The sequence below is a fragment of the Furipterus horrens genome, unplaced genomic scaffold (assembly GCF_987537825.1).
Source record: "Furipterus horrens unplaced genomic scaffold, mFurHor1.1.pri manual_scaffold_8, whole genome shotgun sequence".
NCBI lineage: Eukaryota > Metazoa > Chordata > Mammalia > Chiroptera > Furipteridae > Furipterus > Furipterus horrens.
Window position 1 is genome coordinate 103,469,383 of NW_028327178.1, and position 203,179 is coordinate 103,672,561.

At 49.3% G+C, this 203,179-nt stretch overlaps 3 protein-coding genes across 5 annotated transcripts; 2 read left to right on the forward strand and 1 right to left on the reverse strand.

The window, feature by feature from the left end:
- The first annotated feature begins 24,418 nt into the window (after nt 1-24,418).
- PTPN1 (protein tyrosine phosphatase non-receptor type 1) lies at nt 24,419-85,255 on the forward strand. The gene is made up of 9 exons (XM_090286561.1): nt 24,419-24,656; nt 65,824-65,914; nt 69,070-69,170; nt 72,000-72,098; nt 77,382-77,519; nt 80,136-80,345; nt 80,692-80,853; nt 81,219-81,439; nt 83,761-85,255. The coding sequence occupies exons 1-9, from the start codon at nt 24,594-24,596 to the stop codon at nt 83,945-83,947; spliced, it is 1,272 nt and encodes a 423-aa protein (XP_090142687.1). The 5' UTR covers nt 24,419-24,593; the 3' UTR covers nt 83,948-85,255.
- A 3,397-nt stretch (nt 85,256-88,652) lies between these two features.
- On the reverse strand, nt 88,653-147,248 carry RIPOR3 (RIPOR family member 3). 3 transcript variants are annotated; one of them, XM_090286563.1, is made up of 22 exons: nt 146,993-147,248; nt 113,202-113,320; nt 107,160-107,306; nt 106,006-106,084; nt 104,234-104,257; nt 103,876-103,929; nt 103,053-103,202; nt 102,840-102,903; nt 102,491-102,534; nt 102,212-102,337; nt 101,990-102,135; nt 101,171-101,300; nt 99,569-100,141; nt 97,000-97,130; nt 96,432-96,555; nt 95,667-95,802; nt 94,947-95,108; nt 94,179-94,340; nt 93,509-93,711; nt 92,368-92,451; nt 89,632-89,722; nt 88,653-89,220 (listed from the first exon to the last, which is right to left on the reverse strand). In XM_090286563.1, exons 2-22 carry the CDS (start codon nt 113,309-113,311, stop codon nt 89,117-89,119), a joined length of 2,844 nt encoding a protein of 947 aa, XP_090142689.1. In that variant the 5' UTR covers nt 113,312-113,320; nt 146,993-147,248; the 3' UTR covers nt 88,653-89,116. The 3 variants fall into 3 exon arrangements, with proteins under 3 accessions (XP_090142689.1, XP_090142688.1, XP_090142690.1); XM_090286562.1 differs by having other exon boundaries at nt 103,876-103,932; XM_090286564.1 differs by lacking the exons at nt 113,202-113,320; nt 146,993-147,248 and adding an exon at nt 109,606-109,788 and having other exon boundaries at nt 103,876-103,932.
- Nucleotides 147,249-174,330: 27,082 nt separating this feature from the next.
- Nucleotides 174,331-189,740, forward strand: PARD6B (par-6 family cell polarity regulator beta). The gene is made up of 3 exons (XM_090286566.1): nt 174,331-174,459; nt 179,164-179,386; nt 186,687-189,740. The coding sequence occupies exons 1-3, from the start codon at nt 174,394-174,396 to the stop codon at nt 187,514-187,516; spliced, it is 1,119 nt and encodes a 372-aa protein (XP_090142692.1). The 5' UTR covers nt 174,331-174,393; the 3' UTR covers nt 187,517-189,740.
- The last annotated feature ends 13,439 nt before the right edge of the window (nt 189,741-203,179 follow it).

The following is a 203,179-nucleotide window of genomic DNA, read 5'->3' on the forward strand; positions in this document are numbered from 1 at the left end:
GGGCTTTCTTCTTGAAGAGGTGGTTGAGGAGTGCACGTGTGTCTGCATGCGTGCATGTTTGTGGTTGTGTGTGTGTGTGTAGTGTTTTGTGCGTTGGTCTGTGTTTGCATGTATTTCTGCAGTTGTTTGTCTATGTGCTTCTGTGTGTGTGTCTGTATATCTGCCTGTGTGTCCGTCTATCTGGGTAAAAGGAGGGACAGAGATGAGGGAGGGAAGATGATCAGGAGACAAGGGGAAGGATCAGTTAATAAAGCTTAGAAGGGCAGAGTGGGAAGCCTCCTGCTCACAGAGGGGTAGGGGGTGGAGGGGGGGTGAAATGGGCAAAGGGGATCGATCGTGTGATGACACATGGGAGCTAAACTTTTCATGGTGAGCATGATGTAGTGTATACAGATGTCAGATCATAATGCTGCCCACCTGCAACTTGCATAATGTTAGAAACCAACGTTACCTTCATAAAAAATAAAGTAACATAAAAACTAATCATTGTGACAAATATCATCTCGTCCATATCAGAAGCTCGTCCCCTTTGGTAGGTGTGATAACACCGTGGTGATTTCAGTTTTTTTAAGTGATTATTGAGTATTTAGCAGTGAAATGACAAGAAGCCTGTCATTTACCTTAAAGTACTCTAGCAAAGAAAGAGCGAGTTGTGGGGACAGAATAAAAATGAGATTGCCGAAATGTGGATAATTACTAAAGGTGGATAAACAGGTGTTAACGACATGATCCTATTTTTGTGTATGTTTGAGATTTTTCACAATAACTTAAAAAAAAATCATATTATATATACCAGTTGCTGCAAACTAGCATCCCGTGGGTCAAATGTCACTCATAAAAAAATCTTTATAAAAATTGAACTGGTGGCCAGTATTTTTAAATGGGAGATTACATATGAAAATCTTGATTTCTAGATTATCTTGAAAAACTCAGAAGTTCCAGGAACTCCAGTTCCCCACTCCCTTTTGGTAGCGGAGCTGGAAAGCACCCCCTTTAGTTGGGGCCTTTGCTCTCAGTTCGCCACAGTCCCCACCACTTCCTATTGTTCCTGATACTAACACTGTTCACCATCCCTCTTGGGCCACTGTTTCTTCTGAGTAGGAGTAAGAGGAAAATGAATGACTGCTCTCGGGACAGAGACTGTTACTTGCCACCCAAATGTCCCATCTCCATGTCTTCCTTAGTAATAGAAACTCCTACACTCTTGGGGGTGGGAATATGTTCCAAAATCCCATTTCTCCACTTCTCTTGTATCTGCGAGGGCTCCAGTGTTTCTCAATCAGGGGCAGTTTTGTCTCCCAGAGGATTGTGTCCATGTCCGGAGACCTTCTGGGTTCTCACAGCTGGGGAAATCCTGCTAACATCCAGTGGGCAGACAGGGACGCGGCTGAGCATGCGACAGTCCACAGGACGCCCTCCCACAACAAAGAATTTATTCAGTCCAGAATGTCAGCAGTGCCGAGACTGAGTGGCCAATGCATCATAAGTGGACATTGATGGCGGGCCTTCCAAGAACGCGCTTAGGTGGTTTGTCATTCTCCTTCGCTTTCCCTGTCATGCAAACTGATGGCTGGAGCTGCGGTAGCCACTTCGTGATCTTCAGGAGGGAAGTTCCGTGCTGAAGATGTAAGAAAATGGGATCCCTGCCAACCTCAAGGAGCTACGGTCCCTTCCCCTTGGAATGTGGACCTCCAGACTGATTTCACAGGAAAGAAAGAAATCTCTAATTTGTCTAAGCCACTGAAGTCCAGTCTCTGTTCCTGTCAGCCAAGTGCAATTTCTAAATTTATCTCTGCCTACTTTTCTATGCTAGTGGGGAAAGGACAGGCTAAAAGGGCCGCATATTTAAAGTGAAAATGGAGAAAGCGAAATTGTACTTCTTTGTGGCAATGACCCAATGGCTTCATCCAACCCCTTCACCAAAAGGCCCTCAACAGGTTAATGATGCCCCGGGGGCCGATCCACAATCTGGTCCTTCTCTCTCCACATTTCCAAGAAGCTAAGGCCGTGCAGTGGTGAAGAGAGTGGTTTCTGAATCCAGACAGCCTCGGTCCAAACGCCAGGGCCGCCATTGTCTAGCTCCGTGACTTCAGGCAGCTCACTTAACCTCTCTGTCCCCTAGTCTCTCAACTATAAAATAGGGATGATGATAAAAGCAGCTACTACCTCAGACTGTTGGGAGGATTCACATCAATCAGGGTCTCTGCAGAAGGAGAGTTTTATGAATGGATTATTGATAAAGGTGTGGGCAGGGCGTAGGGACCCCACAGATGCTACGACATCCCAGGGCTAGTAACAGAGGGGGTGTTATTACCACTAGATAGTAACAGAGGGACAGTCCCACCCCTACATAGTTATGGTGCAGGCGTTACCGCCCTAAGCCTGAAGGGACAAAGAAGAAAGTAGTTTCCAGGTCTGGAGAGAGGGTGCCCTGTGGAGAGGCTGCCTGGAGGAGCTGTGACCTTCAGTGGAGAGACACAGTGGCCCATGGTGACCCAACAGGAGAGCAGGGGGAATAAATACCCAGTCCTACTCGGCTCCCTTCCTCCCATCTCCTGCCACTGTCTCTCAATGGTCAAACCCGATCAGAAGGCAGAGGGCAAGAGAGCCTGTTTACACTGTCACAGAGCAGAGCGGAGAAGGCTGGAGACCAGGCCCTGCATCCTCAGCTCTATTATTGAGAGTTTCTCAGTTGTGCCATTGGAAGGAACAAAAGTGCCATCTTCCTCCCCGTTTCCTGTTCCCACTCACAGGAAGGAATAGGGTCATGATGGCAGGAGCTAAGGCAGCCCTGTTAGACTGCAAAGCGGAAGTCACATGTGGAGGGTGCCAAGCAACAAGGGAGCCAGAGTCTGAATCCCGAACAATGTGGGGCCACCATGGCCAGCCGGACACTAATTTAGGGGCTGTTCCATGAAAGAAGATTAAAATTTTATTTTATTCAAGCCAGTTATTTTGGTTTTTATTACAGAAATGGAATTGCTATCCTGACCAATTCAAGGTTTAAATCAGGTATCTGCCTTTGGAACTATTTTAGGCTGAGCTTTTTAAAAGAAGCCAAAGTGACTGGAAAGTACAGGCTGCTCAAAAATCCTGTTAAGTAATCTACTTTCCAGGGAGATTCAACATGATACAGTAGGGAGCTGTGTTTGATGGGGGAAAAAACATTTTTTTTAAACCTAAAACTCCTCTGGAATTGAGATGGTCACTAAGCCAAGTTCATTCATCAGCAGCCCAACCACTCTAAGCTCACAAGGGACACAAGAGAGAGCAGCCTCCTAGTAGCAACCAAACAAGTCCTGAGATGAACTCTGATTGGGCCAATTTGTACCACTGTCCATCCCTGAACCAGTCAGTGTGGCCATGGTACTTCAGCTGCTCTGATTGGCTGGTGCTCAGTCACGCGCTCTTTGTCAGGGTGGGGTGTCACTGGACCCTCCTGGAGAGAGAGAACTTTGGGAAGGGGTGCTTCCCAGTGGGAGTGCAGGGTGCATGGCACAGAAGAGAATGCCATAGCTGCAGGAGGGCCCCAAATCAGCAAACGTCCTTCACACTCACCAGTATGAAAAGAAAGAAAATCAGAAATTAACCAAATGTCATGATCCCCGGGGTAGCTGCTGTGGGATTTCCCATCAGCCGCTCTGCAGAATTTCTTTTTGGCAGATGAAAATATTGAGCAGACTACTTCTTCCCACCCAGCATTCAACGTGTGTGACTGACTATCCACAGGAAGTAAATAAATAGGAACAAGAGAGGACCCTGGCTGCAGACCCAAGGGATGTTTCCAAAGCTACCAACAGAGCATCCTCTGTGTTTCAGCAACTTTCTGTGAAATACAACAAAGGAGTTCATGTGAAATAAAGGGGGTGATTACGTATCAAAGGGTGGGGTGAGAGGCTTGTTAATTTCACGGGAAAGACGATGGCCTTCCACCCAGTGAATAGGAGTCATCTGCTTCCGCTCCAAATGGCATTATTACAGGGATGCTATTTAATCAAAGAGAGGCATGTTCCACCCTGTTCTTTGGGGGAGATTTAAAGCAAGACTGTTTGCAATGGGATCTAATTGATATCTTAGTTTGGAAACCCCCATTTGCAAAGCTTGCATCTTAGTTTGGGTTTCCCCAGAATCAGACTCTGAAACAAAGAGTCAAGGACAAATAATTTATTCGGAAGGAGAAAGAGAGAAGAGGAAAGTGAGCCAGGGAAGGGAAGACAACCCAAATTAAGCAAGTTATCCAGATATTTGCTGTGGGCAAATGGAGTTTAATCCCACGGAGGGACCGGAAGCTGGGGTGTTTATACACCACTCCTGTGCATCCTGGACCGCTGCTGGGGGAAGGGACGGAAACATAAATTCTCCTAGTGAGCTTGATTCCAACGGCCAGGGAAGAAAACCAAAGTCACACCAAAAGATGCAGACACTAGCAGCTAGGAGCTGGGCTGCCAGTCAAACCTCCGGGCCACAGAGAGCAAGTGCTGCTCCTTAGGTGTGAGTTTATTTGGGAGGCAATCCCAGGAAGAACGATGAAGTGAGGATCGCCAGTTAAAGGTCACCATGAGCTGGTCGCCTTTATGGGCAGCTGGGGCTCAGTCCCAGTGGGGGCCTTGGGGAGATAGCACATTTCAGAATTGTCCTGGGAAGGGGCGAGGAAGCTGGGACATTTACCCACAATCCCTACCCATCTTGCAATGGCTGAAGGTGTGCCTGTCATCCACTCCCGGGCATTTCCCTGCGGCCTGCTGTGTACACGGGCCCTCTGCAGAGGTGCAGGTGCTGGAGGCTGGATGCCGCAGAGCGTTTTTTTTTTGTTTTTTTTTAAGAGAGAAACATCGATTTGTTGACGCATTCATTGGTTGATTAGAGAAGGAAAACTCTGATTCCAAAAAACCTCCGCTGCCTTGCGGCATACCTCTTCAGGGGAAAGACTAAGGGAGTAAACCCCTACAGAAAATCCGGAGCCGGAGTCCCTAAGGCGGTTTGACGTTGTAGTCAACACCGGCAACTCCTGCGGCGCACCTGAAGCCAAGCTGTATTGACTCCGTCTTTCCCTTGGACCCTTCAGCTGCGAAGAGAGGGGGGGTCTGCTGCATGGGCAACAGCAGACCCTCCATATCACCCTGCCCAGGCTCTGTAGCTTCAGCTTCACTGGAGAGGACACTCCAGCGTCATCGCAAGATGTCGATTCAACACGGGAGGAGACAGATACCGTGTCACTCCCGAGTCGGACTGCACAGCCATTCTCAGCGGTGCAGATAGACTCTTAAGAAGCTACACCATCGTCTCTCAAGGCGGACGGCTGCCGACGACATTGGTTGATTCATCTATGTGCCCTGACCAGGGATCAAACCTGCAACCTTGGTGTTTCAGATGACGCTCTAACCAACTGAGCTACCTGGTCAGGGCTGGTAGATTATGTCTTAATAAAAATAGTAAAAATAAATTATTTCAGAAGACTCTACAGTAGAATGGCACATGGCGGGTGTGAGTGTGTGTGTGTGTGTGTGTGTGTGTGTGTGTGTGTGTGTGTGTGTGAGGCTTGGTGAGAACTCTGAAGGAAATCTTGACTTCATTGGGGGGCCCGTGAGAGTCCAGAACCATTCCGACCATGCTTACATGTAAGCACGTGGAAGAACTTTATGGAAATGCAGATGTTTGGTATTGGATGTGAGGAATGACTGTTTCCTAACACCTACAAGGATTATTCCAAGTAGATCAATGCAAAAGCAGTCTGGTCGGGGGGTGAATACAACCACATTTCACAGCTGTCTGTGTTCTTAGCTATGGAAAGACCAACATCGTGGGAAGATGGGGAAACTGAGCTGAGTAGAAAGAATCCTGTTTGCTCAAACTCTTGGCCATCTTCAGATTATAGACATGTTTAGTCTTGACTCCATCTCAGAAGCTTTGTAGATTTTCTCTAAATGTGTCATTAAAACCTAGTCCTGAAAGCAGGAGACTGACGTAACAGTTAAGATACACGCAGACCTTCAAAATCACACCTGGCCCCAAAGCAAATTGGGATTTCTTTTTTTTTTTTTTTTTTTTTTTTTTAAGTGAGGCACTTTGGTGCCAATAACAGTAAAGTCTAAAGAGTCAATGACTCCTGCAATTTCAAAACTGTCGTTTTTATTTTATGGCTGGTTGGGATCTTCCACAGAAGTCACAATGTAAACATCGGAACAAACAATTTTTAAAAGAAGGCAACGTGCCAGAGGCATAGAACCATGTTCATATGTTTACATGAGTCACAATAAACCCTATACGAGTGGTATGTGTGTGTATAACCATAAGTGGCAGGGTCAGCATAGGACTCTGGCCCTGCCATTTACTAGCCATGTGGCCTGAGGAGGTCCCCTCAACCCTCTGAGCACGAGCGTTCTCCTTTCTGGAACAGAAATGGTAAGAGGACCTGCCTCATAGCATTGTTGTGAAAACTAAAGAGATACCGTGTATAAAATGCTCAATAAAGTGATGTATTAGTGTCCTGTGGCTGCTATAACACATTGTCCCAAACTTAGCAGCTTAAAGCAACACGAAGTTATTATCTCAGAGTTTTGGAGGTCAGCATTCCAAACGTGGCTCGTATGGAGCTAAAATCCAGGTGTTGGCAGAGTGGCACTCCTTCTAGAGGTTTGAGAGAATTTGTGTCCTCACCTTTCCAGCTGCTAGAAGCCAGCTGAATTCCTTGGCTCATGGCTCATCCTCCTTCTTCAAAGTCAATAGTTTGGCATCTTCTGATCTCTCTCTCTCTCTGGCCCGGCTTCCTTATTCACATCACCTTCTCTGACATTGACCCTCCTACCCTTTATAAGGGCAGGTATGGTTTTACTTTCGGCTGACTCGCGTAATCCAGGAAATCTCCCCATCTCAAGAGCCTTAACGCAATCATATCTGCAGGGTCCCTTTTGCCACATAAAGTAGTAGTACATGTACAGAGACGAGGGATAGGGATGTAAGCACCTTTGGGGGAACCACTATTCTGTCTACTGTAAGTGGCTGGTAATAGCATTATTAGCATATTTCACTGATTACAGAAACTATGGCGATGTGGAATAATGGTGATGGTAAAGAAAAAAAAAAATGCTCTCCAACCGCTGTGTGAAAAGCTTCATAGGAAATGCTAATAGTGATTGTGATCGGGGTTAAATCCACATAATGAAGGGGTGCTTCTTTTCTCCGTTTACATAACATTTTAATTAAAATATTAGTAAATATGAATATAGAAATACCTTAATTATCTATGTACATTATGTGTATATATTGTTCTGATTATCAATTGATGCATGACAAACTATTCCAGAACTTAGTGGCTTATATACAACAGTGTATTCTTATCACTCACAGTTCTGTGGGTTGACTGGGCTCAGCCGAGCGGTTCGCACCTGGGGTCTCTCATGCAGGTGCAGGCAGATGGATACTGGGGTTGACGCCATCTTGACTTGGGCTCTCCCACTGGAGTGGCCTGGACTTCTTCCATGATGGCTCAGGCCTACACAAAGCAGGAAGCCCAGAACTGGCCCAGCATCACTTCCACCATCTTCTATTGGTCACAAGAGACACAAGGTCAAGGCCAGTTCAGGTTCAGGGGGGTGAGGAGTAGATCCCACATCTCAAGGGGGAGTGGCACACACACACACAGAGGGAAAGTATTGATGACAGGCACCTTTTAAGTCAAGCTAATGTGTATCTTCCTCTTCCTCTACCGATCCCTCCCCCATATCATCCCAGGATGTTCCATGCTGCCCCCTCCCCCATATCATTCTGGATGCCTCCTCCTCCTTCTCTGAGGGGAGTATCCCTGTGCGGGGGGTCAGGTGGGGGTGTCACAGTTTTCTGAACCAATGCCACCCGTCCCCCACAGATGCCTCCCTCTTCTTCTCTGAGGGGAGTATCACTGAGAAAGTGCACCCCAGTTTTGTGGGTTTAGTTAGGACATGAAATGAGCCCTCTCCAACGGCATCAAGAATTTAAGCTTCTTAGAGAAGTTGAGGTGGGCTTTTTTGTTTCATTTTGCTAGTTTAACATCCTTCCCCACTTCCTGCGCCGGGATCCCAAGCCTCCTGTTGGGGGGAAACTGGTGAACCGCGGGGCCTTGCCTTGGATTAGCCAGGCCAAGCCAAATAAACCCTTTCTGCAATTGGAATCTTGGGCAGAGTGACCACAACAAATTCTGCAAAAAAGCCTTCAGGGGACACTGTAGACTCCTCTTCACCATCTGTTGCCTCCCAGGTGTGAGGAAGGCCTGATGAGCCTCAGGCAGGGTTCGCTCACCTCTGCACCGTTGACATGGCGGGGCAGGTGCACTTCTGTAGTGTGAGAAATGGGGAAGAGCTGTTCCGTCCCTGACTTTTAGTCATGCGATGCCGCTAACACTCTCCCAGTTATGATATCCGAAAGTGTCTCCTGATCTTGGCAGTGTCCTCTGGGACCCCATTCAGCCCCTGCGCCTCTTGCTGATGATTGGTCCAGGGGTGAAAAGACCCGAGCCAGTTTGGCCAATGAGACCTCAGGATAGATTTTGGGGGTGGGGAGAGGCTTCTAGAATCAAAGCTTCCTTTCTCTTAATAGAGAGCCAGGGGGAGCCACTTAACAATTTCATAGCCTGGCAGACACGTTGCAGCCACAGAGGGAGCGAGCTTTCAGATGGAGCCAACAGTGGATGGCAGAGGGAAGAGAAGAGAGAGGACCTGGATTCTCAGTTACATTCTTGAACCTCTGAGTCAACCAGCCCTGGAGCTGCCCTCCCTACCGGCTCCCTACTGTGTAAGCCAGTTTCAGGTGAGTTTTCTGATACTTACAGCCAAAGCATCCCAAGTGACACATCCTCTGAGCTGGAGAGGACATCAGCAAGTTTATGTAACCAAGATCCCCCAGGGTGTTCCGCTTCTAACCCTCTCCAAACTTGCTTCTGTAAGTGCCTCGTATCCTTCTCACAGATTCCTCCTCTTCTGTTCCTGTTGGCCAGAACCAAGTCTGTGACTTGCTGTGGGACAGTTCTGTTACCTCAGTTGACTGATTTCAGCCCCCAAGCCCCATACCACATGGGGCTACCTTAGAACCTGTTTGTTGAGTACAATTGGCTCACCTGGTATTTCACAAAGTGCTGCTTATGAGACCAGCAGGAGAGATTGAGCCTCATGTGAAGGGGTTGATGGGAAAATCAATCTGGAAAACATTCTGGTAAGTTCTAAAGGAAGAACCACGTGGGGGAGTCATGCCAAGGACAGACCATGGCATCCTTTGATCCCACTGGGGTCACCCAGTGCATCCTGAGGGCTGCTAGATCCAACAGGACTGGGTAAAAGGGCAAAGAGAAGAGCAGGAGTCCACAGTGTGGCTCTGTCACCAGCTTGTTCTGTGACCTGAAGGGCGTTGCTTCTCCCTTGAGCCTCAGTTACCTCATCTGTCAAATGAGCATCATCTTAACTCCTCAGGGGTGATGCTCAGGTTAACAGATGACGCATCTGACCGGCTTAGCGACCTGCCCCAACCTGTGGAGGTGTAACTGTGAGATTTTACGTCTGTAATAGCTGCTATCAAATATTCTCTTCTGGAACCTCCTTTTCCCTCTGGGTAAACAGGAATAATAGAGTCGTAGAGGCAGAAGCAGAGGGAGCGGCATGCAGTCACGTAGCGCTCCCTGCGTGCGGGCTCTGCGCTACACACCCGCACATACGAACCCACCGCGTCCTCACAGTGACCCAATGGGGGAGGGACCAGTGTCGTCCCCATTTTATAGAAACAGAGAAACAAGGAGTTAAGTCATTGGCCCACAGTCACGCAGCTCCCACGGGGTGGGCTTCCCCAACCTGCCTCTCTCCGGTTTCCTAACGTGTCAGATTCCTGGTCACCAAACGTGTCTCATTTCCAGCTCTCGCAACTCAAAACTCCTCAAATTAAAATGTCACTTTCAACGAGTGAACACCCAACAGGGATGAATCTCGGGCACATTGTGGTCCGAACGAAGGTAAACACGAAAGAGTGCACCCTGCCTGGTTCCGCTGACATGAAGGTCAAAGACAAGCAATACTAATCCACGGTGTGAGATGGCAGGACAGTGGTTCTTGAGGAGGGAAAGTAGAGATGGGGCCCAAGGCAGCTTTCTAGGTGCCTGGTAGCGTTCTGCGTCTTGACCTGGGTGCTGCTTATGTATGTTCAGTTTGTGGAAATTGTTTTTTAAGTATATTTTATTGATTATGCTGTTACAGTTGTCCCAGTTTTTCCCCCTTTGCTCCCCTCTGCCTGGTATCCCCCCTTCCCTCCAGCAATGCTCCCCTTCGTTCATGTCCATGGGTCATGCATACAAGTTCTTTGGCTTCTCCATTTCCTATACTATTAACTTCCCCCTGTCTATTTTGTACGAACCGATTATGCTTCTTAATCCTTGTACCTTTTCCCCCATTCCCCACCTTCCCCCTCCCAGCTGATAACCCTCCAAATGATGTCCATACCTATGATTCTGTTCCTGTTCTGCTGTTTTCTTTTTTGTTTTTGTTTTTTAGATTCAATTGTTGATAGTTGTGAGTTTGTTGTCATTTTAATGTTCATGGTTTTTATCTTCTTCTTTCCCTTAAATGAGTCCCTTTAACATTTCCTGTAATAATGGCTCAGTGATGATGAACTCCTTTAGCTTTACCTTGTCTGGGAAGCACTTTATCTGCCCTTCCATTCTAATGAGAGCTTTGCTGTTTAGAGTAATCTCAGTTGTAGGTCCTTGCTTTTTCATCACTTTGAATACTTCTTGCCAGTCCCTTCTTGCCTGCAGTTTCTTTTGAGAAATCAGCTGATAGTTTTCCGGGAACCCCTTTGTGGGTAACTCTCTACTTTTCTCTTGCTGTTCTTAAAGTTCTCTCTTTATCTTTAACCTTTTGCATTTTAATTATGATGTGTGTTTGGTGTGATTCTCTATGGGTTCAACTTGTTTGGGACTCTCTGTGCTTCCTGGACTTGTATGTCTAGTTCCTTTGCCTAATTTGAGAAGTTTTTCTTCATTATTTTTTCACATAAGTTTTCTATTTCTTGCTCTTCCTTTTCTCCTTCTGGCACCCCTCTGATTCACATGCTGGTAAGTTTAAAATTGCCCCAGAGGTTCCTAAGCCTCTCCTCATTTATTTTGTTTTTGTTTTTGTTGTTTTGCATTCTTGTTACTTCTTTCTGTTCTGGTTGAATGTTTAATTCTTCTTTTTGTTCCAAATCATTGATTTGCATCTCTGCTTCCTTCCCTTCACTGTTGGTTCCCTGTATATATATTTTTATTTCACTTTCTATAAACTTCATTTATTCCTTTATTTTTTTTGCCATACTCTGAGTTCTCTGAGCATCCTGATCACCAGTGTTTTGAACTCTGCATATGATAGGTTGGCTACCTCTGTTTTGTTTAGTTCTTTTTCTGGGATTTTGTTCAGTTCTTTCATTTGGGCCATACTTCTTTACCTCCTCAATTTGGCAGCCTCCCTGTGTTTGCTTCTGTGTATGAGGTAGAGCTGCTTTTAGGAGTAAAAGCAGCTCTAGTAGCTTGGCCTGTGTAGCAAAGGGACCTGTAAATGGTGTGGGGCTGAGCCTTAGCTAGTTGCCAGGGCGGGGCCACCTACTTCCCCCCTTTGTGGCTCTATTTGTGGTGGGGGGCTCGGAGAGGGGACAGTGCCACTGCCTGGCTCATGGAGATTTGCCCAGCACTTGCCCTATTTCGTCACTTCACCCACTTCCTGGTATGCGATTGGCGCCCTTCCAGTTGCTGCCCTGGTGTTTGCGTCCATTCTAAGACCACAAGGGCCCTTATAAGTGGCAAGAATCTGGCATTTTCTTCTACTGCCCCACCCCCTACTTGTTTTTACAACCAGAGGTAAGGGGGGTTTATCTTCCTGGTGCTGGAACCCTGGACTGTAAGGTCTGGCCTCGGGCTGGGATCACTTGCCCCCAGGGTGTCCCTCCCACTTTTTACTCACCACACATGAATGTGGGACTGTCTGTTCTACCTCCAACACCACTTCTCCGAGCTACACCACCTCTCCATCCCGTATCCGCAATTCCGCCCCTCCTACCCATCTGGATGAATGTGACTTCTTTAAATCCTTGGTTGTCGGACTTCCACGTAGCTTGGTTTTCTGACAGTTCTGGTTGTTTTTGTTTTAAGATATGGTTGTAATTATTTCTGTGTTTGTGTGAGGAGGCAAAGCGTGTCTACCTATGCCTCCATCTTGACCAGAAGTCAGTTGTAGAAATTATGTTTTCCTGTATCTTGTTATACATTTCAAAAAAATTAACTTGTAAAAAACTTCAATCTCAGATTTGATTCAAAATTTTTCTACACACTCACCCTCAAGCTCAACTCATGGCTCAGGGGCTTGGGGTACCACTCTGCTCAATTGGCTTCACAGAGAATCCTAAAGAGAGGTGGCTGGCCCCAACTGCCGGATGACCTCTGAACTTAGGCTGAGCAGCTCAGAGGGCCAGAAGGCTCATAACATCACTTTATTGGACATATGTGTAAAGTGCCTGGCATTAAGCAGGTATAATAGGGGTCCCTACATAGAAACACAATATTTTTGATATCTTGAAAACTAAATGTTGGGATGCCCAGCTCTTTTAAAGATTCCAGAAGTTTTTAGAGTCATAGTTGGTCAAGAAAGTCACTTCTGTATGAAGCTTTTAAGTTAGACACAAGGAAAAGCCAAAGGCAGCTGTCTTGGACTGAGTTCATCCAGAAGCCAACTCTGAGACTAGGGTTTGAATGCAAGTATGTTTCTAATTTGAGAGGAGATCTTGGAAGTGCCACCTGAGGAATGGGGAAGGGAAGAAGCATTCATGAGCAGGTGGCCACTGTGGGCGAGGGTGGCTCTCCCATTGGGGACCCCTGGGACACTGTGAAGACCACACCTCTGAGGTGCCCTACTTGAGGAGCAAGGAGCTCAGGTTTTCATCTACCACCTTCCATTTGTTATTGGTTGAGGGCTGCTTCTGAAGGCATGAAGTCCCAGGAACTCCCAACCAGAGGTGAGCTGAGCCTGCTTCTGTGGCCAGAGGAAGCTTTCAGCCAGAGCTGCAGGCATGAACACCACAGGGTGAGGGGCCATGGGCAGGTGACCAGCATGAGGAGTGAATGCCTATCTGCAGACTTCTGTTTATGTGGGGGAAAATGAACACTGACCTGAGTAAGCTACTACTAGTCAGAATGGGTGTTACTTAGAGCCAAAAGCACCCCTATGTAATGCATGGAGAGCAAGAAGGAGCTGGAGGGCAGGCAGAAGCAACAGCTTAGAATGAGGAGAGCACAGGCCAATGTGGCTCGGAGGTTGGAGCATTGTCCTGTGGCCCGGAAGGTCGTGGGTTGGATTCCTGGTCGGGGCACATGCCTGGGCTGCAGGTTCAGTTCCTGGTCCCTGGTCGGGGCACGTGTGGGAGGCGGCTGATTGATGTGTCTCTCCCCCACCTTCCACCTTCTCTCTAGGGTCAATGAGCATGTCTGCGGGTGAGGGGAAGGAAAAAAACAGGCACGTGTGATGCCTGATGGAGAAGAGATAGAAAATCCATTGAAAAAGAAAAACAAAGCCAGAAGAAGAAGAAGTAGAAGTAGAAGAAGAAGAAGAAGAAGAAGAAGAAGAAGAAGAAGAAGAAGAAGAAAGAAGAAGAAGAAGAAGAAGAAGAAGAAGAAGAAGAAGAAGAAGAAGAAGAAGAAGAAGAAGAAGAAGAAGGAAGAAGGAAGAAGGAAGAAGAAGAAGAAGGAAGAGAAGGAGAGGAAGGAGAAGAAGTGAAGAAAGAGAAGGAGAAGAGACAAATGATGATCAGAGTTCAAGGAAAATGGATTTGGATCCCACGGAAAGTAGCACAGAGGAGGGGACTGTTTTCCAGCTGCTCCATCAGGTGGGAATCGGGCCTCACAGGTTGGTTGCTAAAGGGAGGCATGAAGGGCAAAGCACTTAGAAACATTTCAGTTTGATAAAGAGACAAGGAGGAGACCTGGAGACAGACGGACAGAGTGAAAGGTAGGAGAGGAGCCGAGGCAAGGGTGGAGCTGGAGGCAGGGGTGAAGGGACGGCGAGAGCTAAAGAAATGGGAAACTACACGGACCAAAATATGAACAGCGGCCATCCTAAGGGGTGAGAGGAGAACGCGCCTTTTCTCTCTTTCACATGCAGTTTTCAAGATTTCTTCATTAAATGTATGTTACTTTTGCGATTAGGAAAAGAATTAAGGATTATAAAAATGCCCCGCCTCCCATGCTAAAACTTACAATGCTGGACGAGAGAGTGCCCACTTTAAATTGCTTCTCACTGTAGTTCTTCCACGTTTCTTGCAACGACTTAAATCCAAACACAGTTCCCTTCCTCCTCCCCCACCTCCCTTTTTCCTTTCCTTTGAGAAGACCTGGGTGAGGCAGAGGCGGCTCAGGTCCGAACCAGAGCTGAGGCTGACAGTGGGAGGTAATTGAAGGTAATTGAAGGCGAGGAGGGCTAGAAGCTACTTTGGAACTGAGAATTGGATTAACTTTTGTTTTCCTGGTTCTATCTCTGCAAGAACGGTCTTGTCCTAGAGCCATGTAGGAGGGCAGTGGGAGGGAAATTGGCTCTGTTTACAGCGGTAATAAAATTTGGTATAGATGATTCATTCTTTCATAGATTCACTTGACAAGCATTCAGGGAGCATCTCCGGTGGCCCAGGTCCCGAGCTGCCCTGCGGACATGCCAAGGTGAATACCACACAGTCCGTGCCCACGAGAGGATTCTAGTTGGCTGAGAGAGACATGCATGCATACTAATCAGACTAACATGGCAGGCTCGATCCACGCCAGAAGCAAGGTTTGCTCAAGGGCTGAAGCTCTGCTTTTCACCCACCCAAATCCAGATCTCACTCATGAAATGAAGAAGTAAAGAGTGACCAGGGAGATTCTTGTTTAGAAAGACAGTGAAGACAAATTGATGCAGGTGGTTTCCAAAAGATCTGGATTTCCAAAATGACCAGTGCTCTGAGAAAGGAACGTGGCGAAACTTGAGACCCACAGGGCTGGTGGACGGCAGAGAAGATAGTATCATTCAGCATGCATTTGGCTGCGAGTAATAAAAAGCCAATCCCAGGTGGCTTCCCAAGTGTATGCGATCTTTGCAAAGAAGCCCAGAGCACGGTGGTCGGTCGCAGGGACAGGTCAACAGCTGAATGTTGTTGTCAAAAACCCAGGGGCTTTCTACCTCTAAGCCCCTCCCTCCTTAGTCTGTTAAAGAAGAAGCATAGTTCCTCCCATGTGACTCTTTTACCAGAGGGAGAACCCTTTTCCAGAAGCTCCTGGGCAGACTTGCCTCACATCCTGCTGCCCAGGATTGAGTCATGTGCCCACACTTGAACTGCAAAGGTGGCTTGGTAAAGGAGCATCCCACATTTTCAGCCTCTGTTATGATGGGCGGGCTCTGGCAGCCAAGAAGAGGGAAGTGAATGATGGGTAGATAGGAAACCAATAGTATCTGCCATAGAAGGGAGTTAACCTTTGCTATTTATAACCCCAGCTGTCCCCAAAATTTCCAGCTTCCCCTTTAATGTCTAAATAACAATAGGACCCCATGACTTTAAGAAGACCAAACTTTTATCGGGTTCTTTCTGTAGGATGTCATTACTCAGAATTTCTGGGGACTGGTCACATGTCCCATGGACCATCCTTGTGGTTGCTTGGCAATGACAATGAGCCATCTCTCCCAGGACTTCTCCTGCTCTTGTCTACCATCTCTTAACTGCCTGCACCAGGATGCTTCCCCAACCTCAGGGCCATCTTGACCTGGAGGTGGTGTGCAATCCCCTTCCGTCACAACACCGCAAAACATGCCCAGGTTCATTAGAATGTAGGTTCAGCTACTGTTTCTGAGACCCCACTACCAGTGGCTTAAACAAAGCAGAATTTTATTTCTAACAGTCAGAATGATGCCCAAAAGCAACAAGGAAGACTGGACTTGTGTATATCAGATGAATATCAGCCCTTTTTATGTATCTCATGTATCATTGTGTGTGTGATTAGTCTGCGGATGATGACCACAGGGTCAGGGTGCCAGGCTCCTTCTATCTTATTCTTTGTCTACACAGTTTATGGTGAAGCCCACAATGTCCACATTCCAGGCAGCAGGATGGAGGGAAGGGTGAAAGAAAGAACTTCCCCTGCTCCATCACCCCCACACGGCCCCCCTGGCCTTAAGGGCTGATTCAGAAGTGAACCACACCACTTCCACCCACAAGCTATTGGCCACAATATAGTCACATGGCATATAGAGCTTCAAGGGGTGCTGGGGAATCTAGTCTTTAGCTGGGTAGCCATCTGCCCAGCTACAGTCCTATTTCTCTGAAAGAAGAGGAGAATTGATATTGGTGATAATTAGTATCTGGCCCAACAACTAAGATGAGCCCATAACAGGGGACAAAATTCTACTAAAGCCTTGGGGATGACAGGCAGAAAAGGAAAACCCAAAATGAAATGGTAAGCAGATGGCTCCTAGAGCTCATGTAACTGCACCATACTCACCCTCAAGCCCGTCTCACCCTCCTTTCTCTCTAGCCTGCCCCCAAGTTGTGGGGGCCAGCCTACCTCCCATGGATGGAGGCTTCCTGACCCTCTCCGTCAGAATTTAGAGCCACTTCCGCTGCCCTCCCTCCCCCACTCCTTGCTTACCCCAGATGTGGGCAATGGAGCGATCCAGGTCCTTCAGAGGAAAGCACTTTCCCTCATGTGCTCCCCCGTGGCCCAGGTGAAGCCAGCGTGAGAGTTGTAAGCATATTCCCCCAAACCTGGGTCCCTCTGCTTTTAGTCACACGAAGTGAGGCCCTCTCCATGGGCCTCCCTCCGGCAGAAGGGTAAGAAAAGTCTAGGCCAGCCCCTCCCTCTCTGCAGAGTCGGGTGTCAAATGGAGGACCATTTCCATCTTCAAATACAAAATGACTGGAGCAACCCCTTGATCAAAAAGATACACATCTCTCCCAAGGACTCCAGGAACACTTCGGTCTCAATGTGAACTTAGAGGTTAATTCTTTTACTCTAAAAGTCCTGCTAGAGTCTTGCTACAGACCCACTCAATTTGCTGACATTATTCAGACGTTGCTGTGCAGTGGTGAAGAAGTTACATAACCACTCTGTTTCCTTATTGTGAAATGAGGTTAGTGGCAGGCCCTCTCTCGGGGTCATTGGAGAGGTCTAGGGAGAAGGTAGAAGTAAAACGCTAGAATAGCACAGGACCTGGCCCATGGTTGATGCCCAATCCATGTAGCTATTATAATTACTTTTACTAAATAATAATAAACAATCCACTTCTGGCCAAGATGGAGGCGTAGACAGACACGCTGCGTCTCCCTCCACAACTAAGAAGGAACACAACTACCTCAAAACCAGAAACAACCAGAAGTTCCAGAAAATCAAATTGCATGGAAGTCCAGCAAACAAAGATATAAAGAAGAAATACTCATCCAGACAGGCAGGAGGGGTGGAGCCGGGGTGGAGAGGACGCGGTATGGTGGCAGCAGCAGGCCGGCAGAAAGCGCAGTCATTCGTTTTAAAGTCAGGAGGGACACCTGGGGAGCGTTCCCAGCTCCTCACCAGATCTTGCAGCTCACGGTCCCAGCACAAGGGAGAATCAAGCTTCATTGCTTCTGACTGTGCAGACTAGTGGGGGTTGGGGTGGAGGCAGAAACTGCTGGTCTCAGCAGAGTCTGCTTGTTTAAAGGGCCCCCACGGAACTAGAATATCCGCAGACCCACCCACTCTGGGAATGACTGCCAGGGCAGCAGCTAGAGGGGCGCCAGTCCGGTGCGGAAGTGGCAGAGGTGCCTGGAAAAGGGACAAGTGCTGGAGAGGCAGCATTGTTTCCTCTCAGACCCCTCCACCACATACAGTGCCACAACGTGGTGAAACAGGTCACCCTGTACTGATGAATCCCTAAGGCTCTGCCCCTTACAACATAACAGCAGCGACAGCTCTACCTGGGACGCAGAGGCAAACACACACAGGAGCCTGTCAGAATGAGGAGACAGAGAAGTATGGCCCAAAAGGGGGAACGGATCAAGATTCCAGTGGGAGAACTAAGCAACGAGGAGATAGCCAACCTCACAGATGAGGAGATAGACAACCTAACAGACGCAGAATTCAAAACACTGGTGATAAAGATGCTCACAGGTTTGACAGATATGCTTGAGTATGGCAGATGCATAAGAGAAGAAGTGAAGGCTATGCTAAGTGAAACGAAGGAAAATCCACACAAAACCAATGGTGAAGGGAAGGACACTGGGGTTCAAATCAATGATTTGGAACCTAAAGAAGAAAAAAACAGTCAACCAGTGCAGAATGAGGAAGCAAGAATTGAAAAAAAAGAGGAAAACTTCCCAAATTTTGTGAAGGAGATGGACATACAGGTCCAGGAAGCACGGAGGATCCCGGGCGAGCTGGACCCAGAGGGGACCACACCAGGACGCATCATGACTGAGATGCCAAAGGTGAAAAGATAAAGACAGAGTCCTGGGGGCAGCAAGAGAGAGGTGGAGAGTTGCCTACAGGGGGGTGCCTATAAGACTATCAGCTGATTTCTCAGAGGACACTTTGCAGGCAGGAAGGGACTGGCAAGCAGTATTCAATGTGTTGAAAAACAACCTGCAACCAGGACTACTCTATCCAGCAAGGCTATCATTCAGAATGGAAGGGCAGATTAAGTGCTTCCCAGACAAGGCGAAGCTAAAGGAATTCATTATTCTATGAAATGTCAAAGGGACTTACTTAAGAAAAATAAGATCAACACTATGAACACTAAAATGACAACAAACTCACAACTATCAACAACTGAATCTAAAAAATTAAGACAAAATCCAACTAAGCAAACCAGAATAGGAACAGAATCATAGGAATGGGGATCATTTGGAGGGTTATCAGCTGGGAGGGGGGAAGGGGAGAAATGGGGAAATGGTGCAGGGATTAAGAAGCATAATCAGTTGGTACAAAATAGACAGGGGGATGGTAAGAATAATATAGGAAAGGGTGAAGCCAAAGAACTTATATGCACGACCCATGGACATGAACTAAGGGGGTGGGATTGCTGGAGGGAAGGCGGGTACTGGGCAGAGGGGAGCAAAGGGGGAAAAATTGGAACTACTGTAACAATAAAATAAACTTAAAAAAATAAAATAAAATAAATGCAAAATAATAATAATAATAGTAATAATAATAATAAACAACCCAATATGGGGAATCTGTATCTGGATAATGTCACTGTGTTAGGACTTCCCCCAAGAGCAGTGGTTCCTCCCAGAATGAAGGGGGAAGACCGTTCACACCTTCAGAGACAGAAATTGCTTCTAGCCCATTTCAAGACACTGAAACTCTAGAATCTCACCTCCAGGACTGTCTACATAATGGGCAAGGCCTGGCACAAAATGCTTCTACAGGCCCCGTGTTCAAAAATGATTAAGAACTTCAAGACAGGAACAGCAGAGCCTTCAGCCAAGAGCGGGCTCTCTGAGCACAGGGCGCTGCACAATCACACAGGTGGCAGCCCCGTCACAAAGCCCGCTGGCCCTGCTCACCTCCACACGCACAACAAAGAGACGTAAACAGCAGGTTGCAACATACACTGTGGAAGCATCTGGAGACCGATGGTGGCCTGCTTTTTCCACTCGGTGGCCACAACTACATTTATTGAGTCCTTGCTGTGAACCCTAGACCAGGCTGAGGCACCATCTCATTCAACCGTACATCCTTATTTTAAGTAACAGATGAAAAAATGAGGACCAGAGAGGGTAAGGAACTTGTCCCAGGGCACATAGCCCAAGTCAGGCAGATCCCAGAACCTGCGCCCAGAACCAAAGTGTCCTCCCCATCCGACCCTCTAAACTGGAGGGTGGAGGGGGAGTTTCGGTGACCTCTGGAAACCCTCCCAGACTCCTCCTTTGCTGAAAGCATGAGGCCAGCATCTAACTTCCTTCCCATACCTCCCCCCAGGCCTCTGACCCATGTGATGCCCTAGTTCTCCCTGAGTGCCTTCCCCGGCCCCCACCCCACCCCCACCCCGGACAGTCACCCTTACAGGACAGGCAGCTGAAGACTCGATTTATGTATTTATCTTTGTTTTATTTTTAATGGCTTGGAGTAAAGTCTGAAATACTTTGTGGGGGTGGAGGGAAGTCTTTATAAGGATGGGGAAGAGAAGCCAGGGAAGATGTGAACAAGGAGCTTCTGGGCTGTTCGTCTTCCTGCGAGTTCTGAAACAGGGCAGATCTCACCTACATGAATAGAATTTCAGAACTGGAAGCAGTATCTAGAGCTAAGCTATATTCAAATCCTGGGTTCACTGTTTCTTAGTTGTGTGACCATGGGCAAGTTGCTTAACCTTTCTGGGCCTTGCTTCAAATGGGGGTTAATAATAGTACAGGCTTCACCATGTTGTTGTAGCGATATTATTACTATTATTAGCTCTTCATTGTTATTGTCTGTTTAGAGCTCGTGGGAGTTCTTGCAGAGCCTGAACGTCATGGCTGAGAGCACAGAGGCTGAGCTCAGACTGCCTGCATCTAAATCCCACTTCACCGATTATAGCTGTGTGACCTTGGTTAAGAAACTGACTTCTCTGGGCCTCAGTTTCGTCACTTACCCATATTTCCTTTGGCTGAGAGATGGCATATGAGACTCAATGGGACCGATGACATTAAAGGCCGGGTCTCATGCTGGGACCACTGGGGAAAAGAAGTGCTCTTTCCATGAGAGTTGCTGAGTGGGTAGGATGTGAGCCTGGAGCTTCCAGGGCCATCCAGGTCACGTCAGGAGGAGAGCCTGCCTGAGAATGAAGCTACTACCCCAGGGGACAGCAGATAAAGGAGCTGTTGAGAGACAGTCACAATGACATTGTTGGAGCCCCCGCATGCAACTGTGCCTGACGCAAGTGATCTTTGGACTTCCCAGTTGCGCGAGCCAGTAAATCCCCCGGTTTGTGAAATCCACTTTCAGTTGGATTTTTCTCAATGGAAAGCGTCCGGGCTGACACCCTGATGTTAAGCAACTTGCCCAAGGCCGGAAAGCTAGTAAGGAGCCCACCAGGATTTAGAAGCTTCTAGCCCTCTGTGCTCATTGCTCCAACACTGGGGGCCAGTGTTTGGTACTTGGGTGTTTCCCCTCTCTGAGCAGCCATTTTCTCTTGTGACAAACGGGATAACACCTGACTTGCAGGAAACAGAAAGTGCTAGACAACACTGTTACCCAGCGCTGTCTGTGGCTGTAGGTGGGAAGCTCTGTGCATCAAGTGCCCGGTGCTTTGGACTTTGGCTTTGGTCCTGGTTAGTTTTTCCATCTCAGGGGTGTCTTTGGCTGATGTCAAATCAGCCAACCTATTGAGCTGCCCAAACTGTGTTAGGAGAGCATGTGTGAATCTCAGAGGGAAAAGCCCCTTCCTTCCCTGGCTGTGTGTCCTCAGTGGTGGACAGAGGGAGCTAGGCGACCCTGAGGACCCTTCAGATCTGGGTCTCTTAGGTGGAAAGAAGCCCTGTCTTCTCAGTTTCTCGAACTTTCCAAGGACTCATGTAGCTTAAGAAAGTCAGCATTGAACCAAATTGATTTAGTTTCTTTCCTTCATGGAGTCTACATTTAGTGGTGGAGACAGACGATAAACACCTGAAACAGATACATAACAGAACACCATGCGATAACACCAGGGAGAAAACATGACACCAAATGCCTGGTAAGTGCTAAGAAGGAAAAGGGATAGAGTGACGGGCACTGTTTATTAGGAAGCATCAGAAGGGGCCTCTCTGAGGACATGGCATTTCATCAGAGACCAATTTGGTCTCACTCTGGATCCCAAGCTCTTAACACTGAGCCATCTGCCAGGAAAAAGACCAGGACCGATTTTACCAGGCAGCTTGCTGACACTGCTAAGTTAGGAGTCAATGATCCTTGGGAAACAGCCATCCTTCTCCATTGACAACTCTTTAGGACATTTTAAAAAGTTTAATGGGTCATTGATTCCCTCCATTAGCTAAACCTGTGAAGGAAAGGCCAGAGAAACCGGGTGACATCATGCCTGCCAGGAAAAGGTTTCAGTTCTCATGACGCATGGTCATTTGTTTATCTTCTAACCAGTCATCACTAAAAAGATTCCCATCACCACCATCATATCTCTGGGGGATACCAGGGCTGGGTTGGTTCAAGGCCAGGCCTTGGCAGGGAACTGGAGAGCTTTACAGATGAAATGAAGCCTCAGAAAGGCATGCAGACTCCAGCACCATGGGTTCCTCCTCCTCCCCACCAAATTATCAGACAAGAAGTTGAAGGAGATTAAACAGATGGTAGAGGAGGAGACACAGAGAAGAAAACTGTGTAAAAATGGAGACAGAGATTGTAGTGATGCTCCCACAAGCCAAGGAGCAATGAGCCACCAGCAGTGGGAGGAGTGGAGGAAGGGTTCTCCCCTGGAGCCTTCAGAATGAGTGTGGCCCTGTCAGCCCCATTGATCTCAGACTTCCGGCCTCCAGAACTGTTCAGAAGTAAATTTCTGTTGTTTTAAACCACATAGTTGTGGTCATTTGTTACAGCACCTTTAGGAAACTAACACAGCCACTCAACACCCCAAACTTGGACCCTGCTTTGGACTGCCGCAGTCCCCCTCTTCTCTTTCAAGATCTTGTGCATAGCTTTGGCCCCACTCAAAGGCCACTCCCATCGTTGGGTGACACTCCCTGCAGGCATGAGGGCCATTGGACTCCAGATGGGCATTTGATTTATTTACTTACTTAACTCAGCCCACAGGAATAGGAATGTATCAGCCCTATTCCCTCTTCCCCCAAGTTCTGTGAGTACCAGACAAACCAACACTCAAACCAATAAGGGCAGGAAGAGCACACTGGAGCCTGGAGGGTCACTTAAATTGGTTAAGACTTAAATTATGTAGCCTCCAAGTGGGGGGCTCCCACACTTTTCACTGAAATGAGCATCTTTTGTTAATTTCTTCCATGGAACACTCAGTTCCTAAAGCCGCTGCCTATGAAACCAACAGCATTTATTCAATAAGAATTCATTTACCTCCCCATTTGCTATTATTTGGCAGTATGTAATAATTAGGGCTAATATTTATTGACCCACTCACTATTCTAATAGCACTAAACTCACTCAATGTTCACATCACCCCTGTGAGGTAGGTACCTTTATTATCCTAATTTTACAAAGGAAGGAACAGAGGCAGCAAAAGGTTAGGTATTTTGCTAAAGGTTGCACAGCTAGTATTTAGCAGAACTGGAATTTGGACCCAAGTGGCCTGGCTCCAAAGCAAGCATTCCCTTGGAGACTGGGTTCGAATCCTGGCTTTCACATCAATGTACAATGCTGCTCTGGACCAGTGCTTTTGTTTCTCTGCACCTCAGTTTCCTCATCCCTAAAATGGTTATAATAGTAGTGCCTGTGTTGTAGGACTGTTGCGGAGGTTGAGAGTGTGTACTTGGAATGCCAGGCACAGCGGCTGCCACAAGCACTCAAGGAATTAATTCAACTGGCAAGACCAGCAGCTGCTCTGGGCAGGCTTGGGATGCAAGCAGGGAACAGAGATAATTCGGTCCTCTAGGTTCTTGGATCCCATGCAGCTCACCGCTCCATATAACGTGCCAGACCAGAGCTGGATGGCTTAAAGTAGGACCTGCAGGAGGGCAACCTGACCAGCCCTTCTCATGTGTGCTTCCAGGATCATAGGTGTACAATTAGCTGGGTCGCTGGTAAAAAGCACAAATTCTTGGTATCTGAATCCTTTGGAGTTAAACCCAGAAATCTGCATTATTTGACACACTAATACACCATGGAATTTGTGCTCCACTGAGTCCAGTCTGAGCAAGATTTCCTTGATCCTTTGGAGGGACCTCTCCATCCAGGACCCCGATCCATTCATTTTTGCAGCGCCCGAAATTGGAGCCCTCAAACGGAAATCTGGCATTTCAGTACAAGGGCAGTACAGACAGCAGGGGACCTTCCTCAGCAGCCTAGTGGAGCATAAAGCTCTAAATTTCATGGAAAAAAAAAAGGGCGGACATCTGGCCAGAGGCGGGAGGCAGGAGGAAATGGGGCGTGCTTCCTAGGCCCATACTCCAGCTTGGAGCACTGAGGCCAGGGCCCTGGCGCTGCAGGAAAGATACACGGCTAATTCAAGGCCACCCTGTGACTCAATGGGCCTTCTCGAAGTTAGATCTCAAGGATCCCCGGAGGCCTTGCAAACCCACGCGCCATGGGCGGGGCCCCCGGGGTCGCCTAGGCAACGGGGGCGCGCCACGCCCAAGCTCCGAGTCCCCTGCCGGAGGAGGGAGCGAGCACCGCAAGAGGTCTCGCGGGGCTGCTGCCGCTTCCCCAGCTCCTCCCCCTGGCCCCGCCCTGAGGAAGTACTGGCCGACGTGCTCCACCACTGATTGGTCCTCCCGCGTGAGGGGCGGAGCCTGAGGCTGAGCGGTGCGTACTTCCGTCTGCCGGGTTGACATGAAGAAGCAGCGGCTAGGGCGGCGGTAGCGGCGGGAGTCGAGGCTTGCAGCAGGACTCCCGGCTGAGTGCGCGACGCGGCCTAGATTGGCAGACGGCGCAGTGGGCAGAAGAGGAGGCGCAGCAGCCGCCCTGGCCCGTCATGGAGATGGAAAAGGAGTTCGAGCAGATCGACAGGGCCGGGAGTTGGGCGGCCATTTACCAGGTGCGGGAGCGCAACGGAGCGCGGCAGGCCGTTTGCTTAGGCCGCGTGAACCTTTCCCTCAGATCCCCGGGCCCCATTCACCCTCTGGGTCTCGACCTCCTGCTCGGCCCTGCTGCTTGAGGATTCGATCCGACGGCCGCCGAGGCCGCCCCCCCACCCCACCCCGGTCTCTTTGTCCGTCGGGTGGGCCTTCGTCACTCCCGAACCTTCGCCATCTCCTTTGATCCCTCCCTTGCCTCACATCCTCCAGCCCGGTGACCTCTTCAGTCTGGAGGCCGCCAGTCTAGGCTCTCGGCGCGAGTCCCTCGCACCCCGACCCCGCCCCCCTTCCTCTCCACTCTTTGTCCCCCGGGATTGATAGAACACCCCCGCCACTTCCTCTGCTAGGCTGGACCACCCCGGACTCGCTTCCTTTGTCTCCCAGGGGGACAGGGTCGCTCCCCCTCCCTCTTTCACATTTCCGCCCCCCCCCAGTCTCAGCGCGTCGGGAGGCCGAGGATGACAGCCCCCTTCCCCCTTCCTGTTCATTCATTTCGTGGGTACGGATCGGCGTGGCCGTCCGTGCTAGGCGCTGCTCAGGCGCTGGAGGTGGTGTTTCCCGAACCAGACGGACAGGACCGTACCCCTCGTGGAGCTTAGAGTCGAATGGGGCCGGTCAAGCACATAAGCAAATAACTGCAGATAGTGACAGGTGCTGGGAAGAAAACAAAACATGCCAACGGAAGGTGGGCCGCCTCAGAGAGGCGGGTCAGGGCGGTCTGTCGGAGGAAGAGACGTTTGCTCTGCGAGCTGAGCCGCGAGCACCGGCGGTGTCCGCCGGAAGGCCCGGGGTACCCACGTCGCTGGGGCCGAAGTGCCGCCCTTCCTGCAGGGACCGGGGAGCGTGAACGTCTTTACCTTCCCCGAAGCAGCATCTTTCCCCGAGGAGCATCTTCTCCTTGGGCCGTGGCTGACGTGCTCGGGGCCTTCCCGGTCCCCGTCTGCTTGTGGGCGCTCACGGGGGTTCATAAGGAGAAGTTAGTTAGGACGGCAGCGTTCCTGCCTATCTCGGAAACATCAGATTAAAAGCGCTAAGCGGTCTGCCTTCCCCGGCAGCTAGGTCCTCGCAAAAAAACTGTGCCGCTGACTAAATGTCATCGCGGGGGTTGTGAGGATTAACCAAAACCACACTCGGCATTTTAAATCAACGATGCACAGAAGAGAGAGATTTCCTTACTTGTGTCAAGGGAGAAGGTAGCTCGTTCTGTTACCAGCTTATAGGCTCAAGAGGCAAATCGTGAGCTCCATCAGCTGGTAGTATTAAAGTCTATTTTGAGCTCCCCTTAAAAAAGAAAAAAGCTTTAAGCAATTCTTTGGTATGCTTGACTGACAAAAGGCTTTTTTTGGGGGGGGGCGGTGAGCAGCAGGCTTGGTTTCATGTGGATTTGCATCAAGCTTATTTGACAGGATTCTTTTTACGTGTTCTAGAACATATATTAGTTATTGATAGGCTAATATTTATAACCACTGTAATCTGTATGAGAATGATTGATAAATATATACAATTTGTATCCTGTGTCTAGCAATTGAGTGAATTCTACTAGCGACTTTGAGAATGTGTAGACATGTCGTCTACGTTAAATTTAATGCAGTGGGGTCTCACGTGGCGCTAAATGGAAAAACTTGCCCTGAAATCTTGGATATTGTCGTATACTCTGTCACAAGCAGAGGAGGCCTCCCGAGGCACTGGGGAGAATTGTTAACACCGAGACTGAGTTAGCAACAGCAGGTTCATATTCTAAGAAGTTCTTGGTTGAATTTGATTTCTTACTGTTTTAGGCCAGAGGCTCAGAGCATGTGGGCCTTTCATCTCTCTCGTTGTTCATAAGTTTCTCTACTGCATTTGAACTCCAAGACTTAGTCAAGATTGCTGTATGTTGGGATTCCCTCAGCTAAAGGACTGCCACAGTCCTGGAGGTGATCTCTCTTGACCTTAGAGATTGTCCTTAGGGGCTTTATCACCTCTACGCTACAGGTATTTTTCTTGTAAAATTGAAATCGGAAGCTCTTCTCCTTTTTGAGTTGAAAAGTGGCTCTTTATTGGGCAGTATGGCATTTTTAAAAACATAAGAGTTCCGATGACCTTGAGTTGAAAGTGGCAGATTTTCCAAAATGTCTGTCCATTTACTGAAACCATTATTTTTTCAGGAATTCAAAGAAATGTGTTTCAGGTTGGGAGAAAGTGGAAGTTAAAAAAAAACACCAAAACAGTTCATAGCTTGTCACAACGAGGGCAGCCTTGTGCAGTCATTTTGAGCTTGCTTAGTCTATTGTGATTAGAAAATATAATTTCTACTTAAAATTTTGAAAACAAGGCAGTGCAGTTACTTTTCAGACGCTAACTTATCTAACTAGAACGAAAAGATGGAAAAACTTGGCAACAATTGGGAAATGAACAAAGGGTAGAGTAGACTCAGATGCTGAGGAATGTGGCAGCTTAGAAAACGGGAGTGTCAGGCAAAGATTCTCTGCAAGCCTTATCTGTGAGCATAACTGTTTTTAGCTGTTAATGCTAATAAATAGCATAGATACTAATATGCAGTTAGGTCTACAAAAAGCCATCTTTGATAACACATGTAGATGGCTTTAAAAATTGTTTTTCCGTCATTTAAACGATTGTATGCCTGGACTGAAAAGTGGAAGTAATACTTAGTGAGCTGAGAGTTTGAGTTGGTCTGGCTGTCCAAGAGGAGACAGAACCCAGAAAGCGAAAAAGGAGTGATTTTTGGAGCTAGAATGAGAGAAGACAGGGCTCGAATGGATGAAAATAGCTCATAAGCTGCCTCCCATCTATAGTTTCAGGTCTGGGTCAGGTGGTTTGCTCTTTCTCTCATCTCTAAATTCTTTGATTCTCTGACACTGTTCACTGCTTTTCAATGTGAATGATTTGATTGTTTCATATAAAGGAGGTTGCAACTGTAGCTTGTGACTTGAGGGCAAGATTTATTCCATGTCAGAGGCAGGCTTTGTAAAATGGGCCACTCTTCCAGCTGACATTTGCTTTTATACCTGCTTTCATTATGCAACACGTCTAGTGCCTGGCTAGGTTAAAACCACGTTATAACAGTAGTTCACTAAAATTTTTTACTTTTGTATACACCTTATGTTTTAGTCCAAAAAGATGAATATTAAAAATTACCAGTAATGCTTATTTAAATACCATTCTCTTCAGAGGAAAACTATATTTTCTGAGGGGAGACAGATGTGTATACACTGTGACTCACTTCACTTAAAAAAAAAAAACAAAGACAAACGGAAATGACATGGAGAGATTGGGAAGTTCTAGTCATCTTGAGTGACCCGTTAGTTCTAAATGTTCTTGTTTAGCCCTGGTTTGAGTGAACTAAATTTAGGTGTCTCATCACCACTTTGGAAATGGCGTTAAGACCTTTGTAATTGTCTGGGTTCATGTTAAATTAACTGGGAGCACAAGGAGAAATAGTGGAGGGAACTTTCTGCTGTCATTATTTGTTTGCCATCACTGGCATATTTATAGGAATCCTCGGGTACTTTTGAAAGTACATAAACACAGCTCAGCGGGGGGATAATGGTAATGCATATGATTTTCAGTTGCCAATGATCTGCTGTTGGGCTGTATGGCCTTCCCATGGCATTTTGCGTTTTAGCATGAATAGCTCCCCCAAACCTATGAAAATACCTGGTATTGAATAATGTAATTGAATACATACTGAATTTCATGATAGAAATGAATACAAAATTTCCTGGAGGGGGTTTTCAGAGCATAAACTATTGGAATAATGATTGTGCCTTTTCTTTTCCTTTTTTAAAAAATATTGTCTGTTCTCCGATATTTTAGAGTGTAGAAAGTTTGTTCTTTGATGTATTTTTAATTGCAGGTACTTTTCTTAAGCCTACCTGAACCCATATGTATTTTGCACGCTCTGGCATTCCTCCCTACGGTGTTTGTATTCATTTGTTCATGGTAACCAGCTAATACTGACAGATAGGCTGGGCATGTTTCTTGTTACTGCCCATGTTCCGGAAAATGGGAAGTCTAACTGGGTCATTGTTTCCAAGGCAGCGGAGTTTGGGACCAGGCGCTTGGTGTGTGTTTTGAGTGTCCAGGCGTGCTGGGGACTTCGGACAAGCTCTTGACTCCCCCTACCGCATTTGTTGGTTGGTCACCATAGCATCCTTGCTGCCACCCCAGCGGTGTAGTTCTCAAATTTTGCCTATACTGCGCTACTACAGCCATTTCTAGTTTCAGTGAGGGACACCAGTTACATATTAACATGGTCCCTCGAAGTCTCTCCATATCTTCCCCCTACCCGTGGCTGTGTATATTCTTCATATTATTGCGAGTAGTTGTGTTAAAAACAGACCTGAGCCTGTCATTCCTCTGTTTAATTATTTCTGGAACTTTTTTAATACCGGTAAGGTGCAAACGCCTTAGTACGGCAGCCAGGTCCCAGCTGTCCCCGCCCATGTACCTTCTGTGGCAGCCACACCGGCAGGTGCAGCGACTTTCTGACCCATCCTCCCCTTGCCCCCTCCGTACCTTGGCCCAGCGCTCTGGCTAGCGTGCCTGTGCCCCGCGGCCGTGTGCCTGTGCCCCGCGGCCCTGCGCCTGTGCCCCGCGGCCCTGCGCCTGCGCTCACTGAGGCTTGGCCCCCTCACCTGTGCGCTGCCACGCACCTTCATGCTTACCTCTTCTGAAGCCCCGCTCTCAGGGGGGCGGTTTCTTTAGATCCGGGTCTGTGTCCTCCGGAGGCCAAGCTTCCCGGGGCCAGGGAGTCCAGCTTTCCCATTCGCCCTGGTGTCCCCTGCGCCTGGCGCAGAGTAAGTGCCTGGCAGACGCGGGGGTTGCGTTTGTTGTCAGTGCTTCGCCGGGCCTGGCGATACCGGACACAGGACGGACGAGACATGGTTCCCAGCTCCCGTCCTAGGGAGCGGGGCTGATGGTACTCATAGCAGGGGTCTCCCTCAGAGAGGACACCGCGCTGGGCGCCAGGGCCGGATGAGGCAGCTTAGGATTGTCCCCTGGGTGGCTCGGAAGAGAGGCTCAGGCCTGTCTTACCCGGGAGAAGTTGCTATCACCAGCTTGTTTCACAAGAACTTGAAATTGAACAACAAATTTTACTTGGCCTGAGGCGAACTTACTAGGAAGTCTGCAGGTGATACATCTGTCTCTAAGAATTATTGAATTACTCTCTCTCTTCCCTCTTGACTTGTCCTCACATGCCTTCTAGAAGGCCTTTGCATGTAGTTGGTTTGTAAAATGTTTTTTTGATTGTGGGTTATAAAATATGGTTCTCAGTAGAGGAATGACCCTACAAAGTGTGATTTGTTTCAAAGTATACATGACGAAGGCTAACATTTTTGGCCTTGGGTCAGACCACCCTTCGGGCCAACAGAGTCGTCTAATCTTTTGCTTTTTCTCTAGTCTTACCTTCAACAGCAACAGTGCTGGGTAGGCACCGTCCTTTCTTTGGGCTTCAGTCCCTTCCTTTGTAAAAGTTATCCTGGACTAACTGATCACCACGTTGACTTCAAGTAATAAAAGTCTTTAATGTGCTCACAAAGGAGATTTAGTGTTCTTGAAGCGATCCTTGTGAAACACTGCAGTGGGTACTCAGTTCTGTAAGGTGTGTGGGCATTGGCGGGTATACTCAGGCTCAGAAATGTATAGGAGTTTCGTGAGGACAGTTAAGAATGCAAAAGAATTGTCTGTTTTTTCCCAAGAGGTACTAAATAAAGCATTCTTAATAAGTAGTCTTCATTTGATTTAGCAATGTGGGAAAATGAGTAGCCCTAACACATGAGTTATTTTTTCTCTTAAGTGGCAATTGGGTGGTTTTTCCTGTAAAAGATAGAGGAACTGATTCTTAAGAATTTACGAAAGATTCAGCCCTAGCTAGGTACTTAAAGAGTAGCTGCCCTTTATGTTGTAATTTTTTAAAGAAACCAACATCTGGTCTAAACTTCATTTGAATAGAGTGATAGTTTACATATTTGCCATACTTGAGAAGAAAGTACCTAAGTCTCCAGCATTTTAGAAATGATGCTTTACTTTGGGACTTCCTTGTTTACTAGCTGCTGCCTTCTTATTCAAGGCAGCTTGACAGAATCATGAGTCTGTGACTGACAGTTTATAAATTTTGCATGTCTGAAAACTGGAAAAAAGACCATTTCACGTGGAAGATTTTTTTACCCCCCAAAATAAATAGCCAAAGAAAAGTTTAGTCCCCCTCCCCCAAAGCAGTTGATCTTTGGGTTGTGGTACAAGTCACACCGCAGACAAAGTAATAACTACTTTTTATTCTGACTTGGGCTGTATTTTAAGAGCATCTTAGAAGTAAATGATTTTCAGTCTTTTTTTTTTTAAGTGACATTCAATTAGTTCTGAATATTTTTGTTTCTACCAAGACGGTAACATTTTATGGTACACCATGGTACTTCGAATTGGTGCTTCCAAAAGTTAGTTCTTTAGTATGGACTCAAAAAGTAAACATGGCTTATTAGCAAAGTAGCACTTGAGGCCTGTATTTTCTTTGGAGCGTATATGTATTCCCCACTACTATTCATCAGGTGCTGTGCCGGGAAATTCTAAATCCTTATTGAGGCTTAACCACTGTTGACAGAAACCTTTGGGCCCAAGTGGCCTGTGGCCTGGGGGGCTTCTTCTCTTTTACTGCAGAGCTTTCTTCCCAAAGACTGAGCGAGGCATGTTTTCTTTTACAGATGAAGAAGGAAAAGCCTCCGCTGTGTTTGTGGCTTTTGTGGGTGAGCGACATCACTTGCAAAGATAAGATGAGCATAGCAAAGCTAGGTCTCCAAAATTGTATTTAAAAAATTTATTGGTTAGCGATAAGAGAAGGAAAGCGATTCCTTGTCTCCATTACTGTTATGAAACACCTCCTCCTGTTTTTCTTTCTTCATGGATCTCGTATTGGTGCTTCTCTTCCTTTTGAAGAATCTCATTTAAACATTGCCATGCTGAATTCCAGCAAACAGCTTAGCTAGTTTTTATTCTGATGAGCACTGATTAACTTGGAGGATTGAACATTATTGTGAATTGCTTACAGGAAAGTGGTCATCAAGTAATTATTCCAGATAGTTGGAGCTCTCTTAAGAACACGGGCTTATTTAAAAATGTCTGAGGATGAAATCCATTCTGAATATAAGTTCACTCAAGAGAACAAAGAGGCAAGTTGCATTTAGCATAATGCGGTAAATTAGCTTTACATTCCCTGACAGTTAAACGTGGGTCACTGTTATGTTTAGCCCTTCCAGATTTTGTGCGGCCTCACTATTCAAATAGTCAGGGTTCAGTTTGCGGCCGCGAGGATAAAGGCAAAATGGGCCTTCACGGGGTCACAGATATCTGGGGGGAGGCTGTTTTGTTTTGTGGTTTTTGTTGTCATTGTTCTGTTATTTTTACCTTGATTTAGGCTATATTTTAAGAGCATCTTAGAGACAAGAGCATTATTGTTCTCCACTACCTGGACACCGCCTCCCTGTTACCAGGGTCTTTAGGATTGACCTCGGCGGTGGGGCGGAACAGAATGGTGCAAGGTCAGGAAGCTGCATTGCGCCACGTGGGGTGTACAGGCACCACGCCGTATCTAGAGCAACCCCCAGAACACCGGGTGGCTCAGCCACATGTAAGAATCAGCTGGGCCACACATGCCTTGACTATTTCTTGGGAATCCACATCGGTGATCCTGGGATTCCAGGTAACGGGTCCAGTCGTGCTACTGATTCTAAGTACATGTAAACAGCCCTCATGTCCTCGTGGCTGTCTTCTTGACATGCCCTGGGGATGTTAGTGTCATCAGCAGCGTTTCATTCCATCTGTTCTCACCACAAATAGCTGCCCAGGGCTGCTACTTCCCCTTATTTTTCTACCTGCTAATAAGAATGCTCTCAAGAGTTTGAGTAACACCACCATTGGGGAGTCTCCAGTGGCAGCTGGTAGCTTCTGTATCATCTTTATTTCAGCACTTGTTTCCTTTCTTCGTGAGCTTGAATTTGCCCCAGAGACCTTAGGAAGCATAGTGACCGTGCAGAGAAACACTGTAAAACCAGCTGAAGATGAACAAACCCTTTACCTTTTTTTCACAAATACATATTTGTCAACTAAACTTCCTTTTGAACTTGTTCCCCTGCTTGGTGACAACAAGCTTTTGTGTTTCCCAACCAGCTTTGTGTGCGGGAAGGTGTTGCTTTTGGAAGCAGGGAATAAATGGCTGTAGGGGATGGAGCCAGGCTTTGGTCTGAAGTGGGAGCCCGGGGCGTCCTGCATGCTCAGTGTGAAACCCAGCTGGAGATGGGTGTGGTCCGTCGTCTGAAATTTCCTATCCTCGGTCTAAGGAGGTGGTTACCATTCTAACCACTTAAGAACTGCACTGTGCATGCCGCCTTATTCACAGGGCAGAGCTTCGCTCCAAAGGTCTCCCTCGCACTTGCCTTCACATTAATAAAATGTCATTTTTTGGTCATGCTTACACTCCAGGTCCATTTGAGAAGGAAGAAAGGATACAGCTGAAGTTAAGGGGTTAATTTGGCACCACACCTTTAGTTTTGTAAATGCCTTTAGTGTTTGCTTTTTGTAGGTTGATCATAAGGAAGTGATAAGTATGCTAGGTTATTTGTGGTCTAGCTAATTTTAGTCTCCGATCCACAGCTTGCTTTATGTCCTTTGACATTAAAACATGCTTTCTAGAAAGACAAATTTTGAATGTAGGACACAATCTATATTCTCTACTTAGGCTAGTTTCAAAGAATACTTCTCAGTACTTTGGAAGTTGGACAGTTTGAAGCATAGTAATGTTATTTGAAAATCATAGACTCCTTTGCTTAGTGGCTCTTCTTTCCCAGTAAGTAAAGTAGGTTTTTTCAAAGAGGTTTGGAACTCTTGTTCCAAGCAAGTGGCTAAAAGGGTATAGTTGATATTAGAGGATTTTTAAGAGATTCCAACCAGCCTGAGATGTATTGAAGCATAGGAAACCTTCCCTGGCCTGTCCCTTTAGGTGACAGTCTTTTGCTCCTAAGGGCTGGGGTTGTGTCTGTTTGCAAAGCTGATTACGGGTTTCACACAGAACAGTTTTGTTTCAGAGCTGTAGTCCCCAGCTGCCCCGCTGCCCTTAACCAGCCACCCCAAACACGCATGCCTCCAGGGACTTGTGAGGTAATGGAAGGAGAGGGCTGGGGCTTCTGAGCTTGCCTTGGACTGCTGTGGGACCTGGAAGGGGTTACATACAGGGTCTTAAAATGTGGCGATGGGACTGGACTGCCTGATAGCATGATTCAGATCTAACATCCTGCAACGGCCTAGCCACACGAGGAACCAGGGAAGTAGGGCAGCCTTTTGGGGGAAAAATGGGGCTTCGTGTCCTACTCAAGCTGGATTTGGGTGCCTTGTGATCCCCCTTTTCTAAAAGTGGGACAGAACTTTACAATTTCATATTAACTCAGCTTAAAACTTTAAAAAATCCATTATTATGTTCTTTAAAAATAATAAAAGCTCTGTGAAGGGATAAATCATTATTTTATAAAATTGCCAAGTGCCACATTGATGAATGCAGTTCCCTTTGAAATTTTTCTCATGTTTAAAGGGGATTATTGGGTTTTGTAATTGGTTCAGAAACTCCCATTCAGTGGAGAAATGCACAGTCTGATCTGTGTTCCACCCGCATTCATAATAAAACTCAATGATGGCTCACGTTGACTGAATTCTTTTGTGTGTCCCAGGCACTGTGCAAAGTGCTTTGCCTGCGGTACCATTTATTATACACTGTAAATTGATCTTTGATTGGAAATGTTTCAGGAGGACAATTAGGTGTCGGAGCCTGGATGTTCTCTGCCTGAGTGAGGTCTCCCATGTCCTGAAGCCAGCTTTGTGTGCTCACCCTTACACACAACTGCAAAGAGAGATGAGGAATTGTGCTGAGCCTCCCTGACTTCCTAGGACAAAGGAAGGGATCGTTTGTAGATTTTGACCTTTGCCCAGTTTTCTGACCTCCTACCTGGATAATCACAAATTGGCCACCCACAATCATATTTTGCTTGGTCCACACAATGTTTTAATAAAAAGAGGGGTTGAATTTTTGGCCATTGTTTATAAATCAGGAGAAATCGCATACAAATCCAGACTTCTGGCTTCTCTTGAAAAACCTGAAATACACTGTCTGGGCCCCCCTTGGCAGTCATCTGCTGAGCTGAGGCACCCTGCTGCGCCTGCTGGACAGACACGTGTGTTCTTTAGTTTTATAGTCCCCTGGCGAGTCACATTGTCCTCACTTATGTGTGCAGCCCAGCCTTTGGATGCCCTTGAGTTTGCCACCCCTATACTCCAGGCTGGGCTTTTTTCTTGGAGTTTGATATTAATGCTAGATTTAAGATAATTTCAAAAAGATGTCTCAGCCTCGTAAGCAAGGAAAGATTACCCAGAGGCAAAGGTGTGGTGGCTAGTGTGAAAATGCCTGAGAGAGTGCCCTTGTCATTGAACTCCAGGATCAAATCATAGCCCAGACGCTTCTTTTCTCCTTTCTCCTTTCATCCTAACACCCTTTCCGCTGCTTTGAGGAAGTTGGAAGTGACCGTCTTTTTTTTCCACCTTGAGCAGTGTGACTGGACTTTTGTCCCGTGCTCAGTTATTTCCACAAACTGTTTTTGATGACCAACTTGGAAACTGAGTTGAGTGGTCCGTATGGGAATTGATAAAAAGGAATGACCCAAATATGCTTGCTTTGGGATTAGAAATGATACTATTTGTCATCTGTCTGAGTTTATGATTAGATGGTTTCTACCTTACCTTTTCTATCAAGGGGTGAAGTAAATGATAGCCATAATAAAAGTCAAATAAATATATAGGCTGCAAAGAATGTGTGTTGTGAAAAGTCTATTTCCATTTAGCAACAGAAGTACATACTGTATTGTAGGACATGCTTTTTCTTTGGTCCTTCTTGAACATCTGTTATTTCACAGAGATATGTTGTATATGACAAACTAGAACAAGCAATAAATAGTTAAGGAATAGTCTTTGCCATTATAAAACAATCGAGGTCATTGTTCTAAGTTTTGTACCTTCCTCCCCAAAGCTGCATCTCTAAAGGACAAACCTAGCTTGGCGTTCTAGAGTTCCTGAATCCCGTGGCTTGATGGCATAGCCGCTTTATACTTTTTTTGTATGTATGAAATGAAAATCCGCAACTGAAGACCCACTTCTCCATGAAGCTTTTCATCTATCCTCCCTTTCCTTTTCTATTCTAGATTGTAAGCTCCTTGCAGGCAGAGTGCATTCATTCAGCTCTTCAGCAGATACATGAGCAGGTCCTAGGTGCCAGGCTCTGTGCTAGATAGCCGGCATAAGTGGTGAGCAAGATTTGGTCCTTGTCCTTAAGAAGCTTAATACTTAACAGTCCATCAGTAAAAGGGCTGAACAGAGACAGTCCCAGTTCCGAGAGAGAGAGAGAGCTCTCATAGCCCTAGGTTCCAGGTATTGTGGGGGCACCCAGGGAGAGGCAGCTTATTGGGACTGGGAGCAGGGAAAACAGATGGAGGACCTATTAGGTAGGGAGAGTCTTTAAAAGTGATATCTAAGTGAAGACTCCAAGGGCAAGTAGGTGAAAGCCCCATATGTTCTCCAGACCCCTAATCTGGGGCTTGCTTCTCCTTACCCTTCTCTGTTCATATTACGTGTTACATTACTTTAACTTGCAAGTGTAGGAGCGTATTTGATTTTCCTCCCCTTAAGTTGTAACCTTTCTTGTCTCATTCCACCTGCCAAATTTCATATTCTGTCTCTAGATAGATAGATATGCAAAAGTAGGCTTACAGTTGTGAGTACACAAGTTTATTCTTGTATGAGTTATTAATTATTGTATTATTTTTCATACAAACAACTGTAAACCTACTTTTGCCCACCCCTATATATATATATATATATTAAAATTCTGTATATATAATTTTTTCCCCTCTGTCCCTTCTTTTCTATTTCCTTCCTCTACCATTACTTCTCACCTTGATTGTGATAATGGCCTCTGAACCCTTCTAATAGGGTGACGTAGTGGAGGTTGCAGTGTGGCGTTGACCTCACACCCACACCACCATGCAGTGAAGTCTGTGTGGCGTCTTCTCCAGGAGGGTGTCTGTGTCCTGGTGAGTCCCATAGCCCCAAACCACCAACCCAGACGCACTGCACTTCGTAGGCAGGTCAAGCAGTGTTCATTGCAATGAACTGGTAACCATGTAAAGAGTTTTATTCTTCTCACCCCAAGTATGTTTGCAGATACTCTCTTTAGCCTGTGTAAAAAACAGAATTATAATGCATTTAATGCGCAGAATATTTTTTAAAAGAATCTTTAAGTATAAGCCTGATTCAGTAAGAATAAATTGAAAATATGTGGCTAACCCCCTGATTTGCAGCTGACACTTTGAAAATAAAGGTCTCATTTATTCATTGTGAATTTTAAAGGATATTTTTAATGATCCTGGCTGGCTTATCCCACTATGTGGTCTTCTTATTAGCAGTTCTTCATACACACATGGCTTTATTTTAGTGATTCTTTCAAGTCAAGTGCCTTGTAAAATAACTTAAGTTTACTTATAATTATCTGATTTTTAATGACTAAAGGATAGGCTTTAAGTTTTAGGCATTCTTATATTTTGGATGTGATTACAAATTCTGTAATTTTTTTATGATTGATTTAAACCAAAATTATCATCTTGAGAATCCTAAATGATTTAATGATTATTGCTTGTTTTCCATTTACATATTTACTAGATTTTTCTTGCCTTATAGAAGCAGTCAGGATTAGATAGCTGCAATCCATCGAAGTTGTGAAAACATCTTTTTTTTTCCCTTCTAATTCTAGCTACGAAGGTTATGTATGGAAGAAGTACTGAGTTTGACAGTTAAAAAAATAATTGTCAGTTACAAGTCATTAAAGACTTGAAAGGGGGAGAGTTTTCCTTAACAATGGATGACAAAGTAGAATAAAAAGCTTTGACTGTTTTTCTTTTAATGATAGGGAGAGGATTAAAGTGTGGGTTTTTTCCTCCTAGTTTTAGTTTGGAGTCATTTACATAGCAGAAGTAGACGTGTGGAGTAGAAAAACAGTAGTTCACAAACCTCTCAACAGATTCACTAAAACATAGCCATTAAATGGCCAAAACATTGCAGGGGAAAGCAGTTGTTTTTAAGACAGGGGTGAATAAGAATTATAAAAAGGGCCCTGGCTGCTGTGGCTCGGTGGATTGAGTGCATTGAGTGCCGGCCTGCGGACCAAAGTGTCGCAGGTTTGATTCCCAGTCAGGGCACATGCCTGCCCATGTTGCGGGCCGGGTCCCCAGCTGGGGGCGCGCAAGAGGCAACCACACATTCATGTTTCTCTCCCTCTCTTTCTCCCTCCCTTCCCCCCTCTCTAAAAATAAATAAATAAAATCTTTAAAAAAACACAAGAATTCTAAAAAGGCATTCTTTATAGAAGTCCATACTCTAGATAGGACCCCCAGGTCGTTGATTATGCCTGAGGACGGTGAGACACTTGGGGTCGGAGGGGAGGTGCAGATGTGGGTTTGTGTGCCTCACAGGGAGGGTTCCATCGGGCTTTCCTAGTCGGTAAATTGCCATATTGGGGAATTGTTCAATCACTTGCCTGTAAATGGGCCCCTCTGCATCCCTCCCCACTCCCCATAATTTACTTGGCTCACAAGTAAGTGTCTTCTATTTCAAGGCTGCTGTCATCCCTGGACCATGTCGGGCAGCCCACTAACCCTACAGCCTCACCTTGTCCCTCTTGTTCTGCCACCTCCTTCCCATAGGCATGCCCCGGCCTTGGGGTCTTCTGTGCCTTTGACAGATCACCGTGGTCCAGTCACAGCCCCGTGTGCTTCCACATGCCCTCATGCAGTCACTTCCCCTCCTCTGGGTTTCCAGTGGCTCCGTTTCGGACCCCGAGTCCACGTCTCACCTTGTGCATCTACGACCTTGGTCAGTCACTTGAAATGCTGCCTCTGCAGCAGCCCCAGCCCTTTTGCCCATCTTCTAGCCATCGGCACCCTTGACCAATGCTAGCTCTGCACCAGGCTGGCCACCTGCCTGCTCCCGCTGGACCCCGACTCCTAAGTGCCGCTGGGGAAAATCGCCCACTTCCGTGGGTAGACTGAGCCGCCAGAAGTCCAGCCTTTCACCTTAGGTCTTTGGCCATCAGCTCTGGCCGTCATATCTAACGCTTACCTGCCATCCTTTCTGCCTCGTTTCTCTCACGAGGGAAAAGGAGCCTTTGTTCCTGTCTCAGGCAACCCTTGTGTCTGTGCTCTTGACAGCATCCCAGCTCACCTGCTCCAGGCAAAAGTCACAGTTCAGAGACTTCCAGGTATGTGTCCTTAGCCCTCCCTCTCTGTTGCCAGTTTACACGGACCATTTAAGCGCTGACAGGCTTCCTCCAGCTGCAGTTCTCCCTGAAGCCGCCGTGGTATCCTTCCCTTCTGCAGGCGGAATGTTCTCAGTGGACAGGTCGCTGAGTCTGTTATTCACCTCCCGGTCACTGCTCACCCAGGGAAGCTAGGCTTCACCCTACCAGGCCACTAAAATAATTCTTGACAGCTCCCTGTTCGCTTCTTGTTGCTCCCCCAGTGGGTACTGCATCCTCACCGTGACACCATTTAACACAGTTGACTTCGGTTTGCTTCTTGAATGCCCTCGCATCCCAGCTTCCACACCGCTTTCCCCTTTCTTCCTGTGGCAGCTCCTCTTTGGCTAGTCCTGACACTCACCATGCCGGGGGAGTTGCTCCTTTCCTCCGACTCTGCTCTTCCCCGGCTGTCTCGTTTGTTCCCCCGGGAAGTCACTGTGGCCCCTGAATTCAGAGCGCGCACATACCCACCCCTGCACTCGGGTGCGGCTTTCCAGAGCGCTTTTGGTTCCAGAGATGTCAGTGCTGTCTGCGTCCCACAGGCCTTTGCAGGTGCCGTTTGCTCCGCCTGGAATGTTCTGCTTTGCTGCTTCTCTCAGCCTTCCTTTCAGTCACCTTAGGAATCCTTTTGAGGATGATTTCTCTGATTTCCCCTTTCCCCATGTCCAAGTTTGGTGCCTCTTCTAGGTCCTCCCATGGCTCCTGTGCTTCCCCCTTTCATTCACTCTGTGTGATTATACCGCAGTTATAGCCATTGGTCCCTCATAGCCTGAGTACTTCCCTATCGCCAGGTAACCAACCACCCAGGGTTAGAAGGGGCAGGACTGCTTTCATGTCCGTCACTTGCATCTCTTAGTACCCAGCCCAGTGCCTGGCGTGCAGAGAGGGCCTAATAGTTCCTGCGTGAAGACATGGGCTGTGCTATTTGGAAGGTTCATGAATTGGAAACAAGGCCTCGATTTCGCGGTATTGTGTGAACCGTTGATACTCACCATCAATTTAGCACACACTTTGTTTTCTTTATCGCCCTTTACATTAACTTTACATACCTCCCCAGGGAGAGTAGAGGACCCTTCTGAGCTAGAACGATGTGCGATTCTTGGTGTCTCCCTCAGGGTGCCTTGTATATAGTCAGACTTCATGTCAGTGGACCAAGTCCCAGATACATGTGCCGGAACTAAGTCTCATCCATAATCCGTCCTTGCCTTCCCCAGCTGGTCCTGTCTCTGCCGTGCACAGGCCATGCCGCTCTGGAGGGGCAGTTGTCCTGTGGTTTCTTAGCCCTTGTGCTCCAGTGTGCTGGCCAAGTATGAGAGAGTCAGTGGTATGAGCCTCTTGTTCAGACTTCATAAGTTTGGTAGCTCGGACTGACCAATGCTGACAGGAAATAGAAGCATTTATTCAAAGCCAGAGAGCTGTCAGCTTGCAGGAAGCAAAGCTCTTGTTAGCATATGATTTTGTGGTTCGTTTGGTGGTCCTCTCTAAAAGCGAGGAACCGGACGAGAATGGGAGGAGCGTGTTTGGGCTCTTAAGTTAGATCCTTTTTCCTAATTTGCCCTCAGAGTTTCATTTGTTTGGAATTTCCTGAGATTTTGATCTTGCCAAAAAGTTCACAGCAAAAAAATCTGGGCAGGTGAAGCATTTGCATCTGAAACAAAATCATTGTTTTTGTTTTTAACTTTTTTCCTTAATATTATTTTTGGTTCACCTCTGAAGATTATTATTTGTGGAGTTCAACTTTTCCCTCATCTTCTGGATCTGACAAAATGAGTGGTTTTTGAGTGCAGAAGAGGAGGAGGAGAAGAAAAATGTAGAAGCCTTGTTCTTTGCCTTGGCAAGCTTGCCTTTATATCTTGGAGTGGAATGACAAGTCTAGTCTGGTGAAGAAGGGATATTTAGGGTTAGTTTGGCTTCTTACTCTGTTTGAATGTTTTTTTAGGTTTGTTTTTAAACTGGAATTTTTATGTGAATGCAATTGAATTTAGAATAAAAGCGCTTAGTTTCACAATTTGCAGATTACTTTTCTGTTAACCTATTTTAAAGACCAGTCATTATGGTAAATGACTTGGGGCAAGGATTGTCTTTCAAAAGAGCTGAGACCTACCATGGTGAAGTGGCCCCGGGACAGACCTGTGACTGGGAGGGAGCCCCTTCCTGATCCCGTGTACTTTCCTCCACAGGTACTACTTTCCTGAAGGCCCAGAACTGCCTTTCATCAGGGTGACAGAGCAGTGCTTCTGAATCTTCAGTGTTACTTACTGAGGTCGTGTGAACGCAAAAGTGCCGTTTAACAAGATTGAAGGCCAGAGGTAGAGCAGTTGAAAACAAAGTAGAAATAAAGCTTTAAAGACAGGGTTGTTGGCCAGAATCTTAGAAAAGACTGTGTGAGAATCAGTGAGCATTTGTACCCAGCATGCAGGGTTCAGACGGACATACATATTCGGTCCCCACGTTGTAGTCTGTGTCCCCGCCCACAATTATACTCTTCCCGTTTCCCCCTTCCTTGCTTCCCCTCCTCACCACTGCTCCCCCTCCTCACCACCGCTCCCCCGATGGCCACCACAGCCACCACTAGCAATTACCCACATGTTGGACCTTCAGGCTACATCCCTATAAGGATATGGGTCCTGTTGACTATAGACATGGTAACCAGACTCCATGGGTCCCCTCCCTATGTACCTCATGACATTTGACGGACTGCCAGCTAACAGTAAACCGCTGCTTCTGCCGTCTAATCTGCCTGTAGTTCCTGTCTACCTCTATTTAATGGTACACCTATGCGCTCCCAGTGCCAGTTAAAGAGGATGGATGATAAAGCATATGCTTGCAAGTGGGGAGAGATGTTAATAGCAGCTGGAAAACTAACTACAATAGCCTGTGAAATTCACAGGGTCTGTTTGTGGCAGAATTTTGTTCTCATGAGTTTTGCTTTTTAATATCTCCACACAGTTCTTTTTAAATTCATAGGCTTTGGGTAGAAGCCATGGCTGGCCTTGCTTGTCATGGAGAACCTGGCTTCTGAAGCTCAAAGATTATTACCATCCAGAGTATTCCCTTAAATCTTATTTGGGTCACTTCACAGGAACAATGTTGAGATGGACTTTTCTGGCTGGCATGGAATCAAAATAGTAACCAAGCATGAAAGTACAGACAGTCCTGAGTCCACAAATGTGTCTCCTTCAGAAGTTTGAGAGTTGGTTTGTCTGACATTCTGAACATATTTTTCTGTAGAGTCAGTGTTATGAATGGTGTTTAAGTTCCAAGCTCCCCGTGGACATAATTAATATGCAGAACACCTGAAGTAGTCCTATTAAGATAATATGAAATTCCCCCATATTGTTACTATATAGGATAATGATTACTCCATGTAATATTTATTACAGAGGGAAATGATTTTATGAATAGAAACCATCCAGGGTTCTGTCCTGAGGGTATTGTGCCCGTGGATTGTGGAGGGAGGATGGATGCCAGGATGCTGGGGGCAGGTCAGAGCCCCGAGGAGCAGGATGAGGCTGGCGTTTCTGGGGCTGGCGGGCAGTGACAGTGGGTCCCAGGGACACTTCTTGGGCCTTGCTATCTCTCACTACTGCCTTTTGTTTTCTGCCAGGGACCCCAGGCATTGGCCTGTTTTTTCTACCACTTTTTTGCTTCTGACCAGGGTTTTTACTTCTTGTGTACAACTGAATATCCTGTGAGAATCTCTAGTTTTTATATGCCCTTCTAGAGGTTCCCTAAATTAAGTGCTATGGCAGAGTAATCATGTTAATTTTGCTGTGAGAAATTATAGAATCCCAGATGACCAATCTTTATAAACTGTGCATGTATTTGAATCTTATTCTCCTCTATTGTGTATCACTTTGTAGAAAATAACAGCTTTTCTAATTAACATCGCCTCCCTTGATTATGGTCTTATTTAAGATTAGTTTTCAGATGAGGCCTTTTCACGGCAGTACGTGAAACCGTACAGGGCGCTTCCTTCCTAAAACCCTTTAAGGCTCTCCACTGTGGTATTTCTTCTGCCAGAAGACTGGATAAACCCGTGGGTTGGTCATCTTTGTGGTTTCTTATGACTCAGTTCATATTTCACATGGTAAAAAGGCTTGGCAACATACGGCAGTCGTAACACACGGGACCCAGGGCAGGCTCTGAATGGCCCCCCAGCACCGGGCCTGGCCGTGGTGGCCCTGGCCGTGTTGTGAAAACATAAATTTGTCTCTGGGGTTCTGCTCCCCCATAAATAGTCCATTGCCCTCCTTGAACCTAGAGGCCCTCAACCTGTACCCCATTTTTGTCCTCAACTGAACACTGCCGAGATGCTGGGCATTGCATTGTTCTCCGATGAGGGTGTCCCACGTGCCTGGGGTGTTCCCTTTGCAGCTCGTGCTTTTAAGTCAGCCTGTGGAGAGCTGCAGAGCTGGGGGGTCCCTGCTTGTTCCCATACGACTTACGTCCACAGCTGCCTTCTCACTGCTCGGCAGAAAGGGGCACCCGTGTACACCCACATGCACCTGTGCCCACCCAGAAAGGAAGGTTTGATGTACCACTTCTGAAAGGTCCACCCTGGCATATTGTCACCAAGAAGATGGGTCAGGTGGGGCTGGTGGTGAAACATGGCTCTGTCCCAGAGCTCTAGATGCCCCACAAGTGCGTTCTGGCGTAGTGTGATGGAAGTGTCTGCCATTGTCTTCCCCTTAATAATTGTGAGCACAGAAGACGGGGGGGAGGGGGTGTCTCGCCGTGGGAGCTGTTATATGGAACAGCACTTTCTGCTTTTAGCAAATTTGACTCAAATGACACTGGAGATTTTTCTCTCGCATTTACTGGCAATCCTTCTGAAAGATAATTATTTTTGCAAGAAAAATCACTCAAACACTTAAGCCATTTTTTACCTTCTGAGAATATATTGCATTCTTAAAAATATATCAGAAATGGGTTACCCATGACATTTAATATATTTTCCTAATGCCTTCTTTTTATATAAATTAGGTTTTTATAGACTTTCTCACTTTTGTTTAGAGGATATATTTTGTAAGGTAGAGCACCGCTTCATCTTGTCTTGTTAGCTTGATATTTTTAACCACTAAGCATTTTTATTGTATTTAGAAATACATTAATTATAGAGTCTGTGGACCCTTAGGTTTACAAGATAAGATATGTATCTAGTCTTGGTTGCACTAGCTCAGAAACTAAAGTAACCTTCGGCTCTTTAATTCACCCTTACATATGGTTGCTTGTCGAGTCCCCCAACTTTATTCTTGAAATGGGCATCTGAACCTTCTCCTTTTCTTCTCGCCTTCTTCCTTTGCGTTGGGTCAGGTCCCCCTCCTCTCCGGCCTTTTCCAGTCACCTTCAGCCCAGCCGCTTCATTTCCGTCCTGTCTCTCATGAGTCAAGAAGTGAAGTCACTGTTCTACTTGAGAATTTCAGTGTGTCTGCATTGCTAAGAGTACAGCGCCCAGATTCCTTGGCCTCACCTAGAAAAGTGCTTCAGGCTGGTAGGGTGAAAGTGTCCCCCAGCTCTCCAGGCCTGGCTGTCCCAGCCAGGCTTCCGCCAAGCCCGGTACCTTCGCCATGCCTGCCGGTCTCCATCCTTCCTGGTGCTGTATCTTCCTCCGGGGCCACCACCCTTCACCTGCCTCTCAGCTCCCATCGCCGCCTCAGGGAGCGTTTGCCTTTCACACTGAGCCAACTTTTCTATTACATTCTCTCTGTTTCTTTTTCTTTTCTTTTTTTAATGGTGGATGATAATATGCTTTCACTATGGCCTCTGTGAACACATTAACGTTCCCTAATCCACCTGCGGAATCCATCTGGGGTTAGAAAATTAGGATTTGGTTACAGAAAGCCACTAAAAGAATATATTCATCTCAAGACATGCCAAACAGCACATTTTTACAGCATGCTGTTCCTTTTTTAACATTCAATAACAGTTTATATGAATTAATATTTTTATTTTATTGCTTACATATTACTTTCTTCTTAGCTAGAATATGAACTCTTTAGAAATTTGGGATCTTGTCTTTCACACCTTTGTATCCTCAGTACTTAAGGTGTGGTGCTCTGTGTTGCCTTGTGGAATCATATCACACACACATGTAACCTTCCTGAAACTATATATACTGCCCATCCCCACAAAGGAAAAAGAGAGAGAAGTTTCTTAAAATACTGCATTGCCCTATCAGACCACACCTTGATATCCTCTGTAGGGAAAGGAAGGCTAACGTTGAAAGAGAAACAAAACAGGTTTTGGTTTAAAATATCTAGGACTTCAATCTTGGGAAAATAAGGTATGTATTCATTCCAAGGTTAAATTTAATTATCTGCAATTTTGTCTTCTCACTAACTACAGAATTGCCAAGTGAGGTGGGGTACCTCTGTACACCCTTCAGAAATGTTTGTGGAATTAAGTGAACCACATGAAGGACTCAGCACTTGAGAATACTCTACCTAACAATTATTCTTGAACAACAGACTCCTGATTTTCTCTGTGCTCCATTATGATGCTCATTATCAATTCATATAACTTATGTTGGCACTTAATTCATTAAAACTTGATTGGGTGACTGCAGGGGCCAAGCAGTGCGCTAGGCACTGACAAATTCGGGGGTGATCAGGAGCACGGTCCCGTGGTCTCCTTTGTAGTCAGAGGAGGAAGACAGCATGACCCAGTCACACAGATGATTCACTGTCATGGTGGGGGAAGTGTGTAAAGGCAAAGGAAAAGGTGCGATGAAAGTGTTGAAGGCGCTTTGAGCTGGTTTGAAGCGGTCCCGGGCTGCTCAGCCGAGGCCTAGAGGTAGGGGTGGGCGAAACTTGTGGTTAGGGGTGACTTGCCATTTTCAGGAACTCGGGAGGCGTGTGTGGCCAGGGCGTCGGTCTCCGGGGCGCACCGCCTCCTCAGGTAATGGCTGCCGGAAGGTCCTGATTCACTCGTGGGGAGTATCCTTCCCCTTGGCTTCTGCAGTATTTATCTTAAATCAGAATCCCATGATTTATTAAACTGTCCTATAATTACTTTATTCATGTTCTTTGAGATTTTGCAAAATATTTTTTACATATTTTAAGTCTTGATTATATCCTTTCTCCTCTTGTTAGGAATTCTTATTTTTCTAATCATGTAATGTATCTTCTTATAAAGTGGAATGTTTACTGTGGGAAACAGAATTTTTCTTTATCTTATCGCTATACAATATCAGTACTATAAATGTTTTGTCTGTATTCTGCCAATTATATTTTAATTTAATTTTTCACTGAGATAATTATAGGTTCATGTACAGCTGTGAGAAATAATGCAAAGAGATCCCTTGTACAGTTTGTCCCCCCGTGCAAAGCTGTATGTAGTGCTATGTCACAACCAAGGGATTGACATGGATCCAATTTGCCCATGTTATTCAGAGTTCCTCAGCTTTACTGGTACTCATTTGTGGGTATATTATTTGTTCTCTATAGACTGTTGTATTAGTAATGCTATTTTTGATGTGATTTTATTTTAGGGTTTTTTTTTCCTCAAAAAGCATTCCCTCCCCTAATCATATAACCCTCTCATGCTCTTATCTGTTTTTTTTGTTTGTTTTCTCTCTCTCCCTCTCTTCCTCTCTCTCTCCCTCCCTTCCTGCCTCTCTCCCTCTCCCTCTCCAAATCAATAAACATATCCTTGGGTGAGGATTTTCAAAAAAAGAAGAAAGAAGTCATAATAGGTTAAACTAGGGTATAATATTTTGCAATCCAGCTTAGTCATTAAAATATTCTATTTAAGCAGAATTCTGGTTTATAATTATTTTTGCAAGATAGAAAATATGTCCAGTTTCTTTTCTCATACACTCAAATCTTGCTCATTTGCTCTTTTCTTCTCTGTTATTGCTCATTTCTGTTAGAATTTATGATTTATAAATACACATATAACATTTCCTGAACCATAAAATATCCTCTCAATTTCCTATTTGCACATTTTTAAAAAACTACATTTTATTGATTATGTTGTTACAGTAGTCCCAATTTCTTTTCCCTTTGCTCCCCTCTTCCCAATACCCCACTTCCCTCCAGCAATCCCACCGCCCTAGGTTCATGTCCATGGGTCATGCATATAAATTCTTTGGCTTCACCCTTTCCTGTATTATTCTTAACTTCCCCGTCTATTTTGTATGAACCGATTATGCTTCTTAATCCCTGCACCATTTCCCCATTTCTCCCCTTTTTCCCCCCAGCTGATAATGCTGCAAATGATCCCCATACCTATGATTCTGTTCCTGTTCTGGTTGTTTGCTGAGTTTGTTTTTATTTTTTAGATTCAGTTGATAGTTGTGAGTTTGTTGTCATTTTAATGTTCATAGTGTTGATCTTTTTCTTAAATAAGTCCCTTTAACATTTCATATAATAATGGCTTGGTGATGATGAGCTCCTCTTTAGCTTTACCTTGTCTGGGAAGCACTTTATCTGCCCTTCCATTCTAAATGATAGCTTTGCTGGATAGAGTAGTTTTGGTTGTAGGCCCTTGCATTTCATCACTTTGAATATTTCTTGCCTGTCTCTTCTTGCCTGCAAAGTTTCTTTTGAAAAATCAACTGATTGTCTTATAGGCACCCCTTTGTAGGTAACTCTGCTTTTCTCTTGCTGCTTTTAAGATTCTCTCTTTATCTTTAACCTTCGGCTTTTTAATGATGATGTGTCTTGGTGTGGTCCTCTTTGGGTCTAGCTTGTTTGGGACTCTCTGTGCTTCCTGGACTTGTATGTCTATTTCCTTTGCCAAATTTGGGAAATATTCCCATTATTTTTTTCACATAAACTTTCGATTTCTTGTTCTTCCTCTTCTCCCTCTGGCACCCCTATGATTCGGATGTTGGCACGTTTAAAGTTGTCCCAGAGGTCCCTAAGCCTCTCCTCATTTTTTCCCATTCTTCTTTCCTCCTTCTGTACTGGTTGACTGTTTTTTTCTTCCTTATGTGCCAAATCATTGATTTGAACCCAGGTTTCCTTCTCTTCACCATTGGTTTTGTGTGGATTTTCCTTTGTTTCATTTAGCATAACCTTCACTTCTTCCCTTATGCGTTTGCCGTACTTAAGCATATCTGTCAAGCCTGTGAACATCTTTATCATCAATGTTTTGAACTCTTCATCTGTTAGGTTGTCTATCTCCTCATCTCTGAGGTTGGCTATCTCCTTGTCGCTTAGTTCTCCCACTGGAACCTTGATCCGTTTCCTCTTTTGGGCCACACTTCTCTGTCTCCTCATCTTAACAGGCTCCTGTTTTTGTTTTCATTAAGCCTGTTTAAGAAAGCAGCTACTTGTAAGAGAAATAAATAGATTGAAAACAGAATTGTGAGTCTGAATGCATTTTACCAGTCTGCTGATTATTATAGCCAGTTTAGACAGCTTATAGTTTCTGAGCTGGCTACTGAAAGATACTCTGGATGGTTTCTAACCAAGAGAGAACCATTTAGTGCCATTCAAAATGGCCTGAAGTGTCAACTCTCTCTCTCTCTCTGAAAAGGGCCTAACAGTGATAGAAATGTGAAGTTGCCTGTAATCCAAGCAGAGCAGAGTAGAAGAATAACCATACAAGGAAAGTAACTAGTAACAAAGGAGGCTTTGAGATCTTTGCTCTTAATCTTGAGTGAATATTCTTCTTAAATGGTAATAATTGTCTGAGTTTTCCACTGAGCCCCCCTCCATGGGATAAATAAGCAAAAAGATATTTACCACCCTGGCTGGTACATAATGTGGTCAGTTGATTTTCAGTGGTCATATGATTTTCACATGTGGTCTGGTTTTCATTGTTGCTTGAATTTTCTAGATGAGAAATATTACCTTTATTACCAGAAAATGCCCCCAATCATCAATTTTGGCATGTTAAAAGGAAAGAAACACTTGATAAATGCAAAGTAAAAGGAAAGTTGTTTTAGAGTAACTTGAGTTCAGAAAGCATGAAAAGAGCAGGAGAGAAGCCAGGATGGTTGATGCTGGTCGTCAAGTTGCGAGGGGTAGCTAAAAGGACATTAACCAGGTGGTCAGCTGGAAAAAATATAAAAGCAGGAGATAAGTGCCAAGGGACTCTGTCGAAGCAAATCGGAAGGGCCTGAGAAGAAAATCTAGTTGGGTGTGATTGTGAGGTTGGATTTCGGGTATTGAGAAAAGGGAGCTCTCATAGGTTCTCTTGTCTCCCTAGCGAACAGTAACTGCTGAGTTCTAGTTGGACTTACACAACAGTTCTTAGTAACTCAACTTAATAGCATCAGACTAGGAGGAAGCGACTTAAACAACAGAGCCTGTTTAACAAACCTACTGAAATGCTGAGCTTATTTTAAACTTAGGCCAGCTCTTTTTGAATGTTGTTTTGGAGGTTTTAGATAGAGTAACAAGGTAAGAAAATTAAATTATTGCTAAGATATTGGGAGGGACAGATTTATTCTATTTGCCAGTGTGATTAATACATACAGAAAACAACATGAGTAAATGAAGGTAGTTAGATGGCTGAATAACAAGACGCTATTATAGAAAAATGTATATAGTGTGAGCTGATCTATGTACAAACAAGCAGTACGAATTCATCATTTATGTTTGCGTGTGCTTGGAGAAAACTTTGGAAGAGTAGAGGCTACTAGACTGTTAAAAATCGATGAAGTCTTCTTCATTTTGTCATTGTATTATTTACACTATACATGTTATTTTATCATTTCTGAGGAGAAATTTTATAAATGATTAAGACTTGGTATTTAGGGCTGTTTGCATTTTCTAATGGTTACTTTACTAGTGTGCTTATTATACACCCTTAGTGCCCTCAGTTCTGGGGTATTACTGGGATTCCTTCCTTCCCATGAGAAGCAGTGACGTTGGCTGTGCCCGTCAGGTACCATCATTGTGGTCAATGCTGGCTGGCGGTGTGTGCCACCTCGCCGCGGGGTGTGCCAGGCTGCGCCGGCTGGGTGCTAGGGGGTAGCTCCAGGGTGCTCGCCCAGTAGCCAGAGCGTCCGATGAGGCATTTCTCCGAATATACCCCCGCCGTTAAGTGGTGCGTGACTGGAATCGTTTTTCCTCCTCCCCTTCCTTCTCCTTCAGCATCTGGTTTCAAGTCTTCACAGTTGATGCTGAGGATTCTCCGTTGGTATCTGTGAAACCGATCAGCAAGATTATTCTACTTTTCAAAAACTCTTCCTGTTCTGCTTCCCACACTCCCTTTCTGATAGTGTACTCTGCATCATAGAGTCCGCCGTCTCCCTTACAGCCCTTCCTCTGTTTTAGACCTGCTGATAAACACCGATGCTCCCTCTGAGTGCTCTCCTACATCTCCCTAGTCATTGTTTGCCTGATGCTCATTCTCTCCTGTGTACCTTAGGAAGGTCCATGGAAACAGCGTTCCGTAAATTACAGCGCGTGTTCATGACAGTTGGTCTGCAGCTTTTATATTTGGAGGCCATTTTGTCTATACGTGAAAACCTTTGGGTCATATTTTCTTTCCTAAAGTAATTTAAATGTCATTTCATTGTCTTCTAGTATGAAACTCTAATTATCTTTTCCTTATCAGTGACTTGGTCTTTTTGCTTAGATCCCCAATGGATTTTATTTTCACCTTTTATTTCACAGTCTAATCACTTACTGTATTTTTTCTGTTACATTGCTTTGGTTTCCTTCTTCAAGGACCCCGCTTATTATGTGTATGTTTGATCTTCTTTGCCTGTCACCTGGTTCTTTCACTTTCTCTCAGAATTAAATCATATAACTTCACAGAAAAATTATAGTAATAATACAAAGAACCTATTTCTTTCTTTTTGAAATTTTTAAAACTCTTACCTATTATGTTTCTTTTAAAGCATTAAATGTTTACTTGCTTTCATGTTCCTCCTTCTTTTGTCTTCATTTCTGAAAATGTTTGTTCTTTTCTGATTTTTTTCACCTCTTTTTAAATACTTCTTTTTTTCTAGTTACCTTGTTGCTGATTTCTCATTCACATTTATGTTGTTCTTCCATGGCTTCTAAACATTTGTCTTAATTTCTTTCAGCTTGTTGGATTGGTGTCCGTTTGTTATGCGCATCCTTCCTGCGGTCTTTTATTTTCTGTGGAGAAAGTGTTTTGTCCTTATTCTCTTTGATATGATAATGCTGCATGGAACTCACCCACCAGTGTCTGCTCTGTGCGTTTTAGTCCTCACTGGAGGGTGTTTATCGATTTTAGAGAGAGGAGAGGGGACGGAGAGAAGCATGGATGTGGGCGGACATAGATGTTGATTGGTTGCCTCCTGTATGTGTCTGACCAGGGATCAAACCTGCAACCTTCTGGTGTTTGTGGAGGGAAGGAGTTGGGGGGTGGAGGGGAGGGGTGGCGCACCAACCAATTGAGCCATCCGGCCAGGGCTTGTCTGTCATTTTTAAGAGGATGGTGTTTCCCTGTAGTTTTACGAAGGAGGGGTGGATCTGTTCTAGTTCAGGGCTCTCAGGCTCTCTCTTCATCTGTCCTTGTGATTTTACAACGACCTTGTGCTTCCTCAGACCTGCCTCGCCTGTGCCTCTCATCCTGCCTCTTATCTCGGCCTCCTCTTTCCTCAGAGCTTTGCCCTAGAAGGGCCTTTCGGTAGCTTAGTTCTGAAAGTCCGCTGGGTCTAGGCTTCGCTGGCACCTTGTGGGGAGGGGGTGCCAGGCCCTGGCTGGGAATCGGAGGCTACAGAATCTGCTCGCAGGTTGGCGGCTACCACAGACCGTCCTTTCACGCTTCCGGCGCCATCAGAGTCACCTGTCTTGATTCTGCTTCCTCTCGCACAAATGCTGATACTGAATGGCTCTTAGTAAGTGCCTCCTCCCCAGAATCAAAAGGTGCCTCGACCCTGGATTTATCTTAGTTGTCATCGGAGTGAGGGGCTGTCTGTGTTCATTCTGCTATCCTTGTTGTTGTTTCTTTTTATGGAGGAATTCAGGGTGAGTTAAAAACTGCCACTGCTGCCACCGTGTTCCCAGAGTCATAAAGCCAGAGTAGTCTCGGAAGCATATCATTCCCCCCACTTTAAAAAAATTGAGTCTTACGACTCCTTTATGAAAACTTCCAAACATATAGAAGTAGAGAAATTAATATCATGAGCCCTTACATACTGATCACCCAGTTACAATAATTATTAAACTCATGACACATTTTCTTTCATTTGTACCCCTCCCCATTAACCTCTCCTGCTCTGATTTGTTTTGAAGTAAATCCCAGCATCATAACAAGTACTTTTTTAAAGAAGAAAAAATGTTTGAGCAGTCAGAGCAGAGGAACCCGAACCGCCTCTGCTTTGGACTCAGGAAAGTGAACTGTCAAGGAGAGGGAGTGATACCAGCCAGGGTCTGGGCTGAGGTGCCTGTCGGCCTGGAAGGACGTTCTGAGCACAGCTTCTCGGAAGCTGATCATCACGCCCATCTCTGTGGCGCAAGGAGCTAGTAAGAGAGCTCCCTGTTCTGCCTGTGCATTCCCGGCAGAGCCCCGGGGTGCCTTGACTTGAGAATGCTTTGTACCACGCTGGGTCTCTCCTCCACCCGGCATGGGGGCTCCATGTACAGACCGTCTAGATATCCCAGCCTTTGACCTGCTCCTTCCCAAGTCCGTAGGGATGGGATGGGGAGCCAAGATTCCATCGCAGGTGGAATGCATTTTTCCCCAGGAAAGTGCCACATCAGAAAACGGTGGTGCGTGCAGCAGGCAGAAGGAAGAGGCACTTTCTTCCCAGAAGTGTTTCTATCATCCTCAGCCATTTCCTGGGTATCATAGCTGGGAATGACTCACTTCTGGAAAATCATCCATGAGCTATTGAAGAGGTCAAAGAGAGCAGACATAGAGTTCTCTGAGCTGGTTGGGTCACTGGTATTTTCTTATGCAGTCAATCATTATTTTGTTTTCCGCTGTCATCCTCATGCTGGGTCTGTTTTCTTAATTCCAGGTTCCCAGCCCTCACTTCAGTTTTTTCTGACCTGGTTGGCACCCTCATTCAGTAAGTCTTTACGGAGGGCCTCTGTCTGCAGGGATTGTGCTGCGCTGGGGAACAAGCTAGGCCTGAGAAGTGTCTGCTCCTCTGAGCTGGGGAGGCTCACATAGCATCTCCTGGAAAAACCCTGCTAAGTAGAGACAAGAAGTTTAGAAAGTGTCATGTGTTATCCTGCGTTTCCGTAAGAGTCTAGGTGCACAGACATGGGCTCCGGGCCCCTGTAGTGTGGAGTGGGTCCAGTCTCTCTCTCTTGGTCTTTGGCGTGATGGCGGGGCTTGGGACAGCGCAAGCAGCAGACTTCTGAGGTTGCTGCCGTGGAGAATGGCCATCCCTTCTTCACCCCAGCCCTCGTTGCCGAGCTTTCCTTTCAGGTGACAGAGCCGGAGCAGGTTGGGCAGAACAGCTTGAGCATAGCTGTATAATGCATTTCACCCCATCGGTGCCGACCAGAGTCTATAAAGAGGGGCGACTGGTCAGCAGTGCCAGGAAGACCTCTCTCCTCTGTACCAGATGCAGTTACTCCCGAGTTGACTCTTCTCCTTTTTGCTGGCCAACCGTGATGCTGTCCCCTCTTGCTGTAGGACAGGTTTCCCCCGTGATCCATACTTCCTACGCAACAGGGTTCGTTGGGGCCACAGGTGGTCTTCCCCCAGTTAAGTGGGAACTCACTGAGGACAGGGACCGCGAGGACCTGCCCCGTTAACACTTGGTACCGCTTGAAATGCAAGGACAAAAATTGGCAGCATGTACAATGGCATATTGTGGTCTTGAGTCTGAAGGTGATTCTCGAAACCTGACTTGGACATCTTACGTAAGAATTTGTTTTAACGAGTATACTTGGGTGGTAAAACCAGTTACCTTTAAAAGGACCTTACAGTTTTGGCTTTGTAACTCTTCTGTCCTGTAATGAACATATTTCACTGAAATATGTTCAGTGAAATGCTACACTGTTTACTATGAGTAATTTTGTGAAAATTGCTTTTTATCACAGTAGGAAAATAAAATTTCAATAGTGATTTTTTAAAAAGTTTATATAATGCTGTTACATGAAAATGTCATTAGGTTTAGCATTTTAAAAATTCTTTATTTATCCTAATTACTACTCCATTTAGTCCTAGGGATTTATTTTCCTCTAGCCCAACTTAGATGTCATCATTTTGGGAGGAAGAGCGTCTAGCTAATTGTAAGATCTCTAAAGGACATTATCTCTGCACCAGCTTCAGTTATTAGGTAATAACAGTGATCCAGGTCTGTATCTAGCAATAGTAGTGTATGGATTTTGGTTCCTATATAGTTTTGATGTGGCGTTGCGATATTGAGCAAACCCTCTTGAGGAAGGATTTGGCATCTGTCAGCCTTCAAAAACGTCTAAAAATTGATGATATGTTACTAGCAAAGGTTTACTGCCTCCTTCTACTATATTGTATTTCTGTGCATTCAGCTCTAAGAAGGCAGATGACTAACCCATCATGCAGCTGCCCAAGTCTATGACTGGAGGGGAGGAAAAGATAGAACCTTTAAGAAAGATCCCATCTCACTAAATATGTCGAGGAGGTGAGAAGATGTGCTGATCTAACATATTGAACTACTGCTACATTGTGCCGGATATAATTTGCAGTAGTTACTGTCAGTGGTTTTTTTAATTAAATATACTTAATTTTAAAAATTGCTTCCATTGAAATTAGAAAGTTAGAAATCAGGTAACTGACATGGAGAAAACTGCTTTTTGTTTGTTTGTTTTAACAGACCTGCTTATGAACATAGTGAACAGAAATAATTTAACGTTTTAAATTTTTTCCAAATTTGACATGTCACACAATACACACAATAATATATACCAGATAAATATGGAGGGAAATTTTGTACCAGAGCCACCCTGCCCTTGTTTTCCTTACAGAAGAACAAAGTGACTGTATTCATTTTAATTACAGAAATACTATTATAGGTTTTAAAAATTCTTTATGCATGATGGTCTCTTGTGTTGTTGATCTTTAATTTGCTAAATAGTTGCAAAGAACGAATCTAGCCTGCATTATCTTCTAAAAAAAAAAAAAAAAAAGACTCTCCCTAATTGTAATGGTTCAGCTATTTCTGAAAAATAGTAATTTATTCATTCTGAAACTCAAATTATCAGATACAGCTGCATTTTGTTACTATTTGAATTGAGGAGAGGAGGAGGAGCCCTCTAATACACAAGCTGAGCTAATACAACATGCAAACACGAAGATTACACTGAGCGCAGGGGAGCTGTTAAGCTGACTGAACCAGCATAGTATGAGACTTACAGGCAATAAATGGGCATAGTTGAAAACTGTAGAAAAAAATTACCCCCAGATGGATTAAGATGAAATATTTTTAAAAAGCAAGGAAAGAGTAAGACTTTCTGTTAGAGGCAATAAAGGAAATTGCAGAGGAAAAGGTCAATAGGTTTGAATACATAAATACTTAAAACTACTTTTAAACTTTTTATTACATAGGTAATGCATATGTGCTATAGAAAAAATTGGAAAACAGTGGAAAATAAAAATCACTCATAATCCTGCCAACTAGCAGTAGCAGCTCTATGGTTACTCTATTGACAGTTTTATGATCGTCCTCCCCCGCTTTAATTTCCCATGCATAGAATTTTTCTAATGTACAACCAGGTAAAGGGGAAATGTGGTTTCCAGCAGAGACAAAGAATTGGTGGCTTTAAAATATGTGAGCAGCTTACATGAGTGAGAAAAACACATTCTCACAGATTGGTGGGGCACGGGAAGAGAGCAGCCACGGTGCGTGTGCAGCCATCCAGCAGACATTGAGCGCCTGCTCGCCCAGGGGGACAGACATTCTTATTAAATGAAAGTTGGGCTTACTGTGCACATAAACAGCTGATGGAGGTACAGACACATATGTCATCTGTATGTTTTATTACAACATTTTGAGGCATAATTAAGATACAAATTAAAATGTGCAGAAAATATTTTTCTTCTTCAGTTGAACTTGCAAGAATAATATAGGAGAATGTATTTTGGAACTTGGGATGGACAGATGTTTCTTAAACAAGATACTCCAAAAAAAGCTAGCAATAAAGGCAAAGATTGATAAATTGAACTACATTGAAATTAAAAATATAAAAAGACACCATTAATATGTAGTAGTCCCAAATCCCTCCCACCCCTGTCTACATGCCCCTCTGAGTGTGACTGTCATCCCGAGGTAGAGAATCCCTTTTGAATTTTTCCTTGACCACAAGACTTGCTGTGGCCAGCTGAGTATTGGCGATTGTGACAGAGCAGAGGCATAAAAAAGGATTTGCATATTGGGCCTTAACCTTCTTGCCACTTCTGAGAATTCTGCAGTTGCTACCGTGTGAACAAGCTCAGCCTAGCCCATTTGATGATGCCGCTTTTCTAGTGTGATCAGATCGTGGTGTGGGGAGGGGCTATAGGCAGAGCATCCACTTGTTCAGGGCTTTACTTCGTCTGTTACACTGTTACTCCCCTGTAACCTTGATGTCTGGTCATGAATGTGTTTGTGAGAGTTACAGGGAAGTGCCTAGTTCAGAACCTGGCGTCTGCCTATCTGCCTGTCTTCTGCGCTGGAACACAAGGTCTATGGTGGCAGGGCTCTTGGCCTGTCCTTCATCTTCCTGTTCTTAGTGCCTGCATACACAGTGCGGGCCAAAAGTAGGCTGAGTTGTTTGAATGGAAAATAAGACAATCACTAATAAATAATAATACAAGAATAAAGTGTGTTTCACATACCCACAGCTGTAAACCTGCATTTGCCCCACTCTATCTGGATGAACTGAAAGGATTCATACAGTGAATTTAAACTGTACTTCCTTAATCCACATGCACAGCATTGCTGGGAAAGCCATGCGGAAGGACTTGGTCACCTGCTGCTCCTCTTCCCCAAGTTGTCATTTTATTTTTGTGGTCTCACTGAAGAACTGTCGCTTCATACTTTGGGGCATTGGTCATGTTTTCCTTCTTCATTCCTAATCCCCGAAATGGTGTTATAGAAAAGTACATTAACATCCGAACGTATTTAGAAAACTCAGGCCGTTGGTAATAATAATGTAAAAGTCCATTCTTTGGTTATGGTAATAGAATCTTGTTCTGCTTTTAGAATATTAAAGAAATTCTTAACCAAATCTGGTTTCATTTTGACAATTGTGCTTTCCACCCATTAACGCTCTAAATGATGCCCAGAAGGGTCACACCAGTTTTATGGTTACGGTTCTTGGTCATTTCAGAGTAGGAGGACCCTGTGACCACTGAGCTCTGGGAAACTAACCGTGGAGGGAGGAAACTGGTGGGTGGCAGTCAGATTCCCTGTAAGGGAAGGTGTAAGCCTTTCACTTCCAGGTGTCTGCCAGCTACTTGGGTCCTTAGTCAACCGCACCCCTGTCCTGGCAAAGTGCTGCAGCCCCGGGGCCTGAAACACTTAAACTGTCCTTATAGAAAGCAGAAGGTAAACAAAACAGAAGTGAAAATAGGTTCAATTTTTTAGACAGTTCTCTTACAGGAATAGTTCTGTGGGTCTCAGCATTTAAAAAGGTATTGGTTCCAATATATTTTATTGACATCAATTACTGTAAGTCTGCCTATTGATTTTTGCCCAAGGTGAAATTCATGACATTAAACAGAAAACGTAAGTGATTAAAAAAAGATACTATTAAGAACTGTAAAAATAAGATTTAAAGTCAGTGACACTTGAAAAAGCAATTTTTATACCTCTTTGTTAACAATTTGGTGGCGTAACCATAGAGTTGTTAAAAATTAAGTAAATGACAATATTAAAGCTCTGTTAAGCTGCCAAAAGATATTGTAATTTATTTTGAAGATTTTTTATCCTTATTATTGTGCAGCTTTACCATTTCCCTACTGTGTCTGGGCTGAGAGTTTTTAGTCGTGTGCGGGGCCTCTCCATCCTGTGTTCCTTCGTGTTTCCGGGTTCCCCATGGGACGTGCCTCTGTACCAGCTTTCAGTTACTCCTCCTTTGACTGTCTTCAGTGGAGAGTTTACCCTGTCTGGTGAGGGTTGTTTGTTTTGTTTTGTTTTTAATTTCAGTGACTCTCTATTTCATTTCCAAAATCTCATTTGTTTCCAATCTACTTATTCTGATTTCATGTCTCCCTGTTTTTATTCATAACATTTTTTTATACATGGTTCCTTTATTTCTCCGTAAATTTAAATATTCTTATGTATCTTTCAAGTGCCTGATGGGCTGTACGATAAATTTCATGTGGAGTGGGTTTATTTTTCCAGCTGTTGTGTTGGGTGTCTTTTTCAGAACTGGTTATCTTGTGGTTTCTTGGTTCTGTGCGTGCAGATCACTTTGAGTAGGAGGCCTTTTGCTTTCTTTTCATTTGTTCTTGTTCTATTTTTGAGCCTAGCTGTGTCTTTGTGCTTTTCTCTGTATTTGATGGACCATTGCTGTGTTCAGAGCAGAGGGTGTACATCAAAGCATGACGTCGGTCCCACCGTCTCCACCAGATGTTCCCCTTGCCAGCTTCGTGAAGGGTGTTGCGTACTTCCCATTCCTGCCCTCATCCTCTCATTTGTGGGGAATTTGTACAGCAATTTGATTATGCCTTTTCCATGTTGTTTTCCAAATGTACGTAATTGTTCTGTTAGCGATTTGTAACTCCATTATCTGTTACCCTCGCCCCAGACCATGTAAAAGATGACCCAACACTTCCTCAAGCTCGGGCAGGGATGATTACTGTATATCCTGCTGCCTTTTAAGTGCTGACTGCTTCTGTTCCTCCCTCCCCCCTCTCTGTCGCCCTTTCAGCTACCACATAAGAGGCTTAGGTGCTTGGTTTACTTTCCAGCATTTTTAAAAATTCAGTACAAAATCATTTAAAAATTTAAGCCAAACCAACGTTGGTATTGGTTAGCTAAATTATACATTTTTTCTTTATTATCTAATGCATTTAACTTAAAATTTAACTTAAAATTTTATATAACTATTGAGTATAGGACTTCTTGCATACTACAATATAATAAAAATATTTTCCTAAGGTTTGTGTACTGAATTATCCCCGTCGGCAGCCGTCCGTCTCGAGAGACGATGGTGTAGCTTCTTCAGAGTCTGTCTGCACCGCCAAGAATGGCTGTGCAGTCCGACTCGGGAGTGACATGGTATCTGTCTCCTCCCGTGTTGAATCGACATCTTGTGATGACGCTGAAGCTACAGAGCCTGGGCAGGGTAATATGGAGGGTCTGCTGTTGCCCATGCAGCAGACCCCCCCTCTCTTCGCAGCTGAAGGGTCCAAGGGAAAGACGGAGTCGATACAGCTTGGGTTCAGGTGCGCCGCAGGAGTTGCCGGTGTTGACTACAACGTCAAACCGCCTTAGGGACTCCGGCTCCGGATTTTCTGTCGGGGTTTACTCCCTTAGCCTTTCCCCTGAAGAGGTATGCCGCAAGGCAGCGGAGGTTTTTTGGAGTCAGAGTTTTCCTTCTCTGATGTACCCTGACTGGAAGATCGAACCAGCGACACTTAGCTCGCAGGCCGACGCTCAATCCACTGAGCTAAACCAGCCAGGGCAATGTACTGAATTATATTGTTCTGTTAACTTTCATATATAAAGGATACAGAATTGCTTTCAACTTTGAAAGACCTTTAACCCCTGACTTTGATTATTTGTGTATTTCTCATCTATTATACAGAAATTTTATGTTCTCATTTATGAGACTGATAATTAACAAAATTTGTTCAGCACACATTATTTTGAAGATTTGGTTTCTACAGTTTTAGACCAGCACTGCCTCTTCCCACCGCTATATATACCTCCCGGTTCAGCGGTGACTACTGCTCGAGTTCCAGGAAACGCTCGCCTTGTGTGTTCACTTACTGCATTTTAAATTACGGCCTTTACTGTACTTCTCCATTTCCCTTCAGTCCAGCTCCTCTGTCCATTTCTGAGAGCCGGTAGCTTCCATAAAGTAGGAGGTAACAGCTCAGACAATCACATTTGGCAGCCGTTTGTAAGATGGGGGTGAGGGGCGCCCAGAAGATGTTAAAAGTGTTAAGGGACTTTGTAGTTCTCCACACGGCTAATGAATAAAAGGTGTCACTGAAGTTCTTTCTGCCTGGAGACTTAAAACTATTTAAAAATAACTCTTCTTTGCATCTGTGTTGTAGTATTTTGGTGCTGTCTTAACCAGGAGGCTAAGAGCAAAGCAAAATAATAACATTTGTTATCATTGTTCCAGTAATTTCCATCTTGTAGCAAGTAATCATAACAAGAAAATAGGATTGGGTCAGACGTTTGCTTAAACGTATTCTGTTTGAGGAACATTTCTGTTTCATAAAAATGAAGCATCTTGGTGTAATAGCATTAAGGACTCGGAGCTTTGTGGCCTTTAGAACCTTTCATTAATTCAATCAGCAGAATTCTGTTGAGTGCTTTCCCGGGCACAGGGATGAGTAGGGGGGTGGAGGGGTGAGAATCCAGACCCTTCTTATCAGACTCCGACTGCAAGGGGACAAGGTTATGTGCTCCACATCATCCCCTGTCATGGTTCTAAAATGAATAATGCGTTTTACCACGGAACCATATGGCACATTCACCCAGTTGTGAGGCTAAAAAAATGGGTGTTAAAACCAGAATTGCTATATTTAACTTAATGAGGTACTTACTATAAACATGAAAATATTTCTGCAAGGCTGGACTGGCTTTTATGCCCCTGATTTTCAAGAAAAAGAGAAATTTCAAACCAGAAATTGACAGCTTTTCACCTGTTTGACCTTTTGCCTCATTGGATTTGGGCAATATCTGAATAATGGATAATGAGCTTTCTGGAACAAATACAGAAATTAATTCACTCTGGGCATAAATTCATTCTGTTACGAGAGCTTTACAATAAGTATTCTATCCCCTTATGTTAAATGGGTGCCATCCCATCCCTGAAGTGCTGAGGTACATTTGAATGGTTCTTGAGTTGTTCTTTGTTTTTATTTAGAGGATTCTTCTGGGAACCTGTTCCGTGGCAAGTTTATTATTTCCTTTTTGGCTTGGCTCCTAAATTTACCCAGCGTTCAACTTCTCATCATCAGCTTAAGGGCTTTGTTTTATTTTATTTTGTGGAAAATTTACATACTTGGTAGGCTAGTTATTCTTAGATCAGTGAAATAGAAGATCTGATAGGGATATTTTATGCTTCTGAAGGAAGTGAGCAATCTCCTTTTCTATAGCTGTTGGAAAGTTAGCCTTCCTTTCATAGTTTTAGGATATAGAAATTTGTTTTGCTGTAATTCTGTATAAAATATTATGGCACAGTAGTTTACTTACTTTCTTCTAAACCACTATTGGTAATTACCTTTAATTTTAAAGATACTTATCAGTCCTCAATTTTAAGACTATTATCTTGGCTTTTTTTTTTTTTTAACTAAATGAAATAATAAATACTTGTATTCAGAACCAGCATCTATTTCCCATAAGCTATTGTAAAGTAGATAAACACTTAAATGGGTATATTTTATTATTTGTAAATAACAACTCAGAGTTGATTAGAAAAACTTACTGAACTACATACTTAATATGTATGCATTTTATTCTATGAGTATATCTTAATTTTAAAATCTATTTTAAAAAAGCTATTATGTAAACACCTCTTATTTTTCCCTTTATTAAATGACATATCCAAGTTTTACTCCCCCCGCATATTAATAATTCTTTGGCTGAACTGAATCAGTTGTACACTACTATGGGTATTTTGGCCCTTACTTACTCAGTGTTCAGTGGTTTATCCATATTATTAATGATTTTTTTCCATCATTATCCAGTCATACCAGCTGGACTGAGAAATTCACAAGGCAGAATTTGTACCTATTGCTAAATGCTTCCAAGTAATATATAGAACAACAGATTTAAGACTTTGACTGTCATTCCTTAAAGTTATTTTCTACGTTCTCAGCATTTTCTCTGAAAGCTTAATCTCATCTATAAAAGATGTGATATATATGTTACTACTAGATTAATTTGTTTAATCTCAGGTAGGTTTATAATCTATCATCATGCTTTTAAATCACTGGCTTATATCTAGTTTGAGTAAAAAACTCCTCCCAGCTGTTTTGTAGGTTTTTAAATAAGCAGAATAGCAGGATGTGGACTTTCAAAACAATTTTTTAATCCAAGTTAAATATACACATGACTTAAGAAGTTAAACAGTACCATAACAGGTTTGTAGTAAAATCCAGTTGCTGAGTCACCTGGGTGATTTGATGTTTTACAAAAAACTCTGCACGAGACCTGATGCATGAGTGGGCGTGTTGTCGTGATGAAGCTGCCAATCACCAGCTGCCCATAGCTGCGGCCTTCTGAATCATCCAAATAGTTTCTGTGGAGGAATGTTCAAGCTTAACACAAAATCTGATGCAGATGCATTGCTCTACTCATTCAGGCATTTTGAATGCGACGACCACACAGTACACATGCTCACCCAACAGCATCTACTGCCCCCACTGACTAGTACAGTGAAGTCGTCATTGTTCACATACGCACATTCCAGTCCACTCTCCTTGGCTGCCAGGTTACATCGATGTCATGCAAACTGTTCTCATTATATTAACAATGGTTGGACTTTTTTTCGGACAGACCTCGTATACAATTTTACCTTTTCTAGTAGCAACAGTGAAAAAGGTTAAAAGAAGCAGATGAAATTAATATATTTGACTTAACCCAGTATGCTCAACATGTTATGTCAACAAATAATATTTAAAATATTTGAGACACATTATTTTCTTTTTTTTAGTACTAAGTCGTCGACATCCAGTGTGTATTTTATTCTTTATGTAGCCTCTCTTTTCAGACGGTCTCAGGTGTTCTCAGTAGCCATTGTGTGACTAGTGGCTGCTGTATTGCACAGAGCAGTTTCAGGTGATTTCTGTTTCCGTTTTTTTCACAGACCACCATCTCCTTCTCTGGTTCGGTTGGGCTATAGTCGTGTCCCACGGAGTTACAGCATTCCCTCCCTTATCGCGGGTATTACGTTCTAGATCCCCCGCGATAGGTGAGAATCCGCGAAGTAGGAACCTTATATTTACTTTAGTATTTATATATATTTTAAGGCTTTATAAACCCTTCCCACACACTTATAAACTGTTCCCAGTCACTCATTAACCTTTCTCACTCCCTTATTAACCTTTTCCACTTATAAACACAACTTATGTTCTTAAACATATTCTACACTCTTAAACCTACGTCACTTTAACAACATACATATACAGTACCGCAAAATCCTTTGACAGAGCGAAAAACCCGCGACAAATAATTAAATATAATATTTTTAAAAATCCCGCGATACAGTGAGGCCGTGATAAGAGAACCGCAATATAAAGAGGGACTCCTGTATATCATCGTGAGACTTCCTTTGCTTTTCTTCTCAATTGGATTCCCTATTCGTAGATTTCAGGTCTTTCCCTCGCTTCTCTTTGGTCCTTTTGGTCACAGTTGGTACATAGACAAAGGCATGTTGTTGACACATGTACCTCTGAGTCCTTCTGCTTTGATCTGGCCTGCGTGCCGCCTAGGTCTTGTGTACCATCCTGGGAGCGCCTCCTTTCACAATTTTTGAGTAAATTGCCTTTGCCTTTGTTCTTGTGTCAGATTTGTTTCCTTGTATATCTTATATCTTTCTTTTTTGATTTATTTTCCCCTGAGGTAGAAAGCATGCTCCAGTGAATTGCTGAGAAAAGGAAGCATGGGTGGGTAACGTTTTTGAGATCTTACGTATCTGGAAATGTTTTATCGTCCCTTCTCACTTGGTTATTGGGCTAAATATAGAATTCTATGTTGGAAATCATTTTTCTTCAGAATTTTGAAGGCATTGCTCCATTGCTGTCTGGTTTTCAGTGTTGTTCTGGCAAAGTCAGAAGCCATTCTGATCACCTTAACCTTTGGAGGTCATCTTTATCTTTTTCTTCCTGGAAACTTACAGAATATTCTCTTCGCAGGAGTCTGGAATTATAGAGTAATAGTGTGTGTCTGTTTTTATCATTATGATGAGCACTTGATGGGTCTGGAAGGTTTTTTTGAACTATTTTTTAATTTTTTGTTGTTGTTGTTGATATTTTGTTTTGCCTAATTTACTATTATTGTGGTTGTTTCTTTGTTTATTTGTTTGTTTGACTTTCTGAGAAAACTTTTCCTGTCTGTATCTTCTGACTCTTTAATTAAGCTTATCATTTTTGCTATCTTTTTAAGTTCCAGGTGACATTTTGGTTTATTTTATGTAACATCCTGTTCTTAATTCATGGATACAATATCTTATCTTTCTGAGTATGTTATCTTTTCTTATCTTTCTTAGTATATTAATATACACTTTTAAAGCTTTCTTTTCTCTGTGGTTTATTAAAACAGGGCTTTTTTTTTTTTCCTGTTCTGTTTTTTTCCTTGTAAATCTCCTTAATACTAGAGGCTTTCCTCTTACGTCTTATAACCAGCAGTCGTCTGCGCATGAGGAAGAGTTGGGAGTTCACAGGGCGGATCAGGAGCTCTGAGTAGGTGTAAGGGGCTTGTTGGTGCGGGGCTGGCCAGGGACCTTCAGGGGCTTGTCAGTCGCACACCCTGCTTTAGTGTCTTTTGGTTGTCACTCTTGTCTGCTTATATGATCTAGAGAGCACTCCACCTCCTGATTCCTGTTTTCCTGAGAGTCCAGGTTTCTGCAGACCCCTGAGCAGCGGTCTCCCAGCAGCGCGGGGGAAACACTGGGGTGCGGAGGTCCAGCCCCTTTCGGACAACTGCACCCTTGACAGACTCGCCCTGCGGTGAGCCCCACCCCTCTCTCGGGAGAGGCCGCGCCGCCTGAGCTGTGGAGGATTGCGTGGTGGAAATCAGGGTGGTTCTCTGCTCTCCCCGCTGCTGCTTTCTACGTCTTGCTGGCTCCTAATCAGTCCGATTTCTGGCTTCCAGAATTCTCTTGCTGTTGTCTTCACTCCTGTTTTCCCCTTGTGGGTTTGCCTTTTTTATTTTTTTAATTGTAAAATGTACATAACAAAAATGTACCATTATAACCATTTTTAGGTGTGCAGTTTAGTGGCATCAAGTGCATTCACATTGTTGTCTTTTAATAATAAAATACAAATTAAAAAGGAGAGTGTTTTAAATGTGATTATGGTAGTGTTTTAGGGGGGCACAATTAGGTGTGTGTAATCAGTCAGCAGGAGGCATAATGCCGGTTTTCTGTAATCCGGGCACTTCTTTCTGACAGTTGAGTATTAATGGGATTTGCTTACCATCTCCTAGGAAAGCAGTTGGATAATTGATTGGCCATAGGAGTGTCTGTTATCTGTTCTTCATAACTCAACTTTATAAAAGCTTACAGGTGGAACTCGCGGGCCTGATGTTCAAGGCTCTCCGAGGTCTGGCCTACCCACCTGTGTGCTCCAGCCGTCTGTGTTTCTTCCCTGCCGCCCACTCGGTGTTCCTTGCATTAGATGTGAACTTCAGCCCCCGCGCCTTGGCTTGCTGGGTGCTCTGAGTGGAAGCCCCCACCCCCCACCCCCGTCCCCACCCCACGCACGTCTCCCGTCTCCCTGCCATCTTCCCATACGTCCAGCGCGGGAGTCCACACCACTTCCTCGCACCCCAGGCATGGGCTGGCTCCTCTTCTCTTCTTCTCTCGTGACCTTGTACACGCCTCTGAATCGTCACCTCGAGTTTCCCACACAGCCTGGCTCTCTTTGATGTCTGTTTCTGCGCTGGGCCTTCCTCAGTGCCTGGCACACAGCCTATGCTCGGTTAAATGTCTGGATGAATTTCTGGCGCCAGAAATTTCACAAGAAACCTCTTTATCCTTTTTTTGTAGGATATCCGACACAAAGCCAGTGACTTCCCATGTAGAGTGGCCAAGCTTCCCAAGAACAAAAACCGAAACAGGTACAGAGATGTCAGTCCCTGTAAGTATTCACATCACCGTTACGGGTCTCACTGCTTCCCTTGCTCCGGGCTCCTCCTCCGCCCCGGGGCTCAGTCAAGGCTCCTTTGGCCCCAGGGTTTGGTAATAAATCAGCAGCAGTAGAGGTTTATGACTTGATTGTTTCCTATAGCAAAAACATTAGAGTAATGGTTCATTTTTCCACCATTGTAGAAGGGGTAAGGTTTCAGTTTCTGGAAAATTCAGCTAAGGTCAAAGCACTTTTTTTTTTTAGCTTCGACTGTTTTTCTGATGAATCATTTTCCTACCAGCTGAAGCAGAGTAGAGCAGGCATAATGTAACCTTTTCTGGATGACTCAGCAGCGGTGTTCATAGACCCCGACCATGGTGTTGAACTGTGACACGGCCCTCAGCGGGAATTCAGGGTGGGAGCTGCCCACCCCTCTGTGAAAGGCGCAGGTCAGCGCTGCTTGTCAGGTCCCACCCCAGCCCCCACCCTGACGCCGTCGGATTTCTAGCTCTTTCCTGCCGTTAGCTGTCTGGGTGTCTGCTGGCCTCTGGCAGCCTCCTCTGCCCTCTGAGCGCTTGCCTCTCAATCCACTGATAGCTTGGAAGTGAATAAGTAAACGTATTCGAATTTGTGTGAAGTCAGACATGCTGGAGCTGAGTGAGGAACGTGACCTTTGCCATTTCCTTTAGGCCAGGGAAGCCTTTTTGACTCCCCTCCAGGGTTTTAGACCTTGCCGGTCAGTGATGGTCGGACCTGCCGACTTCTCCCATGGCAGTACTCTCTGCCAGGGTAGAGGACTCTGGGTCAGTCCTCAGACAGGCAATTCCTGCACGCCTCCTAAAGCACACTGTGCCCGTGGCCGTGGGTGGTGCTGGGGCGCGCTCTGCAGGAGAGTCAGCAGTGCCCCCTGCCCCGGTTCCCGGGAGCGGGGCAGGAATGGACCTCGGTTGGCACGGAGCAGTCCGCCTCTGAGTGCTGCCTCAGTTGCCGGCCTAGGCTTGGGTCTCAGCCTGCCACTTAAAGCTGTGTGGCTCTGGGCACATTGTTTTCCTCTCTGACCTCCAGTGAAACAGTAGTCACACTGATCTTACTGGATTGTGTGAAGATGAAGAGAAATAATGTCGGCCTTTGAGCCCGGTGTCTCACTCAGAAACGCTGGCAGTGCTTGAGATCGTCGTTAACGGAATGAGGGCACGTGCCAGTAACATCTGAAGTGCAATTTTAGGTCATCGGGTGACACGTGACTGTGCCCCAACACCTGGTACTCTCGAGTTAGCGTGTCTAGGCTGTGGCAGGTCAAAGGTTTTATTTTTTTTAAAGGACTGCCCTGAGTGATTCTGCTGTGAGGTCCTGGCCAGCTGCCCCGAGCTCGGAAGAGCAACCACTGTTTGCACGTGTCTCTGTTGCTGTCTAGTATTGTTCCAGACACTTCAGAACCCTTTCTGAAACTACTAGCTGTCCCCACATTGACGACTGGTCTCAGTTTAAAGAGCACGGCCTCCGCCAGTGGGGACGTGCTTAACGCCCCCTGCTCTGCCTTCCCTGGGGGGCGGGGGGAGTGGGGCCAGGGGAAGCCCTTGGTCTCTCGCTCTTGCTCTGCTTGCTTGAATCAGTCAGTAGTGTGCTCAGTATCCCTTTTCTGCATCTTTGATCAGTGCTCATCCAAATGATTTTATGAACCAGTTTTACAGAGAAAAAAAAGCATTTAAAACATTCTTCCAGGGACACATTCCAAAACTTTTTACCCCCAGTCTCACTTCTCATATTTTTCTTTTCTCCCCTACCCCCACTCTCCAGGAGAAAAGGTCATATGCCTTTTTCAGGTCATGGGAGAAATCGGGGAATGGTTCAAGGTAGAAAGGGCTCCGCCATCTCCCTTTCGGCAAGTGAAAAGCCCAGCGCTCAGACGAGGGGTCCTTTGCCCGAGGCCGCCCCGTGCTGTGAGCCTGCTCACGTAACCCAGCAGTGCCAGTCACGTGCCGCTTTTGAGGTCTTTTATCTTCATGACCCACTTACATGTTACCAAAGTATTTCGGTTTGTACTAACCCTCCACAATGAGAAACGGCATTCTCAATACTGTAGGGGTTAATTTCCAAAAGCATCTCGGGAGTTCTTAGAACAAAAAGCCCCAGAGCACTTATCCCAATTATCTTCTCCTTTCCCAGTGGCTCAGGGAGAAGATACTATTTATGGGTGGTCACCTCGGTTCTCCATCCCTTGGGTTGTACCAGAAATAATCATACTCACCTGCTCTTGTTAGCTGCACTAGCAGGGTAAGGCAAGTGGCCCTGGGGGAACCGTTGTTTCGGTGACAAAGTCATGGTCAAAGGACAGAAAAGTGGCTGTGCTTTTCCACTAACCTGGGCAGAACTTCCAAATGAGAGTGTATTTTTAAAAACTCCTACAAGTGACATTTAATATACTTTCAGTGTTTTGTATTCAAAGTTACTTTTTTTCAAGTGAATTCTCTTTTAAATGTTTTTGATCATGACATATTCTGACTTTGAAAGATTTCGATCATTTAAGTATGTTATACTTGAACATAAAAAAGAACAACCTTATGTAAAGAAATTCAAGCTGTGAGTTTTCACACTGTTATATACTTAGGTCATTTAATCTTTAAACCTAAGTTAAGTTGAGTGTGTGTTTATAAATCCTACCTATAAAAATATATACGGGGAGGGGTGCTAAAGTAGGTTTACAGTTTTGAGGACATGAAACAGAGTTTATTCCTGTATTATTATTTATTAATCATTATATAATTTTCTATATGAACAACTGTACACCTGCCTTTGCCCCACGCCATGTTAGGCATCAGAAAAAACCTCTGACACCCTTCCCCAGCCTCCCAAGTTGTGAGGACAGGGATGTGTCATAGGAAGGTAGGATGCAAGAACAGATCTCCCAGATAGGACCCGATCTGTGTCTTAGTGTAGTTTGTCTCTGTTGTTATCTAGCGTTAAGTTTCAAACATTTCAGAAACCTTTCTGAAACTACTAGCTGTCCCCACATTAATGACTGATCTCAGTTTAAAGAGCACGGCCTCTGCCAGTGGGGATGCCCTTAATGCCACCGGCTCGCCTGCGCTGCCTTCCCTGGGGGGCACCCTGCCTGTGTAGACCCTTTGCTCATCCAGGATTAACCTGAGTTCTGGCTTGCCTTTCAGTTGACCATAGTCGGATTAAACTACATCAAGAAGATAACGACTATATCAATGCTAGTTTGATAAAAATGGAAGAAGCGCAAAGAAGTTATATTCTTACTCAGGTAAACCCAGGATTGTCTGAATTTTTCTTTTTTAATGTTTTTTTTGCCTTACTTGATGTTAGTTGAAACTGTTAGGGTGCTGTTTTCTACACCTCAAATAGAATCTGCCACATCCTTTAGAAGGTCAGGTTTTAAACAACCCATAAAAGCAATGAAGTAGGAAAAAATCCTCCTTCGGAGAACTCAGTTTGGTTGGGACACTAATCCTCCTGAGGAGCAGACGTTGCTGGGCTTGTGAAAAGCAGCACAAACGTGGCGGGTTGCCACTGGCCTGTTCACGGAGGCGGCAGAGCCTGTCCCTGTACTGACTCCATAAGTACTTGCCTCAGAGCACTGAGCTCTCTCCGGGAAATCTCAGCGGGTGGGCAGTTCCCAGGTGTACATTCAGAACTCCGTGGCCTGGGCCTCACGTTTGGGTCCAGGAGGAAGAAAAAGTAGGTTACGTGAACAAGGTTGCAAAATCACTTAAAGTTCCCATTGGCTCTGGGCATCTTTATGGAAAGAATCATAAAAGTGTTTTAATAATAGATCTTCTGAAACATTTACTGGTATATGACCCAAAAATAATGGGTATCTGGGAATGGGGATAAAGGGATTTCTTTTTGATTAATTTTCTCAAGTCTTAATCTGTCACCTCTAAGTTAGTCTAAACAGTCTAAGTCTCTCTCTCTTTGTTTTCTCATTCCATACCAGCTTATCAGTCTTACATATGGCTCTGGGGTATAGGGTGATTTTGAACATGAGACTTCTGCCTAATATTTAGAAATTAAAACTATGGTGAAGCCAGAAAGCACTGTGAACAAAGGGCTGCTTTGGGGTGTGGAACTAGAGGAGGGGTATGAACTGTGGCTCTTCTTCTCTGCCCTTCTGACCTGTCGCTCTTCCCCCAGGCAGTGTGTGAAGTGTTGGCCAGGCAGTGCTCTGTTCTCTGGGGCTAGGGAGTAAGTTCTTGGTGTGTGTATAGGGGACAGGCCTTTCCCTGGCACCTCTGGGGTGGTCGGGGTGGGCTGAGTCGGCGTAGGGAGGGAAGTCCCTGGTGGTGGCAAGCAGATGAGAAGAGGTGTGGCCAAAAGTGGCTTCTTGGGAATGTCTCTTTTTAGAAGAAGTCAAGTCTTACATCCTGATTTCAGCCATTCAGCTTTGGTGTGGGGTTAAGAAGCCCAAAGCAAAGACAGATATGGTGTATAAAGTCAAATGGAGCAAGGGAACCACCATGGAAACACATTTGCGCCCTGTCCTTCTCACCCCCGTGCCCTGGCAGTCACTTGGCACATCTGGAGTTCTTTTGCTGGGTGGCACCACGGATGTATCTAGCTGCTGACGTGGTCTCTCTCCCTTTGCCCTGGGATTTACAAAAGGAATAGAAGCAGCCTGAACCCCGAAGTTCCGCCTCTAGATAGTATGACTGAAACGTTTTCCCAGCCACAAAGCCCTGCCCTTTTTAAATTTTCCTTGTTGTTCATGATACAACTAATACAAGTCTTTTTAAAAACGACTGGTGTAGAAATGTAAAGAATAATGTCAGCGGGGCCTGCCTTCACCTCCCCATGGCCTGCTGGCTAAGTTTGGTGTGCATCCTTTCAGATCCTGTGTGGTATTAACCCCTCAGACCCATTCTAAACTGGGGTGGGGAAGGCCCAGTGAGGGGGCCTCGTGCCCAGGCCAGAGGATGGAAGGCCCAGGTGGCCAGCCTGGAGGCCACGTGATTCCTGTGTTCCAGGAGCCGCTTTTCTGTTAGTTGGGGGGAAGGTTACACACGTAAATCCCTGCCGTCTGAGTCTGGCAGCACGTACATGGAGCGCGAGGTGGGTTCAGGGAAGAGAGAGCGCACTGAGGGTTTGTGTGGGCAGGGAAGGTGTGGGACTGAGGGCGAGGCATGTCAATGGACAGGGGAATTGGGTGGAAATAGGTAAGAACGGAAACCATTGCAGTGCTGGCTGAAGGAGGTGACACATTCCGACGTGGCGGTCATAGGTGATTTCCCTTCCAGGCCTTACCAAAAATTTGAGACAGACTTGGAACATTTGTACCTTTGTATCCAGTAAACATCTCTGCGCATTGCCAGGTGGACAAGAGTGAGACAGGCCAGCTGCTTGGCAGTCACCCTGCGGTGCCCCGGTGACACCATGCCCCTTGGGCCACCTGACTGACCATTTGTATGTCCACATCTCTCATGTTCCTTGGTCCAAGGATGAAGGCTGTCTGTGGTCAGGTTCATCATTATTAACAGTAATGATACTAGCTAACGTTTTATTGGTTGTTTACTGTGTTCCAGGTACTGTGGGAAAACCTTTATGTATATGAACAGAGTTAATTTTCAGAGCCCTGCGAGTAGGTGCTGTGGTTGGTCAGGTGAGATAGGTGGGGAAACTGAGGCCTGGGAGGTGAAGTGACTTGTCCACGGTCACACAGATAAATGATTGGAACTGGACCCACCAGAGCATAACCATTGATCACGTCCACATACTGCCTGTTGCCTGCACTGGTATTTTTGCCTAATACTGCTTATTCCGCCCACCCTTAGGGGTGGATCCTAGTAGAGCCAGCCCCTTGGCCAACCAGCCCAAACCAGAAAGCAGAATCAGTACTTTTCTCTTCTCTGTTGGTCAGCCCTAAACCAGCCCTGAGATGTGAAACTGACCTTTCACCATGTGTTAGAAAACAGAATTGTGGTTACTGACCACTAGGCAGGGAGAGGTGGGTCCCTGTCCCGGCCCCTGCCACCACTCTGCCCCCGGGCACTGTGGTCCTCTGATCATCAGTGATGAGCTCACCCTGCAGTATGTTTCTGTGTAAATGGCATGTGCTCTGTGGATTGTGTGTTTGCAGGGCCCTTTGCCTAATACGTGCGGTCACTTCTGGGAGATGGTCTGGGAGCAGAAGAGCAGGGGCGTGGTCATGCTCAACAGAGTGATGGAGAAGGGATCGGTAAGTGGCGCGTTCTCTTGCTCCTCTCACTGTCGCCTGGTCTGTCCGCGGCGGTGACAGTTTGTCTCAGTTTATTTCTTTGAATTGCTTTTAGATTTCTTTGAATTGTCTTTATAATTAAAAAAAAAAATTGAAGAGGCATTATATAAATACATGTTTATTGTAAGCAGGTCAGATAAGTAAGTGAACTAAAGAGGAACAAAAACAAGAGTGCCCTGTCCCCCCACTCCCCTCATCAGCGAGCCTCGCTCCGGAGTGGGATGTGTGTGCTCTGCGTCACCCTCCGGTGCCCCTGCGCGGCCGCCGGTGCCCTGTGGAGCTGTGGGAGGCTCGGATCTTGAAAGGCCAGTGTCGGCTGCATCTCCCTGTTGGCTCTCCTGGCTGCAGAAGCAGCTGACTCTGGATTTGCCTCCATAAAATCCCAGCCGCTTGGCTGCTGGCCGCTCTCTTCAGTGTGGATGTGGTCTGCTCCTGCGTTTACTTTGGGATCCGTGTCAGCCCTGCTTCCGGGTTCTTTGCAACTCTTAAAACATCCCTTGGGATAGTGCAGGGACTGGAGGTGTCTGTCTGTCCGGGCCGTCTCCCCCCATGCTTCGGTCTCTTTGGCCACCCTCCACCCCTGCCTTCCACCTTGCTCCCCTCTGTCTGTTCTGACCTCGCGTCCAGAATGATCTTCTAAACCCAGTCTCACCACACCTCCTCCCATCTGAAAACCCTTCTGGGGCTCCCCCTGCCTCCCAGTAATGTTAGGTGGTTGTAGGGTCAAGCATGGCCCCGAGTGTGGTCGGGCCACAGCTAATGTGGACTCCGCTCTCCTACCTCCAAGTCCAAACTCCAGTCTGAACAACCGTTTTTGTTTTTGTTTTTTTAAGTTCCCTGCCATCTCGCTTCTGTGCTCTGCAATGAGGGTCTGGATCAGTGCCCACCCGCACATCACTTCCAGGTGTCCTCAGGCCCCTTTCCCTCCCCGTCAGCCGTGGCTTGTGCTGCCCCTTCCCACACGGCTCACTGCAGCTTGCCTGTTAAGGGCCTGCCGCCGTGTAAGACTGCACGCGTGCCCGGCGCAAGCATGGTTTCCACATGGGAAACAGACCCCGCATCCCTACTGCCCCTCCTCCCGCAACACCACCAAAGCAAGCACAGAAGTAACACATCGAAGGAGGGGGCCGCAGCAGGGCAAACGGGGGGCGCGCCCCGCAAAGCCTCTTTGCCCTCCTTCCCCAGAGAGACGGTCTCAGTTACTCAGAGCAAACAGTCCTCTTACCATAGCACATGTTTCAAATCATGTATTTTGCCTTTGTCTCCCATTCTTAAAGGAAAGTATTTATTTGCTCAATAATAATGAAGTGCTTACCTGAGTGTTGAAATTGGTGAAATAAAGCTTCTTGTCTTAGAAAAAAATTTTTTTCAGTGAAAGTGGTTTTTAATTTTTTCCTGCTTCAGTGGCTTGATTAGTAAAATGTGAAGCTGCAAAGGTGAAGCCACACGCCCCCGTCACCGCTGCTGTCAGCCTTTCTGAGCAAAGAAAGAAAACATGAGATTTCCACAGTACGCGCGCTCTGCAAGGGTACATGAAACATGATGGCCTCTGCGCGTGTCCACACGCATCCGCACCGGGGTCTTGCAGCCTGGACAGGACCGGCACTTCGGCCGCAGCGCCCCCGGTATCCGCCCACTGGGTGCGTCCCCCCGCTCCCAGTGTGGCAACCAAAACTGTCTCTAGACATTGCCATGTGTCCCCAGGGAGGCAGAATCGTCCCTAGTCCACTGTTCCAGATGAAGTTAAGGGTTGGGAGCTTAAGCCGAGACTTATTTATTCAAAATCATCAGATAGGGTAGTGTTTGCTATTTATTTGTTGCTAAAAGCTCCAGTAAAACCTTTGTGTTTGCACATGGTTTGCTCTGGCTGCTCTTGTCCCAGTGCAACAAGGAGCAGTGTCCCAGCGCTGCAGTCACATGCTCATCCCCAGGCCTTGCTCTCGGCCGTATCCCCCCCAAAGGCTGACCGTGAATGGACCGTAGACCCAGTGTGACAGCCACCCCCTTGGGCTGCTGTGTTGGCTGTCACGGAAACATGGCTGCTTGGCTTTGTTGTAGTTACTGTGCTGATGGGACGGTCGCCCCTGTCCCTTTTTAAGTGTTCTTTTCACTCAGGGTCATGTGGGCATGAAAACCGGCATAAAAAGCAGCATATGATTTGACATTTTCAATTTGGCATCAACATTATCACCCCCATGGGGCTGACTGGGAGAAATTATAAGAAGAAACAATGTCTTATTTGCTCAGCTAATCTAATTATAAACTCTTCTCCCAGCCCGCAGTGAAACCAGCTCGCAGAGTGTTTCCACTGAATGTATATTTGTTTTCTGGTTTCCTTCCTTCACCAAATACTGTAGGATGTTCTCTTATTTTTGGCAAACCTGCCTGTCCCCCTTTCAGGACCCGGTGCTTCCTGGAAAACAGCGTGCAGATGGTTGTGTGTGTCGGACTGTGGTCATCCCCAGGGCCACGTTCTATGGTTGGGTTTCCATGCTGACTTCAGGGGTGTCGTTTTGGAACGCGTTATCCACGCAAGGACTGAGATTGTCGTTCAGCCAGGGGGAATAAACAAGGGAAGGTTAGCTCGCTGTTCCAGAAAGATGATCCATCTCTGCTGAAAGCCCTCTTAGAGGTGCTGTTTGGTTTCAGGTGCTTCTGTGCCTCCTCCGTCTCGTACTCTGCTTAGTTCTCGGTGTTCGCCATTCTCTGGGAAAGCCAGGTCGCCTGTCCCACGGCCACCCAGATGCCTTCCGTAGATCTTCCTGAAGATTGCCTTGATGCTTGTCATAGAAGGCCCCAAGGACTCTCTCTCTCTCTCTCTCCCTCTCACTTCGCCTTCACGGCAATAACAGCAACGAGGACACACTGCCGCGTTGCTGTTTGGTGCCGACCCAAGACGTGCCTCAGTTTGAATCCTGGGGAAGGACCGCTTTCTAATTAAATCTCCTTTTCAGGTCAGTATCTATCCATTTAACAGGAAAACAGGAAGTAGTGAGCTTGTGCTTTTTTTCCTTTTCTTTTTTTTTTTTTGGTTTATTTTGTGTGTTTAAAACAAAAATTTCTACAGGAAATGACAGAGCAGAGTGTGGCATGTTACTGTAGATGCCTGAGAGTTCTCAAAAATAAACATCAGTTGATTGACACTTAGTGTGACCAGAATCCCTCAGTTGTAGAGTTCCAAAGTCTTGGTCTTTAACCAGACTACAGAGATTTATTAGGCTTTATATTTGATTTTGAAAGTGAGTGCTTGCTCTGTGGAGATGGGATTTAAAATATTCATCTGCCCTGCCCATGAGGCATGAAAACATTGGCCTCTTTGGTGGCCACTCTCTGTCCTGTCTGTGCTTTATTGCCCTATTCTCGCTCCACTTGCCATGTTGGGTGCCGTGCCAGCACATGTGGTTTTGAAACTACCCAGGTGGTCTCCTTGTTTCTGGGGTCTTAAGGAATGAGACAGGTCTAATAAGTCTGTGAGGTTTGGGAACAAGTGTTCCTTTAAAGGTCTTCTGAAGCCTGGCTTTCAGTTGCCCCATCTGCTTGGGCCAAGCAGGAGGCCTGCCATGTCGCTCATGCTCCGTGTCCGGAGTGGCAGAATTGCCTTGGTGCTCACGGATTGGCCCCATTCCAGGGGTCCATTTGTCTTCGGCAGCTCATCACCAGTGTGGGGAGGAGGTGACGTGGGTGAAACTGGCCCAGACTTTCAGACAGGCCTGTGTCCAGGCTCTTTAGAAAGCCTTGTCAGCCTTCTGTTTGGTGTTGCGTTGGCATCACATGCTAGTGTTTCTTGATTTGTTTCTGTTTTTGTTTTGTTTGGGGTAGAGTGCACATTCCGCAGAGCAGGATCGATGGACATTTGTGGTTCTGTGTTCACCCCTCTCAAGAGCCTCCTGGCTCCTCATTGCCCAGGTGATGCCACAGGTTCCTGGGCCGCTGCCAGAGTTGTCGTGGTCTGGGCCTCCATTGGCCCCATCCCCCGCAGCTCCTCAGAGACGGGCTTCTTTGTAGTCAGTGCCTGGGAAATCGTAGACATCCTTCCAGACATGCTTCTGCCCGAGCCTGCTTCTTCCACTGAGCCTTCTCTGATCTCTTTCCCATAACCTCAGCCAGCCAGGAACATTTACCTCTTCTGAGTTCCCATGGCACATACAGAGCGTTTCCTCCTCAGTGCTTCCCTCAGGCCACCTTGTCACTGCCGGAGGGACTCCCTCCACTTACTGCGGCATTTCCGACACAATCATCCTTTGCGTCGGAGGTGTTGAGTGGGCGAATGCATGTTGAATCACAAGTTCCTTGAATTTGTACCATTTCCCAAAGAGCTATTTACACACACTGATACTCCCTTTGCTGGAAGGCGTAGCATCTCTGAGGTTCCCTCTGCCCAGGCATACTGTCAGTCCTTCTGGCTCGTGGACCTTGCAGCTTAGCCTCGACGCACCGGCTGTTGTGGTCCAGGACAGTCACTAGCAAGCAGAAACGGTAGGTAACTGGCGCAGAAATTTAGCTCAAGCAACGTATGCCATAAAATTTGAGTCATTTTTATTTTTAAACTCTAAATGAAACCAAATCTTTGGGAGTTCGCTTGCTTTAGAGAAAAAGTTAATGCTACATTTAAATCAAGACCATCAAGTAGTTTCTGAAATTAGTAAACTAGAGCATCCAAAGTGTTTTTCTGAACTGAACCAGACCAGAACGAAAGGGCAGGACAAGGCCGTGGGTAATGCCAAGCCCTGGAGGAGTCCCTCTCCAAGCCTTCGCTGCATAGTTTTCGCGTGATAACAGCCCTTCAGCCTTTGCAAAGTGTTTCACGTGGAGTCTCTTCTGGTCATGTTTTTAATCAGCCTGTTATTTTTCCCCAGGATAAAGCATCTATACTATGCCAACAACACTAATCAGATTCTTGGCAATCTTTGAAATGACTACATAAAGTACTTTGTGAGAGACTAAACCTTTTGTGCAGTGTGGCTGCCCCTCCTAGGTGTTAGGGAGCGAAAGGATCTGCCCTCTGAAGCACCTCAGTGTGTGGGTTACCGGGGAGCTGCTCCCTCCTGCACAACCAGCCCTGGCTAGATCCTCACAGACTCCCCGTCTCCCCAAAGGGAAGGTGGATTATGCGGACTGTGACTCCCCAGGTCAGAATCCCTCAGGCCTTTGGGAGAACCGGAAGCTCCCTGGAGGGACTCCAAGCCTCTGTCGTAGGAAAGGACTCCATTGCTCACAATAATTCAGTGTTATTTTCTCCCCTAGTTGAAATGTGCGCAGTACTGGCCACAAAAAGAAGAAAAAGAAATGATTTTTGAAGACACAAATTTGAAATTAACGTTGATCTCTGAAGATATTAAGTCATATTATACAGTACGACAGCTAGAATTGGAAAACCTTACGGTAAGGATGGCGTGCACTTCGGTACTGCAGACGGCTGCTGGTGAGGTGTCCTTTCCTTTGGGTGGCGTTACCCTGCGCCGCTGTTTGTGGATGTTGTATAACCTGAGCAAAACGGTTTGGGCACTGTGGTGAGCAGAGGTTGCCTGTTCACTCACCAGGTCACCAAGGCTGCCTCGGTGGCAGGGGCGGGGGTCTTAGGTACCTCCTTTCCCACGGGGCGCTCTCTCTCTCTCTCTCTCTCTCTCTCTCTCTCTCTCTCTCTCTCTCTCTCTCTCTCTTTCTCTCTCTCTAACCTTTAACACTAGGTAGCACTAGTTCTTAGGAGAAGGGAGTTTCTTACTAAAACGTAACTAGTCCTGCCTTGGCAACTGCAGAGGGATCGAAGGGGCAGCCTACAAGTCAGACACCAGGAGAGCACGCTGCCTTCCTCCATGGTCTGCAGTCTCCTTCTCCTGAAGCGAGGTCAGGGGGCCCCCCCGGGGCCGGGCCCAGTTACATAGCCAGTGTACGGTTACTAGGTGAGGTCCTGGGTTTATGTGTTGTGGGGAGAGTTGGCCACACCAGCTGCCGGCTGTTACTAAAAGGCGGAGCTGGAGCGCGGCAGGGCCCATGCTGAGGAGGGAAAGCTCGGGCGTCTCCGTGGCTCTTGCCGTGGGACTGGCAGTGGCAGTCAGGTCGAGAGCTGGCACGGGCCGCTGCGAGGCAGAGGACAGGTTAGCCTCCCGTGGCACTGAGGAATGCAGCAGGGCGAGCCCTGCCGTAGGCCTGCGCCGAGGCCCGACGGGGCTGGGGTGTGGAGGGGTTCGATGGAGGACTTTCGGGAATAATGTTGGCAGCGGGCTGGAATGTGCTGGAGGATTATGCTGTAGACTTTTTTTTAACACTTCCTAGCATTTGCAAGCCTGACATAGTAAGAGATGCTCCTGAGACTATTTCTCCTGCTTGTTGAGGGAAATGGAATTGGGACCGAGCAGAGAGGTTTGTGCTGCCGGAGTGGCAGAGCAAACAAGGCCTCTTGTTTGGAGGCCTTGACATTAGTGAGGAGGATCTGTCTGTCTGGGTCAGAATGAATTTCTTGGGAAGGAGGGGCATGGTGTGAGAGCGGGTATAAACAAGCGAATCCACACCACCTTCAGGAATAAAGGAAAGAACTCACTTTGCCATGTTTTTTTCTTACTAAGTTTTTTAAATACATTTTTAAGTGTTTTTCTTTCCCTAAAATATAGAAGAGGCATTTCTCTTTTAAGCCATTAAATTATTGGAGATCATTTTCCAGGAGGAAAGAATGGAATTGCTTAGTATGAGGCTATCGAGGACCCTAACATCACAGGCAGATTTCTCCCAGTTCTGCAGAAGGACACCAGTGTGTGGACTAGCTGGTGCAGGGTTGCATGTGGGCAGTCTTCTGATTTTAGGCCATTGGTGTTTCTTGTGGTCCTTTCACACATTTTTATCCACAAGGGTCAGGGAAAGTTGTCATAACTAAGCTGTAAGCTCTGGGAGGGCAAGGGTGGTGTCTTTACCTGGCTTTGCCTGGCATGGTGGCTGGCACATAGCAGGCACATTGTGGACATTGGCCAAATGAAGGAAGGCGATGTTGGTAAGTGGGTCTCTGGCCTGAAGTCTTCCTCCACCAGCTGCTCTCCTGGTGACCTGGGCACTTCCATGGCCCTTGGCACCGCTTAGCAGGAGACACTCAAGGCTGGTGAGGTTCCTTTAAACCTCCCCGTGCCCAGTTCCCGCTTACTGTGTGCTCTTAGCGTAGTGAACCTCTTGAGTGCTCTCTTCCAACTGCATTTTGATCGTTGCTCCTGGGGACCAGGTGTCCGCTCTGTGAGTGGACTCTCTTAGGCTCAGAGGAAGGAGCAGAGCTGGGAGCAGCACCAGAGGCCATTCTTCTTCCTGGGAGCAGACTGGGCTGGGAGAGAAACACTTGGGGACATGGGCCAGGGTCCCCCTTTCAAAAGTTACTGCAGCAGGCTCTGAACACAGGGTCTGGAGTCAAGCAAACCTAGATTGAAACTCCTGCTCCCCCACTCAATGGAGGGCTGGCCTCCGAGCCTCCGTTTCGTCATCTGGGAAATGGGAATGGTGGGAGTACATGCCTAGGAGGGATGGTGGGAGAACTCGGTGAGCAGATGTACTTGCTTACTTGTTTCTCTAAAATGGCAACCCTCTGAGACATCCCGACAGTCCCGTAAAGCCCTGAGTTACCCGGAACTGATACCACATAATGTGCAGTTTACGATGTCCCTCTGCCATGCGAAACCTGGTGCTGCTTTATGACATGGTTATCGTGGGTGTGGGTGACAGTGCAGTGTCACCGGGGTGGAGGGAAATCCGTTGTGACCATGAAGACAGCAGAGGTGAGAGGGACACTGGAAAAGAGAGGTGGGCAACCGTTCCGCCCTAACGGAAGCGCAGCCAGTGCAGGAGCGGCCCGCGGCCCGGTGTTGGGCACAGCACCTCCGCACTCGTTACTCACAGAGAGCGGCGCGCATGGGCCGTGCAAGGGCATCTGAGAACCAACGTTGTTCTTAGAGTGAATGGGTGGAGAGGCGCTTCGTGCTTGCTTGGAATTCTCTTGGAATCGTCGTGAATGTTTTTCTCTTTCAGACGAAAGAGACTCGAGAGATCCTGCATTTCCACTATACCACATGGCCTGACTTCGGAGTCCCTGAATCGCCAGCCTCGTTCCTGAACTTTCTCTTCAAAGTCCGCGAGTCAGGGTCACTGAGCACGGAGCACGGCCCCGTCGTGGTACACTGCAGCGCCGGCATCGGCAGGTCGGGGACCTTCTGTCTCGCTGACACCTGTCTCTTGCTGGTAAGGGGGGCCTGTGAGGCCAGGGGAAGTGACGGGACCGTGTGTAGACCTCTCCTCTGGCCTGGCCACGGCTTGCCTGGGACTGTGCCCTAAACGACCTTCGATCTTCCCTTTCTAACAGCTTCCCTTCTGTGAAAATAGCTTTACTCTAAATCACTTTGTTAGGAGGGAGGTTCTTAATTTTAAAGTGAAATCCAGAGATCCAAAAAGTGCTTCATTCTTTCCCGGGTGTTCTTGTGGCCCCGATTTTGCTGCAGTGGCTCCCGTGTTCTAGAATTCTGCCTCCCCTTCTGCGACTGCTGAGCGGGCACGGCTGGTCGAACTCTGTCTCCTCTCTGGCTTTCAGATGGACAAAAGGAAAGACCCTTCTTCTGTTGACATCAAGAAAGTTCTGCTAGAAATGAGGAAATTTCGGATGGGACTGATCCAGACCGCAGACCAGCTCCGTTTCTCCTACCTAGCTGTGATCGAAGGTGCCAAATACATCATGGGAGACGCCTCAGTGCAGGTCAGCAGTGCTTGTGCTTCTGTCCAGGGGTGTGGAGCTCCAATTTGTGTCTCTGAAGAAGGGGGCTGTCAGTTGTGAAAATTCAAACTGTCATGTGCCAGAGCCAATAGCTGTCCTTTGTATTTAAGGAGTTAGCAACTTTCGCTGGGTTCTGGTTTCTGCCTTTGAAGAGCTCACGTAGAGAACATTCATAGGGAGAACAGAGTTTATTTTCAAGATTTCATCTTCAAGTCTATGTCTGGAGACCTGAGAAGCAGAGAGCCCCTCACTGAGCTGTTACCCCTGTCCACTGAAAAGGGACCAGACTACCTGACAGAGCAGTCAGGCACGAGCACCGACGGGATGCCTCTTGCTGCTTTTTCCAGGAGCAATGGAAGGAGCTCTCCCACGAGGACCTGGAGCCCCCACCTGAGCATGTCCCCCCACCTCCTCGGCCACCCAAACGGGAGCCGCACAATGGGAAGTGCAAGGAGTTCTTCCCAAACCACCAGTGGGTCAAGGGTGAGTCCGAGGAGGAGAAAGAAGACGACGGCCCCATCAAGGAAGGAATCAGAACCCCCTTAAGGGCCCCCTGCGGCGTGGAAAGGTAATGCGGGAGGGTCCTGGCCTCTTGGGGGCGAGGAGAAATGCCGTCTGTTCCAGAAACACATGTTGACATGGAAGCCCTGTGGATGCAGTCTTCTGTTAAGCACACAGCGCCGTTATGTCGTGGGGAATGGGGTCCCTAGACGTCCGGCTCCTCCCCTGGCTGGCGGAGCCCAGGCCTGAGCCACAGGTTTGCCCTGGGAAGTGACCGACCTCAGTGGGGTCCTGGCACCACCTTGTGGCGCTTGTTGGAATGAGCGCTCAGCGCGCTGGGAGGCTTCCTGCCGGATGATGCGGACCTCCCCCAGGCTCCCGCCTGTCCGGAACTGGAACGGCCCGGCCTGACCGAGTACCTTCAGTCCCCAGAGCGGTCCTTTGGGAACTTAACCTTTTCATGTAGTCTTGAACAAGCAGATTGCTATTTCGCTTCCTTAGTTTTACAAAGGTTATCGAGAACCTGTTGATGCACGTGAAATACTGAGATAACTACTGGCTCCTGGTCCGTGTTCCAGATGCTGTTGTTGGGAAGAGGAGAGCAAGTTGTAGTGGGATCCTGTGGTCAGAACGGGATGGAGGCCTGCGCTGCAGTGGTCAGCCTTCCCTGGGGTCATGGGCGGTGGCGCGCGTGGAAGCTGGCAGAGTGAAGGAAGTAGCCCCAGCCTGAGACTGCAGGCAGCGCCTGTGGCATCTGCTCTGGGGGGCGGGGGGGCAGTTTAAAACGCGCGCACACTTGGACCCAGTGTGTGCGTGTATCTAGAAAACCAGCCTACGGCCCTTCTCAGACGAGGGTGCACAGAGAGGTGTAGGGAGAGGTGTCGGGTGTAGCGTCACTGGCAACGGTGAGAAATGGGAGATGTGTCGGTTGTGCGCCCAGGGAGTGGGTGAGGGCTGCTTTCTCCTCGCGCTGGGACACTCTGCGGCTGCTCGGGATGGGCCTAGCCGCCCTGGTGGCCAGGCGTCGGGGGAGCAGCGTGCGAGAAAGCGAGTTACAGTGTTTCCCCCACGGGGACCCCTGGTTAAATTGGGCACAAGCATCGCACCTAAGCCCCTTGGTAAATGCTGATTGCCAGGCCCCGGCTCTGATTCATGAACCTGAGTCCTCAGGGTCCTTCCTGCATCTGGTCCTTATCACAGAAACACCGGGTCTGGTTCCAGAGAGAACTGTGTCCAGTGGGGCCTCCCACGGCAGGTGCCATGTGATGTGCTCGCAGCAGCTCATTGGCTGTCCCTCAGTGACGCTGCACCCAGCTCCCCAGTGCCTCTGGTGACGTTCTCGGGGTGGGCCAGCATGCTCCGTCCGCGGGCTCACAGAGGGCCGGGGCTGAGACACGGACTGCAGACGACTTGTCTCACTTGCGTCGCGTATTCTGTTTTCTTTACTGATTGAGACTTGGGACGAGAGCAGTGCCTTTTGCACTGTGCGAGAAGGTGGGGTGTAAGGAAGTGTGTATTGGGGAAGCTAAAAGCAGAGCGCGCCAGAAAAAAATGGAGTTGTAGCAAGAACGTAAGTGCTGCCGGCGCAGTGGGAGCCACGCGCCCATAGTCTCAGCAGAGCAGCCAGGGCCTGGCAGGGCAGGCGCTGGACCCCAGGTGCCCCCTGTGACCATGTCCTCCCTCCTGGGCTGGTGGTGCCTCCGGCAGCTGTGCCGGCGCTGGGGTAGGAGGGCCGTGGGTGCTCGTGTGAGGCTGGACTCCTGGGCCACACCTCTGTGATGCGGGGCATGGGAAGGGAAAGGCCTGGGGCAGGAGGCGGGTGGAGAAGAAGGACCTGGGCCTCTCCTGAGGCAGCCCGAAAGCGGGAACACTGCACATTGTCCCTCCGGGTCACTAGCTCGCCACCAGGAAGGCGGCCAGGCATCTGGGAAAGGGTCCTCCTGGCAGGATTGGATTGAAGCTGGGGATCCGGGGGAGGCGGTGGTGCGGGCAGAGGGTCAGTGGGAGTGTGTGGTGTCTTCATGTCAGCAGTGACAAAGGCCCCGTGGGTCAGCATCTGCCGGGGTCCCCGGGGATGGTGTGGAAGCATGCGGCCACACTGTCGCCCTCCCTGGTCTGAAGGGGAACATTGTGCCCCAGGGCAAAGGCAGCACCTGTCTTGACAGCAGGAGCTGTGCTTCTCCTAAGAGCCTTATCCGCCCTCCGTCACTGAGGCCTCCACAGGCCTCCAGTGCCCTCCCCTGGCTGCAAGGGCCCCCGGGCACCTGCGGGGAGGCGATGACAAGTGGGCCTCTGACCAGCGTCAGTGTCACTAAACTATTTACAGGTGGCTCGTCTTGTCCCAGCATCCCCTTGTACTAATAGCATCTTTGCCGCTGTTTTCCTCAGCACGAGTCAGGACACTGAAGTCAGAAGGCGGGTCGCTGGGGCAGGTCCTACCCAGGAGGAGCCGTCGCCACCTCAGGAGGAGCAGGACCAGGCGCTGACGCACTGGAAGCCCTTTCTGGTCAACATGTGCATGGCCACGGTGCTCACGGCCGGCGCGTACCTCTGCTACAGGGTATGTTTCCACTGACGGACGTGCTGGCAAGACCGCGTGTGCAGAGGCGCCGGCCCGCAGCCTGGCCTTAGCGGTCAGTGCTGTGCAAGGATCTGAGCCAGTCTCAGAAGAAACAGCAGAGGTTTGAAAGTCTGGAACTGTGAAGGGCTAACGAGAGAACTGAGGATTGATGCACTGGGGTTTTCAGGAGCCCTGTGGTCCCAAGAATACAAGCGTCTAATCTCAGGGCCTTAACCTATTCAGGAGTAAGTAGAGAAAATGCCAAATACATCTCTCTCTCTCTTTCTCTCTCTCTCTTTTTTTTTTCTTTTTTGTGTTGTTCATTTGTTTTTGGAAAAAATACAATTACAACACATTGTTGTTTTTAACCTTTATAAAAAGCAGCTTTTTGTTATTTCTGGAAGACAAAAAAGACTAGGCACTTATGAAACTTCCTTGTACCCTGAGGCGGTGTGATTTCTATTTGATTTCCTGGGGAAAGAGCCCCCCACATTAAAGAACGTGGAGGCTCTGGAGGAGAGATGTGAGGGTTCGGGCGCCGACCACTCAGCCACTTCCTCTGCTGTGCGTGCGCTGAGCTGGGACGTTCCTGCCAGCGTTCCCATTTTAAGAAGCAAAAACAACAAAAGACCATCTCTAGAGAAGAAAGCCCGGCTTGTGCTTCGCTCAGGGTGTCCCCACTGGTTTTCCATCATTCATTTCTCCTTCAGTCCCTTCTTGTAGCCACCTGGCCATGTCCTGCCCTCAGCAGCCCCTGCCTCGGGGTCAGAGGTCACCCTTTCCACCCTGCCGTTGAGGTCCAGAAGGAGCAGTTCCCATTTGATTTGGACTCTACCTGCCATTTCAGTAGAAATCCACACGTGAGAAGTGTGCTGCTGTTAGAGGAGGCGGGAGGGACCTGATCGGCTTCAAAACTGTGCTCATGGAAACCACCTCATGAGACTCGTTTTATTTTACCTCCTTTCAGGCAGCCATCTTTGAGGACATCAGACTGTTTAGCAGCACACAGTTTTTTCCTTAGGGGTGATTTTTGGAAGGGGTGGCAGCTGTTGTAAAAAAAAAATCAAAGCCCCTCTCACTGGAGCGTCCGGGGGAGAGGGTTGGGAGGAGCCGGTTAGTGCCAAGTCTGCAGCGCGGCGGGGTGGGTCTGGGCGCAGCTGGAAATGTTCAGTTTCATTCTAGTTCCTGTTCAGCAGCAGCACGTAATCTGACCCCCGCCCCCCCAACGGCGGGCCTGCGCTCTGCCCTCGGACTGCCCTCCCCGGCTGCTGGTCTTACTCCTTCTTCTTTGACTTTGTCCGTCCCCTCCTTTCAGTACCAGACCCACAGTTTTCTGAGGAGAGCAAAGGAGAGTGCCGTGCTGGTGGCGCAGAGGGAAGGTGGCCTGTGCGGCCCCGGGCAGGCGGCACGTGGCACCTCCCGGTGGCAGGAGCCCCTCCACTCCATATTTATTTATTGTTTTTTATTTCCCCCCGGAGGTGTCCTTAGTGCACTAGCATTTTCTTAAACCAATAATGTATTACAATTTTTTGACGTCAGCCTTGCCTCAAAGGCTTTCTCAAAAAATAGAATAATAAACCCTCAGGTAGCGCTGGGAACGTAGGTCTTTGCAGTGAACCTGCTGTGTCCGCCCGGTACGGGGAGGACAGGTGGCTGTGGGCAGTGGTTATTTCGTGAAACTGTGGGTAACGTGAGAGGAGGTTTGGCATATGTTTATAGAGCGGTGGGATAATATATAACGAACACTTGGGTATTTAACACACATGACGGGAGATGACTTGGTCCGGTTAGTCCCCTCCCTGGTTTTATCTGCTAGAACCTTGTTCTCAGTCACCGCTTTCCCCGTGTGTATTAGAGTGCATGTTTGGTCTTTTTGTGTCCTGACCCAATGCCACGTGCTTGAAATACTTAGATCTCTGCTTACTGAAGTGCCCTTGTGTGTACGTCCCGTCTACCCTTGCATGATCAGATCATTACATGGCTGTGGTTCCTAAGGCTGGTGCTGAACTACTTGCTGTTCAGCACTGGAGGGGCGTTTCCCAGTAACAGATACTTGCCTAATTCCTGGCATGACACTCTGGGGACTTCCCGGTGAGGCCCAGCCTGTCCTGGTCCAGCTGGGTCCCACTGTTACTCAGACATTCCAAGGGGATGGGAAGCCATAGTCACACCTCACGCTCTGGACATTTAGACAAGCAGGGTCCCCTGCTCACACAACTTGGGAATCAGCCTCCACTATCCCAACTTCATACTCTTCTTGAGAAGATGGTAATTTGGAACCAAGGCCACTATTGGAAACGACACTTCTTGAAGCAACCTGGATGATGATGGTCCCTTGGAGTCAGCCAGCTGCTGTCTCAGTTTGGGGGCCCTGCTGAGGGGCATGTCTGCCCCTGCCCTTGAACCCTGGGGACCCATGGTGCTCACGACTCTTCCTGCGAGGGGAATTTACGACCTCCACATTAAGTGGCTTTTTTAACAAGAAAAAAAGCAGCTGTAGCTCACGAGCTGCCCTTCTGCCAGCATTTTCACATTTTGCCTTTCACGTGGGAGAAGCCCGTGTAGAGAAATCCTGGGTGGGAACGTTGGAGGCAGAGCCCCCGGAGCCCCGGCGAGGTGTGGGTAAGGCTGGGTGCCAGGCTGTACGCGTTTCTGAGTTGGGCTTGTTCGTTTGTGTTTGAAGTCCTGTACATGTTTGTAGTAGTTCGGGTGTGTATATATAGTAGCATTTCAAAATGGATATACTGGTCTAACCTCCTATCCTTGGGAAACGGATGGCTCTCCATCTTGTTACACGTATGTTAGAGAAGTAGCGAGCTGCTCTGCTATATGCCTTAAGCCAATATTTACTCAGCAGGTCTTTGTGTTTTACAATGGCCATGGAATAAACCATTTTTACAAAAATAAAGACAAAAAAAGCGAGGTGTTTTGGTATAATACCTTTTCAGGTGTGTGTATACGTGGCTGCATGACGGGGTGGGAGGGGGGCGCATCTCAGGGTCTTCTGTGACCTCACAGAACTGTCCGACTGTACAGTTTTCCAACTTGCCATATAAACGATGGGTTTGCATTTTAGTTGCAACAATAAAAAAATTTTTTTTCTAAAGAATGTGGATCAGAGTGCTTCCCGTTTCTCTGCTTAGTGGGCCTAAACTGGGGTCGGCAACTCATGCTTCTTTCTGTCCCTGCTGACGTGAGGCAGGCGTTGTCCAGCGAGGTGGTGAATTTCCACATCTAAGAGTCACGAGGGCCTCTTGGAGTCGTGGTGCCTTTGGGCTGGGGCGCTTCTCTTACTGGGGGATTCAATGGGCACGTTGGGCCGCAGCCCATTTCCTTCAACAACAGAAGCCACCTTTGGAACACACAGGCCCTTGGATAACTTCACAGACGTGCACAAGTTGTTTGAAGAGCTGTTCAGACCTCATGAATGTGCCCCTTAAGCCACTGCACACGGTGGTTGTAACTGCATCTCCGTACTCTGTACTGCCACATTCGATGTAGAACTGACATAGAAATAAGATATACAGAATTCCTGTCATCTTCCTTTCTGGTACAAAACTGTGTAATTCTCCCCTAAAGTGATGTTTTTGTTTTGTTTTGAAATAATTTCAGACTTGCAAAATGTTGCAAAAAGAGTACAAAGAATTCCCTTAACATCCTTCAAGGTTTTCTGACTGTTTCAAAGCTGGCTGCTGAGTAAACTGTGCTTTGGCCTCAGGGTGGCATCTGTGAACCTGGGAAACAAACACAGCCATGCCCACGGGACCACACAGCACCCACAGAGGCCTGGGGCCCGGTGTCATGCTCACCGCCACACCGGTCTCCGCCTCGCATACAAAACAAATAGCATCTCAGCTTTTAGGAAGAGATGGGATGCCAGTGTGGGGAAAAGTCAATACATTTGTGACTTTGAAACAGAAATCAAATGGGGCCAAAGGCCTGCATGGCATCTGGATAGGAGAGGGCGTCCGGGGAGCCTTCCGAGAGCCTGTGGAGAATCCCAGGGTCACGGCGCCCCTCTCACGCCGGCTTCTACGGGAGAACCACTGCGCCGTGTCCCGCGGGCGGGCAGGACGTGCTGAGGGACAGTGGGGGCGGCTTCTGTCCCAGTAGGCTGTTTGGGAAAACAACCGCTACTTACTTTTCTCAGGTGAAGTGACGCAGCCCTAAAAGTTGTTTGTTTTTTATTGAAATTTCAGACAGTTGAACACATAAACAAGGCAAATAAATACTAAGTTAAATCGAAAATCACAAACTAGACAGGCAGGTAAAGGAGGATGTTTAGGTTACAAAGTTCTCCGATGCCGCTGCGCGCAGCCACATTCAGACCTCGGGTTATGTCGCCTCGTTAACACAGAAACAGCTCAGGACACACTCACGTCTCTTTACTAGACTTAAATAGGAAACTAATTTTCTTTCTTTAAAGCAGCGCGGTGTTTGGCGAAATCTCCATACCAGCTTCGGAAGCAATTTATTTAACAGGCCCTAAGTTGACTTCCTTCAGAAGTTGGATTTCATGTTGTTCCGTGAGGCCAGAGTAAATGCTTTTACCGACGTGACACTTGAGGCCCCCGCTCTCGTTGGTGCTGTTGAACACAGTGAAAATAAGGTCTGTGGGCAGCAGGCTGCTGCCGGGCATGGGGGCCGCAGCTCGGGTTGAGACTTGAATCACAGAGAGCCTGGCCATTGGCCCCCACACCAGGCCATCTCGGCAACAGCGCCTGCCGTGGAAATGACTCGACCTGCTGCACTCTGCTGAGCAAGCTCACAGGCCTGCCGGCCACCTCAGTCCCAGTCTTTGTTGAGCCCCAAGTGCTGAGCCAGTTGACCTCCAAGGAGACAAGTTCACAGTCACTGTGGAGCCTTTTATTCCAGGCTTTGACCTGCCTGGCCTCAACTTCATAGTGTGGCTGGCTCTGCGTCTTGGGGAAGACAAGATTCTCAAGGTCAAAAGCGGATGGTCTGGTTGACGTGGGTCAACGTACAACACACTGTTGCGCTCCTAACCCGAAGTCCCACTTGTGCCCTGCGGCCTTGGAACTGGCCCGGAGACTCAGGGCGGCTCTGGCCAGCCTAGGCTTCAGGGGAGCGCACAGTGTACCCCCATCCACAGCTCGGTCCCTGTGTCGAGATGGCAGCAGCAAAAACAAAGATGCCAGGTTTGAGTTCATCGGCCGAGGCTCCTTAAAATATTGTGATTTCAACGTCTGCCTCCTGGCAAAAGGCTGCTTCTCTCTGTGCTGAGTAAAGTTCGTCCATCTTCTCAAAAGCGAAGCGTCCTTTTTCACCTGCAATATTAAGGGGATTTGTCACTGGTCGTCCCCCACCTCAGGGTTTCCTACTATGGCAGGCCAAGATGGCCTTAGAATTACTGATGCCTGGGTGTCAGGTGCTGCCATAAGGGTGGGGCCGGAAGCATCTGGGGAGCTCCGAATTGGCATCCAAGACATAGTCACGTCTTTTGCCTCTGCTTTCATTGTCAAGAAACAAACAAGGTTCAGAAGGAAATAAGGCATGTTTACCCCCTCAACCATGAAGAGCACCTGCCTTGGCCAAATGCAGTCAATCGGGTTCTGACAGTGCCCATCCCATGTGCTAACTTGTGTCTTTCGAGAGCTGGCCATCGCTGCTCCAGCACAGCCTTGCTGAGGACCCAGAACCCCACTGCCTGGCACGTGACGTTTGATGCTGTACTTTACCGAACGACAGTGTGGCTTCCCGGGCAGCTGCTCGCACGGCCTCCAGGTCAGATTGGCACATGCCGGCAATCTGATCAATGCTCTCGATGCCCTGCTTGGGGAGAGAGGATCCATTATGGGGCATTTTAAGTAGCAGGTAGAATCTGCTTGTATAAGCCCTGTAAGACCAGCCATAGCACAGTCTCTGGGGCCTGAGCCCCTCTTCCAAAGACTCCTGGGTTGCTTATGTCACTGAAAATGTCTAATCTTTTCAGTCCTGACACCCGCCAGCAAGCAGGCCGCTAGCAATGATGTGTGGACAACCGAAAGGCACGTCCTCCAGTGAAAAGCCCTGCTTCCCTCTGGACCTTGCTGCCTCCTCTGCTCTCCCAGCCTCAGTCCCCTCCAGGTCAGATTAGGAGAGGAGCAGTCGGGGCCCCAGTTCAGGCACCCAAGACCCAGGGTGCACTTCAGCTCCCTCCACTGGATACCTTGACCTCTTCCTGCTTATTTGATTGGAACCAGTGGGCCTAGAACTTGCTGTCACTTCATTCCAGAATGAATGGGGTGAGTTTGATCTGCACTGGACTACTTGTCACCTAGTAAATGGGCAATTATTTTTTAAAATGAGTTCTAAATGCAGTGAGGTTGAAGCTTTATGCACAAAAATGCTCAATGACATTCTTTATAATAAAAATGATAAACCTAAGTTTTCTACAGCAAGAGGAGGGGAGCAGGTTAAAGGTAAACCTGTGATAGGCCCTCCATAAAGAGTTCCAAAGTACTGCCAGTCTAACAGAAAAAGTTCCTATTTGGAGACTTCCAGCCAAGATGGAGGCCTAGACAGATACACTGCGTCTCCCTCCACAACTAAGAAGGAATACAACTACCTCAAAACTAGAGACAACCAGAAGTTCCAGAAGATTGAGCTGCATGGAAGTACAACAAACAAAGATACAAAAAAGAAATATTCAGACAGGTAGGAGGGGCGGAGTCAGGGCGGAAAGGACACTGTATGGTGGTGGTGGCAACGGAGGCAGCAGCGGGCTGGTGGAAAGCGCAGTCAAATATTTAAAAAGTGGGGAGGGACACCTGGGGAACGTTCCCAGCTCCTGACCAGACCGTAAAGCTCACAGTCCCAGCACCAGGGAAAATCAAGCCTCATTGCTTCTGACTGTGCAAACCAGTGGGGGTTGGGGTGGAGGAAGAAACTTCAGGTGTCTCAGCAGAATCTGCTTGTTTAAAGGGCCCCCACGGTCCTAGAATGTCCTCAGACCCACCCACTCTGGAAACGATGGCCAGGGCAGCAGCTAGAAGGGCGCCAGTCCCGTATGAAAGTGGGAGAAGCGCCTGGAAAAGGGGCGAGTGCTGGGTAGGCAACATTGTTTCCTCTCAGACCCCTCCCCCACATACAGCACCACAACCATGGTGAGACCTGATGACTACCTAAGGCTCCGCCCCTTACAACGTAACAGGAGCGACAGCTCTACCTAAGACAAAGAGGCAAACAAACACAGGAGCCTGTCATGATGAGGAGACAGAGAAGTATGGCCCAAAAGAGGGAAAGGATCAAAGTTCCAGTGGGAGAACTAAGCGACGAGGAGATAGCCAACCTAACAGACGCAGAGTTCAAAACACTGGTGATAAAGATGCTCACAGGCTTGATAGATATGCTTGAGTACGGCAAACGCATAAGGGAAGAAGGCTATGCTAAGTGAAATGAAGGAAAATCCACACAAAACCAATGGTGAAGAGAAGGACACCGGGGTTCAAATCAATGATTTGGAACATAAAGAAGAAAAAAACAGTCAACCAGTCGTCGTCGGCAGCCGTCCGTCTCGAGAGATGATGGTGTAGCTTCTTAAGAGTCTATCTGCACCGCCGAGAATGGCTGTGCAGTCCAACTCGGGAGTGACACGGTATCTGTCTCCTCCCGTGTTGAATCGACATCTTGCGATGACGCTGGAGTGTCCTCTCCAGTGAAGCTACAAAGCCTGGGCAGGGTGATATGGAGGGCCAGCTGTTGCCCATGCAGCAGACCCCCCCTCTCTTCGCAGCTGAAGGATCCAAGGGAAAGATGGAGTCAATACAGCTTGGCTTCAGGTGCGCCGCAGGAGTTGCCAGTGTTGACTACAACGTCAAACCGCCTTAGTCAACCAGTACAGAATGAGGAAACAAGAATCGGAATAAATGAGGAGAGGCTTAGGAACCTCTGGGACAACTTTAAACGTGCCAACATCCAAGCCTTCGGGGTGCCAGAAGAAGAGGAAGAGCAAGAAATTGAAAACTTATGTGAAAAAATAATGAAGGAAAATGTCCCAAATTTGGCAAAGGAAATAGACATACAAGCCCAGGAAGCACAGAGTCCCAAACAAGCTAGACCCAAAGAGGACCACACTAAGACACATCATTATTAAAATGCCAAAGGTTCGAGATAAAGAGAGAATCCTAAAAGCAACAAGAGAAAAGCAGAGAGTTACCTGTAAAGGGGTGCCTATAAGACTACCAGCTGATTTCTCAAAAGAAACTTTGCAGACAAGAAGGGACTGGCAAGAAGTATTCAATGTAATGAAAAGCAAGGACCTACAATTAAGATCACTGCTAACAGCCTCTGCCCGCGGGGCTGACAGCTGCTCCTCTACAGCCAGCTCTTTAGGCTCCTTTTTTGGTGTCGGTGGAAAACTTTGGAAATGAACTAACTTTAACGTGGACCACAAGCAGGCTTCCCTATCACCAGTGAGGACCGGCTGGACTCACCCTGAGGTGCTTCAGCGCCATGCACGCAGCTTGCTGGAGTTTTCCATCATTCTCGGTCAGGGCGTTGGTGTAGAAAAGCAAAGCCTGGGAAATAAGGCTGCTGTGAATCAACGGGACGGAGACGGGGGTGGGAGGTGGCGAAAGCAAAGTCCCTGGTGCCCACGACCAATCCTGCTACTGCTGACGGTATGTCAAGCCCTTGTTACCTGTTTCTAAGCAAAAGTCAGGCCGTGATCCATTCATCTTTGGGCCAGGTGCACGGTCTTGAGATGTATACTACAGTATTGAGCTCATCTCAAACGCTGGTCCCTGGGCTGGTGGTAATTGATTGGAAAGCTCTATTTGTCTAATGCTGTTTATGAAATGAATTCTGAAACTGCGGTCTAGAGAAAATGCTGTCAGATGTCCAGTCCGATGTCCAGCTGGGACAACAGGAACAACACACAGACAGAGCTGTACTTGTGTGCTGCCCCTCAGGCCAAAAGGAAAAGCATCTTTTTCCCCTTTGTCACCCTCCTCCAGTCTACAGCTCTGTCCTGCCCCCCTCGGTCCCATCACCAGGGCCAAGTCACCTCCTCTGGAAAATAAAGCTGGCACTTGCTTCATAACGTAAGCACGTGGGGATGTGCCTGGCCCAAGAGACTATTAGGCCCTAGTGGTGCCCTTAAATCTAGAACAGTCACGGGTCTAGGAACCTAAAAGGCAGAGGGGTCCAATTTCTTGGCTTCCAAACGGACCAAACCCAATGACATGAGCAGCCACACACTTAACTGCAGGCAAATGAGAACGACCACTGGGATTCTAAGACGTCTACATGCAAGTGACCTCTCGGAGACCAAATAGGCAACGTTGCTTTAGGATCACTGAAGTGAGCAAGGTAGGTGTGTCACATGGATCTGTGGGGTCCTCAGGTGACAGCCTGGCAGCCCCAGCCCAGACCCCTCCCTGGGGCCCGTGCTGCCGACAGCCATGGTGCGAGGAGGAATGTCTTCATGTTTGCAGCACCCCTAAGGCCAAGTGCCTCCCAGCGAACGCAACCCTGCCACTCACACCTTCGTATTTTTCCAAGAGAGAGGCTGCCTCCCTCCACCTCCCCACGACTGCGGCCAGGAGGCTGCCAGCTGCCCTCCTCATGCCGTACCTTTTCCCGAAAGCTCTTGTTCTTGGCTGCGCTGGCCAGGGCAGCGCTGGCCGCCCTGCACACCCGCGGAGTCCCGTCCAGCTGGAGGAGGGCCCAGGCCTTCAGTGTCTGGGGCAGGGGCTGGAGCTGGCCCAGCCGCTTGCCCTGCAGCTTCCTGACCGTCCTGGCCTGCCCCGTGCACTGCAGCTCCTCGGCCAGTGTGACTAGGAGAGACGGGAGAAGTGGGCCCGGCGTCCCCTCTGGACGGTGGTTGGGCTGTACAGCTTCAGGTTAGTTTGGCCACTGCCACCAGCCACGAGAAGCAAATCCCAGAGCAAGCACATGTCACCAAGGCCAGTCTGGGCTGGCTTCAGAGGGGCCTTCTGGAATCTCTAGGGAGGCTTTCTAGCAAGAGATCAAATTCACCCTGGAAATTAATCCAACCCCAGCCCACACTTCCAGGACACTGGCCAGTGGAGCGCCCCATCCCATGCAACTCGGACTCGCTCCGTGCGGAGTAAAGCCGCCTCTTGCTGGAGCTAACCTCATCTGCACTCAATGTGGAGTCTAACTAAACCGGGGCGCTCGAACTGCTGGACGGGAAAGACGCTGCGGACAGAGGGCTCCGTGGATGGAGGTTCCTTTGTTCCATGTGACTTTGAGGCCACCTGCCATCCTTTCCAGCCCCTACCTTCCTTGGTGAGCTGGGCAAAGTGCTTCTCCAGGTCCGAGACGTTCTGCCTCTGCAGGTAGCTGTGAAACTGGAACCAGGTGACAGTCTGTTCTTCGGGGAGGCTGGCTCCGGGAAGCAGCCCGCTGCAGCTGAGCACCTGCTCCAGGAGCCTGCGGCACACTGGCGAGGACACAGAAGAGGGCCATGAGGAGGGACAGAGCCTCGCCCGCTGGGAGCTCCTGAGCCCGCGTGGCCAGCTTAAAGGCTTTCTAAGGGCATGGGAGTGGGTGTCTCCTGTCCCCGCGAGAAGGAGCGTGCCCCAGCAGGACCACAGGCTCCGGCTCGGGCAGTCTTAGGGGAGCGAGCATCCACATGGTCAGAGCCAGGGCCTGGGAATGTGCCAGCCACCGAGCAGCCGGGTGGTGGTTAGAGCTGCTGACATCCCAGAGCCATGGAGCAAGATTGTCACCCTTCAGTTGTTAACAGGTAATGCTCTGCATTCTGAAGAAGTGTCAAGACACCTTTATGGGGCAGACATGAGGGTCCTCCTGAACCCCTGGAGGGTTCTGGTGGAAGCTGTGGAATCTGTCCCCAGAGAAATGCACCAACCCCCTACTGTTTGCAGTGTCACAGACTCCTTAGTCTCCCCGGTAAAAGGAGGTGACTTGTAGTCTTGCTGAGAACGAAGCACTCAGAGGTGAAGCCAGGACTAAGATGAGGCCCCCGGGGACACGACTGAGGGCCCAGAGACAGGACAGCGTCCCACGTGGGGGAGGAGGGAGCTACCTATTTCCAGCTGTCCCGGGTACTTCCCCCTGACTCTGTGCAGGAAGGTTTTCTTGAGCTGGCTCAGCAGCGTCGCAGCGGGACAGGCCAGCACGCTGCCAGGCCCGGTGCACCCCCTCCACAGCTTCAGGCAGCCCCTCCTCCGCGCGGCCTGCGGAAGGACTGAAAGGCCAGGCTCAGACACCTGCCTGCGGTGGGGACAATGAGCATGGGGCCCGCAGATGCCCTCCACTGGGATGCGAGGCTGGGGGACTGAGAGGCATCATGCAGCGTCCTTGTCCCACTCTGGAGTGTGACAAGAAACGCAGCTTCCGCTCTAAGCACCTCACCAGGGTCACTAACCACAGTCATAACAACCAGGGGTGGCTTCTGTCACCAACCTCCCCCATGGACAAGGGGAGGTCCCAGGGGACAGAGGCAGGACTGGGGTCACAGCTACTGTTTATTTGAGCATGTGCTCGGTGCCTAGACTGTCTTGAGGCTTCCGAAGCTGAGGCTCGGGGGTTGGGGGGGGACTCACCCAGAGTCACACAGCTGGCCACAGAGCACGTGTGGCTCACTCAAGGCTGTGAGGCCTCCCTTCCCGCCCCCAGTCTAGCCAGAGACAACCCTGGGCTCCAGTTAACTTGGGGCATCATGGAGGTGAAGCTCCCCTGTGCTCAAAGCCTGTCACTTCACGCCATTCACATGAGCAGCCCGTGGTGGCGGGCGGTTACTTACGCTCTTCAACGGACGTCGCCTTGCTGACCTTCTCAAAATCAAGCATAGAAAGAGTTTCCAGAACCTGCTTTTGCTGTGCAGCTTCTTCCAGAAGGCATTCCTGGACCATCCTCGACAAATTAGGAGAGGCGAGTTTCTGGGAAGCAGCCCACGGTGCTCCAGGTTAGCACAGACACACCGTCTGACGTCAGCCATCATGACCGTGACCCCCTCCCGCCCCGCGCCCATCCTTTCTAGCCCAGTGATCGCGCCTGTCATCTGGGGACTCCCCCTTCACCAAAGTGGCTGGAGCTGCCACCAGAAGACAGCAGCCTGCTGGAAAGTGAAGCCAACCCATATAGGAAAGCAGAGGTGAGAGAGGGAGAGGCCCAGTCATGATGGCATCTGAAACCCTGGATCCAGCTGGGCCTGAAGCCCACCTCTGGGCTTGTCAATTCCACGTACCAATACTTTTTCTCTTTGGGTTGAGCCAGTTTGGATTGGAGTTCTGGCTTTGAAACTGAAGGAGTCACAGCCGCTGCCTTTGATTCAGGGCTTGGGCAGCATAAGAGCCACGTGGCTCTTTACTTGGCCTGGCCTGGACCTTCCACCGGCAACTTCCTCAACCTCACCAGCTCTCAAGGTGCAGGTCGCTTGCCCCCGCACCTTGCTCCCCGCCGCCTTCATGATCAGCCCTTTGCAGGGAGAGCTCCCCGCCCGCCTGGGTGCCCCGGCCAGCCCCTCCCTCCCCGCCCTCACCCCCTCTTCCCCAGGTCCCTCGGCCACCTGCAGCAGGGCCTTGCAGACTTGGAGGTGGACCGTGAGCAGCATGTCCAGCTCGGGGGCGCCAGCTGTGAGGTCCCTGGATGACTGTCTCAGTGATGGCGGTGGGGGCAGCGTCCTGTCCTTTCTGCATTGAATGGAGAAGAGCTAGGGGAGCATTTTTCTTAAGGTAGAGGGTACCCTCCCTCCCTGGAGAGCTCTGGTCAGGGAGGCCAAGGTGACGTCGTCAGTGAGGGTGGACAGCTTTGCAAAGGGGTCGGGGGCACGGTTGCTGCTGCACGTCAGTTAGGTCAAGGTCAGAGGCTCTACTGTGTCTTCCATCATTATTTTTTCAGATTAAAAAAAAAATTCCATTGTTCTGAGTAGAAAGCTCAGGGCCAGGCTGAGCTCTCCTCATCCACGCTGGGCAGTGGGGACCTGCTCTGTGCCATGCAGTGTGCATGTGGCGATGGGAAGGGGGGAGGGGGAGGCACAATAAGTAATGAAAATAAATGCCGATCGGGCAATAGGAAACATGAGCCAGGAGGCTGATAAGGTTGGTCACCCGGTCAGTGCTGGCGGGTGCACTCACCGGGGAGCCTGGGGGCCCCCAAAGAGGGACAGCTCGTGGGGGGTGAAGTCAGCGTTGAGGAAGGCGAAGCTCTCCAGGATGCATTCCATCAGGCTCTCTGCTGAGCTGTGCTCCCGGCGGCCTCCGCGGGGCTGTGGACGGAGCAAGACCTGAGGGCTGCCGGCCCCACTCACCCTGTCTAGCACCCCCACCTTCACAGCGTCCTGCAAGTGGATGACTGGCACGGGGCAGCGGCCCTCCTCAAGGCCCCTCCCGAATGGCATGTGACGAGGTGTGGTGCAAATGCCCGAGGGAGACACATCTGCAAAGACTCCCCTAGTCACAGACCCCCACGAGGACGGTCAAGTGACCAGAGTGAGTGAATGGTTGTGGGGACCGTGGAAAGCAGGGGCGTGGGGGCCCTCCCCCGAGGCAGGCAAGTGCTGCTGCAGCTGCCACCTGCCACCGGAAGCGTGGGGCCAGTGTCGCCAGATCGTTCAGTTTTCTAAGAAAAACTGGGAACCTAGGTTTTTGTGGGAAGCCGCCTCATTTTTAAATATTGACAACTAATTTCAAGTTATTTGAGAAATACGGTGTGAGGCAAGCCAGACACCTCTTCAGGGGGCTCAAAGGCGCCAGGTTAGCCTGCAGATTCCAGGTGTCTGTTTTCCAGGGAGAGGGGAGGCCGCCCCAAACTGGGAGGGGACGGAGCATTGGAGCAGTGGTGCTCTTGCTCAAGTCCTCAGAGCCTCCCGACGGCAGTCCCTCCCTCAGCATCCAGAAACCCACTACTGGGGATTTCGGTCTTGTCCCCATGGGGTGGGCTCCAGGGCTGGTTCCCGTCCCCAGGTCCAGCTGGCCCGGCCTCGTCCCACACAAGACACAGCCTAAGCAGCTGCTGCCCTGCCAGAGAAACTGTGCTCTGGGAAGTGGAGCCCAAAGACGAAGCCTCGAGCAGCAAGACAATGCTAAGGCTGGCAGCAGGTCTCCTTTCCTGTTAGGAGGGAGAAAGGTATGCCTGTATATATATGCATGTGCGTGCACAGGCGATTCCCGTTATTCGCACTGAGACCAGTCACCGTGACCATGCTGCAAGCCTCTGGTCACTGCATTTCCATCAGTAGGTCACCCAGTTTTATGTGTGTTTCTGTTTGAAGACACCTTATTTCCTATGTATTGTTTATTCCCTAACAATGAATCCAAGCCAACAGCAGGTAACTCATGCCTAACCGACATAGTTTCCCCATGCGGTTCAGGCACTAGCTAGCACTCCAGCCCTGCGCTGGGGGCCATGCCATTTACAGCAGCACAGCCACCGACAAGAGAGGAAAAAAGCACAAAAATGTGAGAACCTGGCACTAAATAGACAGCAAAAAGGACCCCCGTACAGTCAAGGGCTGAAACAAGACAGCAGAGTGTCACCGTGTTCCATGAGCATGTCAGGTGACGCAGATTTTTGGTCACCCGGCACCTGACAGCATCATGAGTATTGACTTTGGGATTAGAGGTAAATTTTAGCGAGTGAATGAATTCGCAGGAAAAACAATCTCTGAATAGTGAGTACAGATGTAAATACACATGTGCGTACACATCGTGTGTGCGCAATTTCCCTTTTAAAAGTCCAACTAAAAACCATAGCCTGCAATCATTTTATTCTAACTTGGTTTTCCGGAAAAAGAGGAGTTCCTCGGAGGCATTTAAAATTATTGCCTGGTTGCAGCATTATCTTAAGATTTCTGTGTAAAGTGGGTATAATTTTTCAAATTGCTGGTGACAGGCTGTGAGCAGGTGGACAAACGGCTCTACCTAAAAACTGCCAAGAAATACAAAAGAAGGCACCTTCTTGTATTTTTTCTTGAAATCTTCAGGCAGATCCTTTTTAAAGACCATAGCACTGGTAAATAGTGAACTTCTTTTTTTTTTTTTTAATTACTGCATAGAAAATGAAAATCCACCTTTTTTCACCTGCGCGGATTGTAACGTTGGGAGTGGGGAGCGGATAAAGCAAAACACGTTTCTGTAGGGAGCTGTTATTTCAGTGCCACTGTGTAGCCTACATAAAAGACAGTGGTTTTATAAATTAATTGATGTGTAAGTAAGTGCTGGTGTGGTCATTTTATTTTACATACATTGAAGTGTGTGTAAACCAAAGCACCAGGAAAACCTGCCCAGGCCAGCACCTCTGAAAGCCACCTGAGGACGGCCCCTGGCGTGGGCCGTCGAGAAGTGTCAGTGTCGGGGCCGTCCATGGGGCCAGCTCTGGCTGTGAGGATGCCCCACGTTTGGGATTTTAATGCCAAGCAGCAGCCTCCCCAGCTCAGGTCAGAAGCTGCGAGATGGGTCTGGACTCTGGCTGGATGTGGAGCGCATTATCCACTCTGAGCCCAGACCTCCTCCCAGCCCGATGAGGGCTCCTCTTATCCCCACTTGACAGATGAGCACCCTGAGGCCCAGGGAGGAGATGCTGCCCACCCAGGTGAGGCCAAGGGGAGCGCGGGCTGCCGGCCCAGGCTGGCTGCGCCCGGAGCCCACTCCAAATCCTCGCACCATTGGCAGAGCAGGACTGCCGCCCAGCAAAGTGTGGACATACCTTCAGCCGGTCTCTGAAGCTGAGGACCTGGTACTCAAGCTCCCGGAGCCGGGGCTGGGAGGGATCTGTGCACCTCAGCAAATCCAGGACCTCCTGCAGGGGCCTCTCGAGGGTCACCCCAGGCCCATCCACTCTGTCCCCAGTTTCTCCTTCATCATGGTCTTTCTGGCTGCCTGGCATCAGATGGTTGTGGAGTGGGGAGCCCCGTGGCAGGCTGGGGCTCTCTACTCCCAAATTCCTCCAGCCAGGCTGCTCCACGAACGAGCCTCCTGCCAAGCCGGCCATGTCTGGCAGGAGGCCCAGTGGTGGGGGGTCCTCCTGGGCCTCCTCTTCAATGGAGGCGTTGGGGCCAATGACCAAGGGCAGGAACCCCACGTCTGAGGTGGATGCTGATGTGCTGGTCTCAGTGTCTCGGGGGTCCTCGGAGCTGAAGGAGTCCATCTCAGGCAGCTCCTGACTCTGGCTGCACAGGCTAGGGCCCCGAAGGTCGCTGTCAGACAGGTAGCTGAGGATGGAAGTGGCCCTTGGACTGCCCAGCAGGAAGGCCTGCGGTGCTGGCTGCTGCAGGACAGACTGGAGAGGGGGACAAGGACCAGCCTCACTGGCCGTCCCCTGGAGTACAGTGAGGCCACAGGGGGACTCCCCCACCACAGACACTCCCTCTGCATACCCACGTTCTCCGGATGACAGGTCCACCAAGCTGACTCGGAGGTGCTAATAGGACCCTGTCACCTCTCTGCTCGTACGCCCACCGCCCCTCTAACTCACACCTCCTTAGCCCCAGCGGCCTCCTTGCTGTTTCCTACACCCTCCGGGTTCATCCCCACATTCCTGTCTCAGGGCCTTTGCACTGACTGTGCTCTCTGCCAGAGATGTTATGCTTTATTCCCCTGGTCCTTCCGCCTCTAGCCTGGCACAGTTGGAATGAGTGAAGTGAATGAATGAATGAATGGATGAATGACTTGCCCTACAACACGTGCTCACTGCGTACAAACAACAGCAGCTCATCATCAAACTAAGCATTTGGAGTTTACATGCCGTGTTCTGAGAAACTTTGTCCTACCCCTTTATCCCCTACACCTAGTCCCCCGATGCTTCACTAGGTTAAAAAGGCTGCTATGGATTAAAAGATGGAGGAAAAGATGCACCTGCTCCCAGATAGCTTCAACTATCTCTGGAAGGATAAGGAAGTTGATAACAGTGCTAGGGAGGGGACTCAGATCTCTGGAGGTCACGGGAAAAAGATGTTTTACTGTATACTTTGTCAAGGTATTACTTACTGGAAACATACTCGGTTTAATTACAAATTAGTTGGAGGCCAAGTCCATGGCTGGGGGGATAGAACCATCCCGAAGACCTTATTCCAGGCATCCAGGAGACCCAACCAAGTCCAGCAGCCCCCCAGAACAGAGGGGCCAGCATCAAGGAAGAAAAAGTACAGAAAAACACCCAGGATAACCCGAAACAAAGGCGGCTGAGCCCAAAGCTTGCTACACGGAGAGGTGCCAGGCTGCTCAGCCCAGTCCCACATGCTGGCCTCTGGCCCCTCCCCCAACGGTCCCAGCAGGACCACAGTGCCTCTGCCGGGAGAGGCCAGCTCACCAGGTAGTACCGCTCCCGGAAACTGGGGGTGCTCGGGGGTGTCCAGTTGTACAAGGAGCCCTTCCTGCTGCCCACAGAGAGCTTGGCCGTGGGGCTGGGTGACACCAAGAAGCTCTCAGTATCAAGCGGGCTGGAGAAGAGAACAAGAGGCCAGAGTGTCACTGATGCCTGGGTGGACATTCAAGCACATCCAGGATCCCGGGGACTGAGGAGGAAGTGAGGGCCTAGAAGGGCAGGGATCACAGGCGAAGACCCAGGACGCTCGGTCCACATTCTCAGCCTTCCTGGAACCATCTCTCAGATGCCCACCACCCCCGAGGGCCCTTAGCTAGAGGGCAAGGGGCAGTGACTGGCCCCCACCCATGTGAGTGACCCCCCCTTCAGAGGTCCCCCCCGAGCAGCTCAGCAGACCAGCAGTAGACACTCAGAGTCCTCTCAGAGTCTTCATCTGTAAAGGGCACCATTCTTGAAGGACCTCTGTGTCAGTCCCAGTCACAGGTAAGGCTGGGGAGCCAAGGCCTTGCCGACCCTACCCTGGGAGCTGGTAGGTCTGGGTACCCCCCACCCCCACCCTACCTGGCAGAAACCTGCCGGCTCTCATTTGCACACAGGCCTGGCTAGAGGGGTCTGGAGCCCAGCCCAACCTCCGCAGCCTATGACGGTCACTGCAGGCATCTCCTGGGAGGTGAGCGCGGAAATGCCCACGAGTGGATGCTAGGGTGCGGTCAGGCCACCAGGGGGAGCCAGCGAGGGCCATCAGGATTTGGGCTGGCCCTGGGAGGGGCGGCACAGCCGTGGGGGAGGCGGGCCCCTACTCACTTCCACAGCACCTCCAGCTGCAGCTTGATGGTGCCCAGCTCCGTGATGTCCACCACGATGGCCTGCGGCCGGGTCGTGAAGAAGTCGGTGATGTCGCACGCCACTGCGCCCACGGCCAGCGAGCTCAGGCCACGCAGCTCTGTCACCTGGAGGGCAAGGAGTTGCGGGGGGTCTCTGAGCCAGCCTCTGGGGGCCCTGGTCCTGCCCCTAGGCCCCACCCACCTTGATCTCAAAGTTCTCGTGCAGGGCGGGGGTGAAGGCCTTCTCCTCCTCGTCCCAGGTCTGGCTGTCATCAGACTCGATCCGGCCCTTCAGCCTCCAGCGTTGGCGGCCCAGGCGCATGAGCACCTGCGGGCAAGGCCCAGGAATGGATGGGTCAGCTGCCCCAGGTGGATGTCCCCCTTGCCACCTGCCTGGGGGCCCTCCCTGCCAGCTGGGACCCCGGGACCCCCAAAGGCTTGGCGGGGAGCCCTGAGGACCAATCCCAGAGGCTGGCCATACCTCATACTGGTCTCCTGGACAGAGGCGTGCATAGCCCACCAAGCCTGGAACAAGGAGACGGGCTGATCTCTTTCTGTCCTCCTCTGCCCCATGTGGGGCCCACACAGGGGGACCCCCTCCCCCACCTGAATCTGAGAATCATGGTGGACAGTGGACAGGGCTGGGCCCTCACATCCAACTTGGAGAGGGGGTGCAACCTGCCCAATGTCACATGTCAGAGGAGTGCAAACCCAAGGCTGAGCCAGGACCCTTGAATTCTGACCCACCCTCAGCAGAAGTCCCAGGGTCCTCAAGAAGGCCTGACAGCCCACCCGGTTGGGCTGCTGTCCACCCCCTTCAGCCCTGTTACCTTTCATCCTGACGTGGAACTCGCCCAGGTGGACCTCCAGTGCCCCCTCTATGAGCCACATGTCCTGCAAAGCCCCACATAGGACGGCTCAGCGCTCGCCCCAGGCTGCGCCTCGGACCCTGCCAGACAGAGGCCCGTGGGCAGAGCTTCCTCAGGGTCCCCACGGCTGGGCCTGGCCCCCCGCGGTTCCCCTGCGCCCCCGTGCCGGCCCACCTCGGTGCACTCCTGCAGGCTGCGGCCCAGCTCCTGCAGGCTCTCCCGGGAGGCGCGGCTGGGGGGGCACCGGGAGAAGGCCCGCTGCATGTTGGAGGCCCCGTCGCGCAGGCGGCACTGGATGCAGTAGCCCTCGTAGAGCTCGTCCACCTGCCGGGGGCGCAGGTTGGGGGTGCTGCCACGCCGAGGACAGGGCCCCGACCTGCCCATTGTCACTCCCACCCTCTGGGAGAGGCGCCCCTGAGCTAATGTCCCCACCCCAGCCCCTGCCAGTGGTCACACCCTGCACTCACCCCCCAACCCCCCTAGGACATGAGCCCACGGGGGCAGGAACCACGTGTGTCTCGACCCCTTCATGTCCCCAGCGGCTGGCACACAGTCAGTGCACAAGGGAAACTAGTGGACGGGCAGCCCTTCCCTCTCCCTGCCCGATTGGTCAGCAGTGAGCAGGGGGGTGGCTTTGTGATGTCCTGCCCACCCACTGGGCTGCTAGCAGAATAAAGCAAGATCATGGGAGGATTTGCAGACTTGGGACCTTAAAGGACTTGCTGTGTGACCTTGTCCCTCTCTGGGCTTCTACTCCCCCATCTGTACAATGGGGTGCTTTGTCCCAACGTTCCCAGCACTCTGAGACTGAGCGTGAGGCCTTTCTGAGCTCAGCCCCTGAAGTTCCTGCTCCTCCTTGGCTTTCTCCAGCCCCTCAGCACCCAGAGAGCCCTTCCCTTGCTCAAGGGGGCCTCCTGGCTCCTGCTACCCAGCGAGGTCCAGCAAGGACAGAGACTGCCCCTCTCCCACCCTGAGACACCCCAGGAGCCAGGCTGACCTTGCTGATGTGAAATTCCATCTTCCGAATGTGCCTTTCCACAGAGCGCGTTTGCTTCTCCCAGAATAAGAGAAGATGCTTTAAAAGTAGCCTGGACCACCCACCAGCTCTTCCCACCCTCCTTCAGGCCCTAACATGGAGGGCTGGGCTCGAAGCCAGGCCAGCCCCTCACCGCCCTTGAGGAAGGCGCATTGCTGAGCCTCAGTTTCCCCATTTATAAAATGGGGAGGACCCCAGGCATCCTCCTATAGGACGGCCAGAGGATGGAGTGCAGGGAGCAGAGATGTTACTCTCACCCAGCCGTGCCCAGCCATTCCCACCTTGCTCAGCACCTGCAGGAAGAGGGAGGTTCACTCACCTTGTCCAGGTCGTAATAGAAAGCCTGTGGGAGAAGTGGGGAGGGAGAAGGTGTCAGGGCTCCGGATGTCCCCCCAACGTCCACAACGCTACATCCCGGGAGCACCTGAGCTCAGAGGACAGAAAGCCAGCAGCCACCATCCTCAGAGGCCCGCGGTCCAGGTAGAGGAAGACGAGGGCTTAAACACGGGCACTTTGGATGGGGCGGTTCTAAGCCCAGCTCTGTGTGTCCCAGGCAAGTTACTCAACCTCTCTGAGCCTCTATTTCCTCATGTGGAATGGGTCAGCTGTAGCACCTGCCCCATAGGGTTGCTACGAAGAGTATAGAGACACAGTAAGCTCTCAGCGAAAGGGGGACCACTGTGATGTGACTGTTTAAGGGGTGACTTCAGCCATGACCAGAAGAAGTGAGAGTGGGGAGAGGCAGTGGCAGCATCTAGGCATTCAGGCCCTAGGACGTGGCAAAGCCAGACCGGTCCATCCACGCCAGGGGACGGGTGTCACCAGTGAAAAGCATATATTGTCAGGGTGGGTAAATCTCTGTACACAGGGCTAGATAGCAAATATTTTAGGTTTTGCACCATATGGTCTCTCTCTGCTGTGGTAGCATGAAATCAGCCAGGGGCAACACATAAGTGATGGATGTGGCCGTGGGCGAATAAACTGGAATATTTCTGAAAAAGGGGCCCTAGCTTGCCCACGTGGACTAGAGTGACCGTCTCTGAGCCTGCAGGAGTTTCTGCAAGGCTGGAGATCCACTGGGGGGAAAAGCAGGATGTGGAAGGGTATGTAAACACTGAGTTCCTTTCCACAGACAGTTACTGACCAGAGCCCTCTCTGCGCACTGGGCTGTGTGTTATAATGATTATTTGGCCAGAGAGAGAAACATGGAAAGATAACTGTTGGGGTTAAACAGAGTGGGGAAGACGCGATGCAGAAGGGTGTCAAGCAAGAAGGAGCAACGGATTAACTTCCCCCACCCCCAATTCTGTGTTTTCCCATGTGTGCATCTAGGCAAAATTGCACGTGTGGGATTATGAAATTCAAGGCGCACATAAGAAGTGAAGAACTAGGAAAATTCCCAAGTCTTTGGAAAGAAAAGTAATTGCACACAGCTTCTTGGTAACCAAGAACCAGCAGCACCCAGGGAGGCGGGCCCATGCGCCCGGTGTAGTGTCTGCCCTGTCCTGGCCTCAGTGTGCCCACCTGCGGAATAGGAACAGCTAAAACGTAGGAACCTTTATGCACTCGTCTACCTTAGAATGTCTTCTAGGACTGCGACAGAGAGACCGGGGAGGGCTGGGAACCAGGATGGGATCTTGGTAAAGCCACCTCCTCCCTCCACCCGTGTGGGCCACCTGCCCACCAAAGGGTGAGACCTGACTAAGCTGCCCGCCTTCCCCTCCCTAAAGCGGCTGGCCCGCGTGCGAGCCTGGGGCCCCTGTGCCTCCCGCCCTGCCGACCCCCAGGGTCTTCTCAGCTGCAATCAGAATACAGAGGTGGCTGGCGGCTGTTTGAGAGAAAGATTCACTTCCCTGCCTGTTTTTCCAGCCCTGCTCTATGCTTTGGGGGAGAGGTGCTGGAAATCAGCTGGCAGGTCCTTTCTAATCCTGTGAAGGATAGAAGGGTGGGGTAGAGAAGGGGGTGAGGACTCCCCAAGACTGGAAAGAAAGAACCTCGCCCCCTTGGTGCAGGCAGGGGGGTGAGGGAGGGTCCATCTTTGGACCCTTAGCTAAGGCTGCTCCCGTGGGAAGGGGTGGGGAGGGGTCTCACCAGCCTGGAACTCCTGTGGGTGTCTTGGTGGCGTCCTGACAGGTAGTCCAGCTCAGCCTGCTGGACATGCAGGTACTCCCTGTGAGGAGAAAGAGGAAGAGGAGTTGCAAAAGGAACATGAAGAGGAAAAGAAACAGGCCGATGACCAGTGTTCCGAGGACAGAGGGCAGAGGGCAGAGCCCACAGCCACCCCGCCCACCTCGAAGCCTGGTCCCATCCCCTTGGCCTCCAGATCCCACACGCTGTGGGCCATGTGCCCAGCACTGTGAAAAATGGGGACTATCTCTGTAATTCCCCTAAACAACCCCACAAACAGGGTCTACTCTTGTTAAACCCATTTAAGAGATGGGCAAACTGACTCTCAAAGATCACAAGTAACCCAGCGCAGAACAGGAAAGACTGGACCAGGCAGCGGCCTCTGGAGGTCAATATCTTCACCCAGCCCCGGGGAGGCCAGTGAGAACACCCCTCCCTCAGGGACAAGGGCCGGTGGTCCTGTGGTCTGGGTGCCTGGGGCCAAGCACCAGCCGGGGGCCTGGAAAACCCATTCTGGAAAACACAGTCAAAGCCATGGGCCAGGAGGGGACATCGCACGTATTTTCTGGCCAAAGAGACTCAGACAAGGAACCTGACATTGGGACTTGGGAGCTGGGGTGGGGTTCCATCAGATTTGCCGGGTCACCCCAGAAAAATGACTCGCCCCCTTGGGCCCATTTACACCACTATCTACCAGGCACTGCCCACTCAGAGTGTTGGCTCCCCAGGAAAAAGGGGATGCTGTTGACTCCAGACAAGTCTCAAACAGGCGGTCCTACGGGAATCACCAGAAGTTGACCTGGCAGGTGAGCACCTTGGAGATAGGTGTCCGCCCCCTGGGTACACCCCCAGCTTCATTTCTGCACCAGCGCCAGGTGCATCATGGGAAGAGGGCAAAGGATGTCTCCTGGGGGGTGTTGGCCCTGGAGCCCCACTTCCTGCTTCCTGAGGTGAAATCCTAGACAAGCTGCTTCCCATCTAAATGAATAACCAGAATTCGCCCCGTGGCCCCTTCCAGACAAGACCTAACCATGTTCCCCAGGGAGAGGCAGAGAGGAGCAAGCAGGCAAAAGGCCAAAGAGTTCACTTTTTAAAGGCCACAAAAAGCCTGTCCTTACTTGAGGCCCCGCTTCAGAGCTTCGAAGACCTTCTTCACTTGCTGCGTCTTGGAGTCCAGGCAAACAGATCCTTTCCGCAGCGTGCCATACATCTTGGAAGGTTTGGCAGGGATTCGAGACCTCACTGAGTTCCTTTGGATGGACTTCCTGTGAGAAGAGATGGGGAGGGTCAGAGCAGGACTGTGGACAAAGTCTTTCCCAAGGGCAGGCACTTTGGGAACAGCAGCCAGAGCTGGGTCTCACCCTATCGCCACCAAACTGCATAGTCTCAAGGAAGTTGCTAAGACTCCCTGGGCCCAAGTTTCCTCATCTGTAAAATGAAGACTTGGAATTTAGTTTTAAAAGAATACTACTAATAATAATAACCTGATATGAGGTTATTCTTCACTTACAATGAAGAATACAATCAAGCAGCCCAGATGCCAGTGCTCTCTGTTCAGCATGCTTTGTCAAAGCAGGCAAAGCAACATGGGAGGCCAAATCATAGCCCTGTGGTGCACCCATGGGGTGGGCACCTATTGGCTTTGCCTGCCCAGGATCCATCCATCTGCCTCTGTGAATAGTGCCTCGATCCTCCTCTGGGGAAGCTCCCCAGCCCTGATCTTTATACATGTGGTCTGGAGGGAGGTCTCCTGACAAATCTCCACACACACACAGGCACACACACATGCATACACAGGCGTTCTGAGGCAAACCCATGCTCCAGACCTGGGTTAGTCAATATATTACATGCCTCTGGCCCAGGGAGAGGCATGGGAACCAAGTCTGGCCAGTGACTCTGTAGCAAAGCTGGGACCCAAACCCAAATGTATGCAGAGCCTCAGCCTGGGATCTCAACCACACAGCTGGGAGCTGGGTGTGGGATTCTCAGGGTCCTCAGAATTACCTGGAGGACTTAGACTCAGGCTGCTGACTGCTCCCCACACCCCACCCCACCAGAGTTTCAGATTTATCAGTCTAAGGTGGGGCCTGAGAATTTGCATTTTAACATGTTTCCAGGTGCTGGCAGCGCTGCTGGATTAGGGACCACACTTTGAGGGGTACTGTCTTAGGGGAGTCATCATTTCCGCTTCAATCAGGAGATGTCCTATTGCTGGAAACCTAGCTCTGCATCTCCCTGGGAGCTTTCACAGTCTACTTGCTGCATTTTTAAGGTCTATAATCCCGGGCACAGGACCGGTTCATTCATTCATTCAAACACTCACAGAGTGCAGCTCTCCCTGGGTCAGGCACCGTGATGAAAGCCCAGCAGCCAGCGTTCCCCCTCGGGGGCTCACAGTCCGCCAGGAGAGGGGGACTGTGGTCTGGAGAGCCGGGTGGGGGCGGAGGGGGCAAGTGGCACACAGCTCCTGCTCCTTCACCAGGCCTAAGAGACAGGCCCCCCGGCCACCGCCATGCCCTCCCTGGTCCCCCAGCGACCCAGCAAGTGGCCCGGCTGCATTTCCAGCCCAGTCAGTTGCTGCACGTTCCACGCACAGACACCTGCTAATGACTCCACAGAGTCCCTGCTGGCAGGGACCAAGCCCCAAGCCCCGAGGCTCCTGTCCACAGCTGCACAGCCACATGACAAACCAACGTGCTGGAAGCACAGCCCCCAGGCCCCGCCCAGGCACGCTGAGAACTGGTCTCAGAGGCTGCTGCAGTGAGGAAAGATCTGGAATCCTGCCAGGGGCCCTCGGGGACCTGGCCAGGCTGAAAGGACACAAGCTCTTGGTCAGCTGCCCATGTTCAGGTCTGGGTCCCAGAGGTCACAGGTAGTTAACTGAAGCCTCAGTTTCCCTGTCTGTCAAAGGGGGATGATAGGAGTGTTTGCTCCACAGAGTTATGAGATAGCCATTCATTCAACAAATATTTGAATAAGCACCTACTGTGCACCAGACACCATTTTAGGGGACAGGGTACAACTGTGACCAAAGTAGAGCTGCCAAGCCAGCTGGGAGAGACTGTGGGAAGTGGCAGCAAGCACAGGCTCCTGACCCAGGCACCAGGGTGTCTCTCCGGCTCCCCCACTTACAAGCTGTGTGACCCTGGGCAAGTTATGGAACCTCTCTGTGCCTCTGTTTTCTCCTCTATAAAATGGGAACCACAGAAAGGGTTGCCATGAGTCAGTAAATGTAAAGGGCTTTGCGCAGTGCTATATATGTCAAAGGTAAGATAATTTTTAAAAATCATATACCAGAGAGTGCTTAGTACTAAGAAACAAAATAAAGGCAGGATGATGAATTTAAGCAGGGTGAAAGGGAAGGCTCCTCCAATCAGGTGACGTTTGAGGAAAGGGACCTGCACAGAGCACTGGGCACAAGGCCTGTTCCATCATCAGCGCTCATCCCTGTACCTACTGTGGCTGTCATTCATTCATGTGTCATACGACAGGCGACACTTTCTGAAGGCCAAGAAGGAGCTCTTCGCCCTCCTCCCTCACCCTGCCTGAGGCCTCATCACCCACCTCTTGGAATAGACCCTCCACAAAGCTGCCATTGCTGGGCCGGCAGAGATGGGCAGGACAGACTAGGGTCCCCGGCAGGTGGGCAGGCAGGCCGGTGGGGTGGGTGAGCAGCTTTCAGGTGGGAGCGGCACTCCCCTGCCGGCTCCCAGAGGCCCACGGTCCCCAGCAGGTATGCGCCCTCTGCCAGGCCCCCCTTCCATCTACCTGGAGACCTCGCTGTTGTGGTCCTGTGGAAGCGCCTGCTCCCGGGGAAGCTCTGAGCCCAGGGCTGTGTCTGAGCCTTAACAGAGCAGGTGTGGCGGCCACTCTGGGGGCTGGGCCCAGCCGGGGAAGGCGCCGCGGAAGCGGCCTCCGGATGGCGAAATCAGGCTGCAGTCTGGCCCCGCGTCACAACTGCCGAGGCAGGTAGCGCCCTCTGGGGCGGATGTTTCCCCAGCGCTGGGAGGACTCAGTAAATATTAAACAGCTCCTGGCACGTCAGACAAGATTCCAGACGGGCACATGCCACCCACTGGTCCAGCCCTCACATGAGGCTGCGGGGGCAGTTTCTACTGCCCGGGGTGATGTCGTGGGGAAATACTTTGTCGGAGGTCCTGGTCAGGGCCGCTGCAGGGCGCTCAGTGTGACAACGGTGTAAGCTGGCCCCTGCGGTGCTAGTCAGTCAGGGGAGATGGCAAACGTGCACTGGGCACCCAGCAAGGTCAAACTCTGCTCTGCAGGACTAGACCGTCCTCCGACACCTTCTCTGAGGTCCCCAAAGCCCACGGCCCCACAAGAACAGGTCGGTGTGGGCGCCGCCCTGTGAACTCTCTCCAGCATCCTCACCTTGAAAACCAAGGGCCGCTACTGAGTTTTCTCGCCCCCCCACTTCCCGGCTTCCCCAGCGGAGGAATTCCCAGGTTGGCCAGGACTGCAGGGGCTCCTGTCTCAGGAGGGGAGACCTGGCTGAGGAGTGGCAGGAAGGGGGTAAGGGCAGCCATGCTTGTCAGTAAGGGCAGAATGGGGCAATGTCAGGGCCTGGCCTCCTCTTGTCCCGCCTTATTAAATATGGCTTTCTTTTAGCAACCATTCACACCTTAGTGTAAAAGTCCCCCACCAGATGACTTCCCCAAGTAAATTCTTTGATTGTGGAATAAAAAGCCCTGTCCAGAGTCAAAGGGGTTTCAGATGCCAGAGCTGGGGTAGGATGGGGGACAAAGGGGCCATATACCCACCCCATCTAAGTGGAGCGTTGTTCTCCTGCCCTACGCCTAAGGTTATTTTGCCTGCCCTGCGCTGGCTGCTCAGGGCCTTGGCAATGAGACTGTGTCTCGGTCTGGTTGAGTTACCTGGGGAATAAGGCCAGAGGTGAGGCCTGAAACCAAAGCCAGGCCATCTGGTCCTGGGGCCAAGGGGCCAGCCCCTGGGAGTTAGACAGAGACAGTATGTTAAGAACAGACCCACTTCTTCCCTGTCATGGTGGGCAGCTCCCTCCGCACCCAGGGACAAGGGGACTGTGGAGACTGAGGCCAGGTCGCGGCCATGAGGTACTGCAGAACCAGCTGAGGCCAGGCATCCTCCAGGATTCCGCCACGGGGGGACCCCCAGGAGGAGAAGCCCCCAGAAGAGTTACAGTCTCTGGGGCCTCCTTCTTGGACTAGGATACAGATGTTGCATCCTCGCTGCTGACCCATGAGCCCTAGTGTCTGGCGTTGGGCCCCCTCTGTTCTTTCCCTCCCAGAGAGCTGACCCCCAGAATCCAGGAGGGGTCAGCAAGAGGCTGGGGGACCACCTGGGGACCCTCCCTGGCCAGAGTTTCCCACGGGCCTGAGGGGACATTTCCCATGTGTGCAGGAAGCCCAGAGGCACCCAGAGGCCTGGCAGGAGGGGAGGTGCCGGCAGGACAGGCTACAGCACTCAGGAGGCCCAGGGAGAAAGAAAGTGCAGAGTCCTTTGCTCGACATTTAAGAAGTTCTAGCTGGTGACAGCAGAGGGTTAAATCTACTCGAGGGTCCCTATGCCAGTCTGCGGCCCCTCCCTGCTGCTGGATCCCAGGGACAGAGTCCCCACGGTGCCTCTGTGTGATGAGAGAAAAGCACCTGGGGGAGGAGGGTGAGGACCAGCTCCATGCCAGGGCACACAGCTTGGGAGGGTCACAGGGGCTGCTGGCCCCCTTGGATGGGCAACCTGCACAGCTGTCCTTAGCAGACCTGACTACAGATCATGGGGTGCGGGCGCGGGGACGGGGCAGGGGGAGGGGACTGATGAAGCCCAGGAAGGGGCAGCTAAGCCACGGTTCATTCAGTCAAGAAACAGCGTCATTCCCTGGTCAGTTTACACGAAGACAGCAGCATTTATGGAGCGCCTACTGTGTGCCTTGCCTCCATCACAGTGGCATCTACACTTGCTGCCCTTGGAGGCTGGGGTCAAGGGCCTCCTGGGAGACACAGCCCCCCTCAGCCCTGCCACAACCCCCGCACAGCGCTCACTGCTCTGCTCATGCAGTTGGGTCCCGCTGGGTGACGGTGGTTTGCTGCCTCGGAGGAGGAGGGCGGGGCCTGGGCCTTCTCCTGGAGGACCTTGGGACTAGGGTTGGCCAGAGTGGGTGCTCTGCACATATTTGTGGAATGAATTAGGGATTCCTAAGGGGGCCTCCCGCTGGGACCCTCCAGGGTGTCAGCCCTGAGTGGGGCTTCCAGGCCCACCTCGGAGCTGCGCAGCCCAGAGGCAAGGTGAGTGAGCTGGGAGGTCCTGACCGGTGGGGCTGGGTATCACAGGAGCCTGCTGTGAGATGGGAGGGTGAGGGCCTGGTCTGGGGCCCAGGGGTCCCCCGGGACATGGCCTTGAAGCAGATGAAGCAGGAACTGGCCAGGAGAACAGTGGGAAGGAAAGGCCAGGAGGGGAGAGACGTCCGTGTGGCTGAACACAGAGCCCTGGAGCCGAGGCCTGGCAGTCTTGGGCTGACAGGCTGTGGCCCCCGAAGCAGAAACGCGTCTTCCTCCGGGGGATTACCTTCAGCTGGAGGAGGCACTTGGCTGAGCGGCCATGAACTCGTGTCTGGGGTCAGCAGGACCCCAGGCCTGTCTCCACAGAGGCTGCCCCTCCCCCTTTGAGACTTCCTGCAAGCACCTGCTGTGTGCCAGCCAGTGCCCGCATGACAACCCCGGGAGGGAGGGACTGAGGGAGGGACGTTTGTGAACCCCGTTTCACACATGAGGAAACCGAAACAGGCGAAGTCACTTGCCCCAGGCCACAGAGCTGGGAAAGGTGGCCCCATTTTCCATTTCCTCAAACAGGAAGAGCATTCCACCCTAACCCCGCCCCCAGAGCCTAAGTTCCAACTCTGAATCAGTCAGGCTGTGTGACCTTTGGGGAGCAGCTCCACCTCTCTGAGCCTCAGGCTTCTGCTCTGCCCAGTGGGCCTGATAGGTCTCTCCCAGTGCCAGAGCCTCTGTCACTCACACACACACACACCATGCACCATGCACCATGCACCACATGCTCTGTCCTGGGAGCCTCAGGATCCCTGGCATCAGGAAGATGTTGTCCCTGCTGTCCCTGTTGCCCCCACCCAGCCCTGGAACAAGCCCTACGGCCACCACACCGGCAGAACTTACGCGATCCTGCGGCTCTGTGTGCTGCTGAAGCCCGCAAAGGAGGCGCTGCGGCCCACGACCCCCACGGCCCCTGCGTCCCCGGAGGACAGGAACCGCACCCTCACCGACATGGCTGTTACCTACAGGAAGAGGACAGGAGAGTCATCCTTGCATTGCCACCTGGTGAGCGCTAACCAAGGGCTGCCCACATCCACCATGGCCTCTGAGGTTCTTACAATAGAGAGAGGGCGGCTGGGACTGTCCCCAGCTCACAGATGAGAAAACTGAGGCTCGGTGAGGTTAGGGAACCTGGTTGGGAGGAGCTGCAGGAGCGAGATTCGAACCCAGGTCTCTGTACTCTGTGCTCAGGTTCCCAATGTCTGAGCAACGCTTGTTCTTGTGCGGGGGTTGGGCAGCTCTTCTCGCCTCCCCTCTGCTGCTGCTCTCTGCCAGTAACCCTCACCCCTTCTACGAATCCTCACTGAGCACCTACTGAGTGCCAGACACGGTGCTGGACGCACGCACTGAGCAAGACAGGCAGACTTCTTGCCCTCCAGGGCTTCCAGTTCTGCAAGGAGGCCATCAGGATGGTTACAGTAGGAAGCCGATAGGGAAGCGGTAGAGGAACCCAGGGGTCCTGACCCAGCCAGGGAAGGAAAGGAGAGCCGAGAAGGAAAGGCTGAGAAGGAGAGAAGGGGCGGGGAGGGGCGGGAAGGGTATCTGAGGCAGAGGGAGCAGCGTGGCGAAGGCCTGCAGGTACAGGTGACAGGGTGGAATCCACAGGCGGGAAGAAGTGCAGGAGGCTGGGGCCCGGCTCCAGCTGAGGTGGGACAGGCCAGCACAGGGCGGGTCCCGGAGGGCCTTGGGAGCCCCAGGGAGGATGTCGGCCTCGCACTTGGGCCAGGGCATCTGGGAGCCATGGGAGGGTTTGGAGCAGGGAGTGACAAAGCCCGATTTACGTGAGGCCAGGCTGCTGGCCCCAAAGGCTTCCAGCAGCTCCCCATCCATCGCCCCAACTCTGCCCCAGGCTGCCGTGAGGCCAGCCTAGGACTCTGGCTGTCTTCTCTTTTTTCCAAACCATCCTAGATTGGAAACAGGCCATCACATCCCTTGGGACTGTCGCCCAGTGTCTTCCAGCATGACCATCGGAAAGCTCTCCTCCATATCTAACCTAAATCTCCGCTGCTACAGTTTCATACACTACTCCTCAGCCAGGGTGGGGTCAGGCCACACCCCACCAACTCCCTCGTATTCCTGCTGGGGAGGCCCCTGCATTTTGCATCCCCTTCACCCCCACCTGAGTCCCGTCCCTACCCCTCTGCTCAGGTGGGGCCGTGGCCTGGAAGAATGTTCTCTCTGCAGCCACGTCTGTCCAGTGTCCCGTCCTGCCTTTTGTGTGTCAGCCCTCACTCAGAACCTCAGCAGCTCAGTGCAGCCCCCACCAGTCTGCCCCTCCTCCTATTCATCGCCCACCCCACTGCTCCACGGGGAGCCCTGGAAGGAGAAAAGCCAGCCCTGGGCTCAAACCCCAGCTGTGAGCGTGCCGCTCACAGGCTCGGGGCCTCAGTGACGCATCTGTAAAACGGAAATTCAGAAGAGGACCAAGGGGCCCATGAGCTGAGCGCACAGGGCAGGAGACCCTCAGAAAGAGCTGGTTGTCTCTGTGCCGTTGTTCTGACCGAGACTCCTGCCCTGGAGGCGAGGGGCTGAGACAGAAGCCAGTGGGCGACTTCTAGGCCTGATGGGGGAAGCTGGTGAGCGTATGGTGAGCGCCCACTGTGTGGCAAGCCCCCGTGCCAGACACTCTCACCTGCTATTCATCCATGAACAACAGAACAGCACTGGGTACAGACGGGGAGGTTGAGGCAATCTGGCCATGGAAGCATCATTTACTCGGAGCTCGTTGTTCAGTCAGCCCTGGCTAAATGTCTTATGTCAATCACCTTATTCAATCCGCCCCACCCCCTCAGGCCTGGGAGCTGTGGCAACCCTAATTCGACAGATGAGGAAACTGAGGCTCTGCGAGGTGATAAGGTCGGCCCAGGGGCCCAGTTTGGAAGTGGCAGAGCCCGATTTAGAGCCCGAGTGTGCAACGCCAGCACTTCTCTGTGTCCGTGGTCAGCTGTCCCGGCCCCCAGGATGGGCCCCGGCCCTGCAGGGAGGCCCCCACAGGCCCCGCCTGCGCTGTAGAGCCTATTGTTACCTTTGCAGGAATTTTGGGAGCTTGGAAGCAGCCAGGGTAGGAATACTTACATCATGAAATCAGCAAGCGCTACAAATCAGGGTTTTCCTCCTGCTGATTATTAAACACGTACCAGGACTGCCTGTCCTCATGGCTCTCAGCACCCGCTCTGGGTGAACTTTCTCAAACTGCTTGACACTGCCCCCCACCCCGACTCTGCCCCAGCCAATCTGGCCAAGGGAATAAGGAGGGAGCAGGGAGGGAGACCACCAAGGTCAGCCGTGGGGACCTGGGCTCTGGAACAAGCCTGGGGCCCGGGGGTGGGTGGGGGGATTCCAAACACGCCTTTATGAGAACAGAGGACAGTGACGAAAGGCCGAGGCTGCTTTCCCCCATGTCCCCTGGCTGCGCAGCTCCAAGTGCAGACAGTGGAAGAAAAAACGATGAGGATTTAAAAAGGGAGAATTTCCACTACACGGGTGCTGGCCAGGTAGCTTGGTTTGTCAGGGCATCATTCCGATGCCCCAGGGTTGTGGGTTCGATCCCCGGTCGGGGCACATAAAAGAAGCAACCAATGAATGCATAACTAAGTGGCACAACAAATCAATACTTCCCTCACTCTGTCTCTCTCTCTCCCTTTCTCTCTCTGAAAAGAAAAATCAATTAAAAATAAATATTAAAATAAACAACGGATTTCCACTATGTGCTAGACTCCAAGGGTAGACAGGCGTTTTCTGCAAGAACCAGAGGGTAAATCTTTTTGGCTCTGCAGGCCATAGCCATAGTCTTTGTCACAACAACTCAGCGGCTCCCTTTTTAGAGCAGAAGCAGCCACAGTGAACGTGTAAATGACCGAGTGTGGCTGTGCTCCAATGACACCCTGTTTATGGAAGCAGCAGCTTCGGATGGGCGACCCCGAGTAGCCAGCACTCTGCCTACTACCTGTTCCAAGGGCTTAAAATCTCATTTAATTCTCCCCACACTCTAGGAACCAAGGACTATTATTATCCCCATTTTGCAGATAAAAAAAGCGAGGCTCAGAGAGGAGAGGAAATGACTCATCCAAGATCACACAGGTAAGACACCCCAGAGCTGGGATTTGAACTCGGGCATGATGGACTCCACAGCCTGGCCCCTTCATGCTAGGACATGCACCCTGTTTCCCATGAGCCGGACCCAGGCTGGGGGGGGAGGTGCATGAGGGCCCCAGGACGGAAAGAGGTTCATGAAGAGGAACCTGCCAAGCTGGAAACATAGCACTGAGAGGTGGCCTGGGAAAATCAAGTCTCATGCCATGGAGGCTGCAGGGTGTAGGCGCCCAGGCCCTTTGGGCCCCGTGGGACCTGAGTCAGCCTCCTGCTGCTGTCTAGCTCAGCTGGAAGGCTGGAGACGGGATGGCCCGGCTGAGACCCCTGGAATCTCAGACACCCTCAGTGGGCAGCCCCTGACCAGCCCCAATCAAGGCTGGTCACCTCTGACCAAGGGTTACATTCCTGTTTAATCATTGACACAGGACAGGGGCATGGACCACAGAGCACCTGGGAGACTCACTCTACCTGCAGGCCTCCTCCTCCCACCTCCCCTGCTGGGGCTGGCATTAACCCTTTAGCTGCTGGACAGTCTGGGAAGAGACAAGCCAGAGGCCTCGCTGGGCTGTGGGAGAGGAAGAGAGGCACAGAAGTCATGCAGGTCCCAAACCTTGGGTGGCAGGCCAGACTGCCTCTCCTCGAGTGTCCCTCGCTGTCTCTCTCTGGCCTGGCAACCTGGGCAGTGCTCACTGGCAATGCCACTGGGCTGCAGCTGGTGGGCGCAGGGGCGACAGGCAGCTGAAGGGGCTTCTCACACCGCCAGCTGCTCCCCAGACACTGGGGACTGTCCAGGGCCTCTTCCCCCAAGGTGTGGCTGGAGGGAGCCAGAGCCGGCTCCTCTAAATCTGTCCTGCTCACTGCTGGCCAAAGCCACCCACCCACCAGAGGCAACCTGCAATTTCACCTCATTTGGAGGTGAGGCTTCTAAATTTAACGGCTGGGCTCCCAGGGCTGGGCAGCACTTATGCCTGAGCCCCTCACTTAGGGCCCTTGCAGATCCGCTTTCATGCCAGCCAGGGCTTCGTTTGCTTACAGGAGGTTCCAAAATAGCCCCTTTGGTTTGGCATGAAAGGAAATGGCAAAATAGCCCAGGAGGAGGAATGTGAGTTCAGACATGAGGCCTGGACAGCCCGAGGAGGCTGCTCTGGAGACTAGACAGTTTTCTCCTGTCGGAGTCCACCGTCCCCAGCCCCCTGTAGCCCCCTTGCCCAGCTCCGGCCTGGGAGGGTCTCCAGTCCTGCTCCAGCTCAGACCTGCAGGTGCATTAAGGGCCCGTCACCTGTGTGACCACAGGAGGGCACAGGTGAGCCATCGCTGAACTTCGGAGCACATCTGTGTCATTTCCCAGGTGAGAACAACCAGCCAAATGCAAGGGAGGGTTGAATAGCCCATGGCTCAGCCACACGGAGGGACATGTGTGCGGCCCTCGGGAATAGGATTTTGAAGAGTAATGGCGTGCAAAAATGTTCCAAATCAGATGCTGAGTAAAAACGAGCCAGAGGCAGACGAGAGTCAACAGTCTCGCTTTTAATTTTGAGACAATGCCTTACAATGTTCTACTGTAGACACGCACCCCTCAGAGTCAGACAAAAACGCTGATCTGGAGAAAACAGAGAGCTTGATGCTTTTCATGATGAACCTGGGATCAGAGGAGAAACTTCCCTCTTCCAAAAGATTTAAACATTATTAAGGTTCCCAGATATTGTCTCCAGTCCGAGCTAAGTCCACTGTAGTTTTTATGAGGTGGAGACGACTCATGATTTCTGGGACATATTCAGAGGCAATTTTAAGTTAAATGGCTCCACCACTGTCCTGATCACCAACCATCCCCCTGCCGCCGCCACCAGTGGCCGCAGTCATCTGGAAGCGAGAGCTAATCTCTGAGGAAGGAGCGTCCTGACAGCTGCCATGGGGGTGGGCGAGTGTGCAGCTGCCCAGGATGGGTCGGGGGCAGGATGGGCAAGACAGAGCCTGGATGGAAAACAGCAGGGGTGGGGACCAAAGCTGAGCCTCTGGACACACGGGGGCAGCTGAATCTTCCCCAAATGTCGCCCCCACCCTGGACTGTAGGAACCGGGATAAAAATGGGGCAAGACAGGAGGGGCTGAGGAAATGAGGCTGACCGAGGAGGGGTGGTATGGAGGGACCCCATAGGAGGACAGGGTGAGGCCACCCTGGTCACTGTCCCAGGTCCAGCGCCCTGGTTGGATGTCAAACACTGAAACCAGCAGTAGCACTGACGACAATCCACACTCAGACGGTGCTCGCCCCGTGCCGGCAGCTGTGTGGCGGGGCCTCTCCACGGACATTTACCAGATCATTCTTTGCTGCTGGGTTGTCTTGCGTGTTTAGCAGTGTCCCCACTGGATGTCAGGAGCTCTCCCAGCTCAAGCTGTGACAACCAAGAATGTCTGCAGGTGCTGCCACGTGTCCCCTGGGAGGCAGAATCAGCTCCGGTGGGAACCACCGGGCCAAAGGCCGCTCTTCAAGTCTGCACAAAGGGTCCGTGGAGTATAGTGGTGCGTGTCATGGAGCACTCTTCATGGGTGAAAGGAGAAACTCTGAAGCTGCCTTATTCAGGTGACCCCAAATATTGTCCAGCTATCTCCCCCTCACAGGAACGGGGTGTGGGAAGCTGGGGGACCTGGCTGGCTGACGTTGCAGAAGGGGCCTTGGGCCTGCAGCTCCCACTGGGCCTCTGCCACCCACCCTGCACACACACACACATATACATGCATGAACACACATGCACAAGACATGGACAAGAGCCTGGAGCCTGGGACCGGGTACTTGAACTTGGAGAAGAGGCTGGACTCCTCCTGGGAGTCTGTTTGCTGTAACGTGAGTTCTGCATGAGACCTGCCTGCAAGGTAACCCCCTACCTGGCAGTGAGGAGAGACCCAAAGACCACCTACCCTTTTCCTCCAAAAGAGCCTGGCCATGCCTGACCGCACACACCCAGGCTGAGGATTCAGGACCTGGCGGGCTGAACCCCGAAGGCCACCAGGGCTGACCACGCTGTGCTGGACAAACCACCCACATCTCCAGGGTGTCAGGGACACAGAGCCTCCCCCACTCCACACACAGCCGGGCAGCTGAGCAGGGTCCCCCCGACAGCAGCCGGAAGGACTGAGAAAGAATCCCACTCCCACCTGCCCTCTTTGAAAGAGCTGACCAGCTCCCCTCTGCCAGGCCCAGGGGCCCCAGGGCGTAGGGCCCGTGAAAATGCTTGGATTGCTTTTCCACTCAGAAGACAAAAACATGAGCCTTGAGGTCAAAGAGAATGTCTTAGTATGTACTATTGGCTATGTTGATATTTGTATATTAATAGAATGTATTTCGTTACATATGTCCATCTCTATACCAATGCAGTCATAACAGGCACTATTTAATACTTTTATGAAGAGTCCCATGGAGGCCAAGGTGCTCGGGGCCCGTGGAAGTCATTGCCCTTGGCCCCCTCCTCTCTCGCCCTCCCATCTGTCTGCCCCCAAAGCCTTCCTCCTCTCCTGTCCCTCCCCACCCAGGTCTTCTTCTGCAGACCCAGGCAGCCGTTTGGGACTTTCTCCGCCTCCTCTCAGTTCCTCTCCCCCTCGCCATACGCCCAGCTCCACCTGGCCTAGCAGAGACGAGCCGCTGGGAGTCAGAGTGGGTCCCACTCTGTCCCACGCAGGCCCTGGGGACTGAGAAGTCCGAGTCCAGGCAGCCAGGCTGTTGGCCCAACCCCTCAACCACAGGCCTACAAGTCTCAACTGATGATGGATCAGGGAAATGGGCCAGAGCCCTAAGACAGGGTCATCTCTGTACCATTACGATAGTGCAACCCCCAACCCTGATCGGGTGCCTTGGGTGGGGGCCTCCCCTCCTTAAAGAGTCCTGTTTAAGCTCTCACATCTGCCTGCTCCCCTGGTCCACTTTCCACCTTGACTCGGACCCCTATTCAATGAAGGGGAGGGTCTGTCCACTTGCATTTCCTGATTCCTAATGAGAGGCGCATGTCCACTGCCTTCAGCATCTCGTGCGGGATTTACCAATTCACACAGTCCTTTGTCCAGTCATCTAGATTTTTCTTATTGATGTTCAGGAGCCAACTCTAAGTCCTGGGTGGCAATCTGTTCCCAGTTTCCTCCCCGCCCCTCAACCTTTTAACTCATTCTTAATGAGGGTGTGTGTGTATATGTGTGTGTGTATGTGTAACAGACGCTTCTCATATTTGTGTGTCCCGGTCTGTGGACACTTTCCTTCCGTGGCTGAGAGTTTGGAGTCTGCGCTCTCTGCCTGTACGATGACATTTCTAATCTGCTGACCCCTGAAGCCCCCCTCCCTCGGCGAGAACTTTGCCTTCCTGGCCTGGCTGTAAGGTCCTTAAGGGCGTCTCTCTCCTCCCTGCTTCTTGGAAACGCCCTGAATCGGACCCCTCGCGCTCTGCCCCTCCCCCAGGTCCAAGCCCCCATCACCTCTGGGTCTTCACTGACTCCCGCTTCCACCCCGCCCTCTGTGCCCCCCTGGAAAACAGTGTGAGCTTTTCAAAATGCCCCTCAGCTTTCTCACACCCCACCCCGGGCTCGGGGCTTCTGGGCGTGCTTCGAATTAAATTCTCGCCCCCACACCACACCCAGACCGCCCGGAAGGAGAGGCTTCCTTCAGCGGCGCCTAAGGCTGGGACCCAGAGATGCCCAAGAGCTCCCCACCTCCTGCCCAGGAAGGCAAGAGTGCCCCATTGTGCCCATTCCCACCCCTCAAAAATTAGTCACAGCCGGGTCTTGTCATAGTGCTAGCAGGTGTGTGGAGTTTCCATGATCACCCCACTTCCACCCACCCCCACCCAGCCTGTGAAGCAGGCAGGAAGAGACGTCAGCACCCACCCCTCCCCCACCCCTTTTATAGCTGACACACTGTGGCCCAGAGAGGGGAAGCGGTTTTCCCAGCCTCACACAGCCAGGTGGAGGTGGGGACAGGAGGGCCATGTTGGCATTCAGACATGTGCTGAGCACTTCCGTGGTGACAGGTGAGGGGTGGGGTGAACAGGGACCACACTGGAGGAGCCCACAAGTGGGTGAGGGGTGAGGGCCCAACCTGGGGAACCCAGTGGGTGTTAGGAACTGCTCTCCATCTGACAGCCACACCCAAACGGCTGGTGGCCCAGCCAGCACCCTGTCTCACGAGGACCCAGGGCCCACTGAGTCAACCTCCTGGAATGCCGAGTCTCCCCCAAAAGCAGGCCCCCGGACGCCTGCACAGACACGTGGTCTGGAGGAGAGGGGGCTGTTTGCTCAGAGAGGCTGTTAGCACGGAACTGGTCAAGGGTTCAACGCGAGATGAGCCATCTGGTCGTCCCGAGGTAAACAATTTACAAGAGATAAATCAAGCCAGCCTGCTGTTCTGGTTTTGTTTTCAACAGTGGGATGTGTGCTTTCCCTTCCCTCCGGGCACTGGGTGGAGAGAGGGAGCCTGCCCCACATCCCCAGGCCCCAGCTCCAGCACCTCCCTGGGGCAGGGAGGCCGGATAAGTCTGACCTTTTTCACACTTCGTTTTGCCAGATGGTTAACCCACATTATAAGGAGAGTGGATTTTCTCCTAAAGGAACAGACTTGTTTTCTAGAATCCAAAACCTTGAATTTCTAGAATCTTCAGCCTTAAATCCATTTCCTGTGGGAAGAAGACCCCCTGCTGGTCTCCCCAGGTAGCACAGCCCTGCACTACCAGCCTCTGCAAATGCCCACAAAAGCGAGGGGAGGCGGGTGGTCCCTGAGCCCTGGGATTCCCAAGCACGAGGGATATCTTTGTGGCTTAACAGCCTGAAACAAACAGCTTGTGCTGGAATTGTCATCCTGGAGTTTCCAAAAGTGTTGCAAAACACTCCAGGCCGCCTCTGGGGTTTGCGTACCACCAGCTGTTTATCAATGAACTCCCTCTTTGCCAAACATCCTTTCTTGGGTCTATTGGGAGATGATTTCGGTGGGAACGCGTCTCCAGTTTTGCAATGAAAGCCTCCAATTTTGCAATGAACATTTTGCAACGAGAGAGGGCTTGCTCATATTACAGAAAACATGGCCAGAACAGGTAGTTTTGCAGGGACAAGGACGAGGGTAGTGCTAAGTTCGGAACTCATGTAATTTTTTAAAAGGAGGGGAGCACATCTGGGGACTAGGACCTGGGGACTCTGCAGTAACCTGAGATACAATGTCCACAGAGTCACAAAAAGGTGATGAGCCTAAGGCTTGGGGGTTAAAAAACCCAGTTTCAAGTCCTGCCTTTACCTCTTTCTAACTACTTGACTTGGAGAAATCACTTGTCTTCTCAGCCTCAATTTCTTTATTTATAAAAGGGAAGCCATTGAAATTACCTTACTTGGCAGCTGTGAGGATATGCATTTTTCTCCCCATTAAAAGGAAATCCCAAACTATAAGTGACAGCTTTGTCTACTGCTTTGCACAGCTAAGGTTGAAGATGTGAGGAAGTGTATTAATTTTCTGTGGTTGCCATGACTAAGACCATACACTGGGTGGCTTAAAACAACAGAAATGTATAGAGTCTCACAGTTGTGGAGGCTGGCAGGCCAAGCTCCCTCTAGAGGCTTGAGGAAGGAGTCCTTCCTCGCCCCTTCTAGCTTCTGGTGGTGGCCATCACTCCTTGGCATTCCTTGGCTTGTGGGTGCATCACTCCAGTCTCTGCCTCTGCTGTTACGTGGCGTTCTCCCTGCGTGTCTCTGTCTTCACAGGGTGTTTCCCTCTTGTTCTAAGGGCGCCTGTCACATTGGAGAAAGGCTCACCCTAATGACCTCATCTTAACCTGGTTATACCTGCAAAGACCCTATTTTCAAATAGGGTCCCATTCACAGGTACAAGGGGATAGGACTTCAACATAAGTTTTGGGGGATACAATTCAACTCATAACAGGTAGAAAACACTTTGTTAGCCCAGCAGTTTAATGAGGTTTTGGGTGTGCCAAGGTGGGCCCCAAGCATCAGTGAGCGGAACAAGAGCCGCCTGACTTTCCGAATAAGAAAACACAGAAATGTATGTGTGATGATTGACAGCTGGAGAAGGGGAGGGCTTTGGGGAGGGCAACAGGACAACACATGAAATTCTCCAGGCAATGAAATTTCAAGATGGAGATGCTAGAGTTTATGTCCAAGTGTGCTCCCCTTGGGTCCCCATGACCCCAAATTCTGTGGATTTCCTGACGGCACCCCATTTGCTTTGGAGGGTTTAGTTCTTGCCTGCTGCTGTCTCTCTGCCAGGACTGGCCCAGCCCCCTATGGTCCCCTCCCCAAGGAGAGGCATGTGACCCACGCCAGGCTAAGCAGACACAGCCTCCCTGGGAAAGGGCCCTGGAACAGAAGGCCAGGGTGCGGACCGTGCTGGATGTCATTTATCCTGGCCACGTGGGACCCTGAGCAGAATGACTGCTATGAATCCATCTTGGACTCCTGAGTCTTGGATGAAGGCTCACCCTAATGACCTCATCTTTCCCTGGATCCGTCATGAGCCCCCTCCCCAGCTCACATGGGCCAGATTCTTTTACCCTGGCTCACAGCAGATACTGCCAAAGTCTGCTGTCCCAGAAGCTCCATGTCAGCAATGCTTAAGGAAGAACGCAAGAACCGGAGCCACGAACAGCGTGGGGTAAAGGGGAAAAGGTAAGAATTAACATATCGGTACGAAGGTGGCGAGAACAGATGTCAAGCCCCTCAGCATCCTTGGGATAGTGGAGCAAGCAGGCAGGGGCAGGGGCCTGGGTTTCTCACCACGGTCTTGGCCTGGTTTAAATGTTAAAAGGAGGAGGACCCCACAAGAAGTCCAGAATACTGGGGCACGCAGGGGCTGACGCTTGGACATCATGTCAACTCCCAGACAGAATGCCTCGCTCACAGAGACACGGAACAGTGGTGACTGCTACCTGACATGCTGCCCCTCACGTTGGACCAGTGCCTCACAGATAGGGCCAGATACCTCCCCATCCCCCGCCCCCCGCCCCCCGGGACTGGACCTTCCTGCTGGAGTACTGTTTGGGTTCTGTGCCCCTCATGTTTATTGGTTTTCCTGCTTAATGAGGTGAGGTTCACCCAGCCCAGTGGCTATTTCTGGAAAAGCCTAGAGTTTCAATGACCCAGTGTGGTGAGTTTACAAGGAAGCACTCCCTGAGGGCTGCGCTGGCTGGAAACAGATGCTCTGCCCCTTCCGAAGACAGTAATGAGGTCTGAGAGGTCTAATGGGAGGCGGGGGCGCTGTGGGCGCCAAGAGCCCTGGGCTTGGGTCGGAAGATCTGGGTTCCAGCCACAGATGGCTAGACGTTTGCCTCTCCCTCCCTCGTGCGGAAACGGGGGATAAAACCTGTACTACTCAGCATCGCTGTTGGGCTTCAGTAGATGTAGAATTAGCCTGAAAACCATGATGCTCTAGGCAAAGGAAAGAAAGTACCAACCTAACTGCAGCTGTCATTATCGCTAGCATTAAAGCCTAAGACCTTCTTTTTTCAAAAGCCCCTCCCAGTGACTTTGACCTTGAATTATTCTCTCCTGTTTGAGTGCGTGTGGAAGCTGCGAACATAATGAGCCGATTATGCTCCTTCAGGCAAAAGAGGTTTAAAGCAGGAGAGGGATTCAGTGCGAGGGAGATTCTTTATTTCTGGCTTTGAAGATCAGAGGCCACGTGCTAAGGGAAACCAGAGGCTGCTGGAAGCTGAAAGGGGTCCGGCTGAGAGCTAGCAAGTCCCACAGCCACACACACACAACTGAACGACACCCACGGGAAGGATCTTGGGTGTGGATTTGTTCTGGACCTTCCAGACAGAACCTTAACCTGACCAATATCTTCAATCTCAGCCCTGTACCACCCTGATCAGAGACCCCAGCCTCCTCAGGCCAGCACTCTGCCAAACTGGGAGCTCTTCCAGGGGAACGACAAGGTTCACGGCAACTTGTCACACGGCAACAGAAAACCAATGCCCGCTCCGTAAAGGAACCCTTAGATGGGAGGCTCCTGTGTTGTCTGCCCTCCCAAGACAGCTGGTGGTTAGAGACGAGGTTCAAGTCCTGACTCTCCCGTCCCCCGGCTGTGTGATGTGGCCACACCACCTCCCTCCCCTCTCAGGGCCTCAGTTTCCTCATCCCTAAAATGGGGATGGAAATGGAATGTGTGCTAATGGAAAGATACAATGAAAAATAAATGAGAAAAAAAAAAGAGAGAAATGAAATGTGTGTAAAGCATTGGAGCTGAGGACATCGTAAGGGCGCACAGGAAATGCTCGAGAGGCGTAAACATTGTACACGTTCATGATTAGAGCCGGCTGGCAACTAACAACGGTGCACCTGCCGCACACACCAAGAGCACGGGAACGTGCCCTGGCCTGGGAGTTACAGGCCGCCTGGGGAGCCAGGACCCTTGGAATAAAGCCCCAACCTCGGAGAGAGCTGGTGGGGGTTACATGGCGGTGCCGGTTGCTGAACTTCGTGAATATGCCAAACATCACTGAGTTGTACACTCGAAAAGGGTGAATTTTATGGCATGTGAGTTATAGCTCAATTTTTGAAAATTGATCTTTTAAAAAGTCCTGACTGTGACTAGCTGCATGACCTTGCGCGGGTGACTTGGCCCCCGGGCCCCTGACTCCCCGGCTGTGGCTCAGGACAGTGAGCACAGTGCCACCACGTGGGTCTTCTGAGATTCCATAAGAAAACGCAGTGCTCAACCAGCGCAAGTTTTAGAATCCGTGTTAGGATTAGTCGCTGGGAGGGGACAAAGTTGGGGTGGTCTCTCAACGGCCCACCTCCTCCGGCAGCTCAGCTCCCTAATTCACATGCTGCTAGGTTGGCTGTCCTCCTCTGTCACCCCCTCCACCCTGGCTTACCTTGTTCCCTCTACCTGGAATGCCCTGCATGACCTTCCCTGGCAGGTCCCAACTCGCCCTTGCCTTCAAGCACCCCCAACAGCTTCTCCCCTGAGGCGCTGTCCTGTCCCCACCAGACACTGGGCCTCCCGCCCTTGCCAGAGGCCCTGTCAGGGAGGCGCTGATGGCAGCCCAGCCATCGTACCCAGGACCAGGCTGTCTCTGAGCAACCTGATGAGAAGGGTCACGTCTTCTGTTAGTGTGTCCTAGACTTCATTCACTTACCAGCGCCACCATTTTCCCCATCATTTGAGGACCAGCTGTACCCTATGTGACTTAATACTTCTCTTTCAATCAACTCACTTTTCAAAAAACAACTGTATTTTAAAAGGACAACTTCATCATGATTGTAAACGGAGAGCCGGGGTCCTCTGCCACCCATAACACAAACAGGAACTATAAAATAGCCACACAGAACACGAGACCACATTCCAGTGCAGGTGGGCACAGTGGCCTGCAAGGCCTCTGGGCTTTCAAGGGGGAAAGGGGAGTGGGTCTCAGTGAGGCATTAAAGACGTTAACAGCAACCAGACGTTCTCACTGGCATGATCAGGACTGAAGGGTCATTGAAAAGGGACGATGTGATGTGTGAGTCACTGTCATTGAATGTCCCCGCCCCCCAAATCCTCTCTCCTCATCTCCTGCAGCTTGTGACTTAAATATCACCTCCTCGTGAGTGTTTTCTGGCCCCTCATCTCTGTGGGTCTACCTCTGCCCCCTCCTGCTTTACTTTTTCCGTACCGTTGAATACCATCTGTTATCCTATAGGCTACATTTTCCTGTCGTCTGTCACTCCAGCTAGAACGCAAGCTCTAAGAAGCCGTTTAGGTCCCAGTGGGTCGAGAAAGCGCCTGGCACCTAGAAGGCTTTCTCCACTATCTCCTGAATGAATGAAGGGATGAATGGATGGACGAATGAATGAATCGCGTCTCTCCAGGGGCTTTGTACTATCTTACACTAGCTTTTTACCAAATCTTACACTTAGGAGGTGACCCAGTAAACAATGGCTGAGTGAGAAAACGAATGAACAAATCCATCAATGGATTTTGGCCTGGACGGTGAAGCTCCCAGTGTTTGAGATAACCCAGGCCTCGTGCGTGTATGTCTTCAAAGTCCCCAGTTCTAAATTCTTCCTACAGATTGTCTCCAGGGCTCAGAGAACGGAGCCTTTGCCAAGAAAAAATGTTGGGTTCCCAGGCCTCCAGTTTCGATTAAATAGTGATGGTTTATCAGGAAAAGAAAGTTGGGGACCTCCAGAAGTTGTGGGGAGCTGGAGGAGTGGGGAGAGTGTTCCCCAGGGACCAACTCCTCCTGGTCCTGCTGCTCAGTGCCCCTGGCATGCTGCCCAGGGGGAGAAGCCAGCCAGGCACACAGGCCTGCTGCTCTTACGAAGGGATCCTAAGTACATCAAGATGGGTGCATCGACGCCAGCCCCTCGGAGTGGATCTGGAATGAATCGGGGGGTTGTTAAGATCGCCGCCTTAAGCCTCTTCTCACAGGAAAAATATTTATTTCACTGAGCTCTGCTTTTTGGAAAGCCGTGCCTGTAACAGTCTGCATCGATCTAGCAGAGTTTTGGCTACTGCTGGTTTTCGTCTCCTGTCCTGTCTCCGGTGGCGTGGGCCGTGTGCGTGCGTGCGCGCGTGCATGTGTCTGCGACTGTTAAGCAATCGGCCAGAAGACACAGCCAGGACCCTCTGCTCTACTTTAACCAGAAAAAAAACGTACATAAACTGAGTTTATGACATGCGTCCCAAGGCCTGGGTGTTTCATCTGTGAAGATGCCCGCTTGCAAGAGGCAATTACTTCTTTCCTTCCTTTTTGATCTTATACGCTTTTTTTTTTTTTCTTTCCCCCTGGCTCAGAGAAAAAAATTATAGGCAAGTATAAGGAACAAAGTAAAACTCACTGTTCTTCCAAAGAGCCACGGGGAGCCTTTGCGTACAGTCCTTTTCATTCCTTTTCTATGCTTTGGAGCCTAAGGGTTTGAATTCCAGCCATGCCACTTGCTGGCTGTGTGACCTTGACAGGCATGTTACCACATGGAACCTCTGTTTCCTCATCTATGAAATGGAGTAAGATGAGTACCTACCTCTGGGGGCTGTTGGAAGGAGTAAACAAGAGAAAGTACATACAGAGCTTAGCAGCTCCCAGCACATAGTAAATGCTCAAAAAATGCTACCTATTTTTATAGGCTACATATATATCATTTGTACGCCTCCTCTTTCCCATTTCACTATTCTCATGAGCAATTTTTTAACTACAAAACATTCTCTTGCAGGGCTACACCAGCATGATTTTTTAACGGTTCCCTGTGGATGGAAACAGAGGTTGTTTCTGCAGTTTTACAAAAACTGCTGTGACGAACTTCTCTGGACTCAAATCGTGGTCTGCCTTTGAAGCTCTGTCTTCAGGATGAATAGAATGAACCCTCAGAAGTGGAATTATTGGGTCAAATGGTATGAGCACTTCCCAGAACCTCAACACCTCATATCATATTCAGCTTTCCAGAAAGACTACCCATGGAAGTCCTGGTTACCCTGAGGGGTCATACCTTTCAGTTGTTGCTCATCTGATAGGCAAAATGTCATCTCGATTCTTTATTTCGCATTTTTAAAAATTTTACTCAGCATTTTTCTAATACTGATTTTATTAGCTACAGCATGTTGAATGTTTACTATATGCCAAGCATGATCTTAGGGCTCTTGGCAAACTCTCTTAATTACGCTCTGGGTAAGAAGTGAGAGTAGTGTCTTACACAGACATTTGCACACCCATGCTCATAGCAGCACTATTCACGACAGCCGAAAGGCGCAGCAACCCAAGCGTCCACCCACAAATGCGTGGACAAACAAAATGCAGTCCGGTCATGTGATGGAATACTATTCAGCCTTGAAAAGGAAATGAATTCTGACACGTGCTACAGCATGGATGAAGCTTGAAGACCTGCTGGGTGAAGCAAACCAGTCACAAAAGGACACGTATTGTGTGATTCCACTTATAGGAGGTTCCTACAATAGTCAAGTTCATAGACACAGAAATGAGAATGGTAGTTACCATGAGCCGAGGGAAGGGGGACTGGGGTGTTATTGTTTAATGGGGACAGTTTCATTTGGGAAGACGGGAAAATTCTGAAGATGGTGGCACAATCGTGTGAATGTACCTAATGCCACAGAACTGTCCACTTTAAAATGGTTAAAATGGTCAGTGTAATGTTACGTATGTTTTACCACAGTAAGAAAAAATCTGAATAGATCTTCAAGACATTCTACAAAGTATATGTTATTATTACCCCCCCCCCTCTTTTAAAGATAGAACTGCTGCTCAGAGAGGTTAAGCACATTCCCAGAGCCACACAGCTTATAAGAAGTAGAGACAGACTTAGATGCCAGGTTGGACCCTTGAAGGCTCCGCTATCCTACAAGAACTGGGGGGCGCAGGAGTCAAAGGGAAAACTCAGCCAAACTCAAGGTAGCCCATGGAGTTAGCAAGGCGCAGCGCCAGACTCTAGGGCTGCCGGCCCTCAGGGTTCAGAGTTCAGTTCTAAATTTATTCCCTAACCTCCTTGTGGGTTCTAAATATGGCCAAACAAGTTCTTCCAGCCTAATCAATGACGTGGGTGCATTGTTTTGAAGATCAAACCCTTTTCCTGGCATGAGAGTAATAAAATAACGCAGAGTTTGTTTGGAGAAGCAGTCTGTTAGCAGCCATCTGGAGTGAGCCTGGGCTCGCTGATGGTGGACATGTGGTTGACGACTGATTTCTCGGGGACGGGATTGAAACCATTTCCTAAACCGAGTCTGAATTTCTCCTCCCGAATGAACCTGAAATACAGCATCGGGAAATAACAAGGCAAAAAGGTCTGAGCTGAACCAAGCATGGCATTTTCCTAGAATTACTAATTAAGAACAAAATAGGACTCGTTAGATGTCTCCAGGCCAGGGAAGAATGGCAGGGTTGTTGGGGACCCACAGGCTGAGTCCCCGCTTCTCTGGGAAGGTGTAGGGGTGGCTGATGGGTCCATAACCCCTTCTCAAACGTGCTGCCATGGAGCAGGCAGGCATGTGACCCTCCTGGTCTGGCCGCCAATGACTGAACAAGCCTAGGACACTGGACCCAGGAGAGACCACCCACTCGCTCTCCAGAGACATACTGGCACTTGGTCCCCAAGGAGGAGCCTAGACATCATATTACCTCCCTCAGAAATGCAAATCAAGAGACACCGGACATTATAGCTGGTGCGGGTACCTGAGCCGGAGGGTCACAGATATTTGGAGTTGGAATGGCTGTGCTGGGGCACACAGATGTATGCGGGAGAGGGCACTCCAGATAGCACCGACAATGTTGAGTGGCTGGATCCAACTTCACCTGAAACCTACACTACCGCTCGCCTTTTGAAACTCATTCTATTAGATTTTTCTGCGGTTCGATGTGTTTTTTAATAACCAAGAGGAACATCTCTAACACCGTCCAATGCATCCCTTTTTTATCTGAAATTGTTCGAGTAGATTTATGACCCACAGAACCCAAATGGGCCACACCAAAGCAGGCAGAAGCCCTTTGGGAGAGTTTAGGATTCAAAGCAGTGTCCCTGCATGTCTCAGTGACAAGCTCCCCTTTCCTGGTCTGAAGCTCTTGGAGGAGGGACAAGGGGTCAGGACTTGGGCACAGGAACACGCTGTCCTCAGGACGACCCCTTCTCGGCCTCCGAACTGCTGTTATCAGACTCTCCCTGGAGGTTGGACAAAGGGTGAAGCCAGGAACTCCTGAGGCTGAAGGGCAGGGCAGGGGCCTGGGAGAGAAGGAGCAGGCTGCCGGTGGGGCAGAAATGTCTTCGGTTTCCCTTGGGTCCCCGCAGCACAGCTGTTGTGCGCAGTGCGTTTAGCTGACCCTGGGGACGAACAGCCCTCACTCAACAGGCAGTGACCCGGTGCTAGGGCACTACCGGGGGTAACCGAGTCTCATCGAGGCGAAGCGGCTTAGCTGTGACTGTGGCGCTGGGATTTGAACCTGCATCTGAGGGGCTCCAAGTGTGGCCCAGTGTCGGCCCTCGGGTTTCCCTTCCAGCTGGCTGTGTAATCGGCAGCACCCCGAGACGTCCCTCGGAGGCTGCAAGGAGCTGACCGCTGCTGAAGAAAAGGATTTCAGCCGCAAACCCAACTCTCTCCTTCCAGCCGCTGCCAGACCCACCGGAGGCGTGGGTGTGTCCCGCCTACCTGGGAGCATCTGCTGTTGTCCTCAGACTGGGCTGCCTTGGGTAGAACCAGATTCCCCAAAGAGGGGGAAAGGCAAGAAGAATTAAAAGTAAATTTCCAGAAGGAAATAAATAAGAATTGGCCACATCTGTGGAAGTGAGCACTTCTTAAGAGCCAGGTACTGGGCCTGGGTTTGAGCCCAGGTGGCGGCTGTCTAGGTGCCGCCATGATGACTGCAGGGCCGCCCCTGGGGGAACTGCTGGGGGCGCCGAGGCCCAGCACCCTTAGGCGGATCTTCATCCCAGGAACACCCAGGACCCTCCTCTCAGACGCCCAGCACTGCTTCCGCCGTTGGCTTCCTGCAGTTCCTGCCCCAGGGGAGTCGGCTGAACCGGAATCATGATACAGATTTGAGTCCTGGTCCCACGTTCACTGGCTGTGTGACTTGGGGTAAGTCCATGCTCCTCTCTGAGCCTCAGTTGTCTCACCTGTACGACGGGGGGTTTGTGCTAGACCAGAAGTTTTCAAACTGCTGATTGCACCTGTCTGTGGGCTGTGAGCTCCATTGACAGTCACGACGGGCATGTATCAATGTTGCTCCAGCTCCACAGTGAGGTGCACACCCCGTCCTTTCTGGCAATGACCCCGTGCTTCTCTGGTCCCACCAGCACCCACTGGGAGCTGCCCATGGGCGCAGTGTGCTTCCTGGTTAAGTGGCTCACGCACTCTGCTCCGTTCCTCCGCACCGTGTCCGCCAGCCGTGAGTGTGGTTCGGTTAGAACGAGAGTCGGGCAGCCCTGACTCCAGGGTGACCACCTCTCCGAGCCTCCGGTTCAGCATCCATCTGTCCCACAGGGCCATGTTGTGAGTCTGAACTGAGATAAAGCATGCAAAGCTCTTGGCTTTGTGAGAGGCACATGGTGAGCCCCCTACAACAGCAGGTCCCTTGAGGTCAGGACAGCCCCGGTGCCATCGTGCCGCCAGATGAGGCCGCTGGATCTTGGGCCCCTATTTTCTGACCTACTGGCTGCGGCTGAGCTGGGAGAATAACAGCCATCAAAGGACTTTGTACTTTCTTCTTTCAACTGATTGCCAGCCATCTCTTCACCCCTCCAAGACAGCCCTGGCCCCCCTCCCCAGAAGGGACTTACCTCAGCATCACCCCCGTGTGAGAAGGCATGTTTGGCAGAGGTAGGGCGGGACGAGCCCAGGGGAGCTCCGTGGACGCACAAGCGGTTTGCTGCGCGGGCTCCCCGGTGCCGTCCCGCCTGGGTGCTTGCGGTGCTGCGCTCAGCTCCGGGCGGTCCTCCGAGCGAGACCCAGGGCGGCGGCCAAGCCTCCCAGCCTCCCTCTGACCTCGAGGCTGTTTCTGATCCACGTGCAGCAGCTGCCTGGAGTGGAAACCTCCACGGAGGGACAGACTCCGTCCGCTCCGTGCTCGAATCAGGCAGACCCCCCAGGGGCGCCGGGAGGGGCGGTCACTGAGTTCCTGCGTGATGCTACGCAAATCACTGCAGCTCCCAGGGCTGCAGTTTCCATCTCTCCCTCGGCTTAGAACAGGGATTACACATTGGTTTTGGCTCACGTTCTCACATCAGCTGGTGGGTACGGGGTGCTTCGATGCAGAGTTGAGACGGACTCTGAGGCTGTGTTTTGCTCACTAGGAGAGGGAGCCGTGACGGACTGGCAACGTCTGCCATGACTTGAAAGCTGGGCAAGAATGGCGTGTTTGGTGCCACATACTTGCCACCCCGACCCAAAAGCTCTAATAAGTGTCCTCAATGTTTGAAATGGCTCAGAGCCTTAAGCTCTCACTGGGTCACAGAAAACTTAAGAAGGGCTCTCTATTGATTTGACCTTTTCCCTAACAGCTCCCAGGTTTCTCGCGGTCAGTGATCCATCCCCACTTCTCAGCGCACAGCGTTGAGGCCCATTCAGGCCACCGCATCTAACAGCCACAGTGACTGGCTTGGCCAAGGAACTCTCCTCCAGGCCTGGCCACCGAAAATCAGCCCCAAGGTCCCGACCCCCCAGCCACCCTACTGGATCCAGCCGTACCTGAAGCTAAACCTAAGTCTGCGCTTTTGAATTCTGTGAGTCAGTGCATTGTCCTTCTTGCATGAGCTGGTATGAGTCAGAGCCTCATCACTTGTACCTCAAAGAGTCCTAATGTTCACAGATTCTTCTTTTCCCCAGTTGGGCCCAGAATGGGCACCGAAGAACGTTTGGCGAACATGACAGGGAGAACATCTGCAGCTTTGTTTTTGTTTTGTTTTCTTTCTTTTTTCTTTTTCTTTTTTGGTCCAGCCAAGCCAAGAGGCCTAGCATGCAAACAAAAGACACTGATTTCTTCAAAGGTAGATGCCTGGGAGACCCCTTCTGAGGGGCCTCTGCTTCGATGAGTAGAGTCAAAACGAGGGCAGAGTGTCTGGAACTTCCTTCTCTTCCGCCCCGAACAAAGTTTTCGTGAACGCTTTGCCCTTAGCTTCCTGGGGCACTAAATCTAGCTTGGTTGAAGTTTGTTTAAAAACGTTGACATAAATCATAAACACCCGTGAGAGGGGCCATTAACCATCAACCAGCAAAGTTAATATCCCTGCACCCTCATCTCCTCCAGTGGAGGAGACCGGAACCTCCACCCCATCCCCAGAGGACACTTCCCTGCCTGGTCCTAGAACATTTCAAAACTGGGTTCTGCTTTAAGTTTGTAACATAGCCTCTCCCAAGCTCAGCTCACTGGCCTGGCTCCTTCACAGCGATGGGGCCATGACATGGAGCTACCAGCTCTGGCCATTTCGGGAGTCTGGCTTCTCTGCCCCTTCCCTCTCCTCCCAATCCGGGAACCTGAAAGGCACAGGAGTGGCAGGAGGACAGTGAATGAAGGCTGTGGAGTCAGACAGACCTGGGGACAAATCCTCGCCTGACTCATATGGGTGCTGTGTCGTCACAGACAAGTTGTTAACCTGCTGAGCCTCGGTCTTCCTTTCTGTAAAATGGGGACAATACTACGATCCGCGGGAGGGCCGGTGCTTAGAATTTGCTTGTACCACGCCTGACTTAGTAAGTGGGGGTTGCAGCAGTGACATTCACGTCATCCTCGTTTTGGCTGGCGGGAAGAGAGAAGGATGGCAGAGAGACAGAGAGAAAGAAGGGTGTTTGGGACACCCTCAGAGCTTCTGTATCATTCTACTCCGGGGGGAGGGGCGGTCAAGACGGCCCCAGCCACCCTAGTTCGAGACTCACCCTTTTCAGCGGGCCAGGTCAGCCCCTGCTTCACCCTTTCAGAGGACTGAGGGGTCTCTTCCTTCCCCACATGGGGAAACTGAGGCCAGGCCTCTGCCCAGATCCCAGAGGCTGTTGACAGGGACTGAGCTGTGGCAGGAGCTCTGAGCACAGGGTCTGTGGGACTTTGCTACAGGGGCCTGCCCAGGTGGCCATTGCACACCCTTGCTGACCTTCGTTTCTCCCCATTGGCACAGTTCGCACCACCAGGACCGATCGAGTGTGTGACCATTTCCGCAACAGGCGCTAGGCTGAAAAATGTCCCTGTACTGTCGTCTTTGCCTTTCTGGGTAGACAGCCGTCCCCTCTGGGTCCTCAGACAACCACCTGCTGGGAAAGTTTAGGTACGTACAGAGCCATGCTGTGGCAGCGTTCAGTTCCTCGGGAACAGAATAGGTTTTCTCACGGGACAGTAGACTGGAAGCCACCACGTGAGAAAACATTTTTAAAAATCCTTTAGATCCCAATTAACATAGTAAAGTTATAGAATTTCCCCAAGTTGTTGAGAAAATAGAAAGGTCTTCCTTTCTGACCTAAGGCAGGAGCACATGCATAGAAGGAAGGACACCCCCTCGGCCCCTCTTGGCTTCAGCTGGAAAGGACAGGAGCAAGAAGGGTTCAAATCCTGGCGTTGCCACTTACTAGCTGTGTCACTGGGAGCAAGTTGTTTGGCTTCTCTGAGCCCCACCCTCCTACTCTGTAAAGCGGAACTAGGAGCGCTTCCTCACAGATTTGCATGAGTATTAAATGAGTGAATGGGGCAGGAGCTTAGAATGGACGTCGGTGGATAACAGGCATGCTGCGTGTCTGCTGTTTCTGTGTATCCGTGGTGTTGACCCAACTAGAGTGAGCTCCGAAGGCAAGGGTTTGCACTGCCCCTCCAGGGGCACGAGGGGCAAGCTGCACGCACCGAGGCCAGTGGCCACCAGTTTAGGGTGGGGACCCTGGAGATGAAGCGACAGACAGGAAGGAGGCGCTGGTGTTCTGCTTTCCCTAGCTACATGGGGTCCCCCTGCGGCCAGAAAGGGGCTCCTCCTATGCCTACTTGAGTGGGGACACATTGTTAGGGCGAGGGGCATCATGACTGTGGCAGGGGCTGGCGGTGACAGCCAGAGTCGGGGCCAGATGCAGTGGAGCGGAGGGGTCTGAGCCGAGGTCTGAGACCCCCATCCCGGGGAGTCTCACTGTCATCATACCTCCGGGCACATAGGCTCAGCGGTGCCATGGTAGAGAGAGGCTGAGGACAGACAGAGGGAGACCTGGACTGAGCATTACCTACAAGCCCGAGGCATTGGATCAGATCAAACTGACCAGACTGCACTTGATCTGGCGTTTTTCCTTGTTGCCCTCGGTTTGTGAGAAGGCCCAGATCAGTTACAGGAAATAAAGAAAAGGCATTTCTCTCCACATATGCAGGTGACAGTGTGGTCCAATGGGCCCATGTCAGTCACCAGGAGGGATGCTCCCGTGGGTGGGACCACACCATCCGTCCAGCACTGTGCCGGGAACGTAGTCGGTGCTCTACGCGTATCTGTTTCGGTTCGGACTCTGATGGGCAGCAGACAGGGGCCACTCCGTGGGATTGGGGAGGAAGAATTCTTTCCTTGGCTTCCTCAGGGGCACAGGCTTCGGGGTCAGACCCACAGGGGTTCGAACCCTGGCTCAGCCCTTGTGTGGGCAGCTTCTGACATGGCCCCTTTGACCCCACCTCCTTAAGAGTGAGTGGACCTAGTGACTTACTTCTAATAAATGGAATATGGCAAAGTGACAGAAAGTCATCTCTGAGATCAGGTTGTAAAAGACCGTGACGTGCCTGGCCGGGTGGCTCGGCTGGTTGGAGCATCGTCCCGTGCACCAGAAGGTTGTAGGTCAGGGCGCAGAGGGGAGGCAGCCCATCGATGCTTCTCTCTCACATCAATGTTTCTCTCTCTCCCTTCCTCTCTCTCTAAAATCAATTAAAAAACATATCCTCTGGTGAGGATTAAAAAAAGACAGTGACTCAGCTCTCTATACACACACATGCCCAAACGCGCCCTCCTGGCCTGCTCACTTTGGTAAAGCAAGCGGCTATGCTGGGGAGGCCCACGGGGCTAGGAACCAAGGCCTCTGTCCGGCGACCCACAAGGAACTCAGTACTGCCCACGTCGCTGAGCAAACCTGGAAGCAGAGCCTGCCTTAGCTGAACGCTGAGGCTGTTGGAGCCCCGCTGACCCTGCAGCAGGGAGGGGCCCGGCCAAGCCACGCCCGGGCCCCCAACCTGCAGAAACGTGAGCTCATAAACATGCTGCTTGAAGCTGCTGCGTTTGGGGGTCACGTGCTATGCGGCAGCAGACCACTCAGCTCTGCACGCGTGGACCAGTTACCTAACCCTGTGTGCACCATCATCTACACGGAGCATAGTAATCACACCTTCCCACCTTCTAGGGTCTTTGCAAGGGCCAAGAAGAGGAGTGGATGAATGAATGAAAGAACGAATGAAGGAACCACTGGTTGGAGAAGTGGGAAGGTCACAGATTCGGGAAAGAAAACCCAAGCAGCAGGCTGGAATGAAGCTGTGAAGGGCTCTCACTGAGCAGCCCTCAAGGCCAAGAGCCTGCCTTCACCAAGGTGAAGCCCTACCCCCGTTCTCACCGCACCGGCCCGTTCCTTCTGGGGCTCCCAAGGACCACTGCTCAGAGCTGCCAGATGCTCAGCAGCCTTTGCCACCCCCACATGGGGTTCTGCTGTCCCTTCTTCATGGATTATGCTCCCCATGGGGCTGCTGTTGCCCAAAAAGTGGCCGGGCTTGGCGCCACCAAGACAAATAAGCCGATAACCACAGCATCTGATAGCCCCAGAAACTGACCCTCGTGGGAACGCTACAGCCAGCTGGCATGAGTGCCACGACCTGGCCACAGCTCCTGGGCAGTCAGTCCTGAGGTGACAGGGACAAAGGGCAGGGGTCAGACTCCAGCCTTCACATGGTAACAGATGCCTGACTCCGAGTCAAGGGAATAAACACAGACCTGGCCACACAGCGCAGGACCTGGCAGCCTTAGCAAATACGCTGTCCAGCGCTCCCCGCGCAGGTCTGTGTGCTCCCCAAACCTGAGCTGGGCCCACTGCGCTGAACCAGGCCTGACTGCCCATAGAGGCGCACCTCTGTCCCCCATCTCACCTGGGGCGGGAGCTACCTGGGCAGAAGGACCACAGGGCCCACGTGGCCTTTGTCCATCCTTCCCTCACTGAGCAGGGAATGCGAGTCAGACCCTTGACGTCCACAGGCACGGAGATTGGTTGGCAGCCCATAGGCAGCTCACCTGCAGCAGGTCAAGGTTTGGGGGCAACTCCGGCCCCCCTCTCGGGTCCTCCCCACTCCAGGTAATCCCATAGCCTCTCGGATGTGGGACACATGGGCGACCTAAGCTGGGTGACAACCCATATCAGTACTGGTCTCCCAACTGCCCTGAGGGGCAGGCACTAGAAGCAGGCCCGGTGTGCACCGGGCAAGTTAGTGTCTGGCTCCTGACCCACAGTCTGGGGCTGCAGCGCTATTTCTCACCCATCATAACTCTGGCCCCTCTCTGTGTACCATGAGCAGCCCACCATCACCACCATGACAACGGTCAGCATTAATGAAACGCACTCTGCCTCTTGCTCAGGAATGCCCACAACCCCCTGCCCCCCAGGTAGGTTACGTTATAATCCCTGTTTGGCACAGGGCTGGCCAATGTCCTGCTGGCCAGTGGCGGAGGCAGGATTTGAACCCAGGCAGTTTAGCTTCAGGGCAGCACTCTCCGCAATGTGGACGGCTCCTACAGACGGGCCAGCCTCCCCCAGCAAAGCTCTGCAGCCTGGCTCTGCCCTTCGGGAACCCCTGATCTCCCCAGAGGCCTCCAACCCACTTGCTGGCTAAGGGAAGGCTCCCGGCTCGCCCTGCTGACACAGCGACAATTTCTTGGCCCCAAAGCCACGGTTGTTGGAAATTATAATCCTTCCTTCCTGACTCCGAGCTCATGGCTCCAAGAGGCTCCTAAAGCACACGTCTCTTATTAGCCAAAGCAAGTTCTTTCCATAGCAGCGTGTAAACGCCGTATATGGTGTGGCAGCGAGCTTGTTTGCCTCTGTCAGGCCCCGCTCTGGCCCCACCAGGCCCCGTCCCCTCGCTGTCATGCTGTGACAGGCTTGGCCAGGTCTGGCCCGAGCAACCAGGGCCTGTGGACTCGACACAGTGAACCACTTAATAGCGTTGTCTCCATGTCGAATAAATCACACCTTAATGGACCATTTTTCAATTTGTAGCCCCAAGTCAAGACTCCTAAAATGTTACCAGCTGTCAGGGAGGAAATGTGTGCCTCTGGCACATTCTTACACATGCGGGGGTCACGCGGCATCCTACCCGTGGGAGAGCCAGGCACCAGGGATCTGAGGCAGAACACAGCTTCAGGTTGACCCCTCAGAAGACAATATTCCCTGCCCCCTCCCTTTCTGTAGCCTCTTTGGGGAAGATGCGTCTGCAGAGAGGTGTGGGCCATGAGAAGTGTGTCTCAGGTGGCTGGGATTCTGGGACAGAAACTATGGCGGCTCCATGCTCTTGGGATGGCATTGGAGGGTCTTGAAACCTTACCAGCTTTGGAGTTAGAAAGAGAAGAGTCTGAACCCCAGATTTGTTGTTTACCAGCTGTGTGACCTTGGGCAAGTCAGTTCACCTCTCTGGGCCTCAAACAAGTAGTCACAGAACCCGCTTCACACATTGTGGAGAAGGTTATGTGGGAGAATAAAAGAAAGGGGCTTAGAACATGCTGGGGGGATCCTGAGGTGAGAGCCGTGCAAGCAATGGCTAATATTTATTAGGGGGTGCTGTAAATTGAACAGTGTCCCCCCAAATGCGCATGTCTCCCCAGAGCCTTAGAATGTGACCCTCTTTGGAAATAGAGTCTTTGCACATGTAATTAGTTACAAGGAGGTCATACTGGTTGAGGGTGGCCCTAGATCCAATGACGGGTGTCCTTATAAGAGGAGGAGCGGACACACAGAAGGCCCGTGAAGGCAGCGAGTGAGTAACTGCTCACTCATTTGCTCTCCTGTTTGGGGCAAGTCCAGCAGCAGGCTGGGCAGGGCCCCGCGCCAGCTTCGATGGTGCAGGGAGCCCTCTGGCCCATCTGATGCCCTTAAACAAGTCTAAGGTCATCCCTGGACTTACCCGACCTGGGTTTTTTTGCAGTTGCTGCCCCTCAGCAGTAGAATGGGAGGAAAGGAGCAAACTACAGGCAAAACCACCCTCATGATGCAACCCAACAGCAAAGATCCCCAGCCCAGGTCCGGAGTATTTTTCCACCAGGAAGCCAGAACAGTTCATCCGAGTTTCTTCACCCTTTGTCCCAAGATGCAAAAATGTCAGAAATGTGCAAGGGCGCCTCGGTCCCTGAGGGATCCTGGACCACACCCCCACGTCCATTTCCTGCACGGGCTGAGGGTCGGGGTGAAGACCACTGCCCGAGAGGCAGGACAGCGGATCTGCACGGGGTCAGGCCTCCCTCTCTGGGCACTCGTTTTCTCCATTATAAACTGGGGGTAATGGTGCCTGGTCTGTCATCTCACAGACGTGAGCTGGAGCAGATGACAACCACAGGTTGTCCTGGGCTACTTTTCTCTGTCCTCCCTGAGGAGTTAGCAAGGAGGGAACTGGGCCTCTATCTGTGCCTCCCCCAGATCCTGCTTCATAACACGCGGACTTGGCCCGTGGGTGAATCTCTTTGTATTCACAAAGCGCCAGCTGCATGCTCGATGCCACCCCGGATTCTGGGAGGTTCCTTGCAACTCTTAACGCTGATGCTTAGCGATATCTGCAGGAGCCACCATTTACTGAGCATTTGCTAGATCCCAAGCGTTATGTGCTTGGCCTCGTTGGACTCTCGTCGCAGACCTGCAAGGTCCGTGTCATCAGAACCCCCATTTTCCAGAGAAAATGCAGTTCAGAGGGAGCTGAAGGCCTCACAGTGAGGCTGTACCCCCTTTAAACTCTGCTTCCAACACAGGCGCTGCTACTGTGAGTACCCACAGCCCAGTGGGCGGCTGTGGGGACACCCGGAACCTCCCATAAATGTGACAGTCCTCACATGAACTTGTAGTTCTAGTGTCCAACGCAAGGTCAAACAAGTCACACACGTTACGTCACTGAGACCTCATAAAACCTTCCTGAGATGTTGTTATCATTATTTTCCTGTTCATGCAGAGGAGGATGTGGAGGCCCAGGGGTGACATGGGTGGTGGCACTAATGAGCCAGGACTGAAGTCTGGCCTTCCTGACTCCACATCTCAGGTTGTGCCCTCACCCTCTCAAAATGAGGCTGTACACCATGGGTGCTAAATCCCTGCAGAGATAGTTAAAGGTGTTGGGGGGGAATCCTAGGGGGCTTCCTGGAGGAAGAGGCTCACACAGCATTGGCACAACCTGCAAGGCACATATTTTCTCTCTTTAGACCATGTCAGGGCATTTACCAGGAACCTGAGGGCCAGAGGGCCCCAGCCCCAACCTTCTGAAACTTATCCCCTGGCACCTCATTCCCTGAGGGACTCCGGAGGAATCTGTGCTGCCTGCCGCCCCGCCCTGCCACACAGGCCTGTCTGCATGCCAGGCCAGGGCTGGCCCTTCGCCCTGTGCACCTCTCCTCGTTCTGCAGGCTGCAGGAAGGAAGGTCCAGTGCCAAGGTTATCGCGGGGCTCGCATACCTTCGGGGAGGGCTGGGTGCACAAAGCCACAGGTTATTCAATGCAGCATTATTTGCGAACACAAAAGACGGGAACCGATCTCACGTCCATCAACAGCAGCCTGGACCAAGACGCTCTGGCACGGCCGCATACGACTCAAGTGTCAGTGGAGGAAGAGTGGGAGGGTCACGAGCAAATACTGAAAGCTGACATTTGAGAAGAACTCTACACATGGGCGGGGCCTCATCTACGTGGATTCATCCTGACATCAATCTCCAGGGGCGGGACCATGATCATCACTTTAAAATGAGGAAACTGAGGCATGGAGAGGTCAAGTCCCTGACACCAGGTCATGGCTAAAAATGGTGCAGCCAGGATTTGGGGCAGACAATGGGCATCAGAGCCACTCTGGGGACCACTCTGCCACACGGCCTCCCAGCCTCTCTGTCTCGCCAGTCTCCCCCAGCCAGGAGCACTCCGGAACCTGGGAAAGAAGAAAACCATGCAGACAACCTCCGGCACGTCCCACCCTGCGCTGGCAGGGGGAGCAGGTGTCATTAGAAGAGACCCGTCTGAACCAGATCGTGATAACTCAGACGCTGGGGTAACCAACTTCTCTCTCCAGTCAGTTATGGCCAGCGGGGCCCACTGATTATTTTGATAGCCTTTCCTGGAGTCATGACAAGGAAAATGATACGATCCACAGGACCCCTTTCATCACTAACAGCCGGGTTTCACGGTTGGGGACAGAGGAAGGAAAGAAAAATCAGTTTTTTCCCCACTTCGAGCTCATCAACAGAACTCAAGGCCGGGGCGGCCAAAGCGCTGGTGTTGAGAAAAGCTGTTCTCAAGCAGAACTAATTGGCAACAGAAATGGAATTCCCCACCCTCACCCTCACCCTACCCCCCGCCAAAAAAAAAAAAAAAAAAAAAAAATGCTTAAACATGCTTTATCCCTGGGAATTACCCTTCAGAATAGGTACTCCAGACATGTTGTGTGCAGCACCCCATGCGCGGCTACAGCCTCACCCAGACGAGGCCAGAGGTGGCCATGCCGGTCACCATCCAACCGCGTCGGCGTATTCTACACTAAGATGGTCACGAAGGTCAAGGGCGCAAACCAGCCCAGCCTGGAGTGGACATGGCTCTCCTGCTGCCCAGCACCACTTCCCTCCTCTAGGAGCAGCTATTGGCTTTGGGGTGCCTCCGGCACTGGTTGGAGTGGAGTCGATACCCACCCCCACCCCCTCAGCTCCCGCGACTGCCATGGTGGTCTTACGCGGGTGAGCGTCCGCCAGGGCTATTTCGGGAACCAGCACACACACACACGCCCCCCGGAAACAACATGCACAAGGGAAGAACATGGAATGAGGCTTCTGGACAAGAGCTCTGGCGTATTAGAGGGGCAGAGGGGATACCCACAAAATTCAAGCTGCAGCTACTGCCGGGGGAGGCAGCACAGGAGAGGATATGAAGACTTGTCAGGGTGCTGCTTCTCGGTGGGTGATGGGTGTACAGGTGTTTTTTATTTCCTAAATAGGTGTAGTGAGGCTTTGATGGGAGGGTAAAGGGGGCCCCTCAGGCACCTCTTTTGGTGTCTGATGACGAGGTGATGACTAATTCAATTCTGCCTGAGGCCCATTTTTTAAAATCCAGAGGAAAGCTCTCTAGACCTGGATTGGGGACCAGGGCTCTAAGGGGACCCCTCTCCCTGGGTAAGTGAGGAAAGACCTGAGGCTGTTCCCTCTGTGGTTAACCGGGGACAAGCCTATTTGGTCCCTGGTGAGTGGAGGTGTCCAGCGGTGTGTTTGGAGGGAACACTGTGCCCCCTCCTCAGGCTTCCACCTGCAGGGGGTGCCCTCCCCTCCACGGGGTGAGTCTGGAAGGCAATGCTGGCCATGGTCCTCAGAGGAGGGCCACCAGCAGCGCTGGGGTAGGGCTGGGGGTTCAATTCAAGGGGCAACACAGTAACAGCTAGCCGACCACCACCAAATCCAGTCCGAGCATCTGCCTGACTCGGGGTTTATCTGGATGCAGGTCAGGAAGAGAGTGTCATTTCTGGGGCCTTGGAAGCCCACCTGGGACAGGTGAGGAGGTGAGTGCAGGGGGCCCCAGGAAGGGCGGGGAACCTGGTCTGGCAGGCACCTCTGAAGATGCCGTTTCCACGACTCTCACTGTTATGCAAATGAGGGGCCACTTGGAGAGCCAGCACAGGCTGTTAAATGGGGTGCTCATAAATGAACTAGGGCATGCCGCTGGAGGTCCCTGGTGACTAACTCAGGATTCTGTATCGCCCTTGGCAACATAGCAAAGCAAGTATTCCCACAAGAATGTATTGAGTCCCTACTGTGTGCAACAAGCATTTGCTGAGTGCCTACTATGGATTACAGCACTGAAGAAAACAGGCAGGGAGGAATGGTTTAGGTCTTCAGGGACTAACAGGGAGAACATCCAGGGTACGTGGTCGAGTGTAAAAAGGAAGACGCAGGCCCTGGCCGGGTGGCTCAATTAGTTGGAGTATCCTAGGAGCGTCCTCTTGTGCAACAAAAGGTCATGGGTTCGATCCCCAGTCTAGGTACATATGGGAGGCAACCAATCAGTGTTTCTCTCTAAATATATCCTAGGGTGAGGATCAAAAAAAGGGGGGGGGGGGGCCAGAACAGAATGGACAGGGATCTCATTTTTGAAAACTATGAATATGAGTGAATGAATGGTCTGGAAGAAGAGGCACACCTGGCTCTCAATGACCTGGAGTGAAGATTTTCTAAGCTCAGGATTGCCCTTCCTACCATGCACAATGAAATGATAACAAATCCCATTTTTAGTTCTTTTTAAAATTGCTGTGGCACAGCTCCCCTCTGCCGCCACAGAGTGCTCCTCTTAGCCAGTGTCCCTACCTGGGCCCCTCCTTGGCCTGGACGGTAAGGAAGGCGGAACTTGGAAAGGAGAAATATTTTCCTCTCGTGCTTGCTGGCTTGGGAGAGCTGGAAAGGGCCCACCTGGCTCCTAAAGTTTCTAAAAATAGAAAGTTGTCTTAACTTTCCTATAGTTTTGGCTTAGCAGTTCCTTCTACTTGTGCCAAGATGCCGTTTGCATTAGAAAATTGTTCACCGTGCGTGAAAATGCGGGATGGCAGGGGCGAGACCTGAAACGGAGTGGAATGAGCAGGCAGCTGCCACTGATGGGCCGCCAGGAGGCTGCACGCGTGGACGACATCTCCTACCCCTCCCAAGCCCTGCGTCCACTCCGAGCATCAAAGCAGGAGAGAGCAGTCTGGCTGTCGGCTTGTTTTAGCCGAGAGGAGGAGTTGAGAGAACTGTGTCCAAGGCTGCAGTTTTAATCCTTCTCGGGGAGGGCTGAGGACGGCCCATGACAGGGCTTCTGAGACTCTGAGCACAAGCACACGTGTGTGCCATGGGGCCGGTGGTGTGCTGGGAAAGGGCCAGCAACCAGCTCTCCTGGAGAAAGTGTGTCTCTGTGTGCTTGTGTGTGTGCGCGCTCCTGTGTGCGCATTTGTGTGCACATACACCAATATATGCCCACGCTTATGCACACGCATGCACACATACATACACTTAGGTGTAATAGAGATTGTATTGATGGAAAAGGTGGATCTCACACAATTTACAAATAAGAATAAAATTTACAATGCTCTTTTCTGTAAACTTCATATCATCAATTGACTGACACAGAATGTTTTCATTGATTTTTTTTCCCCCTCCACTCTTCTATCTGTAGTCAACCTATGGCTGTAGTGGATACGCGACTGTAGTTCTTCAGGAATGTTGGTTGATATTCAATTTTACTTTAAGGGGTAAGAACAACATGACCCAACAAAGAGCATGTTGGAACTTAACTTGTTTGTCAGTGAAATGAGCAACTTCTCATTGGTGCTATTCTCGAAGTAACAGCAAGAGAGAACAGTCTTTTATGTTTAATCTGCATTGCTAACTTTTTCTCCCTCGCGTTCTCGAATCTAGACAATGAACAGAACAATAAGCCCTGTACTCGTTTGTCATTCCCAAAGGGTACATGTTTCCGATGTGGCCAGTATTAGGCTATGAACTTGACGTCGCTAAAAATGAAATTGGGAAGAAACGCGCCATAGTACACCGTTCTGCAGTATTTCTACCAGACAGCTACAATAGATGTAAATACTCTTTGGAGCACAGATTTTATGATTAGGGTGACCAGCAGTCCTGGTTTGCCTGGGACAGATGAGGATTCTGGGACAAGTTAATCACCCTACAGCTGGGACCACCACTCAGGTCTCTGCTTGAGCCCAAGGCAGAGCCAGTCTCTAAAATGACAGGAGGTCTGAGTCAGTACAGAGCCGCTGTGGGATGGAATTTTCCAGGGAAGAGAAAGCAGGAGGCCACATCTGGGTCCCAGGACCTCCAACTCTGCCCACATGCCTGGCACCTGAGGGATTTCCCTCCTGCCGTGGCCCTACCATGCATTTCTTATCTCTTGGCTGCCCGCCGGCCACAGCTGCAGGGACGTGTATGCAAATAGCCTGTGATAATATGAATGTGTGAATCCCCCGGGAGAGACATGCGGAAAACACTGTATGTGTTTCACAATTCCACTGCGTCCAGAGGAGCGATGGGGGCCCAGAATGATTTGAAACACATTTTCAAAAGAGCAAAATGAAATGGGAACAAAACCTAGTAGAGGCATGTGCCACTCTTTCTACCCACAGCTCTCCCCACCCCTGCCGAACATTAACCCTCTTTGCTCACACCCAGGAGCCCCCTACAACCGAGCAGCGAACGCAGCAGATGACACGGGCACTCCTCATTCAAGTCAGGGCCCTCGGCCATCCCAGGACAGCATGCCTGCTCCCTGGGCTGATACACAATCCAACTAGCTAAAGGCTGCTCAGCCTGTTGCTTCATCCTCTGTCGGACCTCTCCCCCTCTCTCCTCCAGATAATACTCCCTCCTCCTTCACCCCTGCTTCCTGGGGTGATCACAGATTCACAGAACAGAGAGTACAGACTATGGGGGGCATGGAGAGTTTAGTGAAAATAAAGTTAAAAAAAAAAAAACAGCAAGAGCTCTGATTCTCATCTCTGCCACTGACCAGCTGTGTGACCCTGGGCAAGTCACTTCACCTCTCTGAGCCTCTGTATGCTCCATGTACAATGAGAATAATAATAATAATAAAACCCTACTCCATGGGAGCTTATAGGGATTCCTCAAGCTAAAGTTTCAAAAGCCTAGCAGAGTACCTGGCACCCAGCAGACACACAAGAAATAGCAGTCATAGCAAGAACCCAGAGGCCCAGAGAGGGAAAAGAACTTGCTCAAGGCCACACAGCAGGGTACTGCAATGCCATCTCAGCTTCAACACAGACGCCCTTCACCAGCTTTGGGAGCTCCAGGTTGGAACGTGAGGACATGTGCCCTCCCCACACCTCACCTCCCTCTAGAGTCTGGTCCCCACACCAGCCACAACCGGAGCAGTCACTTTGCACTCACCGTCCGCAGGTCTGGACTTTTAGGACCCTGTCACGCCATCCCCCTCGAAAGAAAGAACCCAGCGGATTGATGGCTGAAGCAAGCGTGGGCTCCCGTCCACTGCGGGGCGCGAGGAGATGAGCCAGGACTGAAGGAAGCCTGTCCAGCCTGGCCGATCGGGGGATCACCTCCGAGGAGCCCGCTGTCCCTGTCGTCTTTGCAGTGTCTTGGGGAGAGGGCGCTGCAGGCACTGATAGTGCAGCTGCGCTCTTATCTGGCCCGTAGCAGGGTGCAGGCGGCCAGCGAGGAGCCCTGGTTCCAGGAAGCCCGCCTGGGGCGCCCCCAGTGGGCCCCACTCCCCCGGATGCTGCCTGCTGCTCTGGACGCAGCGATTGCCCGTCAGTGTCACTCTGAGCTCTGCCAGGGAGAATTCCATGCTGGCCCCCAGCAGGCGGGGCCCCCACCCCCTCACGTCCCACCCTCCACTCCCATCTTGGCAAAGGGACTGGGAAAAGGCAGAGAGTTTCAAGTGCGCGCAGCGTCTGTGGTCCTGTCCTGCACTCTCCGCGATTAATCATGAAGCATCTGATTTCTGCTTTGCCTCAGAGGGGGGTGTGGGGACTCCGAGAAGTTTCTGTTTACTCCATCCTGCACTGGGCTGCGTGCTAATCGCAAACAGACAGGGTCGCAGCAACCCCCCCCCCCGCACCCCCGCTTTCCTTTGCTTACCTTACCACTTTCTGCGCCCCCTCACGCTCTCCCCTTTCCCTCCCTCCTACCCTCTTTGCCATCTGTCCCCTCCTCTGACCGGATCTGGTCCTCCACACATGCCTCCCTCTGGTCCTGGGTTCCCCCCAAGCCCCTTCGCCCCCTCTGCACCTCCCCCTTCTCCTAGGATGCAAATTGGCTTCTCCTTTTCCCTTTATGTCTTTCTAGTTACTAGTCAGCTTCTTTATCTGCTCCCCCCTTCTTTTTACAACCTAATTATTTCAGGGTCTGCCCCCCCCCACACACACCCCCCTGTTACATTTGCGTGTGTAAGACCCCTAGAAACTTAGTGGCTCTGAGTTGAGGGGTGGGGTCCCAGGCTCCTTGTATCACCTCCGCACATCTTGCTTTTGGATTCTGCTCAGGGATGCGCCCAGGAACAAAGTCCTCATTGACTGGAGGCCCGGCCCCGCGGTGCCTCCCAGCCCGTAACACCTAGAGATGAATTTCTCTCTCGCCTTGGCTCCCTTCCACTCTACAGCCACTGCAGACAAGAAACCAGGACTAGACGGCCCCAAAGAACAGAAACTGACACCTGCCCCTCCCCTCTACCACACACACACACACACACACACACACACACACACACACACACACACACATACTCTGAAGGGTGACTTGACAAAAGCTTTGAAAACCGAAAGTGAGCAAAGGCTGACACCCCAGACATCACTCACGCTTGAGCATTGGGAGGCATACACCTATAGGTTTGCTAGAAAAAATGGTTTATCACAGGAAATAAAGTAAATATCGATCAAATAATGACCAGTTAAACTGAGTGTAGAAGAGCTGTACAATGCTTTACCAGGCAGCAGTTTAAAGAGTGAGTGTGCCCTAGCCAGTGTGGCTCAGTTGGCTGGAGTCTACGTTGTCCTGTACACTGAAAGGTTGTGGGTTCGATTCCTCATCAGGGTACATGCCTAGGTTATGAGTTCAATCCCCAGTCAGGGCACGTATGGGAGGCAACTGATTAATGTTTCTCTCTCTCTCTCTCTCCCTTCCTCTTTCTCTCAAATCAATAAACATATATATTTTTAAATTTTTTAGAAAAATAAAAAGAGCGAGCAGTGTCTGTATGTAACAACAGAGATGGCTCTCCAAGATGTGATCCTGAGTGAAAAGAGGATCCGAATGGTCCGTTCGGTATAATCCTGACTGTGTAACCCTAACCCTTACGCACACACATAAGATGAAATGCTATGGAAACCCTTATAAAGCCAGGAAACTAGTCTGGAAGGATATAAAGCAAACTGAGTCATTGCCTCTGGGAAAGGGGGAGGCGAAAGGTTTAAGGGTGACCCTCTGACCTGTAATAGCGTCATTTCAAAAAACGAAAATGGCTCTGTCTGTTACTTGGGTCCCTACCAGCTTCCTTCTCCAGGGACCCTGTGCCTCACACCAGGAGAACATTTCAACCACCCGTTTGCCTCCCTGGACAAACTCAAAGAATTCTACAATTCGTCAGCGGAGAAAAAAACCAGCAGTCCTGAGGCGTGAACCCAGAAATTCTGCAAACGCTCCAGTTGGATCACCTCCGCCGAGACGCTGGGACCCCTTGAGCCAAGAGTGAGTTATCACTGAGCGAAATTCGTTAAGAGCAAAGGAGCTGTCCAGTGAGGCCGCAGCGGCCTCGGCAACGAGGACAGCAGATGTGTCCTTGAAAAGCTATGTTGGAAAGAGCAGACTTGGTTTCAGGAAACCATGTCACCTACTCTAACTTACAAAACACGGAAACCATTTGGAAGCGTTTTAGAGGAACGGATTTGAACAAGGTCGGACCCGGGGCTACTGAGAAGGCGCCCCATCCTGGAGCCTTGTTTCCCCTTGGGGCTGCACAGACGGCCCCGTCTCAGACACGACCGGCAGGCAGACCTGGTCTGGACGCAGGATGCAGTCCCACGGGCCGTGGATGGAGTGCTCCAGCACGTTTCCTTGTGTTCTTCACTTGTCAAAGGCCAGCGTTGGGGGTTCAGCCCGGGGGCGGGGGGCGGCTACTGTGGAGAAGACAAATGACATCCTCCATAGCCCTGAGCCCGTGGGGACAGCCAACCCCTCTTGGCCCCCCATCCTCCAGGTAGGAAGGCAGCTCCAGGCTTGGAACCCCACAGTCTTGAACTTGGAGTTGCCAGCCATGTGAAGGCGTAGCCTAGTCAGAACTTGCAGTTTCCTAAAGTGGGGCTCACACAGGGTAGTAACAACAGGACTTCAGGTGACACACAGACTGGGCACCAAACAAGGCTGAATCTCATAGTGGGCTACTCATTTTAAACCTGGGACGATGCTCTTCCCACCCCACCCGACGTGGGAGACCATCTCAGCTTTGTGCTAATCTGTCGCGAACACCTATAATGTTTACAAACCTCCCCCGTTTAACCTCATTCAGCTCAGTTGGTTGGAGTGTCATCCTGTAAACCGAAAGGTCGCAGGTTTGATTCCTGGTCAGGGGACATATAATACCTGGATAACTAGTTCTATCCCAGTCGGGGCATATATGAGAGGCAATCGATTGTTGTACCTCTCTCACATTGGTGCTTCTCTCCCTCTCCCTCTCTTCCCCTCTCTCTAAAATCAATAAGCATGTCCTCGGGTGAGGATTTTAAAAAAGCCCAAATAAAACATGGAGTTTAGTTAATGATAATCTATCAATCTAACAGTGTAAGATGTCAACAGTGAGGGAAACTATTAGAAGCTGGGTGCAACGTATAAGAATTCTCTATACGCACTTTATAACTTCTCTTTAAATCTAAAACTATTCTAAGATTGCAAGCTTATTTAAATATTTTAATGGATGTAGAAAATAAACAATTCTATGTTGTTGGTTTTTTTTATAAATTTATCAGTGGAGAGAAATAGCGAGAGAAAACAAATGTGGCAAGAGTATTAACAATTGGTGAGTATTAACCTAGGTAAGAGGTGCACAGGAGAGAAAGTAAATCAATTTAAAGAGAAATATTAAGTTCGTACGAGCCCAGGTGGTGGCACATGAATCTGGCGAAGGCTGTCCAGGTGGCGCCCGAGCTGCTAGCACTTGCAGGACATAAGGCTGTGAGGTGGCCTGGCAGGTGGGACATCTGTGAGGACTCGCAATGACCTCTCAAGTCCCTGAGCGACCGCGCTCACTACCTGCGCCCCAAACCTCCCCTGCAGCCCCCATAGGCACACGCTTCCAAACCTATGGCGTTTCTAATACTTTCAAACTCCTTCCCACTTCTATTCCCGCCCCGCCCCCCAACCGTGATGTAAGCAGGGAAGCCACCATCATCCGCGGGCCAGGCTGGGTATGTTGGGTCAGAGATGAATACGGAGGAAATGTGTCCCTCCCGTGAGAGACAGGCAGGCACGTTCATAGAGACCTGCACGGCCAAATGCTAACCTGGCCGGGTGCTAAATGCAGAGAGGGCGGGGCCTCTGCCCTGAGGGGTGAAGGGGTTGCCCCAGGGCAGCGTGTGACCTGGGCAGGGTGAGTCAGCAGAAAGGCTGCAGGATCTCTCTAGGACGCCTCTGTTCTCAGGCCCGCAGGGCAAGGCCAATGCAGCAGCCTTTGCCGGCCTTGCGAGCCCGGAGCCTCGCTGTCTAGTGGTCCAGGTTAGTCCCCCTCAGTCCCCCTCGGGGCTCCTGCCTGGGAAGACGGGGTAGGGTGAGTTTAACAGGAGGGACCACCTCCAAATCTCATCCCACTTGGTGCCATCCATCACTCTCCGGCGGATGGAGGCATCAACGTTCTCCCCTCTATCCACCCTGTCAGCCTGCAGCACTGACAAGAACGTCAGGCGGCTGGATTCTTCCCCGAGATAAACATCGCGATCCATCATTCCAGGCTTCTCCCCCTCTCTCCCCGTGACCCCACAGCCTCTTTCTGGCACCTCTGCTCCGCAGGGACGGGCTGCCCGTTCATCAGACTAGACGTGGGCTCCGTTGGGCTGGGGAAGCGTTTGCAATGACAGGCTCCGCCGCTGGCCTCAGCCAGGGCCATAAACCTTGCACAGTAAGAACCAATGTCTTGAAACCTGGGAGGCTTATCAGCAGGGGGATTAGCAAAAGCCGCATCCTGACCTGAAAGAAAATCCCAGACACCGTCCATGCTCCCCTAGGGACCCTCCGGAGTCAAATATTTTCAGAACCGACTCCAGTTAAGTAAATAGTTTTCTGCACGTGAGTGCCCACAGGGTTTCTCGGAGGACCTGACATTTTCCACTTGGTGACAGTCATTTCCTTACAAACATAACATCGAAAGTGATCTTTGCATTCCCCGAATGACTTCCCCAGCTGAGGAATTCTGCAGTCCTCGCTGAGTTCAGAGCTGTTGCTTTATTTTGTGCTTTGATGACAACACCCCCTAAATGCATCCTGTACAATTTGATAAGAGCCCTTTGCGCCCACCCCACCCCCACCCCATGCCTGTCTTTCTTTGCCACAAATTTCTAGGAAACTCTTCAAAAATGCGCAGCCTAAATTGAACCCTGATGCTGAGAGCACTAATGGGCGCCCTCTTCAAAGCGATTCTCCACAACTCAACAGTTTACATGGTGCTGGAGACAATGGACTTAAGTGCACAATTTATTTGGCTTGGCTGGTTTCATGCTGGTTGGAATCTGCTTTGGGGGGAAAACAAACCCTGCATATGTTTAGATTTATAATTTATACCAAAAGCACAAATACCTCGTAGCAGGGCTAGAAGGAGGCGCAGTTATGAGCAGGAGCCACGGCCCACGGAGGCTTTGCTCTTTCATGGACGTACTAAGAGAGAGTGTTCTCTACTCCCCCCTCCTCAGAGAAACATCTATGGTGGAAGGTTTAGCCCGCCTGCCTGACCCTGTGCAGGTGCCCCGTCTGGCCCTTTCCCAGCTGTCCTGGGCTGGTGACTGTTCTGTGTACTGTCTGAGAGGTTCCCACTCACTACCATCCCCACGACAACCATCCTAGGCATCACGATGGTCCCTAAGCTAGAGAGGGGGAAACTGAGGTACAGGAAGGTGAAGGCCCTTTCCCAAAGTCCACAGCAGCAATGGAAGAGCCAGGATTCGACCTCAAGGAGCCTTGCTCGAGAATCGATGCTCTCCGTCCTTAGGTACTTTTCAAGTAAAATCTACAGAACATCTAGCTGGAATGCAAGAGTAACTGGGCTTCTTATTGCCACTGAGTTGGAAGAGAAACAAGATAATGGCAAGAAAATAAAAGGAAATCATGACTTAACCAAAGCAAAAAGGAGGTCCCACTTCCCAAATTTAACCAAAGAAAGATGGGAAAAGAACACGTTCAACCTAAGCTCCTCACCTTTCTCCACCTCTGTCTCCTGCCCAGACAAGGGATGCCAAGTTCAGGGAGGAGATGCAAGGTCCCAGGGAGTTCTCCACCAAGAAGAAAGACCCAGAGCTGCCCTTTGGGTCCCCACACAAGGCTCTCGAAGAGTGCACTCTGGAGAGATGGCTGTGCCCCACCCTGGATCCATCGTCCTCTGTCATGTGCCAATGCCGTTCCTGCTGTGGGAGGTGGAATGTGTGTGTCCACCCATTTGGATCTGTGACTTGCTTTGACCCACAGAATGAGGTCGAAGTGATGGCCCGCCAGCTTTGGAAACTTCACCCTGTGCTTCCTGTCTTTGCTTTTTCTGTCTGGGAGCCTCAGTTCTGGGCTGGCCTCCTAGAAGACGGAAGCCCATGTGGAAGGAACCACAGCACCTCAGTGACAGCCAGGCCCCTGCTGGGCACGTGAGTGGCGTCACCTGGACCCTTCAGCCCAGGTCAAGTTGTCAGATGACTATAGTCACACGAGTGAGCCCACACGAGGCCAGCAAAATTTCCATCCCACAGAATCATGACCAACAACCAACTGGACTGTGTTATGCCACTAAGTTTTGGGATGGTTGGTGACACAGAAGCTCGAGCTGATGATCACATGCTTGCTCTACAGCTGTCACACACGGTTAAAATGAAGGTTCTCTGTGGCTGCCGCAGCTATAATGAGCGTTCCGGTGTGACCCTTCTTTCTAGTACAGCCGGTTCTGCAGAATTTACTGAAATGCCTCTTAATATGTCCTTGGCTCATTTATTAGGACACAGGTAGCCCAATAATGATTTTGCTTTTGCTTTCTCATTAAATATTTGACCACTGTTCTCCTCGTGAAAGAACTATCTTTAGCGCTGGGGACACATAAATTTGGCACAATACCAACCTCTTCGCAGGACAACAAAGGAGACGGACAAGAACGCTATTCCATAATAATTCATGGTTGAATCTCAGGCCCTACATTAAGGGCTGGGAATATAATCATAGGAAAGTCACAAATCCAGAACTCCTGGGGTCCGTGTCCAGTGGGGAACATGGACACTAATGAAAAGAAAACACATAAATGTATGATTGCAAATGGTGCAGAGCAGCAGCCCAGGGTGCTCCGGAAGAAAATTAGTCTGGTGAGAGGAAGCCAGGAAGGCTTCCTGGAGGAAGTGACTTTCAAGTTGAGAACAGAAAAGGCTGGGACAGTGCCTTACACAAAAGAAGAGGAAGAATATTCCAGTTCGAGGTAAGAGCAGGAGGCAGTGGTTCTCATCAGGAGTACTTAGGTGAATCTAGAACCCAAGTCCATTTTACATACAAACACAGAGTGTTTTTTGCGTGGTTTTAATATGTACTGTACATTCTGGAAGGCAATGACCATGTCAATTGAGAGAACACTGAACTCTCCTTGAATGGGAACTCCCATTGGTCACTATTCTAGAGTGACAGCACTGGCAGCCCTGCCACTCAGTGTGCCGATGGTTCGTGAGTGGCCAGCATCCCACACCGAGACACACCCACATTTGTAGCTGACACTTTCACAGTGTTTCTACCTGTTAAGTTCCAACACCTGGCTGCTTCACTGGGCCGTTCAGCCTTATAATGCATATGTTTTTATTACAAATTACTTATTCTCTTTTATTTTATAACTTCAGAATTACATATACAGTGTTTCACTCTATGAGCAGATAGGTCATATTGTTTATGAATGTCATTTCATGGTAGACAAAGAGGCTTGGGGTCTGATAGCATTAGACCCTCCTTTTGCTGTGGGACAGGGAGTCAGACTGATGGGAGAACTAACAGGGGTGGCGTTAGACCTCAGACAGCCAAAAGCAGGGTGGTACAAGGTGAGGCTATAGGGGGATATAGGGAAAGCAGACCCAGCTGGAGGGGATGTGAAATGCTACAGTTGCCATGGAAAACAGCCGGGCGGTTTCTCAAAAGTTAAAGATAGAGTATCATCTGACCCAGCAATTGAATCCCACTCCTAGGCATATACCCAAGGGGAGTGAAAATGTATGTTCACATGAGAACTTGAACACAAAGGTCCTCCGCAGCAGTATTCATTAATAGCCAGAAAGGAGAAACAACTAAAATGTTCACCAACTGGTAGATGCATAAACGAAGTGTGGTAAAGCCATACAATGGAATACTATTCAGCCATACAAAGGAATAAAATGCTGATGCGTGTGTGGACCCTAAAAAATAAGATTCGGCTATTTCACAAGCAAAAATGGGTCTGTTGAGGAATTGCAATCCAGGACAAGCAAACTACACAGAACCACAGACAAGTTTGAAGAGCGAGAGGGAGGGGGCTGGCTTTTGCAGGGAAACGAGAGGAAGTTGGGAGGGGCTGTTGCCAGAGAGTTCTGGGTGGAAAGGGCTTCTCATTGGCTGAGCGTGTCAGTTACCCACTGGCTGGGCTGTAACCAGCAACCTGAAGATCAACCAGCTGAAGAGGTTCAGGTGGCCACTGAGGCGTTTGCTGGACAAGGAGAATTCCTTCCTTCCTCCTGCTGTGGCATGTTCTCCTCTTTGGGGTCCGGGTGGCAGTTACAGGAGGGCTCCATTCATAGGAAATATCTGGAATAAGCCAATCCATAGTGACAGAAAGTATATTCGTGGTTACCAGGGCCCAGGGCTGGGGCAGGGGGGTGGGGGAGGGGTAAGTGGACAGTGGCTACTAATGGGTGTGGGGCTTCTTTTGGGGGTGATGAAAATATTCTGGGATGAAATAGTGGCGACAGTTGTACAACTGTGTTAATATATTTAAAAACCACCGAACTGGCATTTGAATCATATCTCAAACAAAACAAAACAAAAAGGGTGAAGCTGGACAGAGAGGCAGCCCTACAAGGCATGGTGGCCCGTGCTGAGGAGCTTTTACCTTCAACCCCAGATTGATGGGAGCCGTTGAAGGTTGGAGGCCACACAGTGGCAATACAGGTTTGCCTTTTAGAAAGGCCTCTGTGAAGAGTGCACTGGAGGTGGGCAGAACTGGATGATTTTGAAGTGTGGTGAAGAGCGAGGTGTCTGGAATAATACCGGACTTGAGGCTTGAGTAAGTTGATGGAAATAGTGCCATTTGATGGGACACTAGAAGGCCAGCCTTGCTGAGAGCAGTTTGTGGCAACAGATGTCACAGAGGTACAATCGTGCTTGATGAGACAAGATCGGGAAGAAATTACTTTGGACTGGTGGCATCTGGGAAGACTTCTTGGAGGAGGTGGCATCTGAACAGAACTCTGCAGGGTTGGCTTAGGGAGTCCAAAGAATCAACGGGCATGCTAGGGAGAAGGACTCACATAAGCACAAGTATGGCGGCTAAGAGTGTTCGGGGTTAATGGAGTTCTGTTTAGCCAGCTCAGAGGAGAAACAAAAATGATGGCATGCATTCATCAGGGTTATCCCGAGAAACAGAACCAATAGGATATAAAGAGAGGGAGAGATAAGAGGAGACTTATTCTAAAGAGTGGTTCATGCAGTTATGGACACCAAGAAGTCCTATGACATGCCCTCTGTAACCTGAGGAACCAGGAAAGACGATGGTGGAGTTTCGTCCAAATCTGAAGGCCTGAGAAGCAGAGACGCTGAGGTCTGAGGACCAGAGATGAATGTCCCAGCTCACAGACAAATTTGCTCTTCCTTCACCTTATTGCTGTATTCAGGCCCTCAACAGGTTGGATGATGACCGCTAGCATTGATGAGGGCGACCTTCTTTCCTCAGATGACTGATTCCAGTGCTGATCTCTTCCCAGACGCCCTCCCAGTTATACCCAGGAATAGTGTTTTACCAGCTCTCCAGGCATCCCTTAGCCCGTCATACTGACACAGAAAGCTTAACTATCACAAGTCTACCCCTTGGCAACTTGGCACCCAGATGCATCTCAGAGAACCATACTTAATCTCCTACGAGAGACGATTCCTAGGTCATAATTCTGCCTAACATGATACAAGTGTCCACTGGCCAGGAGAGTGTGTCCTTTCATTTCTCCTACCTTCCCTGGGAGGCACTAGCCCCTTTCACAGGAGACTGAGGTTCAGAGAAATCTAAGTGACTTGTACCTCAAGTCTCACAGTTACAGACGGGCTGGCTGGCTTTTAATCTTAGGTCTGTTTAGGAAAAAGAAAAAAAAAGACACCCAGGGTGGGTTCAGGCCAACTTGTAGCATGTGGGCCTTATTTTATAGTCAATAAAGTCATTCTTTCTCTTCTTGGGCTGTAAAACTCAGTCTTCTCTGCATGTCTGTTTTGTATTACACATTCCAATTCCTGGAATCTTTCGATAGCAAGTTTCCTTAAGGGAGAAATTGTGCTCGTTGTTTGGAAAATGTAATCCGCCGTTGCACGGGGGATGATTGAAGATGCCTGACACCTATACGTAGGGGTGTAGGGTGTGTATTATTTACGTGCCAGAGAAACCCTAACCTGCGAGCGCTCTATCAACGGGGGCGATGACGGCTGCCTGATATTAAGGCACAGACGTGTGTTCTTTCCGGCACTTCAATTCCCTGGCTTTGCTCTGAGCAATATGTACCAAAACAAATACATATTTGTTGAGTATGTGTTTAATTCTGTTTGGATTCCATTTGTGGAAATAGAATCCTGTCTTTTCTGTAATGCATTTTTTTAATGTAACTTCTTTTTTTTTTTTTTAAGATTTTATTTATTTTTAGAGAGAGGGGATAGGAGGGAGAAAGAGAAGGAGAGAAACATCGATGTGTGGTTGCCTCTCGCACACCCCCAACTGGCAACCTGGCCTGCAACCTAGACATGTGCCCTGACTGGGAATTGAACCGGCGACCCTCTGGTTCGCAGGCCGGCGCTCAATCCATTGAACTAAACCAGCCAGGGCTACAATGCATTTTTTCTTTGTAATGTACTTGAATATTTTTACCTTATGGTTTAAACAGCCATGGAAAAGCCTGGAAGTTTTTTAAAAGGGAAAGGAGCAAGGCAAGGGGGAGTTCACAGGGATAAAAGATATAATAATCAGAACTTAAGAACCAGCACATACCTAGCTGGAGACAATGGGGACATCTGAAAGGGAAAACTGAATGGGGACATAGATATGCCCAGCACGTTCCACCAGCTTGCTCCTTACCTGAGAGTGTATGCAATGTGGAACACCCAGGGGGCCTATCTGAGGGACTCCTGGGTAGCTGCAGCCCTAAGAACAGCAGAATTGCCTCCCAAAGTTAGTCCTGCTGTTTATCTACCTTTTGCACAAAGTGCATTATTTCCCAACCTGCCTCAGGACAAAAACAGCCACATCTGCTCTTTCAAAGGCAGGTCTGAGGGCCTTTTCCTTAATCCAGTGAAATGGAACGTGGGGAGAGATTGTTAACTGAGTGATTATAGGCAAGTTCCTCAGCTCAGAGGGGCCTCCGTTTCATCTTAAAATAGTGATAGGAGCAGTACCCAGCCACTGACCGGGCTGCTGGGGACTGAATCAGGGAATTCTGGCGACGGGCTCAGCCACGCGCTGGCACCTGTTTACCTCCTATTTTCTGTTTTATGCAAGGCACAAACCTACAGAATTGCCTTCTTCAGCCTCCATCTCAAGAGGTGTCCCCTGGGAACATGTCTTCAGGGTCAGTCTGGACCTCGATCAAACCTGAGTGTATTTCACCAGCTTTGGGTTTTGGCAACGGCCTTCACCAGGTCAAGCAGAGCTGCATTGCCATTGCGTTGGGTTACGTCTAAGGTGGTTGCTGCCTCTTCGAACGACATAGATTTTGATTGATGGTCCCCCTCCACTTAGGAGCACTGACCCTGGGGCTGAACTGTTCTAGGTCCTGGAAATAAAGCAGGAAAAACAAACTCCGTGCCTTCTTGGAGCACGTGTTCCCAGGGGGGAGGCAGATAATAAACAGAGAGAGCGACGAAGTCTGAGCCTTTCTCACTGGAAGAAGTGGGGGAGGGGCAGAGGGGACCTCAGAGGCCCCTAACGAGGGGAGGGGGGTGGGATATAAGGTCAGCGGAGAAAGGGAAAGATATGGGCTATCAAAGGCTATTGGAAGGAGTCTGGATTACCTGTGTGAGATAAGAAGCTTTTAAAGGGCTTCACCCAGAGGAGGGACTTGACATCAGGTGGGTTTGTCGAGGCCTGACCTCCTGACTGGGTGTGGAGAACGGGCTGTACAGGGGCAGGGGCAAAAGCAGAGAACCGGACAGGTGGCTACTGCAACCGTCCAAGCAAGAGAGGATGGTGACGTGGTCCAGGGTACAAGGTATGATGATGGTGAGAAGCAGTTGGTTGCTGGACAGACGTTGGAGGTCAAGCCATAGGACTGGCTGTGGCTGTGAGAGTCCAGGACAAGTTCGACAGTAGTCCCCTGAGAGATCTACACGGATGGCGTTGTCCACTGGGAAGGAGAAAGCATCTTGATGAGCAAGGGTGGAGAAAGTGAGAGTCTGGTGGGGACCGTGTGAAGCTTGAGATGTCTAAATAACTTCACGCGCTTCTGGAGTTCAGGGAAGAGACTGGGGCAGGAGATACCTACGTGAAGGCCATGCGCACACAGGTGGCACTTAGAGCCGTGTCGTTGGGTGGTGAGGTCACCTGGGGAAGGAGTCACAAAAGAGAAGAGGTCTGAGGGCCATGGCCTGGAGTGCTCAGGGTGTAGAAATGAGGGCCAGTCAAAACATCCACGCCCCAGATGTGACATCTGAGCCCTGCTTAATTTAGTCCCCAACCTCTAGAGCCCCTGGGACCTGCTGACCATGGAGGAGAGTGCAGAGGGGGCTGGATTTAGAAGGGCAAGAACCTGGCCCCTGTCACTCACAATGGGCTCTTGAGCATAGCATTCCACCACGGCCACCCTCCTCCAAAAAGTGGGAGTGCCACTTCCCCAGTCACTGGGTGACTGCAAGGACCAAGTGAGGTGATGATGGGAGGGAGTGCCGCCAACTCCACAGAGCAGAAGTTCCTGGTCATCGCTGAGTTCTTCCCAGAGGGGCCCAGTCCAGAAACTCCCACTTCATCCTGGGTCCGTCCATATCTTCGGCGTCCATTCACGCAACAAATGTTTCCTGAGAGTCTCCCAGGTGCCAGGAACTGGTTACCCAGCAGCAAAAGTAGGCACAGTCCCTGGCTTCCTGGAGTTTCTTTTTTTTTTTAAAGATTTTATTTATTTATTTATTTATAGAGACAGGGGAAGGGAAGGAGACAGAGAGGGAGAGAAACACCACTGTGTGGTTTCCTCTCACATGCTCCCAGCTGGGGACCTGGCCCACAGCTCAGACATGTGCCCCAACCTGGAATCAAACCAGCGGCCCTTTGGTTCACAGGCTGGCGCACCACCCAGGACTGGAGTTTCTCTTCTAGTGGAAGGGCCATCATTCCAATAGCCACCTTTATTGGAGTTCTGCTTCTCTCGGAATCCTTGCAGCTTGTGTTTTTAAGTTTATTTTTTCCCAGTGTTTGATTCTAAGAGGTGAGAAGAGAGGTTTTCAGGTTTTTATCTGGGAGCGCTGCTCCCCTGGGTACAGATGCGCGAGCAGAAGCATTGCTCTGTTTTCCTTTTTAATGCTGATTTTTCACTAGCATGGGCTCCCTGCTCAGTGGATTACAGCGGCAGTGTCCCGCTATGGCTGAAATGAGGCAAACACAGGTCTAAGAAAGAAACAGTTTAATACCAATAGCTGCGCGGTGCTCGGGTGTGTCACTGGGTGTCACTGGGAGTCACTGAAGCCCACGAGTGGCCAAGCCACACACGTGCTTGTTTTTCTGCACTCACCGGGCAGGTGGAAGCAAGTGTCTACCCTGCCAGGTGTTTTAAGGAAATTTAAAAATATCTATTCGTCTTTTTAAAGTCAAGATTAAGACAGAAACCATGGCCATTTTTGACATTTTGAGGGGCTCTCTTAACACACCCTTAGGGGGTATCTGGCCCACTGTTGGGAAGCACAGTTAAAACACATAGGGCTTTAAAAAAAAAGAAAGAAAAGAAACACACCACACACACACACACACACACACACACGGCTTCAAATGCCAGCATCACCGCCTCCTGGCTGCATGACCTTAAGCAACTCACTACTTTCTGCTGACTCTCAGTTTCCTCGTCCATAAACAGGGATCATAGGACTTCCTATCTCCTGAGAATGAAGTGACATCAAGCCTATAAAGGCCTCCGATTTACACAGTCAGCTCTCCATAATGACAGCCCCGAGTACGGGGACTGAAGGCAGAGGGCTGGGGCCAGGCCCTGGAGAGCCCAGAGTGGTAGGCTCAGGTGGGGAGGGGCGGTGGCCCAGCCAGCTGGACTCCGGAGAGGCGGGTCACACGGCCGTGGCTTCGGCCAGGCCCACAGGCACGGGCTGCCCAGGTACATCTGCCTATGGTGTTTGGTGTCAGCAGGAGATCGTGAAGGTCCACCCTGGGATGCTCCTGCAGGCTGGACGCTCTGAATGAGGAGGCAGCTCCGTGGATATAGGGAGTGAGGAAGAGAGAGAGTCCCAGGTAAAATTATGGTCCTGGTTGGCCAGAGAGACAGGGAGGTCACAAACAGAGACAGGTGACGTTGAAGATTGAGAAGACAGATAATGATATTGAGGGCAGGAAGAGTTCAGAGAGGGATTAGAGCGAAGGGAGTGTCTGTGGAATTTGGGATGTGGCCCCTTCTTGTCCTCAAATAACCTCTTCAGAGCAACTGGCTGGTGATAAGTACAATAGAAAGGACTCGGACCTCAATTAAATCTCAGCTCTGGGACTAAATTAGCACCACGGGAGCTTCTTACTAGTGCTCTTCACCGTGTGTCGGGAAATCCCACTTCCAGCTCAGACTGCCCTCTGTTGGACACCTCACTGCAAGTCCTGATCCTTTTAAGCTCCACGGAGGAGGGACGCTATTTCCTGGAGAGCCTCCCAAGCCCTTCCCATGATAATCATTCTACGTTCACAATCAAGTTCTGCGCTTCACTCACTATTCTCGGCTGTCCCTCTACATGACCAGGACGACTGGGTCAAACAAGGGTCAGGTGTTCCTACCCGAGGGTCCGCCAGGGCACCCCCAGTCACAGTCCCTCTCTTAAGGGATTTAACACACAATCTGAAGGACATGAATACAGTTGTTCAAAGCCTTTGCTCCTGGTTCTGCCCAGGGCAGCGGGCCAGTCAAGGTCAATGGCCTTAGGGCCATTAGAGCTGATGAAGACACTGCAGTGCCAACTAGAAAGAGTCAGGGGTTTGTGTCCGTGGTTCTGTCTTGAACTCATGTGTGGCCTCGATCGCGTTCTTGGCCTCTTGGTCAGCAAAAGGAGGGGTGAGTTCAACACTTTTCCAACTTTAAAATCCAGCCAGGGCTGGTACTATCTTTCAAGAGGACGATGTTGGCAACACCTACACAAGTTTAAATGTGTACACTCCCTGACTCCTTGGACTCGATCCCAGAGAAACACACATGGAAGTGCACGGGGCAGGATGCTCACTGCAACACTATGAGTAATCGTGACCTCAATGTCCACCATCACAAGGCTGCCTGAATAAATGATAGCATGTTTATACCTTGGAAAGCAGTGCCCCCTGGGGAAAAAAAAAGGAGCATATAAGGAGCAGAGTGGAAGTATCCCCATGATGTGTTGTTGACTGAAACAATCAAGATTTGTTTAAAAAAAAGTTCTGTGTGGTATGAGCCCATTCCTCTAGTCCTATGTGTGTAATAAAAGCCCTGGAAAGAAGAGCAAAGGGGAGAGATTTCTTTTCCCCTACAAAATGCTTTACTTTGAGAGTAAAAATGATTTTAAAATATTTTCATCTGTAGAGGGCTTCATAAGGTCGGTCTGCATGGATCCCATCTGAGCAGTTTGAGTTCTTGACCAACCAAAAGGATATGATGAGATTTGTAATAGTCCTCAAATGTGGGTGTGTCTCGTGCTTCAGGTGTTAGCCACACCCAATACCTGGAGGAGTGGACTGTTTGGGGGTGGGGAAACAGAGGCCGCACGGAGGAGCGAACCCTTTGTGTTCTTACGCAACTATTTATGTGCCTGCCCTTCAGGATCTCCTCCCCACGAGGACACAGCACACTGCATTGTAACTGTGGACAAATGCTTTGCTACTCAAAACGGGGTCTGTTGAGTCTTGCACTAAAGACATAGGGCTTGCATTTGGTGTGTCTCTGGGATTTTTAAATTTTATTTTTTCCTGGTAATTCATCTTTATTATATTTTTACAAAAGTATACATCTGCAACAATTTAAAAAATTAAAAACTGGTCCTTCGGCACTATCTCTGAGAAGCACTGGGCCACTGGAGAGGAGGGAGTGATTAAAACTGGGGCAGGCCCTCCATGTTTGGTGTAGGAATCAGTACGTCACCGGATGAGTGGCTGTATGAATGAGCAAGGTACGACACAGGAAGAAAAATGACCAGAGTCCAGGTTTCTCATATAGGGTTACCAAAGGGGGAAGAGCTTAAGAGCTCAAGTTCATGGCCAGACTCCATAGGAGCATCACTAAACATTCACTCTCTTCATTTAAAGATGAAGCTGGGCCCTGGCTGGTGTAGTTCAGTGGATTGAGTGCCAGGCTGTGAACCAAAGAGTCACTGGTTCAATTCCCAGTCAGGGCATATGCCTGGGATGCAGGCCAGGTCCCCAGTTGAGGGCATCAAGAGGCATCCATGTATTGATGTTTTTCTCTTCTTCTTTCTCCATCGCTTCCTTTCTCTCTAAAAATAAATATTTAAAAAAAAATAAAATAAAATAAAGTGAACCTGGGAGACCTTTCCCACCCCCCAAGTCACAGAACTAATCAACAGAGAAAAAGTACCAGGGAGGGCTCCACACACAGATGAAAAGCAACATTCACTGCTCCTCACTGCAAACATCAGACGGGGTTGGTAGACTAAGATAAACATTCTCCTTACCATCCTGAACCAGTAACACTAAACGCAGGCTCCGGCACAAAGACCCTATTTTAAGGACCGCTGTTTAAGTGGAGGGTTTTGGACCCACTTACCTCCGGGTGATGGAACAGAGGAGGGGGCCAGGTTCAGCTCTGGAGCACAGGTTCCAGTCTGCCTGGAAAGCAGCGTCAGCTGAAGGTTCTGCCTCTGAACAGAGGCAAGAAGTCCTCCATCCAGAGGGTCACCGGGCGCACCTTGCTCCATTTTGAAATGTCGCTTTCCAGAAACAAATAGATCCTTATATTTAAAGAGAACCGGGACTAGAAAAATGACATCTTTTTAAAAATTATAGATATTTTTAGGTTCCCTTGTAAAGTTGTGCAGTACAAAGCAGAGTCGGAATAAGCCTGGGTCCTCAACCCTTCCTCTCTGCGTGAATCCTGAAGCCAAACCACTAATCCTCCCCTCTTCGCCTTAGTCTCGGCCTCTGGGAATGGAATAACAATCCCATTACTGGAGTTAACACGTGGGACACCTGGCTGAGGCCCCACACGGCAGCGTGAGGCTTCAACCAGCACTAGCTCAGGTCTCTTTCTAATCGCAGACCGACGGAGTCCTGAGCGAGAACAGGTACTGTTTACCCAACACGCACCGCGGGCCAGAAACACTGTTAAGTGACATACTTACAATCTGCCGGATTGCTTAGCACAGCCCTCTAAGCTAGGTACTCAGTGTCCCCTTCTGGAGACGAGACTCCGAGAGGGGAGGCCCCCCGGCCCAGCTCGGCCGGCTCAGAGCCAGCCCGCCAGCCCGGCCGGAGCCGGACCAGGGTCCCGCAGCTCTCCCGCCCTCGGCTTCCTGGAGCTGCCTTCCTCTGAGTCCCAGGAGCGCACGGTTGTGGGCATTGACTTTGGCCGGCCCTGTTGTTGTCCTCAAGCTTCTTTCATCATCGGTATAATTTTACATAAACTTGGCCTTCCTTTAAATTAAAAAAAAAAAAAAAAAATGTTCGGTTCTTAAATGTCTCCCGAGGGAGAAAAAAGGTTTCTATAAATGATTTCGTTTTCTTCTCCTTCGTGTTGAACTTAATAAGGTTAAGTTACTGGCTCTCCGTTCACAGGTGGGGTTGTTTGCTGGTTTATTTTCATTTTGGAAACTCCTCTCTGTCGTGAACAGCACTCTCTCTTTTCCTGAAAAAAATCCCATGAGGAATTTTGATCAGATGCTGAGGCTGTGGGGCAGGTTCTCTGGAGAGGCTCATGTTTCTAGAAGGCTCCTAGAAGGCAACAGGTCTTGCAACTTGACTCTGAACTGACTTTTTACCTGCAGGATTGACTGTCTCGGGATGGGGCGAAGGGACACAGTGTGCTTTCTTCTGCCAAACAAAACGATGTATTTCATAAAGGAAGAAGTATTTTTAAACCCAGAACTGAAATTCACTTGACCCTGGAAAAGGCCATGTGGACGGGCAAGGGCTCTGGAGTTCGATGACTTGGGTTTGCGTACCAGCTCCGCCACTTTCCTGTGTGACCCTAGGCAAGTTACTTCTCTGTGGCTCAGTGTCATCTCTAAAACGAGGGTGATAACTGTCCATATGTTTTTGTGAAGATGAAACAGGGTTTGCTAGGACTTTCCTGGGCTTTACCGGAGCTCTCAGGACTGAAACTGGGACAGTCCCAGGCAAACTGGGCGAATCGGTCTATCAGCTTCAGGTGAAGGGAAAGCAGACAGGCACACTCTTTAGGAACAGCCCCTGCACGTTTCAGGGCCCCATGATATTCATCTGTTATTCTCTGTGACTGCCTCTGGCAGCCATCTTGTTCCTCGTGATTCATGGCCACAGTCTCTTGTTTCCTCATTATTCATACTGCTGGGGCCTTCAATGTGCCTTTTATTCTTGCTGTGCCACTGACAGTACACCCCCAAAGTCCCCGACAAATGTCTCTGTCCATTCATGGGACAAGTATTGGAAGAATTTATCCTATGCCAGGCAAGCAGCTTTTAAATGAATCCTATAGTCTTTTCCCTTTCTTCACCTTTGAGGCAACATCTAACCTAAAAGTTAAAACGCGGCAAAGTCCTTGTGATTATATATCAGAGACCCCAGCAATGCCGCTCCCCCGCCCCCCGCCACCACCACCCCCACACCAGCCCAGGAATGCCCACCACTCGGGCAGCCCCCAGGAGGTAGGAGAGAGGCCTGCATCAGCTTTTCCATCCGCTTCCAGGAGGAACCAACCCTGCCCACACCTGGATTTCGGGCCTCTGACTTCCAGAACTGTGAGAGAACACACTTCTGGTGTTGTAAGCCTCCCCGTCTGTGGCAGCCCTAGAAAACTAATACAGGTTTCTACACAATCCCCATCCAAACCTTCCCCGTCTTGTGCCCTGACAAATTCAAGGACCCCTTCCCAGGGGTTGCTGCCCGCGAGCGTTCTTTCCGCAAATCCATCATAGAACACGTTTCTGACTCCCAGGTCAGAAACCTACCAGGATACGCCTACATCAGCACTTCCCAGGCTTAAAACTTGAGGGCAAGCATCCCCTGGGTAACAGTTAAGATTACAGGTTTCCTGGGCCCTGTTTCAGATGTCCAGAAATGGGACCACAGAAGGGGGGCCTGAAATCTGTGTGCGCCATAAGCACCCAAGATGATTCTTATCCTCAGGCGCGTTTGGGACACCCTGGCCTATAAGATAAAATCCAGAAGAAGCCAAAGCCCTTGGTGCAATGATCTCCATAAAATGGTGCCAACCTCCCTATTTTAATGTCACCTCCTGAGGATTTCCAGGGGCTCGGAGTCCCCCCCTACCCCAGTCACACCGGGCCTCGCTCTCCTTCAAGCCGACCACCCTCTGCTCAGTGATGGCAATGCCTTGAGAGTTACTTGTTCTCACCCTTCCACTGCCTAGACCATCTTTTCATTTCCTCCTTCCTCTAGGTCTAGGTTCAGAGGCCACAGACCTGAAAGCTTCTTCTAACGGTTTGGAGATGGCTTTTCAGTGAACTGGGGTAAAACCCAGCCCCCCATTGTGGTCCGCAGACCCCGCCTGACCCGGCCTTGCCCACCTCACCCTTGGGCTCATTTGGAGCCCTTCTTCATCCTGCAGCTCCAGACATGGCCTTTCTTGTCATTCTTCAAACACACCAAGTTTTGCCCTTCCTGGGCCCTTCCCCATGCTCGCCTCCCTCCCCTCCCCCACCTCGTGAGACTTATTTATCACCCCAAGCTTTTCCCATCCTAAATAGAAAACACACCTACATACACACTCCACTTATTCTCAGTCCCCACACTGATCAGGTGACATCATTTAAAAATCAGGATGTTTTTGCCTGGGTTGCAGGCCAGGGGGTGTGCCAGAGGCAAGCACATGTTGATGTTTCTCTCCCTCTTTTTCTCCTTCCCTCCCCCTCTCTCTAAAAATAAGTAAATAAATAAAATATTTAAAAACAAATCAGGAAGTTTCACATAAAAATATCCAGCCCCTCCTCAAGGATCAGAACCTGCGAGTATGAAGCCCTAGTGCGCGCACAGCCACGGCAGCTGCAGTGCGCCCTGGACTTGGCCTCTTCACTCCTCTCAGTTACCTGCCCTGACCACAGGGCAGTCTTGTTTGTGACACTTCCCTGCATCCCCCGCAGGGACTCACCGGTTTATCATCTGTCTCTCTTAGGCAAAGAGATGGTCTTATCCCCAGGGCAGCCCCAGCGCCCAGCCTGTGCTGCGTACACAGCTGGACCTCAATAAAGGTGTGCTGGGTGAATGAATAAATGAAGGGATGGATGTCCTGCCTCCTCCCTAGGTCTCAGGGGCCGCGCCACTCATCCTGCCATTTAATCACTCCCTTCCCTGCAAGACTCATTAATTGGCTGTCCCAGTGCCTACCTCCTCGCTAGTTCTTAGGAAAACACAAAGCTGACCCTTTTGTTGCCCAGTTTTTAAGATTTTTTTTTCCCAGTACCAACTGGAGAAAGCATAATCTCGTCCCCAAGACCTCTGAGGCCCTTGTCATCTGGTTCCCACCTACTTCCCCTGCCCCCATCTCCAGAGAGGACCCCCAGCCAGCACACACCCACGCCCCACTCCGTGGCTTGGGGAACACACCATGTTCTTTCCCTGCCCCCACACCCCTGCTGGGAAGCTCCCTCTCCCTGGAATGCCTCCTCCTGGGCTCACTGCACACCCCCGTGCCTCTAGCAGACTCCTCCTCATTCTTCTGCCCTCCTCTAAGCAAAGTCACTTCACTGATGAAACACCCCAGACCTCCCTGGGCTGACTTCGTCATTCCCTTTTCTGCCCACCTCTCCCCTCCCCGATCTCCCACCCTTCCCTTGTACTGAGTAATGCCTCAAAATAACAGCTGATGTCTTCTGAGCACTTGCTGGGTGCCAGGCACTGAGGGAGCTCTATCACCCTTAACCCTCACACCCACCAGAGCCCTGCCTGGAAGGTTCCCCCCACCACCTGGGAGCGGGGTGGGGCGCACAACCGGAAAAAAACGGGAGGAATGCTTTCTCACCTCCAGCTTTCTGGGCCACCCCTTTAAAACTTTTCTCTCTCCTCCCATACTTTGCCTACCCCCCCCCCCCACTTTATTTTTCTCCAAGGCTCCTAGCAGGAACACACTATACATTTTAGTTAAGCAATCAGTGGATTCTGTCTCTCTCACCTGCAATGTCAGCTTCAGGAGGGCAAGGGATTCTGTCCCATCTCCTTGCCTCCAGTTTCCATCTAGAACAGTGCTTGGGACACCACAGACACACACCAAATAATTGTTAAATCAAAGAAGGTAGAGACTATGACTGTCTGCAGCTTACTCCTGTGGAAAGTGGTTTTTACAGAGATTTAGACAGGTGCCCGGAGTTCCCCGGCTGGTGGGTTGGGGGGCAGATGTGATTTCTGGGCAGTCAGCTCCAGCATCCCCCCCCCCGCCCCAACGACCATGCCCACCACTTCCAGACCTCCTCTGTGGGTCTGACTTCTCAGTCAGAGTTCCTTGGAGGTTAGAGGCAAGAATTCTATCATATTCATATTTGTGGTTTGTTTTTTGTTTCTTTGTTTTATTTTGTTTTGCCTGATCTTGGTAGGAGCTCAAGTAATGTTTGCTAACAGTAGGAATATCTTCATTTTCTCTATTTTATTCTCCTTTATCTCCATGTCAAGCACAGTGTTATATCTACAGCTTGTTTTTTAAAATGCTTATTAATGAATTCTATTAGGGACGTAGGTAATAAAAGTAATTAGACAGCAATAATGACAATAAAAGGTGACATTTATGGAGTGCTGAGTCGTGTCCTAAGTGCTTTGTACATGAATGGAGACAGGTAATTCTCTTAGTATCCTCATTTTACAGACACAGAAACCAAGGGTCATAGTGGTTAAGAACGTGCCCAGGTCACCTCGTTAGGATACAGCAGGGGCAGGATTTGAATGCAGGCCGCTAGCTGGAGTCGTGTTCCCAACGTCCCTCGGTCTCCCTAAAAGATGTCCATTAACAGGTTGCCCCATGTGAAAACAAAAAACAGTGGTTTATTACACTTCTCTGTTTTATTTCACAGAGTTTTTTTCCTAAAGGCTTTCATAGGCAATATCGTCGTCGGCAGCCGTCCGTCTCGAGAGACGATGGTGTAGCTTCTTAAGAGTCTATCTGCACCGCCGAGAATGGCTGTGCAGTCCGACTCGGGAGTGACATGGTATCTGTCTCCTCCCGTGTTGAATCGACATCATGCGATGACGCTGAAGCTACAGAGCCTGGGCAGGGTAATATGGAGGGTCTGCTGTTGCCCATGCAGCAGACCCCCCCTCACTTCGCAGCTGAAGGGTCCAAGGGAAAGACGGAGTCGATACAGCTTGGGTTCAGGTGCGCCGCAGGAGTTGCCGGTGTTGACTACAACGTCAAACCGCCTTAGGGACTCCGGCTCCGGATTTTCTGTCGGGGTTTACTCCCTTAGCCTTTCCCCTGAAGAGGTATGCCGCAAGGCAGCGGAGGTTTTTTGGAGTCAGAGTTTTCCTTTAACCATAGGCAATATAATTTGCCAAATAATAACCAGTAATATTCGCACCCCACTTGATGCTTTGCAGATGGTTTCCCCTCTGTTCCCAGCAACAGTGTGATGAGGTGGGCATCCTCATCTGTTACAGAGGAGGAACCTGAGGCTCCAAGCGGCTCAGGGAACAGCGTCAAGGTCACTCAGCCAGCAAGGAACACAGCAAGGGCTCAAACGCACATCTATCACTTAAGAAAAAAAAAAAAAAATTAAGAGCTGAGTGCGTCCAAATACAAAGCCCTGTCATGCTGCTACTTGAGCGTAAATAAGATAATCCTCGGGAAAGCTTTGCACGGTTCCTGGCTCCTGGTAGGACCCTCATAGGTGTTAGTTTTCATCATCATCACCAACACTTCCTAGGAGCTGGAATAGTTTAGCTGATGACGACAGCCTGTCTGTTGACCCTGAAGGAAAGATCAGCCTTTTCCTTCCAGTTTACCTCTGGTAATGTTGAAATAATGATCAATCTTCATTATCCCCCGGGTACCACAGAATGTTCAGAGCTGGAAGGGACTGTGGAGATGATCTCATTCTGGTGCCTGCATTTACAGATGGAGAAGTTGAGTCCCAGAGAGGGAAAAGTTCAGCTCCTCTAGGGCAGGGCTCACACACCTGGCACAAAGTGCCTCCCACAAAGATTTTTTTTTAATACCTAGAAGGGCATCTAGCCTCGTAAAGGCTGCAGGAGCGAATTCATCAGTTTCTGGAGCTGTGAGCCCCCTCCACCACACCCCCACACAGTATTATAAGCTATTAACCAGAAAACAGACCATGTGACTTAATTCCACCTCTGCTAAAGAGCTTAAAATGCTTTGGTGAGTAGTCTGAGATTCATAAATATACTCTTCAACTCTTTCTCAAAGAATTATTAACCAGCTCCATCAAAACTGGAACTTGAGCAATCAAGGAGAAAAAGAGCTGGCAAGAGAAATTTCTTGAAAAATACCTCACCACCATTATGTATGACTTCTTGCTACCTCTTTTTTTCCCCCCCCTCTAAGAGTTGGAGGAAGAAGGAAAGAAAAAAGTATGATTATGCATGACAGGACTCAGTAAAACGAATCGTGGAAAATTACAAACTCTTTTCACCAAACGAACACCGCAGTGGCTCATGTCGTAGAGGAACTTAAAGACAGTGTCTTGCGTAGGATAAAGCAGAAATGTGATCCTCACTAGTGTGGAGACAGGCTGGAGATCTGACATGTGTGGGTGTGGTAATCAGCCGTAGCTGGTTCCCGACGAATGATTTTGGGAACCTATAATTTATGGTTTGTGTCATACAGGCACCTGACTTATCTTCCTAACTCACTGACTATTAATTCTCCCAGGCATGGGACTTACTCCGCACGTAGGTCCTGATCGGCTTTAGCTCGAGGGTTTGGGGGTGGGGAGGTATAATGGAGAGAAATAGGATTAGGATTCAAGCCATCCGACCAAAGAAACAGGACTATAAACCCTTCTCTGGGCTTTTCTCTGCGCTTCCTGCTTCTCAAGAAAGGCTGAAATTCAGGCCCGGCAAACCCGAGGCCCTAACAGCTCTCAGGATGAAAGGGCTCCCCTCCTCCACAGCACCTTTATCAAATTCAGACCATTTTCCACATTCCTTCCAGCCCAGGCACACTTGTGAAGCAGGCCTCACAGCGCCTTCTGCTTCGGAGATCCAGGAAGCTCTGGCCCGGCCCTCCCTTCTAGAAAGGAAAGTCCAAGGAAAGAGGGACACGCCACACCCTGGGGGAGGGGAGAGAGGATGTGACAACACCTCCAGGAATGTAGGGCCCACGCAGGTGTGTTGGCATCCACAGACTTCCTTTTTAGAAGAGCCTGATAAATCAGTACTGATAACAGCAATAAAGCTCAGCAACCCAACAATCACCCATACAGAACCGAGGCCCTTGCTCTCCGGGCGTGGCCCTGGTGACTGGGAAGAGCAGGGTGACAGCTGAGAATGAAGATCCCTAAAGATTGTGACCTGCTTTCTAGTCAATGGTTCTCAAAGTGGAGTCCCTGGGACCTTACTAGGGGATTCTCAAAGCCAAAACTGCTTTCACAGGGATACAGTGGAGTTTTCTAGAAAGGACATGACGCGATATCATCACCCTGATGACTACTGGAATGTGTACTTATGTAGTCTTGCGTTTGGAACATTTCTCAGTTTTGCTCTGGCTGGGTAGCTCAGTTGGTTAGAGCATCATCCCAATGCACCAAGGTGTTTGATCCCCCGTCAGGGCACATACAAGAATCAACCAAAGACTGGGTAAATAACTGGAATAACAGTCTCTCTCTCTCTCTCTCAAATCAATAAGTAAAAAATTTAAAACATTTCTCAGTTTTAATTCTAATACAATGAATATTGGAAAATGTAACACATATAAACAAAATACTTGGAGGCCTCCATAATTTTTAAGTTATTAAGGGGTCTTGAGACCCACACTCATTTCCAGCTCGGCTTGAATGACAAAGCAGGCACCTTTAAACAGGAGTAAAGGCAGCCTTATTATTATTCAGTTTCAGATGATACCTGTTCCACCTCTACTGCCACCCAAAAAGGCTAGAAGAGCCTTCAATTCCCCCACAAGCATCTGGTGACCTGAACCCCTCCAGGGAAAAGATGGGTTTCCCCCCTTTGAAGCCAGCTGGGGCAAAGTCAGCAGGGAGAAAACGCACTCCCGCAGCACCAGCACGCACCAGAGACACATCTGAGTCCCTGCCAGCAGTCAGGTACGTACCACGCCGCCTGCCCAACAATGAACAAAGCAGACGGGGTCCCTGCCCTCCCACAGCTTTCCTTCCAGGGCAGAGGTGGATTACTCACAAAAATACATGGGAAAACGACACCGTGTGAGTCACAGGTGCTGGGAAAGAAGTGTGCAAAGCATCAGGAGGGAATCGGAGATGAGGGGAGGCCCCAGGACCCAGGTGGAATGAAGCACCCTAACCAGCTTTTGCTGGCCCTCAGGTTAGAAACCTGCCCACAGGCCCAGCCCACTGGAGGGTTCAACAGCTCTCTGTCGACAGACCCCCACAGGGAGCCCTCTTGATCGTGGGTGGGTAGGGGCTAAGGGGTCTCCTTCTTACTTCGCCAACAGGACCAATGCTAAGCAGTGCCCCAGTGGGAGAGAACCCGGCTCTCAGGCGTTTGGAAAGAAGGATTCACTTTTGCAGCAGGGTCACAGCTCCATCAGGGTGATGAACACAACCCAGAGGGTTTCATTAGCGGAAACAACCAACGGCCAAAAAATGGCTAGAGGACGGAAGAAGACTTCAGAAATTAAAAATAAAGAACAAAGAAGGGCGAAAAAAAAAAAAAAAAAAAAAAGGGAAAGCCCTGGAGGGCCTGTCTAGGAGAAATCCTGAGGGCGGCCAGCCTTGCAAAGTGCCATCCCGGGCCTTGGCCCACCTTCCCTTCCTCCAAGCACCCACTCAACCCCTGGGGACCTGACGGATGGCAGAGTCCCTGCGGACAGAACCAAGTCAGAAGAGCCTCAAGGTTCTTTTTTCCCCAGTAACTGTTGCACAAGCGGGAAAACTTGAATTTTGCAACCACAGTTTGCAGACGGACACCTAAGGACGCCAAGGGGCGATGGAGGGTCGTTGTTTCAGGCTGCAGCATCCCGAAGTGAAAGCGGGAGGAGGACGGTGGATCCCATCCGCCCCCCCAGCGCCTGGGCGACGCGCCCGGCCGCGCGTCCCACCTCCCAGCGGGGTGCGAGCTGCAGCCGCAGCCAGGGCAACCGCGCGCGCGCTAGATCGTGCGCAAAAGACCCACCCACCCCAGCTCGTCTCCAGGTGCGCTCGCCCTTCCGGCTTGCCTTCCGGGGCGGAAACTCCAGAGCCCGTGCATGCGCTTTCTAGCTCTCCAGCTCCGTCCGAGAAGCCCACGGCTTCAGGTGATCCCGCCCCTCCCTCGCAGCGGCAGACCAATCGTGCCGCGGTGGGCGGAACTTTCGAGAAATTGGCCCGCCCACACGCAGTGCAAGGCGTGTACCGATTGGTTGGAGCCGCGGGCGCAGGTGCGCGCTTCCTATTGGGTGTGGACGGCGCGCGAGCCGCTGAGGCTTGTACGGAGGTTGCAGGTGAACGCGCGCACGAGACGCGGCTCCCGCCAGGCTCGGGGGCGCGCGCGCGGGCTCGCGGAGGAGGTGGCCGAGCGCGAGGCTGCGGCTCCTGTCGCCTCTGCTCCGCCCCCCTCCTCCTTCTTCTCCTCCGCCTCCTGCTTCGCGGGTGCCCCGGAGGCCCGGAGGGAGGGAATCGCGTCCCCGCCCGTCGCGCGGCCAGTCGGACCCTCGTTCTCGCCGCGTAAGGAGCCAACTGAGCAGAGCTCTGCGCGGAGCCCCGAGCCGCGGCCGCCCCTCTGCAGGTGCCTGCGAGGAGGCTCCCGGGCCGCAGCCACGTCCGGAGCCCTCTGGCCGCGCACCCTCTCCCCGCGCTCCCCGGGGGCGGCCCGGCTGGAAGAGGCCGCCGCGGGGCCCGGCCTCAGCATGAACCGCAGCCACCGACACGGGGCGGGCAGCGGCTGCCTGGGCACCATGGAGGTGAAGAGCAAGGTGCGCGGGGCCCTGCCTGGGCGGAGCGGCCGGCCTGATGGGAGCGCGGGGGCCTGGGGAAGGCCGGGGGCTGGCCGGGGCCGGCCTGCGGAGCTGCCCCGGCGTCTGCGGCAGCGGGGCGCGCGGTAGTGGCATTTGGAGGCTAGAGACGGGGGGCAGTAAACTTGCCGGGAAGGGTAGGAGGGGAGGGCCTTGTGCCTGCCCCCGGCCCAGGTAGGCAGGAGACCAGGGGAGCCCTTGAGCGCGTCCCTTCCTTCCCCTTCGTGTTCTGGGATGGGAGTAAGGGCCAAGGTACACCCAAGCCGTTGGAACGCGGAGTGGCTTAACAACATTGGGGGGAACTCTTACCTCCTGGCCTGGGAGCGAAAGGTATTTATTTGGGACACCCGTGGTCACAAAATGCGACCCCCTTCTGTGGTTCAGGGCTGCATCGAGGGGTGAGGAGAGCGCCCCGGTGCCCTGGAGCCCCTGGGAAAGTTCGCCTCGCCTCCTGCTAGGGGTTTTCCTGGCACCGCCGCTGGTATGCATTGAATCTGTGAAATGAGCACTATCACCTTTCGTTGGAGTAGCACTTTACAGTTTGAGTGGGGATGCCCTTTTCATTCCAGCCTGCGACTCTTCTCATCAAGTGTTTTCGGGCCCGACCCACGGCATGCCAGCCTGCGGGCCGTTCCTTCGGTGCCCGGCGGACTCCTCCACTGCCAGGCCCCCTGAGCGGTGGGCAGGGATTAGTCGGGGAATGCTCTCGCGGGAGGGGTTGAGCTGGAAGAGGAAGGGGATCGACAACCTCGGGAACCTTTTCAGCAAGGATTTCAGGAACTGAAGAGCCAGAAGGACCTTAGGTAATCCGGTGTCATTCTCTGAGAAGACAGAGGCTTAGAAAGGTTATGACTTCTCCAGGCTCTGCTTTTGTGGCAAAACCTGAGAGCCTTTTTACAGAGTTAACTTCTAGGCCGTATAGAATGCAGAAGAGAGGACGCTGGCTGGGGCCTGAGAACATGGAAAATAGAGCCGGGGAGACCAAAACACACACGAGAGAGTAGGAGAAAGGAAAAGCCTGTCGACTTCAAAAATAATGAAACGCCGAATGCAAGGCTGCTTAGAATGCAAGTGAAGTAGGGTAAGGAAGGCTTCCTGGAGCCTGAGGGTAGAATGGTTTTTATTATCTAGAGTTGATAAACAGGAGTTCTGTAAGTTTTGTGACTTGAGATCATCTGATCAAGAATGTGTGCAATTCATTTTTTAACATCGTTTTACAATGTTATCTGCAACTTAACTCATGTATCAGAACAGGCACTAGTTTCAGAAACCGTTCTGTTTAATTAAAGAATGGAAACGTAATCAAAGCAATTTAAGGTATACACTGTTCCCTGTGTCCCCCATGGAACTGCCGTAGCAAATCAAAGGGACATGCTTGGAACAAGGGTTAAGGTTATTCAAAATATAATAGAGGACTTTCCTTCTGGCAGTACAGTGGCGGAATCTTCTAGTGGCATTTGTTATAAATCTGGCTTGGTTTTGTGGGAGTGGAGGTTGCGAAAAGAAAAACAGGCTATTGCATGATCTTAAAATTCAGTCTGTGGTCCTAATCTTGGTAGCAAGTCTTTAATTTCTCTTTAATCATAGGGAGAAAATAAGTAGGAATCCTGGGTACACTGATAAATACAACCAAGCAGTAATTTATCTCTTGGACGAGGAACCCTTCAGCACTTGGGGACTGGAATTTCAGGCTTTCTGCTCTCCTGTCAGTTGATGGGTGAATCTTTCCCATACTTCTGTCTGACCTGTATTATATATCCGACCTGCCATACTGCACTTTTAGTGACCCCTGTCTCTTAAACAGAATCAAGGCATTCTGAGAGCCTGCAGGGAATGAAGCGTCACCCCCGTTATTCTAGCTGTTGATAAATAGGCAGACGGGCACAGTGTAGGTACTGTTTCCAGTGTGTCTGTGTTTCAAATATATGGGGTTGGTACATTTATTTATTTATTTATTTAGAGGGAAAGAGAGGGAGAGAAACATCAATGTGCGGTTACCTCTCGCACCGCCCCCCCGCCCACTGGGGACCTGGCCCACAACCCACGCATGTGCCCTGACTGGGAATCGAACCAGCGACCCTTTGGTTCGCAGGCCGGCACCCAATCCACTGAGCCACACCAGCCAGGGTGATACATTTATTTTTAATGGAGTAAATGAAACACTTGGTATCTTTGCCATTTAAAAATATTTGGACAGAAATCTGAAACAATATGTCCTTTTTCACTGCTTTAGTGGTCACAGCTTTTTACAAAAGTGATGGCTAAGAAGTTAGGTTGTAACCACGACGACATGATATGCAGATCCACATCTCAGAATCCCTTTTTCTTCTGCATAGAAAACAATGTCAGCTGTATCATCTTTGCTCACAGAAGGGAAAAATGGTACAAGTAGAGTAGTGGATAATGCAAATATAACTATAGTTAAATTGTGATACCAGCTATCCCGTGACTTGTTTGGTAACTGATTTATCTTCCTGTTTCACCAGAGTTGAGAAAGTCCTTAATCAATTATCAAGGTGTTGTCCTTTAATAACCTTGGAACAGTCTCTGAGCTGTACATTTCCTACTTATTATTTATGGACAAACAGTATATTAAAATTAAGTTTGCATTTCTAGAATGTACCCATAGATTGTAGGAGAGGGTGTTGACCCACATTCTGGGTGATCAGGACAAACTAGACTAAAAAAGTTGTACGTAGTTTACATAGTAAATAGTTGACTAGTTTTAATTTTATCTCTGTCTTAGTATTTTTCCTTATGCAGTAACAAGTCTCTTAATCCTATTGTTTTGATGCAAGAAGCATAACAATTTCTCTTTATTTTCTGCTAACATTTGCAAAAGGGGACATCTACTGTGGAGCCATACAGTTTTCCATTGTTTTTATCATAACACTGAAGCAAGAGGAAAAAAATGTTCAGCAGAGTTTTCATCCAAAGCTTCAGCAAGAACACCGAAGCCCTGAAATGTTTAGTTATTAGATGTTACTCCCATTGCTGTATCAGGGGAAGCGATAAACCCTGGATGAATCAGAGAGCACTTGGAACCTTATGTTGTGATATCAGAGTTTAAAAAAATGAAGGAGAAACTATGACTTTTGATAACATCATAAGACTAACTGATATGAAGGGTGTTGCGAGTTTTTATTTACTCTGACATGAGAAGGTGTGACTAAACTTTTTGCGAGTCCTAGGTGTGAGTCACCTTCTTTTCTTGACAAGTGTAGTGTTTGTGATTCAGGAATGTGTTTTGGAAACTTTTAATTATTTATTAGAGGTAAGAGGTGGTTTCAGTGAGTTTTAATGTAAAACTTGTGAATAGCACAGGTATTAGCTCTTACTCCATAGAGTAAGAGCTGTAATGCCAGATACCCGTGGGGCCCTTGGGAAAATGAATTGACACATTTGTAGCCTCAGACTATTCTGAAAGGGGCTTTACTGCAAGATGCTTATGGCTGTATTAGTGGTGCATTAATATTTCTTACTAATAATAACTATGTAGAGAAAAAATGAGTCCTGTGTCAAGCACATTTGGCAAACATTCGTTTCAAAATATTTATTTTAATCAACCTCAGGACTTAACTGAGTTTTTAATATCTGGTCTCCACAGTGATCCCCAAGAGTGTGATTATAGTTACATAGTATTTCCCAGACTTCAGTGGCTGGTACTCTTTTTTTGAGGAAGGCCGATGACCCTTTCTTAGGTCCCCACATCCGGGGAAATGCCATGCTGGTCGCATGCTAAGTCCCGTGGATCCTGCTTTTCACGGGCTAGGTGCAGTCTCAGTCCTTCGTGCTGAGTAGGGCCACTGACTAACCCGGCGCTTGGGGAACAGGTGCCGTCCTCGAGGAGGGAAGCAGGCCTGAGACTCAGAACTGGGACGGTAAATGGTGGGCCTGGCGGCAACGGTGTGTCCTCCCCGGTGCGGTGCCAGGATCCCCGCATACCTCTCTGATGTAATTATTCTCTTTATCCGCTAATTGGGGAGCTCGCGCAGGCCCGAGCCTTTCAGTCCCCAGGGTGTCGCGCTGTGCCAAGTGTGTAAACACTTCTCGTGCTAATTGGGTAGTTGTAGGACACGCATTGGATGTAGTAATAAAGCTTTTCTACAGTATTAACCTAGGGAAGATGCTTATCTCTAGACCTGTTTCTTATACAAAATACCTCCATTTCTGTCATACTTTAAATGCCAAGGAGCTCCTAGTCCTTTTTGGACGTGTTTCTGTTCATTCTTGCCACCTCTTGGGAAGTCGCAATTTCTTTTTGGGGGGAGGGAGCTGAGATGCGTCTTGTTAACAGTTACGATAAAGACTTGGCCCCGTCTCCTTACCCCGTGGCCCGAGTGAGGACAGCTCCGCCGTCGCGGTCTGGGCTGCAGACAGGGTTGGGGGCGAGGCGCTTTGCCGGACAGTCCCCAGTAAGGCCCGGGGGCCCCAGGGGCCCCAGGATTGACGTGAGCCTGCATCTTCAGAGATGCAGCATCAGGAAGGCACATTCCGGTGCCTTGTGCTGTTTTAGCTCCAGATAACTAGGTTTCTGACGATAGGCTGTCACGGGAACGATCTTCATTGTTAAGGGAATGAATATGCCTGATAATTTTTCTGTGGCGTGCATTTTAAAATTCAGTCCTGTTACTTTTTTAATTAATACGTTTATTATATTTGTAGTTCGGAGCTGAATTTCGTCGTTTTTCACTGGAAAGATCAAAACCAGGAAAATTTGAGGAGTTTTATGGATTACTGCAACACGTTCATAAGATCCCCAATGTTGACGTTTTAGTAGGCTATGCAGACATCCACGGGGACTTACTACCTATAAATAATGACGATAATTACCACAAAGCTGTTTCAACGGCCAATCCACTGCTTAGGATTTTTATACAAAAAAAGGGTAAGTACCACTGTTTACAATAACTGTTTTCAAAATAGAATGAATGGACATTTTGTGTGAGTCTCATCAGTGTGAGTAACAAGAGGGTTTAAAATATTTTTGATATTATTGGTTTGATGATTATCTTTGTACTTCACTAAGTGTACTTTAGAAAATTTGTGTTTTTAATATTTTAAGATTTTGTTTATTTATTTTTAGAGGGAAAGGGAGGGAGAAAGAGAGTGAAACGTTGATGTGCGAGAGATACATTGATTGTCTGCCTCTCGTGCGCCCCCAACTGGGACCTGGCCTGCATCCCGGGCACGTGCCCTGACTGGGAATCGAACCGCGACCTTTGGGTTTGCAGGCCAGCACTCAATTCACTGAGCCACACCAGCCAGGACAAAAATGTGTGTTTTTAATCAATTATAATCCTCTTAGATATTTTTTAAAGTAGAAATTAGGAATTTATTGCATCTTCACTTTATTGAGTGAAATTTTGTCCATTCAGAAAGCTGTGGTAGAAAGAGTAGGACTTTGGAGTCAGAAACATCCCAGTTTTTTGGTGGCAGCCACCTTTCAAGTGCTGTATTTACTACTTAATACATACCTAAAGGAGAGTTACTTGTCCTTCCTGGCTCTCAATGTCGTTTCCTACAGAACAAACATATTATCTCATAGATTGGCTAGGGAGATTAAAAGGGCTAAGCACAGTGCCCTGGCATGTAGTAGGCAGGCATCCAGGGAACATTTTCTTTCCCTTTTAGGATATTTTTCACAGACGTAAAATTAGTTAATTATCTGAAAAATTAGATAGCAATTCATTATTTTGGAGGAACATAAACATTCATATTAGTCTTGCAAAAAGAACATTTGAAATAACCACTCCATGTGGCAAGCATTTTCCAATGTATTTTGAGTCCTAAACTTTTTTTTTTTTTTTAATAACGTTACGGCCTCCCTTGTGTGTGTGTGTGTGTGTGTGTGTGTCCATCTTTCTGCAGATGGGCAGGGTGTGTGCCATTTTTTCCCTTGTCTTTGGTAAATGAAGAGGGTTAGGAAGCCAGCAGGAAGGAGCAGCAGGCCCATGTTGGTGGGATGATGAAAGCCTTGCAGTGTTTGTAAACCAACCCAGGAAACCAGAGAATGGGTAGGGATTACCCTTGGAGATGGAACTTTCTTGCCAGTCAGTTGATAAGCACTGAGCCACTCCCAGGGCTTTTAAATTCCACTGATTATGTATCTTAGCTTTCCTGGGTTTGGAGGAACTAAAGTCCACCAACATAATAAACTGCCAAGGGTAATTTGTGTCTGGATCACTCAACTGTTTACATAATACTAACAAACAATTAATTTTCCTTAAGAACCCCTGAGATGAATTTTTTAGATAATGGGTGTGGTACAACCAGAGTATTATATCAGAAGATTAATCTGGCTGTTGGGGTGAACGGGAGAGAGCTGCGGAATATGGAAGAGGGATGGACTTAGGGAGAAAATTGGTTTTAGGGCAGAAAAAGCTTATCTGGCTGGTGAGCTTCAACCATATTCATGTAAGAAATTAGAGCTAGTAAATGAAGGCCAAGGGTGGACCCTTGGAAAGCTAGTGTAGAATGTTAAAAGGAGAAGAGGCTGCAGGAGAGGGCAAGAGAGGAGAGGGCAAAACGTCTGAGTGGGATTTGTCGTTTTGAGCAGCATAATTTAAATAATTATTGTTGAAGAGCAGGCCTTCCTTGCTGGCAGTTGTAATTTTCATTAAAACTTTTGTTGCTCTTTCAAATGCGTATTCAAATGTAGAATGACTATTTTTAAAATACTGCCATCTGACAAAATTATCTTCTAGATTTAGTTGGATTATACCACCATGTGTTTTTGTTACTGGAATTGTAACATTTACATGATCTCCGGATTAATTAATTAATCTTAACATCTTGTAAGGGCAGTTTTCTTCTGCTATTTCCTTTTTAAATGTTTCTGTGTGAACAAAACTTTTCTATGTTGTAGAGGTAAACGTCCAGTACAATTAATAGTCTTTAGAGTTCAGATTAGAAATAGACGGTCCATTCAACGGAGATTTTTTTTTTAATATAAATTTAATACAAAACATGACTTAGACAAACAGACAGACCAAGAACATTAATTTGGTTCACACATTCCTGCCTGAAACCCTGCACTGGCTCTTCGTTGCATCAAGTGAGCTCCTTCCTGGCGTGGCCTTCACAAGGTCCTCGTCCCCTGTCCCCCACTCCTGCATCAAAGCCCCCCCCCCCACCCCGCCTCAGTGGCTGCCTCTGCTGTTGCACCCGCTTTTCCCTCTAAGGAAGGTTCCCCTCCAGCCTCCTCCTTCAGCTCTTAGCTCACGTACCTCCGAGGGGCCTCTTCTGACCGCCAGGCTCAGGGGCCACACCCTCCCGCCTTTAGCTGATTACCTACCCTCTGAAGACCTGGAATTCAGAGTTTCTTTGAAGTAAAAAAGCTCATGATTGAACCCATAAGCTACTTAATATCCTGAACTTGAAGATAGTGCCGAAAAGTTTAATGTTTTATAATAATTTGTTGGAAGAAAAAACCCATGCTCTATTTCCAGGGCTGTTATCATGGAAGCAAAACCCAAACCAAAAACCTGATATCTTAAAAGTTATTTTCACAGAGAGGATTCCCAGGTCTTCTGCCAGCCCCCACCCCCACTGGAGTCTAGAGTATCCTTATTTATTTGAGAGAGGGGAAGGGAAGGTACAGAATAGAGATTTCCAACTCGCGTTGTTTAGGTTTTTATTACGCGGCAGACAATATGAGAAAATATTCAAAGGCTGAACCTGAAAAAAATACTCAGTTATTCCCGAGGGTTTGGAAGACGGCCAGGGAGATGTGTATTCTTAAAAAAAACGTCACGGCCGGCCCTGATGAGCAGCCAAGTCTGGGGTCCACTGCTCCGCACAGACTCCTCGCCAGATCTGATCAGAGTGTGCGCGCCACAGCTTCTTGCCGTATCGCCACCTGTTCTTGTATGACATTAGACAAATAGGTTTACATCTTGGATTTATTCAGAGGAGTCTGTTGGACACATGAGAAGGGCCTTGCGTTAAACATCATCTCATTTAGGACATGCATTGCGGCCCAGACACTGGGGACTGGCAGGCAGGTGCCTGAATGATCTCTCATAACTAGACTGGGCAGTGGGCGTTATTTGGTAGGTGTATCTTAAGGTTATATTTGAGGGAATCAGGATTTAATTTAGAAATGGTTTAAGGGATATACATTTTAATAGTAAACTTTAAAAAAAAGGTTAATAAAAGATATGGCCCCAGAAATTAAAAATTAAATACAATAAAAAGAAATTTGTGGAGTAGCATCTCAAGATATGACACCAGTTTTCATGACAGAAACCTGGGGACCACCTTTGACATAGATTTATTTTTTAGTCACCAAGCCTATTAAAAAATTAAAACTGTGTTATTATTTTTCAAGTGTACTTTCCTCTTACCTGCCGCCCCTGCTCCAGGCCAGGCACCACCCGAAATCACTGCAGCAGCCCCTGTCTCCCCTCAGGGCCCTTCTCCAGCTGATGGCCTCAGTGAGCTTTAGGGGGAAACCGAAATCCTTGGTTTTTTCCTTATTGCTCGTGGGCTGAAGTCAGTAATCCTTAACACTTTCCTGGAGGCCCTGTTGGTCGAGGCTGCCTCCGACCTGGCTCTGGACTCCACCTCCTGCTCCTCCTCCTCCTCCTCCTGCTCCTCCTCCTCCTCCTCCTCCTCCCTCCCTCCCTGCCCGCCCTTTAACCTCCCTACAGTCCCGGGCCAGATAATGAGGTTTCTGTCAACAGACCCACCCGCATATAGGGTGATCCCATTAGAATAATAGGGCTGAAAAATTCCTATCGCCTAGTGACGCGTGCCTCACGTGCTCCACGTGTTCGTGGCGACAGACCTGCTGCGTGGCCAGCCCTCTGCCGGGGCAGCACGTGCAGGCAGGCACAGCGCTTAGTACCTGATCACGGCAGTAACATGCTCTGCTGTGCGCTCCATCATCACTTTATAGATGCCTCTTTCTAGTCATTGACACACAAGGTTGCTGTGAGCAGTGAGCCCTTTGTGGTGTCCTGCCCAGCACGCTGGGTGTGACCCCACGGAGCTCTGTGCAGCACCCTGCGGTGCAGGTGTAGAGCCTCGGTGTGCAGTGGCTCTTACCACCGAGGTCTGTGTACGTCACTCTGAGGTGCGCACAAGGAGATCATCTAACGACGCGTTTCTTAGGACATGTCCCCGTTGTTACGCGTGACTGTACATTGGACTCCTTTGCCCCATTCTGCTCTCCTCTTTATTCATTGTGTTCTTCCCACCCTTCTGCCCCATGAGCTGCTCTTCTTCCCGGTCTCAGCGTGACCCTCACTGTCCTGGAGAAGCCTAGCCTACCCTGTGACCCAGGCTCGGTGCCCTGGACATGTTTGCATGGCCCCGTGTACATCACAGCTCTTGGCGCCTCTGCGATCGTTTAATTATTTGAAATGATTCCTTGCCATCTCCTCGCTTAGGCTGTCAGCGCCATGAAAGCAGGCACCTTATCTGTGTTCACTGGCTCTGCGGCACAGACACAGCATTTGGCCGTATACAAGGCGCTGCTTAAATGTTTGGGGATTGATTCTTCTTACTAGGAAGTGAAGGGATCTGCAAACCTCGAATATTACTTCTTTAAAAATTCCTCACCTGAGGACATTTTTCCATTGCTTTTAGCGAGAGAGAGAGAGAGAAACATCAATGTGAGAGAGAAACATCAATTGGTTGCTCCTCATACATGCCCTGACCAGGGATCGAACCGCAGCCTGGGTATGTGCCCCGACGGGGAATTGGGCCTGTGACCTTTTGGTGTACAGGATGGTGCTCCAGCCGACTGAGCCACAGCAGCCAGGGCTGAATCCTGCTTTGAGTGACATTCCCAGATCTATTTTATTTAACCATTTTGGATTAGAACCAGGGTTGGCAAACCAAGGCTTGCTGGCTGTTTTGTAAATAAAGTTTTCTTGGAGCGCAGCCACGTTCCTTCCTGGATGGACTGCCTATGGCTGCCCTTGCAACAGAAGCTGTGTGGTCTGCAGCGCCTGAAATATTTACGGTATAACTCCTTAACCCCTGGATTAGAGCAACTTCAAAACCATTTCATTCTTCCCTGTCTTCCTACGAAACTTCAGGTGGGTCACAATCTTGAACTTTCTTGATGCCTGGACCATGAGCTATTCCTGTTTTGTTACTGTACAAGGATGCGGATGGGTTTATATACAGCTTTCCCCCCCCAGATTTGCTTTGTACCCACTATGGGCATTTATTTCTTGTATCTGTGTCTGCCACTCACTAGTGGACCCTCACGCCTCCCTCTGAATCTGTAACTTCGGGCTCTGTGAGCTGAGGAATGAGAGAACCGGGCTTTTCAGAATTAATGTTTAAGGAGTAAGAGATTCCAAGGGAGGCCCTGGGAGTAAAAGCACAGGAGCTTCTTGTGTGGGAAGAAGCGAGGCATTGCTTGGATCCTGGTCCGGTCCCGTCAGCTGGGCAGCCGGCTCGGGGAGAGCGAGGCGTTGCGGTGCGAGCCTGAGTCACGCGCCGTTGCGTAAGCCCGGGTCTGCATGAGTGGCAGGTTTCTATGAACCGAGTTCCCAGACCTAGCCTCGCGTTCTGAGGTCAGTGCTTTTACGGACATTCTCAGGTAGAAAGCGAACTGTTCCATGTGGACATTCACCTTTACACTTTTAACACCCTGCACCTCTGGCTTCCTGCCAAATATTTTTTCCCAGTGGCTGGAAACTGATTAGCTAGATGGGAGAACAAAGGTGCCTTTGTACGGGGGCATATTGCTTTTGAGAATTTAGCAGGGAGCATTCAAACAGAGTCTGGATGTGGTACCGAATTATGCAGATTCAGGGCTTTTTTGGTCAGGTTTCCCATGAGTAGGTGTATAGGCAGCTTAATTTTGTTGTCAGTTTGTAGGGTCTGGAATTGTCCTTCTATTTATTATGTGTGGGCTTCTCAAATTGATTGTTTTAAAATGGAAATACATAATTTTGAAAAAGCACATTTAGAAGATAATTGCTGTTAGATTTTTGGCCAAATTTTGCTCAGAAGATTCTTGTGACAATGGCTTTATTCCAAAACCAAATTCTAAATCAGTTTCTGCCTCTGTAAGAACCCAGTATGAATACTTTGTCTATAAATGAGACAGAATTATCCCTGGGAGGAGGAAATGCCCAAAAAATTAAGTACCCTCACCTCAGTCTTGTACATTTCTCTGAAACTAACTTTTGAAGGATGTTCAAGTAGGATGAAAAAAAAATACTGAAGTCCTCCCGACTCAGACCCGCGGCCGATGCTTCCCATTCATTGTGTGAGTGTGTTGCATATTGGCCCAGAAGGAACACTTGGGTCAGGTCTTTTCCCTGTACCTTATCTTGTCCCCTTATCGTCTTTGTTTATAAAGGTGACAATAGTTATCAATAAAGGAGTGGGTGAGCGTTCAGGAGAGAATAAAACTGAAGCCCGGCGCGAATGGTGACGTCACTCTTACCTGTCGCAGTTGTGTGACACCAGGACTTGAACTAGTTCTGGGTGGTGGTGAGGGGGGGCTTTTGTCATTTTTTAGTTTTATCCGCATTCCAGTTATTTTTGAAACGTGATTTCAACTTCTGTGCCTGCTGTTAATTTCATGTCCGGTTCCTCCTCTCATTCTCTGATGAGATGCTTTGCTTGGAGACAGTCTTCCTTCAGCAATGCAGTTGAGGAGTGTCAGGTTTTAGGTGTTCCCTTAGTTTGCATCAGAGATTTTACATTGTTGGCTTGAAGAATGAATTCAACCCCCGATGTGATTGAGCTTCAATATTGTTGTTGTTTAACTGGTGTCAGCATTTAAAAATGGGGAGATTTTTACCTAAAAAACATGACTAGCAAATGCCTACTGACATGAAGAAAAACTCACTGTAGTGAAGAGCAGCTGTGTCATTAAACGGGGCAAAATGTATTTTAACTAACTTGTTTAAGAATGTGTTTGCAAGACTTACCAGAATTTCACTGCCATACTTATGTTGTGTGTTACTGAGCTTTATCCAATTTAGCTTGAACAGTCAGTGATTTTATGTGTACTTGAGAGGGCCACCTAGTGGTTCTTTCTGATATAGCAGGTCTTCTGCACTACATTTTGATCTGATTAGGATAAGCTAATATTTAACTAGTGTGGTTTATGTACCAAATACATTTAAGTTATCCTTTCTGTACAGATTCAACTGTAGATAAATGGGTGTTTCACAGCATTTCTATAATTACTTTTATTTTTTTTTAAACAGAAGAAGCAGACTACAGTGCCTTTGGTACAGACACATTAATAAAGAAGAAGAATGTTTTAACCAATGTGTTGCGTCCTGACAACCACAGAAAAAAGCCACATATAGTCATCAGTATGCCCCAGGACTTCAGACCCGTGTCTTCTATTATAGACGTGGATATTCTCCCGGAAACGCATCGTAGGGTTCGTCTCTACAAATATGGAACCGAGAAACCCCTAGGGTTCTACATCCGGGACGGCTCCAGTGTCAGGGTAACACCGCACGGCTTAGAGAAGGTCCCAGGGATCTTTATATCCAGGCTTGTCCCGGGAGGTCTGGCTCAGAGCACAGGACTGTTAGCTGTTAATGATGAAGTTTTAGAAGTTAATGGCATAGAAGTTTCAGGGAAGAGTCTGGATCAAGTCACAGACATGATGATCGCAAACAGCCGCAACCTCATCATAACAGTGAGGCCAGCAAACCAGAGGAACAACGTTGTCAGGAACAGTCGGACCTCCGGCAGCTCCGGCCAGTCCACTGATAACAGCCTTCTTGGCTACCCGCAGCAGGTGGAACCCAGCTTTGAGCCAGAGGACGAAGACAGCGACGAAGATGACATTGTTATTGAAGATAATGGAGTCCCGCAGCAGATTCCTAAAGCCGTTCCTGCCACGGAGAGCCTGGAATCGTTAACGCAAATAGAACTCAGTTTGGAGTCTGGACAGAATGGTTTCATTCCTTCTAATGAAGTGAGCTTAACCCCCGTTGCAAGTGGCACAAACACTGAATTTGAAACCCGTGTTCCAGATCAAAAACTCTTAGAAGAAGACGGAACAATCATAACACTATGAAACCACTGACTGAATGTTTTCTGAGCGAGGATGCCATGGGGACCTGTCAACTTGGCGAGTCGGAAGCATATATACCTCTGAACCAGTGACCCGGAATACGCATGAGGAAAAATAATGTTGCAAGCTTAAAAGGTTATTAAAATAGTAGTTTGGTAATTGCTAATATAAACTTTGGTGCGTCAGAGGTGAATTTAAGTCTAAATCAAAGGGGCCTTTGCTAATGCAATTACATGCTTTTGCTATTTTGTCTACGGAGAACTGGAAGGTAGAGCACATTCTCAGAACTGTGAGAGAGGACTAGATCATTTCCATTTGAAGTGGTTGCGTATTTAACCTGCTGTACGGAGCCCAGTTAACTTTTCCTTTACATATATATTTCTACTTCTAATGTGAAAAAGTCCGAGTCTATCTTTTGGTACCTTGGGGACCTCAGCTCCTATCTTCCCTGTATTTTATTTTGATTTTTTAATATTTTTCCTCTGTTGCTAATTTTAACAATTTTTTTTCAAGTGCTTTCCCTCCCTAATTTCTAAGAAATCAAACCGATTGACTGTTTTTAGGAGTTGCTTCCTATGTTATAAGGCATCGAAACTATGTTCCTGAATTAAGAAACTCTTTAACAGTTGGTCAAGGTCACGCCTGTCCGTCCTAGAGCTTTCACACTCAAACTTATTCCGTGTGGGGGTAACTTTATGTTGGAGCCGGCAGTTCCGGCAGCTCGGGGCGTACGCGAGACTCCTCCTTAACCTCAGCCTCCTCTTAGCCTTTCTCGTCCTCATTCCCAGCCCCACTGGAAGTCATCCCTTTTGTTGTTTGTGTGTGTGTGTTTTGTTGGTGTGCTTTTTGTATACTCTTTTCATGTATTTGAGTAGGACGAATCATTTTGAATTAAAAAATGCACCCAGATTAAGAGATTTTTACACACAGGACAAACTTGTGCACTTTTTATATGAACAATTTGGGCTTTCCTTCATGGGATTTCTAGGAACACTGCCTACACTTTATGAAAATGATATAGTATTCACCTTTGACAGGTAGAGTTTATCACTATTAATTTTATGGGGATATTTATTACTTTCCAGTGCATCCACTTAGAACAAATTAAGAGTAAGGCTGCTAACTCACACCCCTTGCCTGATCTCCCCGTGCGGTGTGCGTAACACTACAGTACGCTTGTATATAGAGACGAAGACTAGTATGAAGTACGTAAGTTCCCTTATGTACTTACGGATCTTACTCTCAGAGTTATTTATTAATTTTATGGTAGGGCTAGTGTGGATAGCCTTGTAACAATGGTGTGCTATTAAAACAATGAAGAATCCAATGACTCCGTTTTGAAGGGTATTTTCTTTATATGGTCATAATATATGAAGAAGTAAAGTCTTGATTAAATGAAGATCACTTGACCCAGAATACTTCCATGTATTTTGTTCATATTACCACTAAACATATTATCACTATAAACTATTAACTGCACAACACTATGTAATACCATGTACTTTTTATTGAATTCACTGAAGTTCTTCCACTTAGATACCACCACCAACCTTTTTAGTGGCGCTCTAGCTGTAACATTCTGTGAGTTTTATCACTTTGACTCTTGAATGGCAAAACAGCGATCGTATGTATAAGGTTAAATTTCATTGATAAAGCAGTGCCAGGGGCGCAGCATTTTAAGTAAAAATACTTTCACACACTACCTCTCTCTCTCTCTCTCTCTCTCTCTCTCTCTCTCTCTCTCTCTCTCTCTCTCTCTTTTTAAACAAAGTTTTAACATCGGAACTTCTCTCGTGGGGGAAAATACTTCAGGGCTTGACTTTTTGTACAAATTTTACCTGTAAGATACAGACCAGTTCTGTGTGTGGTATTCATGAAGTGGGAGTCCAAGCTGCTAGTGCGTTCTGTTTCGTCAGTGGTGTTTTCAACTAGAGCTCACTTACTGGTAAAATAATTGATTACTAGACGTAGTGTAAAACCATTAGGTCTTGGTTATACAGTAAAATGTCGATTCATCTGTGGTATGAATTATTTCAAGTGTATCATCATTAACAAAAATATCAGTGGATTCAGCACAAAATTTTCTAGTACTGAATGTCAAGCTTAACTGTGAATTTTGTTCTGTACCTTTAAGTAAATTTATGATAATGTTCTCATGTGCTATCAACAAAATGTATGTACTTTTTGTGAACTATGAATTTTCTAATTAAATTTTACATAACGACAACATGATTTTTACATGGATGATACTTTGTTTAAACTATCAAATATCAGTATTTTACTACAATTTTATTATAAAATGTACATTATCATTAACTGAACTTTGATTTTAAAAATCAAATTAGCTTTAGTTGTATATTATTTTTTACAAATAAAGATAGACTTGTATAAAGGCTATTTTCTTGTTTGCAAATATATGAAAAGTCACCCGACAGTTATTTACCTAGCACCCATTGTGTAAGTTAAAGCAAGGTCCTGACTCCCTTAACTTCTAATTTTTAAATGATAAACACCACATTGTATGTACATCCACTACGATCATGTATGCACGTGTAGACTGGAAGGTAGCATTGAAAATGCAGTTAATGCTGATCATGTGATAAATCGTGCATGATCATCCATCCAGAGTTACCATTTAGGTTCAGATTATTTGAAACAAGACAAAGGTAGTTTGTAACGTGGCAGTTTATCTTCTGCAACTCAAATGCACTTCGTTTTACTTTTTATTGCCACCCTGTACGGATTGAATTCCATTTATACTGGAAAATGTAAAAGTCCTGAGCTGAAACAGACTTGTTTCTAATCCCAAATTAGTCACCCTGTCCTTGGCTTAGTTGATCTCTGCACAGACTCCTGCTAACCAGTGTGAAGGGTAATAATCCTGATTCCTTCCCCCAGTTAAAAACAGATTGAAAACCCTCGAGTAACAATTCAACATCCTGTTCATACACCTCCTCACGTCACAGGTGGGTACACGTGCTGCACCCAGCACTTGGTATTTGTCTCGGTTTTGGGGTCCACGAAGCAATCGTGTGCGAAAACACCCATTTCACCCCAAGATGTGCCCCTGACGCTGTTTGTATCTTAATATCCCCGTTGCTTTCAAGTTTCCGACCTGGGAAAAGGATAAAATTTGATCCTGAAGTCACAGAGCTTTACAAGGAAAAGCTAGCCCCTCTGACTGTGTACCTACCTTAAGGCGCTCGAATTCGTGGTGAGCAGTGGGCTATGTGCTTTGCCTTTCCCACCTCCAGGGGGGTACGGATGGAAGGTTTGCTTGTGGCTAATGCACTGTAGGGGTGTGCATGTCACTGCCTTTGGCAGGTGAGCGCTCCTGACCAGGTTTGGGAGGGACTTAGAAGACATTGGCATTGTTGATGTGACTTGTTACATGCAGCGTGTCCCTCAGTGATGGTGGCTGTCACCTGCAGGCTGGGCACCAAGTTGTGCCTCCCGGCTGCAGTAAGTTCACTAATGCGCTAGTTAAGTGCTGTAATTGGGTGGATGTCTGACCGGCTACCGGAAGGTAAATAGGAAATTAATCTGTTAGATTTCATAGTTTAAAAGTCCTCGGTATGTACTAGCCTACCAAGTTGTTCCCTAAAAAACAAGACTTAGGCAATATTTTTAAAGCTACTGTTTATCCTAGTTACTTCGCAACATTTGATGTGTATTTTATAAATTAATAGTACATTTCAGTGGCGTTCATATTTTCTTTACAAGCTATGTTTAGATGTTTTTTCATTTTATTTTTCTTAAAGGATTTTACTTACTTTTAGAGGAAGAGAGGGGAAAAGAAAAGGAGAGAAACATCAATGTGCAAGAGATACATCAATTGGTTGCCTCTTGCATGCTCCCAGTTGGGGACCTGGCCCTCAAGTCAGGCATGTGCCCTGATTGGGAATTGAACCAGCAACCTTTTGGTTTGCAGGCTGGCACTCAATCGACTGAGCCACATCATACAAGGGCAGATGTTTTTTCAGTTTAAATAACTCTTGGAAATGGTATTTATACCAAAACCAGTGTTCTCCATATAATAGAAAACCACTATTTTCTAGTTTATTATAATGATCATCACTCTAATCCCAAGGGATGGATAAAAACATTATTTAATACAGTGTTAGTAAAGAAAAAATTTTTTAAAATTTTAATCACACAAACCATATGTGAAGTCATTCTTTAGAAAAAAGGCTAAAATCCTATTTTGGCCACCAAACATACTTATGCATATTGTTTTGTTATAAAAAGGAATTAAATAGGCTTAAAATAAGGGTGACGACTGTAATTTATCATCTAAACTTTTGAGAAAAGGGGTTTGCTTTCATGCCATGACAACGGGTACAAATGAGCGGTCTCAGGTAAATTGTAATGTGGAGCACCCTATTAAAGATACTGTAGCAGAATGGCTTTCCAACATGTTTTTGCAACTGGAATCCACAATAAGAAATGCATTGACCCCTGTGATCTAATGCATAGGTATGTGTATGTGTGTATATGTGTGTGTACATATATACACATGTATAATTGAAAGTTTCACAAAGCAAATACTACATGAAGAATACTCTGATTTTCTATCCCATTTTTAAAAAATGTTTAAAAATAGCTCTAGCCAGGGCTATTGGTTGGAGCATTGTCCCATACACCAAAATGCTGGGGGTTTGGTCCCTGGTCAGGGCCCACGCCTCGGCTGCAGGTTTGATCCCCAGTTAGGGCGCACATGGAAAGCAACCGATTCATGTTTCTCTCTTGCTCCCCTTCCTCCCTCTAAATAAATAAATATAAATAAATACCTTAAAAATAAATAAAACTGTTTAAACATCCAAACACTTTTAGGAGGCTCTATTTGAAAAACACATTTGAAGCACTTTGCTCTCCACTTGGTAGATTTGCCACGGAAAAATACTAGGAGTATTTTTTTTTCCCTAAGGTGGGGAAGAAGCTTGCTTTTCTATTTTGCAATAATCAAAGCTAGAAAAGAGCTGCATGAAAAGTACTGTTTAGACCCCTCACCCAAGTCATACCCACATTTGCTTTATCTATTTTTTCCTGGAACACTTGAGAATTGGCTGCAGAAATGATCATAGTCCCTTAACCCCCTAAAGACAAACTTGTACTTTCTAAGGACATTCCTTTTATACATTTTATTATACAACCGTGGTTCTGCTATCAAATTTAAAAAATTTAACGTGTATAAGCTATACTAGGGTCTCACCACTTGTCCCCAGAATGTCCTTTACAGAAGTGTTTCCCTTGATCCAGGATCCAGTCCAGAGTCAAGTATCACATGGAGAGTCCCCTTTAATCTGGAATCATTCCTCCGCTTTCTTTTATCTTCCATAATGTCGACATTTTTGAAAGGTAAAGACAAATTGTTTTGTAGGCTGCCCATCAATTTGAGTTTGTTTCCTAATCGTTAGATTCAAGTTACGTGTTTTGGGCCAGAATAGTACCTGCATGACGTTATGTCTCCCTTGTCGCATTATGTCCGTATTGTGGACGTTAAACACTTTCCGGTGGGGAAAAACTGTCCTGTCATTTTATGTGTTGTCCATTATTCTAATTATTCTTATGCTGACAACCACCAGAATCTGTTCTCCATCTTCCATCGTTTTCTAACCGAAGAAACGAGAGAAAAAACGGTGAAACGGCGTGAGTATTCTTTCAATGTCGTTTGCGTGATTGCATTTCTGGACCCCATGCTTATTTTTCTGGCGCTGAAGGAAAACCCCCACGCGAAGCATGCTCGTGTGCATGGTTACATTCTTAGTGCTAACTGGGTTCTTGGGATTGTGAGTAACTCCAGCTCCCATTGCATCAATGAGAAGGGTGTATCGGCTCACGTAGCGGAAGAGTCGGGGCTAGAACTGCGTCTGGTAGAACTTGGCGCGGACGGGAATGCCCTGCGTTTGCTCAGTGCACACAGGAGCCACGCGCTCACATGAGGCTGCTGCATGCCTGAGACATGGCTAAGGCCCCCCGAGGCTGGCGGCTCCTGTGTTTTACAGCATGGGCTAAAATCGCCCTGTTTTTTGCTTTGCTTTTCTCTGGCACATTATCTGCTTGTGGTGACAAGAATGGCCTCGAGCAACTCAGTGTGCATTCTGTCGTTTTTATAAAAGATTTTATTAATTTATTTTTAGAGAGAGGAGTGGGAGGGAGAAAGAGAGGGAAAGAAACGTGGATGTGTGAGAGAGACATCACACAACCCAGGAATCTAACCAGTGACCTTTCGGTTCGCAGGCCAACGCTCAGTCCACGGAGCCACACCAGCCGGGGGTCCAGCCAGGGGTCCACCATCCTAACAATTCACCCAGAAGGGAGCCTCCCTTCCCAACTGATCACAGCCAAAGCCTCAGAGCCGGCTGTCCTGGACCTGTCAGGGCCACGGGCCTGAATCAGGACTGGGTTGGCCAGGGGCGGTTCCCCAAAGGTGAATCAGGGACCCAAGGTGCTGTCACCACAGAGAAAGGAAGGACCCCGAGGAAGTCAACACAGTGGTTATCACTTGCAGCTTTGTTTGGGTACAGAGTTTTCATAAGGAGAGCGTTAAAAGCAGAAAGCGCTATGGAAAAAAAGGAGAAAACAGCCGTCCTCTATCAAAGGAAAATGGTGAAGGTGACAATGTTCTGGATTTGAAAAAAAAGCTTTAAATTTCATAGTAATAACACTTGAACCTGTGTTTTCAGGTATTGTTTATGTTGATTTTATTTAACAACTAGATCTGATACAAATCTAATATATAAAGAATATAGAAATCCAATAGAATCTGCTATCTTAAATGGCAGAAGGTTCAAATGTTATTACTTTTGAATTATAGAGATGAGAGTCATAGGTCTTAGAGCAATGAGCCAATTCAAATTTCTAAGATGCCAAAGTGGGCAGGATAGGTGAAGCTGGTAACCCAGAGTCTGCCTCTCTGTCTGTCTGTCTGTCTCTCTTCCCAGCAGGCAGCTACATCCCATTGTTGCCATTTGGGTATGTGCAGGCCTGGTGCTGTGAGCTCTTTGAGCTTTTCAGAAGGTGTCAGAAATCCAGAATTTCACATGAAACAGTCTGATTGTTTTTTAATGTTTAAATTTTATTTTCAACTATAGTTGGCATACAACATTATATTAGTTTCAGATGTATAACATCGTGATTCGACATGTATATACCTTACAAAGTGATTGCCACAATGAGTCTAGGACCCATCATCTGTCCCTGTACTAGTGACTACTGACTCTATCCCCTGGGCTGTACTTTTCATCCCCATGACTCATTTTATAACTGGAAGTTGGTATCTCTTCAGCCCCTTCCCCTTTCCTGCCTGGCCCCTCGGCCGCCACCCCCCTGGCCACCGTCAGTTTGTTCTCTGTATCTCTGAGTTTGTTTCTGTTTCGTTCTGCTTCCTTTGTTTGTTTTTAGACTCCCCGTATAAGTGAAATCACATAGTATTTCTCTTTTTCTGTCCTCCTTAGTTCACTTAACATAATGCTTTCTAGGTTCATCCAGGCTGTTGCAAATGGCAAGATATCATTCTTTTTAGGGCTAAAAAATATTCCATTGTATATATGTACCATATCTTCTTTATCCATTCATGTGTCAACCAATACCTAGGTTGCTGTCAGATCTTGGCTATTATAAATAATGCTGCAATGAACATAGGGGTGCATATATCTTTCATACTATTTTAATTACTTTTTGGTTATATACCCAGGAGTGGAATTGCTAGATCATATGGTAGTTCTATTTTTAATTTTTTGAGGCATTGCCGTACTGGTTTCCACAGCGGCTGCACTAATTTACAATCCCATCCACAGTGCGCGAGAGTCCCCCTTTCTCCACATCCTCTGCAATGCTTATTTGTGACTTTTTGTTCATAGCCATTCTAATAGGTGACGTGCTATCTCATTGTGGCTTTGATGTGCATGTCCCTGATGATTCGTGATGCTGAGCATCTTTCCATGTGTCTGTTGGCCATCTGTGTGTCTTCTTTGGAAAAATATCTGTTGAGGTCCTCTGCACATTTTTGAATTTGATCGCTTGTGTGTTTGTTTTATTTTGAGTTGTATGAGTTCTTTGTGTGTTTTGTGTATTAACCCCTTATTGCATATAACATTTACAAATATTTTTTTCCATTCAGTCGCCTCTTTGTCTTGTCGATGGTTTCCTTTGCTGTGCAAAAGCTTTTTAGTTTGAGGTAGTCCCATTTGTTTATTTTTGCTTTTGTTGCCTTTGCCCAAGGAGATAGATACCCAAAAAACTGCTAAGACCAATGTCAAAAAGTTTACTGCCTGTATTTTCTTTTAGGGGTTTTATGATGTCAGGTCTTATGTTTAAGTCTTTAACTCATTTTGAGTTGACTTTTGTCTACGGCGTAAGAAAGTGGTCCACTTTCATTGTTTGCATGTATCTGTCCAGGTTTTCCCACACCACTTATTGAAGACACTGTCGTTCCCCCTCACATGGTCTTACCCCCTTCGTCCTAGATTAATTACCGTATGAGACTGGGTGGACCATCCTGATCTTCAGAACGACTCATGAGACAGACCGAACGGCTCCGCTGGCCGCAGCTGGCCTGCAGGCTGCCGGTTTGCCACCCGGGTCTCAGAGGCTCCGGGACCACGGACTGCCAGTGGCTCGCCTTCCCCCACTGGGAAACCTGCCCCTCAAAGGTGGCTGTGAGGACCGCGCAGGTGATGTGTACAAAGTGGTTAGGACAGGGCCCAAGGATGAATAAGTGATCAGTGAATGTGGGCTCTTCCGTTCATTTTTCTGGGAGACAACTGAGCCCCAAAGGGACTGGCCGAGGCAGTCTCCTAACCCAGTGTGGCTCCACAGGGTTGTCCCAGATCATAGCACCTGGGTACGTGTTGGAAATGCAGACTCTCAGGCCCTGCCTTGGTTCCACTGAACAGAATCCCAGCTGAAGGGGTCCAGCTCGGTGCGTTTGAACGCAATTTCCCACGCCCCTGAAAGTTTGAGGGGGTTCTCAAACCCAGCTTGCTTTTCTGCGTTTCTCCTTCACCGTCAGCAGAACTTACACTTTCTTCTAGAACTTGTAAAGACGTATGGAAAGCCTTCACGTACTCATCTGGCGCATATTGTATGGTCAACTCTCTTGGCCAAAGTCAGCTTCAGGCTCCAGGAGCCCCCTGGGCAGAGGATCCCACTTCCTAAATCGGTAGACTCTGACATCGGAATTGCACTTTGGTTGTAACACCGTGACTCCCCCCCCCCCCCCCCCCAACAAATCATTATAGGTGTGCAGACAGTAAGGCTCTGAAAACTCCAGGCTGGATTTTTTGTGCTGGCTTATCTGCCAAAAAAAAAAAAAAAGGAGGGGAAAGGCTGGAGCTGGACTCATAGTACAACCCACAGATGGTATCAGTGTAGCGTTCCTGTTCCAGTCCGTCTCCTAGCAATGCACCCGACGACAAGGAAGCCGCATTCACGGCATTGTTTCTGACTAAGGCCTGGAGCAGGCTGCGCTCAGATGAAACCAGCGCCGAGCCGATAGGACGTTGGCGCTCCGTTCCCAGGCTCGCTGCCCTGCCCGCGCGCCAGCCTTAAGTCTATGGTAAGTTGCAAGTGGCACAGCAGGTTTTCTCTAACGTTTCCAGGGGCCCTCAGCTGCTGTCTCGGGTGTGCACCCAGGTGACTCAGGCAAAACTCTGTAGGCTTAGTGACTCAGAAACTCAATCATTAACTCGGTAAATTCCTGCGGAGCATGGGTCAAGGGAGCTCAAAGGCAAGGGTGTTAGAATGTGGGCCTGCAATCCTGGCAGTGACCGTGAACGCATGAGAAAGCAATCCCGGGCTGTGTGGCTCCTCGGGTGGCCAGCGACGAACCCCGGGATCCCCTGGAATCAGAAAGAATCTCCAGCCGGTCACTCTCGGGAGCCACAATCCACATGGGGTGACTTACAAAGAAGGCAGATTTCATTTCTTTGAATTTCTATCTGGTAAAGCAGAAAAATGTGGCAAAGTCTTCTTGGCTTAAAAACACATACACACAACTTTTTCTCTGTGTAAAGGTTTTATTTATTTATTTTTAGAGAGAGGGGAAAGGAGGGGGGAAGGAGGGAGAGAAATATCAGTGTGTGATGGCTCTTAGGCCCCAATTGGGGATCTGGCCCACAACCCAGGCACGTACCCTGCCTGGGAATTGAACTGGTGACCCTTTGCTCCACAGAATAATGCTCAACTGAGCTACACTGGTCAAGGCACATACACACAACTTTTAACTAATTGACTGTACATTGGGTATATGAGTTCACACATACATGTACACACACGCGCGCGCAAATCCAGTCCGCCTGAATGTGAAATTAATGCCAGACAATACTTGAAAAATGATTCCAAGCAAATCTAAAAAAAAAAAAAGCTATTGTAATAACTTTTCAGCCCCCTGTGGAAGGCAACGGTAAGACCTTTGCAATAAAACTGATTCAGTGGTGACTCATGAGGGCTCTTCTAGTGAGCTGCCCTTTCTCTACCCCCGGGGCACGCACCCTGGCAGGTGTTCCCAGGTCCCGTGCCCGGTGGGGCTGGCATGTGCCTCCAACAGCCCAGCAGACAGGGCCAGGGGAGGAGGCAGAGTGGCTGGGAAGGTGGCCAAATGGCGCCAGGCTGAATGGGCCACATCAGCTCCTGACAGCTCCTCAGATATCCTCGCTGTCCTTTCCCACTTGCTGCGTGGGTACCAGGGGGACACAGAAGCCCTCTGCCAGGGAAGCACCAAGAACCCACCAATGTTCGTTTGTAAAACAACGTGCTAAGCAGAGCAACAGGTTCATGATTTTGACGGATGACAAATTTGATGCCAGAGATGAGATGCCTTGCTCTCCCTTCCTCAAAGCGTGACGTTTACGTTCAGCTTGTCAAGTTGATCCCTTACTTTAGTCATGGCTGGTTTTTCCTCGTTAGAAGGGTTTGGGTTAGAACATTTGTGGCCATTTAGGGCGAAGGAACAATGACAAGATTGATGATGCTTAGGAGGCGGGTACGTTCTTTCTTTCCTCTTATAGCGACGGCAGGACAAACACTGGTTAAGGATGGATAAAATATTTAACAGCGGTCGTACATAATTTATCCCTAAGCTGATGCCCGCTTCCGGCCCAGAGGTTCGCTCGCAATTAGAGCTTCTCAGAACATCGAACCACCACGTCTCCTTGGCAAAGTGACGCTGTGCTTGTTTTTCCTCTTTTTTCCTGAGGCTGTTTCCATGTTTTCCTGTTGAAGTACTTCTTCCTCAGTGTTGTTTCCATCAACAGGCAACAAAAGTAAAAACTGTAGGCAAACGTGTGTATATATTTGTGTGTATATATGTATGTATATGTGTGTGTGTGTGTGTGTGTGTGTGTATTCGTTTCTGGGCTTTAGGGTTTACTCTGAGCTTCAGAGACATACTCAGGAAGGAGAAAAATATTTGTGTATATAAATGTTGCTGATGAAAAGCGGGCTGCTGCCTGCAAACCGAAAGGTCACCGGTTTGACTTCCGGTCAGGGCACATGCCTGGGTTTCGGGCCAGGTCCCCAGTTGGGGGCGCGTGAGAGGCAACCAATGGATGTTTCTCTCTTATGTTGATGCTTCTCTCCCTCTCTTTCTCCCTTCCCCTCTCTCTCAAAATAAATTTAAAAAATCACCCCCAAAAATCACTATTCAGAGATAACCACTCTTATGCTTCTTGGTTCACGCGCATACTGATGTTACCTAATGTGTATTTGGATGAAAACAGGATTGTACCGTCCACGTAAATTATTCTGAAGTTTGCTTTCTTCAGAGGACAGCGTCTCGGGAATGTCTTCGCTCTGTACCATGTGCCATGGTTCCATTGTGTCCTTGCATGGACGAATCAGCATTTTCTAACATCCCCTCCCTGCCATTAACCATTTCCTTTTTCTTCATGATCATGCACAGCGCTGTGGTGAACAGCTTTGTAAATATGTCCTTTTATACTTTGCTCAATTATTTCCTTAGGATGCATTCCTAAAGAGGAATCATTAGGTCATAGCACATTCATTTTTTTGGAATCCCATTTCCTTCTGCAAAGGTTCTAGTTTACATCCTTACCAGGGGTACGTGTGAGTCATTTCCCCTCCAAACCAGCAAACGTTTTACTTTTAGACTCTGCCTATTTAATGGGGAGGGGGGAGGCAATGTCATGATTTTACTTTGCATATCTTTATTAGTTTGAAAATGTTTTTTATTGTTTATTGTATTTCTTCTTTCATTAGCTTCTCTATTTGAGTCCTTTGCACATTTTAAAAATTGAGAGATCGGTCTTTTAATACATCAAAGTGTTTTATATATTAAGGAAGTCAACTTATGGCTATCACGTTTCCTAATTAGTCCTTTGTTTCTTAATATGTGCATCATCAGCATTTCTGTTTATTGTGTAGGAATTTATTTTCTATAGTAAAATCCTTTATTCTTTTCTCTAATAGTGTCCCTCTCAAAATTCTATATATCTTTACCCAGAGTTTATCCTAAGTACTATACTTTTACAATGTCTTTATATTTAAATATTTAATCCATCAGAAAATTATTTAGCCTTCAGGTAAAAGTAAGATGTCTGTTTCTTTTATTTTTTTTAATGCTCCATTAATTGTTCTAGTGTAATATACTGGATACGACTACTTTCTCACTTACCAATTTCTCTAATGCTCTTGAGTTTGTTTTGGCCAAATCATTCTGATTTGTTGATCTGTTTGTCTACTTTGGAACCAGTTCCTACCGTTTTGAGTACTGAAGTTTTAAAATACATTTTAGTATCTAGAGAGCAAATCCTCTCCTTGCTCCCCAACTGTCCTTTACATTTTACAAGATTGGTTATTCAAATGATAAATACATTCATGTGGCTCATGAAGGCTACATGGCTGGGCCAGGACTCGGGAGAGGCAAGCCAGAGCCCAGGGCCCTCAAGGCGAGGAGACCCTCTGACCCAGGTGCCAGCCCCAGAGCGAGGCCCCTCGCCATTCGTGCCTCTCTCACTGGGCCCCCCATTCGCAATTTAGGGTTCGAAGAGAAAAGCAGTGTGAAACATATTGGCAAGGTAGGACCAGGCCTTTGAACTTCACCGAGTGGGCACTGGGGAGCCGCTGAAGAATTATGGGACAGAAGGAAGACGACCAGAAGGTGCTTTGGGAGGGCACTGAAGAGCGGGCTGTGTAGGGCTTCTCCAATAGGCCAGGCTGGGGCTCGGGAGGCGGCCACGGGTGAGGACGTGGGTCTGTAATCAGATTGCGCCAGTTCAAGTCCTGACTTTCCCACTTACTAGTTATGATCCTGGCCAGGCGGTCGAGCCTCGCTGTAAAATGGACATCACACCTCGCAGGTATGGTGGCATGTCAACGCAGCCATGGATGTGAAGAGTTGAGAACAGGGCCTGGCACGTAGTAAGCGCTCGGGACACATTAGCCACGAAGACCAAGGCAGAAGCCCAAGGACCACAGGGTGCCCGGCACAGGGACAATGCAGGTTAGAAGCGCCTGCGGGATCTTGTAAAGCTCCCCAAACCAAAGCCACACCCCAGACCAACTAACGCAGTCTCTGGGGTGGGGTCTGGGTATCATTATTTTCTGGAAGTCTCGCAGGAGTTTCTAATGTGCCGCGGAGCTCAGGAGCCATCGCTCAGCTAGAACCTTGTGTGCCTGAGGCCTGAGCCGGGGAACTGACCTTGAGGGGACACAGACAGGCCACCATTTTGCAGCAGGAGGTGAAGCCAGATCGCACGGGGGTGGAAGGGTATGTGACCTCGGGGCCCAGCTGGGCACTACCAGGGCTCCCGGGGGCCTGGAGGGCCTGGCGGTCCCTGGCACCCCCCCCCCCCCACCCTGCCCCCAGCCCGCACTCTTGGACGCCTCTGGAGCCGGAGGCCGGAGGCCGGAGCAGCAGCTCCGAGCTGGGCTTGGGCGCCAGGGGGAGCTCGTGGGGACCGCCACGGCTCCATCCCCACAGCTGGTTCAAACTGGTTTGGGCAGGGCGCGGCCTAGGACGGCTGCATTCCGGGCCTCGGGCTCGCTGCCTGCGCCACGGTGTCCCCAAGGTGTGGGGACGGCGGGACAATGAGGTGGGGCACGGGCCAACACGCCGAGAGGCCGGAGATGTGAAAAAATGCATTCCCCTTTGTTTCAAATCATTCATTTGGCCTCCCCTGGGGGTCCCCGGCCAGCGCCTGCAGCAAGAGGGAGCCCCCCCCTAGGAAAGGGTTACTCTCAGACCTTCAGCTGAAGAGCTTTTAAAGTGCAGGTGCCCAGCTCCACGAACATGCTGACGCAGAAAGTTGGGGCAGGGCCCTGGGCATCTGTGTTCTTAGTAAACTGTTTCTGAGGCATTTAGGGGAAAAAAAAAAAAAAAAAAAGACGAGAAACAAACTGACTGCTGGCTATAGCCAACTTGGCCCAGGGCAGGACTCACTGAGATGCTTGGGAAGGGTCCAGGTCTCTTCGCCAGGCACCCCATCTCCAGGGACAAGGGGCCCGGGCAGTCTGCACTGCCAGCTCACATCCCAGGCTTTTTGTTTTGTTTTGAGTCCTTCTGGGCATTTAAAAAGTTTCAACAGCATAACCAGTACCAGCAGAAGAAACAAAACATTGCAATTCTCATTGAACCCCGACTCATGCCCTTCCCCAACCTCCCCCCAACCCCAAAGTACCCACGTTCCTAGCTGTGGCACATCATTCCTGGGCACAGCTTTGTACTCTCACTCCATATGTCTGTGTCCATAAACAATATATAGTGTGCTTTCTCATGTTTTAAAAACTTTATGTTAATGGCAGAGTGCCCTACGGAGCCTTCTGCCACTTGTCTGTTTTTTTTCTCCCCTCTTAGCGTCGTTTATGAGATTCATCCATCAGGGGAAGGTTGCTGTGCTCAGGACTATCTGGCTGATCTGAGGCCACTTCTGGCTCTTCCGGGGCAGGGGCGGGCCAGCCTGCAGGGCCCAGGCTCCGAGCTCCACTCCTGGGCTCAGCATCGGGAAGGTCAGCACAGTAATGGACGGCCAAATGCTGGTCCGGTGAGTTCCTATCAAGTCCTTCCCCTAAACACCTGAGGCCCAAGTCTGTGCCAAGAATTTTCTGGAAAATGACTCTGGCTTGAAGGCCTGAATGGTTGGGCGGGGACGTGGGGAAATTAGCAGTGGGCAGATGTGGAAGTGGAAATTGTGCAGTGAGGGACTGATTACCCAGAAGGCAGACCAAGCATGCGCTGACCACCCCTACCTAGGGTCATGAGATAAAATATAAATTCAGATTTAACTTGAGGGGGATAAGGGGGGTCCTGTATTTTTTTTTTGTTTGTTTATTTGCAACCCTAAGCCCAGCCCAATTTTTAAAAATGAATTTAATATCTTAAAAGAAAAGTCATCATAAGAAGAATGAGAACTCTAAACTTTCCCATACCTCTTTACCTTTAGTACTGTCTTCATTAGCATTGCTTTGGGGGTGCACCTCACCCTCTGCAGCCTCTAAAGGGTTTAGACAAGCCTTCTATGGGGGTTAGGGGGTCAAATTTCGTGCGCTTAAGAATTCTCTGGGGAGCTTATTTTGAAAGCTGCCCGAGCGAGGAAGAGGATCGCCACACCCGCATTCCCAGGACTCCCCGCCTGGCGCCAACCAGATGCTGGAGGGAGGACGGGCCTTGGGGGCGGGGACTTAGGTCTTTAACCTAAAAGACCCTTT

What these genes read in the sequence shown, in the direction of transcription:
- PTPN1 (XM_090286561.1), top strand. Translation starts at nt 24,594, where the DNA reads ATGGAGATGGAAAAGGAGTTCGAGCAGATCGACAGGGCCGGGAGTTGG. An exon ending in GTTGGGCGGCCATTTACCAG is followed by an intron (nt 24,657 to 65,823) that starts GTGCGGGAGCGC and finishes CTTTTTTTGTAG; the next exon opens with GATATCCGACACAAAGCCAG. An exon ending in GAGTGATGGAGAAGGGATCG is followed by an intron (nt 72,099 to 77,381) that starts GTAAGTGGCGCG and finishes TTTCTCCCCTAG; the next exon opens with TTGAAATGTGCGCAGTACTG.
- RIPOR3 (XM_090286562.1), bottom strand. Translation starts at nt 113,311, where the DNA reads ATGTCGGTGAGGGTGCGGTTCCTGTCCTCCGGGGACGCAGGGGCCGTG. An exon ending in TGGAATTTCACATCAGCAAG is followed by an intron (nt 103,203 to 103,875) that starts GTCAGCCTGGCT and finishes CGCCCCCGGCAG; the next exon opens with GTGGACGAGCTCTACGAGGG. An exon ending in GGGGGCCCCCAGGCTCCCCG is followed by an intron (nt 96,556 to 96,999) that starts GTGAGTGCACCC and finishes CATTCAATGCAG; the next exon opens with AAAGGACAGGACGCTGCCCC.
- PARD6B (XM_090286566.1), top strand. Translation starts at nt 174,394, where the DNA reads ATGAACCGCAGCCACCGACACGGGGCGGGCAGCGGCTGCCTGGGCACC. An exon ending in CCATGGAGGTGAAGAGCAAG is followed by an intron (nt 174,460 to 179,163) that starts GTGCGCGGGGCC and finishes TTATATTTGTAG; the next exon opens with TTCGGAGCTGAATTTCGTCG. An exon ending in GATTTTTATACAAAAAAAGG is followed by an intron (nt 179,387 to 186,686) that starts GTAAGTACCACT and finishes TTTTTTAAACAG; the next exon opens with AAGAAGCAGACTACAGTGCC.